This window comes from Plectropomus leopardus, chromosome 2, assembly GCF_026936395.1.
Source record: "Plectropomus leopardus strain MGB_pleo_1.0 chromosome 2, ASM2693639v1, whole genome shotgun sequence".
Taxonomy (NCBI): domain Eukaryota; kingdom Metazoa; phylum Chordata; class Actinopteri; order Perciformes; family Serranidae; genus Plectropomus; species Plectropomus leopardus.
This window is the reverse complement of record NC_142177.1, coordinates 9,638,183-9,909,344: the sequence shown is the minus strand read 5'-3', so window position 1 is coordinate 9,909,344 and position 271,162 is coordinate 9,638,183. Positions and strand designations below refer to the sequence as shown.

Below are 271,162 nucleotides of genomic sequence, written 5' to 3'. Positions count from 1 at the left end.
AGCGATCGTAGGTTCCCTTGCAAAACTTCTGCGTTCCCTTGCAGCCTTTTTTGTTTGCTTCCTTCCACTCCTTCATTTACTTCCACCCAGCTGTTGCCAGGCAACAGTATGGACAGCACTGAGCCCAATGGCTCTCCAGTGAACCTGAGGCACATTAAGTGACTGCATGTTTGGACATTTTAATTCATAAGTAGACCTGGCATGTTTCTTATGTTCCGCCCAATTTAGTTGTTGTTAGTTAGTTGTTTAAGATAATAGTCCCTGTAGTTAGCTTCAGATTTCAGTCATTGCTGATGCCCAAAACACCAAAAAATAGCATGTTGAAAAAATGACCGAAAAGACAAGGCTATAGTATGGCAAAAAATGGCAAAATATGACATGTCCCACAAACAGCTGAAAACACCTCAAAAAGCATAAAATAGCATGCCGAGACACATCATAGCATAGAATCTTTCAAAAACGGCAAGAAACACCATAATAATGCATGTCCAAAAAACTGACTAAAAAGGCAAAAAATGTCTAAATATGACATGTCCCAAAAACAGCTGATAACACCTCAAAGTAGCATACAATGGAATGCCAAGACACGCCATAGCAAAGAATCTCTCAAAGATGGCCCACAACACGCAAATAGAGCATGTTGAAAAAATGTCCGAAAAGGCAGGGCAGGACAAAAAATGGCATAGCCATAACATAAAATGTTGCAAAAATGTCCAAAAACACAATAAAAATGCATATTGAAAAAATGACAAAAAACGCATGGCTATAGTATGGCAAAACTGTCAAAATATGACATGTCCCAAAAACAGTTGCGTACAAATAGCGTACCGAGACACGCCATAGCATGAAAACTTGTAAATATGGCCAAAAACACCATAATATAGCATGTCTAAAAAATCACTGATAGTATGGCAAAAATGTCATAAAAAGGCATGTTCCAAAACCAGTTTAAAACACCTCAAAACAGTGTAAAATGGTATGGTGAGACACGCCATAGCATTAGAACTTGCAAAACTGGCCGAAATCACCATAATACAGCATTTCGAGAAATTGACCAAAAAAGCAAGGCTATAGTATGGCAAATGGCATGTCCAAAAAACAACTGAAAACACTTTCAAACTACATAAAATAGCGAACTGAGACTTGCCATACTATAGCCTTGCTGTTTTGGTGATTTTTTCAACATGCTATATCATGTTGACCAAATCACCAAATCAATCACCAAAACAGCAAGGCTATAGTATGGAAGAAATGTGAAAAAATGACATGTCCCAAAAAACAGCTGAAAACACCTCAAAACAGCACAAAATATCGTGCTGAGACACGCCATAGCATTAACACTTGCAAATATGGCTAAAAACACCATAATATAGCATGTCGAAAAAACTCACCAAAAAAAGCAAGGCAAAAAAAAAAGTATGGCAAAAATGTGAAAAAATGGCATGTCCCAACACCAGCTGAAAACACCTCAAAACAGCATAGAATAGCCTGTTGAGACACGCTATGGCATTGGATTTTGCAAAAACGGCCAAAAACACCATAATATAGGATGTCGAAAAATCACAGAAAAAGCAAGGCTATAGTATGGCAAAAATGTCAAAAAATGGCATGTCCCAAAAACAACTGAAAACAATTTTAAACTACTTAAAATAGCATGCTGAGACACGGCATGGCATGAAAACTTGCAAATATGGCCAAAAACACCTTAATATAGCAAGTCAAAAAAATCACCAAAAAAGCAAGACTATAGTATGGCAAAAATGTGAAAAAATGGCATGTCCCAAAACCATCTGAAAAAGCCTCAAACCAGCATAGAATAACCTTTTGAGACACTCTATAGCATTGGTTGTTGCAAAAACGGCCAAAAACACCTTAATATAGCATGTCGAAAAAATGACCAAATAAGCAAGGCTATAGTATGGCAAAAAATGTCAAAAAATGGCATGTCCCAAAAACAACTGAAAACACTTTTAAACTACTTAAAATAGCATGCTGAGACACGGCATGGGATTAAAACGTGCAAATATGGCCAAAAACACCTTAATATAGCAAGTCAAAAAAATCACCAAAAAAGCAAGGCTATAGTATGGCAAAAATGTGAAAAAAGGACATGTCCCAAAAACAGCTGAAAACACCTCAAAACAGTGTAAAATGGTATGCTGAGACATGTCGTAGCATTAGAACTTGCAAAAACGGCCCAAAACACCTTAATATAGCATGTCGAAAAAATGACCAAAAAAGCAAGGCTATAGTATGGCAAAAATGTCAAAAAATGGCATGTCCAAAAACCATCTGAAAACATGTCAAAACAGCATAAAATAGCGTACTAAGACATGCCATAGCATGAAAACTTGCAAATATGGCCCAAAACACCATAATATAGGATGTCTAAAAATCACAGAAAAAGCAAGGCTATAGTATGGCAAAAATGTCAAAAAATGGCATGTCCCAAAAACAACTGAAAACAACTCAAAACAGCATAAAATAGCGTACTGAGACACGTCATGGCATGAAAACTTGCAAATATTGCCAAAACACCATAACATAGCATGTCGAAAAAATCACCAAAAAAGCAAGGCTATAGTATGGCAAAAATGAGAAAAAAATGGCATGTCCCAAAAACAGCTGAAAAAGCCTTAAACCAGCATAGAATAGCCTGTTGAGACACGCTATAGCATTGGATGTTGCAAAAACAACCAAAAAAAACATAATATAGCATGTCGAAAAAATCACCAAAAAAGCAAGGCTATAGTATGGTAAAAATGTGAAAAAATGGCATGTCCCAAAAACAGCTGAAAACACCTCAAAACAGCATAAAATAGCGTACTGAGACATGCCATAGTATGAAAACTTGCAAAAAAGGCCCAAAACACCATAATATAGGATATCGAAAAATCACCGAAAAAGCAAGGCTATAGTGTGGAAAAATTGTAAAAAAAATGGCATGTCCCAAAAACAGCTGAGAACATGTTCAAACTACATAAAATAGCGTGCTGAGACACGGCATGGCATTAAAACTTGCAAAAACGGCCATAAACACAATAATATAGCATGTCGAAAAAATGACCAAAAAAGCAAGGCTATAGTATGGCAAAAATGTCAAAAAATGACATGTCCCAAAAATAGCTGAAAACAACTCAAAACAGCATAAAATAGCGTACTGAGACACGTCATAGCATTAAAACTTGCAAATATGGCCAAAAACACAATAATATAGCATGTCGAAAAAATCACCAAAAAAGCAAGGCTATAGTAATGCAAAAATGTCAAAAAATGGCATATCCCAAAAACAGCTGAAAGCATGTTCAAACTACATAAAATAGCGTGCTGAGACACGGCATGGCATTAAAACTTGCAAAAAAGGCCAAAAACACCATAATATAGCATGTCGAAAAAATCACCAAAAAAGCAAGGCTATAGTATGGTAAAAATGTGAAAAAATGGCATGTCCCAAAAACAGCTGAAAACACCTCAAAACAGCATAAAATAGCGTACTGAGACACGTCATAGCATTAAAACTTGCAAAAACGGCCAAAAACACCATGATATCGCATGTCCAAAAAATGACCAAAAAAGCAAGGCTATTGTATGGCAAAAATGTCAAAAAATGGCATGTCCCAAAAACAGCTGAAAACACCTCAAAACAGCATAAAATAGCGTACTGAGACACGTCATAGCATTAAAACTTGCAAAAAAGGCCCAAAACACCTTAATATAGCATGTCGAAAAAATGACCAAAAAAGCAAGGCTATAGTATGGCAAAAATGTCAAAAAATGGCATGTCCAAAAAAAGCTGAAAACTCCTCAAAACAGCATAAAATAGCGTACTGAGACACGCCATAGCATTAAAACTTGCAAAAACAGCCAAAAACACCATGATATCGCATGTCCAAAAAATGACCAAAAAAGCAAGGCAAATGGCAAAAATGTAAAAAAATGGCATGTCCCAAAAATAGCTGAAAACATGTCAAAACAGCATAAAATAGCGTTTGCCATACTATAGCCTTGCTTTTTTGGTCATTTTAAACTACTTAAAATAGCGTGCTGGGACACGGCATGGCATTAAAACTTGCAAAAACGGCAAAAAACACCATGACCGTACTGAGACATGCCATAGCATTAAAACTTGCAAATATGGCCCAAAACACAATAATATAGGATGTCGAAAAAATCACCAAAAAAGCAAGGCTATAGTATGGCAAAAATGTCAAAAAATGGCATGTCCCAAAAACAGCTGAAAACATGTTCAAACTACATAAAATAGCGTGCTGAGACACGGCATGGCATTAAAACTTGCAAAAACGGCCCAAAACACCTTAATATAGCATGTCGAAAAAATGACCAAAAAAGCAAGGCTATAGTATGGCAAAAATGTAAAAAAATGGCATGTCCCAAAAATAGCTGAAAACAACTCAAAACAGCATAAAATAGCGTACTGAGACACGTCATAGCATTAAAACTTGCAAATATGGCCAAAAATACAATAATATAGCATGTCGAAAAAATCACCAAAAAAGCAAGGCTATAGTATGGCAAAAATGTCAAAAAATGGCATGTCCCAAAAACAGCTGAAAACATGTTCAAACTACATAAAATAGCGTGCTGAGACACGGCATGGCATTAAAACTTGCAAAAACGGCCCAAAACACCTTAATATAGCATGTCGAAAAAATGACCAAAAAAGCAAGGCTATAGTATGGCAAAAATGTAAAAAAATGGCATGTCCCAAAAATAGCTGAAAACTCCTCAAAACAGCATGAAATAGCGTGCTGAGACACGCCATAACATTAAAACTTGCAAAAACGGCCAAAAACACCATGATATAGCATGTCGAAAAAATCACCACAAAAGCAAGGCTATAGTATGGCAAAATGTCAAAAATGGCATGTCCCAAAAACAGCTGAAAACATGTTCAAACTACATAAAATAGCGTGCTGAGACACGGCATGGCATTAAAACTTGCAAAAAGCATTAAAACACCTTAATATAGCATGTCGAAAAAATGACCAAAAAAGCAAGGCTATAGTATGGCAAAAATGTAAAAAAATGGCATGTCCCAAAAATAGCTGAAAACAACTCAAAACAGCATAAAATAGTGTACTGAGACACGTCATAGCATTAAAACTTGCAAAAACGGCCAAAAACACCATGATATCGCATGTCAAAAAAATCACCAAAAAAGCAAGGCTATAGTATGGCAAAAATGAGAAAAAATGGCATGTCCCAAAAACAGCTTAAAAAGCCTTAAACCAGCATAGAATAGCCTGTTGAGACACGCTATAGCATTGGTTGTTGCAAAAACGGCCCAAAACACCTTAATACAGCATGTCGACAAAATGACCAAAAAAGCAAGGCTATAGTAAGGCAAAAATGTAAAAAAAATGGCATGTCCCAAAAACAGCTGAAAACAACTCAAAACAGCATAAAATAGCGGACTGAGACACGTCATAGCATTAAAACTTGCAAATATGGCCAAAAACACAATAATATAGCATGTCGAAAAAATCACCAAAAAAGCAAGGCTATAGTATGGCAAAAATGTAAAAAAATGGCATGTCCCAAAAATAGCTGAAAACAACTCAAAACAGCATAAAATAGCGTACTGAGACATGTCATAGCATTAAAACTTGCAAATATGGCCAAAAACACAATAATATAGCATGTCGAAAAAATCACCAAAAAAGCAAGGCTATAGTATGGCAAAAATGTCAAAAAATGGCATGTCCCAAAAACAGCTTAAAAAGCCTTAAACCAGCATAGAATAGCCTGTTGAGACACGCTATAGCATTGGTTGTTGCAAAAACGGCCCAAAACACCTTAATATAGCATGTCGAAAAAATGACCAAAAAAGCAAGGCTATAGTATGGCAAAAATGTAAAAAAAATGGCATGTCCCAAAGATAGGTGAAAACATGTTCAAACTACATGAAATAGCGTGCTGAGACACGGCATGGCATTAAAACTTGCAAAAAAGGCCAAAAACACCATAATATAGCATGTCAAAAAATGACCAAAAAAGCAAGGCTATAGTATGGCAAAAATGTCAAAAAATGGCATGTCCAAAAAAAGCTGAAAACTCCTCAAAAGAGCATAAAATAGCGTACTGAGACACGCCATAGCATTAAAACTTGCAAAAACGGCAAAAAATACCATGATATAGCATGTCAAAAAAATCACCAAAAAAGCAAGGCTATAGTATGGCAAAAATGTCAAAAAATGGCATGTCCCAAAAACAGCTGAAAAAGCCTTAAACCAGCATAGAATAGCCTGTTGAGACACGCTATAGCATTGGTTGTTGCAAAAACGGCCCAAAACACCTTAATACAGCATGTCGACAAAATGACCAAAAAAGCAAGGCTATAGTATGGCAAAAATGTAAAAAAATGGCATGTCCCAAAAATAGCTGAAAACAACTCAAAACAGCATAAAATAGCGTACTGAGACACGTCATAGCATTAAAACTTGCAAATATGGCCAAAAATACAATAATATAGCATGTCGAAAAAATCACCAAAAAAGCAAGGCTATAGTATGGCAAAAATGTAAAAAAAATGGCAGGTCCCAAAGATAGGTGAAAACATGTTCAAACTACATGAAATAGCGTGCTGAGACACGGCATGGCATTAAAACTTGCAAAAAGGCCAAAAACACCATAATATAGCATGTCAAAAATCACCAAAAAGCAAGGCTATAGTATGGTAAAATGTGAAAAATGGCATTTCCCAAAAATAGCTGAAAAAACGTCAAAACAGCATAAAATAGCGTACTGAGACATGCCATAGCATGAAAACTTGCAAAAAAGGCCAAAAACACCATGATATAGCATGTCGAAAAAAATCACCAAAAAAGCAAGGCTATAGTAAGGCAAAAATGTGAAAAAATGGCATGTCCCAAAAACAGCTGAAAAAGCCTTAAACCAGCATAGAATAGCCTGTTGAGACACGCTATAGCATTGGTTGTTGCAAAAACGGCCCAAAACACCTTAATACAGCATGTCGACAAAATGACCAAAAAAGCAAGGCTATAGTATGGCAAAAATGTAAAAAAATGGCATGTCCCAAAAATAGCTGAAAACAACTCAAAACAGCATAAAATAGCGTACTGAGACACGTCATAGCATTAAAACTTGCAAATATGGCCAAAAATACAATAATATAGCATGTCGAAAAAATCACCAAAAAAGCAAGGCTATAGTATGGCAAAAATGTAAAAAAATGGCATGTCCCAAAAATAGCTGAAAACAACTCAAAACAGCATAAAATAGCATGCTGAGACACGTCATAGCATTAAAACTTGCAAATATGGCCAAAAATACAATAATATAGCATGTCGAAAAAATCACCAAAAAGCAAGGCTATAGTATGGCAAAAATGTAAAAAAATTGCATGTCCCAAAAACAGCTGAAAACATGTTCAAACTACATAAAATAGCGTGCTGAGACACGGCATGGCATTAAAACTTGCAAAAAAGGCCAAAAACACCATAATATAGGATGTCGAAAAATGACTGAAAAAGCAAGGCTATAGTATGGCAAAAATGTAAAAAAAAATGGCATGTCCCAAAAATAGCTGAAAACAACTCAAAACAGCATAAAATAGCGTACTGAGACACGTCATAGCATTAAAACTTGCAAATATGGCCAAAAATACAATAATATAGCATGTCGAAAAAATCACCAAAAAAGCAAGGCTATAGTATGGCAAAAATGTAAAAAAATGGCATGTCCCAAAAACAGCTGAAAACATGTTCAAACTACATAAAATAGCGTGCTGAGACACGGCATAGCATTAAAACTTGCAAAAACGGCCAAAAACACCATGATATAGCATGTCGAAAAAATCACCAAAAAAGCAAGGCTATAGTATGGCAAAAATGTCAAAAAATGGCATGTCCAAAAACAGCTGAAAACACGTCAAAACAGCAAAAAATAGCATGCTGAGACATGGCATAGCATTAAAACTTGCAAATATGGCCAAAAACACAATTATATAGCATGTCGAAAAAATCACCAAAAAAGCAAGGCTATAGTATGGCAAAAATGTCAAAAAATGGCAGGTCCCAAAGATAGGTGAAAACATGTTCAAACTACATGAAATAGCATGCTGAGACACGGCATAGCATTAAAACTTGCAAAAAAGGCCAAAAACACCATAATATAGCATGTCGAAAAAATCACCAAAAAAGCAAGGCTATAGTATGGTAAAAATGTGAAAAAATGGCATTTCCCAAAAATAGCTGAAAACAACTCAAAACAGCATAAAATAGTGTACTGAGACACGTCATAGCATTAAAACTTGCAAAAACGGCCAAAAACACCATGATATCGCATGTCAAAAAAATCACCAAAAAAGCAAGGCTATAGTATGGCAAAAATGAGAAAAAATGGCATGTCCCAAAAACAGCTTAAAAAGCCTTAAACCAGCATAGAATAGCCTGTTGAGACACGCTATAGCATTGGTTGTTGCAAAAACGGCCCAAAACACCTTAATATAGCATGTCGAAAAAATGACCAAAAAAGCAAGGCTATAGTATGGCAAAAATGTAAAAAAATGGCATGTCCCAAAAATAGCTGAAAACAACTCAAAACAGCATAAAATAGCGTACTGAGACACGTCATAGCATTAAAACTTGCAAATATGGCCAAAAATACAATAATATAGCATGTCGAAAAAATCACCAAAAAAGCAAGGCTATAGTATGGCAAAAATGTAAAAATGGCAGGGCTCAAAGATAGGTGAAAACATGTTCAAACTACATGAAATAGCGTGCTGAGACACGGCATGGCATTAAAACTTGCAAAAAAGGCCAAAAACACCATAATATAGCATGTCGAAAAAATCACCAAAAAAGCAAGGCTATAGTATGGTAAAAATGTGAAAAAATGGCATTTCCCAAAAATAGCTGAAAACAACTCAAAACAGCATAAAATGGCGTACTGAGACACGTCATAGCATTAAAACTTGCAAAAACGGCCAAAAACACCATGATATCGCATGTCAAAAAAATCACCAAAAAAGCAAGGCTATAGTATGGCAAAAATGAGAAAAAATGGCATGTCCCAAAAACAGCTTAAAAAGCCTTAAACCAGCATAGAATAGCCTGTTGAGACACGCTATAGCATTGGTTGTTGCAAAAACGGCCCAAAACACCTTAATACAGCATGTCGACAAAATGACCAAAAAAGCAAGGCTATAGTATGGCAAAAATGTAAAAAAATGGCATGTCCCAAAAATAGCTGAAAACAACTCAAAACAGCATAAAATAGCGTACTGAGACACGTCATAGCATTAAAACTTGCAAATATGGCCAAAAATACAATAATATAGCATGTCGAAAAAATCACCAAAAAGCAAGGCTATAGTATGGCAAAAATGTAAAAAAATGGCATGTCCCAAAAATAGCTGAAAACAACTCAAAACAGCATAAAATAGCGTACTGAGACACGTCATAGCATTAAAACTTGCAAATATGGCCAAAAACACAATAATATAGCATGTCGAAAAAATCACCAAAAAAGCAAGGCTATAGTATGGCAAAAATGTCAAAAAATGGCATGTCCCAAAAACAGCTGAAAACATGTTCAAACTACATAAAATAGCGTGCTGAGACACGGCATGGCATTAAAACTTGCAAAAACGGCCCAAAACACCTTAATATAGCATGTCGAAAAAATGACCAAAAAAGCAAGGCTATAGTATGTCAAAAATGTGAAAAAATTGCATTTCCCAAAAAAAGCTGAAAACAACTCAAAACAGCATAAAATAGCATGCTGAGACACGTCATAGCATTAAAACTTGCAAATATGGCCAAAAACACAATAATATAGCATGTTGAAAAAATCACCAAAAAAGCAATGCTATAGTATGGCAAAAATGTCAAAAAATGGCATGTCCCAAAAACAGCTGAAAACATGTTCAAACTACATAAAATAGCGTGCTGAGACATGGCATGGCATTAAAACTTGCAAAAACGGCCAAAAACACCATGATATCGCATGTCGAAAAAATCACCAAAAAACCAAGGCTATAGTATGGCAAAAATGTAAAAAAAATGGCATGTCCAAAAACCAGCTGAAAACACCTCAAAACAGCATAAAATAGCGTACTGAGACACGTCATAGCATTAAAACTTGCAAATATGGCCAAAAACACAATTATATAGCATGTCGAAAAAATCACCAAAAAAGCAAGGCTATAGTATGGCAAAAATGTCAAAAAATGGCAGGTCCCAAAGATAGGTGAAAACATGTTCAAACTACATGAAATAGCGTGCTGAGACACGGCATGGCATTAAAACTTGCAAAAAAGGCCAAAAACACCATAATATAGCATGTCGAAAAAATCACCAAAACAGCAAGGCTATAGTATGGCAAAAATGTAAAAAAATGGCATTTCCCAAAAACAGCTGAAAACAACTCAAAACAGCATGAAATAGTGTACTGAGACATGCCATAGCATTAAAACTTGCAAAACGGCCAAAAACACCATGATATAGGATGTCAAAAAATCACCAAAAAGCAAGGCTATAGTATGGCAAAAATGAGAAAAATGGCATGTCCCAAAAACAGCTGAAAAGCCTTAAACCAGCATAGAATAGCCTGTTGAGACACGCTATAGCATTGGTTGTTGCAAAAAGCATTAAAACACCTTAATATAGCATGTCGAAAAATGACCAAAAAAGCAAGGCTATAGTATGGCAAAAATGTAAAAATGGCATGTCCCAAAAATAGCTGAAAACAACTCAAAACAGCATAAAATAGCATGCTGAGACACGTCATAGCATTAAAACTTGCAAATATGGCCAAAAATACAATAATATAGCATGTCGAAAAAATCACCAAAAAAGCAAGGCTATAGTATGGCAAAAATGTAAAAAAATGGCAGGTCTCAAAGATAGGTGAAAACATGTTCAAACTACATGAAATAGCGTGCTGAGACACGGCATGGCATTAAAACTTGCAAAAAAGGCCAAAAACACCATAATATAGCCTGTCGAAAAAATGACCAAAAAAGCAAGGCTATAGTATGTCAAAAATGTGAAAAAATTGCATTTCCCAAAAACAGCTGAAAACAACTCAAAACAGCATAAAATAGCATGCTGAGACACGCCATAGCATTAAAACTTGCAAAAACGGCAAAAATACCATGATATAGCATGTCAAAAAAATCACCAAAAAAGCAAGGCTATAGTATGGCAAAAATGAGAAAAAATGGCATGTCCCAAAAACAGCTTAAAAAGCCTTAAACCAGCATAGAATAGCCTGTTGAGACACGCTATAGCATTGGTTGTTGCAAAAACGGCCCAAAACACCTTAATACAGCATGTCGACAAAATGACCAAAAAAGCAAGGCTATAGTATGGCAAAAATGTAAAAAAATGGCATGTCCCAAAAATAGCTGAAAACAACTCAAAACAGCATAAAATAGCGTACTGAGACACGTCATAGCATTAAAACTTGCAAATATGGCCAAAAATACAATAATATAGCATGTCGAAAAAATCACCAAAAAAGCAAGGCTATAGTATGGCAAAAATGTCACAAAATGGCATGTCCCAAAAATAGCTGAAAACAACTCAAAACAGCATAAAATAGCGTACTGAGACACGTCATAGCATTAAAACTTGCAAATATGGCCAAAAACACAATAATATAGCATGTTGAAAAAATGACCAAAAAAGCAAGGCTATAGTATGGCAAAAATGTAAAAAAATGACATGTCCCAAAAACAGCTGAAAACATGTTCAAACTACATGAAATAGATTGCTAAGACATGGCATGGCATTAAAACTTGCAAAAACGGCCCAAAACACCTTAATATAGCATGTCGAAAAAATGACCAAAAAAGCAAGGCTATAGTATGGCAAAAATGTCAAAAAATGGCATGTCCCAAAAACAACTGAAAACAATTTTAAACTACTTAAAATAGCATGCTGAGACACGGCATGGCATGAAAACTTGCAAATATGGCCAAAACACCATAATATAGCATGTCGAAAAAATCACCAAAAAGGCAAGGCTATAGTATGGCAAAAATGAGAAAAAATGGCATGTCCCAAAAACAGCTGAAAAAGCCTTAAACCAGCATAGAATAGCCTGTTGAGACAAGCTATAGCATTGGTTGTTGCAAAAACGGCCCAAAACACCTTAATATAGCCTGTCGAAAAAATCACCAAAAAAGCAAGGCTATAGTATGGCAAAAATGTCAAAAAATGGCATGTCCAAAAACCAGCTGAAAACACCTCAAAACAGCATAAAATAGCATGCTGAGACACCCCATAGCATTAAAACTTGCAAAAATGGCAAAAAACACAATTATATAGCATGTCGAAAAAATCACCAAAAAAGCAAGGCTATAGTATGGCAAAAATGTCAAAAAATGGCATGTCCAAAAACCAGCTGAAAACACCTCAAAACAGCATAAAATAGCGTACTGAGACACGTCATAGCATTAAAACTTGCAAATATGGCCAAAAACACAATTATATAGCATGTCGAAAAAATCACCAAAAAAGCAAGGCTATAGTGTGGCAAAAATGTCAAAAAAATGGCATGTCCAAAAACCAGCTGAAAACATGTCAAAACAGCATAAAATAGCGTACTAAGACATGCCATAGCATGAAAACTTGCAAATATGGCCCAAAACACCTTAATATAGCCTGTCGAAAAATCACAGAAAAAGCAAGGCTATAGTATGGCAAAAATGTCAAAAAATGGCATGTCCCAAAAACAACTGAAAACAATTTTAAACTACTTAAAATAGCATGCTGAGACACGGCATGGCATGAAAACTTGCAAATATGGCCAAAAACACAATTATATAGCATGTCGAAAAAATCACCAAAAAAGCAAGGCTATAGTATGGCAAAAATGTCAAAAAATGGCAGGTCCCAAAGATAGGTGAAAACGTGTTTAAACTACATGAAATAGCGTGCTGAGACACGGCATGGCATTAAAACTTGCAAAAAAGGCCAAAAACACCATAATATAGCATGTCGAAAAAATGACCAAAAAAGCAAGGCTATAGTATGGCAAAAATGTAAAAAAATGGCATGTCCCAAAAATAGCTGAAAACAACTCAAAACAGCATAAAATAGCGTACTGAGACACGTCATAGCATTAAAACTTGCAAATATGGCCAAAAATACAATAATATAGCATGTCGAAAAAATCACCAAAAAAGCAAGGCTATAGTATGGCAAAAATGTCAAAAAATGGCATGTCCCAAAAACAGCTGAAAACATGTTCAAACTACATAAAATAGCGTGCTGAGACACGGCATAGCATTAAAACTTGCAAAAACGGCCAAAAACACCATGATATCGCATGTCGAAAAAATCACCAAAAAAGCAAGGCTATAGTATGGCAAAAATGTCACAAAATGGCATGTCCCAAAAATAGCTGAAAACAACTCAAAACAGCATAAAATAGCGTACTGAGACATGCCATAGCATTAAAACTTGCAAATATGGCCCAAAACACCTTAATATAGCCTGTCGAAAAAATCACCAAAAAAGCAAGGCCATAGTATCGCAAAAATGTAAAAAAAAATGGCATGTCCCAAAAATAGCTGAAAACACTTTTAAACTACTTAAAATAGCATGCCGAGAAATGGCATGGCATTAAAACTTGCAAAAAAGGCCAAAAACACCATAATATAGCATGTCGAAAAAATGACCAAAAAAGCAAGGCTATAGTATGGCAAAAATGTAAAAAAAGGACATGTCCCAAAAACAGCTGAAAACAACTCAAAACAGCATAAAATAGCGTACTGAGACACGTCATAGCATTAAAACTTGCAAATATGGCCAAAAACACAATTATATAGCATGTCGAAAAAATCACCAAAAAAGCAAGGCTATAGTATGGCAAAAATGTGTAAAAATGGCATGTCCCAAAAACAGCTGAAAACAACTCAAAACAGCATAAAATAGCGTACTGAGACATGTCATAGCGTTAAAACTTGCAAATATGGCCAAAAACACAATAATATAGCATGTTGAAAAAATCACCAAAAAAGCAAGGCTATAGTGTGGCAAAAATGTCAAAAAAAATGGCATGTCCAAAAACCAGCTGAAAACATGTCAAAACAGCATAAAATAGCGTACTAAGACATGCCATAGCATGAAAACTTGCAAATATGGCCCAAAACACCATAATATAGGATGTCTAAAAATCACAGAAAAAGCAAGGCTATAGTATGGCAAAAATGTCAAAAAATGGCATGTCCCAAAAACAACTGAAAACAATTTTAAACTACTTAAAATAGCATGCTGAGACACGGCATGGCATGAAAACTTGCAAATATGGCCAAAACACCATAATATAGCATGTCGAAAAAATCACCAAAAAGGCAAGGCTATAGTATGGCAAAAATGAGAAAAAATGGCATGTCCCAAAAACAGCTGAAAAAGCCTTAAACCAGCATAGAATAGCCTGTTGAGACAAGCTATAGCATTGGTTGTTGCAAAAACGGCCCAAAACACCTTAATATAGCCTGTCGAAAAAATGACCAAAAAAGCAAGGCTATAGTATGGCAAAAATGTAAAAAAAATGGCATCTCCCGAAAACAGCTGAAAACATGTTCAAACTACATAAAATAGCGTACTGAGACACGGCATGGCATTAAAACTTGCAAAAAAGGCAGAAAACACCATGATATAGCATGTCGAAAAAATCACCAAAAAAGCAAGGCTATAGTATGGCAAAAATGTCAAAAAATGGCATGTCCAAAAACCAGCTGAAAACACCTCAAAACAGCATAAAATAGCGTACTGAGACACGTCATAGCATTAAAACTTGCAAATATGGCCAAAAACACAATTATATAGCATGTCGAAAAAATCACCAAAAAAGCAAGGCTATAGTATGGCAAAAATGTCAAAAAATGGCAGGTCCCAAAGATAGGTGAAAACATGTTCAAACTACATGAAATAGCGTGCTGAGACACGGCATGGCATTAAAACTTGCAAAAAAGGCCAAAAACACCATAATATAGCATGTCGAAAAAATCACCAAAAAAGCAAGGCTATAGTATGGTAAAAATGTGAAAAAATGGCATTTCCCAAAAATAGCTGAAAACAACTCAAAACAGCATAAAATAGTGTACTGAGACACGTCATAGCATTAAAACTTGCAAAAACGGCCAAAAACACCATGATATCGCATGTCAAAAAAATCACCAAAAAAGCAAGGCTATAGTATGGCAAAAATGAGAAAAAATGGCATGTCCCAAAAACAGCTTAAAAAGCCTTAAACCAGCATAGAATAGCCTGTTGAGACACGCTATAGCATTGGTTGTTGCAAAAACGGCCCAAAACACCTTAATACAGCATGTCGACAAAATGACCAAAAAAGCAAGGCTATAGTATGGCAAAAATGTAAAAAAATGGCATGTCCCAAAAATAGCTGAAAACAACTCAAAACAGCATAAAATAGCGTACTGAGACACGTCATAGCATTAAAACTTGCAAATATGGCCAAAAACACAATAATATAGCATGTCGAAAAAATCACCAAAAAAGCAAGGCTATAGTATGGCAAAAATGTAAAAAAATGGCATGTCCCAAAAATAGCTGAAAACAACTCAAAACAGCATAAAATAGCGTACTGAGACACGTCATAGCATTAAAACTTGCAAATATGGCCAAAAACACAATAATATAGCATGTCGAAAAAATCAACAAAAAAGCAAGGCTATAGTATGGCAAAATGTCAAAAATGGCATGTCCCAAAAACAGCTGAAAACATGTTCAAACTACATAAAATAGCGTGCTGAGACACGGCATGGCATTAAAACTTGCAAAAACGGCCCAAAACACCTTAATATAGCATGTCGAAAAAATGACCAAAAAAGCAAGGCTATAGTATGGCAAAAATGTCACAAAATGGCATGTCCCAAAAATAGCTGAAAACAACTCAAAACTACATAAAATAGCGTGCTGAGACACGGCATAGCATTAAAACTTGCAAATATGGCCAAAAACACAATAATATAGCATGTCGAAAAAATCACCAAAAAAGCAAGGCTATAGTATGGCAAAAATGTCAAAAAATGGCATGTCCCAAAAACAGCTGAAAACATGTTCAAACTACATAAAATAGCATGCCGAGAAATGGCATGGCATTAAAACTTGCAAAAAAGGCCAAAAACACAATAATATAGTATGTCGAAAAAATGACCAAAAAAGCAAGGCTATAGTATGGCAAAAATGTCAAAAAATGGCATGTCCCAAAAATAGCTGAAAACAACTCAAAACAGCATAAAATAGCGGACTGAGACACGTCATAGCATTAAAACTTGCAAATATGGCCAAAAACACAATAATATAGGATGTCAAAAAACTCACCAAAAAAGCAAGGCTATAGTATGGCAAAAATGTCAAAAAATGGCATGTCCCAAAAACAGCTGAAAACATGTTCAAACTACATAAAATAGCGTGCTGAGACACGGCATGGCATTAAAACTTGCAAAAACGGCCCAAAACACCTTAATATAGCATGTCGAAAAAATGACCAAAAAAGCAAGGCTATAGTATGGCAAAAATGTCACAAAATGGCATGTCCCAAAAATAGCTGAAAACAACTCAAAACTACATAAAATAGCGTGCTGAGACACGGCATAGCATTAAAACTTGCAAATATGGCCCAAAACACCTTAATATAGCCTGTCGAAAAAATCACCAAAAAAGCAAGGCCATAGTATCGCAAAAATGTAAAAAAAAATGGCATGTCCCAAAAATAGCTGAAAACATGTTCAAACTACATAAAATAGCGTGCTGAGACATGGCATGGCATTAAAACTTGCAAAAAAGGCCAAAAACACAATAATATAGCATGTCGAAAAAATGACCAAAAAAGCAAGGCTATAGTATGGCAAAAATGTAAAAAAAGGTCATGTCCCAAAAACAGCTGAAAACAACTCAAAACAGCATAAAATAGCGTACTGAGACACGTCATAGCATTAAAACTTGCAAATATGGCCAAAAACACAATAATATAGCATGTCGAAAAAATCACCAAAAAAGCAAGGCTATAGTATGGCAAAAATGTCAAAAAATGGCATGTCCCAAAAACAGCTGAAAACATGTTCAAACTACATAAAATAGCGTGCTGAGACACGGCATGGCATTAAAACTTGCAAAAACGGCCCAAAACACCTTAATATAGCATGTCGAAAAAATGACCAAAAAAGCAAGGCTATAGTATGGCAAAAATGTAAAAAAATGGCATGTCCCAAAAATAGCTGAAAACAACTCAAAACAGCATAAAATAGCGATGCTGAGACACGCTATAGCATTAAAACTTGCAAATATGGCCAAAAACACAATAATATAGCATGTCAAAAATCACCAAAAAAGAAAGGCTATAGTATGGAAAAAATGTAAAAAAATGACATGTCCCAAAAACAGCTGAAAACATGTTCAAACTACATGAAATAGATTGCTAAGACATGGCATGGCATTAAAACTTGCAAAAACGGCCAAAAACACCATGATATCGCATGTCGAAAAAATCACCAAAAAACCAAGGCTATAGTATGGCAAAAATGTCACAAAATGGCATGTCCCAAAAATAGCTGAAAACAACTCAAAACAGCATAAAATAGCGTACTGAGACATGCCATAGCATTAAAACTTGCAAATACGGCCAAAAACACAATAATATAGCATGTCGAAAAAATCACCAAAAAAGCAAGGCTATAGTATGGCAAAAATGTCAAAAAATGGCATGTCCCAAAAATAGCTGAAAACATGTTCAAACTACATAAAATAGCGTGCTGAGACATGGCATGGCATTAAAACTTGCAAAAAAGGCCAAAAACACAATAATATAGCATGTCTAAAAATCACCAAAAAAGCAAGGCTATAGTATGGCAAAAATGTTAAAATTTGACATGTTCCAAAAACAGCTGAAAATTCTTCAAAACAGCATAAAATACCGTGCTGAGACACGTCATAGCATTAAAACGTGCAAAAATGGTCAAAAACACCATCAATGTACATGTCGGAAAAAATTACAAAAAAAGCAAGGTTATAGTATGGCAAAAATGTGTAAAATGGCATGTCCCAAAACAGCTGAAAACAACTCAAAACAGCATAAAATAGCGTGTTGAGACACGTCATAGCATTAAAACTTGCAAATATGGCCAAAAACACAATAATATAGCATGTCAAAAAAATCACCAAAAAAGCAAGGCTATAGTATGGCAAAAATGTCAAAAAATGGCATGTCCAAAAACAGCTGAAAACACGTCAAAACAGCATAAAATAGCGTACTGAGACATGCCATAGCATGAAAACTTGCAAATATATTTAAAACACAATAATATAGCATGTCGAAAACATCACAGAAAAAGCAAGGCTATAGTATGGCAAAAATGTCAAAAAATGGCATGTCCCAAAAATAGCTGAAAACACTTTTAAACTACTTAAAATAGCATGCCGAGAAATGGCATGGCATTAAAACTTGCAAATAAGGCCAAAAACACAATAATATAGTATGTCGAAAAAATGACCAAAAAAGCAAGGCTATAGTATGGCAAAAATGTGAAAAAATGGCATGTCCCAAAACCAGCTGAAAAAGCCTTAAACCAGCATAGAATAGCCTGTTGAGACATGCTATAGCATTGGTTGTTGCAAAAACGGCCCAAAACACCTTAATATAGCCTGTCGAAAAAATGACCAAAAAAGCAAGGCTATAGTATGGCAAAAATGTCAAAAAATGGCATGTCCAAAAAAAGCTGAAAACTCCTCAAAAGAGCATAAAATAGCATGCGGAGACATGCCATAGCATGAAAACTTGCAAAAACGGCCAAAAACACCATGATATCGCATGTCGAAAAAATCACCAAAAAACCAAGGCTATAGTATGGCAAAAATGTAAAAAAAATGGCATGTCCAAAAACCAGCTGAAAACACTTTTTAAACAGCATAAAATAGCGTGCTGAGACATGCCATAGCATTAAAACTTGCAAATATGGCCCAAAACACAATAATATAGCATGTCTAAAAATCACAAAAAAGCAAGGCTATAGTATGGCAAAATGTCAAAAAATGGCATATCCCAAAAATAGCTGAAAACAACTCAAAACAGCATAAAATAGCGTGCTGAGACACGTCATAGCATTAAAACTTGCAAATATGGCCAAAAACACAATAATATAGGATGTCAAAAAACTCACCAAAAAAGCAAGGCTATAGTATGGCAAAAATGTAAAAAAAAATGGCATGTCCCAAAAATAGGTGAAAACATGTTCAAATTACATAAAATAGCGTGCTGAGACACGGCATGGCATTAAAACTTGCAAATATGGCCAAAAACACAATAATATAGCTTGTCCAAAAAATCACCAAAAAAGCAAGGCTATAGTATGGCAAAAATGTCAAAAAATGGCATGTCCCAAAAATAGCTGAAAACATGTTCAAACCAGCATAGAATAGCGTTTTGAGACACGGCATAGCATTAAAACTTGCAAAAAGGCCAAAACACCATAATATAGCATGTTGAAAAATCACCAAAAAAGCAAGGCTATAGTATGGCAAAAATGTAAAAAAATGGCATGTCCCAAAAATAGCTGAAAACAACTCAAAACAGCATAAAATAGTGTACTGAGACACGTCATAGCATTAAAACTTGCAAATATATTTAAAACACAATAATATAGGATGTCCAAAAAATCACCAAAAAAGCAAGGCTATAGTATGGCAAAAATGTCAAAAATGGCATGTCCCAAAACCAGCTGAAAACATGTTCAAACCAGCATAGAATAGCCTTTTGAGACACGCTATAGCATTGGTTGTTGCAAAAATGGCCAAAAACACCTTAATATAGCATGTCGAAAAAATGACCAAATAAGCAAGGCTATAGTATGGCAAAAAATGTCAAAAAATGGCATGTCCCAAAACCAGCTGAAAACAACTCAAAACAGCATAAAATATCGTGCTGAGACACGCCATAGCATTAAAACTTGCAAATATGGCTAAAAACACCATAATATAGCATGTCGAAAAAAACTCACCAAAAAAAGCAAGGCTATAGTATGGCAAAAATGTGAAAAAATGTCATGTCCCAAAACCATCTGAAAACACTTTTAAACTACTTAAAATAGCATGGTGAGACACGGCATGGCATTAAAACTTGCAAATATGGCCCAAAACACCATAATATAGCATGTCGAAAAAATCACCAAAACAGCAAGGCTATAGTATGGCAAAAATGTAAAAAAAATGGCATGTCCCAAAAACAGCTTAAAAAGCCTTAAACCAGCATAGAATAGCCTGTTGAGACATGGCTATAGCATTGCTTGTTGCAAAACGGCCAAAACACCTTAATATAGCATGTCGAAAAAATGACCAAAAAAGCAAGGCTATAGTATGGCAAAAATGTAAAAAAATGGCATGTCCCAAAAACTGCTGAACACAACTCAAAACAGCATAAAATAGCGTACTGAGACACGGCATAGCATTAAAACTAGCAAAAATGGCCAAAAACACAATAATATAGCATGTCGAAAAAATCACCAAAAAGCAAGGCTATAGTATGGCAAAAATGTCAAAAAATGGCATGTCCCAAAAACAGCTGAAAACATGTTCAAACTACATAAAATAGCGTGCTGAGACACGGCATGGCATTAAAACTTGCAAAAAAGGCCAAAAACACCATAATATAGCATGTCGAAAAAATCACCAAAAAAGCAAGGCTATAGTATGGCAAAAATGTGGAAAAAATGGCATGTCCCAAAAACAGCTGAAAACAACTCAAAACAGCATAAAATAGCGTACTGAGACACGGCATAGCATTAAAACTAGCAAAAATGGGCAAAAACACAATGATATAGCATGTCGAAAAAATCACCAAAAAAGCAAGGCTATAGTATGGCAAAAATGTCAAAAAATGGCATGTCCCTAAACCAGCTGAAAAACCCTTAAGCCAGCATAGAATAGCCTGTTGAGACACGCTATAGCATTGGTTTTTGTAAAAACCGCCCAAAACACCTTAATATAGCATGTGGAAAAAATCACCAAAAAAGCAAGGCTATAATATGGCAAAAATGTGAAAAAATGGCATGTCCCAAAAAAAGCTGAAAACAACTCAAAACAGCATAAAATAGCATGCTGAGACACGTCATAGCATTAAAACTTGCAAAAATGGTCAAAAACACCATGATATCGCATGTTGAAAAAATGACCAAAAAAGCAAGGCTATAGTATGGCAAAAATGTCAAAAAATGGCATGTCCCAAAACCAGCTGAAAAAGCCTTAAACCAGCATAGAATAGCCTTTTGAGACACGCTATAGCATTGGTTGTTGCAAAAAAGGCCAAAAACACCTTAATATAGCATGTTGAAAAAATGACCAAAAAAGCAAGGCTATAGTATGGCAAAAATGTCAAAAAATAGCATGTCCCAAAAACAGCTGAAAACATGTTCAAACTACATAAAATAGCGTGCTGAGACACGGCATGGCATTAAAACTTGCAAATATGGCCAAAAACACCATAATATAGCATGTCGAAAAAATCACCAAAAAAGCAAGGCTATAGTATGTCAAAAATGTGGAAAAAATGGCATGTCCCAAAAACAGCTGAAAACAACTCAAAACAGCATAAAATAGGGTATTGAGACCCGGCATAGCATTAAAACTAGCAAAAATGGCCAAAACACAATAATATAGTATGTCGAAAAATCACCAAAAAGCAAGGCTATAGTATGGCAAAATGTCAAAAAATGGCATGTCCCTAAACCAGCTGAAAACCCTTAAGCCAGCATAGAATAGCCTGTTGAGACACGCTATAGCATTGGTTTTTGTAAAAACCGCCCAAAACACCTTAATATAGCATGTTGAAAAAATCACCAAAAAAGCAAGGCTATAGTATGGCAAAAATGTGAAAAAAAATGGCATATCCCAAAAAAAGCTGAAAACAACTCAAAACAACATAAAATAGCATGCTGAGACACGTCATAGCATTAAAACTTGCAAATATGGTCAAAAACACCATGATATCGCATGTCGAAAAAATGACCAAAAAAGCAAGGCTATAGTATGGCAAAAATGTCAAAAAATAGCATGCCCCAAAAATAGCTGAAAACAACTCAAAACAGCATAAAATAGCGTATTGAGACACGTCATAGCATTAAAACTTGCAAAAAAGGCCAAAAACACAATAATATAGCATGTCGAAAAAATCACCAAAAAAGCAAGGCTATAGTATGGCCAAAATGTCAAAAAATGGCATATCCCAAAAATAGCTGAAAACAACTCAAAACAGCATAAAATAGCGTACTGAGACACGGCATAGCATTAAAACTAGCAAAATGGCCAAAAACACAATAATATAGCATGTTGAAAAATCACCAAAAAAGCAAGGCTATAGTATGGCAAAATGTCAAAAAATGGCATGTCCCAAAAATAACTGAAAACACTTTTAAACTACTTAAAATAGCATGCTGAGACACGGCATGGCATTAAAACTTGCAAATATGGCCAAAAACACCATAATATAGCATGTCGAAAAAATCACCAAAACAGCAAGGCTATAGTATGGCAAAAATGTGAAAAAATGGTATGTCACAAAAACAGCTTAAAAAGTCTTAAACCAGCATAGAATAGACTGTTGAGACACGCTATAGCATTGGTTGTTGCAAAAACGGCCCAAAACACCTTAATATAGCATGTCAAAAAAATGACAAAAAAAGCAAGGCTATAGTATGGCAAAAATGTGAAAAAATGGCATTTCCCAAAAACAGCTGAAAACAACTCAAAACAGCATGAAATAGCATGCGGAGACACGTCATAGCATTAAAACTTGCAAATATGGCCAAAAACACAATAATATAGCATGTCGAAAAAATCACCAAAAAAGCAAGGCTATAGTTTGGCAAAAATGTCAAAAAATGGCATGTCCCAAAAATAGTTGAAAACACTTTTAAACTACATAAAATAGCGTACTGAGACACGGCATAGCATTAAAACTAGCAAAAATGGCCAAAAACACAATAATATAGCATGTCGAAAAAATGACCAAAAAAGCAAGGCTATAGTATGGCAAAAATGTCAAAAAATGGCATATCCCAAAAATAGCTGAAAACAACTCAAAACAGCATAAAATAGCATGCTGAGAAACGGCATGGCATTAAAACTTGCAAATATGGCCCAAAACACAATAATATAGGATGTCCAAAAAAATCACCAAAAAAGCAAGGCTATAGTATGGCAAAAATGTGAAAAAATGGCATTTCCCAAAAACAGCTGAAAACAACTCAAAACAGCATGAAATAGCATGCGGAGACACGTCATAGCATTAAAACTTGCAAATATGGCCAAAAACACAATAATATAGCATGTCGAAAAAATCACCAAAAAAGCAAGGCTATAGTTTGGCAAAAATGTCAAAAAATGGCATGTCCCAAAAATAGTTGAAAACACTTTTAAACTACATAAAATAGCGTACTGAGACACGGCATAGCATTAAAACTAGCAAAAATGGCCAAAAACACAATAATATAGCATGTCGAAAAAATGACCAAAAAAGCAAGGCTATAGTATGGCAAAAATGTCAAAAAATGGCATATCCCAAAAATAGCTGAAAACAACTCAAAACAGCATAAAATAGCATGCTGAGAAACGGCATGGCATTAAAACTTGCAAATATGGCCCAAAACACAATAATATAGGATGTCCAAAAAAATAACCAAAAAGCAAGGCTATAGTATGGCAAAAATGTCAAAAAATGGCATATCCCAAAAATAGCTGAAAACAACTCAAAACAGCATAAAATAGCATGCTGAGAAACGGCATGGCATTAAAACTTGCAAATATGGCCCAAAACACAATAATATAGGATGTCGAAAAAATCACCAAAAAAGCAAGGCTATATTATGGCAAAAATGTCAAAAAATGGCATGTCCCAAAACCAGCTGAAAAAGCCTTAAACCAGCATAGAATAGCCTTTTGAGACACGCTATAGCATTGGTTGTTGCAAAAAAGGCCAAAAACACCTTAATATAGCATGTTGAAAAAATGACCAAAAAAGCAAGGCTATAGTATGGCAAAAATGTAAAAAAAATGGCATGTCCCAAAATTAGCTGAAAACAACTCAAAACAGCATAAAATAGTGTACCGAGACACATCATAGCATTAAAACTTGCAAATATGGCCCAAAACACAATAATATAGGATGTCCAAAAAAATCACCAAAAAAGCAAGGCTATAGTATGGCAAAAATGTGAAAAAATGGCATGTCCCAAAACCAGCTGAAAAAGCCTTAAACCAGCATAGAATAGCCTGTTGAGACACGCTATAGCATTGGTTGTTGCAAAAACGGCCCAAAACACCTTAATATAGCCTGTCGAAAAAATGACCAAAAAAGCAAGGCTATAGTGTGGCAAAATGTCAAAAATGGCATGTCCCAAAACCAGCTGAAAACAACTCAAAACAGCATAAAATAGCGTACTGAGACACGTCATAGCATTAAAACTTGCAAATATGGCCCAAAACACCATAATATAGCATGTCGAAAAATCACCGAAAAAGCAAGGCTATAGTATGGCAAAAATGTGAAAAAATGGCATGTCCCAAAAACAACTGAAAACACTTTTAAACTACTTAAAATAGCATGGTGAGACACGGCATGGCATTAAAACTTGCAAATATGGCCCAAAACACCATAATATAGCATGTCGAAAAAATCACCAAAACAGCAAGGCTATAGTATGGCAAAAATGTAAAAAAAATGGCATGTCCCAAAAACAGCTTAAAAAGCCTTAAACCAGCATAGAATAGCCTGTTGAGACACGCTATAGCATTGCTTGTTGCAAAAACGGCCCAAAACACCTTAATATAGCATGTCGAAAAAATGACCAAAAAAGCAAGGCTATAGTATGGCAAAAATGTAAAAAAATGGCATGTCCCAAAAACTGCTGAACACAACTCAAAACAGCATAAAATAGCGTACTGAGACACGGCATAGCATTAAAACTAGCAAAAATGGCCAAAACACAATAATATAGCATGTCGAAAAAAGCACCATAAAGCAAGGCTATAGTATGGCAAAAATGTCAAAAAATGGCATGTCCCAAAAACAGCTGAAAACATGTTCAAACTACATAAAATAGCGTGCTGAGACACGGCATGGCATTAAAACTTGCAAAAAAGGCCAAAAACACCATAATATAGCATGTCGAAAAAATCACCAAAAAAGCAAGGCTATAGTATGGCAAAAATGTGGAAAAAATGGCATGTCCCAAAAACAGCTGAAAACAACTCAAAACAGCATAAAATAGCGTACTGAGACACGGCATAGCATTAAAACTAGCAAAAATGGGCAAAAACACAATGATATAGCATGTCGAAAAAATCACCAAAAAAGCAAGGCTATAGTATGGCAAAAATGTCAAAAAATGGCATGTCCCTAAACCAGCTGAAAAACCCTTAAGCCAGCATAGAATAGCCTGTTGAGACACGCTATAGCATTGGTTTTTGTAAAAACCGCCCAAAACACCTTAATATAGCATGTTGAAAAAATCACCAAAAAAGCAAGGCTATAATATGGCAAAAATGTGAAAAAATGGCATGTCCCAAAAAAAGCTGAAAACAACTCAAAACAGCATAAAATAGCATGCTGAGACACGTCATAGCATTAAAACTTGCAAATATGGTCAAAAACACCATGATATCGCATGTTGAAAAAATGACCAAAAAAGCAAGGCTATAGTATGGCAAAAATGTAAAAAATGGCATGTCCCAAAACCAGCTGAAAAAGCCTTAAACCAGCATAGAATAGCCTGTTGAGACACGCTATAGCATTGGTTGTTGCAAAAAAGGCCAAAAACACCTTAATATAGCATGTTGAAAAAATGACCAAAAAAGCAAGGCTATAGTATGGCAAAAATGTCAAAAAATAGCATGTCCCAAAAACAGCTGAAAACATGTTCAAACTACATAAAATAGCGTGCTGAGACACGGCATGGCATTAAAACTTGCAAAAAAGGCCAAAAACACCATAATATAGCATGTCGAAAAAAATCACCAAAAAAGCAAGGCTATAGTATGTCAAAAATGTGGAAAAAATGGCATGTCCCAAAAACAGCTGAAAACAACTCAAAACAGCATAAAATAGGGTATTGAGACCCGGCATAGCATTAAAACTAGCAAAAATGGCCAAAAACACAATAATATAGTATGTCGAAAAAATCACCAAAAAAGCAAGGCTATAGTATGGCAAAAATGTCAAAAAATGGCATGTCCCTAAACCAGCTGAAAAACCCTTAAACCAGCATAGAATAGCCTGTTGAGACACGCTATAGCATTGGTTTTTGTAAAAACCGCCCAAAACACCTTAATATAGCATGTTGAAAAAATCACCAAAAAAGCAAGGCTATAGTATGGCAAAAATGTGAAAAAATGGCATATCCCAAAAAAAGCTGAAAACAACTCAAAACAACATAAAATAGCATGCTGAGACACGTCATAGCATTAAAACTTGCAAATATGGTCAAAAACACCATGATATCGCATGTCGAAAAAATGACCAAAAAAGCAAGGCTATAGTATGGCAAAATGTCAAAAAATAGCATGCCCCAAAAATAGCTGAAAACAACTCAAAACAGCATAAAATAGCGTATTGAGACACGTCATAGCATTAAAACTTGCAAAAAAGGCCAAAAACACAATAATATAGCATGTCGAAAAAATCACCAAAAAAGCAAGGCTATAGTATGGCCAAAATGTCAAAAAATGGCATATCCCAAAAATAGCTGAAAACAACTCAAAACAGCATAAAATAGCGTACTGAGACACGGCATAGCATTAAAACTAGCAAAAATGGCCAAAAACACAATAATATAGCATGTTGAAAAAATCACCAAAAAAGCAAGGCTATAGTATGGCAAAAATGTCAAAAAATGGCATGTCCCAAAAACAACTGAAAACACTTTTAAACTACTTAAAATAGCATGCTGAGACACGGCATGGCATTAAAACTTGCAAATATGGCCAAAAACACCATAATATAGCATGTCGAAAAAATCACCAAAACAGCAAGGCTATAGTATGGCAAAAATGTGAAAAAATGGTATGTCACAAAAACAGCTTAAAAAGTCTTAAACCAGCATAGAATAGACTGTTGAGACACGCTATAGCATTGGTTGTTGCAAAACATTAAAACACCTTAATATAGCATGTCAAAAAATGACAAAAAAGCAAGGCTATAGTATGGCAAAATGTGAAAAATGGCATTTCCCAAAACAGCTGAAAACAACTCAAAACAGCATGAAATAGCATGCGGAGACACGCCATAGCATTAAAACTTGCAAATATGGCCAAAAACACAATAATATAGCATGTCGAAAAAATCACCAAAAAAGCAAGGCTATAGTTTGGCAAAAATGTCAAAAAATGGCATGTCCCAAAAATAGTTGAAAACACTTTTAAACTACATAAAATAGCGTACTGAGACACGGCATAGCATTAAAACTAGCAAAAATGGCCAAAAACACAATAATATAGCATGTCGAAAAAATGACCAAAAAAGCAAGGCTATAGTATGGCAAAAATGTCAAAAAATGGCATATCCCAAAAATAGCTGAAAACAACTCAAAACAGCATAAAATAGCATGCTGAGAAACGGCATGGCATTAAAACTTGCAAATATGGCCCAAAACACAATAATATAGGATGTCCAAAAAAATCACCAAAAAAGCAAGGCTATAGTATGGCAAAAATGTGAAAAAATGGCATTTCCCAAAAACAGCTGAAAACAACTCAAAACAGCATGAAATAGCATGCGGAGACACGTCATAGCATTAAAACTTGCAAAAATGGCCAAAAACACCATGATATCGCATGTCGAAAAAATGACCAAAAAAGCAAAGCTATAGTTTGGCAAAAATGTCAAAAAATGGCATGTCCCAAAAATAGTTGAAAACACTTTTAAACTACATAAAATAGCGTACTGAGACACGGCATAGCATTAAAACTAGCAAAAATGGCCAAAAACACAATAATATAGCATGTCGAAAAAATGACCAAAAAAGCAAGGCTATAGTATGGCAAAAATGTCAAAAAATGGCATATCCCAAAAATAGCTGAAAACAACTCAAAACAGCATAAAATAGCATGCTGAGAAACGGCATGGCATTAAAACTTGCAAATATGGCCCAAAACACAATAATATAGGATGTCCAAAAAAATCACCAAAAAAGCAAGGCTATAGTATGGCAAAAATGTCAAAAAATGGCATATCCCAAAAATAGCTGAAAACAACTCAAAACAGCATAAAATAGCATGCTGAGAAACGGCATGGCATTAAAACTTGCAAATATGGCCCAAAACACAATAATATAGGATGTCGAAAAAATCACCAAAAAAGCAAGGCTATATTATGGCAAAAATGTCAAAAAATGGCATGTCCCAAAACCAGCTGAAAAAGCCTTAAACCAGCATAGAATAGCCTTTTGAGACACGCTATAGCATTGGTTGTTGCAAAAACGGCCCAAAACACCTTAATATAGCATGTTGAAAAAATGACCAAAAAAGCAAGGCTATAGTATGGCAAAAATGTAAAAAAAATGGCATGTCCCAAAATTAGCTGAAAACAACTCAAAACAGCATAAAATAGTGTACCGAGACACATCATAGCATTAAAACTTGCAAATATGGCCCAAAACACAATAATATAGGATGTCCAAAAAAATCACCAAAAAAGCAAGGCTATAGTATGGCAAAAATGTGAAAAAATGGCATGTCCCAAAACCAGCTGAAAAAGCCTTAAACCAGCATAGAATAGCCTGTTGAGACACGCTATAGCATTGGTTGTTGCAAAAACAGCCCAAAACACCTTAATATAGCATGTCGAAAAAATGACCAAAAAAGCAAGGCTATAGTGTGGCAAAAATGTCAAAAAATGGCATGTCCCAAAACCAGCTGAAAACAACTCAAAACAGCATAAAATAGCGTACTGAGACACGTCATAGCATTAAAACTTGCAAATATGGCCCAAAACACCATAATATAGCATGTCGAAAAATCACCGAAAAAGCAAGGCTATAGTATGGCAAAAATGTGAAAAAATGGCATGTCCCAAAAACAACTGAAAACACTTTTAAACTACATAAAATAGCATGGTGAGACACGGCATGGCATTAAAACTTGCAAATATGGCCCAAAACACCATAATATAGCATGTCGAAAAAATCACCAAAACAGCAAGGCTATAGTATGGCAAAAATGTAAAAAAAATGGCATGTCCCAAAAACAGCTTAAAAAGCCTTAAACCAGCATAGAATAGCCTGTTGAGACACGCTATAGCATTGCTTGTTGCAAAAAGCATTAAAACACCTTAATATAGCATGTCGAAAAAATGACCAAAAAAGCAAGGCTATAGTATGGCAAAAATGTAAAAAAATGGCATGTCCCAAAAACTGCTGAACACAACTCAAAACAGCATAAAATAGCGTACTGAGACACGGCATAGCATTAAAACTAGCAAAAATGGCCAAAAACACAATAATATAGCATGTCGAAAAAATCACCAAAAAAGCAAGGCTATAGTATGGCAAAAATGTCAAAAAATGGCATGTCCCAAAAACAGCTGAAAACATGTTCAAACTACATAAAATAGCGTGCTGAGACACGGCATGGCATTAAAACTTGCAAAAAAGGCCAAAAACACCATAATATAGCATGTCGAAAAAATCACCAAAAAAGCAAGGCTATAGTATGGCAAAAATGTGGAAAAAATGGCATGTCCCAAAAACAGCTGAAAACACGTCAAAACAGCATAAAATAGCGTACTGAGACATGCCATAGCATGAAAACTTGCAAAAACGGCCAAAAACACCATGATATAGCATGTCGAAAAAATCACCAAAAAAGCAAGGCTATAGTATGGCAAAAATGTAAAAAAAATGGCATGTCCCAAAAACAGCTGAAAAACCCTTAAGCCAGCATAGAATAGCCTGTTGAGACACGCTATAGCATTGGTTTTTGTAAAAACCGCCCAAAACACCTTAATATAGCATGTTGAAAAAATCACCAAAAAAGCAAGGCTATAATATGGCAAAAATGTGAAAAAATGGCATGTCCCAAAAAAAGCTGAAAACAACTCAAAACAGCATAAAATAGCATGCTGAGACACGTCATAGCATTAAAACTTGCAAATATGGTCAAAAACACCATGATATCGCATGTTGAAAAAATGACCAAAAAAGCAAGGCTATAGTATGGCAAAAATGTAAAAAATGGCATGTCCCAAAACCAGCTGAAAAAGCCTTAAACCAGCATAGAATAGCCTTTTGAGACACGCTATAGCATTGGTTGTTGCAAAAAAGGCCAAAAACACCTTAATATAGCATGTTGAAAAAATGACCAAAAAAGCAAGGCTATAGTATGGCAAAAATGTAAAAAAATGGCATGTCCCAAAATTAGCTGAAAACAACTCAAAACAGCATAAAATAGTGTACCGAGACACGTCATAGCATTAAAACTTGCAAATATGGCCCAAAACACAATAATATAGGATGTCCAAAAAAATCACCAAAAAAGCAAGGCTATAGTATGGCAAAAATGTGAAAAAATGGCATGTCCCAAAACCATCTGAAAAAGCCTTAAACCAGCATAGAATAGCCTTTTGAGACACGCTATAGCATTGGTTGTTGCAAAAAAGGCCAAAAACACCATAATATAGGATGTCGAAAAATCACCGAAAAAGCAAGGCTATAGTATGGCAAAAATGTGAAAAAATGGCATGTCCCAAAAACAACTGAAAACACTTTTAAACTACTTAAAATAGCATGGTGAGACACGGCATGGCATTAAAACTTGCAAATATGGCCAAAAACACCATAATATAGCATGTCGAAAAAATCACCAAAACAGCAAGGCTATAGTATGGCAAAAATGTAAAAAAATGGCATGTCCCAAAAACAGCTTAAAAAGCCTTAAACCAGCATAGAATAGCCTGTTGAGACACGCTATAGCATTGGTTGTTGTAAAAACCGCCCAAAACACCTTAATATAGCATGTTGAAAAAATCACCAAAAAAGCAAGGCTATAGCATGGCAAAAATGTGAAAAAATGGCATATCCCAAAAAAAGCTGAAAGCAACTCAAAACAGCATAAAATAGCATGCTGAGACACGTCATAGCATTAAAACTTGCAAATATGGTCAAAAACACCATGATATCGCATGTTGAAAAAATGACCAAAAAAGCAAGGCTATAGTATGGCAAAAATGTCAAAAAATAGCATGTCCCAAAAACAGCTGAAAACATGTTCAAACTACATAAAATAGCGTGCTGAGACACGGCATGGCATTAAAACTTGCAAAAAAGGCCAAAAACACCATAATATAGCATGTCGAAAAAAATCACCAAAAAAGCAAGGCTATAGTATGGCAAAAATGTGGAAAAAATGGCATGTCCCAAAAACAGCTGAAAACAACTCAAAACAGCATAAAATAGGGTATTGAGACCCGGCATAGCATTAAAACTAGCAAAAATGGCCAAAAACACAATAATATAGTATGTCGAAAAAATCACCAAAAAAGCAAGGCTATAGTATGGCAAAAATGTCAAAAAATGGCATGTCCCTAAACCAGCTGAAAAACCCTTAAACCAGCATAGAATAGCCTGTTGAGACACGCTATAGCATTGGTTTTTGTAAAAACCGCCCAAAACACCTTAATATAGCATGTTGAAAAAATCACCAAAAAAGCAAGGCTATAGTATGGCAAAAATGTGAAAAAAAATGGCATATCCCAAAAAAAGCTGAAAACAACTCAAAACAACATAAAATAGCATGCTGAGACACGTCATAGCATTAAAACTTGCAAATATGGTCAAAAACACCATGATATCGCATGTCGAAAAAATGACCAAAAAAGCAAGGCTATAGTATGGCAAAAATGTCAAAAAATAGCATGCCCCAAAAATAGCTGAAAACAACTCAAAACAGCATAAAATAGCGTACTGAGACACGTCATAGCATTAAAACTTGCAAAAAAGGCCAAAAACACAATAATATAGCATGTCGAAAAAATCACCAAAAAAGCAAGGCTATAGTATGGCCAAAATGTCAAAAAATGGCATATCCCAAAAATAGCTGAAAACAACTCAAAACAGCATAAAATAGCATGCTGAGAAATGGCATGGCATTAAAACTTGCAAATATGGCCCAAAACACAATAATATAGGATGTCCAAAAAAATCACCAAAAAAGCAAGGCTATAGTATGGCAAAAATGTAAAAAATGGCATGTCCCAAAACCAGCTGAAAAAGCCTTAAACCAGCATAGAATAGCCTTTTGAGACACGCTATAGCATTGGCTTTTGCAAAAACGGCCCAAAACACCTTAATATAGGATGTCGAAAAAATCACCAAAAAAGAAAGGCTAAAAATGTAAAAAAAAAATGGCATGTCCCAAAAATAGCTGAAAACACTTTTAAACTACTTGAAATAGCATGTTGAGACACGGCATGGCATTAAAACTTGCAAAAAAGGCCAAAAACACCATAATATAGCATGTTGAAAAAATCACCAAAAAAGCAAGGTTATAGTATGGCAAAAATGTCAAAAAATGGCATTTCCCAAAAACAGCTGAAAACATGTTCAAACTACATAAAATAGCGTGCTGAGACACAGCATGGCATTAAAACTTGCAAAAACGGCCCAAAACACCATAATATAGCATGTCGAAAAAATGACCAAAAAAGCAAGGCTATAGTATGGCAAAAATGTAAAAAAATGGCATGTCCCAAAAATAGCTGAAAAAGCCTTAAACCAGCAAAGAATAGCCTGTTGAGACATGCTATAGCATTGGTTGTTGCAAAAACGGCCCAAAACACCATCATATAGCATGTCGAAAAAATGACCAAAAAAGCAAGGCTATAGTATGGCAAAAATGTAAAAAAAATGGCATGTCCCAAAAAAAGCTTAAAAAGCCTTAAACCAGCATAGAATAGCCTGTTAAGACACACTATAGCATTGGTTGTTGCAAATATGGCCCAAAACACCTTAACATAGCATGTCGAAAAAATGACCAAAAAAGCAAGGCTATAGCATGGCAAATATGTAAAAAAATGGCATGTCCCAAAAACAGCTGAAAAGGCCTTAAACCAGCATAGAATAGCCTGTTGAGACACGCTATAGCATTGGTTGTTGCAAAAACGGCCCAAAACACCTTAATATAGCCTGTCGAAAAAATGACCAAAAAAGCAAGGCTATAGTATGGCAAAAATGTCAAAAAATGGCATGTCCCAAAAATAGCTGAAAACAACTCAAAACAGCATAAAATAGCGTACTGAGACACGTCATAGCATGAAAACTTGCAAATATGGCCAAAAATACAATAATATAGCATGTCGAAAAAATCACCAAAAAAGCAAGGCTATAGTATGGCAAAAATGTAAAAAAATGGCATGTCCCAGAACAGCTGAAAACATGTTCAAACTACATAAAATAGCGTGCTGAGACACTGCATGGCATTAAAACTTGCAAAAAGGCCAAAAACACCATAATATAGCATTTCGAAAAATCACCGAAAAAGCAAGGCTATAGCATGGCAACAATGTCAAAAATGGCATGTCCCAAAAACAACTGAAAACACTTTTAAACTACTTAAAATAGCATGCTGAGACACGGGATGGCATGAAACCTTGCAAATATGGCCAAAAACACCATAATATAGCATGTCGAAAAAATCACCAAAACAGCAAGGCTATAGTATGGCAAAAATGAGAAAAAATGGCATGTCCCAAAAACCAGCTGAAAACACTTTTAAACTACTTAAAATAGCATGCTGAGACACGGCATGGCATTAAAACTTGCAAAAAAGGCCAAAAACACCATAATATAGCATGTCGAAAAAATCACCAAAAAAGCAAGGCTTTAGTATGGCAAAAATGAGAAAAAATGGCATGTCCCAAAAACAGCTTAAAAAGCCTTAAACCAGCATAGAATAGCCTGTTAAGACACGTTATAGCATTGGTTGTTGCAAATACGGCCCAAAACACCTTAACATAGCATGTCGAAAAAATGACCAAAAAAGCAAGGCTATAGTATGGCAAAAATGTCAAAAAATGGCATGTCCAAAAACCAGCTGAAAACACCTCAAAACAGCATAAAATAGCGTACTGAGACATGCCATAGCATTAAAACTTGCAAATATGGCCCAAAACACAATAATATAGGATGTCCAAAAAAATCACCAAAAAAGCAAGGCTATAGTATGGCAAAAATGTAAAAAATGGCATGTCCCAAAACCAGCTGAAAAAGCCTTAAACCAGCATAGAATAGCCTTTTGAGACACGGCATGGCATTAAAACTTGCAAAAAAGGCCAAAAACACCATAATATAGCATGTCAAAAAAATCACCAAAAAAGCAAGGCTATAGTATGGCAAAAATGTGAAAAAATGGCATTTCCCAAAAACCGCTGAAAACAACTCAAAACAGCATGAAATAGCATGCTGAGACATGTCATAGCATGAAAACTTGCAAATATGGCCAAAAACACCATAATATAGGATGTCGAAAAATCACCGAAAAAGCAAGGCTATAGTATGGCAAAAATGTAGAAAAAATGGCATTTCCCAAAAACAGCTGAAAACATGTTCAAACTACATAAAATAGCGTGCTGAGACATGGCATGGCATTAAAACTAGCAAAAAAGGCCCAAAACACCATGATATAGCATGTCGAAAAAATCACCAAAAAAGCAAGGTTATAGTGTGGCAAAAATGTAAAAAAAATGGCATGTCCAAAAACCAGCTGTAAACACGTCGAAACAGCATAAAATAGCGTACTAAGACATGCCATAGCATTAAAACCTGCAAATATGGCCCAAAACACAATAATATAGGATGTCCAAAAAAATCACCAAAAAAGCAAGGCTATAGTATGGCAAAAATGTAAAAAAATGAAAACATGTTCAAACTACATAAAATAGCGTGCTGGGACACGGCATGGCATTAAAACTTGCAAATATGGCCAAAAACACAATAATATAGCATGTCGAAAAAATCACCAAAAAAGCAAGGCTATAGTATGGCAAAAATGTCAAAAAATGGCATGTCCCTAAACCAGCTGAAAAAGCCTTAAACCAGCATAGAATAGCCTGTTGAGACACGCTATAGCATTGGTTTTTGTAAAAAACGCCCAAAACACCTTAATATAGCATGTCGAAAAAATGACCAAAAAAGCAAGGCTATAGTATGGCAAAAATGTCAAAAAATGGCATGTCCCAAAAATAGCTGAAAACACTTTTAAACTACTTAAAATAGCATGCCGAGAAATGGCATGGCATTAAAACTTGCAAAAAAGGCCAAAAACACCATAATATAGCATGTTGTAAAAATCACCAAAAAAGCAAGGTTATAGTATGGCAAAAATGTAAAAAAATGGCATATCCCAAAAAAAGCTGAAAACACCTCAAAACAGCATAAAATATCATACCGAGACACGCCACAGAATTAAAACTTATAAATATGACCATAAACACTATAATATACCATGACAAGAAAATGACAAAAAGCAAGGCTATAGTATGGCAAAAATGTCAAAAAATGACATGTCCCAAAAACAGCTGAAAACACTTTTAAACTACTTAAAATAGCATGCTGAGACACGGCATGGCATTAAAACTTGCAAAAAAGGCCAAAAACACCATAATATAGCATGTTGTAAAAATCACCAAAAAAGCAAGGTTATAGTATGGCAAAAATGTGAAAAAATGGCATATCCCAAAAAAAGCTGAAAACACCTCAAAACAGCATAAAATATCATACCGAGACACGCCACAGAATTAAAACTTATAAATATGACCATAAACACTATAATATACCATGACAAGAAAATGACAAAAAGCAAGGCTATAGTATGGCAAAAATGTCAAAAAATGACATGTCCCAAAAACAGCTGAAAACACGTTCAAACTACATAAAAGAGCGTGCTGAGACACGCCACAGCATTAAAACTTGTTAATATATAGCCGAAAACACCATCATCTAGCATGTTGAAAAAATGACCAGAAAAGCAAGGCTATAGTATGGCAAACATGTCAAAATTTGACATCTAGTCAAAACAGCTGAAAACACCTCAAAACAGTATAAAATAGCGTACTGAGACACACCATAGCATTAAAACTTGCAAATATGGCCAAAATCACCATAATATAGCATGTCGAAAAAATTACTAAAAAAAGCAAGGCAAAAATGTGAAAAAATAACATGTCTCAGCTGAAAACACCTCAAAACAGCATAGAATAGCCTTTTGAGAAACGCAGTCGCATTGGATGTTGCAAAAACAGCAAAAAACACCTTATTGTAGCATGTAGAAAAATTGACCAAAAAAAAACAAGGCTATAGTATGGCAAAAATGGCAAAATTTGATATGTCCAAAAAACAACTAAAAGCAATTTTAAACTACATAAAATAGCATGCTTTGACATGCCATAGTTTTAAAACATGCAAATAAGGCCAAAAACACCATAATATAGAATGCTGACAAAAGCAAGGTAAAAAACGTAAAAAAAAAAAGTATGGCAAAAATGTCATCAAATGAGATGAGATGTTTGAGCTGAAAACATCTCAAAACAACATAAAATTGAGTGTTCAGGCACACCATAGCATTGGATGTCTCAAAAACAGTAAAAAACACCTTAATATAGCATGTGACAAAAACTGAACTTGGAGATGAACCCAAATGCACGACACAAGAGACCAAAGTAACAAACAAAGGATTTATTAAGGAAAAAGGCAACACTCTCGCAGGGGGAAAGCAAAAAAGTAAAAATCACTCAAACAAGGCAGCAAAAACTGACAACACAAAAAGCATTCAATCGAGGCAAAACCACTAGAAAAGAAAACAAAGATCTGACAAAGTGACAAACAAAATACTTGATCTGAATATGGAGCAGGAGTGAGCAAAAATCAAAACGTGACTAGACAAGATATTAAGAGCTTGGAAATGGTGCTGGTTCTCTTACTCAACGGACATGACAAACTGGCACAGGGCAAAGGGAGACGCTGACTATATATACACAAGATAAGGGGGAGACAATCAGGGACAGGGCCAACAATCACACTGGTGGGAAAACACATAGTAGGTCACCTGAAATGAGAGGAGAATTAGAATATCAAAATAAAACAGGAAATCACGAGACAACATAAACACAAGACAAAAAGCAAATCAACATAATTTCCTAGACATGACAGCATGTCAAAGAAATGACCAAAAAGCAAGGCTATAGTATAGCAAAAATGTCAAAATATGACATGTCCCAAAAACAGCTGAAAACACTTCAAGACAGCGTAAAATAGTGTGCCAAGACACACCATAGCATTGAATGTTGCAAAAACGGCCAAAAACATCATAATTATGCATGTTGAAAAAATGAAAAAACAGGCAAGACTATACTATGACAAAAATGTCAAAATATGACATGTCCCAAAAACATCTGAAAACACCTCAAAACAGCAAAAAACAGCGTGCCAAGATAAGCCATAGCATAAAATGTTGCAAAAATGGCCAAAAACACCATAAAATAGAATGTCCAAAAAACGACCGAGAATGCCATACTTTAGTATGGCCAAAAATGTCCAAATATGACATGTCCAAAAAACAGCTGAAAACCACAAAATTTACCATGCTGAGACATGGCATAGCATAGGATGTTGCAAAAACAACCAAAAACACCATAAAATAGCACTTCAACAAAATGACCGAAATTGCCATATGTATGGTGTAAAATGTTAAAATATGACATGTCCAAAAAACAGCTGCAAACACCTCAGCACCTTTGTGGTTTTCAGCTGTTTTTGGGACATGTCATTTTTTGCCATTTTTTGCCATGCTATAGGCTTGTCATTTCCACATGCATCATTATGGTGTCCCTACACAATTTGTTTTCAACATGCTACACTACGACGTGTCTCAACAAACCATAATATGCGGTTTTCATTCATTTTTTCCAACATGTCAAAATTTTAGATTTTTTCGAGATACTATATACTATATTGCTTTCTGCCATTTTATCAGCATGCTATATTATTACATTTTTGGCCTTTTTTTTAACATGGTATACTATGAAGTCTCTGTGTACTGATGGTATTTCGTCGTTTCTGGTTTTGCTTTCTTTGTCACTGCATTGCTGCTATGCTTCAACCATGACTCCATTGTTTGTGTCTTTGACGGTGGCAAGTGATTGATTGACAGGTGATGGCATTTGGCAGGTCACGTCAAACGATCCTGGTTTGGGGAGAGTCAGGGCTTTTTCTTACATTTTTTAAAAATTAATATTGAGTATAAAATTCAGTTTATGAACTTACATTTATATTTTTACTGAACTTTTTATAATATATATAATTATTTTTTAGGAGTTATGCATGCGTGCTATTTTTTAAAATACATTTTTTTTTTAAAATTTCATGTACCCCCTGGAGTACCCCCAGGGGTACACGTACCCCCATTTGAGAAACAGTGGTATAGTATGTTGTTTAAAATTTGAACAAAGTATCATAGTATAGTTAGTTGTTCATGAAATGACATAGATGTCTTCGTATAGTATGTTGTTCAAAATTTGACCAAAATGTAATAGCATAGTATGTTGTTCAAAATTTGACCAAAATGTAATAGTATAGTATGTTGTTCAAAATTTGACCAAAATGTCATAGTATATTAAGTTGTTCAAAAAATGACCAACATGTCATAGTATAGTATGTCTTTCAAAATTTGACAAAAGTGTCATAGTATAATATGATGGTCAGAATTTGACCAAAACATCTTAGTATAGCATGTTGTTCAAAAGTTGACCAAATTGTCGTATTATACTTTGACGTTCAAAATTTGACCAAACTGTCACAGTATAATATCGTCAAATTTTGACCAAAATGCCATAGATTAGTGTGTTGTTCAAATACCCTTAAAAAAAGGCATACTATAGTATATTGTTTAAAATATCATTAAAAAAAACTCATACTATAGAATGTCTTCTAAAATACTGTCAAATAGCCATACAACAGTATGTCGTCCAAAATAGCAAAGAAAAATACTATGGTATGTTGTCAAAAATAGTTTTAAAAAGTCATACCATGTTATGTCAACCAAAAAAGAATAAGAAATAAGTGTATAGTATGGCGTACAATATAGCATTAAAATGTCATAGCATAGTATGTAGTCCAAAATAGCATAAAAGGTTATGCTGCAGTTTGTTCTCCAAAACATTATTAAAATGTCATACTATAAAATAGCATAAAAACACACTTAAGTATGTTGCCCAAAATAGCACAAAATAGTCATACAATTGTATGTCATCCAAAATAGCATAAATATGTCCTACTATCATATGTAGTCCAAAATAGCATAAAAAAGCCATAGTATAATATGGTGTCATAAAAATGTCATAGTATGTCACCCGACAAGCATAAAAAGTCATAGTATAGTTTGTCATCAAAAATAGCATACAAAATTCATACCATAGTATAACATCCAAAATAGCATTCAAAATGATACTTGAGTATGTCGTCCAAAATAGCACCAAAAAGACATATTAGGCCTATAGAATAAAAATGTGTCTAATTCTGCAAACTAGAAGCGCGCTGACCGCCAGCCACTGTTGGCCTATGCAATGCACTGACTATACATTAGTATCTCATAGAGCCCCGCTTCAAAAATCCACAAATATCATTTTAATGCTATACCCAAATCTTGCTGCCATCCTCTTTTTACTTTTGTGGTTGTGTGCTGCTTTTGTTACCATGGATACTTGTTCAAAATTTAAATTTCCAAAAATACTTGGCATAAAAGTTATACCCCGGCGCAACACATACAAGCCTTAAGTCTAACTGGTGCACCAGTCATAACTTTAAATTGGTTGTAACGCTTATCACCGGACTTTAAAGCAAGGCATACGTCCAGTTGGTGTACTTAACTGACTACTATCGAAAATATTTGTAAAATCTTCTCCCCCATCATGTGCTCCACTCTGAGCTTCACTTTGCTAGCAGCCGTGGAGCAGTAGCAAAATGTCAACGTAGGAAACAAAAAAACCAAGACAAATAAAGAACAACGTAAATATGAGTTGTCGTGTTGTCTTTATTACCCTAAGGAAAACCTGGCTTTTGTGGATCGGAGATTATTTAAAATATGACCATTTACAGTTATGTGTCCTTCCACTAAGCCAATATGCCCCCCCCCCCAGTAAATAGTCCTTTAATGTTTCTTTTTTGTTGGAGTACATCACAAACAAACTGTTCAAAATAACATCTAAAATAATGTACGGAAAACAAACTGCTGTAGGTTTTTTTTTCATGTGCTGATAAAACTGAAAAATATTGTGACGAGTCCATGTGGGCTGATTTAACCATTTATTAGGGGACCAGTAAATTGGATTGTGTGTACTGTAGACATCAAAATCAGTTTATCTATGCTAATGTCATGCTTACACTGTTTTAAGTTGGGTAATTTTACCAATCAACAAAATATTGAGGAAATCCTTCATCAAAAAAGTTACACTTATTAGATAAGGATTATACATGTTACTAAACCATAAACCCTAAAGATGTATTTTACCAGCAAACCTCAAAGCAATGTTTACTTAAAATGCGAGAAGCAGTACACAATACAACAGAATGCGCACTCCAGTGTTGTTTAACATAATCATCGTAATTTTTTTGTGTGAAAATAACTTTCCTCAGCCCCTTTAAATCAAAGTCTTCACTCTATGCCTTTAGCCTTCAGCTCCTCCTTGACTCTGCTCAAGTAGCTGGGGTCAGGATACCCAAAACTGTGGAAACAGCAGGTACAAGGGTTGACATATTGTAGACTTGGCATTTAAAAAACAAAGAATATATCTTTTTAGGAGACAATTCACTACAGTACCTCTCTGGGCCTCCTGACATGCTGGTCTTGTGGTGAATGTCATTCCAGGTCACCTGGTTGTCCTTGCCCGTTGTTCTGGATGTCCCAACAGTGAAAATAAGTTTCTGATTAAATGCTTTCTTCAACAGATGCAGCACTTCTTGGCCCTCTTTGTTGTCTGGCAGATATGCTGTTCTGTTAATACCATGATAGAACTGTCCAGGATTTGGATGCTTTTCCTGCAAAACAAGAGTGAAACATGATAACCAACTCAGACATTAACTTACAAGATACAAAATTGACTCAATACCTCCAAATATTTAAGTGAAGGCTTTTACCGTCTGAAGTCCACCTGGAATGTCGTATGTGATGGTTATACTGCCACAGTGTGGGAATCCAGGGAGAGACCAGAAATTTGTGCACGACTTCATTGTACCATCTGGCTGGTTTCCCTCCATCATACCGAAAACTTCTCTGCAAACAGGACAGGTAGGTCCCATGCTTTCCATTGAATGTGCCAGGCATTCTCCACAAAACTCATGTTTACACTTCAACTTTTTCTTATTCTTAAATTTATCCATGCATATAGGACAGTTTTCATCTTTATCATCTCCTGCTGCTGCCCCCTCCTCTATAGCTGCATCAGTCTTGTCTCCTGATTGTCCATTCAACACAGGTCCGCCGGAGGCTCCCTCAGACGTCAAGTTACTGAACCCAGCAGCACCTAGTTGTCGGGTGAAACTATAGGGTGATGTTACAATCTTCTGGTACAGATGGAGAAGAGATCTGACAGCGTGGCTCTCCATTGACGCATTTCCTCCAGATCTTTTGTGGTAAGCTTTGACTTCCACTTTGCCTTGACTGCTGTCTGATACTTTCAAGTCCACGCCAAACTTAGTTTTGATCTTAGTGATTTGCTCATCATAGGAAGAAGTCATCAGCTTCCAGTAGCTCTCTTCTATGGGGAGTCCAGCACTGACGAGAGGGTCTTTGATGCTCATGCCGATATTCATTGAAGTATCTTCGGACGCCAATGTAGACTCGTCCATGGAGGTGCTGTGAAGTGTTGCATTTAAGGACTTTCTGAGGACATCTTGACTTTGTCTCGGCCCACATACGGTAATTTCTTCAGAGGACAGAGTAAGCAAAAACTTGTTCTCCTTCTGCTTGGCAAATTTTAGAACGTCTTTCCACTCATCTTGATCCACGTGCTGAAGAGGAATAGTTGAGCCATCTGAATCACCTAAGCACTTCTGGACAAGGTTTGTAAAATCAGAGAGAGCTTCTTGTGGGCTGCCATCTCCCCGGGCTGCTTGAAATTTCACATTTACATCTGCTGTGATTGTAACTCCCCTCTCTTTTGCTATACGTTTAACTTCCTCCTTGAAGATGTGGTTCACATACCAGAAATGGCCCACTGAGACAGTACATGTCTCCTCTCCCTCTGAAGAAGCTGCACCGCTCTGCTCCTCCAGTTGCATTTGATCCTGAAATAACAGTTAATGAATTTATTAAAAAGCTTTTTTTTCAATGTAATTTATTTCTACTGATTTACTACACAGGACATACATCTTTTGGCTCTGGCACAGATGAAGGAGGGGGTTTTATTGAAGCAGACGTTTGTGTCGTAAGCTCTGGCGGTGTCAAACTAACAGACTTTATTGAAAATGTTTTTCCATCTTTCGTGGACAGCTGTTGTCCACTCAGTTTCTGAAGCTCACTCTGGGCTAAAAAAGGAGGCAAACACAAAATCAATACACCTCCAAAAGCAATAAAAAACACTGCTTTCAAGTCAAAATAAAATGTTGCCAATACATATGAGATTAAATTGTACCTAAAAAATTTATACTATACCTGAAGCAGGATTAAGACTGATCTGAGCAGTCCCATCTTCTAAAACTTTGAAAACTTTGCAGTCCCCTTCAAATGTGTCGTTGGTGTTGGCCCAGGTCTGCAGAGCTTTCTCCAGTTCTACTTTAAATTTTGGTGGTTGAACATCCTCTGACCACATGACTGAGAGAGTGACTTCAATTTCATCTTTGTTCTGTGATAAAGTCATCAGAGCCAGAAAACAAGGTCACGTTATTAGTAAGCAAGAAAACACAAACATAACTTTATCTAGAGTATTTTAATTGTAAACCTAGTAAACAGAAAGTGAATGACACTACTGACACAGTTTTAAAAAATACTTTTCTGTCATCCCCAGTTTTTTTTCCCTGTTTATTATATGCAGTTTTACTGTGAAGTTAGCTCCTTGTAATTTGGCTTTGCATGTTCTGCGGGCTATATAGCACTAAAGGTCACAGACTGTAAATGATAATGAAGATATGACTGGCATGATATCAGATTTTCACTTCAGGATAATCCTGGCCAAAAAGGTTCATGATAACAATATTATTGCAATATCTACAGAAAATTTGCATGTACAAAAAACAGCAACTTTAGTTTTGTTCATTGTCTATTTTGTCTATTTTTGGCCAATTTGTTACGCTCAAATTATGAGTATAAACTTCCTTTCAATTAACTAGTGCCTAGATCCCCTTACTCCGAGGCGTGACAGGCATAACATGTAACACAACAGTGTCATCCTCTAGTGAGACCTAAAACATACCCCTCGGCAATGCTTTACAAACAATAACAAAGACACAACATGTCAACAACAATCATTTACTGGCTCTGTCATGTGGTGGCTGATCTCATCCTCTCCTTGGAGGGTAAGGAGCTCCTGAATCTCCCTGTTTTCCCAATTAGTGGAAATTTATGGCTGCTGTTCTTCCACTTTGAGTTAGCTTCCAACTGCTCTGCTGGCTGCTTTTTAAATCTCCCACAGCTGGTTGCAAGCACAACACGTTGTCAAAACATCACACCTTTCCTGCCCATGGCCCATTCCTGCCAGCTGTCCTGTCCTGTTTCAGCACTGTTACTACCTCCCGTGGCGGCTTAAATGTAAGACTACTCTGTCCCTCAGTTCCATGATTCCTGTATGCCAGGCGGCATCACTGCGTGATAGTCCCACTTTGAACAGGCAGTGTCAAAGGGGATTTTGAGCCAAGTGGGAACTGGCAGGTAGAGCCATTATATTCAGTGGACCACATACTGTGGAAGCAAGCAACAACAACTTTTTTGGCATATGCACCAGGCGAGCAGCTCCACAGGAATGAATGGGCAGTATCTTAGCATCTGGTCTCTAGGTATTATGAAAATCTATGGTATGCACAAGGCAAGCAACACCACGGAAATAAATAAGCACATCTTAGCGTCTAATTTCTAGATAATATTCTCTGTTTTCTCTGATTGTACACCAATTTCAGAAGTATTTTTGTCTGTTTGCTGCATAGAAAGACTTTTTTTAAAATTAAAAGACAGTTGATTATTCACACAATATTGTCATGTGTGTATTATTAACTTGATATCAGTATATTTTAATTTTTACATATCATCAATACACCAGTAAAGTTATCTAACAGTACAGTTAATTATTAATGGAGGTAACGAGTTTTTAAACAATCTAATATTGTTTTAATTACATTACAGTATTATATAATGTTGATAATGTAGTTGCTATGCAATATGATGATAAAGCAGAATATGACTTCAGTGAACAGCCTCCATACAACAGAGCAACAGGCTGTGATGAGACTAGAAAAGTCATGGCAACTTCCAAACTTTCACTTTCACATGCACTTCACAAAAAAACATACAGGCCTGCTCAAACTCGACCTGGATTTTATGCATCAGTTTTTAAACTTAAAAAGAAATGCTCATGTCTAGAAAATGATAAAGAAATCAGTGCTTTTGTTTCCATACTCCATTTTTTATGGAGCCAGATCAGGCTCAGAAGTATTGATCGTTTACCAAAAGTAGTGTAAGTGAAAAAATAAAAAGTGAAGTGGAAAAATAAGATTTGAACCTGTAAAAAAAAAAAAATGGTACCTGAAAGTCTTGAATTTCGAAATTGAACTTTGAAAAATCCCAGAATGCATGAAAAAAATCTGTTCAAACGTAACTTTGATAATGTTTGTAATACTTTTGAATAAATTACTTTTTTTTATTTTTCACTTCAATGTATATTTTGATCTTGGAGTACTTTTTTTTTCAATTGAATTTTATTTATTTATTTCAGATTCAGATCTTATTTTTACGGATTCAAATCGGGTTTTTTTCGGTTTCAGATTATTATTTTTCAGATTCAGATCTTTTTTTTACGGATTCAACCTGAAAAGTTTCAGGTTCACTTTTGGCCCTGTTTTTCCGTGGGGGCGGGCCTCGACTGAGAGGGGCGTGGTCTGCCATGAGTGACAGGCCTCCCCATCCGTGACATCATCACCCTGCGTTCAGGAAGTTGCATAGCCACATGGCTTAGCCTACAATGGCAGAAGCTCCAGACGTTCAGGTAATAATAATAATAATAATAAGTATACTCTGGGACAGATATACGTAGCTCTAGTCTGGACTAGAGCTTGGACAAATATTGTTATATGCATTGTATTCATGCATGTAGACCTATATATTATTATTATTTTTATCTAATAAGACTCTTGAGCATTATTGTCGTTTTTGGCTATCTCTTGGCACCAGTGTTTTTGTCAATACATGTTTTAATTTTATGTGGATATTCTTAGTTTACAAAAAACTTATGTCTTGCTGCAAACATGGCTATGTTTGCCCACTAGATACTGTTAATGTTAAAATGCATGCTGTTTGTTTGAAAAATGTACAGTATGTGAAATGTAAAATATTGTAAAGCCAGTACAATAATGTGAAATTATGTTTGATATTTCTAGGTGCAACTGAAAAGAGACTTTCTTGAGAGGCTCCACTATAAAGTTTCACTATAAAGTTTTTGGCTATGCAACTTCCTGAACGCAGGGTGATGGCGTAATTTATTCAAAAGTATTACAAACATTATCAAAGTTATGTTTGAACAGATTTTTTTTTCATGCATTCTGGGATTTTTCAAAGTTCAATTTCGAAATTCAAGACTTTCAGGTACCATTTTTTTTATTTTTTTTTACAGGTTCAAATCTTATTTTTCCACTTCACTTTTTATTTTTTCACTTACACTACTTTTGGTAAACGATCAATACTTCTGAGCCTGATCTGGCTCCATAATTTTTAAAATAAAAAAAAGAACTGTAATTGCACCACACTGGATCAATGGATAGTTATTATTCAACACTTAAACACGCGCACGCGTGCTCACACAAATACCTACCTCAGAAGAATTCTTCACAGACGTTGGAGGCTGCTGGAAATGATTGCCATCAGACCACTACAGGATATTTGAATAAAAACAAAATGCAAAAATTAATACTGTGAAACAAAAACAATTTCAATCCTAAGTCTGTAAATATTCACAAATAATATAAATTGCCACAACTCCTTTAACAGCTTTAGTGTACAGACTGGACTAATACTTACGTCCATTGCCTCCTCTGTGTCATTTGCTGACATTTTGGCAGACTTCTTCCTGTAAGACACAGCAAATATAATGTGACGACAGCAGTGTTTGTTGTAGCTGCCAGCTCTAGAAAACCAACAACAGTTTGGTATATTTATAAGAAGCTGTCAAATGTCGACATAATGTTTAGAAGTGACACTTATCGTTAGACTACACTTTCGGTTTCAACCAAAACGCTATGACAACTTTTATATTCGGCGAATTTGCCTCCCGTGTTTCTTTATTACTACGTTTTTAACACAGCGTTATATCACAAACTTTACTCTACTTTCTGAACGTACAGCGAGTAAAATGTGAATTGACGACACGTATCTCTTACCTTCACTTGGCTCGACACTGTTTGCTGCGTCTTCCTGATAAATGAAAGTGAAAGGTGTCCGCGAGACACGTGACGTCACAATAAAGGACCACACCGTTAAAATGCAGCTGCGGACTTTTCACGTTTAATAACAGTAGGCAGTACTGTGTTTATGTGATTAACACCACTAATAAATATATATTAACTCAGGTATTGTAGTTGAGTAAAATTTGGAGGCACTAGGGGAGACCGGGATTGGCTGACACACAGCTATATTCTGGCCCTCACAGAAACAAAACAAATGTAACAGAAGTGTTTGCTTTCTTGAACTGCAATCATCAGCTTTGTTAAACTTCTGAAAAACATGTATTTTTTGACTGAGGGTGACATATTAGTTTCAGCAATAGAAGTATGAATTTGTTATGTGGACTAAATGTGTAAGGAAAATGGTGGAGATACTGGAAAATTGTAACTTCAATAGACATTTTGATATGTGATTTCAAAGTCTGTTATGAGTGATGTTAGCTGGCTTACATAATTTCTTCACAAAGTTGGGTAAAATGTTAGTAGGGTTGGTTGGCACGTGTAAAAATCAATTGTAAAATTAAGAATTGTAACTATAATTATATTTTTGAGATATTAAACCATTTTTAAAAAAGAATAGTTATATTGTCATATTGTTAATTTTGCATTATTATTTTGAATAATAAATGGCAAAAGTAATTAAAACAGAAAGTGAAAAACAACACAGAGTGAAAAGAGTTCCGACTACTCTACTACTTAGATATTGTACTTCTTTTTTGCTCCACTAGAGCTTAATTTCATATAAAGATTATTAATAAACAACAACAAATAAGTACTAATTTATTTTTTTTGATGAACCTACCAATGTTACACATGTTACACATTATTATGTATGGGGGATTCTGCATCACAAGTTTTACTTTTGCTTTGGGTACTGTAAGTTAATTTTGCTATTAATACTTATATAATTCTTCTCTCTTCATTTTAAATGCAAGACTTACATTTGTTGCAGAATTGTTCTTTGCTGTGGTATCAGTACTATAACTAAAATGTGTATGTGTGTTGACATTTTTCTCCTACATTTCAGGTTTCTCCGTATCATTTACAATTTTTATATTCGGTTATCAGTGACAAGATCTTTTCAGTTACAGTGTATCTGTTGAATATTAAAGTCATCCACTCATGACATTAAAATAATGGTGAAAATAATAATAAAAATTCAAGGCAAGAAAATATTTAAAAAAATATACACAGTAGAACCTGAAATACAATGTATAATATAATGATAAATAAAACTGTTAACGTCAACCACTCCCAAAAAATGGTTCTAAAAATAAAAAATTGAGCTGTGCAAAATCTGTTTATTTTTGTTATACCATCTTTCAACAAAGAGCTTGGGTCTGATCGGTAATCTTTGCAAATATACACAAAATCAAACATATTATGACCTAATTGTGATGCAAGTGTGAACAAATATGTCTTGTAGAAAACAAAATCTTATAAAAATCATTTTCAAAAGAAAAAAACAAACAAAAACATGGCAAGGTGCTGTAAAATATAACTTCAATTTTAGTCTGTCATAAAACAGACTCAAAATACTGAAACGGCATTAGAAATCATGGGTAATACTTAAAAAAAAACTATAGTCTGAAAATGTAACTGCACTTTTAACATGATAACTACATGTTTAAAACATTCTTGCAGCAAAAAAAGACAAACATAACACAATATCACTTTATTCTTTCTGAACCTGTTCATCCTCCTCTTACTCCACTCCATCTTAAAACTCTTCATATAGTAAAGTTCCTTCAGTCTATACCAACTTTCACTTCATCCTTTACTCAGCTACTTCGGCCTACTTATCTTTGGTGAGACTATTGATGTATGTGAATATATAGTGCAGCACATTTCTATACTACACGTTAATACACAGAGCTGGGCGGGTGCAAGAAAGGCTGCCATGGTGGTACTGTATGCAGAGGTGGGAAGGAAAAGGCATCAGTGTGAGCTGCAGCAGTGGCACAATGGCAAGTTAAGTGGTGACATCATCATCACTGTTCTACGACATCAGCGACTATTCAGCTTCGTCTTTCAGGGAGAACCTGAAATAAATAAAGGGAGGAAAATTCAATCAAAGCTGACAGTGTGAAATCATCAGCAAATGATAGATTAAGGGTGATCATTAAACCATGAAAAATGAAAAAATAGTTGCATAGTAAAGTGATACTCCACAGAAACTTCACTTCATCAAACTACTCCTGTAGGATAACTTCTCTACTGTCCATACACCTGGAGGCAGTGTACTTACTTTGGTGAAACAATATTAAAACTGAGCAAGGATGAATACTAAACATGTTTTTTTCATCATGAAAATATCATCACTCCGTTCTCTGTCATCTAAACTTCTTGTAGCCAACTTTTAAGTCACTTTGAAAAACTTAAATTCAGTCTGGGGAAAAGTTTCATCCACTCTGCTCACCATTCTGTGACACCGGACATCAGGTCAACCTGGGCCAACTCGATCTGCACCTAAGAACAGGAATGGTATATTGCAATATGCATAAGCTGTACATGTATCTTGTGCATAAGTAATACTTCTGCCTGTATTCAGTGCTCTTCAAAAGAGAGAGAATTTGAAAACTAGGGACACACTTCAAAACAGTTAAAAATTACACGTATTGATTTAACCACATTATCTTAAAGGGATAATTCAGATTCTTTGAAGTGGGGTTGTAATAGCTACTTATCCATGGTCAGTGTATTACATACAGCAGATGTCGGTGCTCCCCCTGTTTGGAGAAACTGCTGGAGTGCAGAAACAGAAACTAAGCAATATCCTGTGAAGGATAAGTCTCACCCGAGAAAGTCTATGACAGTTTAAGTGTGCGCTATATTTAAATTATTTTCACCATATGCCACCCTGTTGCTCAAGTGGTAGGGGATGCGGGTTTGATTCCAGCCTGCTGCCCTTTGCTGCATATCATCCTCTCTCTCCCCACTTTCATGCTAAAATATGTTCTGCCAAATAATGGTAAACCCCCCCAAAAAAACAAACATATATTCACCACTATCTTTCCATCCCACAGCCTATTCCACCTGAGAAACAACATCTCTGCTCTCTTCAAGGTCACCAGACTCCACTGACAAAAACTGTCATTTTGGCTCACTGAACAAGGCATAATTTCACCCATGGAAAATTGCTGTCTGAAGGAAAAATAAAGCAGTGAAAATAAACCCAAAACAGCATACACTTAAAGCGATATTTATTGTTTTAGGTGTGACTTCCTATAGGTGGCTTACGTGTGTTTCACTGCTATCCCCCAACCACAGCAGTACGTTTCTAAGCTTCTGTGTCAGTGCTCTTGCTTGCTTCCCCAAACTTGATCACCATCCACTGTAGGTAATACACTGACTTTGGATAAGTACCTTATGCAACCTCACTTTGACATATCCAAACTATCCCTTTAATGTGTTGTGGAGCAGTCTCACGTGGCATGTTTAGGATACCCCAACTGTCGCTTTTTGCCTCTAGCTGCTGCGTGTGTGAAAAGATGTGAGTTGTGGGTGGAGGTCTCAGACTGACCTGTCCGATGACATCGCGGCTCCTGAACGAGGCCGAGTTATTCTTCACTGAAACACTGAGGCGCCTGAATCTTGTTTCGTCCACAGAAAGGTCATACTCAAACCTTCAAGAATTCAACAAAGATTAAATGTGAACACTAACAAATACCCTGAGAGGTTTAAAAAACACTGCACAGGAATACAAAGACAATTAGTAAATTACCTCTCATTATATTCTGGGTTAAGGTCTCTTTTCTTCACTGCTGTCTTCCTCTTGGTGGCTTTGCTTTTGTCTGGCAGCAGCATGAGGGAGACGTAGCTGTCTGCACCGTCCTTACCCTGAGACAAGAGACCTCTGTGCACAGAACATAAAAGCATATCTTAAATAACTGCACGTTGAAGTATTAAAATATTAAAAAATCCCAGTATATTAGAAAAGCATAATGGCTCCTTGTACATTAAAGTGCATTATCATCTCTTTGTTAAATTGTATGTTATTTCTTTATTTTTAAACCAGACCCTTTGTCAATTTTAGTAAAAGCAAACCTTATTTTACAATTTCAGAGTAAGAGACTTTGGTTTGGGTTTTTTTCTTCTTGCTAGATCACCATCAGCAGTAGGAAAATCTCTTTCAGTAGAACATATAGATATGTCTAACTGTACTGTAAGTATCCAGTTCCTGAAAATGACACTTTAAAAAAAATCTATAATGTACAGAGTGCCCCAGGAATGTTTTTTGGTAAGGTCTGTGGTTAACAAAATACACCAGTAAATACCCCACTTGCAACCTTTAAAGCTTTTATGTATCTTAAAAAAGGCAGTTGCTAACAAATGGCTAAACGAGACTTCAGAGCGTCGTCACACTGAACCACGCCACACACAGGTTTACAGCCTTGCATGTGGTGAGAGGACGTGACTGTAGGATAGTGTGTTTTAGCCTTGCGATAGATTTTACTTCTGGTGATTGCAGTTAGGCTTCAAAAATCCAGAAAGTGAACCAGGGTAACATAAGCTTCCGTGGCCTACAGAAAAATATCATGTCATCCCTGTGGCACTCTATATATCATAACAAATTAAATGCTGCTGTGGTGTGATTAGCGTCTCAAAACTAAAGCTGATGTTAAAGTTGTGCCAAAAAAATACCTGAGAAACAAACCATCAGTAAAGAATAAATTAAGAAAAAACAAAAAAACCAAACAAAAAACTATAAGCCTCCCCTTAAACCCAACCACACATAACTATTATACCAAAAGAACGTTATTGGCGAGAACACAATCTCACCTGCAGGCGTGGACGATGACGATGAGCTGTCGCTCCTGTGAGGAATAGGAGAGAGACAACTTCACCTGCCCATTTCCAGATCCAGAAGCAGAACAGGGCAGAGTACCTGCATCAATCATATCCACCATTTTGGATTCCAGAATCTGTTGAAAACAAATGCAGAACAGGTACAACCAGTGTCATTATTGATTATAATTTTTATAAAGTTCACACCATGTGTGTGGGCCGATGTGTCAGTCACCTTGAGTTCAGCCCTCAGCAGGATCTGACTCTCAGGTGTAGCTCCATCTAGATGGAACCACTGGTCCAGGACTAGCTGTGGCTCTGCAAGCAGCTCCTTCACAGGAACCACCAGAGAGCCCATTGGCTGGTCCCAACCACTGGACAACTGCAATGCAAGAGAGAGTGAGAGAGAAGAGTGAAAAAATCCCTCCGACAGTGCTGCCGTTATATGCCGAGATAGTATAAATATTAGCGGATGTCTTGCCTTTATTACGAGCATCTGATGTTTAGGGTCATGGACCAGGAAGTAGAAAGACTCTTTCCACTCAGGAGTGGTGCTGCGGTCACACAGCTTAAGAGAAGTGATGCAAAGACATGATGAAGTTATTAAACCAATACTTAATCTATCAGACTGATGACTGAGAACCGTGCAATAAATGTCTCACTTTGGTTTTGTAGGTTGTTTCACCCAGAACAAGCTCAGCTCCTGCTTTGGGTTCCTTTCCACTTTTCTTCAACTATCAAAGAAGAGAGAGGCAGCCAACTTTTATTACAACAAGAAATCATTTTGTTATGACTCCACAGTATGTAACTATACTGCAGGTGTCTTACAGGTAATGAATGCGCTCTCTCCACATGGACAAAGAGCAGAGCAGCAGAGGGGACAGCCTTGTTGTGGTGTGTCTGGAGAGACTGAAGCTGCAGCACCTGCAATGTGAAGCACAATCAGTTAGAGCTGATGGTTTTCTTGTGAATTATGTGCCCTGCGTGTTGGAATGTGACTACACAGCATTATGTGGGAGACTTATGGGCACGTTGATAGTGCGCATTTACAGAATGTTTGAATAAACACAGAGAGGATAAATCTAACAGGTAATGCAGTTGTAAACAAGGACCGACCTGGTCAAGTCTGACTGAATGTGACACTGTAGGAACCCACTCCAGTATCAAGTGGACCCGCCCGGACTTCACATCATTCAGAGTGTACCACTGCAACAGAGACAGTGTCAGTTAAAGAAGCAGGGCAACACCCTTAAAATGAGGAAATAGCACAGAACAGAGTTGAGAAGTCACATGGCAGGACTCCAGATCATGAATTAATGACTAACCTGATCTGTGTACTGGGATCTGATGACCTCATTTAGCCTAATGCTGAATCTGTGAATGTGAAGACAGGCAAATGTTTAACAACAAGATGTTCTCATCACAGAAAAAAAGACTTCCTGTGTTGTCATTCTGGGGTATATTAATGCTACTTAAAGCTATTTGGCATTAATTTAGCAACAAACAAATATTTGCAATGTAAAGATACAGTGGAGTAATGGTGCCCTGAGCTGAAAATGGAGTCCCTCTGTGTGTGTTGTAATTTGAGCTTCTCCATTTGTTGTTATGGTAAACAGTCCAGCAGAGTGCAGGTTAGCGCATGTGAGTCTCTGTGTGTGTAGCCCAGTTGCTAGCTAATTGCTGACACTCTGCATTGCTCTCATGCGGTTAACACTGTTAGCTGCCATTGCTAGCACTGTTTGTGGAGAGCACCGTTAGCTGCTTGCTGCCAATTTAGTCACCTCCATGTTGAGAACCGTGTGCAGACAACCTGAAACAGACTCTGAATCGTGGATGTGCTTTGAATATTATTCACAGCTACATTTATGAAAAAAGCATAAACACATTTAATTAATGCAGATCATTTACAGGTATTTATAAATAGTACTTGAGTAAATATTTAATAAATCCAGCCAAAGAAATAAGGAAAGATTTGGAGAGATGGTCACTTACTAGTTTGGATTTTAGCTCAAGGATAGAGATAATTAAGATAAATATTTTACCAAGGCTGTTGTATTTGTTTCAGTCGCTTCCAGTGATGATCCCACAAAAACAATTTATAGAATGGGATAAGTGGATATCAAGGTTTATATGGGGAGGAAAGAAACCCAGGATTAGATACAAAACTCTGCAGCTCCCTAAAGATAAAGGAGGTCTGGCTTTACCAAGCCTTAAAGAATACTTTTACGCTGCACAGATCAGACCTTTAATATACTGGTGCAAGGACGGGTATAATGCAAGATGGAAAAATTTAGAAGTAGGGATAAAGGACATAGAAGTACGAAATTTAATAACACATAAAGGATTATTGGGCAAATTAAGTAATCATTTAGATCTAATAACTAAAACTACAATTGGAATATGGAACACAGTGGTTGAAAGATATAAGCTGGAAAAGGAGACGAAGATTTTGAGTTGGTTTGCAGATGATTCAAGGTTTATACCCGGTATTCATGATAAAGGGTTTAAGCAATGGAGGAATAAAGGCATCACGGCAATATATATAATGACTGAACGGGGCAAGTTGCAGAGTTTTGAAAGATTAAAGGAAAAATTTGGATTAGATGAACACGAGCGATTTCGATATTTACAAATAAGGGATTATTATGAAAAGGAGATAAAAACAGATACAACAAATGAAGTTATTGAGGTTTTTCAGAAAGCCTATGAGGGCAAAAAATGCAGAGTGATTTCAGCTCTATACAAAGGTTTGATGACATGTAGAAAGGTTTCCTCTTTGTATATCAAAGAAAAATGGGAAAAAGAGTTGAAGGAACAAATAACTGAAGAAGAATGGTTTGCTATTTGTAAAACGCAGTGCACGGCCACCAGCTCCAAGATCTGGAGAGAGTTCAACTGGAAAAATATGACTAGATTTTTTATTACTCCAAAAATTAGGAAGGAATTGTTATCTAACCAGCAGCCATGTTGGAGAGCATGTGGACACATGGATGTAGGTCACACACATATATTTTGGTCTTGCCAAAAGATAAAAGGATATTGGGAAATAATATGGCGAGGCCTTAAAAAAATAATTGGGTATGAGATACCCAAATCATGTAAGATATTTTATCTAGGAAATTTGACACAGGATATAATACAAAAAGAGGACGAGTATCTACTTAAAATATTGTTATCGGCAAGCAAAAAGGCAATTACAAGACTGTGGTATAAAGTGGACCCACCGACCGAGGAGCAGTGGCTGTGCATTGTGGAGGAGTTATTTGTTATGGAAAAACTGACACATAAACTGAGATTGCAGGAGACGCAATTCAATGAAAAATGGGAAAAATGGACTGAATACAGAAGCCAGGAAGAGGACACCACCATTACCACTGGACAATAAGGACTTTGAGAAAACTATAAATGACTAATGAACTATTCAGGATACACCTTCTAACTGTAATTGTTCAAAGAAAATGTTAATAAAAAATAAGTTATAAAAAAAAAATAAATCCAGCCAAATCAAATATTCCGTTAATGTTGTTTGGCAGCTGTGGGACACCACTGTGAATGGGATTATTTTTGAACATATTTTCAAACTTATATAAATACATTCTTTTTAAAAGTTACATGTCCATTTGTTTTAATTGGCCTGTGTAAATGACCACCACTCAATTTCAAATATTGTACTAAAGTCAAACCTCTGCAAAAGTAATAAACATGCATAAACATGTATTTATTTGCCACAGGTGTGTCCCTGTCAAAACTCTCACCATGGCAGATCAGTGTACTGGATATTCTACACTTTTTATCTTGAGGACCAATATAAGTGACTGATGAACCACTCACCTGCCAAGGAAGTCGTCAGAGTCTAAATCCTTATCAAATGCTTCAAACTTGATCTCCTGGACGCTGTGTCTGCTCAAAACCAGCTGTTCAAAAAAAAAAACCAAAACAAAAAAAAGCATTTGTACAAAATACTTTTCATGCGGTGAAATGTTGACAATGAAAAGACTTAAACACACAATACTTCATACCTCATACATTTCGTTCCACGTTGGGTTCAGATTCTCTTTGATGACATGACTCTTGAACGTAACTCCCCCTATGTTGATCTTGACATACGGGTCGCTCTTACCCTTCACCATGCCTCCCATCAGGTTATCTTTGGCAACCAGATTCTGAGCCTCCAGCAGGTGAATCCTCAGCAGCCCCTGCAGGATGAAGACTGTCAATGTTACAAAATATACAGTATGTAGCTTGGCAATGTAGAACAACTAAATCACTAATCACTAAGCCCTAAAATTATAACATACTCAAATTTTGATATTTATTAGGTAGAACTATACTCTTTTTTTTCTTCCTATTTTCATCATTCACTATGTTTCTGGATCATTTTCCACCGTGTTTGTAATTTCTTTCCAAAAACAAAAGGACTACAATTCCATTTACATATATAATCTTAAGGAAATGACATACCTCACCCTACTTTACTCGAAGTACTCCTACTTTCCTAATTTTTCCACCATGTTTTTTTTTTTTTTAGGATTATTTTTTGATTTTTTTTTTTGGCTTTTATTCCCTTTAATCGATAAGACAGTGTGAGCGTGAAAGGGGTAGAGAGAGAGGAGAAGACATGCAGCAAAGGGCTCAAACCCGTGGCCGCTGCGGCGAGGACACAGCCTCTACACATGGGGCGCCACTCTACCCACTGATCCACCAGGCGCCCCCTTTTCCACCATGTTATAGACCCATAGGAACCAGTCGACCCATAAGGATTATTGTCTGAGTGCCTGAGATTGACCAGTATGTTTCACCAAAAGTTAAAAATGTCTTATGATGCAAAAAATATGAAAAATCCATTTTCCTTTTTTTCCCAGAAGATACAAGGCTGTGTAACAGAAATGACCCAAAGACCAACCCAAAACATTAAGCTTTGTGCCATTCACAACAGCTGATATGTTTTTCTTGTGTCATAATTTCAGAATTATCTCTGAATATGAAACTAAACCTTTGTTTCTTAATATGGATCAATATGAATATGAATACTAAAACCTGACATTTTACTGCCTTTAGGAGCACGTTATACCATTGTAGTTGGTCAAAGTGAACATTTATAAGATAAGGGATACCTTTCCAAGTTGTCTAATCTAAATTTAATTTATAAGGACTTGCTTTTTTATTAATAAACCTCCCTCACATGAGACTTTTGCATATTGTATAAGAAATTCAATGGTTGATGCGTTGTATTTTGAGCCTCCTGTCTACAAATTCCTCTTTTTTGATTGTAGCTGGCATGAAACGGGTACCTATGCAGAAGTTCAGTAACAAACACCAGATCCACTAACTCAGCAGAGGAAGCTGAAACCTCTCCAACAGAACACAATGAGATATTTAAAGGCAAGAGGAAGTGGCACGTTCACAGTGTTTGGAAAAAGACTGGGGTTATTCAGAGAAAAAAACCACATGATGATGCTGAGACCAGGCAGCATCAGTTCACCAAACTATTCACCATCTGATGACTGAGGACAGAGTGAATGAGTAGCATGATGTTTTTGTCACAGTGATCATCAGTCACGGATTTGATGGAACTGTGGTCTGCACAGTCTTGGATATTATGGTAAACTATCTTTCTTGATTGATGAAAAAATGTTCACTTTGGCAGAGGATAAAAGGGGCCTTCACCTTCCCTAAACCGGTAATGGAGGTGTTTTCTTATTATTTCAAATAATACAGATGCACAAAAAATTAAAAAGGGACAATAACGACAGTCGGTGGGCACTTATTATTCAACTTTCACTCCATAATCAAGGCATTAACCAAACCCACCTCTTCACCAAAGTCCTGGCTGGGGGTGGTGTGTGGTGGAAGAACTTCAGCTTCGGGGGTCTCTGTGACCTCTGCCGGCCCCTGGGTGTCAGCTGGAAGACCACTCACTGTGGCATGAGCAAGGTTGCCTAAACCCGTACTACACACACACACAGTGATGAAATTTAAACATGTCCTTGTTAGGTTTCTTAGTATATTTATGGATCGTTTAAGCACAAATGAAGGGAAAAAAGAAATATGTCTTTATTTACTGTAGTGTAGAGCTCACCCTGCTGTTTGCGATGGTTCAAAGTCTCCTTTAACTGCTGTGTCTGACTGTGTGGGCTGTTCTTCTTCATCTGTTGGCTCTTCCACCAGCTGAACAAAATCACATGAAGGTTATGACTTTAGAAAGAAAAGGTTAAACTGAATTGAAATAGATTATAATGTGCTATGACTCACTGCAGCAGCAGGGAATGTATCAGCAGCAGTGTGAATGGCAGCTGGTTCAGCAGGAGTAGAATCTTCTGTGGAGGCTGCAGCATCTGCTGCTTCAGAGTGTTTAAACTGGCTGGATACTGCAACCGATCTGAAATCACACACGGTTGTCACATAACACCACAGCCACACTGCTGACTGGAACTAACAATGGAGAGCAATAGCTTTTTTTTTTAGCTTCACTTGGCTACAAATGAACTTTCAAAATAGGCTTGGGCAGTATATTACGGTATACCAGGGTATTTGGAAATCCCGAAAGTATGTTTTTCAATATGGTCATAAATACAGGTGCTTCTCTTTCTATCAAACTAACTGTATGTAGTGCACAGCATGCACCACCAGAGCTCAGTCTCTGGTCTCCACTGGTGGAACAGGCAACTGAGCTGAAAGACACCACGACACCTAGTGGTGTAGGGATAAGTTACAGGACTGTAAACAGTAGGCAACCAGCAATGGCAGAGAGCGACCATGGGGAATAAAGTAACTTTTTTTTACATCTTACTTTGTGAATTTAAGATTTATTTCAACCAAACTGGAGAAGTTGATTATTGGAACAGTGGAGTTGTTAACTAGATACCTAGCAAGAGTCACTAAGATGGTTTGAGTAAGTTTTATTTTGTTTCTGTCAGGCTTGAATGAAGTGAGTTTTATGATGAGTTAATGGGGCAATTAAGCCTCCACAGTCTTCTGCGACAGACAGAAAGTTGAATTCAAAAGGTGTACAGTTGTATGTTTCTCTTTAATAAGGCAAAAAGGTGTGAGAATATTACCTTTCTCAACATTTTGTAGGTTTCCATTGTTCCATTTAGATTCCATTTATTTGTCTACAATTTCAGGGCGGTATGGAATAGTACATACTGGCCAAGCCTTATTCAAAACAATTTTTTTTAGAGAATATTTGCCTGTATATCTCACTGACAGGCATTACACTTTGTTATTTAATGTTTATCAGAACTTGTTTACATTTAAGATGTGTATTGATTGCTTTCTTTTCTACATATTTAAATGACACCAAGTGAAGTTGTTTTGTTGGTTTCTGTACAAGACCAAGGTACAGTCAGCCAAGTTCTGTATTATCAAATCAGACACACAACACTCACTCATCTTCTATCATCTCTGGGCGTTTTTTGTCCTCAGTGACTGCTTTAAATTCCCGTTCAGTGGAAATGGCCGTCTCTTCTTTCTTCGAGCCAATCACAGAAGCCTGTGGAGCTTCAGTCATCCTTGAGTTCAGGACCTGTCAAATAAATGTTCCAGTTGACTTTTCTGTATATCAGTGACAATGGTAATAATCCCCCAAGTATGTGTATATTCTCTTACCTTGAGTTCAGCCCTCAGCAGGATCTCACTTTCAGGTAAGGCTCCATCCAGAGGCATCCACTGATCCAGGACCAGCTGCGGTTCAGAAAGCAGCTCCCTCACAGGGATGACAAGAGATCCCATTGGCTGGTCCCATGCGCTTGACAGCTACAGTGACAAGGACACATTTATAATGACGGTCAGAGGTGGAGGTGTACTGACAGTGGCAGCAGGCTTCAGATACTGCAGTACATACTCACCTTCATTATGAGCATCTCTTCACTGGGGTCGCGAACCAGGAAGTAGAACGACTCCCCCCACTGAGGCGACCTGGAGCGATCACATACCTTTAGACAGAAAGAGATGAGGGGTGTTTATGGCCGTTAGCTGTAATTAAGTTGTTAAGTTGTTTTTTCTTTGATAAAGTTCCAATTGGCATTTCTGTCAAACATTGTGCCTTACAACCAGTGGGGGTCGCCAAAGATTTAAATTTTCAAATTCTAAACATGTAAGCTCTTGGTCATTTATCACATAATATTTTTGAACTATCTGCCAACACACTGGTTGTGGTTTGGGGAATTTGTGATGGAAATCTCATCATGAAATGTTATGGACTAAATGATTAACTGATTCATCAAAAAATGGCATATTAAACAATATGATATGACAGAAATATTCATGAGTTGCAGTCTATGCTGGTATAGATTAAGTGTGTGTGTTTGTTTAACAATGTTATCATTAGTCTCATACCTTGGTTTTGTAGGTTGTGTTACCAAAAACAAGCTCGGCTCCAGCTTTCGGCTCCTTTCCACTTTTCTTAAACTGAACACAGAAAGACACAACACAACACGATGTGAGCAGCTTGTATTCACTCTCTGTAATTAAGGCCACAATAGGCTGAGATCCAACATCACTTTCCATTTAAAAATAAAAACATTCCCGAATCGTTGCGTCATAAAATTCGACAATAGTAATTGCGGCTCAGCACACAGCAACTCTCTCTCAAAGTCTTCATTTATTTTAATCCAGTGTTACTTACAGAGCTCTACTTCATGCCAATAGAAAATCTGTTTATCATCACGAGCTTCCCAAACTGCTGTCTATCTATAACTCAGAGGCAGCTCGCTTATTATAGTGTTTTTCAGTTTAACCAAATTATAAGGCACTCACAGGCAATGAGTGTGCTCTGTCCACATAAACAAAGAGCAGGGCTGTGGAGGGAATGGCCTTGTTCTGGTACGACTGAAGGGACTGCATCTGCATCACCTGCAGCAGAGAATCAAATAAAAAATACATCACAGTGACTCAGCACTGTTGTGCACGGTGGACTGCGCAGGGGCTCATATTTGGAATATAACAGACGTGGGAAGAACATGCAACGCAAATAACAGATTATAATAATATGAATATATAAGACAGGAAACATAAACAAATAATAAAAGCAAATTGCACTAACTTGGTCCAAGGTGTCATTATGGGAAACTGCTGGTACCCACTCCAGTATCAAGCGAACACGTCCAGACTTGACATCATTTAGAGTGTGCCACTGAAATAGATACATCCATTAACTAATGTAAGCCTGTGATAATTAGAACGCAGCAATAACTAAGATACACTAAGTTATGCAATACTAACCTGGTCTGTGTACTGGGAACTGATGATGTCTGCCACACTGATTTTGAATCTGTTCACAGTGAAAAAGGTTTTGCATAACTTCAAAAATAGCATAAGTTAAATGCATGATCTGTGAGAGTGAAGCCTGAGGTTTGATATTGCCAATACTTCTACACAGGATTTCCCCAGAAAACAATGTGCTGACACACAAAGATGTAATCCTTCTCAATCATTACTTATGGCCCACTAGAAGTGTGTATTGTATTGCTGTATGTTGCTTACATTTATATTTACATCTTGTTACTTATTATGTGAATAATGTCTTCATGTATAATGAATTATAAAGTGGATTATTGCTATGTTTGGACAATATTTGTTTAATACAATGCGGCATTGTAGCACACTTCAAGAAACAGGCATGTTGGTGGGTTTTGTCTTGTTCTAGCAGAGGGTGTGGTTTGTAGGGACGTGCCATTTAGGCTTCATACAGGATGTGGTTGCAGCTCTACATGTCTACCTCAAGGAGAAGAGGTGGATAAAGAGCAGTGCAGTGTTGGACTGTTGGACTGACAGGTAAGGTAGCTTGGTTAGTTTGCTTAAATAGCTTGCTTTTGCATTAAAACAAATGTAATGTTCATGCAGTAGTAGCTTTCATTTTTGATTAATTGATAGTTATGTTTGTTTGTTATTTTTACAAACTAACCCACAATTCCTGCTTAGTCTGACTTTAAAACTACATTGTTTAATTAAGTTGTATTTTGTATTTTTAATGCTGAAAAGGTTTGTTTTCCACAAGTAATGTAAGAAAACAGGAGGAAGAAAATACAATGAATTGAGAAACAAAAAATGCTGATTTTTCCAAAAACCAAACCATACAGATATTCACCTATAATTTCCCTTAATGATGAAATACCTCTAAACATTTTGACCAACTGAATACCATGCTGAAACAATAAAACCTCCTGGTTATAGTCAGAAAATTAGAACCCCTCACCCGACTCCCACCATAAGCCCTTACCTGCCCAGGAAGTCATCTTTGTCCATGTCTTTGTCAAACAGTTCTACCTGCACTTCCTGTCCTGACTGAGGCCTCAAGACCACCTGAGAGAGCACACAGCAGTTACATCAGTAAATTATTACAAATGAGGCAGTTAACATGAAGTATTATCATCGTCATTTTCATTTTAAATAATGCTGAGAACAAATCAGACTGTACAGTCCTTCATACACACCTCATACATCTCATTCCAGACTGGGTTGAGATTCTCCTTGATGACATTACTTTTGAATGCAAACTCTCCGATGTTGATCTTGGCATAAGGGTCACTCTTGCCCTTTACCATACCGCCCATCATGTTGTCTTTGGCAACCAGACTCTGAGCCTCCATCAGGATGATTCTCAGCAGCCCCTACAGGAAATGATCACTTCATTTTACACTGATAGTTTTTTTAATCATTGTAATTTTGCCATGCCCTGTTGCATGTATCCTGGAGATTTTGTGATGATACCTCGCTGGCAAAGCTGTTGTCCGGAGAAGTATGAGGAGGTTGAGTTATGACGGGCATTGGTGATTCTTCCACCTTCTCTTCAGTCACATCAGGTGCCATTTCCTGAACGTCAGCATCTTCATGTGAGGTCACTGAGGAGGCGATAGTCTCCACTGGGGGAGCATCCACTGAACTTGACCTAAAAACACAAAGAGTGGTAATTGAGAAAACACGAAGAGGCAAAAGGACAAATGGAAAGAAAAGCCAGACTTTTTGAATTAACCATCTTACCTGAGTACTGTGTCTGCCTCCTGTTTCTGCTGAGCAGGGGAAGGGTCTGACACTGAAGTGAGCTTAGCCTTATCAGTGGCACCCGGACATTTGGTGGGAATCAGCATCTGTCGATATTACAATTTAACATTGTTAGCAAGCTTTGTAACAGCCCTGCTTTTAAATACACTAGTATTAATATTAGCAGAATTGCAAAGTTTAAAAACTTTCTCAAAAGCGTCATGAAAAATGAAATACAAAACAGAGAAACCAAGACATACAGACAAGAAAGAGCCATTACACAAAGTGAACAGAACAAAAGAAAAAGATCAAGACTCAGTTAACACAGTTAAGACACAGAGAGCAATATATACAGACAGGAAAGAAACAGAAAAAACAGCACATGAGGGAAAAAAGAAAGACATAAGAACCCTTGGAGGACATACACTGAATATTTGGAATAAGACAAATAAAGAGCAATAGACTGAGACTTCTCTAACCTTGAGTTCAGCCCTCAGAAGAACCTGGCTTTCAGGTGAGGCTCCATCCAGATTGAACCACTGATCCAGGACCAGCTCTGGCTCGGAGAGCAGCTCTCTGATAGGAACCACCAAGGAACCCATGGGCAAGGTCCAGGTGTGGGAGAGCTGGAGAAACACAACACAGGGTGTTAGCAAATGTAGTATTTATATATCATTAGTTAGTATTTATATCTTAAAAAATCACACAATTTACAACTGACCCTTTTTTCAGTTCTACTTTAATCATACCCTGAAGCAAGTGTACCTTAACAACAAGAATGTCTTCTCTGGGGTCTTGAATCGGGAAGCAGAATGCGTCATTCCATTGGGGTGATGTTGTACGATCACACACCTTCAGAGATGCAAGAGTCACTCATTGTTACTCAAATGTCACGCTTGCAGTATTACAATCAGTGCTAGCTAAAGCAACTTAAACATAAGTAAAAGAGAAGTTCAATTCTAAACTGAATGAAGTTTGAAGTCTTACTGTAGTTTTGCGTGACATATCTCCAAGTTTGACCTCTGCTCCCACTTTTGGCTCCTTTCCACTCTTCTTAACCTGTAGAGAGAAAAACAGGCAATAACAATCAAAGCATATGTTTTACAAACATTAGCTGTTTATCCTGGCATCATCCTTAACATCAATAATAAAAGACTCACTGGTAAGCCATCTGCTTGCTCGATAAAGACAAACAGGAGGCCTGCTGAGGGAACCGCCTTGTTTTGGTAGGACTGCCTGGAATAAAACTGAAGAACCTGAAAACACAAGAAAGAACCAGTGAGCACAGATCGATCAGGCTCCCGAGTAACTAATTCAGTATTTATTGGGAAATACCCACTTGGTCCAATCTGTCTGACTCTGAGGACGTTGGGACCCATTCCAGTACCAGGTGAACTCGACCTGACTTCACATCACTGAGAGTGTACCACTGAGAGAAGAGTTGGAATCATTATAACACAGGAATTGTGCTAAAATGCTACAAATGTATTCAGAGACATATGTGTCTTTTCAAAGTGCACCAGAAATTAGAGTGTCCATGTGAGTAAGACAGGCTTTCATGTTAACTCATTTTAACCACACTCTTTAACATGCAGCAGTGTGTTTGGCGAGGGATATCCCACCTGATCAGTGTACTGTGAATCGATGATGTCCTTCAGACTGATCTTCAGCCTGTATGTCAGGATATGTGACATTAGAACGTATCTTTATATCCTTTCACTTTATTTCATAACTGAATTATTTATCGCATTCATACCTGCCCATGAAATCATCCTTCATGTCCATGTCTTTATCAAACACCTCCACATACAGGTCCTGGCCAGGCAGCTGGGTAAGGATCACCTGAGGGGAGAACAATGACACAAATTTTAAAGGTTTCTTTTAAACCAATTAAACAGAAGTTATTTATAAACATGCAAACTTCAACCACTTATTTGTATTTCAGAACGATCATTATTATGCTTAATGTAAACTGTGTTTTTGGTGTTATTTACCTCATACATCTCATTCCAAGTGGGGTTAAGGTTAGTCTTGATAACCTGACTCGTAAATGTTTCACCCCCAATGTTGATCTTGACATAGGGGTCGCTCTTGCCTTTTACCATGCCCCCCATCATGTTATCTTTCGGGACAAGGTTCTGCCCTGCCATTAGGTGAATTCGAAGCAGTCCCTGAAGAAAAAAAAAACCCACAAACACACACACACACACACACATACACACACACACACACACACACACACACACACACACACACACACACATTAGAATATGTGTGTATTTTCAACTAATATGTGCCTATCACACATGATAGCATGTGCAATTTAAGAAAACACAGTCCCAGTCAAAAGCCTTTTTTCACTGTCCTCCATTACCTCTGTGGCAAAGCTAGGATGAGGGGCCGTCTGCTGGGGTAGATGTTTGGACAGTCCAGCCTCCAGATTAGATGACACATCAGATGGAATGCGTTCCTCATCTAACCACAAGCACTATGTTATAAGAGAAAAGAGAAGAGACAGAAAGAGGCTAAATAAAATGTGACTAACACCCCAGAATCTCTGGTCAGATGCATAAAACTGTGCAAACTAAAACAATGTAAGCAAAAATTAGAAACTCATGTTTTTCATCAGATTCACAAAGCCACACGTACAAATGGTACTGTTTTAGAAATCTCAATGATTGTGTAACTAGATACATATGCATGAGCCCTTATACATTTGGCATAGAAGACTTGCAGTTTCACAGATAGCGTTGCATCGTGAGGGTTTTCCAACAATGTAAGAACAGCTGTCACACAGCTGTTATTTGTGGTGCCTGAACTGCTAATTCATCAAGTCATGCAAACCCCCATTACCCTGATTATTATTATTAACCATAAGTGGGGGACGATGTCTCAAATGCAAATAAAGAGAATGATGAAAACCATCACTCAGTAATTAAGTCTATGAGTGCACCTTTGATTAACATTTAACAGAACGCTATGTAGCCTGCAAAAACAATAACGTAATCATCGAAATTGGCAAACAACCTAAAAACAATGTCACCCATGTATCAATTTGTATTTAATCTCCTCCTTATCATATCACCTGAAGCTATCTCTACTAAAACTGTGCTTACACCTGGTCTGCAGTATGTCTGGGAAAAGGCATAAACGTGATTTTTGGTAATTTGGATCATTTATACACCTGGCCCTTCATCTCATTTTATCTCAGCTGAGACATAATTTCACACAGACTGAGAAAAGTTTGATGAAAATCTAATTTTTGCTTCTCTTATTAATAACCTCCTACATTGTGCTTGTTTTTTTTTTTGGGGTAGTTACTGGTCATTAATTGGTCTAATGCAATGCAGAGTTAGTGAATGGGTCTTGTGGCCATTTACCCTGAGAACTGCGTTGATATAAATGCGACTTGCAGATCCAGAGTGTTCAAGCTGGAACCACTGGTCCAGAGAGAGGTTAGAGTTGGACAGCAGACGGGACAAAGGGACGGTCAGGCTGCCCAACGTCTGCACACGGTCAGCGTCCTTCACCTGGTTTATTTCACATGAATAAAGGCCAAAATAAATCCACATCAGTGTACCAAAAACAAAGATCAGTGTAGAGTGTCTGATCGCATGAGCTGTTACCTGAATGTCTATGTCCTGCTTGCGGGGATCCTGGATGAAGAAGGTAAAGGCTTCCTCCCACTCTGGATTAACGGTTGTGTAACAAGTCTAAAGGGAAGAATATATAGTGTGCATCTGAAATAGAGATAAATAACACAGTCTACAGTATTATAATGAGCTTTCCCAGTAGATATACCTTGCTCTCTCTGGTGATGTCCTGCACAGACAACTGCACCATGGGATTTGGTTCTTTATTTCCCTTCTTCATCTAAAAGATACACACACAAACATGAATACACAGTACGGCATGTGAACATTGACATTCTGTTCCCGAGAGCAGAGCAATAAATAGACTTTATCAAGCACCCTGACTACACGTGGTTGATGTGAATAATAGTGTGTATAGGGTTACCATAGTAACAGCACAAATGACTAACAGGAAGCACCACATCGCGTGGCATAATCAGGAAGTATAAATCTGCATTGAAAGAAACCACAAAGACTGAGCCTATATCCAACACTTCTGTCACTGCTGTTCCCTTTTGTGTATGTTCCGACAACAGAAATTGGCATAGCAGGATATGTGTGTATTACGGCTTCGGATAAAGTTAGCCACAGTCATCCACATTGCAATGGAGGGCACAGGGTTAAAGGCCAAGGCAACAGCTTTGTGGAATGTCGAGACAGGTGGCAGCTGCAGCTCTGCCCCAGTTTAACCACACGCACAGGAAGCAGCTCTGAGCTAAGCACGAATGTGGGCAGAGAGGGTAGATATAATTGACTCACAGGAAGTGCCTCCGCCTTGTCCAGATACACAACCAAGATGGCTGATGAAGGTGGATCGGCATTCTTACTGGTGACGCTTTCATTCCTCTTTAGGATCTAGGGGAGGATAGCAGACAATTTTGTTTTTATTGTAAAGGTCACACACAAAAATTCAGTATAGTCAAGAATTACTAAAAGGAGCTGTATACAACACACAGAGCATTAACACAGCAGAAAACACCTATTTGCTATGTAAAGATATAATGGTTTAATAGTCGTCTTCTCTGTTTGTTATTGTTGCAGATGGTTGAGCCTATTGGCATGTTGGTGCATACAGTATAAGCGCAGTGAGAGCAGTGTATCCCACAGAATTAGAGAGTATACAGTATGTGGCTGTAGATGATGACAGGGGGTGGAGAACGATGACAGCAAACTTCTCTTTTTTTGTTTTTCATATGTGTGTCTGTCCTTTTGTATCATTCTGAGTCCCTTCTCTAAATTTGGCAGTGTGTGACTCGGGGAGTGGATAGAGCTAATCAGATCACATCGATGGATGATCGATGGAGGAGCAGCTGCTGTGAGTGACTGCACATTTTTAAACCTAGCAGAATAAACAGTTTTGCGCCTGGTGTGGTGCTGCTCCGTCTGTGCCCAGAGTCCGCTCTGCGCTCTGAGAGTGTCTTGCAACGAATAACCTAAAAGTATATATATCTACAGTATATAAATCCTGGAATCCTTTGACGAGTAATAGCCGCTACTCTGCAATGCGCTGATATGGCAGGTACCACTGACAACAGAATGACTATTTGCAGAAGCATAACACCCACCCTCTGGCTCCCCCAGGTTAATACTCTTGGCTCTGTCAGCATTGTTGCTATTGTTATCATGTTGTTACTAACGTTAGCTGCTAGCCACCAACTGCCAGCTCAGCCACCTCCATGTTGAGAGCCATGTGCAGACAACCCCTGAATCATAGATTAAATCTGAATATCGTATTGAGCTCTTTTAAAAGTAATGCATCAGTGGAAAAGAGTGACTCAAACCTGCTCTAGTCGATCGGTGCTGGGCAACAAGGCCAACCATTCCAGTCTGAAATGAATCCGTCCTGATGGAGTTTCTTTCAAAGTGAACCACTGGGAAAAAAGTCACAGGCATACATTTATGATAAGATAATCCTGTATTAGTCCCACAACAGGGAAATTTGCACTGGATGGCCATTTACCATTTTAAGATTAAAAATTGTTTTTACAAACTGTGACCGAGAAGATAACTTTTTACTTACATTATCGACAACAATGGATTTTTTCACAATGCCCAAGTCCAATTTGGTCCTATGGGGAGGAGGAGTTTAAAACAGAATTCAATAAATTGACATGCATTGCTTAAAATAAAAGGATCACAGAAAAGAAATGCTTAACAGCATAAATATATGCTACAAAAAAGGTTGTGTACTTTTTCCAACTGGCCATGAAAGTTGACAGATGAAAGGTGACAATGCGAGATTCAATGTTGGCACACAAGAGACATGAATATGCATATGTACCTGCCCAGGAAATCATCCTGGTCTGGGTCTTTGTCATATACCTCCACCTCCAACTCCTGACCAGGCACTTCATGGACTATAACCTGATGCACCAGACACACACAAGGACATGAAGACCGACAGACGGATTCTTATGGAAACTGGCTGCGGCCTCATGAGACCATGAATGAAAATGAACATTTCCAGCGCTGTAACAGTCTAATCCCTGTGAAATGATATATGATTGAGTCTTCCAACACCTGTGAAATGATGACATAAATACCAAGCTCTCTGTTCATCATACCTCGTAAATCTCTTCCCACTTGGGAGAGTCTGTGTTGTCAAAGTGTTTGGAGGTGAAGGTCTGAGGGCCGACCCTCAATATGGCGTAGGGATCAGACAAGCCGGCCATAACCCCTTTCACGTAGTTGTCCTTGGCTGCTAGATTCTGTGCCTCCAGTAGGTGGATGCGCACCACACCCTAAGAAGGAAAAAGGGGGACGGAGATGTAATAAACTGGTGTTGACTGAGATGTGAAATGATATAAAAGTCTCCCTCCATCTGTAGGTGCGTGTTCAGGCTTTACCCTGGGCAAAGGAGAGCGAAGTTGGGCCACATGTAGGCCTGGAACCAGGGGGACAACCAGGCGGTTGGGCAGCACCAAGAAAGAGGCAATGGCATCCATGATCATGCTGTCAGACATGACACTGAGACACAGAAGCAGCATTTTAAATTGGACGTTTCTCCCTTTAGTGTTCCCAAGTGGTATTATTGTCGCAAAGACAACTCGATCACTTTTCACTTTAAATAGAGCTTAGCAACAGCTAACAACCAAGGCCAAACTGCATTTTCTTTCAGTAGTTACTTTGGTTGTTTCACTGTCCGCCACTTCCATGGCAGAGGATGGTAACTGTAGTAACCACACTGATGTCAGAATACAGACCCCTCAGTTTGGTAAATTTTCATTGTTGGACATATATTTGTCTACTCAAATGTCAGTATGTGTTTGCAGTATCTAGATGTACATTTTTTTTTCCAATATGATGGTCAATTTGAGAATTTGTCAGCACTCAGGTAAGTCATTCAAAAATCTACAGGGAAATCTAGTCGTGACGGCAGCTGTGCCAACAGTATAAGGAGCAAAACTAAGTATCTTCTTGAATCAACAGCTTTGTTTGAAGTTACAATTAGGCGGGAGGTCTCCTGTAGTTTAATCTTTTTAGGTTTTACTAGCTTATCCAACAAGTGAGGAGATGACCAAATGCAAGCTGACAAGAACATGCATCATCAGGCACACAACACTCTGTGTGACGCAGCACATAAGTTCCACTTTTTTCCACTTTAATGGAAATTTACTGCTGTTTTCCCTTTATCATTATTGTCACTATAAATAAAACCTACTCATTAATAAAGTATTCTGGGGTTGTGTTTATTCCAAGGCTGTGGCTATTATTAGTGTGCACACCAAAGAAAGGTTATCTCAGCATGACTCACTTGAGTCCAGGGATGTCCAACAAATTAGTCAGTCCAGTCCAATTGATGTCTAGTTTCTGGGAAAGAGATAAGAAAAAGGAATGTGCTGTAAGCAGCATGTCAATCAGGATCGATGCAAAGTCAATAGAAAAGCACAGGAGACTCTGCTGAGATACATGATATTCACAGGATTGGGGGCTGAGGGGCAACAAGAAAAGGACAAACAGAGGTGAATGCAAATAAATAAATAAATAAATACACATACAGGCCGCTGGATGAAAAACATGGTGACCGCACCCACGATGGGCACGTCTCCAATCAGAGGCTCCAGAATCACTCGCATCATCCCATGAAGCTAAGGACAGAGAAGCAGAAAGGCTGTCTGTGCTGTGTGTGTTCAGAATGACTGACAGTCTGTTTATTTTAGCTTTTTAAGCTTAATTAAGTCGGTTTAAGCTGTGTCATTAATACAAAGATGTTGCCTGTCTAAAGGGGTTTAGAAAGGCAACATCTTTGAATTAATGACATGTCAGTCTATAATTCAGTCAAATAATACTTGCAAAGACGACACACCTGTATTCCTTTGACTCCAGCCTTGCAGAAGTATCTCTTCACCTCAACATTGATCTCTACATTGCCAACATAGCTGAGAACAAGAGAACAAAAATGCGGTCAGCAATAATGGCCTTTACAAGCTGCAATAGAGAGATGATAGAAACCCCTTTCACACTGCAGTAATAACTCGCCATTTTGCTGGTCTGTATATAAGGTATGATCACAGAATGAGGGGACAGAGTTGTCTCGCCTTTAAGCCGCCACGGGAGGTAGTAACAGCGTTGAAATGGTGTCTGTATTAACAGGACAGCCAGGAGGGCAGGACCATGAGCAGGACGGGTGTGACGTTGTGAAGTGTTATGAGTGCGACCTATCGCAGGAGATTTAACAAATTGGCTTGATTTCTCTCAAAACATGGTAAGAAAGTGATGAGCAACAAAAGAAGAATTGACCCAAAATTTAGCAAGAAATCAGTAAAAAAAGTACAAGAAAATTACCTGAAAATTAGCTGACAAGAAAAACAAGAAAAAGAAAGTTAAAAAAAAGAAAAAGGAAATGATCTAGAAAAAGTGCTTCAAAAATATACCAATTCTGTTATATAATTTTAAATATGTAATTATGATAATTACAAATATAGATTTTTCCTAGTTTTTTCTGTTTTTCCAGATATTTTACTCTAGCTTTTTAATCTTCTTAAATGTACTAATCTCTTGCAAATTAAGGAATATGTCTTCCCAAGTTGCTTATTGCTGTTTTTTCCCCATGTTTTTAAAAGAAACTGCACCAATTTGCTAGCAGTTCAAAGGTTCAAATACTTGTGAAAGGTGTTCAAAAGCAGCACAAAAAGATGACGTCGCTCCAGGTGTCAGAGGATTAAACAGCAGCTAATAGCAGTCAGTGGCTGTCTCAAAGAGGAAGAATATCGGCCGTAAATGTCCAGAAATTGAGGAAACAATTATATTAGGGAGCTCCTTCGAGCAGAGGACGAGCTGAGCTGCCACATAACAGAGAAGGTAAAGGATTGTTATTGCCATGTTATGCCATTATTATTGTTTAGAAAGTGCTGTCTATGTGCATGTTATGTGTCACAAAAGGGGCAGATGCGTTTGTATTAAACGTCACGCCTCTTTTGCTTCAATGATTTAAAATCACACACTGGAGAGGAATGATGCCACCATTATTTGATTCTATGTAAAAAATGCAAAACAGGCACAAAAGGCAATTTTAGTAGCACCCCTACAGCATGTTCTCTGTGTAAAAAGGCCCAATGACACTTAAAAGAGGATTGGATAAACATTTACCTAATATACAGATCTAGCAGGACTTGTCCTTTGTCGTTCTCGGTGTGTGCTTTGATCCCTACGACCTTCATGGCCTGCAGCAAACAGAAAGCTTATTTGTTAGCACAAAATAAACACCATGCATCATTTGTGTAAACCTCTGATTAGAATTGAGCCATCAATGGCATCACCTTGTCTCCCATGTCCACTTTTGAGAAGCTGAGGGTCTGTAGGTGGGTGCTTGAGGCTCGGATTGATGGTGCGATGGTTTCCACCAGCAGCTTCTCGAGGTACTGGCCGACAAAGGGCCACACCTGCTGCAGCACCTACACAAGCCAATAATGACATGGTTATAAGCTGCTCATATTAGCAAGACACATTCCATAATATACAATGTGCATCCCTGCAAACTAAGAGTATGTCTATAAGTAAATGCTGTCATTTTGGCCACATGGTAACAAAACCATCTGCCACATGCCTTGGCTTCTATAAGCAAAGAATGACAAAGACAGCTGTAGCCAGTTGAGTCTCCACAGCTGTTAGTCGTCTACTTTCGGTCCTTACATAAACCACAATGAATCCTGTGTTCTTTATGTGCTCGCTTTTTACGCAAAGTTAACGTTGCTGCATTAACATGTTAAGTCTTTAGAGCTTCAGGGAAAAAACAAAAGCTGAGTTACTGCTTGTTTGCTTGCTTGTGTAACTGTAAAAAAAAAAAAAAACAGAGTTGGTTTCAGTGTGGCATAAGTGAAGAGTGAGTCATCAGACGCCTGCTCTTTTGAAGGATGCAGCCCGAGCAGCAGGGGAATCTGCTGACCTCCCCTCCAGTAGTCAGTCTCAAATCTCTTCTTTGTCTGGCACTGTGACGCTTGGAACTCGTGCTCCTGTTAGCATGATACTTTTAATACTGTATGTCTGCATTGGTGTCTCTTGTTTCTCTGGGCTAGGAAAGCAAAGGGGGTGGAGTGAGGGGGGAACAATGGCTGCAGTTTTATTTAGTTTGGGGGACTGGGCAGCTCCTCCCCCTTCTTGTGAGCCAGTCTGTAATGAAATGGAAATGTTGAGTGGGTTGCCTGGCTCTGGGCCTGCTCTCTGCAGTACAGACAGAATGGCTACACTAATGGGGGTGTGGCTTTTTCTGGAAGCAACAGCAGCAGTGCTACCATTTATCAGCTAGCAGCAGCCATTTACCTAGCTTACGCTACAAAGTGTCAGTCAACACAACAGCTGAACAGATGGATGTGTGTTTGCTGTGAGCTTAATAAAGGAGGAAAACACTGGCGTCTTTGTGCAAAAACAGTAAAAGATGAAGTGAAACAGGAAACCACTGCTGTTTTACCTTATTTAGCCACTCAACCTTCTCAACATCTGGGAAGTTGACCTAAAGGAAAGAAAACAATTCCTTAAATTATGCAAAGGGTCTGATAAACACACAACAGGAAGGGGAAATGATTCAACCACAGCTGAGGCAGGTCTGGAAATGTCATCAATAACACTGTCGATATCTTCCCAATGATTTTTGCATCAGACTGTTCAAATATTTCCAAAAGAAGAAGAGTTAAGAAGGTATGTGCAGCAACTGTCAAAGATATTTTTTTATCAATACAGCTAGTTATTGTCTGCTTTATCTTTCACTGTGACAATCCATGTACAGTATAAGTGCTTGAAACGTCTCCTCTAGATATCAATCAACTCTTAAAGAAAATCCTGACATTGTCATTTGATATGCACACTGGAGAGCAATGTGGAGATGCCCCTTTAATGAGGGGTATGCGTGCTGCCTGGTTATGCAAGCGATCACAGAAATGAAATCCCTCAATGAAACAAGTATCCACAGGAACCTCACTTGGGTGTGGCTACATGTGCTGACTCAAAACAGGCCCATGTGGGTTTCAGCATTTCCATTTTTGGTACATATGTTCATCTGGTGTATAAATCACAAATCAAGACTATTGGAGATACTTCCTGTACATTTTTTAGCCCCTTTAGTTAAAATTGCACAAAGGATTACAGGGTTTAAGCATTGTTGTAGTTATTGCAATGCGTTGCCACACAGTGCGATCAAACAAGTTTAGTCTGGAAACACACACACATGGCAAATTTGGCAACTGTCTTAGCTGTAATAATGGAGGAATGAAAGTACTGCATATGGCCTAGAGGGACTTCTGAACACCTGGCTGCATTTAGGAACTATATTTCATCAACAACATTAGCAAATGCAGTTTAAAAAAAAAGAAAAAAAGACAAAAATACCTTGAGAGCAATCTCAAGTGTAAGAAGGCTAATCTATGGATTTTTACTAATTTTTTTTAGACTGGAGTTACCCAATAACAGCTAAAATAAATTGTCTAAAAACTATGATTAGGGTGGTTAGGGACTGCCCTTTATGACAAATGCTGTAATTTTGAATTTTTAAAAAAGAAAACATGACTTTCAAACTCACTTTAAGTTGAATGTCCCCCTCCTAAGCCAATCAAAAAACATCATCAGTGCTTTGGAAAAACGTGTAAGGAGCCTTACCCGTTTTGCACCACCTCCTTCCCTCTCATAAATAACGAACAGTCCCTTACTGTACCCTGTAAGTCGCTGTCGTGATATTATGATATTGCGGTCCACTGCTGCATCTTGCCTTGCTATAGCTAACGTGGGGTTACATAAGGTCGACGAGGATTCAGGAAGGACAAAATAGAGCTAGAGCATGGTGTCTTTAGATGACATCAGACACATGTTAACAGTTATCCTCACTTCTTACCCACGCGGGGAGGTCTTTCTTGATTTTGGACACTTTCATGGATGTGTACTCCTGCTCGTTGTCGAGCAGCTGTATGGCTGACTTCAGCCGAGCCTCCTTGGCTTCTCGGGCATGTTTCCATCCCGTGTAGACCATCATCCCGAACACCAACAGGCTGGTGCTGACTCGGTAATATCCGGCCAGGTAGACAGGCAGCAGGGCGCCCAGACATTTCCCAAACGTCCAGAGCACCGCGACGGCACTTATCCCTTTGGGTTTGGGAGCTTCAGTCTCGGTCTCCACGGTGCTCAGTGATTTGTTCTCGGTGTCGCCTGAGCTCACGCACTCGGCGCCCTTGGCTTCACTCGGCTCCGTTTTGTCGTTTTGCATGGTGGTACCTTCTTAAAAACAGTCACTCATATGTTAGCTTTAGATAAAAATATTCAGTTTAAAAGTGCTCACAGCGACTTAAAGGTTAAGTTACTTTAACGTTTCATTTCTTTCATCAGCTAGCTTTCGTTTAAACAAACGTACCACAGCACGGACCCCCGCTAGTTCACTGTCCCTCCGTGTCGCATTTTTAATTTGTTCAAAACCTAAGTGTTATCGCTGAATTGGAGCAGTTTTGCGGAGTAGGTACGGGTCCAGAAGAAGTGGCTCAGAGCAAGTACAGCCCCTCTCCCTGTCCCGTTATCCGGATGAAAACACGCCCACTGTCTTAAGCGACAAAAAAAAACGCACTCTTGACTCTTTAGCTGCTGCGGCAAGACAAGTCAATTACCGTAATTACTGCAGCATTACGGTATCAAAAACCGCGATTTTCTATGGAATAAATTAAAGTAACTTTCGCTGTCTATTAAAGGATAACCGTCTGACGCAGCATGTAAAAACTGTCTATATTTACAATGCATATAGTCAAAGCTTCCTGTCATATTATTGTCCCACCAGCTCCTCTAGTCAATTCTTTCTGCTTTTCCAGTTTATTTTAAAACAGCAGACGGTGCATTCTCCCCAATCCCCTATATCCGGTATTACCACACAGGCCCAGGCCATGAATCCCACAGCACACCAACAACATTCCACTTGTTTGAAGAACCACACGGATACGAGGCTGCTGAAGAAGCACAGGGTTATTATATTCAGGTTTACACAAAGTGACTCCACCCAAACAACCCAAGCAATAGGATGTAAACATGAGCTGTTGCTACAAGAAGGTCTTATATCTTACCTGTGTGAATTCATCATATAAAAGTAAGGAGAAGACAGCAGCTGTAAACAAAATGACCAATAAAACAAGATTCATTATTGAGTGGCTGTTATTGTTTTTTTTTTATGTGCAAAGTACCAAAGTTCATTTACACCAGAACAATCCACAAAAATATAAACACAAACTGCTTCCAAAGTCTTCATGTCCGCCACAAGGACGGCATCGCAGTGTAGCAGAGATGTTTCAAACCATAGATGACATCATATTTTTTCAGTTTGCTGCCATTTTTGGTGCCTGTGTTTGAACAGATACCTTTGGTACATAAACTGTTCACAGGTCAGTCAGTCTGTAGGAAAAAAATGTCTGTAATGTTGCCACAGCACACAGAAGGAGGGATCCTGCCCTCTGGTGGATAAGTGTCTACACCTCATTGTGAGTTTGTGCCTGTTTGTCGTTATTATTATTATCAGGGTTCAGGCCCCGAAAGACAGAAACCTATTGAGTTTTTAGGAGTTATTATCATCATTATTATTACTACTATCAAAACTGCTATGAGTTTAACGGAGACAGAAATGTGAAACTTGTCCCAGTAACTGAAAGTGATGTGTAAATGCTTCCTTAGAAATATGACACAAATCACACGATGGCTTTGTAATTAACCCCCCAAAATGCAATTTTCAAGCTGCAACACCATAAGTCCGGTTGACTTCAAATTTGACACATATATCCAGCTCAACTGAGTGCCGCACGAATGATGTTTTTTTTGTAGACGAACACCTCACCCTGGTTCCCTCATCAAAAAACCAATAGGATTTTTCCACTGGGTTTTGGTTTATTGTGGAAAATAAGTTCTGTGGCAAACAAACATTTATGACACTTAAAATGTTTTGTTTATCAACATAATCTTCACTAATAATCACTACCTTTCGAACTTTAACATTCGGCTATAAAAGAACTTCACCACAGTTGCATGCCTGTAAAGCCGTGTTCAGCATGATGATGTTCTGTAGTCTCATTTAGCTACTTGTTAGCAACCGCCTTTTTGAAGACACATCAAAGCATCAAGTTTCCCTTGGTGGGGTTTTTACTGACGTATTTATGTTGTAGATCAAAATGTAAAAGTCTCTTAAGCTTGTGTTAGACCACTCATCTTATTTTAGGCATCTAACCAAAAAGCCATTAAAATAACCCTTAGACTGTGAGACGAAGGACCTGGCAGAGCAGAAATGCTAACTCATTTCCTGGTTTTGGGACTCTATCTTGCAGCACTCCATGTGCTCCACAGAAAAGCCTCTTGGACCACAAAAGGTGGCCATAATAGATTTTTTGCCAATACGCATAGTGTGGATATCACTAACATGAAAAGACTTTTCTCAGTTTTGACTCTCTAAACACAAAATTGGCTACAGAGCTTGTGGGACTGAGATACACATACCTACTATAAATGAGCAAGACCAGTTAAAATACATAGCTGCCATAAATCAAAAAACAAGTGGGGCTTAAGCATAAATTGGCCATAAATCATTAACAATTTGTCCAATAATCACAAGTCTTGGTCGACCTCTCCCATAAGGGACGCCACAAATACCACAATAACCTCAATAAAAGGTGGACAGAATTTCATCAAATTTGGTTCACATGCTCTGGAAGCAAGTTTTAGTCAAGATATAAAGCACCATAATAATTGGTGCGAGTGGATATGGCCTAGTCGGCATTATTTGCTATACTGAATTAGATGTGCTACTGTTTCCAATTAAATTTGATCCCTATTAGGCTGACGGTGGCACTGTGATAGACACAACCAAAAAAGTGGAAACTTTATCTAATGCCACGAGGCTTATTGACTTGAAATCTGAAACAAACCCAAAATCATTGCCACCGTAAAAGATTCTTTGCTTATTTGTATGATGTGGAAAATGAATATGAATAGACTTTTTGGGGGAATTTGACTCTTTTACGCCCAAAATTGATGTACAGCTATGCAGGATTGAGATGCACAATCCCTCTATAAATAAACAAGATCGTTCAAAAAACATGGCCGCCATAAATTAAAGTCTTTGCAAAGGGCGGTGCTTAGAAGGAAACTGGTCATGACTCAAGTTATGTTTGAGCAATCCTTATTAATCTCATTGGACACATCCAGTATGAACATTTGAATGTATAGACCAAATGACAGGACTTCGAGCGTGCTGTTACTGAAATGCTGCATACATCGTTATGGTGGAACAAGTCTGTGGTCTCACTTATTTAGAAAGAAATAAACTAGCTGAAGTGACTTTGCACAGCCTCGTGAAGCTTGAAACCTTGTCTTGTCAGCTGGCGGCTTTAATTTGGGGGCTTCCTTCTGTTGGGTTTGCCTGCGTGCAGCTGTATTTGTTGTCACAAGTCTGTCATCAGTTCAGTCTCATACACATAAAAGATCTTTGTTAAAAGTCAGAGTAAAGGATGCTACAGTCTGACTTTTGGGGACTGGAGTCCTGCACTTGAGCAGTTAGTGAGGCAGAGTGGTGATCCTCATGCTCTGACTCGCAATGGGGTACGACACCATTGGGGTGGTGGCGTGACTCATGGTGATGCCAGGCAGAGGCTGCGTCATGGACACTGCCACTGGTGCCACGGATACAGCCACCGGTGCCATAGAAACCGGTGGTGCCATCCCTTGGGCAATGGTCTGTGCAAGGGCAGCTGAGAGGGGGGTAATCTCAGGGTTGAGGTGGGGGGGAGGGGCCGTGGGTGGGGCAGCATTAGTCGGGGGCGCTGCAGGGGCGCCTGTTGGAGCTACCAGGTCTTGCTGTGTGACAGGCCGAGGCTGCAGCCCTGCGCTGCTCAGGGTGGTGTGAGTCTGGGCAATGCTGTGATTGTAGGAACTTACTGCACCCACAGGGGGCACCAGAGTCTGCTCAGTGGAGGACAGTGCAGGAGTGGAAGACAGCGTCATCACCTTGGCCTGACTGCGGAACTGGGCGTTCTGCTCCAGAAGAACCTCATTGGTGGCAATGAGATTTGAAACCTGAGAAAACACATGAGATGTGAATTACAGAGGACTGGGCTCAATAAAAGGTCCAATGCCATAAACAAGGTTCTGCCACACACTAGAGCTACTTCAAGTTACAAATAAAATAAGTCTATTGACAGCCATCATTTCTTAATATTAAGTGTGTCCATTAACTATTGTAAACACAGCTTTTGCAGCTGTTGATTCCATAAGTTTGTGCAGAATGATTGAGCATAAAGTCTTCAAAGACTGCGTTAAAGCTACAATTTATAACTTTATGGCAATATTTTTTTTCCTATTATATTTGCTGCAAAGGCAGTCTCAGCCCATCAGCGATCGTAGGATAACAACAAAGCCTTTTGGGGCGAGGGCCAGTATTACAGGCTGATCTGGTGTCGCAACTGTATATCTGGGCCAAGCCTTCCTCTGCAGTGCGCCTGTCATCTTGACTAATCTCTATAAATAGATAGTTGCATATGAATCTAAATAAATGTTTAAAAAGATAATATGAAGTCAGACAATAGCTGATGGGTTCTGAGATTGCATTTTGGCAAATGCATTCTGCATCTCCACACACTCTACCTACAAGCCATTCAAACATGATTGGTCAGTACTACTCGGGCACAAATGAAGACAAAAACACTTCTGACATCAAAATCTGGTTCTGTTGCTAACACATTCTGGATACGCAGATATCTGATTACAGAGATCATTAGCCAGTTCATTCCAGCATGAATCTCTCTTGTTGCCATGTCTAATCATAAACTCTCCAGCTACTCCTTCAAAGCTACAGTTGGTAGCTGTAATGATAATAATTTATGCCATATTTGCTAAAACTGTTATTATGTCCACAAATTACAGCATAAGACAGATAGTTACTCCTCCTCATGGTGCTTCTTGTGGCATTTGCTACAATCTACCACAGCTGACAGCCAGAGTCACTAATGCGTCTGTCAATCATGTCAATCACGGTTTGTCAGTTGCAGTCAAACTAAGCAACTGTGATCAAACATTTTCAGAAATATATTTGAGTGTACTGTTAAGCTGTAAAATGGGAATGTTTGCTCCAGCTGGTGGGTGGTACTTGGTTTTTAGCTAGACTGTTTTCAACATAGTGGCTGGGTCACAAACTGTCTCATTTAACAGCTAAACAGTACACTAAGACATGTTTCTGTAAAAAAAATTCAGGCCAAAAATAGACAATGCAATGACAGAATCTTGATTCATATTTGATCAGGGCTGCCTAGTTTGACAGTGCAGTGATTGACATGATTGAGGGCTGTGTTAAGAGACTCCTCGGCTCTGATTGGTTGTTTTCAATGATGTGTGGTGGATTCTTGCAAATGCCATTGGGAGACATTGGAATGTGATTTTTTCCCCCACAGATTATCTGTTTTATGTCTTTTTGTGTGGACAGTTTCCACAAATATGACAAAAGGTTATTTTTATAAAAGTTATAAACTACAACTTTAAACAACTTCAAAGCCAGTGATTGTGCCATATTAAACTTTCACATGTTTTTATGGAAGAAACTGCTTAGACGCTGCTCCCCTCCCATTAAAAGTCTGTAATACAAAAGTCAACCGAAAAGGTAGCCCTGCAACCAAAGTTCAAAACACAGGTCGAGAAGCTGCTGTCACGCCTGCTGCTGGGACCTAATAGCTGTCATCCACTAAAATCAACATTCCCAAGTTTTCTAATGCAGTTAAAGATTGGTTTGTATTTGTAAAGTTCATAACCATAGCAGCAGAGAGACAAATTCCCAATTAGGTGACAAACTAATACTTATTTCTCATCTTCTCTTCTATACATGAGTTTAGTTCAAATGTTTGATGTGCTGGTTTTCAGATGCTGATCTAACTTCAGATAAGAAGTCTTGTGTTGGATGACAATGATTCACTGTTCAGCCCTCAAAGAAACATGATTTGGTAGTGAGATATAATAAAATTAAAGTAACACTATGTAATATAATATAGTATTTTCACATGAAACTATCATATAAAAGGCTCATATTAATTCATTCAGTGTGCAAAGTCTACAAAGCAAGCAACATTTGACAATACAATGCAATCTGATACAACAGCCTACTATGCAGTCTACCTCTGATGAGCTTGTAAAACATAATTATCTGTTAAGACTCTCACTATGTTATCATATTGTATTGCACTGCATTATAGTGTCAAAGGTGGCTGATGTTTGGCACACCATTCTATCTGGTGTTAGATGTTAAAGAAATACTTTAACCCTATTTGACCATTTGTATATCAATGACTCACCCTGTGGTACATCAAAACACCCATTTACAAACTTTCACATAACTCATGTAGAATAATCAAAGCTTCATTTATCCAGTTACACGGTGGGTACTTCCCAAACAGGGAGCCCTCTCTGACAGAAAACTGAACTTCATGTGAAACTTGACAAAAAACTCCACTAACAAACAAAGACATTTTACCTCACTGAACATGAGCTATAACATTTTATCATAGACTTATTCAGTTAGTTAGTTTGTCTTGTTGTGTAACTTTTAGGTTTTAAAGGGTTAGTTTGGATTCATCAAGGTCACACCATAACATAAACAAACTAACTGATCAAAGCAGTGGCAGAGTAGCAGCTCCCGTGTTCAGTGAGGTAAAATTATTGTTTTTGTCAATGAATCAGGCCTTAAAGAGAGCAGAGATATGTTTCACTTCTAGTTTAGATTCCTGTTTGGGAAGCACTGAGCGTACGGCTGCATAAATGAGACTTGGATTACACTGCATGAGTTGTGTGAGAGTATGTCAACAGATATTTCAAAATAGTTTTGCTGTTGTAAAACAGACTCCAATGACTTTAATTCATCAAGAGTTTTCTCAGTTTTTGGATTCTTTGTTTACTATGGAGACATAAGAAAAACAGAGTTCTCTTCTTCGTAAATTCAATATAAAACAGGCTGAACAGTTGATATACAAAAGGTTAATGGAGGTGTGAATAATCCCTTTAAGAAAACCCAAATCATATTGTTTAACAGATCCAAACATGTGTTTAGATTTGACTGAAACACTGCTATTCATGTGGGAAATGTCTACTAGTATTGTTAAATTTCACACAAGAGTTTCTCAGAGGTCTAAAAATTCTAATTTAATTTCTACTTTTTAAAAAATATATTATTGAAATTTCATCATCATCATCATCTCTTATTCTAACCTGCTTCTTCAACTCTTCCACTCTCTTCCTCAGCAGGGAGTTCTCTTCCTCCAGGAACCTGTACTCCAGAGGACGTGGTGGCAAGGTGGCTTGAACTCCCAGCTCATAGTGTGCACCTCCACTCGCATCTGCCAGCCGCAGCCCCTCCAACCGCCGCCTCTTCAGCTGTAGAGCAGTGTGGTCCATAGAGGCCTCCAGGGAGCTTGCATCAAATAGTCCACTTTCCAGCAGAGGGTCATACACTGAGCATGAGCTCCTGTCATAACGCCGTTGCCCTGTGGAACTTATGGACAGACAAGTGCTCATCCCACCTCCACCTACCCCGCCAACTCCTGGGATACCAGGATCTCTGCAGCCACCCAAGCTGGGGCAACCCATCCCCATCATATTACTTCCACCCCCACCTCCCACAAGTCCTTGCATTCCCCCACAGGTACCTCCTCCCCCAACACCTATCCCTCCACCAGAATTCACCATTCCACTGGCACCTGACCCTATAACACCACCCACTCCGCCTCTGGCTGGCTCATATTCATAGTCTTTTTTGACATGGCGAAATTTACATTTATTGCCCCTCTGGCACTCTCCCTTCAGGAAGTCTCTGCAGATGGGTACTTCCCCACGGCTATGGGGGAGATCCATGGGGGACAGGCCCAGCCGAGCCGCAACTTTCCCTCTTAGTCTGAGGGGAAGCTCTCCTGTTTTCTTATAATAGTCCTCATCCTCTTTAGATCCATGGACAAAGCGGCAGTTGGAGCGCATGCACTCTTTGTTCTGGTGGTCATGACAGAAGATAAATTCATTCTTCTGCACTCCCAAGTCCGGCACCTCATTAAAGTCTGGGTGTCTAAAGCGGCACCGCTTTCCTCTCTTGCAGACATTCCTTATGAAGTCCCTGCAGACACCATCCAACGCCAGTCCTGCACCTTGCCCAGCACCATTCCCACAACTGTTGCCATTTCCGAGTGCCGCTCCTCCACCCATGCTCCCAGAGCCAGAGACGTTGCCTCCAAGACTTCCTCCTGAGCCCCCTCTGCCCTCTGCCGAGCCCCCCACCAAACCAGACCCAGGTCCTCCGTCCTCACCCAGACTAACTCCAGTCCCACCGCCACCTGACAGGTAGGAGCTGTCCCGGTCAGGCATGGCGCTTGGCCCAGCTCAAGGAGAAAACAGCACTCATGTGTGTGAGGGGGCGGACGTGACCTGCCAAACATTCACATACACAGGTAAAGAAGGCATGAATAGCTTTTTCCTGGGAGTACTGCAATTTCCTATGCAAAGATCTGTAAGACAAAAACATAGACCCAAATTGAAACATTATCTTTAGAAATACAGGAGACTATGGCTATGATAGATCCCGGAAGGGAATGTATGAGTTTAACTGGATATGGCAAGGTTGAAAATATTAGCACGTGACAAAAGGTAAATAGTAAGTAGCACTGCTATTATTTTTGTCACTGGGTGATGAGCGGCAGCCACTGCTTTGGTGAAATAACGACAACTTCACACCATGCGAATCTGAACACACGCGGTAGCTGTCGGTTATAAGAGCAAATGTCTAGCTAACAGGCTAATGCTAATGTTGTCTTACCAAATAGAAACTAGAAGTAGGATTCAGAGAATAGCCGAGGGACTCCCACGAAGAAACGCCCAGTTCTGATTGATTGATCTGAATTGTATGCAGCTAACTATATCTGCAAACAATACTAACCCGACTTGTGTTATTTTTGGATATTCTTCGAGGCCCCGGTGCTGTTTACCACATTTCGTGCTGCATCTTTCACCACCAACGAAGAAGCCAATTCTCTTCCTCTGCGTTTTATGTTGTTCGGTGTGTTTTTCTGCTCTCTCGTGGCGATAACACCGAATTGCACTGAAGGACGTTTTTTGTGTGTGTTTCTTTTCTTTCTTTTTTCTAAACCTGGAATTAAGTAAAACTCGGTTTAAATATTTTATAACACGCAGAGGTACTCTTATCGATAAACGACGGTGAGTTAGCGATACAGCCGCGGAGGGGTTAAATTTAATTTGACACACATTTTTATTCAACCCTTTGAAACCTGAGCAAGTTGGCTTGATTTCTTTAGAGCAAAACATGGAAAGAAGGCAATGAGTAATTTAACAAGAAACAGACCAAAATTTCGCAAGAAATTCGTAAAAAAAAAAAAAAAGTTGCAAGAAAATTACCACGGGAAAAAAAGAAGTAAAAATAAAATTTAAAAAAAAACAAGACAATTGCCCGATTGCAATAAAAAAAAAAAAAATATATATATATATATATATATATATATATATATATATATATATATAGGCTATATTAGAAATAAGAAATAATATAAAATATATATGTATATATATATTTTTTCTTCAACATAATGTTAAACATATACATATAACTAAAATGATTATGCATATAGTTTCCTGGACGTTTTTTAAAATAGTTTTTTGATAATCACCCCCCCCCCCAAAAAAAAAAAAAAAAAATTTTTATCATTTTCAGGTGATTTTCTACGCCAGCTTTTACTATTTATTTTTATTTCATTTTATTTTCAGTTTTCAGACTTTTTTTTTTTTTTTCCTAGCTGTTTCCCATGTCCCATGTTTTCAAAAGAAAAATAGATTCTCAGTTTCCAAAGGTTTAGATGCTGATGAAAGGCGTCCGAGCGCACCACAACAAAACTGTTATTGATCCAGGCTCTAAAGGGTTAAAATAGGCGTAACATATTCAGTCTGAAAGCTGCCATCTGGTTAAGTAAACGATCTTATGTGTCTTACTGGTTTGACAGAGTAGCACACAGCTGACTGCTGACGTGTAGACCTGATAGCGTTATACGACGTTACATATGAAGATGAGCTGTCAAACCGCGCGGTAACTGTACTTCCAGATAACGTCTTTGTGCAACAGTTGAGTTTTAGTTCCTCATCTGACCCCAGCCGCCTCAGCATGGCAGTGCAAGGTGTTTTCCACTGGATGCAGGTCTGCGTGGTCCTGCTGCTCTGCTTATCTGACGCCATGCCCGCTGCATCAGCGTCCAGCAGAAGTTACTATGATACCCTCAATGTTGAGCCAACAGCAACTGACAGCCAGATAAAGAAGGCTTTCCGCAAACTGGCCGTGAAATACCACCCAGATAAGAACAAGTGCGCCGATGCAGAGAGGACTTTCAGAGAGATTGCTGAAGGTAAAACACCTCTGCAACACACTGACCTACTTATAATGATGTATTCTGTATTGTTTAGGTAAGGGAAATTAGTTATATTACTTTAAAAACGAATTACTTATTTATTCTCTAGACGTCATAAATAGTGGGCTTTTTAAAAAGGTAGATACAGCAAATACTGATGCAGTCTAAAACAACAGCCCTGCAGTAAAACCAACTTTCACAAGACTGTAAGTTCACTTTTTGTCGCTGTGGATCTGTATTATGCATTATACGGACAGGGGTTTCTCATATTTTGTCTGCCCCTTTTGCAAGGCTGTAGCAATAGAATCAACAATGGGGGGCCTCAACTGACAAACTCTTGGACAAAACTTAAAAACTTTTCAATGGCTTTTCATGATAAAATATACATTTCAGAAAAGCATGAGCCTCAGTGTGTCTGCAGGCCTACTTTTCTACACACATACTCACACACACACACACACACACACACACACACACACCACCACCACCACCCCCCCATACACATATAAACATAAGCAAAGGCAGTGGAGGGTCAGCCCCCCCCCTTGCCCCCCATTTGAACCGTCACTGTATATAATAAATTTGCACCCAGGACTAGTTTCATTGCTGTGCCTCAACCAAAGTTAATATGTCTGTTTCCTCCTCCCCTAGCCTACACGGTGCTCTCCAACAAGGAGAAGAGGAGGCTGTATGACAGTGAGGGCCACGAGGCTTTCCTAAACAATGAAGAGTCTGTTGACCATGAGGATGAAGATGAGACAAGCTTCTCCTTCAGTTTTCAAGACCTCTTCCATGACTTTGACGATAGTCCCTTTATGGAGGATCATTATTTCAGCTGGAGCTTTCATCAGGACGAAGAGGATGGTCCAAATGAACATTACAGTTTTGAAGCGCCTGGCTTCAGCTTTTATTACGGGGATGAGGATGAAAATGAAGAAGACCTATTCTACTAAATACTCAGTTTGTTTGTCCTGCGTCCTGTATGACTTTTTAAATTTATTGTATATGTTGATAATAAAGTCTCCATATTGAATTGGTATCTCAGTATCTGTGTCTTGTTTTCTACATAAGATTCAGCTACATAGACCATAAGGTAGCTGCATGTGTACTGCCTCTTTTATGGGATAACATGTGAGTTCAACGATTGTTTACAGGTTTGTGAGGCTGTAACTTTGACAGCTGGGGGGAACTGATTGGACCGTTAAGCCACTTTTCCTGTGAGGGTGTGTCGAAGCCCCGGAGTTACTGACTAACACACCATTTACTCATCTTTTTTCCTGCGCCAGCACTTTAGATCTGGCACTGTTTTACTCCATTTCTCGCAGGACCAGTGTGCACTTTGACCCAGAGGATATCCTGTGCCTTCTCAGCAGTTGGAGTGCGAGCGCACTAAAGCCAATACGAGACAAAAGATCTTTACAGCTTTATGCACTTTTATCGAGGTAAACAGAGATTTAAGCTTTTGACGTAGCAGATAAAACACTGGAATCATTGACCTGCAAGCTTGACAATGATGGTAAGTATGCATGAAAATCCTCTGTTTATCCAAGAGTGCAGGAGTGTCATGTGACAGTCTTTTACTCCACACAGACAACAGCATACACAGTGTGGGCTAAGTTACGTTTTTATTCCCATTAAATTTAGCTTGATGTGAATTTACTCCCAGCTGCTGGACTAATAAAATTGTTCACCACATTTTTTAAAACAGGAAGAAGTAAAAGAAGGGACGTCTACTCTGAGTGTCCACGGTCATAACATCAAGCTTACAGAGGTGGTGAAAGACGGGGACACACTAACATTCCTAATTGTATCTCAAAAGGTGAAAAATGATTTGTTTTCTTGTTATTTTCTGCAAGCATTGTTTAACGTTAGATCTAGATCAATGCAGAAAAGCACCAGGATAGGTCAGATGATTTGTTTAAATTATGATATTGCAATAACAGACTGCTCGGATGACATGTTGTCTCTCTTGTCTGTGCCAGCTGTCCGGGACAGGGGAGTACCATGTGTACCGGAGCTACAATGATTTTGACTGGCTGCAGCACCACCTGTTTTCTCAGGAGGATGTGCCCGGGATACAGGGAGTCATAGTCAGTATTTTATTTCATCTACACATGATTTTTGACTCATAAACGTATGCACACCAACAACAAGAAGATTAGTAAAATACCAATGCCAAATCAGGGACAAACTAAAATGTTGATTCTGTGGGACCGTTGTAAACTTCCTCTTTGATGTGTGCATGCTGCTTTATGTTATTTTTTTTTCTAACTACCTATTGTAGATTCACCAATGGCTGAATTAGGTGTCTTCAGAATATGAGCTTAGCAGCAGACTATCAATGATAACATGAAATTATAAGCTCTTGTAACACAGTGCTTTCGTAACTGAGACAATCACAAACAAAAATGTTTACTTCATACAATGACTTTATGGGTAGTTTCTGTATTTTTCAACCTGAACCCTTTTTTAAATGACTGTTGGGAACATCAGTTTTTTAAAAAAATGGTCCAGTATTAAACCACAAGGCTGCAGCCTGCAGCTGCAAAACAGGCTGTAATGTTACCATTGGGATCAATTATGCACAGCAATTTACCTTCACTAAAAGGGCTTGTTTTTGCCACTGACAGGCTCAGATTGATATTATAAGACAATGGGAAGGATCCCTACAGAGAAAGGGGCTGTTTCTGGTTAAACAAAAAGATTTTATTTTTTAACAAAAAGATGTCAGTTGGGATCCTTCCCATAATGTTGTCAGAGGATAATTTGAGCCTGGCAGTCACAAAAACAAGCACTATTAGTGAACATAAATTGATGGTGCAAACATTCCCCAAGTAGTGACATTGCAGCTTGTTTTTCCACCCCCAGCTGAAGCCCTGTTGCTCTATAATGGACCAATTTAAAATATTGTTTTTTTCCATTAGTCACAGACACAAAACATGGCATATAGGGTCCAGGTTTAAATATACCAAATTTACCCTTTATCCGCTGCTTAGAAAATGTGCTACCACCAGCTAAGTTATGGGGAGCATTGTTAAATGCTTCCTCTATTCTTTAAATCTTCCTTTCTTTTGCTATCGGAAAGCTGATTGTAGTGTTTGTCCTAGCGCTGCAGAAAGTTAAATAGAAGTTTTTTTTGTTTTTCTTTCAAGAAAATGCAACAGTATCCTGTCAGGAAGTAGTTTTTGTACACCACTTCCCAGTATGACTGTGTGTGTGCCACAGGGTTGTATTTGTCATGTATTTTACAAGCACACGGCAAGCATTATCCGATCTAGAGTTCAATGTGTGCAAACTGTAAATGCAAACATAACTCATTTCAAAAAGTAATAACCTTATTTATGTTCCTTTCCCAAACAAAGTGCCAAATGAAAAAAAGCTGTTGTCATGTGTATCAGTATAAAATTGACAGTTATAAAATAGTACTTTCTGTTTTTCTTCAAGTTTCCACCTCTTCCTGCAAAGGCTCAGGTGAATGCATCTGCCAAAGTTATCAAACAGCTTGGTGAGTACATCTGAGACAAAAATAATTAAATAAAAGTCAGATTTACCAAATATATCCTCTGTTTCGATTTCTGTTCTGAGTGTTGAATGTGACATTAAGTGTAGATTATGATCAAAATGTTTTCCTGCAGGTCTCCTTGCTTTAGGCGAGTGGCTGCCATACTGCAAAGCACTGGAAACCTTCCTCCAGCAGATTGCAACACACAGCATACTCAGCAAAAACAAAGCTGTGGAGATCTTCCTGATAAGCTCAGATGTAAGTGAACAAAAATAAACAGCTAGCTTCTAAGTCCTCTTTTTTAACGCTTAGAATTTTCTGATACAAAAGAGTCCAATGTGGTACTCATGTTGGGAAGAATACTTGACCCTCTAAATAGTCATTTCTATATCAATTTCTCAACCTGTGTTACATTGAATTCATGAGAAAAACAGATTTTCTTGCATGCCTCCATGTTGAACGAAGAATAAAAAATGTAGAAAATACTTGGTTAACTGGCCTGGATTATACTGCACAAGTGAGAGGTTGTAAACACTTTTACATAGTTTTGCTGTTGTTAAATGTGGATCCCTATGACTTAAGTTCATGAAGAATTTCTTCAGTTTTTGGATTCTTTGTTCACTGGGGAGGCATGCGAGGAAAAAAAAAAAATTCTCCAAGACTTCATCATAAGTGATTTACAAATGCTTTCCTTTAAACGGTATTACCCTGAAAAATTTCCAGCTTATTTGTGTCCTTGTGTATAGCCTCCGGGCAGACAGAGAGTAAGGAAGAACATTTTCAACCGGCTGAGTCAGGCTGTGGAGGAGATGAGGAAAGAAGGTCACAAGGTACGCAAGCGGGACTCATATAAACAGAGTTTACAGCCTCTACACCTGTATATGAGGTTTTATTACTGCAACGTTTTTGTCCACAGGATGTGGATGAGTTCTTTCAAACTGAACGTGATCATAACCTTCTTCTAACCAGCTATGCCAAGACTGCAGCAGAGGTGAGCCAGTCACTGTTTGTTTTGGGTGTGTGTGTGTTTTGTCCGACTTTTTTTTCATTGCTCAAACAACCAGACACACAGTAACTGTCCAGTGTGATTTCTTTGGTTTGTCTTGCAGAGATTCCTGGATGTGGTGCAAACTGAGCAAAGTAAGCAAATTACTGTTTTCACAGAGTTTCCTTTTATTTAAAGTTTAGGACACATGAAGTGCTCATGATTTGGTGGAGGGTTTTTTGGCATTTATTATATCTAGCAATATTTTTTCTTATTTTCAGCAATAACAACATTATACGTTACAAAGACAAGATATAATGAAAAGAACTTAACAACAGTGCCCTCCCTCCAAATAAAAACACATGTGCGTGCACACACACACACACACACACACACACACAAATGGTTAGGGGTTTCATAATAAATTGTGGCAAATTTCCTGATGGTTTGTATTAGTATTTCAAATTTTGATCGTCTTTCAAACAGTGTTTTATTATCATGCTTTGAGAACCCATGTTAAATACTGTCTAGCATTAACCAAATTTAGTGAGAGTTAGTCTCCCATCCGCAGGCGCAGCATACTTGTCTTGCTGTTCTCTTGACTACAAAGTTGACATGCAGCAGGCAAACCCAGTGATGATACTGGTTTCAGCATGTGCATCACTACATTCTTTCCAACACAGTGTAACGATACCAAGACAATACTGGTAACTGTGATCACTTTGGTCACTTTAATCCTGATGACAAATTTTCATACCGTTTCATCTCTAGTCACAACCAGCTGTGGTTTGTATGTAATTATTCTGTTATTTTGTTAACAGAGATGAAACTTGTATCCTTTCCATATAACATAAGTGCTCTCCGTTGTATTTGGGATTTATTCATATTCAGATTATACAGTTGAAATCTATAGCACGATATGTAGTGTAATAGTGTTCATCCACATTACAATGAAAATTGTATTTGTTCCAAATCTGATGTGTGTTTTCTATGTTTTATCTGTTTGCAGAAATAGCAGTGGCCTGTGGGCACTTCTCAGCTGCTCTGCATCTCTGCGTGGAACACGGGGAGGACCCTGACAAACAGGCTTTCACTAAGTGAGACAATAATAGCATCGGTCCCAGGCCAATATCACATGTACTCAGAATCAATGCTGAGAACGTTGTGTACAAGTTACAGTAAATTAGCGTGATAAACAAAAAGTAGACATATTAACAGCTTTCTCCCTATAGGGCCTGTGTGAAATTATCAGAAGTATTTGATTCTATGAAGGTAAGGTGTATAAATATAGGAATATATTAACATAGCAATGAACCATTGCTTTACCAAATATGCAAAATAATAATAAACATAATACATTTGTGCATGGGCAGAAAAATATGACAAAAGTTGCTGAGAACGACATGAACACTCTTGGGCTAGGCTTGGACCTGGAGTCACGGTACCAGGAGGCAAAAAAGGTGTGTCTTCTAGTTCTAATCTTGTGTATGCCGTCCCTCCATCTACCTTGATTCATGGCCTTCTATTAATATATGGCATGTCATTGCTGAAACATCTGACTAATATTCCTGTCTTAAACATGATTACTATGTCCGACACAGGAGATGCTCTTCAGGAGAACCTGTAAACTAGTGGAGTTAGAGACTGCCCGAAAGAATGCAGAGAAGGCCAAACCAGTGAAGAAGGCTGCTGTGAGTGTCTGCGCACATGTGACACAAGAACACACTATTGGATCAGATGTACATGGTTTAATTTGACCAGCAGGTGTCAGTAGTGTTTTACTGATATAATTTAGTAGACAACCACAGAGCAGGAAAGCTGATGAGAGGGCGTTAGATTAAAGTATAATCTGTATGAAGTATATAATTACAATGACATGCTCTCCGTATTCATCAGATGGAGGAGGTGAAGAAAGCAACAGAGACGGAGTTTAATCACATTTGTGAAGTGGCTAAACAGGAGGTAAAACATCAAAATCAAAACTGGAAATTTTTACACGGCTTACCCATCTTAAGTGTAATGAGTAACATCCTATTGGTAAACATGATTGTGATGTCTTTCTCCCAGATTGCACAGCTGCAGAGTGTACGTGTGAAGATGTTGCAGCAGGCTCTGGTTCTGTGGTGTGAAAAGCAGCTTGTTACAGCCAAAGAGAGTGCTGACCAGTTCAGCCAGCACCTGCAATCCTTAAGAGGGATGGCCTAGTGACCCCACACTTAATGAAGCATCCTCAGTGTGTCTAAACATAGCATGGGGTAACCCAAACATGTCCTTCACCCTGTTGTGCTGAAGTCTGATTCTTTATTGGATTCAATTACATCCAGTGTAAAAAAAACCAGAAAACAAAAACAAAATATAATGAAAAGAGAAAGGGAATGCCTCCTGATAATCAAACAACATGAATCTCTATAAATCATACACATACTCAATTTCCCCAAGTCTCTCCTCAATCACACTCATACCAATAAACCCCCAGAAGAGATGATGGTTTTCTTTGCAGTGGATTTGTCGCCCTGTGAGGCCATTGTGTGTTCGTGTGTATTTGCTCTGTATTGCACTCATACATTTGTGCTGAGAGTGTATTGTGCTGCTCTCCAGCCGCCACCACATCAGCCGGGTCACACAAAATAAAGTGTGATGAATTGATTCCCAAAGTACCTGCTTGCCTTTGTGTGTGTTTCTTACTCCTGGATCATTAATCAGTTGGTTTGACTGCTCCTGCAAGGACGTGGCAGCAAGGGCACTCTGTGCTGGCTTTTTGTTTGCCTTTCGAAGTTATTCTGGCTTTGTGTGAATAACTGTAATCATCTCTCTTAGAAATCATTGTATTTTCCATGTGATTCTATGAAATCTGTAATGGGATCTGGTGTAAAACTCTGACGCACTTAACAAAAAATTTCTACACATAAGCACAATGTCGTGCCCCCCTTCTCTGTCTCCTGCGGACTGTAGGTTCATATCTCAGCACTGCTGTGCGCTTCATCTCATCTGTTCCGGCCTGTAATCTCTCCGTTGGGTGAATAAGGAGGAGTGGTTCCCATTTGAGAGAATGAGTCAGAGAGAGATAGATGACTGGACTCATAAGATGAGAGGGTGGAGAGGAGGTTTGGCTCGTTTGACAATGAAGGAGTAGATAAAGAGCAATCATGCCATGAAGTGCCCACCCAAACAGAAGGAATTAATGGATAGAATCATTTGGTATAAACCTGGCTCAAACGAAAGGCTGCCTACCCCAGACACTGGATGGCACATGTTGTCCTCCCCTTGGGAGATATATGATCCTGTAACCTGATATCATTTTCATGTCTGTTTTCTCCACTTTCATAACTACTGCTCTTTCTCAGCCTCAGAACTCCACAATGCTCACGAACAACAAATGAATGTATAAATCATTTTATCTATTATTTAAAGGGGGGCTATTATGTTTTTCCTTATTTTCTGTCATATATACAATGTTACAATGTCAGATGTTCATATTTAAATATGGCCAAAGTTTCAAATAATGAGGTAAATGTATGTTAAAGAATTCTGAGTAAAACTTCAGGCATAAGATCATTAGAAATACTCTGTTTCTAATATTTTTATTACTTTGGCTACAAAATGCCTACTGGCATGCCTCTGCATATGATTACATAGGCCCCCCGGGAAGGCTGTTTAGCCATGCAGCAAATTTTTCCCAGTGGCCACTTGCAGTACTACAGCAAAGAAATCACCTGCGGCCCAGAGAGCATTTTCCCCATAGGCCACCATTATTAAAGAGACCTCTGTAAAACTGTTTACAGGACAGCTAAAAATGCAAACAAGCACACACGAAAGTTAGAAAACTTTTTTGGCGTATGTGCCAGGCGAGCAGCTCCATCAGAATGATTGGGCGCCACCTTTGGTGCACTGTCCAGGTATTATTAAAGTCTACACACGTAGCCTTCAATGCCACATGTAGCTACATGCTAATGCTAAAATTAATATTGTTTGCTGATGTTAATTTCAGATCATATTCTCTCTGGAACATGTCTGGTTGTGAAGATTTTGGTTTAACAATTCTTATTAGGGATTTTTCACTCAGAAAATGCCCTTAGGCAAGTACACTGCTACATGTAACTACATGCTAAAAACCAGGAAACATGCAATCTTGGTTACCGATGTTGTTAATTTCTGCCCTGGTGGTGCTGCTGCATTTCTTTGTAATCTTCATGCATCTATATGTGGTTTTGTGTGTCTCTGGGGTATTTTTGTGTCTTTTGCAGTTATTTTGTGCCTCTTTGTTGTTGTTTTGCCCCTGTTATTTTGTGTTTCTTTGCAATTCCTTTGAATCTCTTTGTGGTCTTTTTTATGTCACTTTGTGGTCATTCTGAGTCGCTTCCTGGTTAGTAGAAGCTTATTTGAGTGACATTTTGCAGTTGAAGGCCAGGGGGTCCCCTATTTGGCCCCTATGCCTTCACCTAGTAGGCCAGTTTTATAATCCATCCATGCCTAGAAACTCATTTAAATGTGTGATCAAATAAAAAATGTGCACAAAAAGACAACAGTCCCCAAATAGGCGTGCTAATACTGTTGGCTTGACCTGTTTCAGCACAAAATAAAGCAAAGACAGCTGTTGTGGGAACTTGCTTTGTTTTACTCCCATGAGAAAATACATATTGTACCTCAGCAGCTTGATCTATTTTCACTCTCAGTTGCATCCTGTTTATATCTCTTAATTTATTGCGAAAGCAAATTTTACGTTTATATCCGATCACCTAGTCACTGAAACGCCACTCTAGCTTTTTATACCCTATTTTATGTTGTTGAGGTAGTAACAAAAAGACATTCACTGTCCTTATAGTGCACACATTTATTGATCATTAATCTAGCAACTTCACCATTTGGGTTTGCACTCCATTTTTGTGGTTTATTGGTTTTAATGAGGCACAGTAAAAGTTAAACGTAAGAAGTTTATGGAGCATTTTTATGATTCTGTCTTTCTTCTGCTTTATGTGAATGCTTCTGATCTACCTGAGAAAAACACTCCGTGGATACAAGCCCGTCAGGTGTGTGGGATGATGAACACAATGCATTAGGCTGTACCTACAGTAAGCAACACAAATGGAAATCTCCATGTATTTTTTAACAGCATTCTATATATTGCAACGTTCTTCTCCCCGTTATTATCCGACACCGTGATGCTTCCATCCCGCTGCTTCTAACTGCATTATACCAGATGAATTTCACAACAGGGGAGCCACATGTCTGCTGCTTTCATTTTGGGGCTGCAGGAGCTAACTAGCACACATGGTGAGTGCACACACACACACACACACACACACACACACACACACACACACACACACACACACACACACACACACACACACACACACACATTAATGAGAGCCCTTCTTAGCTGTGCTGGGAGCATGACCCAGATCAAGGACGGAGAGATCATGGCAACGCTCTGTGTCTGTTAGTGAGTGTGTGTGAGTGTGCATCCCATTGAAAACATGCACTTAGAGCTGATTTGCTAAAGTAGCTCATTACTGGTGTAAAGGCAGCACTCAGCACACCACCCTATGGCATGACAGAGATCGGCTTGTCAAGTGTGAAGTGAAGGCAATAGCTTGAATGAATACACAGTGTGACTCAGCCCTCACAACAAAGCTACACTACACTAGTTTGATGAGTAACCACAGTTTGTGACATGTTTAAAAAAATCTGTTGTCAGGCCAAAAATGGCAATCTCTGGGGCTGAAAAATGAAGCTAACATGGAAGTAACAAAAACTGCAGTTTCTTCAATGGCCACTTGAGGCTGGCTCCAAAAACAAGTCAATCCCTATAGACTCCTATGTTAAAATGACCAACTTTACAGCAGAAATTAACACGTTTACATTCCGATACAAAAAAATGGTTTTGGTCTCTGCAGCTAATTTTTACATGCATGACAACTGTACGGGGGGAGAATTTTTATATAACTCGCCTTTTACATTTTATTAAGCCTTAAAGTTATGCATAATTAAAGGAGTAGCCACTTTGAGGGTGAGGCTGTCAGCTCATCATGTTCTCAGCCTCTCAGTTGGATCCACATTTTGCTTCTCTAGGCTTTACTCTCTTGTCCAATACGGTCACCTCTGGCTAAAAAAGAATCAAGATGGCAGCGGCCAAAATGCAGAACTCAAGGTTTCAGAATGGGAATCCATAAACCAGTGGGTGAAATTGCAGTAGCTACGTCCATGATTTTATAGAATTGGTAAGTCCAGAGCTGATTAACAGTCTTTATTCAGTGTTTACAGGAGGTGTTTTTATTGCTTTCTCATTCTTAGGTGTCTTCAGTCATAAATCTGCACTGGGTGATTTATATGTTGCTGCAATAATTTAATGAATGAATCATGGTAACATGTCATAAGAATTGTCATAGGTATGTCTTATGTTGATAAAATCTAAGTACCTTGTTAGAGCAGATAGCTCATCTGCCAGCTCCTGTGTCTTCCTCGTAAGAGGATTGGGGCCAAAAAGAGTGACGCATTTATCATATTCTTAGATTAATGTTGGAATTCTGTCAGACTTATGACTCAGTGCTCAAATTTTTCACATGGTCCTAATCACCTTCCATAAGTTTCTGCAGGAATGATGATTTTGTCATGGGGGAGTTTGGATGGGGACCCAAATGCAGAATAAAAAAGCAAACAAAAATAAAATTGCAAACAAAAAGTGAGCTTTTAATGCTGATTATGATGCCCAAAAGGCAAACAGATTACCAAAATCACAAAGTACACATAAAATACAAAGCAAAAACCAAACTGAAACAAACCAGTATCTCAAGGATAACACAGAGCTAAACATGACTAAAACAGCAGGGAGGATAACCGGGCAGGATCACAAGGTAGAATCACAGACGAACTGATGAAGAACAAAGGGGAACACACAGGTATACACAGGAGGCTAATCAGGAGAACAATACACAGCTGGGGTATGAGAACACAGGTAAGAGGAGGGAAACACCGGGGTTGGCTGAAAATCGAAGCAGTGGCAGGTAACACAAGGGTGGAGCAAACAAGACTTAAACAAAACAGGTGTGCAGGTAAGACTCTAACAAGCAAAGACAAACAAGACTGATAAAAGACAGGTGTGTTAGAGAGCAGGAGGTAAACAGACAAACACAGGGAGGACTAAGGACACAGGAAAACCATGAGGGAAAGTGAGAATTTTTTTTCCATTGGATTTTGGAAAATAAGCTCTGTGGAAAGCAAAGGTTTATGATACTTACATGTTTTGTTCACAAATCTTCACAAATACATGTAATCTTCACAAATGAACACCACTTTCAGGATATTTGAAGCCTAAATGCAATTGCCAGAGGTAAAAAAACAAATGTTAGGCTAAAAACAAAGAACATTACAGTTGCATGACTTAATGTCACCACCAGAATGAGGCTGTGAAGCTGTATTCAGTGTGATGATGTTTGATATTCTCATTTAGCTGCTAGTTAACAACCGCCTTTTTAAAGACATCTAGAAGTTCACAACTGTCATATTTACTAACATATTTCATATCTTAGAACAAAACATGAAAGTTTCTTCTGCTTGTATTAACCACAGACCTTACTTGAAGTATCTAACACAAACTCTATTGTCTTTGACATGAGGGAAGTGCTGAAATGTTAACTCATTTCCTGGTATAAGGACTAATTCCTGGAACACTCTATATTGTGTCTCATACTTCTTTAATTGTATTCTTTTACTTGTACTACAACATCTGGTCACAAAATAAAATAGACTAGATTTGAATTACTGATGAATTGCAGTTAATGCAAATAAATTCAACATACTGATGACAAATGTTTTGATTCACCTAATACAATTAATTTAGGGTGGCTGCAATAAATCAGAAAATTTGTCTTTTCTTTCCCTGGCTGGTTTCACCTTCAGTCGTCCACATTGCTCTTCTCCATCTTCACAGCCATCTTTGATACCTTTGAGATCCTGCGACTCCTGGGAAGCTGCAAGCTTGACTACAGAGTATGAAAGTTTCTCTTTTTTCCAACTTTCTAACTGAAACTTGACATCCCTGCCAATTACAGAGGTCTTGTAAAAAAAAAAAAAAAAGGAGGAACATTTTTTTAAGTATCCACCTGCATGGCGATTCTGTCATAAGGTCCGAGGCTCAGCTCTGCTCTGTCACAAATTAGTGAGCGTGTTGCAGCTTTGCAGCTGAGTCGAGTCAACCCAAGGTTGTCGGCACCTCATTAAATCTAATCACTGCCGTACACAGATTATGACTCATTAAAAGTTTGTAGATGGAGACAGGAGGAGAGGGAGAGAAAGAGACAAATGCCATAATGCAGATGCCCTAACCATCTGTAGTTTATACAGCTTTGTAAGGCGCAGTCCATCCTGAATGTGCAGCACAAGGTGAATGCTACAAAATAGAGCCTCTCAGCCCTAAAATCAACCCTAATGGCAGCACTCCACTGATGATTTGGATGGTGGATACTGTATCAATTTTCTCCCCTTGCAGTGGATTACAGCATTGCAAAGCATTAGACTTGCTAATTTACTCAGTTTCTCTGTTCACCACTGAATGAAGCCATAAATATTAATACTTTCGTACTGGCTGCTTGTCATGCGTCCAAGGGATTGCGAGTGATGGTATGATATTGTTAATTAGGTTTGCAGGAAAAATGTCAGCAGCGAACCCCTGGACAGGCTGACATGATGAGGTGATGACTTCCCTGCCATGCTTAATACACAACAGTGTTCTCAGAATATACCGCAACATGGGAAATACTAACAGGAGATATGCAGCGAGGAGGAAAAACTGTCCATCACCCAATGTCATGTCGTAGTAATTCTTTTTTTTTCTCACATAAAAGGCATTCAATTAAATATTAAAGAAGGAAACACATTATCTAAGAAATGCTGATAATGTTTTGTCACGCAAACGTGCAGCACAGTGAAAACAACAAGTACACAACTCAAGGTACACACTCACCCACACAGCTACAAATGCGCCCATTAGAGTAAAATCAATTATTCATCAATTTTTTCCACAACAGCTTTGACCACGCACCCACACAATCGTGCTCTCTGCTCCAGAGGTCATTTTGTCACATGTCGTCAACATGTGGCCCTTTTTTCAGTCTCCATCGCCAACAGCGTAACCAACAGCACGTTGCATGCTGCATGGGGTGACACGTGGTGACCATTGTAGTAACAGTTGTTTTGCATGACCACTGCAACATGACAGAGGTGGGAGAGTTTGACACATGGTATTTTTCTGTTATCAGTGTTGGAGTCAAGACCACCTGACCTGAGACTAAATTATGAGTGAGATCAGAGAGTATTAAGAGAGTCAAGACCAGACCAGTGCAAGTCCCAAACTGCATGACACACTTTAGATAAAATGTGGGACAAACCACTCACTCCTAAAATTGATTTGACAGGTCCACATTCTCCCCCAAAAAACACCCACAGAAAACAAATTCCTCTTCACCCACTTCTTTTCCTGCCATACTGTACATACAGTTTGTGTGTATGTATAACATTTCTCTGTTACACTTGCCTGAGGAAAATATTGTTTTGAAACACTGCATTAAATGAAAAGACCTGTAGTAAAGTATTCTTTGTCGTAGACCTGAGTCTTTTTGCGTGGATGTGTGCACACTTGGTCCCTCTTATGTGTACCATGAGCAATGTCTGGATAAAATATCAAAAGGTAAAGCTGAGGGGAAATGTATGTGTGGGAATTTCCCTTTGTTTTCTGAGAGCAAACAAATACAAACACTAAGGGGCTGAAATCAACTAACCCATGTTTATTCAAGCCTGTTTTTTTGCAGGGATATCCCGCAGTTGTGGTCTTGCCCTGTCTGGAAATATAATTCTGAATCCTTTTTGTCTGAGACCGAGACGTGAACACAGCATTACGTGGCAACACAGTTGGGTTTAGGCACCAAACTAGTTGGTTAGTTTTAGATGATAGATTGTGTATTTGGTTTAAATAGCTCCACTTTTTACATACGAGACATACGTATTTTCTAACGTGACATGAGTACATTAAGATTGTAAGTACATTAAGTTAAAGCAAGATCTCTATAACTTTTAGTTTCACATGAACACAAACAGCAGTCTCCTGGGTGAAAGTTCAGGCCCTTTCATTAAGAGCATTACTGCTTGGTCAGTGATTTGGGCATCAGACATCAGTGCACAAGGGTACCTTTCGCTCAGGTAGTACACACTGCCAGATGGCGCCAGTTTGACACGCTGCTGGTAATGATGTATTGTAAGGAGCTGGAAGGTCCCTAAAAGGGGAAGGTGGTAGGTGTAGAGGATGAGTCCAGCAAACCCAGGACTTTTACCTGGGAGCCCGTTGTTTATTTCCTGTGTGAATGTTGAGCCAAAGCATGATGTTTTTTACTAAATCGACCACGTGCTTCTGGTGTACAAGGAAATTAATGTAAATATGAGGTGTTTAACCAATGTTGTAAGACCATTTTGAAACCGACTATGTAAAAAGTGGAGATTGTGCATTTCCTATAAAAAATGAGGTGTATTTTGAAAAGACATAATTCATGTAACAGGCATAAATTGACACACCATCCCAGGAGGTCAACACCAGATGCCGGAGGATAACTACCTACCTACACAGTATTTCTCTCTGTTTATACTGCCTATAAGGTTGTAACATTAACCAATGCTCGTTGCATGATGTCGTTGAACCAGGGTATTCATGTGTCCACCATGATGAAGGATTTCAATTGACTTGCATGTAATTTCAAAACATCTCACATATTTCTGTGTGACCAGTTTAAACCGAGATGCGGCCGCTTAAAAATGTGATTAATTCCAATTCCAGCTTAAGACCTTTAAAAAGTGGTCTTGAGACTGATCTAAGGTACTGAAACACTATCTGTCATTGTAGTTAAACTAAAATGCATTTAGTGATGTGAGCAAGAGAGATTTTATCATCTTTTCTTCTCCAGAGAATTCAAGTAAATTCCTTTTTTGTTTAATTTGATGTATTCTTTGTCTTTGATTTAAAAGTTTTCAATGAAAATTGAATGACCACTGGAGAAAATAGTCTTTCTTTTTCATTCCTTTCTCTCTCTCTTATTTTTTTTTTTTTACCCACCAGCTACTTCACTGTACCCCTGGAGCTGCACAGGATTCACAGTTTTGTTCAAGGACACCTCAGCAGGGTGATGCTCGCTGCCAAAGGGGCTACAACCAGGCCCTTCTACACTAGTTAGAGGACAGACTCTCTGCTCACTGCGCCACCTTGATACTCCAAACAAACATGCAAGGGCAAAGCAACCAGATGGAAAGTCATCCCAGGCCCTGCAGCAAACAGAGGTTGAGCATCTGTTGCAGGGATGTATCCAAGCTCACTCCAGAGCTCAAGACAAGTCTCACCTCACCTTTCCTGCTGCTGTTTCCTCTGACTCAGACTTGGCAAAGAGATACAGATGGGATCGCGAATGCCCCCTGGATACTGCTATTAAATTTCACTTTGAGATAATGCACGCTAAAGTCTCATTAAATCCCAGTCAGAGATAATGCATGGTAAACTCCCATTATGGTTTGATTAGAAGGCACGGGCCTGCCGCCGTGCTGATTGTGTTTTTAATCAGATACTTCCTGCTGCAGAGCAAACAAGAGCTAAGAGGAGAGAGAAAAAAAGGAACAAAGCAAAACAAGCTGAGCAAGCAGAAACAATTTCCTTTCTCTCTGAGGACAATAGTGAAATTGTTGTGCATTGTTTTTGGCATAATGATGGTATATGAATGAGTGGATATTAAATGGAATTGTTTTTCAGTGTATTACTATGTGACTGCAGAAATTAATAGTTTGTGAGAACACAAACCAACGACAAACAAAAAGAGTTTAATGTCTGTCCTGTTTAAGTGCTAAAAATGTTACACTCAAAATTGAATGTTTGTATTTTTTAACATTTTTATAAGAGGAACGATTTTTGTTCTCAGGTGCATTCTTGATTAGCAACATCACATTGATCATTTTAATAGCACTGTTTTATATGAAATAATGGCTTACTATGTCCAATAGACTCATAAGTCTGCATTTAGACAACACATGCAAACCATGTAATACAATACCATTCAATACAGTGTTATTACACTGATTATGTGGATGTATTATAGGATGAAGGATGTGTTTTATGACACACACACACACACACATATGTGGCTGGAAGACTGGGGGTACATTAAAGGAGTAGTTTGGGTTTTTTGAAGTGGAGTCGTAGGAGGTAATCATCTATAGTCAGTGAATTACATACAGTAGATGATGGCAGACAGTCCCCCAGTTTTGGGAAGCAGGCAGGAGCACTGACAGGGGAACAAACTAATGTAGTGCCGTGGATGGGGGCTGCAGCAAATTACATTTTAGCCACCCTAAAAATATCAACATCAGTTTAAAAAGTATGCCATATTTAGAATAATTTCACTGCTTTATCTTGCTTTCAGACGGTGCTTTCGAACAGAGAACTTAAGCTGTTGTCTATACTCTCTTCAAAGCCACCAGACTCCACTGACCAAACAGTAATTTTACCTCGCAGAACACAGAACCTGCTGGATTGGTTAGTCTTTGTTCTGTGTGAAGCACCTTGAATTGCCTTGTTGCTGAAACGTGCTATACAAATAAACTTGCCTTGCCTTGCCTTTGTTCTTGTGTGCCTTTGTTGAATCCACACTGACCCTTTAAAACACCAAAGTCATACAATGAACACTAACAATGAACACTAAACGAATGAGGCAGCGGTAGACCAACAGGTCCTATGTTCTGTGAGGTAAAATAACTGATTTTGTTTATGGAATCTGATGGCTCTGAAAAGACAACACATTCTCATCCCAAGTTATCACATTGCCACTTTGCAGTGAACTCCCACATCTACATACTACGTTTTAAGTATCCTTCTGCGTCAACTCTTTACAGGATGCTGCCACTGTGATGTCAATACATGCACATGGTGGGATGACATGGCACATGGTTATGTTTAGACAACATAACACATGCCAACCAACGCTGGGACAACAATGCACATACTGGCACAGATGGTTGGGATTAGAGTAAGGAAGCACACGGTAAGATGCAGAAAAAAAACCTCCATCACATTCAGACAAGAAGCAAAGACTGGACTCCTACATGAAAGTCCAGGGTTTATTGGACTCATCCACTGCCCCTGACACCAAACCTCCTTATATAACATAGTTACTGGCAGCATTTCAACCCAGTGCCATTCTGTGGCATATGATGCACATGCGTCAGGTTCTGTCAGGCCATCCAGCAGCAAATAAAAACAACGCACCTGGTTCTGTCTGGACGCATTCTCAAATGATGCCTTCCAGGGGCGTATCATGCAGATGCGGAGGGTGTCGGGATCATTCGCTGAAAGCACTGTCAAAGCGGTGGTACCATTGGCGTAGCCACGGGTGTGCCAGGGTGTGCCAGTGCCACCCACAGAGCCAGCTGGCACACCCAAAAAACTGAATGCATTTTATTTTATATATATATAGCTTTTCCTAACATGTTTGACTCACCAGTCGATCAATTTGTAAAAATTGCCACCAGGCGATGCGTTGCGACACCTGCACTGGGCATGTTAACTCGATCAGTCAATAAAAAATTGTAATCAGGCGAAGCGGGTTGTGACACCTGCATCTGGCAACCAACCTAATGACCTGACTGTGACCCCCCGCCCAGCGAGCACTGCAGGAGCGATAAAAGTGTTAGTAGCTAGAGTGCTGCTAGCAATGAAACAGAGTTCATTGATAAATTATTTAAAAAAACCAAGACTTGACCTCCAGGAGTCAAGTTCTACAACCGAGGAGGATGTTTCCTCTCCATCGACAAGCAGGCCCACGGCAGCGGCTCCTCCGGCTCCGACACAGGCTGCAGCTAACGGCAACTTGGCAGACGTGTCCATGGAAACCACCGATCTCTCCGCGGTGGACGAGCCTCCATGCCGGCCGAAACTTCAAGCTTTCCCCTGCACAGTCAGTGGAAAGAGGAGGAATTTTTGCGCTAAATGGTATGCCCGCTACAGTTGGTTGGAGTACAGCATTAAAATGGATGCGGTTTTTTGCAAGTCTTGTCGCCACTTCAGCACAGATATTAAGGAGGACAGATTCAGAAAAATAGGAATGAAAGACTGGGGACATCTAGGTCAGTTTTGTGTGAAACATGAAAAAAGTAAAGCTCACTCTTCTGCTATGGCCCGGCATAAAGGTTACATAGAGATACAGCGAGCTGGAAACAGTGATATCCTACATCAGGTCACAAAGGATAAAGAAGAGCGTTTAACTGACCTTATTGAAAGAAACTGGGCACACGTAAAAGTTGACATTGATTATTTTGCTGTTTTGTGCAAAACAGGGCATTGCACTGCGTGGTCATAAGGAGGATACAGAAAGCCTGAATAGAGGAAATTTTCTCGAGTTATTCAAATTGATTTGCAATTATGACCCTGACATAAAAAAGCGCTTTGATGAGCTTCCAAACAACGCAAAAATGATGAGCCCTGACATTCAGAATGATATCCTTGAAACTGCAGCATCTCTACTCCTCCGAAAAATTAAAGCGGAGCTGCATGCACAGACAGACACATACTATGCCATTTTAGCTGACGAATATAAGGATCTCTCAAAGAAAGAACTTGTTGCTGTCTGCTTAAGGTATGTGTATAACGGTAACCTGAGAGAGAGAGCCGTCGGATTTGTCGCGACAGATGACATGACATCATCTGGCATCACACAAAAGATTTTGGAAGTACTGAAACCCCTGCAACTGGATCCTGCATTGTGTGTCGGTTTCAGTTTTGACGGAGCAGCAATTATGTCCGATGAGAAAGCTGGGGTGCAGGTGCAGCTCAAAAAAACTTTTCCCCATGCAGTGTATGTACACTACCACTCCCACCGTCTTAATCTGGTGCTTTCAACAGCTTCCAAAGTGTCTCCTACTGTGGCCACATTTTTTGATGTTTTGAATTCACTGCATCATTTCATGATCGGAGCCAACAGACATGCACGATTTCTACAAATCCAAGAAGAACTTCACCCCAACGCACCCCGTCTGGAGCTTGTGCACTCCACGGATATTAGATGGAGTTCAAAATCCAAGTCTGTGAGTCGAGTTTTAACATTGTATGATGTCATATTAGAAGCACTGAGTGAGTTTGCGGAGGGATCAGGTCAGACCAAAATAGATGCAGAGTCTCTCCGGCAACAACTACAGACCAAAAGATTCATTTTTCTTCTTGTTGCTTTTTCTAAACTGTTTGGTGCAAGTGATTTTGTGACAAAAAGCCTACAGTCCCCATCTGTGTCAGTGACTGACTGTATCCACATGATTGAGGGCCTCAAAGAAACTTTCGCTGCTTTCAGGAGTAACTTAGACGGGGAATTTGAGAGAATAATCAGTCTAACTGATGACATCATGAAGAAAAACGATGTACAGAACTGGGATGTAGCAGGCGTACGCAACAGAGAGCTGCCTGCCAAGTTTGCTGACTCGCATGTGGCCTCTACAGTGGGCAGGTCTGCACCCATCAGGAGTGATTCTGATTTGAACTGATCGATGATCAGTTGATCTGATCGAACTGAACAACCGCTTTCAGAATGACTCTTATGGAATAATGAAAGCTTCTGCATCCCTGCTGCCTACATCAGATGTGTTTTGCCAGCTGGACTTATTGCATGCACCGAGCAGGCATTATGGACTTGCTTTGGAGGACTGTGAAGTGAATGTATTTAGGAAACTGATCAAAAGGAAAGTGGACGGGGGACATCAGTTGAGATTGGGCTGGAAAGGAGCAAAATTTAGGACTTCAGTTCTCTGATTGAAAGGAATGTCTGACTGCAAGGTAAATACAGCGTACACTTCAACTGATATTGATTTTTTTAGGTGACTAAAATACATTGGCTGCTGCTGCTGTCCACAACTGTACATTGCTTAGCTTCCGTGGTGGTACTCCCACCTGCTTCTCCAAACTCAGGGCATTTCTACTCTATGTAATGAACAGACTATGGATAGGTACCTCATACAGCCCCCCTTTAAAATATCCAAACTATCCCTTTAAAGACAGTAAGTGTATAGACATACTCTTTTCAGTTTGTTTGTTGCTAGAATTCTCTATATAGTTTTGCCTGCTAATTAAAATAACCAGTGTTTTTCCACACAGATGGTACTGGGCTCTTAAAAGTATCATGGTGAGGACCAGAGAGGAGTCAGCAGCTGTCTCTGTGCTTCCTGCTTGTTCAGATGCTGTGATTTATCATTGCCTCCATCCATATTATTGGAGGACACCCTGCCCAGCAAAGTCAAATCAAGTTTATTTGTATTGTCCAATATCTCTCCCTAATTAGACTTTAAAAGGCACATTAACACTGGCTTCCATAGACAGAGACACAAGGAGAGGCAACTCGAGGAGAAATCTTCCCTCCTCAGATAGCTGGGTGTGCAATAGGAGCGAAAAGAGGGTTAAAGGTACACTTCATCCACAAAGTGATCATTTGTATATTTGTTACTCACCCCATGTTAAGCTGAATTTGTAAAAAAAAAAACGTGTTGTTGTTTTTCTCGCATGCCTCCACTGTGAATGGTAAATCCAGAAACTGAGAAAATTCTTGATGAATTGAAATCAGTGGGGTCCACATTTAGCAATAGCAGAACTGTATTGAAACATTTACAAACTCTCACGCAATTTCTGCTCATAACCCCAGACTTCTTCATCCAGTTATTTGCTTAGTACTTCCCAAACACATGCATTTCAGTAGAACCTTACTATTGCAAAAACTACATATTAGTAGCACACCTGAGGAAGCACATCTGTTGTGCTCCTGCTTTCCACTGAGCAGAGTTCAAATGTTCGCACTTGCCCAGGCGCACTACTCATCCTTGAGTGGAATGTGGAAGTGTTCTTAAATAGTGAGGTTTTAACAAAAAAGCATGTGTTTGGGAACAACAACAAAAAAAGAGGTAAGTCACATTAACATATATCAATACCAGTAAAACAAGTCAGAAACAGTTTTTATGTCATTCGGAGTTCAAAGGAGGCCAGGTAGAGGTAGAGTCATATCGGAAGGTTAGGGGACCCCTGGTCTCTGTGTCCCATCTACTAAACTATAGCTATAAATATTCTCCAAGGCTACACTGATATAGTTACTTGCCTGAGTGGCATTGTAGAGATTGTTTAATCCCATCAATTTTAGAAAGTTATGCACACTTTTAAGACTGTGAGAATATAGAAGTCTTAAGTCTGGATTTGAAAATCACATGGAGGGAAGCTTCCTTGACAGCAGCTGCGACTTTATGCCAAAGAGAGGGGGCGCGGTAGGAGAGGGCTCTGTTTCCTGCAGATTTTTGTTAGTTCTTGTAAACCAAGGGGCCTGTCTGCTGAGGTCTTAAAGCATGAAAAGAGACGTAGGGGTTTATAATGTTTGTTAAGTATGGCAGAGCAAGACTATTTCCTAAGTTAAGAGCAGCATTTTAAAATCAAACCTTGCATGAATAGGAAGATGATACTGGGCAACTAATACTGGAGAAATATGGTCAAATGTGTGAGCCATAAAAGAATGTGCTGTGGTGTTTTGAACAAACTTGACTTTTTTCTTAAAGGTTAGGGTGTATTATGCCAGAGAAAATTACATTACAGCACAGTGTGGAAGTTGGGTGTATTAAAGTCTCAGAGGATAAGCCTGTTCACAGCTCTGTATCCTGTGCTTGTGTCTGGAGAGACTGTGTGGCTTCTCTCACCTGCTGCCTGAGCAGCAATTCTTCTTTCTGTCTCATTCAGCTGAGCTGAGGAGAGACAGAGGGCTTTGTAACTGGACCCGATAAAAAAATAATTTTCTGCTGATTACAGCAGTTACAGCACATCAAGGAGGTGCTGAGACAAAGGAGAGGACACGAAACCTATTGAGTTATCTCTTCAGGTCTATTTTCTGTATAAAAATGTATATTTTTGACCCCTCTTCACAACAAACACACAGTAAAGACACACAGAAGCACAGTTTTCTGTCATATATACAATATTACAGTGATGGATGTTCATTATAAACATGGCCTAGGTTTCAAATAATGAAGTAACTGTGTAAAAGTAATCCATGTGAGCAAAAACCTCAGGCTTCATACTGCTCTGAGTACTCTGTTTCCAACGGTTTTTCTACTTGGCTGAAAGCTGGCATCAGATTGTGGCAGATTTATTCATATGGTGCAATGCCTCAGTACGCAAAGTGTTTACATTACGAAGATTACACTGCTACATAACGCTAACATACATGCTAATGTAAGGGAAACATGAAATCTTTGTTGCCAATGTTGTTAATTTTTCCCTAGTTTTGGATTATATTCCTGCTGGAACATGTCCAGTTGTATTAAACTTTTACTGGTGATTTTTAACAGCAGAAACTGTCAATTATATACAGTCATACCCAGATGCAAGTACACTGTTAGATGTAGCCACACGTTATCACCATGGAAACATGTAATCTTGGTCGCTGGTGTTGTAAATTTCTAACCAATTTCAGATTATATTTCTACTGGAACATGTCTGGTTTTGTTTATATGCTTTTATTTGTGATTTTTAACAGGACAAGTGCCGCTCCATATAGTCACTCTTCGGCTACAAGTACACTGCTAAATTTACCTGCATGCTAATGTCCTGGAAACAAAGTAATCTTGGTGGCTGATGGTGTTCACTTTTGCCTGATTTTGGATTATATTACTTGAAGGAACATGTCTGCTTGTGTTGAGAAGCTTTAGTGGTGATTTTTCATGGCAGAAAGTGCAATGACATTTCGCAGCTGTAAGTACACTGCTGTATTTAGCTACATGCTAATGTCAGGGAAACATAATCTTGGTTGCTGATGTTAATGCTCCCCAATTTCGTATTAAATCAGTGTCCGATTTTGTTTTGAAGCTTTTATATGTGAATTTAAAAAGGAAAAAGCACCACTATTCTCCATTACAGTTAATCCTAGGCTGCAAGTGGACTGTTGAATGCAGCTGCTCTCTAATGTCAGGAAACATGTTATCTTGGTCTTTCCTTGTCTAGGTCTTTCTCCTCGATTTTGGCTTCTATTATCGGATTGAACATGTCCACTTGTGTTTAGAAGCTTTTACTGGTGATTCTTCACGACAGAAAGAGCTGCAACACTGTGTCAAAGTCGTTTCTTGGCTGCAATGATGGTGCAGAGACGACAAGATGCGGAGGACCTGGAAACGCAAACCAGTAAGAGCAGACTGGGCTTTTTCATGGAGGAGGCTTAAAGAGACAGGCGCTAAAACAAAGTATTTCAGACAGAGGGGGAATACAAGTGTTCCACAAAGACAGTATGACGAAAATAATGTTTTTTGACCATTAAAGCATATAAACATGTTCTAGTAGAACAAGTATGAACATGAAAATAAGCACAATAGGTCCTCTTTATATAAAAAAAAAATCTCTCAAAATGTGTCATTAATGGAAACTATTATGGAGAACACTAAGCACAGGGACAGAGGGAACAAAGTCATTAAAAGTGATGAGCGCAATAGTACATTTCTAACAAGCTTTACCAGCAGCGATCCTGGTTTCTCTCCGCCATTACACGTGCGTGTGTGTGTGTGTGTGTGTGTGTGTGTGTTTGTGTGTATGTGTGTGTATAACAGACTGCTTTCTCATGGTGAGAATCGGCCAATTAGAGGCTGATTGGGAGAAAATGAACAGTACAGGTGAAAGAAATGAGGGGAAGTTAGAGGAGAAGTGGTTAGGAGAGGCAAAGGGAGGACAAGAGAAGGATGGAATTTAACTTAAACAAAAGAACAGCAAAGGAGAAACACACCTTTTCTGAAAAGGGGAAATTAATTGGACCGTCTTAAATGAATCCACTTCAGATCTTTCTTTTTATGTGGCTGTGCTGTTATTAATCAAAGTCAGACAGCTGAGCGAATTATTCTCTGGGAGTGATAATGAATGATGAGGCAGCGTGTGTCCAGTCTTGTCTGAATGGGCTTTCTCTCTCTACTGAGATTTACCCTTCCTCTACTCAGAGATTTACAGAGCACTGGGGAATAAAACAACAAAGGGTTCCATATAAGTCGGGAGCCATCATTACTGCAAACACAAGCAAAAGATAAATGATAATAGGTGTTTACTGTGACAAATTACTGCCCAGACATAATGTATTTCAAAAGGTTAGTAACTAACATTTGACATTGTCTGCCCTTTTCTAAAAACAGGTGTTTCAGCAACGTTAGCAGCATGCCTCTTGGGATGTCAGTGTTGGTCTGTCAGACGGTCACCACTTTGATCAGGACTGGAATGTCTCAACAACTATGGATGAATTCCTCTTAAATTTTCCACAAATATTTGTTGTCTCCAGATAATGAATCCAGATGATCTCTGGAGTTTCCATCTGTTGTCACCAGCAGCAATTTTCCCCTATCCATCAAATTATCTCAGCGTATCCTCATAAAACAGTTCGTATGCTATCCTATAAATTAGCACACCATGAATGGCGTTGTGCACATTACATTAACTATTTAACGCAAAGTAAAAAAGGTTGTTAAGTGTAGGTAAGTAAAGTTCAGAAAGTTAGGTTTGGGAAAAAAATATGGTTGGGCATCTGGGGTTATAGGGTTAGCCCTTGAGCCAAGTAAAGTTACCATACTAAGGTTTAGGAGCAAAAACATAGTGACAACGTACCTTAAAATGACTCAAAGTTCACACAAAGTTCACACTGTGCCAAACACAAGTTATCAAGTGAAAGTCACGGGGGAAGTTCCCATGATTGATGATTGATTCCACCACCTCATCCCGCCCCCTTAATAGACCTTAATAGACCTTATTTACCTCAATTGCAGCCTTCCAAAATGCATGGGTGATGCATGGTGGCTCATGATATCATTGTATATGTACGAATTTTGGTTGTAGGAAAATGTATGATCAGCACATGAGAATAGCTTGTTTATGTCAACATTTGCTGGGTGGGATGACAAAAGTTGGTTTGGTTCTCAAACAATGTCTCATAATGATTTTGGTGATTCCTTGACTTTTCATTTAATGTCATAATGACCTTGACATTTTTGGGTTTTAATTAATTGTCTTGACAAGCGTTGGATTGTCATGGCAAGTGGTGGAGACATTCATGTTCCCCTCAGGATGACTGGTATAACTTTGATTTGTCTATTTTTCATCTACTACTGTCATGTGAGCATGTTAGCATGCTGATGTTGTGACTCTGTGACAGCCTCACAGAGCTGCTAACATGACTGCAGACTATACGTATGACATATATGAAAAAAACTCAGATACACAAATTCATGCTTGCACACAGACACACACAGAGAAAGAGAGTCGTGTTTCCATCTCTTCAGAGGACATTACATTGACTTACAATAATTTCCTGGAGACCCTAACCCTAGCCTAAACATAACCTTGCCCTAACCTTCACCCAAGTCCCCACAATGTGACTGTATAAACAGATTTATGTCCCCACAACATCAGTGATACAAAACAAACACACACACACACACATATAAACATGCATATACACATACACAAGTTGTTCCCTTTGCTCCAATTCCCATTCAGGTTTTTTTTTTAGGTTAATCCAATCATTTATCTCTGTTGAAACAAAATCAATAGTAGTAATATAGCAGTAGTAAATATACAAAGAAGCATTGATTGTTTTTGAAACACATTTGACACCTTAAATACAAACAAACAGTATGGAAACTATAGTTTCCTGATGGTAGCTTTTTGTGTAAATTGAGAACACAAACTAGTGCAATTAACTAAAACAAAACAGGGGCAAGTTTACAGCAAACTGCAGACACAAGCTGGCGTGAGTGTCAGTAAGACCACGGCAGTCCTCCACCCCTTCATCTAAAACAATGATCCACAGAAATGCTCACAAAGCTCCCTAATCTGCTCTGTGTAACCAGTGATGAATATGAATGAGTATATGAATATAGATGAGAAAAGAAAAATTAATATTGATGAAGGCAGTTTCTCCTCCCTCTGACTGATGGTGTGCGGGCAACGAGTGGAACCAATCAATCATCATAGAGCAACCACATGATTGGCAGACAGGTCCGCCGCTCTTGTCAGTGAACCACCTCATGGTGTGTGTGTGTGTGTGTGTGTGTGTGTGTGTGTGTTGAGGTGTGTGTGCATATAAATACATGTTTGATGTAAAAGCACAGGGATTTTCTTGTATCAGAGGAGCTGTTGGGGGTCAGCTGACCTTTACTACTCTAAGAATCACTTAGCCACATTTGTAACACTTAACTGCAACCTTGCACTGATTTGTCTGCAGCCTCAGTAATTAATAAGCCCTGGTACTTGTGCTGGTACATTTGAGGCTGGTAAACAAAATGTAATGAATGCATCTAGCCTCACAAACTAATGGCATCACTACAGGATGTTTGTTGGGATGATAAATTACATGCAAAACAAGTGCATGCATTTTCCTTAATGGTTTCATTGTCATTAAACTGATTAAACCAACTCCAGAGTTAATGAGGCAAGCTAGTCGGATGGCAGAGGAATTGATGGAAGTTATGGGGTGAGGTCAAGGGTCAGCATTTCATATTGACCTGCTGATTGAACTGCCCTAAAGCACCATATAAATGACAGTGGGTACCTGACCCTGCTTTGGTCTTTTTCAGTGTTATGCAGCACTCAGTCCCCTCAGTTTTAACGTCCCTTTTGAAATGAAATGCTTCCTACAGGCTGAAGCCTCTCAGTGCTTCATTACAGGCCTAATGCAGCGTCTCCTGTTCCTACAGCTGTGGGATCATTTACCACCTCTTTACCTTGTGCTTTTCCCCATTTACCCCAGGCCTCCCATTCCCAGTAATGAGTCAAGAGGCACCAATGGGTGAGTGGATCACATTGTTCCCTCACCATCTGTGGGATATCAGCTGTGCAGCCCTTGAATCCCTGCAAGAGAGAAGTGAGTCTTAGTCAGAGCTGGTGTGTCTACATGGACACCTACACTTTATTGCTTTACCAAAGAGTCACAGTGAGTTCAAGGGGTCTCCATTAGAGGACTGAAGTACATATTTGCTCTGAGAGGAGGTGGATTTTTACTGAGGCTGACATGGTGCTCCAGGAGGATGTACAATACTCTAGTCAAAAAAATGTTGTGCAACCTTGCAACCCAAAATATTGATTACTAAAGCATTGATACATAGTTTATTATCATTAGATTAATTCATCATTACATATTCAACTACCTGCATCTTTAAAGCTCACTAACACACAATAACACGAAAACTGAAATGAAAAAACAGGTGTGTTTTTATCTAGGAAATCACTGCATCAGTCCAAGAAAATACTCCTGAATATGGCCATGGAAAGAAAAAAAACAAACTCATATTGCCATTTTTACACTGGGGTTGTGTATGGATTAAACTAATCGATATCAAACCCCCAGGAACAGCTTTGGGCTATAAAGCCAGTTTTACACAGTGGCCAAACATGGAATTACAATTACAGTTCCAGGTCCATTAGATAAGGCCCAAAGACTCCCCATGGACTTACATTGTGAAAGACGTGTCTGTAAATCAGTGCATACCTTTGTTTTAAAATCATAACCCAGTTGAAGTGAGTCATTTTGCTACTGGGATACAATCCATTCAATCCAATCATATTTTAAAACTCAGGAAGAAAAAAATCAGTTCAATCATTTTATCCCCATTCAAGTCAAAGAAAGTTAGCTGCACAACCGGTGGAAGTTAGCCATTTGGCTGTACTCATTAAGTAATACTTTAGCGTGCCAAAGATGATGTGTTATTTCATGCTGCAGATTTTTTTTTTTTTGCTTAATGTGCCACTGAGTAACTAAATGGGGCACCCACCTCCAATGCTGTATCTGGATTGGCAATAAGACAAAAGTGGCCCCAAGATCTTCTCATCTAATTCTGGGCAAGAAAACAAAAAGCATATTTCTTCATCTCTTTGACATTCAGAACATTAATATAGCAACAAACAACTGTTTGCTGTGTAAAGATTTACTGGAGTAATGGCGTCCTGAGCAGAGAATAAAGCCACACCCTGTCTGTATGTTTTTCTTATCCAAGCTTCTCTGTTTTTTGTTGTATTGGCTGGTCCAGCTGGGCATTCATGTTTGTGAGTCCCTGTGTGTATTCCACGCTAGCTAATTATCGCCACTCTGTACTGCGCTTGCAGTATATGGCGGTTACAACTGATAATGCAAGCCAACAGTGGTGAAACGATGCCATTGCTGAAGTGTAACGCCCAACCTTAGATTCCTTCCATGTTAACACCTTTAGCTCTGTCCACACTGTTGCCATTGTTAGCACTGTTCACTCCGTTTGCACCATTAGTTGTTTGCTGCTGGCTTAGCCACCTCAATGGTGAGAGCCATATGCATGTAAACGGACGTAAAGTCGTAAAACCCTTTCTTTTTAGAAAGTGGTAATGTTTAAGGTAAATAGTAATATGGGCCACAAGAAAATAGCAGTTTATGATTAGAAGTGGAGTCACGAAATTGTTGGTAAGACTGCACTCTAAAAATCCCCCACTGTAATAAACTCTGTGCTCAGACTATAACAGTAGTGTGTGGTGCAATAGCCTGTGCAAGAGTAAACTACAGTTTATGTAAAGCAGCATCTGAAAACAGCCTGTGGCTAAATGTGCGCATCATGTATCAGCTCAGTGGAAGACATGACAAAAAAAAGAAAATATGTTGTTTTTCTCAATAATAAGGTTTGTGTATTTTTTTTTCTCTGTGATCTGACATGAACATCATATGATACAATACTGTCACTGTCATGTATGTCACTGTTATCAAACTTTCACTTCCCACAACCCCCCTCCGCTGTCACTTCCTGGATCGGCTCTGACAAGGACTGTATTGACAGTGGCAAGAATCCTCGTGACAAGTGTGATGGTGGAAATTGTGACATGTATCTGTGGTGGCAGTGCAGAGGGGTGTGACGGGCTTAGACAGGACTGTCTACAGTGTGTCATGAGATAGTATGTCAGCACTGTGTGTGACATCCCCCCAGGGGCACAGTTTGTGTGAAAGAGACACTAAAACCTCCTATGTCCCTGTTGAAGCCTATCGAGTGTCAGGACAATAGCAGAGAGGGGCTGCAAATTATGAATGAATAGTTAATTAGATCCCATTGTGCACATAATTTGTGGATAATTCCTGGCCACCCAAAATAAAGTGTTACATGATCATCTCTGGGAGGAACATAATCGGCTTATAGGGATGAATCTCCTTTGTACAAACCCTCTCTGAAGGTTTTTAGCCTGCCAGAGGTGGCATCGCTCCGGGGTTGCACATTTTTGTCTCTTTTCTGCTTTACAATACACACTCAGCAAGCAGCAAAATGGCCACAATGAGCTTGAGAAATAGAAGTCTCTATCATGGACAGATATTAACTGGACACTGCAGACAGAGTGGCCTAAATGAGATCATGGACCAAATTTTTTAATTGGTAAATGGGCTCTAAATTCAGACTTGAGCGTATGCTGATAGAGAAGGATAGATATTTTTAAAGCGAGAAACTGCATTCTCAAGCCCTATAAATCAGAGTTTTTCCCCTCTGGCTGCATTGTAGAGCCAATTAGTCAGATGGATGTGCAGTGTTATCTTCACACTGGCTCATCTCCACTACGCAGGCACACAGCTCCTGTAAACTACTGCGGCCGAATAGGCCCAGATAAGATCAGTAATAAAGAACCACCATGCTGATATTTCTGCCATCACAGCAGCTAAAAGAGAAAAAGCAGAGGTTACTGCCGTGTTGTGTCATAAATATACTCTCATCTAATCATATCACTTAGTACCATTCAAAGCTGGAACATTATTAAATGGGCAATAAACTGCGTCTGAAGTGTCTACAGTCTCTGTTGTAAAAATGACATAATTTTAACGTACAACCTCAATATAGTTTAAATAATAAAATATTTCACATTGACAAGTTGTCTTGTCTTGCTTGTTTTAGTCTATTCATCTCATAGACGATCATGTCTTAGAAACCATATCTCAAAGATGTAGTCCGGCGATCAGGTCTTACAAAGCTGTTGGACGTAGCGCAGCAAAAAACTGATTTTAAGTCCCTAACCATGCATGTGTTCAGACAGAGCTTGCAGCAAATTTGAAGGCAGCGCATCTCCATACAAAGTCAATGAACAGGTGTGAGTAACAAGGTGGCGAGTACTATGGGTAAAAGCTGCGCCTGTGTCTACTCAACACAACAAAACCCTATCCATAACAGAATATCTAAGGGGCGAATGTTAACCACAGTGCATAAACCAGGCCCCAAGGAAGTGCGCCAAGCTCTGACGCCAGTTTTCACAGTGGCCAAACAGTGGAATTACAACTTAAGAAAGCATCACATGATGCCTTTGGGTTAAAAAACACCCCTTCCTGTAGTGAAAAAGAAGTCTGCTAATCAGAGGATTCTGCTCTTTATAGCAACACAACCGCTGTGAAATGACTCGTTTTGCTATTGGGATTTTATCCATTCAGGCTGATAACATTTGGAAAGTCTAGAAGAGCCATACAGTTCAACAATTTTATCCTTGGCCACGTTCGCGGAGGGCTAAACGGGAAGTCTCTAATGTGCTTGCAACTCAGTGATGCAGACACAGAGCCAATCGTCATTTCATAAGCAGCAGTGGAAATTTTTGGCTTCATGCGCCACTAAGCAACTTTCATAGGTAAAAAATGGGGTCCTGCCCCCAACGCTGTATCCAGTTGTTTTTACAGGACTACATCTGGGTCATAAACTAATCAGACTTCAAATCTGATGCTAACGCTGTAACCAACATAACATGTGCAAGTAAAACTACATTGCTAAATTCATCCTATCCCAACTGCTAGGCAATGTCAAGCCATATATTGTCCTTTATTTGGTTGTTGAGGTAGTTGTTATGGGGTTTGTTGAACAATATTAGGTGTTGAGACATCAGATGGACAAAGAATTTCATTGGTCAAACATATATATCCGCAGGTGAAAAATCCACTGAAGTGGAGATCCGTCGAAATTTTACCCACAAAATCAGTTTTTAGAAAGTTCTGTGCAGATATGGCTTAGAGTTGAAAATATTTTATCTTGAGCAAAAAGTTCAGAAAGTAGACTACAGGAGTTCAAGCTCAGTTTCTTTGTTGGTGAGCTTTCAGCTAACGTTAGTGCAAACATTAGTCGCACAAACTGCTCAGCAGTCAAATTTACATGATGACTCAAAGCCAATATTGCTTTCTGTCTCAACACACCATGGCACTAAAGCTCCTCCCGCTTTCTTTCTGTTAATTTAATTAATCATTTACCAGATAGACCTGTCAGAGCTCCTCCAGAGCCACAGAAGACATTATACAACTGTGTTTACAGGCAGTGACCCTTTAATGAGGGGGGGGGTCTCTGGGTTACAGACCGAAAATGCCAATGATGTGGAATGAATAAGTAACAGCAGAGTGGCTGCGAGTAAACAGACGCAGTCATTAACACTGGCATCAGGCTGTGCTTCCAAAATGAGAGACAGAAGCCGCATGTATTTCTTATACATTTATGTCAACAGTTGACTGCCTCCACAGCAGGAGCACCGCCACACAATATGTCTGTGTGGGTTGGCTTTGGCTGCACTTGATAGTAGAGCTTGCATAATGTTTTTTTTTTTTTTTTCTGTGTGCTATAGTGCTTAACGATTACAGAACTAAATGTAGTTATTGCTTAGATATTTTTGTGAGATTTCCTTCAATTTTTTCAGACCACCACTTTGAATTTTGATTGAAAAACCTCATTTCTTAAGTGTTGACATGAACAGACCGATTTGATGCAAAATTGTCAGTCTTACATATGCTGTCTGTGAATTTTGTTTCGTGATAAATATGTCTGCTGTGTTAGTCTTGTGTACACTGTGATGTTGGTATCTGTCTATGTTGTGTACATCTACAAAAAGTAATACATCAGAGTTCAATAGGTTGTACATAATCAATGTAATTGGTAAGGCTGTGACCATGCACGAGTACAGGAGGAAGTAGTATAAAGAGCGAGAGTCCATTTATAGATACAGGTGTGGGCAGTGGATGGGTCTTACAAATATGTGACTTTCACCAAAGAGACCGGTGTTTTGGATTATGTGTTACCAAGAAAATGCTGACTTATTTTACAGTATGTCGTCTCGTCACTAGTTTCTTCTCTAACTTACTTAGAGTAAGTAAGCGATATTACAGTACATGACTAAGCCCAACCTTGCCTAAACCTAATTTATGTAACTTTATGTTTAGTAGTAACTTCACGTTATGTAGGTGTTGTGAGGATGCCATTAGTTGGATGCTAATTTGTTAGATATCACATAAACTATTGTATAAGCATTTTAATTAAATAAATAAATCATTGTATATGCTGATGTTTGATTGAGATTACCCACCAGATTACCAAGAGCATCAACCTCAGTCATGTGTTCATTAATATGCCTAAATGCTTGCTGGCTCAATTGATTGATTAATTGATTGATTGATTGATTTGGCCAATAACTGATGCAGACATAGACATATCCACTTTTTTTGCCCACCTAATTTCAGTGATCATCATGTCTCTTCTGTAGTGGAATTAACGTCATATTATGCATACTCTTATCGTGATGGCCCACCAGCAGATGGAGACATGAAATACAGCACTTTTCAGTGTATGTAATATTTATTCATTGCGCAAAAAAAAGTGATGTCAGTTTGTGATGTCGGCAGAAATCAACATATTTAGAGCTTCTGATATTTAATTTTAAAGCCAATATCAGCTGATATTGATGACATGCCGATATTTTCCTGCATCCCCAGTTGAGAAGATATTTACATTTTTTACCAATTTAAATAATCAATATGATATACAAGACCACAAAATGTGTGTGTTTTAATTTCTTTGTTACACAATTTACAAATAGAAATGTCAATGTTAAATCTTGCTTTTTTCAGGTGTAAATCATAGCAATTTTGGGGGTATTTTCGTAACATAGCACAGCGTGTTGTGTCAGTAGGTGTTTCAGATAGCAGTGTCCTAAAGAGTAAAACCACACTGAAATTATCGTTTTCCTAAACAAACAAACGAGGAACCATGTAAACTAAAAGAGACAAAAAGCTGCTGAAGCATTTTCACACCCTACACTGTATTCATCATGCAAGTCATTAATTTACAATTTCTTTGCTTACTCCATTTGACTGATAAGCCCTCTGAATATTCCCAGAGGTTGGGCTAAGGAAAACATCCTGCAGGGGGAGGTTAGAGTTCAGTGCCGTGCTCTTGAACACTGTTGACATGGTGTGACATTATTAGTTAGATTCCCTGAATTTGTCTTTGCACTCCAAACCCGAGCTACCCCTCAATGTAGCCTATAGGACGCTGTGTAGTTGGGACAGATGCTCACTTCTAGAGACGACGCCCCGTCGGAGCATGGGAACTTGTGTGACGGCTCACCGAGCTTGAGCGTACTCTGGTGTTCACACATATCAAATGCCTTCAGTCACCCATGGGACTGTGGGTGGGGGTTGTTGTGCCTGGTGCAATGCTTCTCCCTATACACTCCTTCCATATCTATTGATGTCCTAAAGGGTCCAGGTTAGAGGTCAGCCCTTCAGAGGTGGCAGGGTCAAACTTCCCATCTCATGAATATGGAAGACCGCTGGGCACAGGGGACCATCTGGTCGGCTCTATTGGGAGCTGAACAAATGAGCCTGCTGAGAGGGTGTCGTATTAGTGTAATTACTGTGGATTTCCCAGGCCTAAAAAACAACATCAGAACTCTGAGCTCCCTTTGCAGCCAGCATCTGCGGGTTGACTGAACTGAAACTGAGAAAACAATATCCAAACATACATCATGAAATAGACAGTCAGGGAATTCACTGATAGGTTCTGCACTGTTTGGATTTTGTAAAGGCTTCTGTTTTTAATTGTTTTTCTTGTTGATTTGTTTGTTGGTCTTGGTTTAATGTTGATGATGATTATATTGCTGGGTGCTGAGAAATGTTACAGAGGCCGACAAGGGCAAACTTGCTATAACAGCCCAAAACATTTCTATCGGGAGAAACATGCTTCAGCCTCAGAAGAAATATCAATTCCGAAATAAAAATCCAAACAAATCAATCTCTCCAGGATTTTTCAGGCTGTTTTGGGGAGAGTTGCAGACTGAAATGCCTGATTTTACCATAGCTTTTCTAAAATATTGTGATGTATGTTGAATTGTTTTGGCTATAGTTAGTGAGGTCGTGAAAAATGCAAAAATAGAAGCTGGCTCGGATTCTGACTGAGTGTGTGTGTGTGTGTGTGTGTGTGTGTGTGTTTTGGGGTTGCTGCCTTTTGAAGCAGCACTGAAGCTAAGTAAATCACTATACTGCGGGACGAACATTGTGTGAAAGCCGTCTTTAAAACTGTTTTTAGGACACCTCCAATTGCAAACAAGGTCAATTATGAATTTTAATATTATGAATTTTTAAGCCATGGTGGTGTTCTACTCCTAAAACTTTCCCCCCAAAACACATTTTAAAAATCTGTGACCTCATCACAATGGAAAGTCTCTGAGGCGAGCGGGAATTTGCAGGCAGAGCCAGCAGGAGGAACTGCACATAGTCAGCGTGCCGCATACCGTGGAAGATAGACATTTTTTTTGGTGGCAAGCAGGCAGGTAAGCAACACCATGGGAATGAATAGGTGCCATCTTTGGTCTGCTGTCTAGGTTTTATTTAGGTCTATGGGAAAGAATAGTGGAGTAAAAAGGGGAGCATGTTTCTCCTAAATGAAATGTTTTGGGCTGTTATAGCATTTGCACTTGTGCACAAGAAATGTATTGTCCCAAGGCATTCTGGTTTCTAAGGCACATGTGATCCTAATGCCCCTGGAGTCCAGAGGGAAACTTTGTTGCATGTCACCTCCCATCCTCTGCCCTTGTTTCTTATCGCCTTCCAACTATTACATCAGCTGTCACCTATTAATACAATCTATTTTTAGAGAAATGTTTCATGCTAGTGGCTATTTATAAAACTGAACATAGATAAGACATAACACACAAAGGCACTTAGTATGTGTACTTAAGGTGTGCCTTATCTACGCATACTGTAAGGCAGCAAATTTAACAAGCCTATAAGACAAGGAGTATTTAAAAGTATTGGTTATAGATTATGCTATAGTATATTCAGAGTTTAATGGTGCTCATATAACAAAATGTATATTTTCAAGAAGGCAGGCTGACACTTTTTATGTAAGACGACAGTTTGAGACACAATTTTGATTCAGAGAGAAATGACCTTTCTATGGGCTATGAATGTGTAAGAAATTGAAGCGAGCGTAGTTGTCTGGTGACCTCGATAAGCATCTCATCCTGTTTGTCACACTGTGATGGTGTCTTGTGAGGACTTTCACTGGAGGCGAATGGTGGGTCAACCTCCTGCTGTCATTCTGCTCTCCTTTCTCTCTTTCCATCATTTACACCTCCCAGGAGTGGAAAATCACAGTGCAACTGTGTGTGTCACTGTGTCTGTCTGCGTTTTCTCAAGAGAGTTGAGTGTAGTGAACAATGCTCCTTTTCTTTTGTATTGCTCACAGATACAGGTGACCTGGAGTCAATAGAAGCAGAAGCACCTGCCTGCTGATTTCAAAGGGAGATTGAGAGGGTTTGGATTCCTCTGTCATCTGACAACGCTGTCTGAAAGCTTGTTGATGGAGGAAATACAAACAGCGGTCTGCTAGAGTCAAGGTCACAGCAGAGAAGGTGCAGCTGTCTACCTTCTTTTTTATCTCTTTGTTCTAGACTGAGCGTCCTTGGGATTTGATCTTAGTAAAAATCCAATCCATGTTATCAAAACCATGTCTTAGGTGTGTTGCATTTATGTTACAGAATTTTTTTTTTTTCCGGCCCAGTGAATTGTTTCATGTGTCACTAAAGCACTTTCCTTTCACTTTCATGTCAAAGTCAGAAAAGCTGTTACAGTAATATTGCAGCTGCAGCTAACCATTATGGTTTTTTTTTTGTTTTTTTTTTATCGATTAATCTGCCAATTAATTTCTTGATTAACTGGTTCTTTTGGTTTTTTCAAAATGACTCAGTTTCATAGAGCCCAAGGTGATGTCTTTAAATTGCTTTTTCAAAATCTGCCCAATGGTCACACTTCCCAAAGATCTTTAGTTTATTATTATAGAGGACGGAGAAACCAGCAATTTTATATTTGAGAAGCTGGAACCAGATAATTTTTTGTAATTTTAGCTATAGGCCCGTGGCTCATTATCCACAAATTATGCACAGAAAAAGCAGATATCTTTTTGAGGAACTTTGAATGAGACTTACAGACAGCAGAATGGATATACCTTAATAGTTTAATATAGGTTATTTTGTAATGCCACATGTTTATTGACATAACACTTCATTGCGCACTACACTACAATCCCTTATAGCAGTATTGAAGAAAAACGTCACCAACAAATAATCATTTGCATATCAACTACCCACCCCATGTTATAGTGAATTCGTGAAAAAAAAACTTTGTTTTATTTGCATGCTTCCACAGTGAATGAATAATCCAAAAAACTGAGAAAATTCTCAGATGAACTGTGGTCATAGGGGGCTGTGTTTAACAATGGCAATATCAAAACATCTGTTAACAAACACTCAAATAATGTTTGATAAGGCTTTGTGGTTGTTAAATGTGGCCTCCCTGTTACTCCAATACATCAAGAATTTTCTCCATTTTGCATTGTTCATTCACCAGATTAATGAAAAAACAAACAAACATTTTCTTCACAAATTCACCCAAACTCAGGGTAAGTAATTGTTAAACAAATGATCATTTAGTGGGGGAATCATTCCTTTGAGACCCACAAACATGTAAGAGAACAGAGAAAATAACCTGAAAGACAGTATATAGTACATATTCTTTATATAAAGGTGCATCAGGATGAAAGAGTATATGTTCAGAGGGGGTGAGCCTCGAGCTTGCTTGTCAGGCTGAGTGGCACTAAAGACTCAGAGCATGAATAAATCACCACAGTTTGACCCATTTAAATACCAAATGGAAGCATACTCTCCACTGGGGAACCACAGCCATGCTTGAACACACTGCTTCATTTCCATGATGGCAGCAGGATGCCACTGGTAAACGGTGCGACTGTGGGAGTCGTAGTATTATGCAGCGGCCTTAAAAGTACTTCTGGCATGACTGCATTGCCTTTGGCTCTGGGTCAAATGAACAGAGATGTCCTCCGACTGCAGCCCAAAGTGGGTGATAGCACAGTATTGTAATTATACTGTAACCCTGATGTGAACTCAACATTCCTCAGCTGCAGTGGCTGAAAAAAAATTCTCAGTCATGCCTTTTCTTTTTCATTCAGCTTCTCTACACCCCACAGCATCACCCTCCAGCCTCTGCCTCTAATTGGTCACGGAGTTGCTCAGCAGCAAAGTCATCATAAACCGGCTAGGCTAATAGCAGTCTCTGTTCACTTAACTTTACAGTGCTTAAACGATTCCCTTAATAATGTAAGCTAACTAAAGCACTTTGAATTTGAAGGAAAAAAAAAAATCTTAGTTAAATGTGACGGCAGTTCTCTACACTTCTTCTCCCTCTGGAGAACCCAGATTTTCAAAGTTAACCTTTGGCCCTCATAGGTTTATTCATGCCATGTGACTCCAATCACACCATAGTATAAATCTCTAATGAGATGGCTGTGGTTTGACAGTCATAGCTGTAAAATGTACTTTGACTAAGCTGGTTTCCACCTGCCACCACCACTACCACCGTCTGTGTGACTGTCCCAGAGAGTATGTCATTTCTTGTCTGAGGAGCTGGTTAATATTTAAATTTTGTGTTTGTCTAGATGTGATGAGTGACAAGAACCACAGCACTGGGAGTGAGGGAGATGGGTAATGGGGTAGTGACTGAGCGGACCGATTCCTTTTACTTTACCAGTTCCTCTGAGTTGATGCAGGTAAATGACTTAAACCTTTCGAGTTTTTATACTTTTTCTTTATTTTCCACAAAATTACATGTCACTTTCTCTGCAAAACTCTGTCACAGTACACGCACAGCTAGTGCTACCCCCTACCCCAAAACTTCTCTTCAATGCATTATCAGTCATCATTTATGAGGTTTACATAAATATAGATAAAATGTCCATTTTAGGGCATTTCAATGTCCCACTTGTAGGTAGAAATGTTTTTTTTTTCTACAAAAAGCAATGCATGAAAATTTACACATAACTCACATAATCATGAGCCACTTATTTGTTAATAACACACATATTTAGGTAGGCTGCGATCACATGATCAATGCACCAACAGGAAGAAGGAAGGAAGCGGTCCCCATTAAAAATACATATTTTAAATCTTGTTTGCGTGTGTCCCTTGTTTAAAATTATTCTGTGCCGCCTCTCTATATTCAGACGTTTTTGCCAGTTTGTAAATGCTGGGCAGGTGAGTGTCATCCAAATGTATTCATTTCCGGTTGTTTAGAACATATATTACTCCTACAAAACTACACAAATTTAATCCTAACATTCCTGATGTGTGTACTAAGTGTAACAGAGAAGCAGGTACTTTGTTTCATTGTATGTGGAGCTGTGAGAAACTTCAGATTTTTTGGAAAGAGACTCTTAAGCTAATTTCAAGATTAACAGAATGTGTTATTCCTGTGGATGCCAAATTGTGTATTTTTCGTATTCCTCCTGAACAGTTTCAAGTAAATGGAAGGAAAAGAAAATTGTTAAACTTTTGTCTGTTGCAAGCCAAACGTGTTATTTCTTTACAATGGAAGGACATACATGGACCTACTTCTAATCAATGGATCAAAGAAATGTCCTATAACTTGGCACTGGAAAAACTGACTTATCTGGCTAAAGGAAAGATTGAAGACTTTTACAAGATCTGGACATCCTTTCTGCAATTCATTACGGACCTATCTGTGTAAGAAATTAAGTTGCAACTGTTAGAAGTATGCATATATTGTTGCACTGAGAGTAGGACGCTGTTGGATGGGTGGGGAGGGTAGGGGTGGGGGGTGGGGGCATAGGGATTGTTGTAAGGGTTAAAGTGTTATGTTATAATAACAAAAAACAATGAAAAATGTTTGGGGAAAAAAAAAATGTATTCATTTCCCTTAGCAGCAGTTTGACTTACAGTGTAGATAACTGATCAGTTGATCTGGTCAGAGCTGATCAGATCAATTAATGAGAGGAGAAGCAGAGTGCATAGTGAGTGGATGCAAACTTTTAGACCCAGCACAATGAGTGGTTAAGTTTAATTTTCACTACTCCTGGTGTTGTGCAACACACTGGTGACAAAAGTATGCTTGCCGGTCTGAGAGTGTAGTGCAATAAATAACAGCATGGTATACACTCACACATTTCAATAGCACTAGAAAATATATTTGTGGCAACAGATGTTTTATTTGTGGTGGCCCAACACAAATAAATGAATGTGTTATAAAGAGTTTTTCAGCTGGACCACAGTGCAGAAAGAAACACAGAAACAACAGGTAAGTTGCTACAAGAAGTTATTTATTAAACAAAATAAGAACTGACTTAGAATCTGAGTTTCTGGAGGTGGACAGGGGCTTGGGCTGGGTTCTGGAGAAACGAGAAGTCTGCAGTCTTCAGAGCATGGTTTTTCTGTGTTGCAGGGTTTCCTTTTGAGGTGACGGATTTCCAAGTGAGTAGGGATCGGGCTGAGAGTTCTTCAGGGAAGTGGCTCTGGAGTTTCTGGGGGGTTTTGCAGTGGACAGGAGGAGCTGGACAGAGATAAGGACAAACAGGTAAGGCTGGAGGTGAGTTGGTCACAAGATTCCAGGGATCTGCACACGCAGAATATCGGTTAGAACTAAAACAACACAACAGGAGCATAAGAATTAAAAATTAAGCCTGACAGTGAACCACTGGTGGGTAACGGATGATCTGGAGGAGAGTGGAGGAATGAGCTGCTCCTTTTATCCTGCAGCAGTGTAGCTGGCTTGATTGCATGATCACCAGCAGGTGAGTGATGAACTGCAGGTGTGTGAATAATGCCAAACTTTACAACTCCACTCAGCTCCAGACAAACGACACACACACACACACACACACACACACACACACACACACACACACACACACACACACACACACACACACGAGTGTAAAGGGAAAAAAATGGAAAAAAGACAAGGGGAAAAAACACTGAGCCCTGACAGAATGTGTAGGAAACCTTGGTATATCATCTGTTCTTGTGAAGCTGAGTCATTTTAAGCATGAGGAAACACAGAGCCACCCCAAGCCCACATGAAAGACACTACCAGCAGATGGAGGAATGAAACAGCCTCAGAGGCCTAGCATTCTTATAGTGCACTGAGAACTTGAAACCTGTATTTGCTTTCAGACAATACTGTAAAAGATGTTGTTGGAATGATGTGTAAAACTACTTGAATCGACCATTGCAAAACCGAATGGTAAGAGAGTCTCAAGGTTAGAGAGGTGGAGCCATGTTGTTTGTGTACTCAAATGTACTAATTATTCAAATGTAATGAGGCTTGGAAGAGTTGTAACACTGCTTTGCCATGTCCCTTTGAAGAACAAGTCTTTATTGATTCTACCTAATGAAGTTTTTTTTAAAAATAAAATCCCAAAAGCATTCCAATTACTGCACTGAATCCTGCAGCTGAAATTAGAGCTGATGGAGCTGCTGCAGGGAGGTGCACCTGCAGAGGTGGATCCCTACATCTGTATCAACTCACTGGCTCTACCTAAACACTAAAACTTTCTGCTGAAAGTGATAAGGCATCTTTGTGTATTTAACATACAAAGACTGCAGCTAAGGACAGCATAATATTTGATCTAACAATATATAACTCGTCTCAGGCAACATTTCCGTAATAGAATACTCTCTGTGTGAGAAAGTTTGTCGTTGTGTTGGAGTTGAAAGACTCTTTCAGGTAGATTCTCTTGAGTTTCCCCGTCCTTGACACCCTCCACTCCCACCCACTACCTTCTCTCTATCTCCAGCTTTCTCTCTAGAATCAGTGTGATTTATAAGAGCTAATAGCCGCCCACTCCCTTCACGCTCTTTAACTCTCCGTCTATTGATATTAGCCAGCCAGGAAATGGAGCTAAATTATCCCATTCACCAGGTGACCTTAACAGTCCATAGGATTTACCCTCTATGGGAGACTCTTGTAACATTCACACACACATACACACACATCTTAACCCACTGACAACTGCTTATGCACATAGCAATTTAATTATGCAGACATCATCATAATGTTGCAGGAATAATTCATTACGATACAGCTTTTTTCTTCCTAAACTGTGGCACACTGTAAGTAACCAGCAATGCAAACCAGCACTAAAAGGCTATCAGCGCTCTCAAGATAAGGTGGAAAAAAAGGAAAAAGGCAGACAAAGAAATATTTCATAGAACAGACTAGTAAAGGAGGCCACCCAACCCCCTTCTCGCCCAAATAACACCCTCAGGGAATAGTCCGGTAAACCACTTCATCAGCCCCCAGCACATCAGTCCTGCCATATATGGACAAAAAAGGGTGGGGTAGAAAGGATAGAGCATTCCATCACTCTCCTCACTTTTCCTACTAATGCAAATCCTATTCCCCTCTGGTCCTAATCACTCCGATTTGTTTTTATCCACCTTGCTTCTTCCCAAGTGGGACAACCCAGCCTGTCATTTAACCCCAAATCTTGTGCTCACTGGGCATTTTTTTTCTTTAAGCACTGGCAGGCTGCAGGGATGAAGTGCTTTGGTGTGGTGAGGTTAAAAAAAAAGTGCTGTGTGTGGGTACTGTATCTTTGACAACATCTCATCCTCCTGACAGGAAAAGTGCAGCGCTTCTTCTTTTGAAAATCTGAGATATTTTCAAGTTGAAGCACCCAGAGCAGCAGAACAAAAAGGTGGAGTGTTTTGAACAAGAAAAGGTGCTGGGTGAAGCGCTTTTACACAGACAGCTGCTTCAGCTCCACACGCACTCTGTCTCTATTGAAAATGTCTGAAAAAAAGGCGCTGATGCTCTAAACAGAAACCTAGTGGGCACAAGGCCTAGCATTATCTTCAGGATTATTTCCTCCCCCCATCTCAGCTGCCCATACACACACACATACACACACATTGGAAGCAGCAGTGCCACTATCTCTGCCACCAGCATCAGTGAAAAGACACATTCTGACTCCAAGTCTCAGACAGAGCATGTAGCTAACAAAGAGCAGTTGTCTTTGTTCAGCTGGCGCAGGAGAGGGAGGGGTGAACAAGGAGGGATGAGGATGGAGGATGGGGAGAGATGCCGACTTCCCTCTTTTCTGTTTGAGCACAGAAAACAGCAGACAAGCAAAATCGCCCCCCACTAATCATACACATACACACTTGTACCTGCTCAGACCCAGAGTCCTGAGCTGCATGGTGTTAAACACTACTACACCTGCTCAGTTGGGTCCAATGTCAATGAAATTTAATAGAGTAAATGAACCTATTTAGCTCAGTTGTAATGCAGTATGCATATTTTTACATTTAAGCATGCAGTGTATCTCTGCTCTGAAAGAATGTGTTAAGCTTAACCTCTTACAATGCTGGCAAATTTTAAGCAACACATTACATTTTATCAATATTGAAAGTGTTACACATAATTAACGACATAAAGGCTTTGAGTGACAAACTGTCTGCAAGGTGTCACCTCAGTTAATTCAAGTCACCCAACAACCCTCGCTCCTCCCCAGCTCCACTCTCTTGTCCAAATTTGGTCAACTCAGACCACTGGTTCCAAAAATCCAAGATGGCAATGGTCATGGTCAAATTGTCAAACTTGAGCTACTGAATGGGAGTCCACATACCAATGTTATGTCACAATGGCTACATCCATAATTTTACAGTAGTATACAGTATACAGTATACAGTCTGTGGTTTTGACCAAAGAAGTGGACCAACTGAAATTTCAGATATTATGACATATTCAGTTGCCCAGCAGGAATTACAGGGACAGTAATCTGGTAGGACCTACAGAAAACTCCAAAAAGGAAAGTAAACTTATTTCATTATTAACTCCGAACCTTTCTGTCTCTCCCTGCTTTGCTCTCTGGAGACGCAACACAGCCTGTACGGTTCCATGATCTTAACATACTGTGATAATTATTTAATGATGAGACACAGATGATGAAGGCATCTTTAACTCTGTGCTGTCTCACTTTGCAATGGATTTCATGGAGAATAATTTAATTAATTCAAGAGGGTTTTAACTTGATGGTATCTGTCTCTCATGTCTGCTGTGTCTGAAATGTGTAAAAATGCACAAATTACTCAACAAATCAAAGCAGTGTTCTCCTCCTCTGCAAAATATTACTGATGTAAAAGCTGCTGATGCCACATGTCAATTAAATATTAATAGTCTGGGTGTTTTTCATTGGGATGAACTGAAAGACATAAAAAATAAACTTTTCTGGTTAATGTTCTTGTTTGTCTGAGTGGGAGCATATGAAGGACAGATAAACAAAATGTATTAACATGAGGCTACTATTGAACTATTCCATTCTTTCACTGAGCTGCGCACCCAAGAACAATTAGCCAACCCTTATTAATTTATTTTTGCATAAAGCAAATGAGTACAAACACCTACCTCTAACAAACACACATGCTTCCAAAAATTATTTTATTTTTCGACTGGGCCAAAACAAATCAAGCAAGGCTTGTGTTTGACAAACCCAAATGAAAGTCAATCCCCAAGAGCCACTGCTAAATTGCTTTGCTCGGGAGCAATTATAAAGGGATCTGTTGATTTTGTTGTTAAGTGGCTCTGATTGGTTGCGGAGTGGCAGCCTCTAATGTGGACACTAATGCAAAGTGACATGTGTAACAGGAGTCAGGACCTCATCACCTCTGTGGCTATTAAGACCAATTCAGAGGAGGCATTTCACACTCAAGCTCACCTTGAGGCCTTGTTGGAAACAAGTGGGTGTAAACAGTCACTGTCAGTGGAATAGCACTTCCCTACAGCTCTATATTGACACAGCTAACACATACTATGGTGAAAAAAACTTTGCACACTATTCTAGAGGTCTCATCAATCAAAATTCATGGTTAAAGAAATCCATTCTCTGTAAAAGTAGCTGAAACTGGCCCATTGTTGACAAAGTCAACACTGTTTGAATAAACTTGATATAACCTAGTCTGAGAGTAAACCTATGTCTATTTAATTAGATATATCCTAAGATACATCTCTTATTTTGTTAGAGAGATTTATAAGAAAATACTCAAAGGTTCTGTATATGACATTTAGAGCATTAATATAGCAGCAAACAACTTTTGCTATGCAAAGATTTCATAGAATATATGACATCCTGAGTGGAGTCACGCTACGTGTTGTGAGCTTCTCTGTTTTTTGTTCCGGCTGCGCATGCATATTAGTGCATATGAGTACATATGAGTCCCAGGCCTCCAACAAACAGCACTGGGCTTTGATGTCACTTCTACATAGTAGCCAAACATGGAATTACTTTCCATTATATGATGCCATGGGGCCAAAAAAAGATTATCACAACTCCCACGAAATTACTTGTTTTACTATCAGAATTTGATTAATTTGGACTGATAAATTCTGAAAGTATTAAAGTGTAGAGGAGCCCATTCACTTTAGCGGAGGGTAAAAGCAGGAGTTAGCTGCTTGGCTGGTGGAAGTGCAGACATCATAACTCTCTGATGTGCATGCTCTATGTGTACTTTCATACCGCATAGTGCTTTTTAGAGTGTGTTAATGAATTATCTTTAGAGGTGCTGGTATGTAAATTTTGTTCCCTTAGAGCTGGGCTAGCTGTTTTCCCCTATTTCCAGCCTTTGTGCTAAGCAAGGCTAACAGTCTCCTGGCTCTGGCTTCATAGTTAGCATTCAGACATGAGAGAGATATCAATCGTCTCAAATCCCAGCAAGAAAGCCAATAAGTGTGTTTGCCAAAATTTCTACTCTTTTCCAGGCTAGGTGAAAGCTTCATGCAAAACATTATAGGCTAAGTACCACCCATACACTCTGCAATCCAATATACCAGCCCTGCAATAAATTCAACCACAGTGAGGCTCATAATGTTCAATTTGTGTTGAGCCTGGGAGGTGCTGATTCAACTCAGAGGGGATTTTCTGAGGCTATACTTTGTGCTATTGTTGTGTTTGGCTGCACTATATTGTAAGGTGTTGTTGTTTCTGTGTCCACCCCCAAGCAGACACCTTATTTGTTTCAGCTATCATCCTGCAGCTGAAGGAGCGGAGACACAGACAGACAGAGATTTGGACCATGACAAACATGGTATTAGGTTAGAAAAAGGGAAATTGAAAGAAAATTGGAATTGTCACTTTTCTCTTGAGAGTGACAGTGTTTGTTATGTACATGTAAATGCAAGCATGTGTGTGTGTGTCATCTGCAGTTTGGCAGCAGTGTTTGTTATTCTGGCAGAAGGTAGCAATGGTACCAAAAAATGATGTGATAGTGACACTGCCACAACAAGGTAGCAAATGTGTTAAATGTTCGGAGGCAAGCATCTGCTCTAGTTACAGCTGAAGACAGCATCAAGCTGTTTGCATTAGTGCCAATTAAGATCAGATTTAATTTAATCACAAAAATCTAATTATTCAAAAGTACAGCACTTATCTCTTGCTCTGATAGAAATGATTTAATGCATTCTAAATAAACTGTGGGTGACCTCTGAGAGGCATTAGTTCACTTGTAGCAAAGTCATGTCACTGTTTGTGTGTTTTCCTACATATTATTTTATTTCGACATTCATCTCATCACTACTCAGCACTTAACATTTAATATTCTACCCATCTATGACCAAAAATAAGCACTGATGGGAAAACGGACACCTTGTCTTCTCCTCAGCAGAGTGTAATGCGGCAAAATGATGAGAAGACTTTGCGAAAGGTAAAGCGGGGGGCATACGTTTCTGTGTGACTGGTTTTCCCAGATGGCCATGTGGAGGGAGCTGTGTGATCAGAGATCTAATAAACCGGTGGATATGCTGCATCGCCTTTCCTGGGAGGGAGTTGTTGCCATAGCAACCACACCACAAGCACTGCAGGTTAATGGTGGGAAATTATGATTTGCCGGTTGCAACTAACACACAGGGTGACTGCTGAATCAACTTTGAGCTCTCTATGGCGACACAACGATACGAGCGGCTCCCACAGTGCAGTTTCTGGATATTAAAAAAAGGTCTTTGAACAAGTTCCAGTTGGCCCCCAGCAAAAATGAATTAAATTTCACTAATGTATTTGTAATTCAAAAGGCTTTACTTTGTCACACACATACAGTCTGTACTAAATCCTGGATCTGAAAGTAGTAAAACATTTAGAAGCATTTTTCAGCTCCAGGTCAATCAGCCAAAACCAGTCTTCTGTAACAGATTTAATCTTATTAGTCGTCTGAAGGCTGACCACAACTTTATAACTGTGTTTACTGTGTTAGGAAAAATGCTTCAGACCACAGTGTGTAGAAGGTTACAACAACATGTTGAAGTTAAATACTATAGCCATCATAGCATGAATTGATTACAAATTGACCCTACTAGAAAAAGGTCCATGGCTGTGCACTACAGAACATGTAGTGCATTTAAAGGAGCACTTCATCCCCAAAGTCATCATTTGTAAATCAATTACAAATGGCCTTATGACTTGTTACAATAAATAGTAACACTTTACAATAAGGTACACAAAAAATGAGTAGTTACTGAGGAACTAATGAACGAATGAGGAACTAATCATTAGTTAATGGTCAGTTTTTGAGTAACTCCAAATCAAATCTCATACAATAATTAATCATTAGTTAATAATTTGTGAACTGATAACACCAGAGGGAACTGATGAGGAACGGATGAGAAACTAACTATTAGTTAATGGTCAGTTCTTTGGTAACTCCTAAAATTAGTTGATCAGTAAAATGAGTGATGGAACAAATGAGGAACAACCTAATAACCAGTCAATCTTATTGACCAGATGTAATCACAGTGAAATGTAATCCTGCCAGCTCCTGCCTATTGCGCAACAAAGAAGCCCAATAACTAACACTAACAAAATTATGAACAAATTAACTACAATATATGCATGGTTGGAGGGGGCAGTGACCCCTCAGCACCAGCCCCGTGCACGGAGCAGCATGGCAGAGAAAGGCATTTGGAATCCCAAAAAGATCCAGATCCACAGCCAGAGTTTACTCCTTCTATGTCCACGTCAGCATTTCCCCAGATGCAGAGATGGTCTTGTCCATTCATGTGGTCTGGATCAAAGATGGTGCTCATCCTCTTTACCTAGCTGTTTGCACTGATGTTAAAGTTTGAAAAACTTCAAACGTTGCACAAAAAACTAAAAACTAAAAACCCAAACTACAGAATAACTAACAACACATAACAACTCAATCATAACTACTTGAACATTTTCCTTTTGCTCTATGTCTAGGTGGTTACTGAGTACTGAATGAATACTGAATCATTACTCAATTATTACTTGACCATTAGTTACCCTTTTTGCGTTCCCTAAAATAAAGTGTAGTGTCATAATGAGTAGTTAATGAATACTGAATCATTACTCAATTATTATTTGACCATTACTTACCCATTTTGCGTCCCCTAAAGTAAAGTATAGCATACTGAGTAGTTCATGAGTAATGATTCATTACTTAACTATTACCTTCGTTATGCTTTTTGTCAGTCTTACAAGGGGCTACACCCTTATTCACTGGAAAATATTATCCTTCTGCCTTAACACATGGTAGTTCCTTCTAGTCATTACAATGTCAACATAAATTTCAACAATAAATACATAAGGTTATGGACTAGGCACACAAGAGAGATTCTGTTCAGATTCAGAGCCCAGTCATTCAAAAATAAATCAAAAAACAAAACAAAAATATAGGGCTTTCAGTTCAGTGTGTGTCCAGAGTTCAATGACTTCACCTCTCTTAAAGCTAAGTTCCTTCAAATTTCTGGTCATTCGGTTTATCCAAAGTTCAGTTCATCCTACAACCCACTGTGGAAGGAGGTGACTCCAGGTGTCATGGGTATCATCATCATCATCCCTGAGGTCTATCAAAAAGCACCTTTACCTATGAAGAGGTCAAGAGGAATTTATTAATTTACATTTTAGTTCTGCTGTGCAACATTCTCAAAAAAAATATTGTACTGATCTAATCTGAAATGGCAAGCTTATCTAATTTCCCCAAGATCTCAACCAATTAACTGCCTGTCTGTTGTACTTGGCAGGATTTATTGAAGAAAAGGTAAAACTGAAATAAACACAAATAGTAACACATAGCACAAAATGACAGTAAATTTCTTTATTTCTTAAATAAAACATACTTACTGGCAATACCACAAAAAGCGAGCAGACGAAAGGATGATTGAGGATCGCAAACCTCATCTGCTCTCACCAACAAACAAAATGGCTACCCTTGCTTTATATAGGAAGTTATCACCTGACTGGAAGCTATCAAAATAAAAGCCCAAAATTTAAAATAAATCTCTTTGCACATCTTACATATGTTACTCGTTTATTAAATCTGTTATATCACAAATATCACAATCATGTTCAAATCAAAGACACCAATAAGTTGTTATTCCCATAAAAAAGTATTAAATTGAAATACATACAGGAACAGTTAGTTCCTCATTTATTCCTCATCAGTACCCTTAGTCATTATCAATTAATAAATTATCTAATGATTAGTTACTGTATGGTATTTGATTGGGAGTTACTCAAGATCTGACCAATAACTAATGGTTACCCAATAAATGTGTTTTTAAATTTTCGCATGCCTCCATGATGAACAAATGGAGAAAATTCTTGATGCATTGAAGTCATAGGGGTCCACGTTTCAAAACAGCAAAACTGGGCCTATAGTAAAACATCAGTTTACACAATTAATGTAGCATAATCAAAAAAATCAAAATCCTATTTTTCCAGTCAAATACTACCCAAACATAAACCATTTGTCTTTAAAGGTGAAACTTATCCATGCACTCTTCAAAGCCAGACTCCATTGATAAAAACAGTAATTTTACCTCACTGAACTCAGGAGCTGGTCTACTGGTCTATTTTGGTGAATACAAACTAACTCCTTAAAACACCAAAATGACACAATAACACACACTAACTAACTGATCAAAGCAGAAAAAGACCAGGAGCTCCAGTGTTCAACAAGGTTTAACCACTGTTTTTGTTGATGGAGTCTGGCTTTGCTTCTGTTGGTTCCCTAACAGAAAACGCTGTCTGTTTGGGAAGAACTGAGCATACAGCTGGATAAATGAGACTCGAATAATATTGCACAAGTTGTGTGAGAGTTTGTAAACAGATGTTTTGATATAGTTTTACAAAGATTTCTCCACAAATTCAACATAACACAAGGTAGGTAATTGATATACAAATGATAATTTGGGAATGAAGCATTCCTTTAATGCTAAATAAGAAATAAAATGAATCAGTTACTGTTGTCTATCCATTAGTCAAAGATGAATGAGGTTAAATATCCCATATTTTATGACTGCCCAAAATATTTTCAGTTTTGCTGAACCTTTTAATGTTTGGCTTTGGGTATGCAGAAGTAACTTTCGTGTTAAATGCATAAATCTGTATGTCCTCATTTCATCATTAAGAAGTCTACCTGTTCAAACTTCAAACATAGTTTATTAATGTCTGTCCATCTAGCTATAAAGCACTGGAGGACTTTTTACGGAGATATCAGAGATGATGAAGACGAACCAGCTCAGGCCGTCTAAATAGAAAAGAAAAAGAACGCTGAAATGACAAAAATAGTTTTGATCTTTAGTTAGAAATGTAAATTTCTGCTCAGTTTCAATAGAAACAGCCCAAATCTGCGCGTGCCATCTGCCTGGTGCACTTTGTTGTCTCAACATGAAGATGATCACATCTTGTCTCTGAAGCTACAGTATGGATGAAGAACCTGTCAGGCCGCTCCCAAAGCAGCAGCTCAAACAGCAAGTGATGAAACGTTGTCATTTTCACTGCTCCCCTTAGAGAGGAGGAGGAGGAAGAATCCAAACAAGTGACAGGTCTGAGAGAAAAGACTTATCTCTTTCTTAACATAGCTGTGCAAGTGTGTGTGTGTGTGTATGTGAGAGAGAGAGAGACAGAGAGAGCAAGAGAGAATTTACAAAGCATTTTTTTGAGGAGTAGCGGGTGGGTTGTGGGTTTTTTTTACATTTACAAAAGTGCACCCCCATTATCCAATTATTTACTTATTGTCATTAATAATATTATTATCATTATCATCATTATTATTATTATTATTATTATTATTATTATTATATATTTTATTCTATTTTATTTAATTTTTTACATAAAATCATACAAAAAAAGATGTGCAAATTACAAGAGAGAGAGAGCAAGAGAGAGAGGGGGAAAGAATCATAGGATCCACTTTAAAGTCCATTTCATTTCATAATTATTATGAATTATTAAGTAGCAACTCATTAAATTTATATCTGGTACCCAAAAGTCTTTTGATGTCCACCTCTCAAACAAGCTTTCAAGTCTTCTTTCCTCACTGCTGATGGATGAACTTGAGTTGTGTTGACCTGAAGAGTGACGACAGAAACCCATTTTAAAGAGGTCAAGCACAGCAACATGCAAACAATGAGCTGAGTGATGGTGCCATCAGTTCCTCCAGCGCTTCCACCATAAAAAAAATCGCACTTCGCCTCTGGCGGCCGGTAGGGTGGGACTTTTTGTTTCCATGGTTTGTGATGACAGAACAGATGGTGAGGTTGCTTGTGTGTTTGGGCACCACTGTGGGTGTCAGACGCGTTTCAGTCCAGCTGACCTGCACCAGGCAGCTGCTGCTCGTCACTGGAAGCTGTGCGCTGCAGCGTTTCCACTTCTGAACTACCAGCACCGCGTCTCCAGCGCTGGAGATCAGACAAGCAAAGGGGTGTGTGTGTGTTTTTCTACTGACAAGATTTGTTCTCGTTAATAAGGCTGGTTGTTTCTGTCCTAAAACATAATCTGCAAAAACCTCCCCGTGCATCATTCCGGAGCTGCGGATACTGCATGGGTCAGATACAGTAGCCTGCAGCAGTCTGAACGGAGGATACGGCGCTTCAGAGGTGAGAGCGATGTGTTTATTTAATGCATGTGCTGAAATTGGGGTATATTTGTCTGAAAAAAATGTTGTTGTTTTTTATCTCAAATGATTATCTTTATTCCCTGCTCGGGTGCACATTTCTGGAGTGTCTGGAGTGCTGAACTCGTAAAGATGAAGTCATCATTTTTAGGTTTTAAGAAACGCACAGACCAACAAAGATGAAATGAAACAATAACGCGTTCTCTCTTCGTGGCGTGGGTCCTCATACAGCGCCTAAAGCAAAGAGAAAAGGTATTTATAGCTTCAGCAGACAAAAATGTAATTTAGACAGAAGATAGATCCTAAAAGTTGTGCATATTTATTAATGTTTTCTCAGCATTGTTGTGCAATATGTGCATTTTATCAAGAAAGTGCATTATAGCAGTGTTTGATTTGCAAGGACACTGTGCTCTGCAATCTATATACCACATATGTTTACTATGAACCTTTCTCAAGTCTAGATGGAATATAAATATGAACTGATCAGAGATCAGAGAAAGGGAAACAGAAAAAATCAGTGCACTGCAACCCTGTGTTAAGTTGCAATATATGCTCTGCTTATACTTTAGTAAAAAAAAAGCAGAGTATTCATGTGAATTGAGTTTTCAGAGGGCTAATGATTAATTAAAGCTGGAGTCTTGTTGGCAGTAGTGACATTTCTCTGTGCTGTGACACCGGGTTCAACTAACAGTGTAGTGTAACATTTACACAAACTGCAGCATCACTCGCCGGTGCAGAGAGCTGCTGAAACAGCTGAGTAGCAGCAATGGGCTCATGTGCTCCAGCAAACCTATTTGCATGCCCAAGAGGCAGGGAATTGGCAGATGTCTGAGATGAAGACACAGTAGAGAAAGAAAGGCAATCCAGTGTTTCTACTCACAAGTTAAAAAGAGCAGGGGGAGTCTGTATTGTTGGGGTCACCTTTGTCAAGTGGACTGTTGTTTCAGCTGCTGCATTACAATGGCACCTGTTACTGAGATCACAAAAAACTCACTTATATCAGCACACTTTAAGTTTGGTTAGGACAGGAGGGACATTATGCACTGCATGATTTTGCACACTTGTTTTCTATCAACACAACTTAAGCAGTTTACCTTGTCTTTGGAGTGAAAGTAGACAATTGATCAAAATGTCACCCAATGAGCCAATGAGATGGGAGTTTAGGGGGCACCTTCCCCCAGTCTTCACAATGCACAGTGACGTATCTCCTCAGCTGGTAATGCAGAGTGTGAGAACCTGCCAAAACAAAGACACGTCCAAGTCGTGTGTCTGTGTGTGTTTGGGTAGGAGCCATTGTGAGTCACAGGGTCTGACTCTGCAGCATGTGTTGGTGCTGGGGTTTCCCACAGCGGTGGAGACGAGGGTGCGACAGCTTGACCTTCTGCCTTTGTGAGCGTGATCTGAAGGGGAACATGGAAACAAGATGGGCCATTGTAATGTTTAGTCAAGATGTTGAGTTGGCTGTTTTGTCATCCTTTGTTTTTAACAGTGGTAAACAGAAAACAAGCTTTCATTCTTCATAACAAGGTACTTGCTGAAGATACTTGCTCAGAACCCAGTTATATTCCAAAAACACAAAATAGCATCACAACTGTGGATTTTTACCAAAAATGCACTCATAAATCATTCACTTTTTAATTTTTTTTCTGTCGTTTTTTGTTTCCATTCCAAATCTTCATATATACAGTACATTTCATATATACCGTATTCTTTTTTGTTTTTGTTATAATGACTCAAAATATCCCTAAATTTCTGAGGTATCTCCACAAAACTGGTTATTAAAAATATGCCGCAATGAATACTCTGTTAACGTACTCAATAGGATTCATATCAGAACAGTATTTCCCCTATTCATTTAAAATCCTGAGTAAAAGTTATAAATATTTTGTATAATTTTTTGACCTGTATCAATAATATAACATTTTATGTTTACTTTAAAAACTGTTTTAACACAAATTTATCAACTGATTTAGAAACTGAAACGTTACTTGCGCTTTAACCTGGCCTCATGGTCAGCTTGCTTGTTTTGTTATAAATGTGAGCGTGGCCCTACTGCAGTCCACTTTAGATGATGTGGAACACTGTCATTTGTTCACAAACATCCCATTAAATAAGTGTTTATTTATGTGGAGTCAGATGACAGTCATCATAGATTTAGACGTCCTAGAGAAGTTATGTTCATTGGAATGGATCTGAACGGATCAGTTTAAAAGTGAGAGTTGATCAAAAACCTGGCAAAAACAGTTTAAAACATTAAAGCCCAATTATGAAAATCAATTTTAAAAGCCTTATTGAAGGTATGCAGAATTTCCTAAAAACAAACAAACAAACAAACAAAAACGGTGTATACAGTCATTAAGGTTATCCTTCTAAATCATTTCATTTCATTTTTGTTTTATTTTATGTAAAAAAGATATGGAAAAGGTGTGGAGGTACATACAATAAATCTGAACACACCTGAAATCAAGCAGTGATAAGAGAAGAATATAGTCTGTATAAAAAGGCAGCCACAAAAACTGCAATCACATGACAAAAAACTGAAAAATATAACAAAGAAACACCAAGTCGACAAAGCTGGAGATAGTTTTGACTCTCACTGGTGATGGCGATACTGTTTACAAACAGCAGCCGACAGTTTCTGCCCAGTGTACCTTTAATGACACAATCTTTTCGCTTTAGAGGCCAATTTGAACTGCGCAAGTTAATCATCCCTGACCTCTGCGTTGTTTCAAACAGGGTTTCCCCTGAGATGAGAGACTTTTGCCCCGTCAGTGAGATTGATCGATGCTCCAATGACAACAAATTGGCTTTTCGCCGACATTGCAACTGTAAGGATAGATGAAGTGGAGGGGGAGGATGAGGGCATAAAGAGACAAGAGGGGGAAAAAATTGAGAGCCTGAGAAGAAAAATTGTGTCAAGATCCATCTCAGTTCCACAGGGAAATAAAGCTACCATATGGATTTGCGGTAAACAGAAATACAGAGACGATTTACTATGCTGGGAGTTTTAAACCTTAATGCGGTCTGAGGAAACGTAGTAAAGTCATGCAGCAGGATTCCCTTTAAGTCCATACATGGTCTTTGCTCCAGCACTGTTGCATTTTCAGCTCAGCAGTTTCCTCTCGTGGCCTTCCATCTTCTCCCTCTTTACTTTCTCTCGTCTCCCTGACTGAGTGGACATGCATCCTTCTCCTCCTCGGCTCTACACCTCTGCCATCAGCAGCTGCACCAAAGCCCTGTGTGATGTGAAGTGAGACGCTTGCATACTAATGGAGCAGGAACAGGATGACTCTCAGGCAGGCCAGCGCAGTGAGGACATGGAGAAAACATCAGGCAGCAGCGTCTCAGCACCATATGATGGCTCTGAGTTCAGACTGATTGTGTAGAAAAACTGTCAGCTTTAGAGTAGAAATCTGAAGATATACTATTACAGTGGTGTGTGCTGATTTGGGGAAAGAGCCACTTGAGCATATGTGGTTACTGTTGTTTTATGATGTTGCAGTCACCTTCTTGCACCAGCAGCAGCTCTCATTTGCATGTGCTATAATCGCATGGCACTAATAGCCATCTTCTCATGTCTTCTCATTTGGTTATGAAACAGACATGCCGGTGGCATAGCCGTTGCTATGGTGATGGCATGTCTGTGAGCCTGTTGTGCGGCTGCTGATTCAGAAACACTGCTTACATTTTGCACCCAGTGAAAAGGGCCTCAGAGATAGAAAGAGTAAAAGCATAGCCTTCTATGAAAAATGATGCAGTGTGCTATCAAGTGAGGTCCCCTCTGGCTGCACCAGTGGCACACGCTGAAGTCTAGTATTAGCAGCATGCGAATTCTCAAAAGGTGTCAAATAAAGTCAGATGAAATGTATTCAAACCAACTGCAGAGACATAATTTTAACAAGTCCTTCAAAATTAGTCTTTTTGAACTTCTTGTGCTGAAAACAGTGCGTGCCGCCTGCACACAAACGCCTACATTTCACTGATCAAAAATGAAACGCTCTCCGCATCTGACTGCCGGTCTGTGTGTCTTTCTCTGATCATCTCTGTTGCTCCCTGTGTTGTCGGGAGATCCTGTCCCATAAATGAATTTGCGAGACTTTAGCATGAAGCAGACAAAGCTCATTATGTCCCACAATTACATCTTGCTGTCTTGTTTTGAACCTCAGGGCCAGTGATGCTTTCAAGGTTTACGGGAACCCAGTGGAAATATCAGCTTTTGTATGTAGGTGTGTGTTTGTAAATGAGTGTTTGTGTTTTAAATGTGCTATGTGTGCTTAGATTAAAACCTCATAAGGATCGGGTGAGTAAAGAGAGTAAATCCCTCCTACTGGAGGCTTCAATTCAGACAGTCAGCTTGATAATGCCAAACTGTTAAGAGATGTTTCTGCCTCCTTCCAGTGGTCTGTGTATGCATGCATGTCACAGCCTATGAGTCAAAGAGTGGGGAAACAGAATGTGGATTTTGAAGCAATGTGCAGTAAAGACACATATGCATGCATACATTTTAAATCACAGTGTCTTTACTCTCTGTCACCTCAGCCAAGAGATTAGCAATAGATTTTCAGGATACACAGGTGTTGGCACACGACTGGTCCAGGCCTGCTGTGGCCATGAAAGAATTAATCTCAGGCGATCTAATCTCTGCCGCATCCCAGAGAACAAGAGTTCACAAAGGTGTTGTCCCACCAAAGTGATTCTGTGGCAGCAGGACGATATAACAGACCTCACTCCTGTGGGACTTCAGCTCTCCTCGGACAAGCTTTGAGACCTGATCAAAACTGGGACTTTAGAGGCAAATAAATCTCACTATGTCTCCTCATAACTCATGTCCTTTCCGTCCTAAAGGTGTTTTCAGATTCTTTTTTGTGTGTATGTGTTTTATTTGATTTTACAAAAATAGACAGATGACAATTCATCATACAATTATGCCCACTTTCCTCTACCCACTCAAACCTATCCTCCACAACCACCCACTACCCCATGGTGCATGTAATTAAAGAAAATATAAAATAAAAACAAATAAAAAATAAATAGAAATTTAACATTCATGTATAAGAAACAAAATAATCACATTAAAGTTTTCAGATTCTATCAACTAGTGTTGTCACATAACCGGAATTTCTATTTTCAAAACCATAACTGATATTTGATACTCCTATATACATATACTCCAATACAAAGGAAAAAATTTAAATGATTTTTTAAATTAAAAGATGGCATCTTAAGATTATATATATATGTATGTATATATATATATATATATATATATATATATATATATATATATATATATATATATATTTATATATATATATATATAAAGCATCTACAACCTTTCTTGGTTAGCAGCAGAAAACAGCATGACTGCAGTTAACACTGACAACAACAGAGAGAGAGTGCAGCTGGTTCCAGTGTATCCATACTGCAGAAAATGAGCACTGGAACTGTTTTAAGTATTCAGAATCGATATGTACTAATAAAACTGTATTTTAACTCTAGTATTAACCATCAGTAATGATAACACACACATCTTTGTTTTCTGACTTTTAGATGGATGCTATTAGTCTGTGCTAATATATAAAATTATCTGTTTCCCACTCTTTGTCCTGTGGCTTAGTAAATGTGACTAGGAAGGAGTCCTAACAAGACATTTCGTTAAAACAATTTCAGTTTATTGAACTAAGACACACAAAAATGAACAACCAAACCAAAAAGTAATAGTGCAAGGTGGATATGTGCTGGAGGAAGAGAGAAAAAGAGTCCTGGGAAGCTTTTATAGTGGGGATGTCCTAGGTGAGTGTAATCAAGCTAATGACCCTCCCATGTCAGCAAGCTGACTGATGAGACTGGCCATGTCAGCCTCTGAGACAGTAGGAGGGCTGTAACGGTCCTTATAATGATATTCTACTGCCCAAACACACACACACACACACACACACACACATTACCAAAATGCATTTATAGTATATTTAAATACCTGCTACCAGTATTGGTTTTAAAGTTACATTGGTTAAACCCCTAAAAAATCAACTCTGTTCATCAGTTACAAAGTTCAACTCATGCCTTAAATGGCTGAGATGTAACTGTATACCTTTGGTTAATCTGGCATGTGGATCTGTGAGTATCCAAATGAGCCACACCCCCCAGCTGCTGCTTCCCTGCAGGTCGAGAGTACCTACTCATCAAATATATAAACCTCTGCTTGTAAACAGTGATAGATAACATTAGCCTTCAACTTAACTACAGCTAATATTGTGCTGGTAATTTTAGATAAATTGGAGTGAAAGTGAAACTTAACTTACAAAACACCAACATGTAATGTCACAAGCCAACTCAGTGAATGTGACCAGGAGGGAGTCCACACAAGTGGTATAATAAAAAACAAATATAATTTATTGAACTAAGACATACAAAAATGAACAAACTGAACCAAACAAACCAAAACCAACAATGCAGGGTGGATGTACTTCATATTGGAGGAAGGGAGAGAGAAGGCAACACCTGGGCCAGCTGAGCCCAATCAAGCTAATGACCCTCCCATGTCAGCAAGCTGCCTGATGAGACTGGCCATGTCAGCACTGAGACAGTGCGAGGGGCGTAACAGTTAGCTACACCTCCTTTTCCTCTGATACCCCTCATTTTGCCATTGTAATATTAAAAAGCCCAACCCCCAAAAAAGCTAATGGGACTGGTTCCTGAAGTTTGTTATGAAACAAACTTAGGGAGTCTGTCATTGGTACACTGCAGTGACGGGGGAAATGCCCATCCATTACTGCTTATTTTGCTCATGATATGTCATGCAGCACATAAAAAAACACTATGTGGACATGTCAACAAGGTTAAAACATGATTTTCATTGCAGGGGGTGTGGATGTCATAAAACTTAAAGAAAAACTTACACTCAAACACAATAGTGAACTCTGAGCACTTCAGTGGAGCTGCTCTGCAGCTGAGAGGAGGGATGTGTGGGTGCACTGGGTAGTTTGTAAATATAAATTTGTGTACTGCAGTGATTATGAAGACGGCCATGAGTGAAAAAGAGCATATGTGCTCAGCAGAGCTTCCTCAGGTCAATGAGGTCAACACGCACACACAGTGAAAGATAGGTGGGGACGGATGCAGACCCCCATAGTGCTGCCAGTCTGCCAGAAACCTGGTGCCAGGTGTCTGAGTTTTATGGTCTCAGCATGAAAGCAGCGATTACTCCGCCTGTCTCCTCCGATTTAATACTCGAGCAGTGCAACACATGGAGGAGGAGAGAGGACAGACAATGTATCACCAAGTGAATCTTTATAATGCGAGGCACAGTATATCGACATTTGAATGGATTATTTTAGAAACTGAATGATTGAAGGCAGGAGGAGGTGCAGCAGTTACGATCTATGAATAGAGCTAAGAGAAGGTGCCGTCCCCTGCTGCCGCACTTCAGTCACACTAAGGGAATCAGATCAATTCGAGTGTGACCGGGTCATTGCAGAGGGACCAGCCACCTGATACCAGGCACCAAATGAAAAGAGAAAGAACTGTGGATGAGCTGTGATGCTTAAACTTTCTGCTGCGTATTTGTTGTATTCGAGAAAAGCTGATTTACTGTGCAGTGCCACTTCTCTGACATGTTTACATTTCTAGAAACAATGATGTTGTTTTCCTGCATAGCATAGTGTTCCATTTTGTATTTGCTGAGCTCCTTTTATACTATTGTGCATGCAAATGTGGAGAGAAAACTGCGAGGAATTGTCAACACATTCCAGGGCACGAACAGACTGCACATAAAAGGAGAGGCAAAACAATCTGTATCTGTTTTATGTTAATATTGGAGGAACTTGTCAGTTTTGATGTGAAACAAAATATACCCAACGATCTCCCCTGCCCCCACCCCCACACACACACACACACACACACACACACACACACACACACACACACACACACACACACACACACACACACACACACACACACACACACACACACACAGAATGCTCAACCTCAGTTTATTTATGAGGATAAATGTGAATTTCTATGAGTGTGAGTCATACTGGAAACTGACACTGTGTTGTTTAGTGAGTGCAGCCAAGTCTTTCTTTCTTTTATTTCTTTCTTTCTTGCAAATGTCAACTATTATAGAAGCTGATTATTCCTTTTGGTTGTTTATTCTAATAATTGCCACTTTTGACAGCTGGCTCATCACACACAGTCACTCGCTCACACACACTCACAAACATAGTGTGCCTGCACACACAGGATTGTTTAGTCATTATTTTTTCAGAATAATTAAAGGAACACTGGTGATCTTTAAAAGATCAGTGTTTTTCTGACACTATCATGGCAGAGGGTCTGCAAACTATGGTGGCCAAAGCAAAACCCTTTTCTTTTCTAGAGCCAGAGTTTGGTGTGTCCGTTCTGGGCTTCATGGTGGTGCAACATGGTGATCTCCACAGAAGAGGACCAACTCCTTATCTAGATATATATTATTCTAAGGTTCAGACAACACAGCAATTTTTATTTTCAAGCGATTGTACACTAAAGAAAAAAAAATTATTATATCATGTTAATTTTCTGCCAAAATATCCCCCTTAATCCTGCACACTGAATTTTTAAAACACAATCCAAGTGATCACATGAGTTTAATAATACATTTTTGGATTGTTCAAAGACTGTTGACTGATTCGTCATCCCCATTGCTCATGATATCATATCACACTTGTGAAAAGTGAGTCTGTACCTATCATCCCTACAGAGGATTCTGGGACATGGTGTCATGAAATCGACAAATGCAAGCAAAAGCGTAAAAATATTACAATTCCTTCGGGGGCTCAGCCTGTCAGTCCCCTCCAGTCTCGCTCTGCTTGTCTTGCTTTGACCGAGCTTGGACAAGTATGGAGTGCATACAGCACAGCTGCAGCTCTGGCTCTTGGAATGTTTTCACTAAATTCACTTCACATGTGTATGATTGCTTCCCATGGGCCTGTATCATAAGTAGTGAGTGATTAACAGTGAAGAGCACACATACACTCCCTGTTTATTAAGCCTGTTGTGTAATGGGCTCACAGCCAGAGCTGCCGGCTGTGCCCACCCCACACACTCGTTCAAGAGGATCACTGATACCAAGCTGGTATGCAGATAATCTACCAAGCACAGAGAGCAAAACATGTTGGTAATCTCTAAGGAGACAGATACACAACACAACAGGGAAGCAGAGCTAATATCAACCTTATCATCTTAGATACAGATAAATACAGTGCAGAAATCTGCTTCACTCTATCCACTAGCTCATGTATATTTTAAGGTGAAATTACATTTTAGTAAAAGACAAATTATAGATGTGGTGTGTAAAGGCTTAAGATTCCGTTACTGTGGCTATCTTTTACTATTTTTATTTGTGGAAACAATAGCTGTAATATTCATGCAGAAAGAAGTTTAAAGGGACAGTTCACCAAATCAAAAATACATATTTTCCTCTTACCTGTAGTGCTATTTATCAATCTAGATTGTTTTGGTGTGAGTTTCTGACTGACAGCTGCAGAGATGTCTGCCTCCTCTCCAATGTAAAGGAACTAGATGGCACTTGGCTTGTTTTGCTCAAATCCCCAAAAAATACATTTGGAAAACTCAGCAGCAATGACTCTTTCCAGAAAACATGATCCAGTTACTCAAGATAATCCACAGACTTTGCTGTGAGCCGTCTCATGTAGGAACTATTTCCTGTCTACCAAACTACACCTCTCAACTGAATGACAGTGCAGAGGGCATCTACTCATGGACGAGAGGCTCATGCTCGTGTCAATGCGACATGTAAACATTAATGGCGTCCTCCTTTGCTGAGCTGTAACATTCAGCTCAGTGGTGCTAGGTGTGCTAGCAGTAGATGCACAATTCCTTCTGCTTCATGATATGGTTGGCAGGTGTAGTTCAGTAGAGAGAAAACCGTTCCTGCATGAAACTGCTCACAGCAAGGTCTGTGGATTATCTGGAGTGTCATTTAGGTCCATTACACTTGAGAGAAAGCAGATGGTCAATACCTCCAACACTTGACAACTCAAACAGCAAGACAGGAAAGAGAAAAAAATATGTATTTTTGATTTGAACTTTCCCTTTAAACATTTTCTTGGCATGCACAGTCTTAATCAATTTTATGTCAAGTTCCAGAAGTAACTCTTTTTTCAACTGATTCTTATTTCCAAACTGTTTCTGGCTGCGTAGGAGCTCATTAAAAGGCAGGGAATGAATGTCTACACGATAGAAGGGCAACAAGACAAATTTGACAGATTCATTCTGCCCTGTTAGACACGTCAACTTAGTCCCCTAAATATCTGTGAGGTGGCACTGTGGAAAACTGCCACTTGCCTCATTTTTAACCCTCTACAAGGAAACCAAATATGTCTCTCTTACTTCCTTACTTTCTCTTACTTCACACTCTCATGTTATCTATTTACCAGTTTTACTACCTTTTTGCAAACAGATAATCAAAAATGTTGTATATCTATGATGTAGGTTTTAACATTTGACCTTTCTGTCTTCTTTTAGGCTCAAAGCTCAAGGGGAGGAAGTGAAAACAGACCAAACAATCAAAAGAGGTCAAGTTTGGACTACATGATCTTTTGACTTATCTTCTGTAAATAACTTTCTCCTGGATTAGAAATCACCACTTTGGAAAGTGCCTCCAGCATCCAGCCAACAGTAAAGAAGACTAATGCTCATGAACCTTCCCTCCAAGCCTTTCTCCAGAACACTGCCTCACCTCTAAGCTTTGTGTGAGCAGAGAGAGCCGACAACATGGCGCTCAGCATCCAGCCATGGCCTCCTTTACTCTGGCTGTGCTTGGGATTGCTTCTTTCCTTTCTGTCTCCCACAGATGGCAAAGAATGTCCACATTTGTGTGTATGCGACATCCGTCCTTGGTTCACCCCCCAGTCAACCTACAAGGAGGCAACAACGGTGGACTGCAATGACTTGAGGCTCACACACATCCCTACCAACTTGTCTACCGATACTCAGGTGTTGCTGCTCCAAAGTAATGCCATTTCCCACACTAGTGGAGAGCTGGAGGCGCTGTTCAATTTGACAGAGTTGGATCTATCCCAGAACAACTTCAGCACAGTGGAAGCTGTGGGCCTCACAAGCATGAACCACCTGACCACCCTGCACCTAGAGGAGAACCAGATCAGCCAGCTGCCAGACCACTGCCTGGGAAACCTCTCCAACCTCCAGGAGCTCTACATCAACCACAACCAGATAAGCTCTATTTCCCCTCGAGCATTCGCAGGCTTGCACAGCCTGCTTCGCCTTCATCTTAACTCCAATAAGCTCCATGTCATAGACAGCCGCTGGTTTGAAGAAACACCTAACCTTGAGATCCTCATGATTGGGGAGAACCCAGTTATTGGCCTCCTAGACATGAACTTCAAGCCTCTAGGAAGCCTGAGGAGTCTGGTCCTGGCTGGAATGGACCTTACTGATGTTCCAGCGAATGCTTTTGTAGGTTTGGATGCCCTGGAAAGCATTTCTTTCTATGACAACAAACTGGTGAGAATCCCTCAATTGGCCCTTCAGAAAGTTCCCAATCTGAAGTTCTTGGATTTGAACAAAAATCCAGTTCACAAGATCCAGGAAGGAGATTTCAGGAACATGTTACGTCTCAAGGAGCTGGGTATCAACAACATGATGGAGTTAGTGTCAGTTGACCGCTATGCTCTAGACAACCTGCCAGAACTGACAAAGCTGGAGGCCACCAACAACCCTAAGCTGTCTTACGTGCATAGGTTGGCCTTTAGGGACATGCCCTCTTTGGAAAGCCTGATGCTCAACAATAATGCCCTCACTGCCCTTTACCAGCACACCGTGGAGGGGTTGCCTAATCTGCGGGAGATCAGTCTGCATAGCAACCCATTGCGTTGTGACTGCGTCATTCAGTGGATGAGTTCCAACAAGACCACAGTGCGCTTCATGGAGCCCTTAGCGATGATCTGCAACTCCCCACCAGACCTCAGAGGGCAGCGGGTTCGAGAGCTAAGGTTGCTGGAGGCTCCGGAGCAATGCCTGCCCCTCATATCCCACAACACCTTCCCCGGTCACTTGAACCTAGAGCTGGGTATGAGCATCAGTCTTGACTGCAGAGCCATGGCCGAGCCAGAGCCTGAGATCTACTGGGTGACTCCTCTTGGGAACAAAATCACAACAGACACTGTGTCTGAGCGATACCACTTGAACAATGAGGGGACCCTGCGGCTTTCTCATGTTCAGGTGGAAGATTCTGGCCATTACACATGCGTGGCCCAGAACACAGAAGGAGCTGACACAAGGGTTGCCAGCATCCGTGTGAATGGCACCCTGCTTGAAAGTGCCCAGGTGATGAAAATCTATGTCAAGCAGACCGAATCGCACTCCATCTTGGTCTCCTGGAAAGTCAATTCTAATGTCATGTCCTCCAACCTGAAGTGGGCCTCAGCCACCATGAAGATTGACAACCCACACATCACATATACCGCTCGTGTCCCTGTGGACGTTCATGAGTACAACCTCACACACCTTCAACCTGCCACTGAGTATGAGGTATGCCTCACCGTCTCTAACGTCCACCTGCAGACTCACAAGTCCTGCGTTAATGTGACAACACGTAGCGCTACCTTCGCCCTGGACCTGTCAGACCAGCACCCTAGTGCGGCTGTGCTGGCTGTCATGGCGACCATGCTGGCCTTCCTCAGTCTGGCCACTGTGGGCATCTACATTGCCCGCAGGTGGAAGAGGAAAAACTACCACCACTCTCTGAAGAAGTACATGCTGAAGACTTCCTCAATCCCCCTGAACGAGCTTTACCCTCCGCTCATCAATCTGTGGGAGGCAGAGGGTGAGAAGGACAAGGACGGCAGCGCAGAGGGAAAACCCTCTCCTGTTGACACCACACGTAGTTATTACATGTGGTGAGGATTGAGAAGGGAGGCCTGGCTGCCTCTCCAGCAGCACAAAAAGACACACTTTTGCCATTTTGGTGCAAAAGCCGAATAAAGTTGCAAATGTTTTTTTGTATTCTCAGCTTTGCTATTAAGAGGCAGAGTGATCAAGGACAGGATTTTTATTAGTATAGCGTATCGCCTTTGTTTGATTCTTTCTATCTTTTAATTATTTTGGACTCTCAAAGATGGCAGCTGTATTTAGCCTCCAGGTTGTCTTTGTTGCTATGCTCTTGTTTCTGTGGTGCATTTTTGACTCACTTTCTTTTTGGTTAATAATACAGCAGCAGGGGCCGATGGTCTTCTTGCAGCAGTAGTAGAAATCAGTGTTTCTTTCTCTGTTTTGTAAAACAGGTAATCTGTTGTGCACTGATAATGATAGATAATGGAGTTTGTATGAACTTCAGTTATAAGCTGACAGCAGGGTTTAGACTTGTTAAACTGTCTACTGAATGTTAGCAATTGTGCAGTAATGTTGTATCAACTATACCTTTGAACTTTATGATTTAAATTGCAAGAGAATAGGTTTTGTTTTAGTTTGCTGATAAATGTGATGTTAAAGCTAGAAATACAAATGTTTAAACATTTTTGAGTCTTTTTACTAAGGTGCACTAGAAACTTTGACCCTTCCCCTGTTTATTCACTTATTTTGCTAGCCTTTTTTCTTTGCTAATTGCTTATTAGTTTATAATTTTCACATGCAGTCTGTATGCTTAAGAAGTTACAATAAATACTTTTTGGTTCTTTTGCAAACATTTGGTCTTTTTTTCCTTGTTCCTTTTCAAGTTTTGCATTTATTTTATCCTTTCAGTTCAGACAGGCTCTCTCGCTCCCCGGTGATATATGAATCTTAATCGCATGTCTTAGAAGAACTTAAGCCCATCTCGGTCCAAAACTGTCTGAATCAGCTTTACACCGTCACAGTGCTCACTGCCCTGAACCATCCTCATAGACAGAGCTTATACTGTGTCAGCTTAACTTCTCAATATGGATAAGAAAGAAACAAGTAGTGTACGTACACTCTAAAGACAGATAGACAGACAGAAAGATAGTTCTATATTTTGTAGCTTGTGCTGCCCTCTTGTGGATGCTACACTACAACTACCATATTTAACCTGCTTTATGTGATTGTCACAGAGTTCAATAATGACAACACAGAGAGTCACAACAAAGTGGCACCTTGAGGTTTAGCATCCATTAACTAAACCTTCAGTCTCCCATACATAGTGCCACATTTTAGCCACATTCAGACAAAAAAGTGCTTCACTTGAGTAGTTTTTTTAATATAGCTTATTAAATCCAGTGCTTTTCTGGCATACTGTCTAGCCCTGTGGGATATAGCGCTAGGCAATATGTCAATATCAATATTGTGATATGAGACTAGGTATGTCTAATGTTGGATATTGTATCATACGTGTTGTCTTCTACTGCTTCTAAAGGCTGCATTACAGTAAAGTTATGTAATTTTCTGAACTTACCAGACTGTTTTAGCTGTTCTTTTATTAGCTTTTACCCACTTAGACATTATGTCCGCATTACTTATTATTTTTGTGTGAATATTTTGTGAATAGCACCAATATTTAACCCTTCAGTATCATCACAACAATGACATGAAGTTACTGGGTCAAAGTTATTGTGATATCAGATTCTCTCTGCATCCCACAGCCCTAACGCAATGTAAAACAAAAAAATCTTTAAAGAAAAAATATATATAATTAGAAAAATTAACTTCCTATGAGAAAACACACAAAGGGAACCACAAAAGGGGCTGTTTATCAGTCTTTGCCAAAATTACATTACAGTACTTTCAGTTTTACATCAACTGTATAAATTACATGGACTTTTAGTCCGTAGCTCAGCTAGCCTTTTTGCTGATATTGAGAACCTTTAAAATTGCTTTCAAAGATTTTTTTTGACATTTACAGTACTACAAAGATCTTTATCACTGAAAAGTTCTCTGACCCAAGCAAAAACAAAAATGTGGGTTTTCCAGTGCTCTCTGCACCTGTGTTCAAAGGCATAAAGAGAACAGAGACGTAGGAACAACTGCCTTTTCTATTCATTTCTTGCGTAAAAAGTTTTAGTAAAAATATAAAGTGATATGAAATGATATATATATTAAGACATTCTCAACTCCATGTCAGTGCGATGGCACATTAGAAAACCTATTAAAGTCCTGGTTTAACACTTGAGTTAAGAGAACAGCTGGACTAAAGGACCCTGTGTTTAAAACAAGCATCACCGTTGCTCCTGGGAGACACAGCGGAAACCAAGATTAGAGGCTGCACTGTCCGGAGTGTTCTGGCTGCGAGCCGCACAGCGGTATCTGTAACAGTAAGACTGGAGGAGGGGGGAAGGAGGGAGAGACATGTACTGTCAATGAATTTATTTTATAACCAATGGAAACTGCTTTAGTACAGTATATGTAATAAAATGCAAACCATGAAGACAATCACACAGTTTAGCCACAACTTAATTTCCGATTTCTTGTTTACTGAGCCTGTTTTTGCACATTCATTACGCATGTCTGACTGTTGTCCTCTACTCCCTTACATGGTTAATTCATATGAAACAAACCAGACCGCTATGCTCAGGACTTATTTTGCAAGCAATTAGTCCCATTCCCATGACAACCCATGCTGGTGGTAAGCAAACTGGAATGGTCACTGGTTGTGGGCGGCTCAAGTGGCCTTGCAGAAAAAGTAAATGTGCCATATGCGTTGGTATAAGTTCTCTTGTACTCTCCATTTCACACTTTTGAAGTTCTTTTAAAAATAATCTAGAACAAACAGGGCGGCTGAACAAGTGGCGAGGCGACTGTGCATGCATTAGTACAGAAACTGCTTTGGTTTCACATAACAGGAAGAAAAGAAAGCTGTGTTCTCTCTTTGTAATCACACAGGTTGAGTTAAATACAGAGCTCACATTCTTCCTTTGGTAATGCTGATGTAAGAACAGTTGTTGCCTGTATTCAATACATACAACAGAACTATTTTGCATTTACTGATTCACGGACATCACAAAAGAACTCACTGCCAATAAAATCGAACCTCCCAGTGAGTAATTTTAACAGTTCATATGTGAAAGTCTGACTTTAATTTCATGTTCAATAATCAAGAACTTGATGGGTTTTTTAAAAAAATAAATAAAACTATACAGCATAATGAGCATAAAAGTCTTACCTTATGGCACATGTATGACCCTCCCTTCTTCACCTTGTCTGTCCCTGATGGAGGTCCCATCTGAAAGAGAGAGAAACAGTTATATATTAGAGCAAAACCATCAACCTAGAAGACTCAGAAAGCTTAGAGGTGATGTGTTCTCACTGGGTTGTGCTGCTGGTCTGTGGTGTGATGCACAGTCCACCAGTCGGAAGTCCATTCCCAAGCATTCCCCACCATGTCATACAAACCAAAACCATTGGCAGGAAAGGACATCACCTGCAGGGCACGGGGAGAAAAATGCCACATTAAGATTTTTATTACAAACACTTTCTTCTGAAAGCTTACACAAACTGACCTAAAAATACACATTATTTAATGTTCAATCTCGATTTACAATTTACAATCAGGTTTCCACAAGGTATGATAAAAGGTGTGATTTTGGAGATTTTTTAAGAAAACTTGCCTTTAAAACTCACTTGTGCATTTTGGGGTTCTAAGAGTATTTTAAATAAATACAAAACACAACCATTTAAAACTGGGTGGTTCTCCCTTGAGCCAAATCAAAAAAACATAACTCCCTATCAGGTGCTTAAAAAATGTATTTTAAGTGCCATTTTGCCATTCGCCCATTTTGCATCACCTCCTCCCCTCTACTAAATAACCATCAGTCCCTTATTATTATCATCAGAGAGGAATAAACATCTCTGTATTTCCAGCAAGTGGGACCAGGAAGATGAACTTTCTGTCAGCAGCAAATACCTTTTTTTTATTCATATACTTCATTGTAGGAGTGTTTGAGTCAATATAAATGTACATATGCTGATATATGATGTTCTTCATAATTATAGTATTCCTATGATGTTTATATATTTTACATAGAGCCAAAAAAACAATTTCAGAAAATAAAAATGACCAAAATAAGAAAATGATAATGAAGAAAAAAATGATGATGGTGCACAACCATACACACATATACATATGTGTGTATGTATATCTGCACATAGTTGCATACATACATATAGATAGCTACACACACACATAAAAGGAAGAAAAAAAAGTCTATTCCCTGCAAAACAAATTGCGTTCATTCATGAGTGACATCTCTAAATCAGAGCTTTAAAAGCCCCCCCGTAGAGAAAGAGATTAAATTAATATTATCGAATATTTATTCATCTAATCTCTCAGCTCCATCGCTTTTCATTTCCTGTAGATTCTGTAAACATTGGCTCAGTTATCAACCTGTTTTAGCTCATGAGCGCAGTCCCCCTCCTTTCTCTATCACCCCAAATTTGATGCGTCTTTAACACATCCATAACTGCAGCATTTCTCCATCATCTGTCTTACCGGTGAAGTTTTGATGTATCCATCCTCTGCAGAGTTATGGTTGGGGAAATTCCCCTGCCATATGTTGGCATAGTGTTGCCCTTTTGGGTTCAACTTGTTTCCCCAGGGGTAGAGTCTACACACAGGGGCAGAATGTCAGGAAATTGACATGGGACCTAGTTTATGAAGACCACAGCACATGCAAAAGCACATTGGCGTATTTTATAGTCACATAATGAGCAAATATCATACCTGTCTTTAAGGCCACCTCTGCAGGCATACTCCCATTCTGCCTCTGTGGGAAGTCTCCTGTTGGCCCAGGAGCAGTAGGCGACTGCATCTGCCCAGGACACATGTAGGACAGGATGGTCCAGCCTTGAAACAAAAAAATGTAAAATTTGCTTTTGCCAAAAGTAAAATAAAAGAAATAAGATACAGGTGAGAATTTGCTTTTCAAGTGTGTTTTTAAGGAATACTTCACCCACAAATTGACCATTTGTTTGTCAATTACTCACTCAAGGTTAGGTCTACTTCATGAAAAAAACACTGTTTTTCTCACATGCCTCCAAGATGAATGAAGAGTCAAAAAAATACAAAAAATAATGGATGAATTTAAGTTATAGGAGCTCACGTTTAACAACAGCAAAACTATATCAAAACATCTGTTTACAAACTCTCACACAACTTGTGCAGTATTAATCCAGGTGTCATTTATCAAGTCTAATGCTCAGTATTTCCCAAACAAAAGATCCTTTCCAATGACGAATTGAACCACAAGTGAAACTTATCTATGCTCTCTTCAAAGCCAGACTCAATCGACAAAAAAAAAGTTATTTTACCTCACTGAACATGGGAGCTGCTGGTCTACTGCTCAGTTAGTTTGTTTGTATTATTGTGTGAATTTGGTGTTTTAAAGAGTCAGCTCGGAATTCACTCAAATCACAATAACACAACAAACTACTGAAAAAGGCAGTAGCAGCCCAACAGCTCCTGTATTCGGTGAGGTAAAACTACTGTTTTTGTCCATAAGAGTGTGACTTTGAGGAGAGCATAGAAAAGTTTCACTTTTCAATCAGTTCCATGTCAGAAAGGGCAGGTGCTGAACATACGACTGGATAAATGAGACGTAGATTATACTGCATGAGTTGTGTGATAGTTTGTAAATGGATGTTTTGATATTTGCTTTGATTTTGCTGTTGTTAAACATGGACCCCTATGAGTACAATTCATCAAGGATTTTCTCAGTGTTTGAGGTCTTCGCTCACCATGGAGACATGCAAGAAAAACACAGTCTTCTACAGAATTCAGCGTAACATGGGGTGAGTAACTGATATTCAAATGGTCATTTGGGGGGGTGAAGTATTCCTTTAAAACACTGCTTCCATGTCCATATGCACACTGAGATGGCTTTTGGTTGTTTTAATTGTTCCTACTCTCTATACTGGCAATTAAAATATTCCTTCTTACTGCAACTCCAATGTAAGTAAACAGCTACAGTCCTTGGACTGTGGAAATGTGCATTTTGAAATTCTGATAAAGTGAACATGAGGCTACAGCAGTCTGAATTTTAATCCAAACTTACGTCTTTTTCGCAACAAATTCCCAGTGTTTCCCACACAAAGGGTATTGCACAAAAATAGACTTGTTTTGTCTCATTCAGTGCTGAAGCCTCGTACTTGCTGAATATCAGAGCAAGGACTGCAGATTTTCTCCTCCATCACTTACACTAGAATCACATCCATGGCCAGTATGGAGAGGAAGAACAGTAACAGTGACCAAAAGTAGTAGTTTCAATGTACATATGGATGTGCCAGTATTCTTTTAAGACAGGACACATATCAACATTCTCTTCATTAATAAAAACAAATGGTTAAAATGGATATTTGGAAGTTTCCTATGTATGTAAAGTGTTTGCCTGCCTGTCTGTGATGTTGGAGTCTGGACCCTCAGGGTGCCTCCAGTTGGCCCCTTTGACTGGAAGCCACCAGGGGGCAGCAGCCACCTAATAACACAGTAGTGGGTACAGTGGTTACTGTCTAATGTTGTTCCGCTTTAGCCCGTTGAAACCTGGTCAAATAGACTTATTTTCTTTGGAAAACATGGGGGAAAGGCAATGAGCAACTCATGAAGAAATGTCCCAAAAGGAAAGGTAAAAAACAAAACAAACAAAAAACAAGGAAATGACATGAAAAAAGTGCCCCCAAAAATTATAATAATTTTCTAAAATAATTTTAAATATTTAATTATGATAACTATAAACATACTTGACATTTCTTGCCAAATTGCTCATTGCATTTTTCCCCACGATGTTTTCAAAAGAAATCAAGCCAAGCAGCTCAGGGTTCAAAGGTTTAAATACTTGTGAGAGACATCTGAACGCAGTACAAGAAAAGTGATGTCTATCCCGGTTTTAGAGGGTTAATACTCGTCATTCCATTTTCTCTCTCACATAAACACTTCAGGCTTCATCCAGAATTGTTTTTTGCCTGCAAGACTGCAATGGTACTAACAGTTTCCTGCGTTGCTGCACTAATGGGTACACAGCATCTTCTCAGCCACATGATCAGGCTGCACATGACAGCTGAGACGAAGCAGTAAATTTGGCTTTCGTCTGTGGGAAGCCTGCTGTGCTCAGGCCTCTTATAACCAATCTGTGAACATTCTTGAGACTCTTAAATAACAGTAGTACATGTAGTTCATGTCCATCTAAAGCCAAAAATATTCGTGAATCCAGGCTGGTGGGTTTTCCAAATAAAGGCTCAGTGCACATACAGTGTGTTACAGAGGATGATCAAATACATCATAATAATCTCACATGGACAAAATGACAGACGCTCGAGATGGAGAGTTTTACATGTTCTTTTACATGTACAAACACACAAACATCCTCTTGCTTCTGGATATTGCTTACTGCTCTAGATTCATTTTTTAGTTGCATTATAGAGTTATAAAACTGTTACTTTGGGAATAATTACTTACCACATATGACCATAGTAAAAAAACCTGAGAGGCAAACATTTACAGTTGTCAATAAATTAAAGTGGGTGTTATTTATAGTCATTTCGGTAGATAGGTAGCTGTACTTTTGATGTGGGAGCAACTCTACAAGCGGGAAATAGAAACTCTGTCCAACTTAAAAAACAAAGCATGTAACTTCTCCCCCTGGCCCCAAGTTGCTCCAAATTTCCAGAGCAACCACAAAGCCCATCTGTGAGTGATTTCATGGTTGTGTATGTATTTGTGCATGTCCTGAGGAAGAAAAGGATGAAGGTGTACACATCTAATGTTTTTCTACAGGGCTACAAAAAGCTAAGACCACCGATCATAGCGCTTACGATGCTTTGTACTCATGAAGCGTAGGAAGAAAAAGTGAACTGTACAGGTAACACAGCTGTTGAATATCACACTTACTGCTTGGGTGATTTGGTTTTTCACACTTTCGCTCAAAATCCCCTCGAACACAAAAGAGTCTCCAAATTTCTCTGCCTAAAAGTAAGAGGATAAAAAAACATAATGAGCATAGGGGGATGCCTGTCAGCCATTAAAATCAGGGTTACCACACATTTTCATGGAAAAAAATTTAAAATTTTCTATTACTTTTGAAGGACCCATATTGCATTTTTTTCTTTCCCCACTTGCCCAACATTGTTCAATCATATCAAATCCCCTTTCAAACATAATTTCACTGAGCTGGCATCCATCAAGCCTGAGATTGAACACAAGGAGAAAATTTTGAAATATCCATGATGGTAAAGAAAACTCATTTCAAAGTTTCAGGATTTTTTCCAAAACCTTGAATGATTTTTTACTTATTCAATGACTTTTCACGGCCTGGAAAATGGGAACATGACAATCCATGACTTTTCCATGTTCTCCTGTAAAATAACCACTGCAACATATTTGCTGTCATACTGATTGCTTAGATAGATACCTCAGTAATGTATCCTGTGGCGTTGACGAAGCTCTGAAACTGTTTGTTCGAGACTTCCTGGATGTCCATGTAGAAGGAGTCGACATGCACCCGCCTCTGAGGGTCCTCACCATCTGCGGGGATGGCTGGGTTGTCTGTTCCCATCAGGAACTCTCCTCCAGAAATCAGCACCATCTGTATGTTAGAGGAAAGTTACAGAATTAAAATGATTAAGAGTCTTTAACCCTTTGAAACTTGAGCGAATTGGCTTGATTTAATAAAAAACAACAAAAAAAAACAACAACATAGAAGTAAGGCGATGAGCAGATTAGAAATATATAAATATATATATATATATATATATATATATTTGTTTTTTCTGTGTGTGTGTGTGTGTGTGTGTAGAACAAATATATTTTCTTTCTCAGTAACATAAATTTAATGTAAATATTTTTCTGGAAAATTTGTCCCTAGTTTTTTTTTAAATAATATTTTATCATATATATATATATATACATATGATGGATGTGGGAGAAATTGGACCTTCAACACATTTGAAATGAAATATAAGGAAATGTGTTAAACAACAAAAAACACATTATAAGATTGACAGTTGGCTATTAACATATTGGTGCTGTATAAATGCAGTGTTAATGTAGCTTTTTAGCTCACTGCTTCCTTTTCCTTCTCATTTGTCCCACATAGCAGCACCAGATGTCGCCTACATTAAATTAACTGTGTACTGTGCTGGCCCTGTGTCGTCTCATATCGTTTGCAGAACACGGTGAAGTTCCATATCTTGAACTGACGCTGAGGCAGTCAGACTGCTTTCTTGGGATTGGCAAACCCTGACTATGACCTTAACTGCCTCTGATCAAAGCCAAAAATAACAGTCTAATTGGTGGAGCTTGCTGAGGGACACACTGGAGCCTATAAGCACATTGTCTTTTCCTCAGAGCCAGCTGAGTGTAATCTATAAATAACAGTGTTATTAGTCTACTAATTTCAACTACAGAACGTGCAGTCTCTCTCTCTCTCTGAAACAACAGCGGCTTAAAACAACTTCTTGAGAGCAACTTGCAGGAGGTGTTGGCTGGTTGGACCATTAAAGGGCAATTTCTATATTTTTCAAGGTGGACCCTATTTTCCCATGTTTCTGTGTCTAAGTGACTAATGAGAACAAGGATATCTGAAGTGATCCAGGGTTGAGCAAGAGCGCTGCAGCTCGCAACCACTCTGACTTCTTAGTTTTATATGGACCAAAATTACAGGTGTGAGACCTCCCCCGGAATGTAGAGCGGACCATCAGCCAACCATCAGTCTGACAAAAAGAGCTCGTCTCGGTCCAGATAAAACTGAATGATGGTTCCGTTTGTTTGTGGTTAAATAAGTTTTTTGAGTGTTTTGGACTTTTAGACCAACATTTGGATGAGAGGCTTGAGCTGAAGTGGGTCTGACTGATAGCTGAGGACACTATGGACACACAGCCTGTCACTCACCCTTGAATACATATAGCTTTGGGCCTTAATAAAATGTAAACAGGTGAGTTATAAAAAATTTTTACCCCCAGACCAGTACGTTTTTTTTTCTTTCTTTTTTTCTTTAACAAATTTTATTCAACAAATCACATCAGTAAGGTGCAACATAATATTATAATATATAATATTGTTTTATTTCCAGTGCGGTTTTTTAATGAATGCTTAAATTAGCTGTAGGGACCAAAACTGATTTTAATTGAGGTTTGAAATAATAGGCTATTGACTAACATTTCGGGATTCCCTGGCTCTTCAGTAAGTAAAGTAGGGACCTTTGTGTCATGTCTTTTCCAATGTCAACTGTGCATCAGAGTCAAAAAAAGGACAGCAACGTCTTATTACCTGACTCTGAATTTTCTTCTCATCCTCCTGAGCCACTGACGGCCTCTCATTGGCGTCTCTTGAGTATTTGTCCTCTGGCTCGGCATAGGCTGTCCTGTCTTCCACAGCAGCGGCTCTCTTCAGGTTCTCACAGCCGCAGCCGGCTGCTTCCTGCAGGGCGGCGGGTTCCGACTGAGCCCCGCATGATCCCTGAATGCACAACACTTTGTTCACACAAGCTACGATGAAAAACAAAGCAAAACAGCGTACCATTCTTGCAGGATCTCAAGAGCTGCTCATGTTGTTGATACCCTCACTTCCGCAAAGTCACGTGGTCAGTCAGCTGTCTGCAGCGTAAGAAAATGTAACTCTTTCGTGCCTGAATGGATGTTTGATGTTTATTTCTTTTTAAAAATATATTATTAAATTGAAAATTATGACGAGTGCTTGCAAATATAGCAGAATCGACTTGTTTTAGTGTAAATATAATAACTCAATTAAAGTACAAATTAAATAAATGTTCAAACAAAATCATAAATGTGATGATTTTTGACAGTTTATATCAGCTAGGGGACTTTTTCGGAACCATCGAAATCAGTGTTAACTCAGATTGGATTCCCCTGGTGGCGGGATGGGACCACATGGACATCATTTCCCAGATATCAACACTACGGCCGCTTGAGGAGAAGAAGAAGTGGCAGTGAGCCAGGCAGCTGAGCCCAGCCAGTGTGCTGCCTGCTTCAGTGAACACAGCCCCGGAGCACAGACACACAGGCGCGGAAAGGTGATAGAGCTGTCACAAAAAACGCTGGATTATTACAGTCGCTGACGGCTGGATCACCCCCTCGGCCCGGTGGTGGTGAAGAGGAGAGCCACAGTCATGTTGTCCTAGCCGGTCCAGAGAGAGCGTTTACCACGACCGAGGTAAAGTTGAGCGCACAACTTGTGCAGTTTACCATCTTTCCTATCTCTAACTCCTCTCAGCGGAGGGAGAAAAGATTTAGTTCTCGCTCCTTAAATGGTTAACAAAATGATCCCAGCTCATGACCAGCGCTTGTGATGTCCTCCAGTCAAAAACAACCACGGAGTCCGATAAAAATCTACTGTGAAACAGTGTGATTGCGGATGCCGGATCAAGTTTGTGTTTTATTGGTGGGATAAAAAGGCCTGTGGGGAAGATGCGCGCTTCTGCCGTGTAATAGCTGACCATTTTATGATTTGTGTCACTATTTGAGGCTTGCAACGCACGGCTGTCAGCCAAAGCTGTCGCTATGAGTTTATATTTTCTGATTTATCGAGCTCGGTGAGAGGCAGTGCTTCATAAACAGGCAGATAACATGAGTGTAGTGGACCTGCGCTGCTCACATATCAGCTTCAGCAGCGACGACCTGTTGCAGGTGCAGAAACCTTTCTGGTCGCTGCAGCTCCTAATCATTAACTGTGCAGACATACAGTATAAGCCACAGCACAAACACACAACAGTAGACTAACGGCAGAGAATTTCCCTGCAGCTTGTATGCAAATCTTAGCAGCCAGACAGAGTTGCATCAGTGTAGTCTCGACCTCTCATAGAGGGAACCCTTTCTTTTTAAAAATCTGCACTGCCAGCTAACAGGTATCTCTACAACTACATGAATCCGTGTGTCGATATAGAGTGTAACAAGATGATATTTGCAAATGCAATCTGAAAAACACAACGTGCATGCTCAGTAATTATGGGAATCCACCATTGGTGTTACATAGTAGAGGCTGAATAATATGTCATTATCACAAACATTACAGATATTATCGGGACAGAGCAAGAATGTGGCTGTACCATACTGTCACGACCATAGATTGTATATAAAGAAAAATATGTAGTAATAATACTGATAATATTAATAAATATATAAATAATAAAGTAACAATAATTAACTAACCAACTATCATATCATATCATATCATATAAATAAATAATAGTCTTGGGGGAGAATTCAATATATTGCGCTATGTATTGCAATACTGTAGGCAAGGTAATACATTGTTTTTTTTCCCTTCTAAATTTAATTGTAGGAAAACTGTAATATTATGAAGCAGTGGTTGTCATCCAAAGGTGTGGAGAACCCCTGCGGTCTCTGCGGGACTTACAGATAAATGATGAGTACTTTCACTATTTAAAGGCCATGGCACACCAAGCCCACAGAGCCTATGTTGGGCTGACAGCGCGCGACCGCGGCCGCGGCCCTGGTCGCCGCAGTGTGTCGAATCGGCACCATTGGCCCTCGTCTGCTTTACTTTAGCCGATCCAGCATGTCGAATCTGCGGCCGCGACCGTCGAGCCCATTTATGAAACGCCAATTGGCCGTTCAGCTCAGCGCGCGAGAAGACAAACGGAAGTGAAACATGTAAACCAACAGCTACAGTCAAGAGGGAGGGAGGTCAGAACAAATTTGTTACTTGAGGTAACATTGTTTTTCCTCTGTCGCTGAGCTCTTTACTTAAATGTTTACAGGTGGTTTGTGTTGTTGTCCACTTGCGCACAGTAAATATGCTTTGTTGTAATGTTATGTATGTGCTAACTGGCTAATTAGCCTCATGGTGGTCTTCCGTTTTCCCTTTTAAATGATGAATACGGATGACCGCCCCTTGCTGGTATGGAGAAATATTTCGTTTCATGCAGGCGCGGAAGGTATCTGCTCATTGGCCCTCTGTTAGGTGTGTTTATGTGCAACATTTTGGAAGAGAGGAGCTCAGGCGACACAGCAGGGGGCTTTCATCACTGCTAGTTTTTTGTTGTCAGTTTCATGTGTCTTACAGGTCTAGTGTTTAAGATGAAGTAGCATCTAGCAGTGAGGCTACAGATTGCAACCACCTTGAACTTCTCCCTTCTGCCAAGTGTGTAGGAGAACTATGGTGGCTAACATGAAAAGACGAGAATACATATGTCCCATCTAGAGTCAGTGTTTGATTTGTCCCTTCTGGCCTACTGTAGAAAAAGCATGGTGGACTCCATGAGAGAGGACCCACTCCACATGTAGATATAAACAGCTCATTCTAAGGTGATGAAAAACCAATAACGGTTCTTTTTAGGTGATTACACATTTATGAAAACAAAGTTATGAACATCACATATAATTTCTGCCAATATAGTCCCCTTAATCCCACACACTAGTCATTTAATTCACTATAAAAGGAAGCACAGTTTGAGTAAGAGCCATAAGGGTTTCACTTCCTCCACAGTTATCTCCACAACTGTAGTTGACAACTACAGAATTCTGGTACCAATCATATCTGATAACCAAAATCTTATCAAACAGGGGTCTCTGGCCAAATATGTATGAATTTATGGATCCTTGACAAGAAAAAGGTGAAGGACCACTGGTATAAAGAACACACCACTGAATGCATAAAAGTTAATTTTATGCAGTCAGAAGATTGAGAACCGCATTTGCATATGACACAGTCCTTGTAACATCATGGCATTACTTTTTGTGTAATCTTAGCTAAATAGTTCATATTTGACTATATTAATTAAAAAGTTCTTTCAGACTTATTGGTAAAAATACTTAGGAAATATAAATATTAAACATTTAAAAATCAATATGTTTTAGAATTTTGATATCAAAAAACATAATATCACGGTACTCAAGTTTATTGACTCAAGTGTATTTTCTCACACCTTGCCTTTTTAGACTTTTGTGATAATAGTGTGTCTGATATTGGGAGTATTTTACTAATTTTTCTCCTTTCCTCTTCTGTAGGTGTTCCCTGTGTGTGTCCAACATGTCGGACAAGATGTCCAGCTTCCTACACATTGGGGACATCTGCTCCCTGTATGCAGAGGGATCCACCAATGGTTTCATCAGCACCCTGGGGTATGTCCATTTCATTGGCCCATCATTATGTGTGTGGGCCTGCTTCACACTTTTCTCTGTTCTGCTGCAAGCTGAAAAGTATTTGGAAGGAAGGCAGTCACACTAGCAGTGGCGACTGTTGACCATTTTTTGGAAAGTTTGATTCAGTGAGAACCAAATTTTGGTGCCATCAGAAAGAGCATCTCCACTGGATTCTGTGTATGTGTGTGTGCCTGAATGTTTGTTTGCTGATGTCACAGGCATCCTATGTAGTTAAGGAGAGATAAATGGATGTAAGTTTGCAGTTTATCACATAGGGGACAGCTGAAAAAACAGTGGGAGGCCTTTGAAGTAATGCCTTTGCCATGGCGGACCCCGTCACAGATAGTGCTGGGAGAAAAGGAAATACAGGAGTGATAAATGCACAGTTAATGATAAAGTGTGCTTGTTTTGAGAAGGTGGCAGGAGTGGGTGTGGAGGGCAGAGTTGGAGGGAGAAAAATAATGCTGAGGTGAAGCAATGTGGTGTTTTTGTGCATTAGTTCCACCTCATTTAAACACAATAACATCTATTCTGATAAGCCAGAGGTGTATTATGTACTCTATCTGTGGTGGTTAAAGAATGGCCTAGAGCATCAGTTTAGTCTTAAAGGAATACTTCACCAACAAAATGATCATGTTTTTATTAGTCACTCACCCTGTGTTATGTTAAATTTGTGAAGAAAACTGTTTTTGTAAAATGCCTCCATTGTGAATGAAGAATCCAAAAACAAGGGAAAATTCTTGATGAGTTTAAGTAAGAAGGAGTCGAATTTAAAAACAGCAAAACAATATCAAAAAGTCTGTTTACAAACTCTCACACAACTTCTGCAGTAAAATTCAAGTCTCATTTATCCAGTCATATGGTCAGCACTTCCAAAACATATGCATTTTCACCAAAACCTTACTATTTAAAGCACTTCCACATAGGTCTAGCACACCTGGGCAAGCATGTGCAATTCAGCTCTTCTCATGCATTGCATTTAGTATTCGACTCCATTTCATTGAGCTCAATTGCTCAAGTGTGCTACTCATCTGTGCTTGTGACCATTTATGCGGGATTGTCATTAATATTTTATCGCAAAATGCATTGGAAATGTTTAGAAAGTAGTGAGCATACAACTGGATGAATGAGATGATGTTGATTTTTGAGTAGTTTTGCTGTTGTTAAACATGGACTCCAATGACTTCAAATCAGCAAGAATTTCCTTCATTTATGGATTCTTCATTCATAGTGGAGATGTGCGAAAAAAACATAGCTTTTCTCACAAATTCAGCGTAACACAGGATAACTAACTGATATACAAAACTGAAGTACTGTGGGTGAAGACATTACTGATACACTAATGAAGCACAATTATTGCATTTACCCTTTCCTCCTCTGTTCTGACTGTAAACAGGGCAAGAAGAGAAAGCTTGGAGTAATGTTTTGCTGTTAGAAACTACTAATTATTGTGTCTGACACCTGTGATGCTATCAGGGCTATCAGCACAGTGTCCACTACCTCCTCCTGCTCATGAAAAATGGAATGACTTACAGCAAAGACTGAGTCACTATAGAGACGTTATGGCCTTTCTCGAGTTCTTGCACTTCCTACGTACACACGCAGACCAAGAACTCTCTCTCTCTCTCTCTCTCTCACACACACACACACACACACACACACACACACACACACACACACACACACACACACACACACACACACACACACACACACATATACAAGTGCACAAAAGTGTCATGACAGATTTGGCCAGGAGCCATCCTCTCCACGCACAACCACCAACTCAGCAGCATTCTCCAGATCATCTGCCCTTAGAGGAAGAAAATGTATTGAGAAGAGAGAAAGCTCTTTGAGTATTACAACTTCTCCAGCTGAGCAGCAGTCCCAGCTCCTGTTTTGTAACTGGAGATCAGAGTCTGTGAGCAAATTAAAGGTTAAATATGTTAAAAATGCTGCTTTGGACAGTCGGACTTCATCAGGATCTGCACAGTTTGATCAGGGGTTTAACTATAAAACTAGTGTTAATTACTAACTGGATTTGCAAGTTGTCTGCATCATCACTCACTCACTGCATGATTTCCTTTTAACACTCGGATATTTTCTCACTTTATAATCTAAATCCGCAGCCTTATTCCTTGAGGTGTACAGACTGGAGCCGTAGACTGGTCTGTTTAGACAACTGTAGACATTCCCCGGGAAAAGGCCTGAAATGGATGTGGGATTTGGCCCGTGTCCAGACAACTGTTATTCTGAGCCAGTCAAAGTTAAATTTGTCACTAGAAATTCCAGCCTGCTCACAGGTCATCTAATTCAGAATGATTTTCATCATTGTGTACAGGAGGGGCAAAGTAAATACTCTACAGCCGTGTGAGAACTCTTACTGAAAATAGGGAACACAGGTAGAATTTTGTACATACAGAAGTTTTTGCTGTGATACTGTGTTTTGGCCACTAACACACTCCTAAACCAGTTTACACAGATACTCACAAGGATTATAGAGATAAAGCATCTTACAGTAGCTCCGATACCAGAGTAAAATAACAATACATTTTCACAAGTTTTAATCAGTGATGCGTAATTATAGGGCTGATTGTCAAAACTTTTAATTATTTAAGTCATTTACCCAGAAAAAGTTGCCACTTCCAGTTTTTCAGATGTTGAAATCACCACTTCCTTAATTGATCTGTTTGTTTGTTTGAAATTGTTGTAAATTGAATCACATTTGTGTATAGAGATTTTTGATGGGCATTCTCAATAATTTTGAAATTTACTGTACTACATTGCATTATTAATCCAAAAATAATTCAGAGATGAGTAATACAGTGCTACAGTAACAATTGCTTCTTGTTAAAATATTCAGTACTGCTGATTACATACTTAACTCATCATTTTGTGTATAAAATAGTTGAAAAAAATTGCCCACCACATTTTTCCAGAGTCTGAGTTGACACATTTAAGTTTAAGTTTACTATCACTGATAACCAAGGACGCTACAGAATATTAACATTTGAGATGCTGGAACCAACTAATGTTTGGCACTTCTGCTTAAGGGTATGACTCATCAAGAGATTAGTAAATTAAAATATTATTTAAATATCCATATGTTGCAGTCAGCATTCTTATTATTTGTTGTTTGTTGATTTATTGTTTCCGCTCAAGAGCAAATAACAAAAACATTATAACTTACAGCCCTACGTCATGATGAAAACCAGCTATTAACTTTTTCTTGGCTGCTTGTCATTGTTTGCCTGGCAAGAGGCCGCTAGCACTTTTTGAAAGTTTGGGATGGTTTTATGCTCTGAAGGAAATGGTGACACAAAGGTGCCACGGGCATTTCACAATAATGGCATGTTTTAAAGATGATGATATGTGTCAATGTTTTTACTTCGCATCGATGATGTTGAATCGGAGGTCATTTAATAAATATATCGATATAGACCGACGAATTCTACACCCGTTGTCTTCAGTGACAATGTAAACGCAATTTACTTAAATTACTTGTACTTAAATATTCAGATTTTGCAAAAAAATATATATATTTGCTGATGTCACAAAGCCTGTCACAAATAATTTTGATTTGATTACATTCAGCAGTCTGTGATTGATATGAGACGATACTACTTTATATCCTCATTTGAAGCTACTGTTTGAGTGTTTAGAAAAGAGGTATGCTTGGACAGAAATGTGCCATGGGAATTTCAAAAATAAAGGGGCATCATGAATATGACAAAATGTACTGATGTTTTCACTTTACAATGATGATATTGGAAGGCTGATCATTGAATCAATATATAAATCCAGATCAATGTATTGTCACACCGCTAGTCATCAGAAACAGTATATACATAATATACTTAAAACTACTTATACGTAAATATTTGCAGTATGTTAAACAAAATACACAAGCATCTGAAACACAGATTGATATCAGTGATTAAAGATTTTGTTATGTGTCTTTATCCACAGTTTGGTGGATGACCGCTGCGTCGTCCAGCCTGATGCGGGGGACCTCAACAACCCTCCAAAGAAGTTCAGAGGTAAGAGACGCAGAAAGTGGACTCCCCTCGTCCTCCTGCGGGCTGACATCATCACACTCAGCGCTGTTTGTTTACACTGTGGCCTCTGAGAGAGAGGCACTGCTGAATGTGTTATGCTGTGTTTCTTTGGTGACAGCCACAATATCTCTGCCCCCCTGGACTTCAAACAGGCTGCCTTTGACTATGTTAATGGCGTTTGTGCGTGTTGCGTGTGCACACTCATACACCCATGCGTGTGTAGAGCTGTGCGCGCTGGCTCCCACACCGTGCCTGTGGAGGTAGAGGCAGATGGAGAGAATCAACTCTGATGTTGATTTGTTGGAAAACAACACACACGAAAAGCTGCTTTTCAAACAAAAGCCTTGAGATGCCTCTTTAGGGTGAACGCGCTATTATTAGCTCCCATACAGGAAGTGGACCTCATGACCCTCGGTTCTCAGGCTGGAGGTTTGTGTCTCTGGGGAGAGGCCTGGCCCGACATTAGACAGAGAGTACGAGTGTATTACAGTCTTGTGTCGTTTTTTTTTTTTTTTTACTGGTCACTGCTGAATAATTTTGGTGGGTGAATTATGTTTGATAGATTAACCCCACCATAGACCAATTTTGTCTTTTTTTTGGGGGGGGGGTTTCTAGTGAAAACAGCAGCCCAGCAGTATATGCTACATAGAACCCGAAGATTATTTGGGGATGCAGCTCCACACTTTTTTACTTGTCACAAATCTGTGAAAAACATTTTGTTTTGGTAATTCAAATTTTGAAAGTTTAGAGTGTATAAGGGCTTACAACATTATGATGGAAGCTTATGATGGCCATTCCCATGCTCAGTTTTGTCCCATTGCAGCAAATTTTGGGTTGATATCAAATTTGTTACACAGATTTGGTACTACATTCAAGCATTTCTAACACTTGAGAATGGATGAATGAATGGGCCACATTAAGACACCAATACTTTGAGGAATACCACAGAAAAATCCAGGTTGGGATTTTGTCTCAAAAACTTTTGACTTTTGGATATTTCTGTAAGAATTGGATTATTCAGTGAGTGGATGGCGATTACTTCTGTTCTTGAAACTGCTGTGAAACCCACTTATCGTCAGTATATCTCTAAAGCCATACGTTTTCAGAATTCTTGAGGTCTCTCTGTAAAGTGTCATGGCGCTGTCATTACCCTAGAGGTTGCAAGGTCATTTCCTAGTGTGAGATCAAGTTTAAAAAGATGGTCTCACTACAGTGGAAAACTGCTGATGGACTATGTCCAAGTATGCAGGAATATTCAGACACAACATTTTTAAATAAGGTGAAAATAACTTGTTTTTTGCCAAAAACTGCACGGGATTAGCGAAAAAGGTGCTGTTATTAAAGACGAGACTTAGAACCCATTTTCATTCAAGGAGTTCAAGGGGCCCTTTCATAAATGGCCTTGCAATCTTATTTCCCTTGACAAAAGTTAGCCTAAATTTGGAGCATTATTTAGCGCCTTTCCCAACGAGCTAGCATGACATGATTGCTGTTTGTTGGAACCAGTGGATTCCTTAGGTTGTCTAATTTTATATTATACCACTAACTTGCGTTAATTTGAAAAAATGAGTGCGCCACAGCCTGTTAAAGTCATTGGAAATCGCCAGGAGTCCCACAGGTCTCTCAGGGTTAAGAAAACTAAATGCGAAAAATCATGTTTTGTGGCTCCATCATATCCTTTGGCCTTTGTGATGTCAGACAACTTGACTTTAGAGTGTAGTATCAGTTTGAGTTGTTGGATAGTGTGCATTCCACAAACACATGCTCACTCTTTTCACTTAGGACCCTATCTGTTGTCTCCAGAGTATAAAGAAGATTGCTCCGTATTTAGAGAGTAGAAAGCTTTGATCTGAGCTGTGCCCACACAGCTCGGCTCTTCAGTGGCTCTCTGGTGTTCCAGGACAGGTTATCACCCCCGAGAGGCAATCACTGTCAACACGATAAACACAGGCTGCAGACTGATACCTCCACCTCCTGCAGCAACATGAAGGATGAGACTTGCTTGCTCTCTGTTTTGGTGTGTGTTTCAACATTTGTCTTGTTTATTCCATAGACCTGGACCAGTGGTGGAAGAAGTATTCAGATCCTTTACTTAATTAAAAGTACTAATATCAGACTGTGAAAATTCTCTGTTACAAGTGAAAGACCTGCATTGAAAAATTAAAAAGTAAAAAGTATTAAAGTAAAAGTATCAAATGCAGAAAAAAATCAAAAAGAATATTTTAAAAAATAAACAAATGAAGGAATTATTTAAAAATTAAAATAAATAACATTCCAAAACTAAAAATTATATATGAAAAATATTTAAGAAAATGTAAAATTATTTTTAAATGTTTATCAAAATAGTTGGCAAGTAATTTTCCGTCAATCGACTAATCGAGTAATCAACTTATCATTGCAGATGTGCTTGTATAAACTATAATTTATTTTGTAACAAAACATAACTTTAATTTAATTAACTATTATTAATTTTTTTTATGCAAAAATCTTAATTTGTAAAGTAACTAAAGCTTTCAGACAATGGAAGTGAAGTAAAAAGCACAATATTTCCCTCTGAAATGTAGCGGAGTAAAAGCACCTACCTCAAATTTTTACTTATGTACAGCACTCGAGTAAATGTACTTAGTTACATTCCACCACTCACCTGGTCAGAGATGTGGCCAAAACATGCCAGCAGTGTCTATACTTGTCTAACATCTGTAGATTTCTGACCCAATCATGATCACCAGTCAACCAAGCATAAGCTTTTCACTTTGGTTCGTTGTGCAGTTAGTCTGTCTGTCTCTACTGTAACAGGCTTTAAACCACAAGATGCAGATTTACTCAGGAGTAACAGTCATTCAGCTGGACTTGGACACACGCTAACTATATGGGACCAGACAGAGTTTAAATCATACACCATCCAGACTGTTTGCAGATTTAATTCTAATCTTTTGCATGGTTATTTTAGGCACCAAACGTGATTGTAGTGAGGGAGCTGCCCATTGGCTCACTTACACAGAAAGGCTTTCACTAATCACTTCTCATTTAATCCTTCATCCTCCCACACTGTTTTCCCTCCACTCAATTAAAAAACTCATCACAAGGTGCAGAGTGCACTCAGAGGAAAAGTCTTGCTCTCAATCTGACCCACTGCAAGACACTAAATCTCCTCTGCCAAATTTGAAATGATTAAGAAATGATTGCAGGGCATTGTAGATACATGGTTGAAGTTTTGACCCGTTGTTTCTTTTATCCATTAAAAAAACAAAACAAAAACATTTTATTTAAAAGGTGCCTTTCGAAACGTCCAAGGTCACCTTACAGGAGGAAACAGCAGGAAAATTTAAAAAAAAAAGAGTGACAGGAGGATCACCCAAGCTGCGATAAAGCAATATGCAATTTAAAAAGTGTGTGCCAGGGGCATAAAGTTTGTGTGAGGGGGGCTTGCTTTGCAGTATTTTTTAAGTCAGCTACACATCTGTGAAGTTTCTTGACTGCATCTTGCCCAGTTTCAATGCCATTGCGATGACAAAAATCTGCTCACAGACAGACAGAACTTAACACCTTGTGCTCAAAACCACCTTTGTGTAGTTCCTGCTACAGGAGGTGTTCAGGACAACATTTTACCATGATGACTGACACACACACACACACACACACACACACACACACACACACACACACAGAATCACAAGGTAAAAACAATACCAGCCGTTGGAGCTGGTAATGAGCTGTGCGTTCAAGAGATATTTTTGTACTTGTATACGGTTTGTGTCTGTACAACACGGTGGTAGCTCCTTCACAATGTCAGCTGGTCTTGACCAGAAGAGACCCTCATGTCTCTGTGAGAGGCCTCTGGATGTCACTAGAAGGCAGTAATAGATAATGATGGTAATAATAGGATCATGGACAACTACAAGAGGTTACAGTGTTACAGATAGTGAAATGTTTGAAGGCAGTAACCCGTTCTTTTCCACATCCGTTTTATTCACTCACCATGGGCAGTACAACTAAACATTTTAAAATTGTATTATAATGTCTGTGGCTCTGAATGAACTTTATCATGTTTGACAAAATAACCCCAGAGCATATCATTAGTTTTATCTTATCCTGAACTTGGAGACTACAAAAAGCCTGCAAGACATGAAAAAATGCGTCATTGCTGTCGATTGACGCTCACCAAAAGGGTTAGTGCGCCGTACCAGACATCAGAATGTAATCTTATAGTCGTCACAAAAATTAATAACTAATTCAGATTATAAATCAGTGAAATGTTTGAAAATCCAATACGGATGAAGTTGTGTTGAACTGAGTAGTTTGCTAATCATTTTTCAGATATTTACATACAAAATGCTTCATACACATACACAAAAGCACAGTCAGGGCTGCAGATAGTTAAGTCTGGATATAGCATCTTAGTTTTTTTGTGATTGGAGTTTAACCTTGCAAGTGGTTTACAAATAAAATGCTGTGCTTTGAGAACTTCATTTATGTGACTTTTGAGGAAGTATTTGCCTTCCTGAATTGAACTTGCCAGGCACAACCCTTGAGAAGTGTGAAACCAAACAGAAAACAGGTTTTTCCGTGTTTAAACATCCACAAACACAGTCTTGCTAAGTGTGCTTACATATCTGTGTTTTTTTTTCTCCTCCGAACTTATTTTGTTACTTCTAATTTAAGTCCTCTGGGTATCCGCTGGCAGAGCAAACACTCCTCTGTTCCTCCTTGTTCGGGAGGCTCCTCAGCTGTTTGAGAGGGACACAGTTGTGTAGAGATAATCCTCCTTAGTGGACGCTATAAGGACACAAGGCCAGAATAGCCATGTCCACATGCGGGGCCTTATACTGTCATTGCTGAGGTATGCGTAACATTTCCTCCAAATGTAAACACAAGCACCTCGCCACACAATCACACTCTCACTCATGTAGTGTGTATGCATACGCTGAGACACCAGAAGCCTTTGCTTTGTATCTCACCCGAGCAGTATTTGAAATGCCATCACACACACACACCTACACAATCTGAGATAGTGCATTGAGTGCAGAGTTCAGCAGAGTCCACTGAACAGCAGTCAGCACATCTACACAGAGAAACCACTTTGTATGAATTGTTTAAAATAATCCTCTTCTGGATTATTTGTGGTTTACATGTCGACACTCAGTTGTTTGAATGTCAGACAAATTTGAAGTTGCTATGGTGGCAGTGCTTTTTGTTGTGTGTTGAAGTAGCAGTGTATATTGAATGCTGCATTGTTCAAATGTCAGCCGCTTTTAATTTTCCTTAACTGAATCATCAATCACCATCTCATGCTTCTGTTTGTAGCTTGTCACATATTGATTGAAAAAACTGCCCAAGGGGTGTATTGCTGTTCAGTTCTTAAAGGGAAAGTTCACCACAAAATCCAAAATACATATTTTCCCTATGAACCTGTATTGCTAATTACTGGTCTAGATTGTTTTGGTGTCAGTTGCAGAGTGTTGGAGATATCGGCCATAGAGATGTCTGCCCTCTCTCCAGTGTAATGGAACTAGACAGCACTCAGCTTGTGTTTTTCAAAGAGCCACAAAATACTTTTGAAAAACTCAGCAGCAATGTCTCTTTCCAGAATTCCTGACCCGGTTACTCAAGATAATCCACAGACCTCGTTGTGAGCAGTTTCATGCAAGAACTATTTTCTGTCTGCTGAACTACACCCACCATCCATATTACCTCGCAGAAGGAAATGTGAATCTACTTATCGACGAGAGGCTCATGCTTGTGACCTTGCAAAATGTAAACAATAATATCATTCTTCTCTCCTGAATTGTAACATTAGCTAGCTCAGTGTTGCTAGATGAGCTAGCAGTTGATGCATGCTTCCTTCTGCACGGTGATTCAATTGGCAGGTGTAGTTTGGTAGGAAGAAAATAGATCCAACTAAAAATGGGTTTCATCTGCTTGTATACACAATCCTAAGGCCCCCACCCAGTTTGTACTTACTGGTATGCGGGTTTGCTGATTAACGAAGTGCTACCTATTTTAGCACATAAATTAGCCAATAAGTTTTAAAGTTGTTGCTGGGGTTTTTTTCACTGCTGTATAAAAATCACAGGTTCTAGCAGATGGGTTGAAAGGTGACAAAACAAACATCTCGAGTAAGTTATCAATAACCTGCAGAAACATTTCATGCAATAGTCCACCTTCCCCCCAACAATGTCATTTTCCAAGTTTCACTGTGGATCAATACCATAGACCTCACCTAACCCTAGTTCTGACATGAAACTGCTCACAGCAAGGTTTGTGGATTGTTTTAAGTAACCAGTTCATGACTTCTGGAAAGAGACGTTGTTATATGTTTTTTTTTTCTTTTTGGTTGCTTTGAGCATCACAAACTGAGTGCAACTTAATTGCATTATATTGGAGAGAAGACAGACCTCTCTCTAGCCAATATCTCCCAGCACTTTTTTGTTTTTTTTTGCAACTCACACCAAAACAATCTAGATTGATACATGTCAATACAGGGAAATTCTTTTGATTTTTTTGGACAATTGTTGCTTTATGTCTATATATTTTTATGCAGCCTAGTAACGTGTATAATGCTGCTTATTGGCTGATTTTGCTAATCTTTTGGGGGCAAAAACTGAGGCATATCCAAAACCATTGGGGAAAACGGAAAAAGAGGTTGATAAGGGTTCAGATATCTGAAACATAACACAAGAGGAGGGCATGAAGGCATCGCCTGCATATACAGAATGAGATTTTTCTGCTTGTTTCTTGTTATCCTGACATTTTTACATCGCTAAATCAGTAGCATGTGAGGGCCATTATAGTGAATAGCATTTGCTTTGTTCTGGCTTTACATGTCTTCAGTTCTTGTGATGTTTGTTTTTCTTATCTCATATCATATCTCCTTTCCTTTTGCACGTACACAGAAACATTAAAACCTCATAAACTCCATAAAACTTTGGAGCCTTAACTCCTTGTGAGAGACACACTGCAGACTAGTTGGGTGGTTCGTTTGAGATAAACACCAGGAAGTCTTCTGTCTTTGTTCCCTTCCTCTCCTAATAACCACATGTATTGCTTTCCTGTCCATGGAGAGAGGAGGTCTTGCAGGAAATGGGGAAGCTGTTTTCGGTAGTCCCATTTATTGTCTTAGATGCACTACAAGTGATTAGTTGCTTCCTCTATAATTTCTCCAACAGGATAAGAGCCTTGGAGTGTACAGTGGTTTATACAAGCCAGATAATTGAGGATATTGAAGATTTAACTCAGAATAGAAGTATTATGCAGTGTGTTTCTCTAGGTCCCTGACTAGACTGATGTTGTCTCATTACTGCAGTAGAGTGGCTCGGATGTGATGACTTCTTTTTGTGGACATGTCAGGGTTTGTTCTCTTACATGATGTGTTTTATCCGCTTTGATGAAAATGTAGATGCGAAGATGATGATCAATAATCAATTTCAGGGTCTTAACGTGTTCTGCACCTGAAATCATGAGCTGTAAATTGTAAGCCATTGTGAATTTAGCATATCTGTGTTGTTACACAGTATTGCTGTCTGAGAGCTGTTTTGTGTTGTCTAGGGATGGGGATCGAAATAGTTTTTGACAAGAAACTTGTCCTATCATGAGCTGTAATATAATACCTAATTAAAACTACTGATGCCAAGATTTTTCAAGTAAATATTTTAAATTAAATACAGAAATTTATTTCCTAATCACTAAAAACATGACTAAAAGCAACAGTAGACATTAACCAACGCTTGAGTATGAAAATGAAATAATTCCAGTTCTGTTAAAAACATGTTGTCGCCTTATCTTTCCACCAAATAATAGAACAGTATTGATAGTGGTATCGATAAAGACTGGATCGTTAAAGGGTCTCGATAATGGTATCAGTATCACTAAAAATGAACAAACCCCATCCCTATGTGTTGTTGCTCTTCTTGCAGTGTTGGATCATTGTGGCAGTTTTGTACTCAGAAGGGAATCATCTCTGTTGACTTGACATCCTCTCCTCTAGTTTATCTGGTTGCCACGGCTACAAGCATCTTCCTCTTGATCCCCTTAAGTCTGGTGAAGTTTGCGAGCGACTGCAGGATTTTTTATTAGCTTACTGTTGAACTGTGCACATCTGAAGAGCTGGTGTTAGTGATCTCTGAGTCATTTGCAGCCCTTGTGCAAGACCACTCAAAGCAGGATTGCATAATAGTACAGATCTACTAGCACATCTCAAGACAATGTCTAAAACTGATTTAAAGTTCCATCCAGACACGTTAAGGCATATGAACACCTTGCTTATAATATTATTAATGTCTTATGTTTTTTCACTAAAAGTTAAATGAATAATTGCCTACTTCAATATCCCTGAATCTCAATCTACCTCTGTCTTACTCTTACTCTTACTGAATCATTTTAAAAGTTTAACTACTGGACACAAGATATCTCCCACTTCACTGAAACGTCATACAGAGTGTAAGTGCACTGACAGCTTCCACAAGTCACCACGTCATACTAGTGCGAGTCATGTTTTGGACCACAGTTGGCTTTTAAAACTATCTGTGATGTAACAAAATCATGATTGTATTTATGCCTTAAACTCACTTTTAAGGTGAGCACAGAAAAACTTTCCATCTTCTGTAGACATATTTGAAAATCACCTTTTTAGCATTAAACCTTGCAGGTTGCACCTTGGAGGTAAATATTATTACATTTGAGTTGCAATGTAATAAATGCTATTTATAACAAATATTTTGTTATTTAAAGGTCTCTTCTCTACAGCGTTGTATTAAAGCCACTGTTGGGGGAAAAGCAGACTTGTTGAGGGGTTAATATTACAAAAAAACTCTTAATTTTCAAGATTTACATTGTCAATTTATGAGAAAAAAATTAGACATATTCTGAGAAAAGTAGAAAATTTACAAGGAAAAGAAAATATTTTTCCCCCTTTTTTGTCAAGACACCACATCACTTTGCAAGGTTGGATCAACCTCATTACACCTCAGGTGCCACCAGTAAACAAAGAATCCCAAACAATAAATGGCCGTTGTTTGAGCATCTTCTTAAGGTCCAAAAATGGATCCAAAACAAAAGTTGTCCAGACAACTGGCACATCACCTGGCAATCAGCTGGATGTCCTTCATGGATCTATTCAGCTATTCTGCTAAAGTTTATGTATACAGTGTTCATTTGGTAGCTGTGTACATCCGAAAAATGGAAAATAATAAGTCAGCTATGTCTAAAAATAGATAAGCTACATTGATTCACATGGGACATAAACCTCGGTGTCCTGGTTGAAAGTCCTACGTGTGACCACTGACTGTATAAATAATGGACGTAGCTACTGTGACGTCACACACTGGTTTCACAGACGGCTGCTTTCAAGCCTCAAGTTTGGCATTTCAGCCGTTGCCATCTTGGTTAATGCCCGTAATTATTCATACTTTGAGTCATAAGAAAATGTAAACGAGTAAGTTACATAAAAATTCACCCCCTCGTATAGATGTCATTAATGTTGGAATTAACTATAGAGACCAAAACCGTTTTGGTACCAGGCTGTTCAGACCAGTTTGTCACATTAAAAGGTAGACAGTCGTAGAAAAAAAGAAACTGTTACTTTTTGATGTTGCTCAGTATGATTTTCACACTTGCCATGCATGTAATCAGCGCTGAGCTTGTTCTCTGTTAATGTTTGAAGACGGTGCCAGAATTTAACACCATCTTCCACGGTTTGGAGTCAGCTGTTCTGTACTCAGCAGTGTGTGAGAGAGGAAGCATTGTTTTTCAGAGTTTGTGTAAGAAGGGTAATTATTATTGACACATGATATCTTTTTAACATCCAACATTATGCTATCATTATGAAACTCTTTTCTGTAACTCTGCACTCATATATTCTGCATGCTGACCACTAATGGATCAAAGTCCTGTTAAGTCTTTCAAGCATAACGTTGACTATATACAGGCCTATAGCACAGGGTCTTGAAACTTGACATGGACCACAGAAAAGCTGCTCTGGCTCAAGACTTAAAAGTCCAAAGTTTAAAAACAAAATCATGAGAAAACATAAAACGTGCCTCTGTAAGCACACACTAACAGGGTGTGTTACCTTCAAAACTGCCTTCCAGCACCTGGAAAGCACAAGATCTGCCTGGCAGTTAATCTGTTTTTTCTTATGCATTTTATTTCTTAGCATTTTTATATTTGCAACTACAGCACAGCAATTTTTTGTAGCGTCATGCCACCGGCTTGCGTTAAAAATGACATCTGACCTGCTCCTGTGTCACTCGTAGTGTGAACTCACTACCCATAAAGCAACTCGTTAATCATGACATCATCAGGATTTTTTTTTCTTAGACTTTTAATAGCTCCCTCTAGAGCCACATAACACATGTGCAACAGTTTTTACAGTCTTTGTAAAATCGGTGAAATGCCTTTTTATGTTTAGGCCTATCCAATGAAAGGACTTGGTCTAAGCTTTGTAAGAAATAACACAAGTTTAAATAAAAGTCTTCAAATGCAGTATAATTTTTTAAAGTTCAGAGGCCTGAAAGAATTTCAGTTGGCTTTTGATTTGCTTAAAATGCTTGTGACTTCCCTCAAGGCCTTAAGATTTGATTTGGCTTTACCCCAAAAACATACTTGCCACACAGGTTATGTTTATAGTTTTCATCATGCGTTCCTCAGCATTAGATGATGTGAGGTTAGCATTAAGTGCACACAGGACAGCTAGTAACAAAGAAAGCTTTGTTTATGTACTGAAATAGATATTTGATTGCTAAATAAAGCAGTGTTTATGAGACGGGGTGCCGAAAAAGATTGTTTCAAGTTGGGGGAATGTAAATGAATCATTTGAGTTTTCTGCTCTGTGGACTATAGTCCCGTCACTCCTCCTGCACACTGACCCCAGGAGGAATTCTCAACTCTGATTTCATAATTACTGAACTGACATGTTTTCTCTCAGATGAAGGGGATCAAAGGCAAACCTTCAGTGCGGCCAGATAATCTTTCACACTCATGTTGCAGCTGTGATTGTGTGTTTAGAGCATGATAAAGAGGCTGCGTCAGATGATAGGGAAGCTCACTTGACAGACAGGAGCTTCCAGTGTGTGTTCATTTTTTGATTTGGCTTTTACACGTGCTAATTTGGTGAGAATTTACACGAGTTTCATCGGCTTGTGCCGACATCTGTGGGATGCAGATTAACACCCATTTATTCTGCAAAATAGGTCCACTTCTGCTCTCCCTCACCCTCTCTCTGTTTCACATTCTTTCACTCTCTTCCTGTCTTCCTCATTTCTCTTTCACTTCCTTTTCCGTGTTGTTCTAACCGCATTTTAGCTCAAACTAAAGGAAACCATATCTGATAAGGAGGTTGAAAGGAGGATGAGAGGAAGATTTACAAGATAGAGACCAGTCACCGGGAGGGAGGGAGGGAGTGAGTGGTGTGTGAAATGGTTAGAGAAATTCAGAGAAGAGAAAGAGGAATGACAGAATATTGAGGGGGGAAGACAGGGAGTCCCCACCCTCTTCTCTCTCCCTTTCGTCGTTCCACTCCCCTTCTCTTGGCTGGCCTTATTTGGTCATGTTACTGTGGCCATAGCAGGAGGAGAAGGAGAGAGAGAATGGGGGAAGGATGGACAGATTGTTCTTTTTCTCCTCTTTTCACTATCTCAGAATAGAGAGCTTTCGTCTGATGGGAGGTGAAATCAGACAAAAGCCAGGACTCGGAGTTAAGGAGTGGCTGATTGGATAGAGGTTTAACTCTGCAGGGAGTTGGTAAACTAAGACGGTGTAAAAAGTCTGTGTTCTTCACTTGCTGTCGTTGTGCAGCTTGACACAGAAGAGGAACTCTTCTGAGATGGAACAGAAAAGGAACTCTGTTATGCTATAACTGTGTCCACATGCAAATTGCTGTTTTCCCTGCTGGCTAGTTTCTACAGTATCTATGAAAATGAGCAGTACAATCAGACTCGTGCTGCTGACGACAGTATCGTCTCAGGGTTGCTGTGGTTACGAACTTTGACTGACCACGACTTAATGCTTTGTCACACATACACACACACACACACACACACACACACACACACACACACACACACACTCACACTCACACTCACACTCACACTCACACTCACACATACAGGGGTTATTGTGTGCAGTCACTTACCCTAGTCTAACCACAGGATGTAACCACATATTACAATACTTGTGCATCATGCACACACGCTTTTCTGTCTCTCATTACTCCTCTCTGAAGCAGACAAAGCCCTTTGATCTCCCTTTAGCAGAACAGTCAATGTGTTTAAAATGCAAGCGTACAATCACGCATGGACGTGACCACATTGAGGGATGTGTGTTTTGTTTATATTATTTTGTTATTAGGTCTTTGAATGCATCATTTGTCATGTCATAGAGAGGGGTCATTTACGAAGTTTCTCTCATCTATATTTCCCTTTTTGTTGTAAATATTCTGTTTATGGAACATCGTGTATCGTTTTGTTTTTGCAACTAAGCTGCTGCTGTGACCCGTCTCCCACACTGCAACACTGACATTTGATTACCAGGCTTCATTCAGAGCACATCAACATATTTTGTTTACTCTTCTTTTATGCTGTAAACATTGCTGTTAGCCTCCTTTTTTCCCATGGTGATTATCAAAGACTTTGATAATCACCACACTGTGAAATGCACAGAAACTATCTGGCAGTAATGAGTTAGTTAGTTGCTGTAGTACATTCCACAGTATGCTTACTGGAAATTTAATCACAGTACCTATAGAATGCTGTAGTTGTTGTTACAGTAATAATCACAGTACAGTAATTGTTTTACTGCAGTAATCACAGCACTGTACAGTTATTACTGTAATAATCACAGTACTGTAATTATTTAACTGTAATGATTACAGTACTGCATTGTTATTACAATAAACTGTCAGAGTACAGTAATTGTTTTACCTCAATAATCACAGTACACTGATTGTTTTTACTGTAATAATGACAGTATTGTTATTGTTATTACAGAGGTAATCACAATATTGCTGTATTTTTATCATGATAAATATTGAACAATGAAAAGGAATTACGGCATCAATTTAATACTCTTAATTAATCACTAAAATTAAATAATTACATGCTGTAAAATGAAGTCACTGGTTTGTCACTATTTGTTCATCACTAATCATTTATTTGATCATTCTATTGAACTTTAAACATTTAAAATTTGAAATACACATTATGATTTTAATTTTCATTTTACTCTTTACTATTTTTCACTATCTGCATTTATGCACCACTTCCCGTGAATATCTGTCCATTTCCCTCCAACTTCTTTTTCTCTATGTGCTGATCCCCATCTCCACAAATGCATCTTTTTCCCTGTATTTTATTTCTGTCTCTCTATGCAGACTGTCTGTTCAGACTGTGTCCCATGAATCGCTACTCGGCCCAGAAGCAATTCTGGAAAGCGGCGAAGCCTGGAGGGAACACGGACACAGTGCTACTCAACAAGCTCCATGTAAGTGAAGTGACAACATGTTGGCCTTCCTGCAGTCACTACACACCAGTACACCACACATAGACCTGTCCTCGGGGCTCACGGGATGAAGAGACGGGGACAGATATGCAGCAGAGTGACTTTTTCAGAACCTTATTTTTATTGTCAAGTTTAGATGGAGGATTGGTCTAAACTGAATGCAAAGCTGCACAGTTAGTGTATAGAAATGTTCACCCAGCTCTACTGTTTACAATTCCATCTCAGCAAATACACATAATTACTTTGAAACCTACCCTTAAAGTCCTTTTATAGACATTTCTGAAGCCTTTCACTCCTACTGTCCTACCTTTCTGCCCTCTGTGCTCTCCTTTCTCTCTTTCTGCTGAGGCACAATACCATTTAAAGCAATCTGCTATCTGACCACACAGTCATAAAATGGAAGATTGCAATCTCTCCTGCGTTTCCATGGAGATGTGAGCCAGAGTTTTCGGTTAAAGCCCCTCTGTCGAGGCGTGAATTTTTGGCTGAGAAGTTTGTTACTATTGTGCTTTGTTTTAAAGCTAACCAAGCAGATTACTTCTCACCACATTACTGTGTATTACTGGTATCAGTGAGCAATTGGCGGTGAGTTGGTGGGAGATTTACTGTCTGAATGTTTGACATCTTTTTTTAAAAAAAAATTCATTCTTGCCTTCCAGCATGCGGCTGACTTGGAGAAAAAGCAAAATGACTCTGAAAACAAAAAGCTTCTTGGAACAGTGATTCAGTACGGGAATGTCATTCAGGTTTGTTCTTCTGAAATACTTGCTTTTGAGCATGATACCATTAACCCTTCAATAAAAAAACATCAGTTGCATGTTCTAGTTGTTGTGAATTTTGGCATAGGCTCAATAAAAATAAAAGAGGTTAAAACCCTCTGCAGTCCTAGTCAAACACAAATTAAAATTATACAAATATTGCATCCTGAACAGAGAGTGCTAGAAGCAGGCTAGTACATGAATTAAATACACATGCATTATAATATAAGCCACAAAATATCTACACATGGGAAAAGACATTCACAGTTCGGTCAGTAAAAATATGAGTTTTTCTTAGCATACTATTACCAATGCTTACTTCTTACTTAATTTGTTTGCCTTATCTTACACTTTATCTAGGGATATGCGATATTGGATGTCTTTGCCAATATCCAATATGCTGATATGTACTGTAATAACTCATTCATAGTGGAATTAACATGACATTATTCAAACCGTGCTCTTATTGTGATGGTCCACCAGCAGTTGGAGACATAAAATACAGTGCTTTTCAGTGTGTGTAATTGTCATTCATTGTGCAAAATAAGAAAAATATTACAATTTAGGGTTAGTGTTTTGTACATGTTCACTTTGTCAATTAAAAAAAAAGTCAGTAATTGTAATTTTGGCAGAAATCAGCATGTTGGCCGATTCTGATATCTCACTCAAAGCCAGTACTGGCCGATGTGCCCATATTATTGTGCTCCCCTAACTATCTTGTATCTGTGCTCAGCTCCTCCACCTGAAGAGCAACAAATACCTGACAGTGAACAAGCGTCTGCCCGCGCTGTTAGAGAAGAACGCCATGAGGGTGATGTTGGACACTGCTGGAAATGAGGGCTCCTGGTTCTACATCCAGCCATTTTACAAACTGCGCTCCATCGGGGACAGTGTGAGTCATCACATGGACACGTCTGTGGGAGTGGTGCATTGTGGGAGCACCATGCTCTGTGTCAATCAACGTTGGGCAAAGCAAAGGACTGAGTCATGCAATCATTCTTTTTTGAATATGACATGGAAAGAGGGCAAAAAACAACAACAAAAAACAACAAGAAGTGACCCAGATTCAATTCCAATTTGAAAGACATAAGTAAACAAAGACAAGGAAATTAACTGTAAATCACCCCCCCCCAAAAAAAACAACAAAAACAATCTAACACAAACTGAATAAAACTGCTTGAAAATATGATTCTGTAAATTAATTTGAAATATATAATTATGCTATTTATAGATATCTAGTTCTCTTGCCAAGTTGCTTATCCCCCTTTTTCGCATGTTTTTAAAAGAAAAACAAACAACAATTTAAAAGACTTAAATACTTGTGAAAGGCATCTGAATGTAGGACAAAAAGTGATGTTGATCAAGTTTTCAAAGGATCAAAATATACAGTAGCAGTATGAGACTCATCTGTCTTTAAAATTGAGTTGCTCGTTTGCATATTCCAGCAATAAAAAAAGTACAATAAGGTTAAAGGCTGCAGAATTAAAGTCAAGGGAACAACACTTCCTTCCCTAAGACTCAGTGTTTGGAATCCCTCTGATCACATCTATCTGCATATGGATTTATGCCAGCACCCAACTGGTGTTAACCTGATCACAAAGCTCTTGTTGGCACTGGCTCGTCTTCCCTTCAGCAGGAAGTAGTGGGCTGGTGCCCAAGGACAAAATGAACCGCGTCAGAGACCGGGCTTCTCCGCTAAGCTGCTCTCAAATTAGGTATGGCACAAAGCCTAAGCAGCAGGCCTTGGACAAAAACAAAGATTGGAATCATTCCATACCTACTGAGAATAGACAGAAGACAGTGACATGCAAATAGATACTGATACTCTGTGAAGTGTAAGAGACTCAGGGGTGAGTGCATCACTGTAGTTGAGTTGCATTGTGCTCAGCCAAATCCAGCAAAACTAAATTCATGGCCTCAAACAATAGAGAGAATTTTGGACTTGGAAAAATTTACCTTTAAAATCAGAGATCACATAAAAAATGGAATAAGATTTACCAAAAAGATAGACTCTGTAAAAAAAAAAAAAACAACATATGATCTAAATCCCAAAATTTGCAAATAAGAGGTACTCCCCCCCCATCTCCATCCCAATCCCCCCTGTCCCCTGTCCTACCCTACCCCACAGCCTGAGGCATTATGTTTTCGGGTTGCCTGTCTATCCATCACTTCATCCCATTCTTGTGAACGCAATATCTTAATAATGCCATGAAAGAACTTTTTAAGATTTTGTCCACTTGGACTGAACAGGGAATTTATTAGATTTGGTGATCAAAGGTCAAAAGTCATTGTGACTTGGCGGCCATCTCATCATCCCAATATCTCAAGAAGGCCTTGAGTGAACTTCTTCAAATTTGGCACAACCATCCAGTTAGACTCAGCAATGAACTGATTAAAATTTGGTGGTCAAAAGTCAAGTTCAAGCTGACCGTGTCTATCTCATTCTCCAAATGGGGTATCTCTGAATGAACAACTTGAGGGAAATTCTTCAAATTTGGCACAAACAGCCACTTAGGCTCAAAGATGAACTGATTAAAATTTGGAAATCCAAAGTCACCTTGACCTTGTGTCTGTCATGATCTTGCAAACACAATATCTCAAGAAGGCCTTGAGGGAATTTCTTTACATTTGACACAAACCACTTGGACTTAATGGTCAACTGATTAGAATGTGGGGGTCAAAGGTCAAGGTCAGTGTGACCTCACGAACTATGATTTTGGCTGTAACTCAAGAATTTATATGCTAATAAGGAACAATTTTACACAAGTGTCTCATAAAATCAAATGATGAAGTGATTACCATTTATATTCAAAGGGTCAAACTTCAGATCTGCAACGATCTGCAAAAACACTTTTCTGGCCATTACTCAACGCCATATCTCAGGAACAGAAAGGGAGACATTTGGTCAGACAGTGAATTGGTGACACCAATCTTGGGTGCACTCATTCAGTCCAGGCTGTTTTTATTTTCTGTGCTGCTATGTTGACAATGTGTGTGAAGAGTCGATGTTTTAGTGTACCTTTTTTGCCGCATCATCCATATTTGAAGCATTGTCAACTGTCATGGCTACATATGAGTCTGGACAGACATGGATTTGAACTGTAACTACAACTTGACTTGTTTGTGCCATAAAACTGTGAGGCAGAATTCTATTTTTTTTTGTTTTTTGTTAGATTGAGTTTTATGTCACTTTTTTGGTTGTTATTTATCAGTTTAATTTGTGTAAAAAGTATAAAATGTACAATTTACTCTGATGTCAACAGTAGTTAAGAAGACAATTCAGTAAAGTATTAAAAAAAAAAAAGAATTGCACTGTACTCAGGGTTGACGCAGAGTACATATTGCTAAATACATTGGGTCATTTTAAATAAAACCTTCTATGATTTTACGTAAAACTTAAAAAAAGGAAACATAAATTATATTGTCCAAGACCTTGTAATTTGTGGAGCCCAATGACTTTAGTGTGTGCATTATAGCACTGTGTATTCACTGTGTGTATATCAGACATCATGGTCTTTATATCTTTCCACTTCCTAATATAACTCAGTGCTCACTCTACTTATGCTAGGATTACAGCATATAACCTTTGTTCATCTGTTTTTCACATTATCATATTGTTCTGTGTCTGTTTTGATTGCAGGTGGTGATTGGGGACAAAGTGGTGCTTAACCCAGTGAATGCTGGTCAGCCCCTGCACGCCAGCACACACCAGCTCGTGGATAATCCAGGATGCAATGAGGTTTGGCCGAGCCGCCCCGGCTCATCGTCACTCCTCTGATGTTTCTGTGGGAGTGTTGGAATCTAATTATAGCTTTTTCCTCATAACCGCTGCTTGGTTATTAGCTGACTGATGTGAAACACTGCAGCATTGTTTTCTTGAGCTATAGTTAACTCTGACTTTGGAAGATCATCCTCTATCACACTCAACTGCTTCTACAGAAACACAGAGACAGTGTGGTCTGTTTTTGGGCAACACAAATCATTGCTGTTTATGATAACTCTTAACAAAGGAAGTTACATATTTTTTGATACTGGACTTGAAACTTATTTTTCTCTACAAGTATGCGCAACAGACAAACTTATTAAACTTTCTGCTGCCTTGGCTTCGGCACATATAAACAGGAAGTGGACTTAATGTTGAAAATAAAGCTATTTATTCTATTTATTTAGACAACAAACCCTAACTTTAAAGAGGTAATTCACTACAAAATCAGAAATACATACTTTTTCTCTTAACTTCAGTGCTATTTAAAGATATATTTTTGGGGCTTATTCAATGCCTTTATTTGATAGGACAGATATAGCGTGAAAGGGGGAGAGAGAGAAGGGATGACATGCAGCAAAGGGACAAAGCCGGACTCAAACCTGCAGCCACTGTGGCGAGGACACAGCCTCTGTACATGGGGTGCCTGCTCTACCAACTGAGCCACCGGGTGCCCCAACTTTAGTGCTATTTATATACCTAGATTATTATTTTGATGTGAGTTGCAGAGTTTTAGAGATATCGGCCGTAGAGATGTCCTCTTTCTCTCCAATATAGTGGAACTAGATTTAGATCTAGATCTCGTGGAGAGAAAGCAGACATGTCTATGGTCGATATCTCCGACACTCTGCAACTCACACAAAAATACACAATAATCTGCATATAAAAACAGCACTACAAGTAAGAGGAAAAATATGTACTTTTTGATTTTGGTGGAGAACTTTCCCTTTAAAAAAGCAAAGTCATCCATAAATTTGCTTTCCACTAAACTCTTCCTTGAACAAAGGCAGTGCTGCCACAGTGCTTCAAGTTTGCAGGGCTGTTGCCATGATATTATACCTAAAGTCACGCTGAACGTTTTGTTTGTTTTACAGGTGAACTCGGTCAACTGTAACACCAGCTGGAAGATTGTGTTGTTTATGAAATGGAGCGACAATCAGGAGATCATCCTAAAAGGGGTTCGTCTAACAGTTGCTGATTATTTTCTTTTTGATAGAAGACACATATATATCTTATACAAAATATAGATAAATGCAAATACAATAAATATATAGTCAAGCAAGACAATAAGCAAAACAAGAGGGAATATCATACTTGCAGCAGTCTACAAGTTTCTTCCAAATATGTATACAAGTCACTGACATTCTCTGGTTTTCTTACACGTGGTGTTGTATAATGTCTCTCATCAGAGCTGAGTGGGCTGGTGGCTTTGTTTGTTTTCACTTCACTGTTATCAGTGTACAGTTTGTGCTTACAGATGATTGATTTTGTTGCATTGGTTATTCAACAGCTCTACATTAAGGTCTTTAACACCAAAAAATATCCACAACTACAGTATTTCTTGCCAAATGGCCTCTTCAAATATGTGACAAATGTTTGAATGTATGGAATAAATTCTGGGGCACCTCTGGAATATATGAAGTAGTGAAACTGTTGCCAGTCCACATTAAGCAAGGTCCACAAAGAGATCAAGATTCAGATCAAGAGAAGAGATTTTGTGGAATTTAAAACGCGCTATGTGCACGCAACAGTAGATATGTTTTTTTTTTATACTTTGATTTGGTTTAAAGAATAAGCAGAATATTTTTGACAGTAACTAATGTTCTCCTCTCTCCAGGGTGACGTGGTACGGTTGTTTCACGCAGAGCAGGAGAAGTTCCTCACCTGTGATGATCACAGAAAAAAACAATATGTGTTTCTCCGCACTACTGGGCGGCAGTCAGCTACCTCGGCAACCAGCAGCAAAGCCCTGTGGGAGATAGAGGTAAGGAAGAATATTTTTACAGGTGCTGATAGTTGTATGTGCTGTACTGTGTAATGTTAAACTGTAGTATCACAGTTCTCTGTGTGCCGGCAGTAAATGTACTAAATAAGTCTTCTTCAGTTTTATAGGAAAACCATAATCATGGTTCCTATATTATACTTAACAGCATTATATCCAGCATTATATCTGATAGTTGAGTCCACAGCACCAGGTAAATAAACTGTATGCACTGGTGTCAGATGTGACTGCTGTGTGCTCTGGTATCAGGTGGTGCAGCATGATCCATGTCGAGGGGGGGCAGGCTACTGGAACAGCCTTTTCAGGTTCAAACACCTTGCCACTGGACACTACCTGGCTGCAGAGGTCAGTGCACCACAGACACAAGGCAACTAAACACTGACAAAATTAAACACTATTGACATATTTTTATTAAACTTTAGGCATTACTGTTGCGTTTGTTTTTTAAGAGATTTATATTACTCAAAAAACTGTCCCGTAAAGCTACAGAGATAAGCTGTAAGACTAGGAAAACACTTAATTGAAGTGAAATTTAAGCTACATTGATATTAGAGAAAACAATATTGTGGTGAACCACTTTTGTGTTTTTGCAGGTGAATCCAGAGTATGAAGAGGAGTGTCTGGAGTCCCGCTCCTCAGTAAGTGAGCCACGTTTAAAAGATTTGTTTGTAGTGGATAACACACTTTAATCTGCAGGATTATGTAAATACTACTGTTCAAATTTTTGTGAAACTTAATGAAATATGGAATAGGCCTTGGCAGGATAAATGCCATTCATCTTAAAATCCAGTAGATGGTAGTAAAGTTCAATAGTGACCAAATATAGCCAGTTATGGAAAAACAATGTCTCTGTCCATATCACAATCCACAATCACAGGTACAAGTCACCCTCTGTGGTATCATACACATGTAGCTGCTCCAAATTCATACAGAGAGCAGATGTTACGGAGCACTCAGGGACAGTGGCTTCAGTTGTTCTCAAGTTAAGGTGTGACTACGGAAACTTAAATACACACACATCATCCATCTAATTATGCTATTACTTGCTTCCAAATGTGAATTGTCTGCAATAAACTCCACCAGAGAGTTTAAGGGAAAATTTCATGAAAACAATTGACTGTGCAGTTTGTGTTTGTGGACATCAACCAAAATAATGTAATAATTTTGGAAATATATTCAGTTAGTGATTGTACTCGTGGATTTGCAAATAATAAAACAATGGATTATTTCTGAAAGTCTGTACCTTGCCCTTCTAGTTTAAGTATATTCATTATTAACTTTGCCAAGGAGGTTAATGATTACTCAATTTAATCTGTTGATGTAAAACTATAAAGCAAGAAAATACTTAGTTTTAATTGGCGGGCAGTTGTCTGTTAAAATATGTAGTAAACTACAGGTAACCATAGTAACAATATGTGTGCTTTACACTATGGGTGCTTTTCATTATACTTACTTGTCTCCTCTAGCCTTTATGTGTCATGCTAGTTGATAAAAAACTTATGTGTAGTATACACCAGCGTTTCATCGCTCTGAACTCCTCTAGAAGCCTCCTCTTTCCTCATTCCTTGTCTCCTTGAGGTATATTTAAGGGATTGCAAAGGGAGTACAAATGTGCAAATGTACATGGTATGATAATTGTCAACTTTTATATCACGGTATACCTTAAAATAAGTATATTGCTGCAACCGTAGAGGACTGGAGGACTTATGTTAGCATACTGAAAAGCACCCTGTGTTTCCAGTTTAGTAACTGGTAAATCTCACCTAACTATGACTTAAACAGTCCGCAAACAAACTTAGAAAAAAACGGGGGCACCCTTTTTTTTTTTTGCTTTTTGCTGAGGATAATAAATAAATCACTTTTCCTGTGCTGCATTCACATACCTTTTGCAGGTATTTAAACCTTTGAAATCTAAGCAAATTGGTTGGATTTCACATGGTTAAAAAGGCAATGAAGAACTTGGCAAGAAATTAGTAGTTTTAGAATTTATTTATTTATTTTTTTGAACTGGGGAAATTTTTCTGGAAAATAAATTTCAAATGATCAAAGTTAAGTATTTAAAATTATTTTACGCAATATTTTTCTTGTGTATTTTCCCTTTTTTGGTTTGTTTGTTTTTTAACTTTCCCATTTTTTTTTACATGATTATTTTCTGTAATTGTTGTTTCCTCATTTTCAGGTAATTTTGTCATTTAGTTTTTCCGTACTCATTGCCTTCCTTCCTGTGTATTTGAAAGAAGTCAAGCCAATTCACCCAGGTTTCAAAGGGTTATTAGCTCCAGCAGTAGATAGCTGAATGCATTTTTGCAGCATGAGATGGTGTTGCATCTCAGTCACCAGCAGATGGCAGCCTTTCCCTGTGAATGCATCGTCCTGTGTTGGCTCTTCAGTTCTTTGCCACAGCTCACTGAAATGTTACTGTCAACATGAGGCTGTTAAGCATCTGCTGATCAGGCAGCGAGAAATGAACCAGCTCATAGTCGCTCTGCAGATAATAGACTCACTTCTACAAGAGAAAAACTCTTTTTACACCAATACCCAGAAGAGCTGAAGTGTGCCAGACATCCTGGGCAACAGAAAATAGGCCCATGTTATCGTAATGACTATTTTCATTACAATTGAAAAAAAAACAGGACTCAACTAAGCCAAGATATTTACTGGCGCCCAGCCAGTATCTCTGGTTAATTTGATGAAGGCTTTAGGCATATGTCTTTTCTGGTGACAAATTATTGGCTTGTTGAACTAACACTGTGACATTTTTCTGGGAAACTTCAATACAAAAGAATAATAATAGTTGAGCTCTTTTGACGAAAAGGGGTCTGAACAGTCATTGCATTTCTTTTTCCTAGAAATCTTTCCAAAGTAATATTTTACTCTTGTCACTTTTATCGATCTTGACACAAACGTGGCAGATAATTTCAGTAGCTAAAAATTATAATCCAAGTGGTGACTTTTTTGTAGTGCTGGACAGTTCTAATCATACTCTGTTTTGACTTTTCCCCTCCAGCTGGACTCGGAGCAGGAAGCCTTACGGGCCCGTTTGAGAAACATCCAGGACAAAGTCATGTACACCCTTGTGTCTGTCCCTGACGGAAATGACATCTCTTCCATATTCGAGCTCGACCCGACCACGTTGAGAGGCGGAGACTCGCTGGTACCCAGGTAGGAGGCCAGTGACGTCAGAGCAGGGACATGTTTCCGACCTGCTCAGACCTGTGTTACAGAGAAGAGCGTGGTCCATTGCCTGCTGTGTCACTCTTTCCACTGAAACACAAACAAGTCGGGGACTTCCACTGTATATAAAGTCATCGTAATATGTTATCAGAACGATAAATCATGGAAAGTGTGTGTGTTAAATGTTAGATAACTTGCTGATGACTTGCTGTTACTCACAACACACAGTATCACGCAGGTCTTCCAGGCAGAGCTCTTCTTCGTGGCTGTCGCACTAATAAGGATATTCACGCTGACAAATTGCATCAAACAGATTTCTGACATTATCCTTCTTTGTGTGTGAGCAGATGTGCTTATGCTTGTTGTGGCGATGATTTGCTTTTTTGGCAGTGGTGACAAATTTTGTATGACAATGTGTGTGTTTGACTCACATTATTTTACTGGTTTAACTGAATTTCACGAGAATAACTGGAGAAAGAGGAAGCTGTTGTAACACACATGGGTGTGATGTTTTCTTGAGAACATGTAGGTAATTCTGTAGTTTTATCTTAAAGTTGCTGTGCTTCTTGTGTATCTGAAAACGAGATCGTGAGATGATAGCTCAGTCTGCTGAGCATGTGTGAGAATATTTGAAAATTGACTGTCTAGTACATTATTTTTGTATAAAAACTCTTCAGTGCCATGTGACAGTTAAGATTTTGTGATCTCATCATTATCACTGCAAATTACTGGACACAAGTACTGTACATCATGCCTGACTGTGAATGTTGTGTTTGTGATATAGTTACCTTATAAGGAGAGCAAATCACTAAATCAAATTAAAACTTAAATTAAAGCCATTGAGATTATCCTCTAAGGATGAAGCACAACCAAGCACTAATGCTGGATAGCACATGAACCTAAGCTCCACATACACACTCACCGATGGACTGACCTATCAATCTAGCTCTGCTATTTCTCCAGTAATTAACTCGTACTATACAGTGGTCCCCCCAGAAGATTGTCATAGGGGTGGCCAGATGGGATCACTGGAAAATTTTGGGGTGGCACAAATGGAAGTAAATCTGTTCCATCTGTTTTTGAGTCATTGAATTTCCAGCACTGAAAATGTATGCATTGAAATTATATATCTGATTTTTTTCCTCTGAATTCAGTTCTTCAGATTTTCGGTAACTCAATTTCACCTTTATTTTTCATTGCTCACAAATTCAGAATCAAAAAATTCACATCTTAAAAAATTCAACTAATATATTTTCAAGTTGCTCAAATTAGATAGGCCAAATTCACATGCCAAAATATGAGATATGAACTTCAGAGTGAACATCTGGGAACCCAAGGATGAACGATTCTAGATCGAGTCAAACCAACATCCAGCCAATCAAGTTACGCTCCATGTGGCATGTGAATTTAGCCTATTGAATGTGAGCAACTTGAATATATATTATTTGAATTTTTTAGGACGTGAATCTTGATGGAACAGATTTATGTACTTCCATAGGCACACCAACACCAAAAGTCATAACTAAATTTCAGGAATTTGATTATGCTGTTGTATATAGGCTTGTTGAAAAATGTGTTAATATGAGCGTGAAGAATCACATACCGATAGACTTTGGTTAGTTATTTTACAGTTATTATTACTAATTATCTGATGTGCAGAAACTAATACTGGTACAGTTAACATTTTGAGTTCCACATTGGTCCTACTTTAATGTTTAATGTATCTACTGTATACATATTAGTCAATGCTATGATCTACAAATAGGCTTGTGGTTCTTTTTCAATAATGAACAAAACAAATATACAGCTTTAATTTGAAGGAGTACATTGACATTAGGGAACAAAACATTTACTGGGAGCAAGACTATTCAAGTTTAAAACACCACACAGAGATTTTCTTGATCGTGGGCCAGGGATGTATCAGGGTGGCTGTGCCTTTATTCTTAACAATCAGAAATGAGAAGTTGATGAGCCTAATAAGAGCAAGAGCCAGAAGCATTTTCACAATATTCGTCGTTCCTATCTTGCAACATGGATATGACAGTGCAGACAGTGGTGCATGCAGTGTTCAGGGTTCAATTAGAGGGCAGCCATTAGAGCACCCTATCATGTTTTCTTCCATATTCGAGCACCCACTTTATTATTTTTTTAATTATCATAGAAGCATCCAAGAGGGCACTTTTGAAATTTTTTTTTTCTCTTTTGCATATGGTGCCCCGGGGCCTTAGCAATAATTTGCATATTTGATTCTGTAATGTCCATGGATTTACACGTTTCAGGATGCCTAACAACACCGTCTGTGTTCTAGTATCTAATATTTGTTCTCCATGTACAATATGCAATCATTAATCAAACGTATTGATATGTGTTTTCAGGAACTCATATGTACGCCTCAGGCACCTGTGCACAAACACATGGGTTCACAGCACCAACCAACCAATCGACAAGGAGGAAGAAAAGCCTGTCATGCTGCGCGTGAGTGACCATTAATTTGCACTAATACATAACAGCAACCATATCTGTGGTAAATTGTTGGCATGACAGACTGTACATGATGCTGGGTTTATGAGATTATATGAGTCACAAAGAGGGTCACTAATAAAAAGAATCTAAACCAACTGTTCTCTGCTCAAATCCTTCTGTGTAACCGCCTCCTTCCCTGCTGTGAAGTTATGGAAGTGTTTTGGAATAAACACTATTGCCCTGTACACACATTTGTTTTTTGATTGCAGTTTTCATTATGTGTTTTTGGAGGAGGAATTGAAACAAGCGGGTCCAGAGACCAATTCTAAATACTCAAAAATACCTCGTATTGCTCTGTTAAATAACAGCTGTGCATCTCTTTTCTGATTCAAGATCGGCACCTCAGCACTGAAAGAGGACAAAGAGGCTTTTGCCATTGTGCCTGTCTCCCCGGCTGAAGTGAGAGACCTTGACTTTGCCAACGATGCCAGTAAAGTGTTGGCCTCTATTGCTGGAAAGCTGGAAAAAGGAACCATCACACAAAATGAGAGGAGGTATGAAATGAACAGCAGTGCCAGACTGGGGAGTTCTACCCAATCCAAGCCAATCCATATTCATTTATAAAGCACATGGAAAAACAACAACAGTTGCAAAGCAAAAACTATAAAAAATAACACAAGAAAACAGACAATAGAAAAATAAAATAGAATAAAAAAAATAGATAATAATAATAATAATAAGAAAAATAATCTATCTTCTACCATAATTTCTTAAGATGGACCCTAAGTCATATATATAAGCAGATAAGTGGAAAAGCGAATTGGTGCCCAAGAAAAGAAGCCTGAAGAGGAAGAGGTGCTGAGGAGGATGCAGAGTCTCTAAGTCTGACAGATATATGTAAACTAAAAAGCAACAGAATGGCAGAATCCACAGAGACAGTAGCTAATGAAGATCATTGAAAACTTTTTTTTTTAGTTGGTTGTCACTTGCTCTTTCTGGAGTTTCTACCATTGTTTCCCTGTTAAAGGGTTTTTTTAGGGGAAGTTTCACCTTATTCGCTGTGAAGGACAGAGGGATGTGGTATGTTGTAAAGGCCTCTTAGGCAAATTGTTATTGGTGATATTGGACTGTTTAAATAAAATTTGCTTGACTTATTGAATTTTCTGTTTGTACGATCAGAGCGGTAACCAAGCTTCTGGAGGATCTGGTGTTCTTTGTGGTGGATATTCCAAACAACGGACAGGACGTTCTTGAGATAATGGTCAACAAACCCAACAGGGAGCGACAGAAACTTATGAGAGAACAGAATATTCTCAAACAGGTGATGCAGCAAATGTAACATTTTGAACACATTCTTCAGATTTTCCATTAAATGTGTTTGAACCTCCCTGAACTCCCTCCAACATTTTGTTACTCTCTTTATCATAATTCAAAGTGGCACGGTTGCCAGGCCTGCTGTCTGTGTCAGTGTGCTCTTTTGGCTTTAACCTCAGTGTGATCAGAACTGTCACAACCTTATCTCCGTGTTCAGATCTTCAAGCTGCTGCAGGCTCCGTTCACAGACAGCGGGGACGGTCCCATGCTGAGACTGGAAGAGCTGGCCGACCAGCGTCATGCCCCCTTCAGACACATCTGCCGCCTGTGTTACCGGGTTTTGCGTCACTCTCAGCAGGACTACCGCAAGAACCAGGTACACTTTAACCGGGCTTGAAGTCTGCTTTACAAGCACCAACACTGTATGACTATATCTATGTACTGGAGTTTGTGTAAAGGTGGATTCCAAATTCCCTTAATTAAGTCTAATAGTTAATGAAAGAGGCCTTTGCTCTGATATACTGATGTTTAACCTAATGTCCTGTGCATTTTGCAAGGCTCACCAACAGAGCCCCTTTATCAAATTGTCTGCTAATACGAATACACAGAGCCACACAGAGAAACATCCCATAATAAAAGCCCGCCAATTTGAAATACAACATTCCCATTTTCTGAGAAAAAAATCGATTTCTCTTAAACACATTACAGTGTAATTTTTAGATGGGTCATTTAATTAGGTGGATTATGGGGGCAATCTGGTTCTTGTGAACATGCTCTGTTTCTCTGCACACAGATGACTAGGGCCAAAGTGGCCTCAGTCAATATCCGTAATGGATACAGACATAACAAGGTTATGTCTTATAGTCCGCCTGGAGAATGTAAAGAGATCAAGACAAAAAAGCTAGGTAAATAATGACATTTGTCACAGTGAGTCTGTGCCGTCTTGTTTTGGCTTGTGCATGCTCAGATTGTTTTTCTGTTTGTCTGTCCTGTAGGAGTATATCGCCAAGCAGTTCCGCTTCATGCAGAAACAGATCGGCTACGACGTCCTGGCAGAGGACACGATCACAGCTCTGCTCCACAACAACCGCAAGCTGCTGGAGAAACATATCACTGCTGCAGAGATCGACACATTTGTTAGTCTGGTCCGCAAGAACCGTGAGCCAAGGTTTGTGTGTGCGTCTGTGGGTAATTACACCATCAACATGGTGATCTCGATAAAAAGGCATATTAAGGATAAAATATTTTGCAGGACAATGTGTTAATAGATATTGTTTATATCTCAATTATAATCTGCATACCCTGATCATACAGTATCCTTTTTACCTGTATGCACACAATAGGTTCACTTAAAGGAAATATCCAACCCCGAAATGACCATTTGCATATCAATTGCTGCCCCTGTATTTCGCTGAACTCCTGAAGAAAAGTTTGTTTTTCTTATATGCCTCCACAGTGAACTATGAATAAAAAAACTAAGAAATTCTTCATGAATTGGAGAAAAGGGGTCCATGTTCAACAACAGGAAAACTATATTGAAACATTGTTTACAAACTCACGCAACTCGTGCTATTTAATCCATTTATCCAGTCGTATGCTTACAACTTTCCAAACAGGCAGCCCTCTTCAACTAGAAACCAAACAGAAGCTGAAACTTACCTACGCTCTCTTTAAAGCCAGACTTTGCTGACCATGGGAGTTGCTGGTCTACTGCTTCCTGTTGGAGCAGTAGACCAGTTGGTAGTTTGTTTGAGTTTGGTGAATCTGAACTAACCTCATAGTCACATAATAACCCAAACTAACTGATCAAGGCAGCATTAGACCAGCAGTTCTCACATTAAGCAAGGTAAAACTACTCTTTTTGTTAATGGAGTGTGGCTTTGAAGAGAGCATTGAAAGTTTCACTTTCCGTTAGGATTCCCATCAGGAACGGCTGTTTGTTTTGGATTTACTGAGCATACTACTAGAAAAATAAGACTTGCATTATACTGCATGAGCAGTGTAAGAGTTTGTAAATGTATGTTTTTGATATAGTTTTGTTGTTAAATGTGGACCCCTATGACTTCTATTTATTAGGAGTTTTTTTTTTTTTTTTAAATTCTTCGTTCAATGAAGGCAAGCCAAAAAAACCCTCAAAGTTTTCAAACATAACACGGTGTGAATATTTGATCTACAAATGATCTTTTGAAGTGGGAAATATTTCTTGAAACCACATAAGCAGTGTTCATAAAACAGTTTAAACTACCACAGCCAGCCACTAAAAAGTAAGGACATTCGATTTAAAAAACAACAATAAAATGTGCACTTAAATGTCACTTAAATTTTGTTGAAATATCCCTTTACTCTTGCTGGATCAGTATGGTGAACTACTTTAAGTGATCAAATTAAAGTGTGTCATTCACTCTGTAACAGTGTTATGCTTTTACATATCTCTGGTGCTTAAGTTGATCTTGAGCCTCGAGTTTTTTAAGCATTGTGAATGATTGATTGAATTTTGCATATTTTGTGTGTGTGTGTGTGTGTGTGTGTGTGTGTGTGTGTGTGTGTGTGTGTGTGTGTGTGTGTGTGTGTGTGTGTATCCAGGTTTTTGGACTACCTGTCAGACTTGTGTGTGTCAATGAATAAGTCCATCCCTGTGACACAAGAGCTCATCTGTAACGCAGTGCTGGATCCAGCTAACGCAGACATCCTCATAGAAACTAAGTGAGTCATCTCCCGCTCTGCCTCCTCCTATTTCTGTCTCTTCCTCTTCTATAATGCCAATGTGCAACAGTGGGAAGTAATAATAAGGTGATAGGTCTCACAGGTGTGTTTACATGGCTTTTCCCATTTATAGCCTCTGATGGTGTCAGTAATGACATTGACAATCATTGTTTTCTAAGTTTAATTCTTTTGTTGAAATTTGTCACAAATGCATACTCATTTCCATTTTTTTTTTTACCAAAACTAAACATAACCCTCCCCACTCCTGCAGACTCGTGCTGTCAAGATTTGAGATTGAGGGAGCGCCGCTTGGGGAGAACTCTGTAGAGTCAGAGGAGGATGAGGAGGAAGTGTGGTTGTTCTGGAAAGACAGTAATAAAGAAATCCGCAGTAAAAGCATCAGGGAGCTGGCCCAGGATGCCAAGGAGGGCCAGAAGGAGGACCAGGAGGTGATCAGTTATTACAGGTAGTTACTGTGATTTATTTAACGTGTGGTTTTCTGAGATGAAGGAGATAATACTCGTTGACTCGATAATGCTAGTTATGTATATACAAACAGGGTCACCTGTAAAGCTAAAACAAACAAAACAACAAAAGTGTTTGCTGTTTTAAATGTGAGTCTGTCTGTGTGTATTCACTGCTGCAGGTACCAGCTGAACCTGTTTGCCAGGATGTGTTTGGACCGCCAGTACCTGGCAATCAACAAGATCTCTGGCCAGCTGGACGTGGACCTGATCTTGCGATGCATGTCAGATGAAGACTTGCCCTACGATCTGCGAGCTTCCTTCTGCCGAATGATGCTGCACATGCATGTGGATCGTGATCCACAGGAACAGGTCACGCCTGTCAAATATGCTCGACTGTGGTCTGAGATCCCCTCAGAGATTGCTATTGATGAGTGAGTAAAAGGACAAATTCAATGGATTTACCATGGATTTTTTTGTATGTTTTACAATCATTTGTGTTTTTCGTTCTCTTATTGTAGTTATGACAATGATGGAACATCTAAGGATGAAATCAAGGAGCGATTCTCTCAGACTATGGAGTTTGTTGAGAACTACCTGAGAGACGTGGTGTGTCAGAGCTTCCCTTTTGCAGATAAAGAGAAGAACAAGCTCACGTTTGAGGTCAGTCTGCCACATTCTTGATATCTAATCATGTCAAAGTAGTCCAATTTTGATGGCAAATCCTGCAAAGCTACTGTCTCTTCCTTGTTTAGGTGGTGAATCTGGCCAGAAACCTGATTTATTTTGGCTTCTACAACTTCAGTGACCTGCTGAGACTAACCAAGATCCTGCTGGCTATTCTAGACTGTGTCCATGTGAGCACAGTTTTCCCTTTCAACAAGATGGACAAAGACGAAGAAAGTAAAGGTATGAACTCCATGGCTGGTCAATGGTGGAATAAATATCTCACGGATGTGAAGTCGATGTCTGTATTTGTGCATGTGTGTGCTTGTGTCCAGGCAGCAATGTGATGAGGTCCATTCATGGAGTAGGAGAGCTGATGTCCCAAGTGGTACTGAGAGGAGGGGGCTTCCTCCCCACAACTTCAAACACCAGCTCCAGTGGAGAAACAGTCAAGACCCAGACTGAACCGGAGAAACAGGACATACTGGTCATGGACACCAAGCTCAAGATCATTGAGATCCTGCAGGTGAAGAACATGTAATATTACACCTAAATGCATGTCACATATACAACACAGTACATACAGTACCGTAGACTGAATAAACTTAATGGACGTAGCCACCATGACAGTTTTGTAGACCCATAATTTTGCATTTTGACCGTCACCATCTTGGACTTTTGGAGCTAAAGGTTACCATTTGGACAAGTGAGTGGACCTGACTCTAATGCTAACATTTACATGTTGGCTCCATTTGCACTGAGAAGTCGGATTTCCAACTTGGAAAGTTGGAGGAACCCCACCAACCTCGACCTCAAAATCCAGTAAAGCTACTCCGAGCTTTAACTGTAGTTAATGCTTTAGTAATATAATGTTTATGGGTGCTTCTACCTTATTTTTGTCTCAGTAAAACAGTTGTTTACATCTAGCTCCTGAAATATTGGATAATGTGTTATTATCAACTAGTTTTGCTAACTATGGCTAACTGGGCATGAAATTCTTAGTTTTGACTTTTCGACTTGTACCTTATCAACTTGGGTGTGATGTCATTCCTAGCTCTGCCCTCCGACTTCCAAGATAAATGGAATGCATCATCAGTCTATGGTTGTCTATGATAATACCAATGCAAATTTACGTCAACAAACAAACTGAAAACCATCACAACAAATGTGCTTCCTGCAAAAATGGGTATCCGACAAGTTGTAGGGCATTTAGTACAACCAAACACTAAACAAGACATTTTTAGATGACTAAAGAAATACAATTAACCTTGTGAACTAAAAAACACATGGAAATGGCACCAGTTATGGTTATATCCCATAAATCTGGGGTTACGCCATGGTTACCTTACTTAACCAACGTTGTTGCTTGGTAGCAACTTTTCAGTTGATGGCACCCACCTGTCACTCAGAACAGCCATGCCCTTAATTATAAATAACTTGGAGCCTTAAAAAATGTAAATGGGTAAGTTGTATAAAATTCACCCCCCTGTACACCCCTGTACAGTTGTCATGAACTTTGAAATTAGCTTAGACCAAAACCATTTTTTGTACCAGGCTGTAAGCATGTTTATATCTGCTGTAAAGTTGGGCATTTTAACATGGGGGTCTATGGGATTGACAAGCTTTTAGAGTAGGCCTCAAGTGGCCATTAGAGGAACTGCAGTTTTTGGCACTTCTGTGTTGGCTTAATTATTCAGTCCTGCAGGTTGTTGCTTGTGCACACACATATGGTGCGTGCTCAGACTCAGTCCCTGCATCCTCTAAAATATTCACATAAAACTTGATTTCTTGCCCTGTAGTTCATCTTGAATGTCCGCCTGGACTACAGGATCTCCTGTCTGCTGTCTATATTCAAGAGGGAGTTTGATGAGAGTAACTCCCAGAGTGAATTATCTGTAGCTGGAGCTGTGGAAGGGCCGAACAACATGCCAGGTCAGGGTAACGTTCATGACTGCACTTTATACAAATGTTGGGCCGATGAAAAAGTCTTTGTTGCTTACAAATGTATTTTTTTTTTATTTCAGGGGCTTTGGATTTTGAGCACATAGAAGAGCAGGCAGAGGGTATATTTGGTGGAAGGTAATTCCATTTCAATAGAGGAAGAGTCAGAAAATACAAGAACAGGATGTTTTCATTTGAGTGTGTGTTCTGTGTGTGTGTGTGTGTAGTGAAGAGAACACCCCACTGGACCTGGATGATCATGGTGGCCGCACCTTCTTGAGGGTCCTTCTCCACTTAACCATGCATGACTATCCTCCTCTGGTGTCCAGAGCCCTCCACCTGCTCTTTAGACATTTCAGCCAGAGGCAGGAGGTCTTGCAGGCTTTTAAGCAGGTAAACAACTTAAGCATAGAAAATCATACCATTTTAACTGAAATGTGTTTTGCATTTGATTTATGTAATTGTTTGAAACATGCATGCATACAAAACTTAAATGCATTTACAGTAACATTTCAATCATCTTGTATTATATTGTGTGTTCACAGGTCCAGCTGCTAGTCACCAGCCAAGATGTGGAAAATTACAAGCAAATAAAGTCAGATCTGGACCAGCTGCGCTCTATTGTAGAGAAGTCTGAGCTCTGGGTGTACAAAAGGCAGGGGCCAGACGAGGGCATGGATGCAGGAGAGGGGCTCTCTGTTGAGTCAGAGCATAAAAAGGTGCTGAGTGTTGTACATCAAACAATCACACACAAACGCTGGAAAGCCAGTCGCCACTAAGTCTCTTTGCAAGAGTTTCTCTGATGTATTGTCTCTGGTGTACCATGTAGGGTGATTCAGGGGGTGCAGATAAACCAAAGAAGGCAGAAAGCACCAGCAGCTACAACTACAGGGTGGTAAAGGAGGTAACTCTCACTTCTTATTATGTTTAACCCTTAGGGCCTATTTTGTTTTATGTGCTTGTCATTCTTCTTTTTTTGATAATTGTGGTTGTGTTCACGCATGTGGCATAAATCTTGGCAAGATTGTGTATTTTTGTCTTATCTTGGAATTTCCAGGTAGTAAGTCTAAACTACACTGTAAACAGCATTGTTACATTCATACTGTTAAGTGTAAAAAATGTGCCATTGAAACCAACCCATTCAAACTGCAAATTTGGATCCCACAGCCATCAAAGCATAAAAACATACATTATATTATTTCTGTGTCATTCTTCCTTTTTTCTTTTTTCCACCTGATGATGTAATTTTTACCGTATTTGGCATATGGAAAAAATACATGGTTTTTCCACTAGGTGCTCTGTCTCAATCAATGTTTCTGCTAATAATTGACATATCCCACGGTGTGGTAATAAAAAAAATCTACTTAACTTAGATCATATTGAAAATAATTCATTTTTTGCGGGGTAATTTCATTTAAAAACATTGTGGCATAGTGACAACAACCTGACATTTAAAGGGTTACAATTCAGAAAATTAATTATAACTTAACAAAAGTAGAAAAAAATCTTAATGCATAATATTTTTAAAACTTGATTTTGAAAGGGGCATTTTGTGTTCAGAATGATACAAGTACGTGTAATATTAAAGAGGGCCCTAAACGTTAACAAGCTTTTTTGTAAATGTTGCATAGCCTCAGAGACATTATCTCAGTTTTTCCACATACCTTTCCCCCTTGCATTTTTTTTCTTTCTTTGTCAGATCCTGCTGCGTCTCAGCAAGCTGTGTGTTCAAGAAGGTCTGTCAGGTAGGAAGAGTAAGAAACAGCAGCAGAGGTTGCTGAGGAACATGGGGGCTCATGCTGTCGTCCTCGAGCTCCTGCAGATCCCCTATGAGAAGGTAGCAATCAATCGTTTTGAGTGCTCAATGGCATGCTTTTTGGTCTTGTGTAAAAGTGGTTAAACAGCTATTTTCCTCTTTAGGGAGAAGATTTGCGTATGCAGGATATCATGAAGTTAGCCCACCAGTTTCTACAGAATTTCTGTGCAGGAAACCAGCAGAACCAAGCCTTGCTGCACAAGCATATCAATCTGTTCCTTAACCCAGGGGTAAGCATCCTACCAGATGAAGCACCACTCGATACCCACAGTGTGTAACTGTTTAAACATCTCCTTTTTTTTTTCTTTTGTTCAGATCTTAGAAGCCATCACCATGCAGCACATCTTCATGAACAACTTCCAGCTGTGCAGTGAAATCAATGAACGTGTGGTTCAGCACTTTGTCCACTGCATCGAGACACATGGCCGCAACGTCCAGTACCTCAAGTTTCTTCAGACTATTGTCAAAGCAGAGAATAAATTCATCAAAAAGTGTCAGGATATCGTCATGGCAGAGGTCATGCGTGGTTAACACCTTTGTTTAAAATGTGTGAACTACAGTTTTATTATGTCCTCACACTGTATATTTGATTCTTCCTACAGCTGGTGAATGCCGGTGAAGATGTTCTGGTCTTCTATAATGACCGCGCTTCCTTCCAGACACTCGTCCAGATGATGCGCTCAGAGCGAGACCGCATGGATGAGAACAGTCCTCTGATGTACCACATACACTTGGTGGAGCTCTTGGCTGTCTGCACTGAGGGCAAGAATGTTTACACAGAGATCAAGTGCAATTCTCTGTTACCGCTGGATGACATTGTGCGGGTGGTGACTCATGAGGACTGCATCCCAGAGGTGAGAGGAGCCTCAGACTGAGCCATGCTGGGATTTCAGTGTGATTACACTGTAAGCCAGATATGGAGCAAACTCACAAAGCACCAATACAGAGGCTTACAAAACAGTTCTCAGTGCATCTCAATTTCAGGTTTCACATTCTATAAGCAATGGAAAAATGTTTTCAGCAATATTGTTTCTTTAAGAAGTTTTGTGCATCAGTGTTGGATTGTGTGATGATCTACAATTTAACTTTTAACTTCTCCTAATCTTTCAGGTGAAAATTGCCTATATCAATTTCTTGAATCACTGCTATGTGGACACTGAGGTGGAAATGAAGGAGATCTACACCTCGAACCACATGTGGAAACTCTTTGAGAACTTCCTGGTTGACATTTGCAGAGTAAGGAACATGCTATCTGCATCTTTTTTACCTCACCTACTGAACGAGGTTTGTCAAAATAAAAGCAATTTTGTTATGATTTGATGCTTACAGGTGTGCAACAACACAAGCGATCGTAAACACGCAGACACCATAATGGAGCGCTATGTGACGGAGACGGTCATGAGCATCGTGACGACTTTCTTCAGCTCGCCTTTCTCTGACCAGAGCACCAGCCTGCAGGTACCCCCAACTGTCATATCAAACACTATGCAAGAAAAAGCAGTCAAGTTTAAAGGTATAATAATGTGACATTTCTGCATTAAAATGGCTAAAAGGGACTATACCTATGTCATATATTTTGTTGAGTTGTGCTCTTATATCGTCCCAAATGTTTCCGACAATGTGCAAACCCAGAAAAGTCTCTTTTGATTCAAGGTAACAATGCGTTTCATTTGGTTGCTTGTCAGTGACTTCATATCGTCTGCATCCTCTCTAGTTGCTCTAACTTCCAGGGAAACACGATAAACATCAGATTATATGACTTCATTATGTTCTATTATTTATGAAAGTAGGTGTGATCAACAGCAGCTGTGTCACACATGCAGAGTAATGTAAACCTGCTGCTGTGAACTTTCCTCATAGACTTATCTTGATCTCTGACTCATACAGTATGCCTGAAATGTTCTGTGCACTCACATGTTTAAAGGTCATCTTTCTTAAAATATACTTTTAAAGAATCACAGCCCTGATATGAAGCTGTATATAATCTGAGATGTGACTTTAATCCCTATATATAAATAGCTGCTTACCTCCTGCTTATTAATGTACACTATGCATCATGCTTTAGGTGGCCATCAGAAGATATGTAAGTACAGACAGAATATAAATTAGGTTCCCTCAGTTTTAACCAAGTAGCATGACCCTCCCCTCCAAAGAAATCCCTTGTTCAAAAGCCAGACTCTAAGATTAAAACCAAACCATCCACTGCAGTCATTTTCATATTAAAGGATGGCTTTTCTCTTTTTTCCCCTGGATCTTTTTTCCCATGTTTTTTTTTCGAAGTGACTAATGGGGACAAAAATTGATCTTGTATTGAGAGAGACACCTGCAGCTGGCAGCCATGAAATAGGCTGCAGTCTAACAATTTGGGGCAATATGCTTTTTATATCCACTTAAAGTGCTTGTTTTTGCCACTGACAGACTCAGATTATTTGATTGTGATTTGACACTGATTGTGCCACCAGATTCCATTCAAATTCATTTTTTGATTGGTAAAACACACTTTTTTCACTTGCAAAAGCGGTCTTTTTGTTTTGTCTTTCCAATATTCCAACAATCCCCAACTCTGGTTTGGTCACAATAAACACTTCATTCACCAAGTTAGATGTGAACATATGCTGGGTCTATACACAATTACAGTAAGTTATTGTTCATTTGAATGAGATCTGCTGACATTGTCAGTGGCAATTTCAGGGCTGTTTCTAATTAACCAAAAAGATCTTATAAAAATGTTTATCTCTGTAGAGATCCCTCTATAAGACACTAAGACCCTCAGACACTAAAAATAAAAATCGGAGGCTGTCAGTGTAAAAAAAAAAAAAAAGCAGTTAGTGTACAAAAAAAATTCTGCTGCATAATTGGTTGAGTTGTAACTCTGCAGTCTGTTTCGTGGCTGCCAGTTGCAGAGCTCTTGCTCAATAGTGGCCCAATTTTAAAAAAATCTTGTTTCCATTAGTCACTTAGACACACAAAATGGTCAAGGTTGAAAAATATCAAAGTTACCCTTTAAGTGCTTCCCAAAGTCGTCAAATTAGTGCTTCCTTGGAGTTTCTCAGAACTAGTTTTCCTTCTGATTAACAACAATACAAGTGGTAAAGGAGACTGAATGTTCCCCTTCTCTTCCATTCATTTGTGTTAATCAGAGTAATGTTAGTCATGGTCCGGTAGAGCTAATGGAACATTACAAAGTTAAGACCAGTTAATCATGACTGTGGCTGTTGGCATCCTGTTGAGCTGATTAATCTCTTCCTTTGTAGACCCATGGAAAGTTACCCCTTTTCTAATATAAACCACCTGTCATAGATTTATAGAATAAGTATTTTATTATATATATTTATATATATATTTAGGGGTGTAACAATACATCGATCTGCATCAATATATCGATTAAATGAGCAACGATCACGTAACATCGATGCAAAGTGTAAACATCGATCCATATCATCCTCTTTCAGGCGTGCCCTTATTTTAAAAGTCTGTGTCACCTTCACACAGCATCCGGCAGATGAGGGCGAGGAACCGAGAGAAAGATAATGAGGATAACGCTTTTTACTCAGGAATAAATCATCAGTGTAGAAATGTTTTGTTTTCGGAGGAACTGCAGGTTAACAGATAGCACACGTCATATGTAAACAAGAGCCATAGTGAAGAAACGCAACGTACCTGCCGGGCCACGTCACTGACTAATTGCTAACGTTAGGTTAGCTGCTCTGTTTCAGCAATGTTGACTGAAAAAAACGTGCACGTGAGACTGAAAGTCATCCGTGCTGTTCTGTTGAGAGGTGCAGGGACTTAAACCAGCGGTGAGTAAGACAAAGCTTAAAAATTGTAAACTGGTTAGGTTATAAGTAGAGGAAAAGTCCTCTATCCGCTAAACTAAATTCTGCTATGTTAAATGCCATAGGCTTATGCTAATAACTTTAGCATGTTGTATATGTGGAGAAATGTGACCTACAAAAGACAGTTGTTTTGTCTATGATCCTTGACAGTTATTATTCAGTTTTATACATTAGTGAAAAGATAATGTTGTAAATCCACGAAATTTTAGCAAAAATTATTATGGTTTGAATTAAAATGAAAACATTTTTTTCAGAAAGCATTTTCAAGCAGAATTAACTAGTTTTAATCATTTCCTATTATGTATATGATGTTTTTATCTTTTCTGGCCAAAAGCAAAGAAAGGGGTGGTAGCTTCTCCTGTGACCGGCTGTGTTAAATGAGCATATAATATTGGCCCATATCGATCGCAGGCACCTAATTCGAATCAAATCGAAATCGTACCGTGGTACACTTTGTAATATCGGCAAATATAGCATCGCTGTCCGAAAAATCAATATAATTGTATTGTGATAAAACCAGTGATTTACACCCCTAATAAATATATAAATCTGTGTCTGTGTGTGTGTGTGTGTGTGTGTGTGTGTATGTATATTTTAAACTTATTCATTTATTTTCAGTGCTTTAGATCACATTTTACGAATTCAAGCTTTGCATTACAGTGCACCTTACATATCTCCAGGAATGACAGCAGCTGTCTCTGAAATGTATAATATTGTATTTTGAAGTGTATTTATGATGCATCTTGAATATTTTCCTTGCATATTTTGTGTCTTCACTGCTTGTATCCTCTGCTGCAGGCCTCTCTGTTGGGGAAAATATTTCAGGTATTTGTGCAATTCAGTGGGGAAAACACAGAGTGGGGTAATGGGTGTAATAGGAAATTATTTACATTTTTATTTAAGTATGTGTGAATATTGTGAGAGGGGACTAAGTAAGACTGGGCTAGGTTTTGCCAAATGTCTACTCTGGGATTATTAGGTGTCCTTTAAAAGTAACAAACCACCGCTGTTGGCATGCTGTTCTGACTACAGGTGCTGTCACACCAGCTAAGCTAAATCACTGTGGAGAGGTGTGTGCATGTGCGAATGTGTGCATGCATGTGTGCGTGTGTGATATTAAAAGGTAAAGGCAATGGTCCAGACTATTTGTGCTGTGCTGTTGATGACAGATGGGTATCTTTTATGTTTTCAAGGGACATTTTTCTTTCTTTCTAGACGAGATCAGTCAGTCTGGTTAAATCAATATAATAATCTTCAGCTCCTCTGCTTTTTTTCTTGCACCTTCTTCTCAGACCAGGCAGCCAGTCTTCGTGCAGCTGTTGCAGGCAGTATTCAGGGTCTACCATTGTACCTGGTTGATCCCAATCCAGAAGGGATGCGTTGAAAACTGTATCAAAGTGCTCTCTGATGTCGGTAAGATCAAGATCCACACATCAATACCATATCTTAATCACTACATCTTATAATGCCTGGCCACATCCTCCAAACTAATGGAAGGCAGCATTTCACCTTCAAGCCAACTAAAATACTCTTGTAGCTTTTTGAAAGGAAGCATTCTTACACCAAAGGTGTATGGTTTGTTCCAGTATTGGGGGGTACACATATGAAACGGGTGGTTTGGGGGTTCTCCATTTAAAAAAATTGTGTCAAACACTTAAATTCCTTAAAGCCGGGACCTTTCTATGCACTAATTTGTGGCTTTTCTGCATCAATTTATGGTGTTAATGCCTTAAATTTTGTCAAAGTAAAAGTCCTCTGCTACTTTCATGTTTTTATTGTGCAGCAAATGTAAATGTTCTTGCTTAATTGCCTTGTTAACTCGTAAAGCACGTCATTGAAACATAACATAAACAAAGCAAAAGTCTCAAAATCACCAACTCTCAAAAAAAACCAACAAAAAACCACTTAATTCAGAGAGTTCCAAGCAGCAGTTCTCATATTTTTGGAGGCAGACCAAAATAATAGCTGGCTGTATCTTACACATTGCACCTTAAACAGTTGTGTGTATTTTATGTCAGACTTCTTCATTGCATTTACTGTTAATGAGAGAGTTTTGAGCAGAAGTTTGTAAAGCTTACTTATCCTCACATACTGCTTGTGTGCATCTCTGTCTGTTCCCTCCAGCTAAAGGCAGAGCCATAGCCATTCCTGTGGACCTGGACAACCAGGTGAACAACCTGTTTGTGAAATCCAACAACATTGTCCAAAAGACAGCCATGAGCTGGAGACTTTCTGCTCGCAACGCTGCCCGTAGAGACTCTATGGTGACAGCTTCAAGGGACTACAGGAACATCATCGAGAGGCTTCAGGTAAGGCATTGGAGAGCATTTTCTGCTTGCTCGTGTGGACTAAATTGTTCAGGCAGTAAGGATGTTTCCTTGTCTTGACTGCAGGACATAGTGTCAGCTCTTGAGGACCGTCTGCGGCCATTGGTCCAGGCTGAGTTGTCAGTTCTGGTGGATGTGCTGCATCGGCCTGAGCTGCTCTTCCCCGAAAACACAGACTCGCGCAAGAAGTGTGAAAGTGGGGGTTTTATATGCAAGTAAGCACTGGAAATTTCTTCCTCAGCTAAATATTATTGGCCATATGTGTAAGCTCATTCATTGCAGATGAGACTTATTAACTAATCTTATTAACTAATGTGCAGGCTGATTAAACACACCAAACAGCTGCTGGAGGAGAACGAGGAGAGACTGTGCATCAAAGTTCTGCAGACCCTGCGAGAGATGATGACAAAAGACCGTGGTTATGGAGAGAAGGTAGGAGAAGCTGCAGAGCTCAGAAATGGTGGGGTGATGTACTCCATGAGCACAGTATAACTGTGCACACACTGTATACTGTACTGTGTATAATGGATAAATACTGCCGTATTTGTATTTTAATGCTGGTGCATATATAGGATTTCTATTCAGGGATATTAACTTTGCAGGGACTACAAATAAAAGAAACCATACGATCATAGATTGATCTGTGAAGTCTTCACACAGAAACAGCAATATGAGATACATTCTTTATGCCATTAAATTGTGTAGCCATGTAGGTGTAATTGTATATAATTTTACAGCATCACTGCATCACACAGTAGGGCCCCATCCCATTTCTTATTTTCTTCTTATTATTATAAGGGATAGAAGGTGAAATCTTCCCCTATGAAATGGGACAACTGTTCAAGACCCCACCACTGGCAGTGTTCTTTATGCTAACCTTAGCAACCAGTGGTCCTACACTGTGAGTCTGCACTGATATTAGAGGAGCAGCAACTTCACTGCTGGACTTCAGTTGAATTTCAGGTGTCATATACCATCCAAGGTGTGGAATGCAATATGGAAATATGACAAAATGTGGTACTGTCATACACAAATCAGCAATAACACTGAAACTTTATCCAGATAACTACTTAGCTACAGAAACATTAGAGCGCAAATTTACACTACTTTTTTTGTTATGCTTGTTAAAAAGAAAAGGACCATAATACACTGAAACTACATTAAACAAAAAAAAATACAATGATTATCATAATTCTTAAATAATTTAGAAAATACATTTGTGGGTTTCCTTTCGTTGCATGTGCAGCCAACCTGCCGATAATATCTCCTAACACTCGGTTTGAAGTGTGCCTCTTTAAAACAAGAACAGGGATCTGCATATGCATTTATCACAGAGCCTTTAACATCCAACAACACAACACTATTTTTTGTGTGATCTGAGCAAAGGAATTAACATTTTCTTACATCGGTCAAAAAACTTAAATAAAAGTTCTGCAGGACTCTTAGTGTAAACATGAAAGAATATAAATACAACCACTGGCTATTACAACAAATTACAAACGATTAAAAATCAATACAGCGTTCTTGTTAATCAATATCATAATGAAAACATAATATCCTGATATTCAGGTTTATTAATATTTTCTTACACCCCTTTCACACACACACACTTTTGAAACACTATCTGCCAAGTGTACTCTTTATTTTGAAGGAAATTGGCTTGTCCCTCCTGCCACAGTCACCTCTGCACACAGACTGGTCACATTCTCAGAAGTGCTTTGAGCTGCACTCACCACTGTATGACACTGCACTAATTCTGCTCACCGCGGCTAATGTCCATTCATGAATGCATTTTCCTCTGAGCCGCTGAAGTTGATAATTATACCCACAGTCTTAACTAATTTACATGTCATGCTGTATCAATGACCTCTGCTTTAGCATCCTCCCTTCTGTGTTGTTTTCTAATCCCTTAAACCCTCTGTTCTCTTTCAGCTCAGGGCCTTTGATGATGAGATGGATATGCCTAAGGTTGTCTCTCTTTTTCTTCTACTCGTGCCCTTATTTCCCTGCGCTGCTGTCTGTTGTTGCCTGTAACTGTCCTGCAGTAGCTGCTGTGGCTGTGTGTCGAGGGTAGCTGAGGCTCTAGGCACAGCTGGTAATAAGTAGAGGTAGGCTGATTTCTCACATAAAACAGTGAACTGAAAACAGTGAGGAAGAGTCGGAGAGAGACAGTGAGAGATAGAGAGATGAGGTTGCTGACTGTGTTGCTCAACAGAGTTGTGTTATTCCAAGTTTGAAGGTGAGTCACTTGTTGGCTGGGCGAAGTGCCAGAGCTGCATCTACGTGGCCTACTTTCTGCCAATGTAAGCACCATATCAAGTTAAAGTCATTTTGGGACATATTTACTGTATATTTTAACACTGATTCCAGTTTAAAACTGATCCAACATTTTATTTTACACTTAAAAGATAATATAGATAAACTTTAATAGTCTCACACAGGGGAAATTCAGACACAGCTTAAAAGTCAAACGCAAAGTAAAAAGTAATTGAGTGATTGATAAAATTGACCCCCCCCCCCCAAAAAAAAAACAAGCCTAAAAGTAAATGAAGGACAACTAAAGCTATGCAAAGAAGAGAAGTGTTTAAATGAAAATTAAAAAATAAACAAGATTAAAAAAAAGCTAAAGTAAAATACACAAAAGCCTATGCAAAGGGGAGAAGTGATAAAGAGATAAATACAAATGAAACAAGATGTTAAAAAAATTAAACAAGATGTTAAAAAAAACTAGACAAATAAATCTAAAGAAAAGCAAAACTAGAGCTTTTATTATAATAAAAGCTACATAAATGAAAAAGGACTGAAAAATAAAAAGAGGAGTGAAAAATAAAAAAAAAAAGAAGACAAGAATAAAATTAGATTAAAGCTTCCTTTCACTTCTACAAATTATACATTCAGCAGGAAAGCAGAAAACAAATGTAAAAAATTAAGCATATATAAAGGCAAGAATAAAGAAAAAAGACATGATAACTTGACAAAAATGAACAAAAAAGAGTAAGCTCTCAATAACATATAGAATGGCATCACTTAATTTGGGACATAAGGTAAAATAGGGCAAATAAGGTTTTACATCTTGGGCTTTTTAAATATGAGCAGTCAGTCAACATGAAAAGAATAGGAAAAACATGGCAGAAAACAATCTTTTTTAATAAATAATAAACATGAATACATTAATGATTAATTAATGAATGATTTAATGAATAAATGGAATTACCCATGTAAAAGCAAACAAACTTGATTGTCCCATGTTACCCGAACACACCATTAGAGTGAGGTATGGGTTCTTGATGTGTTTGAAGTTTATTAATTATTTTACTTAGCATTGTGTTTTCTTTATTAAAATATGGCAGAGAACCATAACAAGCTCTTGAAGTGACATCCAAGTATTCAGAGTTTTAGGTCGTTTTCTTGGCAGTCTACCAAAAAGTGGACCACATTACCTGACTTCACCCCAGGTGGGACATTCCATAAATGTCCCCAATATTTAATGAAAAACTGGCCATGACTGGTTTTATAGTAATGTCATGAAAGTCTTATCGCTTCCTTCCCTCTTCTTTTCATGAAGGTGTTGTATCGTCTCTGTCAATGATCAACTTTCTAAAGGGAGTTTCCCCTGCAACTCCTTTAGGTGCCAACAGGGGTCACTGTGACTGTGCATGTGTATGTGTGTATATTAATGAATGTAAGGGGCTGTGGCAGTCATTGAGGCTGTGTCCTAGTTTCCCTTGCCTGAGAGCTGCACGATTCCTGGGCCCCTGCCAACTCTAGGCCGAGGTTACATAAGAACCAAGCTTTTTTTTTTTTCCTGGAACTCAGCCTCTTTGCTGATGTGTGACCTTCAACAGTAATTGCCAATAAAAGTGTGGAGGAGCTGTTTACCCACACTGCCAGTGTGTGTGTGTGTGTTTGTATGTGTGTGTGTGTGTGCGTGCGTGCGTGCATCTGTGTGTATCTGTGTGTATAAATGCAAGTTGCAATCATGGGGGGAAGAGTGTGAGAGAGGGAGATGATCCCAAACCACACCTGTTTAATGCTGTATCTCTGTCTGTCTGCACATGAAAAGCGGGTCTGATGTAAGAGTGGCATTTGTCGCCACATGTGTCAGTCTTCATGTCTCTCTTCTCTTTTTTACACTTTTGGCCCCCACCAAATCATTGTGGCATAATTCTTCACCAGCTACTCCAAACTCACACCCTTTCTCGCATGGATGCAAACACACGCCTACGCTGTGTAAACTTAATGGTTGTGAGTGTTTGTGTAGGTGTGATATGAAAGTGCGTAGTTGGCTCTTGTCACCCTTTGAGTAAAGCAGAGTATGATTGAAGAGGAACAGGGTGAATGTGAGTGCTTGTTTAACAGGAAGTGTGTCTGTAGATATATATATATAGGTCACATGAAGTAGGTTTATATAGTAATATTCTGCATGAAAAGTTTATATCATGGCTTTTTTTTAAAAATAGAGATAACATGAGCTGCATTTTTGACCTCCGCAATGTGCACATACCACACTGTTGCTAAATGTCAGGGAGGTGATTGTCGGCTAAATTTGTTGCTCTTTGGCTGTCAGTTATGTAAGAGGAGTTCATGATACACACTGTTGGGCTTTTACTCTCCCCTCTTCACCTGGCCTCATGTGTGTGTGGTCTAGTCGAAGCCGTTATGCAAGCCCCTCCATGTTAAAAGTAAGTCGTGTTTCATCCCTTTCACCTCCCTGCCCCGTCCCTTGGCGAGCTTGTCAGCGGATGGATTTGGAAGTTAATGTTCTCTTCGAGTTTTAAATTTTAAGACGGCATCTGGCTGGCTTTTTTTTATCCTTTCACTCAACATTCTCACAGCAGTGGTGCTTTGCCCACTCAGGTCAAGGCAGAAATTCATTTTGCAGCGCTCGTATAGATCTAGGTCAGTTGAAAATGACAGAGCACGGTCTTTTTTAATTTTCTGTCTGCGCATAACAAGCAGCCGAGTGGTAAACCCCAGCGTTCATATCATCCACCGCTGGTTCAAACATGACTCAGTCTGAGCCTGCAAAGACACAAAGATGTGTTTATTTACGCACTTTTTGAAAAAACACCGAAACATAAAGTAGAATGTACTCTCTGTACATGTGTGTGTGTGTGGTTGCACATATTGGGCTGAAAGGTGTGAGACTGATCAGGGGTTTGCCCCGGGGAGTTTCCAGTTTTGTGGAATGCACTGTAGTCAGGGCGGATGTGGCAGCTATGAGGGGTTACCCTGTGGTGTCTTTGGTCAGACTGGGGACGATTAGCTTCACTGATCTACTCTGATCAGCATGTTGCTTTGTGGTTTGACGTGGTGGCAGTGAGGCCATGTCTACAGACTTATGGAGGACGCTGCTCCTCCTGTGTGTGTGTGTGTGTGTGTGTGTGTGTGTGTGTCTGTGTGTCTGTGTGTCTGTGTGTGTATGTATGTCTGTATGTCTGCCTCCCTGACCTGTGGTTGAACTCTGACCCACTGTGCTGTCTTCAGGCAAGATTAAATCAGTTGTTGTGCTTGTAAAAAGTGACTTTAGAGTCTTGAGACAGAATAATCCAAGTCATATGTCTCAAGTCAAGACTACAAAATAAGTACAAAGCAGAGTAGTCATAAGCTTTGAGATTTGCTCCTCAACAAATGTGCTAAAAGTATAAGGCAGATACGAAAGGCTGAGTTATAGTTATAAGCATAAATAATAATAAAAAGATGATGTGTGGAGTCAGAAGGCCAGTTGCGGCCAAAAACAATTGAAGGTCAGTATAACTGTCTGTAAAAGGCTGTGGCATGCTTATTTTTTAAGATACAAACTGAACAACGTAAATAGAGGTGTCCAGACCTTTTTTAATTGGGGCCACATTAGATAATGTGAAAAAAACCTTGGAGGCCACCTGCTTCTGGCATCAAATGGGTTATAAAAAATCCCATATAAATGGGACAAATGCAACTGTTTTATCATTCAGTGAAAAAGTATTCAACTTTCCATCGCGGGCCATCACTGTCTACTGTACGCCTCTTTACTATGGCCATGTCTGCTAACTAACAGGAAATGTTTGCTGTAAGGTAACTATTCTGTTTGCTTGTTTACCATTTGTTTCTGAAAACACATAAATTCTGCCCGCAAAGTTCATACAAGATGTATTTCTACAAACTGTATGCCAGTCCTGCCACAAGGGTTGGACAATATGGCTTTAAAATAATATCAAGATATTTTTAGACTAGACTATATGTCTTGATATTTTGAAAGCTTTTCAAAACTTCTGTAAACTACTAAAATGCAAAATTACTACATGAGCTACAGTTGCCAATAAAGTAGGTACTGCCTTAAAATAAAGTTACATAAATTCCTGTTATAATAAAGTTAAAGAAAATACTGTTATAATGTTAAATTATATGCATCGAGTATATTCATATTTTCACCCACCCCTAGTTCTGTGCCTGACTTTTCATACCCAAACCACGTCCAAAAGGCAGAAGGAGCCGCTGATTTGGGTACAAGCTCCTCCTCAGTTTGAGCAGCCCGGTTTGTGTCAGTGTCTTGTGCTGAATCCCTTTGTTCAGTATCGCTTTTCAGCTCCTCCATGTTTGTTTTTTTTTTTTGTGCCATGCATTGTGCCCCCTTGGCCACGTGGACGGAGGCAAAGGGTTATCAGATGACGTGAACAGAATAAACAATATAGTATAATATAAAACTATAGACATTTTTTGTCATCAGAGAATATATTTCAACATATTGCTCAACCCTACTGTCATCTCCACAGTTGTTGACTGTGAAGTGACGCGGTAGCTGAACAAAGCTCTGTTTAACTTTGTCTCCAAGGTCTCGCCTGAGCTCATTTTCATCAGCTCTTTGAAAGTTTGTACAGCTCTCTCGGCCAGGCCGTTGGATGAGGGGTGGTACTGCGCTGATGAAACGTGTGATTCCATTACGTGTCATAAACTCTTTGGTTTGTTCACTCACACAATACTGGGCATTGTCAGACACAATCTGGGATACCATGTGTACTGAAGTTGTTTCTCAGACAGTTTACTGTTGTTGCTGATGCAGCTGAGGTGACTGGGTACACATCTAGGTACTTTAAGTGTGCATCAACAATCACTAAGAACATTTTTTCCCATGAAAGGACCTGCGTAATCCATGTGAAGTCTCCTCCACGGCTTCTCCGGCCACTCCCAAGGGTCGAGTGGTGCACAGGCAGGTGCCTTTCTGTGTTCTAGGCTTATTTTGCATGATTTTACCTTGTTTTCAATGTCACAGTCCATTTGAGGCCACAACATGTAACCTCTTGCCAGGCCTTTCATGCGGCTCATTCCTCGGTGTGACTGATGCAATTGTTCCATCATAGGAGCTCGTCTCCATTCAGGTATCACAATGCGGGCTCCCCACAGAACACATCCAGCCTGTACACTCAGCTCAGTTTGTCTCTGTTTATAATGCATAAAGTCTCTGTCCAGGTTATTTGGCCAGCCTCTCAGGATATACTCACGTACCCTTGAGAGAATGGGGTCTTTAATTGTCCGTTTCTGAAGTTGGTCTGGTGTCATTAATGGACTCTGTTCCTGGTTCAACATTAACACCATTTCCTCTGATGATATCTCTGGAAGTGGGAGCCGGCTGAGATCATCAGCGTTACCATTATCTGTAACTGCTCTGTACATGATAACATACTCATACGCTCTTAACAGCACAGCCCATCTTATTATTCTCTGTGAGGCCATCTATGGCACAGCTTTCATCTCATGGAATTAACTTATCAGTGGTTTGCGATCTGTACAAATCACAAACTTTCTTCTATACAGATACTTGTGAAAATACTGTACTCCAAAAATAACAGCTAGTCCTTCTTAATCAAGCTGGGAATAGTTCTTTTCTACAGCTGAAAGTGTTCTTGATGCAAACCCTATGTTTCTCCTCTCCATCTGCCATACGGTGAGCTAGCACTGCCCCAACGCCATATAGAGATGCATCACAGGACAGTATCAGTTCTTTGTTTTTGTCATCATGCACTAACACACTGCTGGATTGCAACAGCTCTTTTGACTGTTTGAAAGCCTTTTCTTGCTCTGGCCCCCAAAACCACAGTTCATTCTTCCTCAGTAGTTTGTGCAGAGGTGCCAGTAATGTTAACAGGTTGGGCAGGAACTTATTGTAGAAGTTCAAAAGTCCCAACTAAGCTTTAAGCTCTGTCACTGAGGTGGGTGTTGGCACATCCTTCTCTGCTTTCACCTTTGCTGGCAATGGATGCAAACCTGTTTTGTCCACTTGATGTCCTACAAATGTCACTTCCTTTTCCATGAACTGGCAGTTGCTCCTTTTCAAACGTAGTCCTGATTTCTCCAGTTGCTGCAGTGCTTGATCCAGTGTATGGAGGTGATCTCTGTCTTCCTTTCCTGTTAGACTGATGTCATAGAGGTATACTGCCACATTTTCGATTCCCTGCAGTACACCTTCCATTGTACGCTGAAAGATGGCTGGGCTGGAACTCACAACAAAAGGTAGCCTTGTATACGTGAAAAGTCCCATGTGTATTCACTGTGACATACTTTCTTGATTCTGTATCCAGCACTATCTTTTGGTAAGTGTGGCTCATGCCTAATCTGTGTACTTCTCTCCCCCATTTAAACAGGCTATCATGTTCTACATTCTGGGGATGGGATACTGTTCAATGGGTGACACTTGTTTACTGTTAGCTTGTAGTCCCCACAAATCCAGAGTCTGGTTTGAGTACTGGTACAATGGGTGCTGCCCATTGTGAGAACTTCACTGGTTCTATGATTTTCTCTTCTAAAAGCCTCTCTAACTCCTGCTCTACTTCTTTCTTCATAGCAAAAGGAACTGATCTCAGCTTGTAGAAGCAGGGTGTGGCATTACTAGCTACAGTACATGTATTTTTGCTTACCTTGTTCATGGATTCCGCCTCTCGGCTGCATTTACCATGCTCTTTCATGCCATGCAAATCCACCATGTCTCTATTTGCCGCTTCCAGCTTGTGGAAACTTAAGTGCTTTTTCCGTCTCTGACAGCAGGCTCTGCTGTATCCTGTCGTCATTAATGGCACAAACCAGGTGGTCTCTCAACATCATTGTTAATGAATCACCAAAATTACAGTCCTGCGCCAGCTTTCTCAGCTTAGCCACATAGTCACCAACACTTTCATCAGGCCTTTTCAACAGTCGCACCAGTTCATTGTATGAACGATCTCCTGGCTTAGCTGGGCTGAGTAGATTCCTCATCAGTGCGTGGGTAGGGGCACCGATACTCATTTCTTTTCTTCATCCTCGATGCCGTTTGCATCGAAAAAATGGTGCAGAATCTTACAGTATTCTTCCCACGATTGTGACTTGCTATAAAAAGGAGCCACCAAGCCCACCGTAACAGACGTTGTTGTCATTGTCAGACAGCTGCACGTTGTACTCACTCATTGTTAGCAACGGGCTAGCTTCACTTGCTAATCCAGAACGGCAGTCGTCATCTTGCAGTCTGCTTTTATACTGCTTTTATCCAGTCGGCTTTTATCCTCGTCTCCATATGTGATATCATCAGATATCAATAAACAGATGCAAACTTAATCTCAGTGTAACTGGCTTTTAATGCACAACTCTGCCCGTTCACAACATGGTGGCTTCCAGCCTTCTCCTGCCAAGCCTCACTGCACTCTGGGTAATCCCTGTATGCGCAATACACTGGTGCCCTTTGAACTTCAATAGCACTGAACAGTCACTTCATAACAGAGCTCTTAAAAGAAATGTTTCCTGAAGGATTGTGTTGTTGTTCACTGTTGCACTGTAAACATGCTTTGTTCTTTCAATACTGGGTTGTGTTGTTAATGTGCTAACTGGCTAACTAGCGTCATGGCCATCTTTCAGTTTCCTGTTTTGAAGGACTATTACAGACGAACGCTGTCTGCTGGTATTGAGGGGTATTTCCTCTCACGCAGTCGCAGAATGTGTTCATTGGCCATCGGTTTGGTGTGTTCATGTGCAACTTTTTAGCCATGACATGGTGACAGCGATGCAGCAGGGGCCTTTCATCGCTGCTAGTTCTCTTATGTCGGTTTGGTGTGTCTATGCCTTAACATGTTTTTACAGAAACCACATTAAAACAGGACTATTGTAGAACTCAAAATGTTAACTGTACTTGTATTAGTCTGTGCACATCAGATAGTTACTAACATTAATCTGTATAGTATATCTGTATGTGATTCCTTAACTCTCATACAGACAAAGTTTTTCCCCAGCCTGTACTTCTACAGCATAAGCGAATGCCTGAAATTCAGTTATGGTTTTGGGTGGATTTTTAGTGGCCCCATCTGGCACCTGTTTGAAAAATTTCTGGGGGCACCGTTGTTATGATGAACTTCAAGATGAAACGGCACTTTGAAAGTGTCTAGCTTCAATATTGTGACCGAGTGAAACAGCATAGGCAGTCAGGATATAACTTGTATCATAACAAACATGGAGAGGCCTCAACATTGTAGACAGATGGGATAGTACTATCTTGTGCTCCATGTAACATTAGTTGTTGACACACTCTACTGTAAAATGCTTTGTGCATAATCTGGAGCTGTTACAGACACCACTTTTCGTAAATAAATTCTAGTGAGTTGGCCCACAAACATAGTTTTATAAGGAATCAAAGACCCATCAATGTAGCAGTTGCTAGCTAACTGATGAATCTTAGCCAGGCCCCTTGGAAAGCCACTTAGCTTTTACTTTCAGTGGCCACTCGTGGTATTACAGCAAAAAAATCTCTTTTGGCCCAAAAAGCATTTTACCCATAGATTACCACTGTAAAAGACAAATTGGTGTCTGTTGACAGGGGACCTCAAACTGCAAGCAAGGTCAATTCATTATTTTTATTTCTATAATTAATGTTTGATTCATGGAGGCCTTAAATTAGCTGACTTAGCTGAGCAGGTACTTGTGCATGGGGCCAGTGGGAGAATCATTGCTGTACATACTCAGTGGACTGCATACCACCAAGAAGCTAAAACATTTTTTGGCATATGCACTATGCGAGCAGTTCCACTGGACTTAATAGGCGCCATCATTGGGTCCAGTAGTAATATAAATCTATGATCTTAGCTCTGTATGGCTGAAAGTTGCATCTTAATTGATAGGTGGATGTCATGATATTATTGTTTGGTATACATAAGCGCATGTCATATTGTGTTTTATAGAAGAAAAACATGGATGGATTTTGATAGTAAAATATCAAGAAATCAGTCATTTTTTGGCATATGTTGTAAAAAAAAGGTTAACAATATAACCGGAGATGTGATCTAAAATACGTAACAAGCCCCAATCCACCTAGTTCAAGTTGAAAATAGTGTTAGGAGTTGACAGTTCTGCCTGTTATCAGGCAACAACTTTAATAGTGTAGCTTTTAAAGAATATGTGCTCAAATGTCATCATTTGAGTTAGTGTATTCACAGCGTTTATGCGAGTGTATTCTGTGTTTTCCCGTCCTTCTTTCACACTGTGTCTGTCACTTTCACAGTCTCACTCTGTCTCTACACTTTTGCACACCCACCCACTCATCACCAAACAAACGCTCTCGCTCTGAAAACACTGGCCACGTATATCCAAATTTATGATTTAAATGTTTCAGATAAACGGAAGGATTAAGTGTTCCTCATGGGTTAAGACACTTCTCATAATTCTTAAACTGAAAAAGGATTTAAAGGACCATTAAAGGAGTATCTAAAACAATGGCATTGTCACTAAAGTGGAAACTGTCTTGTTGTCATTAAGTCATTTGGTTTTTAAAGGACAGTTCCAATTTTAAGTTTGACAACCATTAAGATCGCATGGTGAAGATGTTCTGTGTTGGGCATGGGGCTGTGTGGATGCTGTTGTTTTTAAGCAGGGGATTTTTCAAGGGTTTTTTTTTTTGTCAGGGCAGTTACACAATATATTTTTTGATCCATGGTTAGCCCTGCTACATAAGCAAGGTCCCGAGTGTACTGCAGCTTGTACAGTTCTGTGTAAGGAACTTTTATGTAGCATTGGCATCTAGTAGTAGAAGTTTCTTTGTTTTTGTTCAAGGAGAAGTTAAAGGTACATAATTACATAATTTCCCTCTTACCTATAATGCTGTTTTTCAATCTAGAGTGTTTTGGTGTGAGTTGTAGAGTGTTGGAGATATCGGCTGTAGAGACGTCTGCCTTCTCTTCAATATAATTGAACTAGATAACGCTCGGCTTTTGGTACTCACAGCATCAAAAATATATATATTTAAAAAACTCAACAGCTATGTTTCTTTCCAGAAATCTTGACGTGGTTAATCAAGATAATCCACAGACATTGTTGTAAGCAGTTTCATGTAGGAACTATTTTCTTCCTACTGAACCACACCCACAAACTCTGTCACCGCACAGAAGGAAGTGTGCATCTACTGTTAGCTCACCTAGAAGCACTGAACTAGTTAACATTCCAGTTTAGCTGACGAAGAATGAAAATAGTTCCCACATAAAAATGCTCACAATAAGCTCATAAACAAACTCACACCAAAAGAATTTAAATTAACAAATAACACCAATGGCAAGACGAAAATATTTTTTTTGATTTTTAAGGTGAACTGTCCCTTTAAAAAGTTAGGTTAAGTGAAAAGGCTACGTTTTTGTGAAGTTTATCAAAAGACCTCAATTGTATGACTTGTATGAGTGTGACTGTATACACGCCTGCGAAAAGTACACACAAAAGTCATAACATTATACAGATAAACCCTGGTTATATACCATATTTGGTGCATACTGAAGCAACAGTACATACCAGAGGTAAACACACCCTAAGTATGGATACATACTGTACTGTACATCATGCCCGCCTTGACCCTGACTGACAGAGAGGGAGCAGTTCAACTGGCAAAGTTTATTATTTCTGGTGTGTTTGTTATTTTCTCTCTCGCCCTCTCTGTCTTTCACTCGCTCTGTGTCTTGCCCTCTGTGTTTTTGGTGACAGATGGCCACTGTAAGCAGCTCTGTGTCACTGGTTTAGTGGCCTGGTTTCTTTTTGGACTGATTATGTAAGTCTAACCCCATCGCCCCTCGCCAATCCTCTCCCCTCGCCTGCCCCTCCTAGTGTGTCTTTTTACATAACAATTTATGTGGAGCATTGCCTTTTACCAGTTTCCTTTTCCCCTTGGTGAATACTGTACATGGAGACTGTGGAATTTGAAACTGCAGAGTGGTGTCTAACCTGAGTTCCCATTGTTGGTGTGAACCATTAAGGAAATTGGAAAATGGACATGGGAAAGTAACACATCTCTGTGTTCTACGTGTGATTGTTGTTTGTTACTTCTGGCTCAGAACATGGCTCAAACTCGGGACCTTTAACCTGGTGTTTACTCACTCTTGACTATTCCAGTATGATTTCAGTTATTTGCTCTGTTTTCCCAAGATATGAAAAGAATAGTTTGGCATTTTGGGAAATTATTACCTTTGTTGACTTGCTGCGGTCTTATCATCACCATAACTATTAGAGACTCCAGTCAAGTGTCTGCGCCTGGCCATGAAATACCCATTTTACATTTCAGTTTTTGTAATTATTGAACAAACAAGAGATGACATGTCAATTGAGAAGCTTTTTTCACCTTTTGGTTAGAGCCAGGATAGCTGTTTACCACCCATTTATAGTCTTTTTGCTTGGTAAGACTAAACAGCTGGTACTTCTGCTTGAGCTTCATACTGTATTTACCAGACATGAGAGTGGTATTGACCTTAGATGGGAAGAGAAGAAAAGAAAAAACCTTTCCTTTAATGGCATTGATAATCAACACTGTACACATCACGTATCTCAGCTCTCTAAACCCTCCACAGCCATAATGCTTCCCTGGTTTCTAACAGAGCACTCAATGCATGGCACGTCACAGCAAGCACACCTTTGCATGGCCACTTGAAACACTTGAACAGATACACAATGTGGTTATTAATCTGATCTTGTGTCATTCTCTGCATGAATACTAACCCTGTGTTTGTATCTGTCTGACCACTGTGCTCACACTCCTCACTGAACAGCAGCTGGATCAGAACCAGCCTGAGAAGCTGCTGGAGGACCAAAAGAGGGTATGTATGCACAGCATGGCAGCTCAACCCAACACCTCAACACTTCAGAGATTCAGAGTGAGATATCAAGTTTTAGATATGCAGCAACTGTACAGCTTCAATGCAAAATGACCATTTTCCTGCTTTTTGTGTTTCTAATCACTCCCCTTCATTGCTTTAAGTAACACCAGCTGACTAATGCTTGACTGAAGGAAGAACAAGAAAAAAAAATAACCACCATATCTCCCTCTGCCTCCTTTCTTAATTTATGTTTATGGCAATGCAGAGACCTTGCAGAGCCTCAGGTGTTCCCATTAAAGAGTCGAGCTCTACTATTGATATTTCAGAGGAACAATATCGATTGGAGTTCATCAATATATAATTATCATCACAGAGAGAAGAACATTATTTAGCAAGCAGGTGTTCAACGGCTGCTCGGCTGTTGATAAAATGTTCCCAACAAGCAGTCCTCATTATATTACCATAGCCCTGCATCTGTTTCAGGTGGATAGTAATTTTACCATAACTAAAATGGTATATATATATATATATATATATTTTTTATTTTTTTGTTTGTTTGTTTGTTTGTTTGTTTGTTTGTTTGTTTGTTTGTTTGTTTGTTTTGGGGTTTTTTTTTTGAGCATCAACAGCATTAAATAGAGGGGCACCTGGTGGATAGAGTGAGGGCCCCATGTACGGAGGCTGTGTCCTCGCAGCAGTGGCCACGGATTCGATTCCAGCCTCGGCCCTTTGCTGCATGTCATCCCCTCTTTCTCTACCCCTGTCACGCTTAACCTGTCCTATGGAATAAAGGCATAAAAAGCCCCAAAAAATCTTAAAAAACAAAACACTATAAAGTATATATATATATATATATATATATATATATATATATATATATATATATATATATATATATATATATAAACTAAAAGGCAGAAGCACAATGCTCACTTTTCTTTGAAGGATGAAGTGGTCTCATCAGTAGTTGGTCCATGCTTATTTTTTTCGTTAAAAACAAACATCTGTAGCAATAGCTCAACAGCTCTACTCTACTACTACTCTTTACTTCTGTTTTTCATTGTGCAATGCTCTCCATTGATGATGCATCCTTTATAACAATGTTTTTGCTCAAAACTGGCAGAAACACAGGCTTTATTCAATAGATAGCATCAAGTCCAAGAGTCCTGGTTGTAACTGCTTCAAGAGCCAGAGCTTATTTAGTGAAAAGGGATAATAATAATAATAATAATAATAATAATAATAATCATAATCATAATAATAATAATCATAATCATAATCATAATCATAATCATAATCATAATCATAATTTAAAATAATCATAATACCATAAAATGAGACTGAATATGATAGCTTGAAAAAAATATCCAACAGAATTTGAAAGTGAAAATTGTGTCTATATACTGAATGAGAGAACGTAAATTTTCCAGCTTTATGTTGTACAGAATAACATCCTGATCCAACAATGATAAATTGAAGACCATAGCATGGAGTCACTCATACCAAAGCTCTTTGTTAGGTAAGATACTAAAAATGTTAGCAAAGTAGGTTTTGGATTTGTCACTATATTGTCAACTTTTTGTAATGTGCCAAATATGTTGTACCAAATGTTTGTCAGATTTGGGCATGTTCAAAACATATGTACTCATTTGCAGGTGACTGACCATATCTGTTCCAGGCATCACTAACTTAAGAGTTTTTAGGCAATCTGTGGTTAGTATAATGAATTCTGTGTAAAATTTAATTGAACCAGAAGAATTTAGAACTGGGTCCATGATGATGCTCCATTAGTCATCACCTAAAACTTACTCATCACCTTTCTCAACAAGTTACAACATGATTGAAAGTCATTTTACTGGTTAAACAGTGTCAGTAAGTGATGCAGGCCATGTTTGTGCCAATGACGTTCAGACGGGACACAATAAGGACTTGGCTCATTACTCAAGACCTCAGAAAAAGGGCAGTATTCTCCAATGAGACCATGGAATCATCCTCTGAATATGACTGATCATACAGTCAACTAACCTCCTGCCAATAAAAGATGAGAATAGTGTTCTTCACACCTCCTCCTACATAAACTAATCTTGACCTCCAAAGCATAACTATGGCAGCGGAGCTTACATAACGCCGCTGTCGTCGTCTATCATGGACCACCCACAGCTGACAATGATTTGCACATATTCACACACGCAAAACTCTTTCATTTCCTTCACTTTATCCCATGGGAGGTCTGTCAGGTAGCTATGGGCTGCGGTTGCCATAACGACGACAAAGTCGTGCTGCTGACTGCTCAACGGTGGATGAGTCACAGAGTGGGAGGGCTGGCCCCAGGTCTGTCAAAGTGAAAACAAGGACCTCACATTGTCACCACAGGGTCACTGCTGCTGCTGATAAACCTAGAACAGTGTTGGGAGTGTGGGAGGTCAATGAAATAAACTTAAGGTTATGTCTGCAAGTTTTTATTGTATAGGAATATATGAATTTGAAATTAAACATTGGTACAATGTTCCTCAATAATTATGGATTACAGAGCATGGTTGTAATCATGTTCTGATGTCAGTGTTTTGATGTCTTTATAAGCATCTTAAGCCATATATCATTGATGATGCATGCTTCCCCTGTTATACAACATCTCTCCCTGTTGCTGACATCACATCATTAAATCCTTCCCTTTCTTTCCCTCTCATAGGGCGAGGCACTGAGACAGATTCTGGTGAACCGTTACTATGGCAACTTTTACCGAAGTGGTGGGCGGAGGGACAGCCTGACGTCATTTAGCAATGGCCCCCTCAGTCCAGTAGGACCCGGCAAAAACCAGTCAGGTGGGACAGTTGTTGCTCCTTTTCCACACCAAACACAGAAGTTGGTTGTGAATTCAGTTTAATTCAGTTCACTTCAGTTCAATGCAGTTCAATTAAGCAGGCTGTATTGGCATGACATCTGACATGCGTTGCCAAAGCATAGTTATAATTAAAGACAGTGAATAAGTGTGTATATATATATATATATATATATGTATATATATATATATATATATATATATATATATATATATATATATATATATATATATATATATATATATATATATATATATGTATATATATATACAAACACACACATATATGTATGTATATACAAACATCTCACGTGTCATATATGTGTGTGTGTATATATATATATATACACACAAACACACACACACACACACACATATGTATGTATTTACAAACATCTCAGGTGTCGTGTGTGTGTGTATATATATGTGTGTGTATATATGTATGTATATATATATGTGTGTGTGTGTATATGTATATATGTGTGTGTGTGTGTGTGTGTGTGTGTGTGTGTGTGTGTGTATACAAACATCTTACACGTCTCTGTTTACCTATATAGATATCAGCTGCTGCTGTATAAGTAATATACATTTGTTCAGGGTCAATAAAAAGACAATTAACAATATATTAATACAAAATCATAGGTATAAAAAAGTAAACACATTAAGTTGGTTTAGGGTCAATGAAGAGACAACAAACAGCAATAATTTAATACAAAAATATTACTTGTTTACAGCAGGACGTGAAGTTTAGTAAGCACTCATGTCTAATTTAGCTGATGTTTCTTAGAAGCCTCTGCCAAAGAGAAGCATGACTTTGCCTTCAGCAATAAGTAGAATACTATCATGGGGCCAAAGTCTAGATAAGCCTCTTCCTTTTAGTTAGCCAAAATGTTTTCCGCCCCTGAAGTCATAGTAAAGCAAGGTTCTCTCAATAATGTTATATAAGTGTGGGGCTCTATCTGTCTGGCCCTGAGTCAGTTATCAGCTCCACAGTTGTGCTGTGAGCTGCCCTTTGAGCACGCACAGCACAACACTCTTATCACCACATGATAACGTGGTCTTTGTGTTACTATATCTGCAGTCAAAATACTGAAGCAACGCATCTCTGTGCGGTGTTTTGTGCCTCTTATTTGAGTTATTGGCTCTGATATGTAACCCCTATGATATAACATTTTATCTGCACAGAGATTTTGGAGGACATATTGGTGCCAGTAGTATGAGCTGTCAGGTTTTTCATATAAACTCAGCACTCCCTTCTTGACCTAGTGACCTGAACGTCTTGTTGTACGCTTTGGCAGGAAAGGCAGTATTTTCACATTTATTTTATCATTGAAGTAAGAATATTCGTATTATACAGTTGCGATGCATAAGCCAGACATTACTGTTGTATTTTTAACTGAACTTGAAGACACAGATGAAAAAAAAAACAAAAAAACACCCAGGCTCCTGGTTCACCATCTCTCCCATGTGCACCAAGATGTTGGCAAACTTCCAGACTACAGGAAGTATAACCCTCCCCTATGTGCTCCACTTTTCGCTGTTGCTAGGTGACTGGCTGCTACTTCCCGTGAAAACAGCCTTTGCACCTGTTGCAGAAACAAGAGCCAGGCAGAGAATTCCATATGTACCCTGAAGCTGAGGCCTCAGGGGGGGAAATATGCAGGCAAAGTCATGTACAGTGAATTACACAACTGTACAGTTACACTGGGTAGTACAGGGTTTGTATCACAGCAGGTAGAAATCTCAGTGGTGGCCTGTTTAAGTCAATCATTTAGACTTTGTTTGTGCCAAATAATCTGTCCATTATGTTAACCTAGATCAGTAAATGTTTTGCCCTTTTTATCAGAAGAATCAGATCTTTTTCCTAATTTTGGATTTCTATGCACAGTATTGTGTCAAATGTCAATATCAAGCTACAATTTAAAAAAATTGACTTAAAACCTAAAATATATAAGTTGAAGATTTTTTTGTTTACAGAGTTATATTGTTATTATTAGATGTGTAGACTCAGGAGTCACAATTTATGACGATGATGACTTTAGACTCGGCTTGAACACCAGTAACCTGCAATTTCACTTGACCTTTTTGACTTGAAAATACTTGATACCTTCCCCCAAGAACAAAGGGGGGAAGGTTTAATGTGCAGTTCAAAAATTACAGAATAAGACGCAACAACTTCCAACAGACTTGTTTTGAACAATAAATAAAAATGTAAAAGCATTCATTATTTTTGTAAATTTAATATATTCTTATTCTGTTGGTAAAATAGCATTACATTTGATGAAGAGTGCATTATGACTCGTGTACGACTTGAAACTCACAGTTTAAGACCTGGGATTCTGGACTTGCCTGTCTTGAGACTTACTTGACTCTTGATAAACAATGACTTGGTCCTGCCTATTGTTATTTTTCATAAAATGACCAAAAAACACTCTATTGCAGGCTATAATGAGGAAACAATTATGAAATATGTAGATGATTCCAATATTTATCAGACTTATGCATTTACTGATATTGCAAAGTAATATCATACCAATATCTTAAAGTAAGACCAAAATGTTTTTTGTGTCTTCATTGTACCGTTGTGTTGGTAACTCATTAACCCTTTGAAACCTGGGTCGTCATCACTTCCCTTATGCTAAAATTTAAACATTTGAACTCTGAGCAAATAGCTTTCTTTTGAAAATATGGAAAGAAAAGGCAATGAGCAGTTTGGGGAAAAAAAAGTTCCACAAATTGCAGGAAGTTCTTAGATTTGAACAATTATTTTTTAAAAGCTAGGGGAAAATGTCCAAAAACCATAATTACATATTCAAAATGATTTTACAAAATTATTATTAATTAAGCACTTTTTCAGATCAGTTACTTGTTTGTTTGTTGTTGCTGTTGTTTTTACTTTTTTTCTTCTTCTGTTTTTTTCTGTCCCCCCCAATTTTCAGGTAAATTTCTTGTACTTTTTCCTTCTTTTTTTTCTTTTTTCAAATTTTTGGGTAATTATTTGTTGAGTTTCTCATTGCCTTTTCCCCATGTTTTTGAAAGAAATCAAGCTAATTTGCTCTGGTTTCAAAGGGTAAAACACCCTGCGTCTCACTCGGGATTGTCATGTTAGTTTTAGTATTTTTTTTATGAAATATCTAAAAATTGCTGAATTTGTAATCATAATTTTATCTCCTGTTTAATTGCAAGGAGTTTTGCTTCTATATTTTATTGAATTAAATTTAATATATAATCTGAATGGCCATTTGAAGGTATTTACCTCATAAATCATATACCTGATACATCTGATTCTGATCTGGCCTGTCATGCTGTCTCCGTCTCGCAGCTTTAGGGGGTCCTGGGGGCCTGAGTCGCGGGGAAATGAGCCTGGCGGAGGTTCAGTGTCACTTGGACAAAGAGGGAGCCTCTGACCTGGTCATCGACCTCATCATGAACACCACCAGTGACCGAGTCTTCCAAGAAAGCATACTCCTGGCTATTGCGTTGCTGGAAGGTGGAAACACTACCATCCAGGTCAGTTAATCCCCAAATGTGGGAAATGAATGGACGTCATGTGTCAACAGTTCAACTGCGACAACTGATTATTTTAGTAAAATAATACAAATGACACACTTACCTATTAGCCTACTCTTGCTGTAACTGATCTGCGGTGTTTTAAGTTCATGGTCTGTTATCGATGGAAAGGCTCAGTTTATCCAGCAGTGCATCTGGAGATGATCAGCAATTTGGTTGGTGAAAAAGAACACAATGTGCCAGGGATGGTCTTCATTACAAGAGGATCTACAGTATGTGGGTCAGTGTGTCACTATAACTGCACATATACTGTGCATTACCAATGCGACTCTCCTCCCCCATCATATCTAACACTGTATCATTTGGCTCAGAGGCCCGGCCAGCTGCTAATCATGCCAGTCCGTCAGCTTGAAGTTATTATAAAATATTAATTCCTTCACTTTGGGTTGTCTCGTGTGTGCATTTGGTGCTATGAATGAATTGTCTTATCCTTTTTGTTTTAACCTGAGCCACTCCTCTATTTCTATCTGGCTTTTTCATGTCTGTCAGTCCATTGCTGTGTCCGTCGATCTCCCCAGCTTTCCGTCTGTCTGTCCGCCTCTGTGTTGTTGTGTAAGCACGGGGCTTGCATAATCAGATTAGAGCGAGGAAGCCACTGTGGCGGAGATAATGCTTCGGCTTCCCACGGCTGCCGCAGAGCTGCATCACGTGATCCGTCTGCGTTACATAAGGCCTGTGTGAATGAACAATGAGGAATGTCTCAGCCTTCAAAACATTCCAGCCTCTCTCCCGCTCCTCTCGCGCCTCCCTCGCCAGCCCAAACTGGGTCATGCTGGGCCTCCGGAACTGGGGCAGTGGGGAGAGAGGGAGGAGGGATGGGGGGGAACACAGAGGGGATTGAACCCTCAAGTTCTCAAGTTTGTTCTGAGAAGGGAGGTTTCTTTTCGGAGAATACTCTGTATGCAGTGCTAGAAATATACCACGTTGGTACAAATATTTGCGTTCTTTGAGTTCCTGGATAATTTCCTAAAAACTGTGAACAGTTTGATTGTAAGTTTTTGTTGAAAAACGGACAACTTGAAGTTCGAATTCATATATCAAGCAAATTTTTTCTGAGAACTTGAAGTGTCACTATGAGAGAAAATTTTGCTCTCTTCAAGAAAGCACTCCAAGGATGAGAGCAGTTGGCTTTTGTCAGTGTCTTCATCTGACATGCCGAGCTGAGCACCTGTTGAGTCTTGGATATCTTGCGCTCATGTAACGTAGTTAACTATTTACTCATGACCTACATAGCGCACTGAAATAAACCACGCAGATTGCACGCCAGTAACTTGTTTACGCACACACATGCTCTCTTTCTGCTGTCAAGCAAAGCTAATGCATAGATGTCCTTGGAGGTCTTGGAGATTTTACAGTACATGCATTTTAGTGCTCTCTAGACTTGTTGGCTCCTCTTTTACGTCTGTCACATGCCTGCTCTTCTGTGAAAGCTAGGAGAGAGTGCAAACAGCTGTAAACTGTGTTGTGACATGGCGACTTGTGACATTTCGCTCCTCAGCCATCTGGCGTGTCACCGCATAGCAGACTGTTCTGTTTCCCTCCAAAAGTCTTGCAATCGCAGGTGCAGTTTAACCGATATTGCAAAGGCGATGTACGAGACAAATGTAGAAGACAAAGTCAATTTCAGGTGGAAAAATAGCAAGAGTGGTGGCTGGTTTAAGGAAAGAAGGAACTCAGAGAAGAGTGGAGCTGGTTTGCATGCGGTGCTGCCTGACATGAGGGAGGGTGAGAGGGAAAGGGAGCGTGAGTATAAATAGCTGTTACATAACATCCCTTTGTTGATGCCAAGTGGCGGAACGGAAGGAGAGAAGGGAAAGCGCTATGACCTTGTTTTTCAGTGTTGTCCGCCCCCACCTCGCCCCGCTCCTCTCCGTCTCATTCCACTAAGGGTTTGTCTCCATGGATACAGACAGGCACTGTGTTTACCCAACACTACAGGGGGGCCCTGAGATGCTTTTTCTCTCTCCTCCTCCTCTGTTACTATCACTCCATTCTCTCCTTGACCACCATGTGTCGTTACTTCATCCATCACGTCATCCCTCCATCAGGCCACTCTGGTCCCCGCTTTTCTAGTGATATCAAAACACAGATGGCATCTTGATACAGCCGCACAGATTTTGTCAGCGGGTGTGTAAAGGGACCAGCATCAAAACACTACAGAAGCAGCAGTGTGGTTAGGACATGAAAGTTTAGGGTTTTTTTTCAGATTCGTTGTAACCTCACACACGATTCTAAAGAAACCATAAAATGAAAGTGTGATGCAGTTGTTTTTTTTAATCACTGTGGTGTTCCAGCTTTATGTACGAGGCTTTGTCTTTGTTTCAGTGACTCAATCAATCCACTAAATGCAGCTCAGTTCTTAGAAACAGGTTTAAAAAAATATCTGTCTGCTGCTACAGGTGAAGACTTTCACCGCCAGACACACAGTAATAAATAACTCTTACATGACTGATACATTCACCCCGCAGCCGCCATTAATCACCCAAACTCATCTCTGCTGCAGAGAAATATATTTCATATATCAGCTAACCCTGATCCATAAGATGAAACACCCCTGTCGTGCACCATAAGCCCGACTGCACTCTGAGACTTTCTCTAACCTGGGATATCCCAGTGCTGAGGCGACATTAATAAAATGCTAGGCGGTGGAAAATGAACGTGATTACATAAGAGTGAAGTTGCTGAGTTTTTAGGGAAGAATACAGTGATTCCGCATGTCTGATATGTGGGTGTGTCCGCTTAAAAATTGGCATGTGCCTGTGTCGGAGACAGCTGACCTACTTTTGCGTGTAAAAGTCAGTGGGCGTAATAGCGTATGTGCTCTCCAGCTTGTGTGTACTGTACAAATGTGTGTCTGTGCGTGTTATGTAAAGGTAAGGGGGGGTGCGCGCTCCTCTCTCTCTCTCTCTCTCTCTCTCTCTCTCTCTCTCTCTCTCTCTCTCTCTCTCTCTCTCTCTGTTTGACCTGGTTCAATAAATGTGTGTTAACCTGCTGGGCCTCCTACCTCACCCTCTCCTCCTGCCTGGTGGAGGACACTGTTATGTAAGCAGAGACAGACAGGCAGGAATGACCATCACTCTCCCCCCACCTCCCTCCTCAGGCGTGCTGTGAGTTGTGAGCTGTGAGTGGGTTGCCAGCAGTGCAGCTAATCCTCCACTCTGTGCTCTCCACTCTGTCATCAAGTTGTTTATTACGTGATGGCCTTGGTCGACAGCTCCCCCTCCCACCCTGCTATCTCCCCGTTGCTGAATGTTGGCAGAATGTGTACGTGCAGGAGGGCTGCTGCTCAGTGGTGGAGGGCTGGGGTGGGGCACAATAAGGCTCTGGAATCTGCTTCAGGGCACAAGCACACAGTTATGTCATTGTTCCTTTGGAAGAAAACTGGGCTGCAAAGCTGATCTGTAAATAAGCTGCACACACTTGTGTTTGGCAACGTAATTGGCTTGTTTTCAATTTTGAATGAAACGATTTAGCGGTGTGTTTAACATTAAATACCTATAACCCTGTTAATACAACAAACACCCTCACAGCGTCCTTGAAGTGGGAGCAACAACGCTTGTTTTTTCTTTTTTCCTCATGACTATCATTTATTTGTTTCCTCCAGTAGCCCAGTTTTACATCTAACCTGGAAAGACAGATGGTTATGTAACAACTTTGAGAGCTGCCCTACATACTCTCTGTTACTCCCTCATTCCCTCTTTGGTGTCTGTCTTTTGCCTCAAGCTCTTTTTCTTCTCCCGCTCCCCACCGTCTCCATTTCTCTATCTGTGTAAGTAGGCCAGGCTTCTCCCTCTCGTGTCAGTTTTCACCCCGTTAGTGCGGTGAGGCCACTTGTGTCGGTCGCAGCCTTTCCATAGGCTGCAGCAGATAACAGCCCTTACATAATCAAAACAACAGCCCTGTGGGTTGGGACACGGTGTATGCATTGTGCCTGCAGGCTCGAAAGTGTTCCAATTTTGCATGACCCCATTCCACAGCAATAACTGCAGCATTTAAACCCTCCCACCTCGCACTGAATCCTGATTTGCTTTGCTGTAGTTATATAATGTTTTGTGAAGGTCCAGTCCAGACCATTTTACTCATGCTAAGCAATGAAAAAAGTACAGAGTATGTGTGCAAAGACAAGACAAAGAATTTTAAATAAAACCAGATTTTCAAGTTCGTGTTTCCTGTTCCAACATCACGTTTTGACCTTAGTTCACTTCACTCTAAATCAGTTACATAAGACAAACTTGGAAGGGAAAGTAAAGTTAACTATGTACTGGTAATTCATATCAGGGCTGAAACTAATGACTTTTCATTACTGATAAATCAGTTTTTGCTTATTGTGTCTTTAAAATGTCTGAAAATAGTGAAAAATGTCTCAGATTGCCCAGAAATTTCATGGTTACATCTTAAAATGACTTTTTATGCCTCCACACCAGGATGTTATGTTTTTGAGTTTTGCATCCTTAGGTCCCATTCACGTTAACGCGATATCTCAAGAACGCCTTAAAGAAATTTCTTCAAATGTGGCACAAACGTCCACTTGGACTAATTAGATGATGGTGGTCAAAGGTCAAGGTCACTGTGACCACCTTCTTGTAAATGCAATATCTCAAGAACACCTTGAGGGAACTTTTTCCAATTTGGCACAAACGTTCACTTGGACTCAGCAGTGAACAGACAAGATTTTCATAGTCATAGGTCAAGGGAAAATTCAAATATACATCCATTTTATTTTTGTGAACGCAGCACCTCACAAGCACATTGATTAAATTTCTTTAAAGTCTACAAAAGATGTTGTTAGCCATAACACAAGGATTAATAAAATATTCTGACATTTCACACAAATGTTTAAAAGGACATAATGAGGAGGTAATGACATTATATATTTAAAAAGGTCAAAGATCAACATCACTGTGACATCAAAATGTTATGCAAAAACATTTTCTTGGTCATCATTCATCATCATATCACAGGAACAGAAGGGGCGATATTTGGTCAGATGCTGAATTGTTGACTCTAATCTTGAATGTCCGCCTTGAAACTCTGCTGGTTGTAGAGATCGTCTGTGATGCCACATTGAAAATGCATGTGTATCGTCTGTGTTTTCACAGACGTGGATGTAAACTGTAAGTTCGACGTAACTAGTGCACAGCGATGTAATTCTAATTTTTGAGAAACTAACAGGCTGAAACCCAAATATATGAGATTCTGAAATGGTATAAAATAAAAAAAAAGCAGCAAATATTATCATTTGAGAAGCTGAAACTAGAGGAACTCTGTTTTGAGGGGTTTTTTTGCTTGGAAAATTATTGACATTAAACATTAAATGGATTATCAAAATTCTGTTTAGCAGATAATGAGAACCATAATGTTTTTCTTTTCGTTTTTGTCCTATGTGTTCAGCGTTCGTTCTTTTGCCGTCTGACAGAGGACAAGAAGTCAGAAAAGTTCTTCCGTGTCTTCTATGACCGTATGAAAGTGGCCCAGCTGGAGATCAAAGCCACAGTGACAGTAAATACCAGTGACCTGGGAAACAGGAAGAGAGATGATGACAGTCAGGACAAAGATGTCCCTGTCCGTAAAAAAGGTCAGAGGTCACACACTATGATCTGAAGCATGAATTTATGTCAGGTTGTTAGCAAAAGATGCCAAAACAGGCTACAAATTGTAGATCATTAAAATTTGTTTGCAAATCCAGAGTAGAAAGGGGATTCATGCGGTTTTCAACTGCATCATTTGTCCCTTCTTATTTGTTTCTGTGTTTAGCCAGAGACTCAGCGGTGGTCATGACAGAGGATGTGAGGGAGCAGCTACTAGAGGCCTCTACTGCCACCAAGAAGGCCTTTAACTCTTACCGGCGTGAAGCAGACCCCGAGGACCACTTCAACTCAGCTGACGGCCAGTCCAGCTCCGGGGACAAGAACCAGGACGAGGGAGAAATGAGTTTTGTAATCATCATCATGCAGCCCATCCTTCGCTTTCTTCAGCTGCTTTGTGAGAATCACAACCGTGACCTACAGGTGGGACAGTTTCTACAGACTCAGTACCTTCTTAGGCCAGAGATATAAAACTCATTTGAATTCATGGGCTACCTACAGCCCAATTTGATCTAATTTTGACCCAACCAGTAAAATCATTGCATTATAACCTATCAATAAAAATGCCTTCAATTTTTCCCTTTCTTTTGGTGTAAAGAAGTACAAGTGGCCTACATTCTGAAAATGTTAACAATTAATGAATAATCTATTCACAATGATGAGCAGCCCAAGATATTGTAGGAAAAGTAAGTGAGTTTTCAACAATATGTCTCAGTTTTTTAGCATGCATGTCTTTACAAACTCACCCTCTGAGTGTGGCTTTGATGCTGATGCTCTGTCGTTACCAATAAGGTAGCTAGCTTTTACAGCTTTTTGGCTGATCTGTCGGCTGCAACTCAAAACAGACTGCTGTTCCCTCAAACCTGCCAACAATTCATTTTTCTTCTCTATTCTCAGTTGTCCATGCAAGTTCTTGTATTTTTTGCCATGTTGAGTCTGATACTGGCTGCGAATATTATATTCCTTGAACACTGAAAGCTGCTGTGAACGCACCAACCATAATGGCTTCCCATTTACCTCTGTGAATACTAGGAACAGGTCCATTTGGACAAATAGGAATAGCACAGCAGTGCATTTTATTGAACATTTGGAATTAATGACTACTATGCAGTTTTCAAGTTATCCAGTGGGTTGGATTGGACCCTTTTAGGGGCCTGTTCTGGCCAATGGGCCTATGTTTGACAACCTTGCTTTAAAACATGGTTGTGACATTTTAGCCTTATATGCTTTTTCCACTTTGCAGGTTTTATCTCTATGATAGTTAAGCAAATTGACTTGATTTCTTTCACACACATGGGAAGAGTGTGGCAACTTAACAAGAAATGACCCAAAAAATAGCAAGAGATTTGTAAATAGTTACAAGAAAATTCCCTTAATTCCCTATAATTAAGAGAATTCTAAATACAGTTTTCCATACAGTTTTTTCCATGTTTGATAATATTTTATAATCCCATCAGCTATTTTTCATATCATTTTCTTGTCGCCTTTTATTGATTTTTTAATAGTTTATCTGACATTTCTTGCCCTTACTGTTTTTTTCATGTGTTTTTGAAAGAAACCAATTTTGTCAAGTTTCAGAGGTTTAAATGCTAATAAACAGCACTGCATGCAGACAGGAAAACTGATGCCAATCCAGGTGTTACGGGGTTAAACAGCTTTGTTACCAGTGCTGAATCCCTGAATCATTATTGCCATTTGTTTGAGGGTCAGGCCTGACCTCTTCTGTAGCACATCCTTATTTAAAGACATATGAAAGGGAAATTTTTAACTTGATTTTTTGCGTTTGTGTGTTCACTGAACTTCCTCTCTCTGAACTGTAATGCCTCTCTCTTTCACTGAGCTGAGAAAGGGCAGCTTTCAGTTACTTTCAGTTAATTAACCTGCTGTGAATTCCAAGAAGGCAGCTGGAGAAATTTTATTAGGTTCAGAGCATTATTCAAACCTAAGAGTGATGCCTGCAGATGTCTTATAGTATTTGGTAATTAAAATAATTGTGCTATTTGCCTCATGCCATTTCTTAAAATATCATTTCCCGTTGTAAAACAAAGTACAGATTCAGCTGGTTGTTGTTTCCTGGTTCAAATCGTATTTGCAAAGTTAATTTAACGGCTGTAGAAAAAAATCCTGTCAATTACTTCCATTCAGGATTAGCTTTCTCTGAAAGCAACACTTTACCTAAAATAAATATAATTAATTAACTGCTCACTCTTGTGTAACTGGAATCTATCCTTTAGTTTATATGAAAACTTACAGTAAGCTCTGACTGATAAAGGAGTCAGTTGTTAATGGTCGAATTTTAATTTGTAGCAAAGCCTTTAAAGTTTCTTTTCTGTGTTTGGTTTTGATTAGTTTGTTATTGGTTTGTAAACAGTTCAGTCCATTCAGACTGCAACTTTTATCTCCACAGAACTTCCTTCGCTGTCAAAACAACAAGAACAACTACAACCTGGTGTGTGAGACTCTGCAGTTCTTGGACTGTATCTGCGGCAGCACCACAGGGGGTCTCGGTCTGCTGGGACTCTACATCAATGAGAAGAATGTCGCTCTTATCAACCAAACCCTGGAGAGTCTCACAGAGTACTGCCAAGGCCCCTGCCACGAAAACCAGGTATGTAAAGAAACTACTCTGGAGTGGAGGTCAAGGCACTAAAAGTCTTTTTCCATAAATGTTTTTTTTTGTTTTTTTCTTCCAGAATTGCATCGCCACACATGAGTCCAATGGAATTGATATCATAATCGCTTTGATCCTTAATGACATCAACCCACTTGGGAAAAAACGGATGGACCTGGTGCTGGAGCTCAAGGTGAGTTGCTTTGGTTGGTGTAAGTGAAGTGGAGGAGGGCTCTTTGTTTGAAATGGTGGAATGGGTTAACCCTGTGTTGGGGTCATGGGCCAAGAATGAGTGTGCTTCTTGTGTGTTTCCTTTCACAGCAGGATGGAATATTAATAAACAACTTCAAGCATAAGAGAATTCGTTCATCCATCTGAGCTGAGCTAGCTTTCTGTGCTTTTCGGCCAAGACAAATAACTGCAGAGTGCATTTTCCTAAATCAGCAGGGTTTCTGTCTGTTTTCCTTGGATTTAGAAACTGACAGAGCTGAAGTTCTTATCTCAGAGCTCTCCTAAACCCTTCTCTCTTTCCTCAGAACAATGCATCCAAGCTGCTGCTCGCCATCATGGAGAGCCGTCACGACAGTGAGAATGCAGAGAGGATCCTCTACAACATGAGGCCCAAAGAGCTGGTGAGGACATGTCTTTGAGCATCTCAGCTGCTTTTTGCATCTCAAATACAACAGCTACTGAGCTTTTCTGCCTTGGCTGTTCAGTATCACACACTAGATTTGTTCTGGAAATGCCTCCAATACTGCCTAAAATGCTGGATTGGGTATCGGTGAGTATGAAAGTCTGCACCAATCCAATACCACAACATTTATTTAAATAAACTTTTACCACCTCCAAGGGTACACTATTTACTATTTTTGGAATATCTCTTTATCTCTGCAGTCTAGAAACAAATGCTGTGTTCACACTACTAGTGAATCAACGACAGGCTGTAAGTAATTTTCAGTGTATGAACCTACAAAGTAACGCCCAATTCTTGTCGCTGTGGACAGACGTGACACACTTCTCAACTTTTTTCAGGATTCCAATGACGGGATGAAGCGTCAACTTATCATACGTTTGCAATTTGCAGACACACAGAAGCCCATGACGACGTAGGCTATCAACGAGTGTTTGAGCAACACTTACACAGAAACTTGGTGATAATGTAGCTGGGCATGCTGTTGCTTTGTCAGTCATAGTGCGAACACAGCATTCCTTTAAATGGCCCCTGATTCATACCAGTTGTTGCTTTTCAACAGGGGATCAATCCCTTTCAGAAGCGAGACTTTATCGAACTTTGTACTGGCTAATTTACAAATTCAGGTTTTAGAATCAGTACAACACAAAATGACACTGGAATAGCTTTATCACGAAGCAATAATCTTGCATCTTATCATGTAAAAGTGTAAAGTTTTGGATGTGTGTTTGTGTGTCCAGGTGGAGGTGATAAAGAAGGCGTATCTACAGGGAGAGGTGGAGTTTGAGGACACAAAGGAGGAGGAAGATAACGGGGAAGAGGAGGAGCATGATGCCGCTTCACCACGAAATGTCGGACACAACATCTACATTTTAGCTCATCAGGTTTGTTGTTAATCTCTGAATCCCACATTGACAGTTTAACAAAATAAAAATATAATCTAACACTATCCATGTGGGTTTTTTTCTCTTCCTCCTTTCTTGACTGTTTCCCTCGAACAGTTGGCGCGTCATAATAAGGAGCTGTGCAATATGTTAAAGCCAGGAGGGGCCAATGGAGAGGGGGATGAGGCCTTGGAGTTCTACGCCAAACACACAGCTCAGATAGAGGTCATAGCACACAACTCATATTAACTAGTTGAATTCCTCTGTAGTAGAATTTCACAAAAACAGTTGCCAAGAAAACCCAGTTTTTATCGTATGTTTCTTTGCAAATCTACAACAGTGTGGAAGTACAGAGGCAAAGGTGACTGTGTGTCTCTGTTCAGATTGTTCGCCAGGACCGCACCATGGAGGAGATAGTGTTCCCCGTGCCCAACATCTGTGAGTTCCTAACCACCGAGTCAAAGCTGCGAGTCTACTACACCACAGAGAGAGACGAGCAGGGCAGCAAGATCAACGACTTCTTCTTGCGAGCAGAGGACCTGTTCAACGAGATGAACTGGCAGAAGAAACTCAGAGGTGAGGGGGTCAAGAAGTCGCATGTGTAGCGCTTGAAGTGGTCAAATACAAATTATGAATATCCACTGTATGCCGGTTATGTGTGAGATGATACAGGATCACACATACATGATTATTCACTTGAGTTTCAGCATTTGACTGCATAAACTCTTCTGTAAGTAATTGGAGCACAACGTTCAAGAGATGCAGTAACACTCTGATGCTGGGATACACGACTAAATCAACTATGCTCATTATTAATCAGTTTTAATAACACATTAATCAATAGTGACGGGGTACCGATTACCAGACTCACCCCAGTATGACATCTTCAAATTGATCGGACAATCGGAATAAAAGTGAAAGGGAAATTGCCTCTTTATTTTAACAATAATGATAATTATTTCAATTATATAGCATCTTTAAAAACAGAGTTTACAAAGTGCTTTGACAACCAAGGCAAAGCAAGAAGGGCTTCTTGAAAAGGCAACATAACTATAATAGCCAAACATTAATTCCCAACTGCGGCCAGACAAAGTAGAATTAAACAAGAGAGAAAAAATTACAAAACAAACATAACAATAACTACCCATACCAGTAAGAGTAAATACAGTTCAAAGAATATAATCAGTAAACACTTAAATTATAGTACTAATAACAGAATGAAACATGATCAAGACAAAATAAAAGAATAAGTTAAAATAGACAGATTAAAATAGATCAAACTGCCTGACAAAACTGAACCCAAAGATAGTGAAATTTAATAGCTTGTCAAACTAAATATTAAAAAAAACTGTCAAAAAACCTCAAATCCTCAAATTTGAAAAGGTGGAATCAAATGCATTTTGTCTTGATAAATTATTCAAGCAATGGGTCAATTATCAAAACTGTTGTTGATCCATTTTCTGTTATTTCAACACTGCACGTAGTACTTCAGACAAGAGATTCCACTGATAATTATCTTAATGGGAAACTACAAAAGGAGATGACAGGGGTGGTGGGAGAAGTGTGTTCACACAGCTGGTGCAGCCGCAACAGCATTATGATTCAGAGAGCTTGTTTGGTTATCATGGCCACTTTATTGTCTTCATAAATGTCAGTTCAATTTAAGAGTCATCTGATGCTTTTCAGATGATAGTGTGCACAACTTTACAACATATTTTTTTCTGCCAGAAATAAACTTGGTTCCTGATTAAAGTGGAAACCAACAACTTTTCAACTTTTTCCCCCTGAAGTTTCCAAGTGATATTCTTGGTGCTGCTGTCGCAAAGACATCAGGAACACTTTCAGTTTTCCTCAGAGCCTAGCAACTACCAACTGGGTAGAGGTTCCAAAGTTATTTCGGTTCTTCCACCATCTGACATTTCCGCTAACTGCAAAGAATTTCATTGGTACATTTGGTAACTGGTAATAGATACTGATAGCTTATGGTGAAAACCATAGACCATAAGAAAAATAATGGACGTATCCCCTGTGAAGTCACTCATTGGTTTGTGGACTTTTGAATCCTGAGTTTGGCATTTTAGCTGTCGCCATCTTGGATTTATGGAAATAGAAATCCAGCAAGAGGGTGGAGCTGTCGAGGAGCAAGGCGTGGATCCGACTCATGTGGTAACAGTATGTCTCTTTAAGTGGCAACGTCCTTAATTATGCGTAACTTTTAGTCTTAATAAAATGTAAACAGTAAAGTTGTATAAAAAAATCACCCCCTGTGCAGTTGTCATGAACTGGAAAATATGCTATATAGACTAAATTTATTTGTACCAGGGTGTAATTATGTTACATGCTGTAAAGTTAAGCATTTTAAAATTGGTTTCTTTGGGGAATGACTAGCTACTGGAGCCAGTCTCAAGTGGCTATTCAAGGAACTGCGTTGTTTGGTGCTTCTGCATTAGCTTCATTTTCAGCCTGACAGGCTACCACTTGTTGGAAACTTTTTAGCTTTCTCCCCCTAGCGTTTCCAGGTGTTATTATTGTCGGCACCAACTGGACTGCAACTACCAGCAGCACAGGACACAGCATTTTGTTTTCCACAGTTACTACAGTGCGCTTTTCTCTTATATGTGGTTGACACACGTCCCTTGTGCCGTTAATGGAGCCTTTAGTTAACTTGAAGATTGTGCCCACTGGAAGACAACATTGCATAGCAAAAGCAACATGTAGGGAACCAATCTAAAAGGTGGTGGTTTCATTATATTCTGTAGCCATTACATAGTGCAGTCAGTTTTTACTTTATAATAAAAAATTTAAGCAAAAAAACTTTTTCTTTTTCTATCTTAGATGGCAATGAATATTACCATTATAGTAGCAAGATGGTGGCTCAATGATTTGCTCTCCGTCGCCCCCATTTCTGAATTTGTCAGCCAGCTGGGTTTGGGTTTGTACGTTCTGCATTTTTTTTTTCCCATATACAAAAAAACATGCAGGTTAGGTGAATAGGAAACTCCAGATAAACTGTAAGCATGAATGCAATTTTGGGACCATGTGTCCCAGTAACGAACTGGTGCCATAACCAGGGTGTTTCCCAGCCTTTTGCTCAGTGCTGGGATAGACCTCAATCCCTGCGAGCCTGAACAGGATTCAAGTGGGTATGGAAAATAGATGGAAGCATCCCCAACCCCACAGCAGGGCTAACAATGTCCTCCTGTGTGTGCTCGTGTTTTGTGTGTGCATGTTTCCACTGTCTAAAAGCAGACAGGGGCTTTCCACATTCTTTGAGCCGTGAAGCATTTGTACAGTAACCTTATGAATCACAACTGAGAGCACGCTTGCTCACACACACAAACATACACACACAGAGAGACCCGCACCCACACTCAGTCACATTTCTAATCCACGTACAAGACAGCATACCCACACAAAGCCATATTTTGTCTCTCACTCAGAAGAGGGGATAGACAGAGAAAAGTCCCTGCATCTGTTTCTCTTTTCCACGAACCAGAGGACAGAAAATAATCTATTAAAAGTCAGGTTATGTGTCAAAGGTCAAAGTGGTATGTTTAAGTTTTGTGGCGAGGGAGAATCAAGCCAGTTATACTCAATAATTCTCACCAGCTTTCATTTGCAAATTCACCCCACAGTTTTTTCACACATTGGTTATATGGTAGTTGATCTAGTGAAACGATTACTCATTTAAAGTCATTAACCAAAAAGTTATAGTTTAAGACATTTTTTTTCCATCATTAGTTCTCAAAAGTCCCGACTATTGGTCCCAGCTTCTTAAATGTAGGCAAATGATTTGCTGCTTGTGTTTTATGTCCTTTTAATTGAATATGTTTAGCTTTTGGCATGTTGTTCAGTAAAACAACCAATCTGATGACCTTGACCTTTTGGAATTTACAAACAATTTTCACAAATTTTGTTTCATTTTATAGACCAAAATCTACCTCAATCATACTGTATGTAAGCTCAGCTAATTTCAAAAAGTTTCATAATCATATGATTAGAAAATTTAAAAAAAAAAAATTCATATATTGTGGCAGCTGAAAACATGATGCAATTTAGAGTGCATGCGAAGTAGCTAGAAAGTGAGCAGAGAACTCAAAACAGTTAGCTAAAAGTAATGTGTAAATGCTTAAAAAGTGGCTAAAAATAATGAATATACATTTCAAATAGTTAACTCACAGTTGTGGATGAATTACTAAAAGTACTAATTAAAATAGTATGCACTTGAAATAGTTATCTAAAAGTAGTAGCCAAACAAGCTAACTGAAATAGCTAAACATTTAGCTTCTGCCACTAGTAGCAAAAATGCAAACTTGACCAAGCTAACCTAAACATTTATAGTGTAACCAAAGAAAAGAAATATGGTGAATAGTGTTGAATGATATCCAGTTAATGATACATTTAAGTGAAAACATATGGAACTTGATGTGGTGTGTTGATTAAGGGACACTTGAGTTGATTTGATAGGGGTGCAGATTTATGTCCCTAAGAAATGGTTGGGAACCACTGTGATATGTGATTAAATTCAGAAGAAATGTCTAATGTGTCATTGTCTCCTCCTCAGCCCAACCAGTGCTGTACTGGTGCTCCAGGAACATGTCGGTGTGGAGTAACGTCTCCTTCAACCTCGCCGTGCTCATGAACCTGCTGGTCTGCTTCTTCTACCCCCTAGAGGGGGTTCATGCAGGTCAGTCACATATGAGAAGACACCTGAGTGTGAGAACAGGCTTTTTAAAACCTAGCCTTGCCCGCCCCTTATATCCTGGTACTAATATTACTGTAAGGTCTGGCTTTGTGTTGGCTCAATAATTTTGAATGTGTGGAGTGGATATCAGCTCAGTCCTGGTTCTCATTCATGCATGTAAGCAAGTTTCTCTCTTTGTAGTGAATTCTTTCATGCATGTCAGTGTTGTTTTGATGCAGCATCTAAGAGCAATATCTGGATGCTTTGCACTGTTCTTGTATTCAGACATCTTTTGAAACCAGGGTCAAGCAGAGGTTATGCACACAATGATGCAGAACAGGAAGAACAAGGGCTCGCTGTCATGCTCTTATGCTGCAAACAGCCTATTATATTTCGCAATCCACTGGGACATGCCATACTAAAAAGATAGAGAATAGAATAGAAAGAGGGGGTCTCCTATGATTACCACTTTTACATGCACAAAATATTCTGTTTTTTGCCCTATTGTCTGATAAAGACAATAGTCCTATTAAGCCGTTGACGTGGCTAATAAAAATGATTATTCCACTAAAATCCTCATTTATAGAATAGAATAGGTCTTTATTGTCATTGTAACATGTAACATGTACAACGAAATTACATGCAGATGTGGATACTTGCCCTCTAACATGCCCGTGAACGCCAATCATCACGTCGAAATATGGGAGAGTGGAACAGCTGGAGCCAATGCCATTTTGCTTCTTTGCATTAAAATTCAATTTTTTTCACAGTTTTCCACTAGTGACATACTTGTTGGATTGTAAATACACAGTCAGCCTTTTTTTATTCAAAACCCCAATTAAGACACATATTCTGCATGCGTCATATACATGTCTAAACAATGTTCCTAAAACCGGATTAATACCAACATATCCCACATGGCTTAATCAGAAAATGCTTCTTTCGGAAAAAGGCCTAATCTCGAAAATCCAAACTGAATATGCAGTTTATATGACCCGTACAAAATTCCCAATATTGTCATTCAAATAATAATGGAATATTATGAGGAGTTATATTGAATCTGTAGCACTAATTTCTACAGACAGCAATAAATCCTCAATACAAGATACATAGAAAGAAGTCAAAAAGAAAACATGTTACCCATTTTAGCTTGTACCCAGTCCTATATTTTGGGTTATATTTTTAACCGTTTGTCTTAAATTTACAACACACTATGATATAAGTTACTATCTGGAAAGAGCATGTCACATGGTGCCGCCACCCACAGAGCTAGACTTTGAAAAGATGACGCTCAGTCCTCCTCCCGGGCCTCAGCTGTGACCCACTGATCTCCTTTTACCACAAGACTGCTGACTTCTGATCACCTGCCCAGGATTAGGAGCAGGACCTCAGAAGCCCTATACCTTTGTTAAAGACACACACACATGTGCACACACACAGAGGGAGAGGAACTAGCCTCAAAGCCTGAACTCATATTTGACTTTCAGTACTATGGAGACCACAGTAAACACAGCAGCGCCCTGTGTCATTTGATGTCCCATAAACAAGGCTTACATTGGCTCAGGTGGGACAAAATACACAAACACCACATAACAGGTGATCAGAAAAAAAAAAGGCATACATCATGTTTTATGCTTCAAGGCAAACTGTTCAGCTACCAAAACATCCTCTATGGTGTTTGTTTGTTCTGTCAGTGGGTTCAGTTTAATATCCGAATCTCTTCCATGCTACATGGATTTATATCAAATACGGGTTCTTACGGTCTTGAAATTTCTGGAAAAGTTATGCAGTTCTAAAAACTACTTTCTAGGTTTGGAAATGGATTGAAATTAATAGAATGTTTTGGACATTTTTGAACAAACATTGTTTTAGCATTTGTTTCAAATATGATCATACATGTCTTCCATTACACTAAATACTTTCTAGTATTTCTAGGTGCTGCAGGTGGCAGTTAAAATGTCTCTACTATCATGCGATGCACGTAGATCAGACCAGCATCGTTGCCAAGGCCGTCCACTCTTTGGGAAAGACTGACAGGACATGACAGTGATCAACCTTAATTTATTAAGCTTATTGAGCAGAAGCTCTGGCTAATGCAAGGTCACAAAATAATTACTAGAAATGTCTATCAAACAAAAGTATGTTTTTACAAGTGATTGCATAGAAACTCGTCAAATTTAGTATCCAAGCACACTTTAAATTGCATTGACATCAACAGAATCTTTGGCTTTTTATCCCAAAGGGGCGTGGCTTAACATTTTGCCAGTTACCCGTATTTGCCTGTCTGGTCTATTGGCATCTGCAACTAGTTAGCGGCGGGAATGTCAAACAAGTGATCACTATATGGGCCTACCTATTTTACACTGTTTAAATAAAGCCATGGAAATTTGTTGAATATAATGGAAAAGTTACGAAAGTATGGAAAAGTAAAAATCTGTTGGGAAATTTGTAAGTGTGTATTGTGGTGAAAAGTGTGCACATTTTAATAACCATTTCTATTTAAAAACATTTAAAGATTACCAAAGCACACAAGAATAAGAATGCAAATCAAAGATGATCAAATAATACTGTTTCAACAACCAACGTCTCTGTGCAAAATCGTAATAAGTCCTCTACATTTCAAAATGCACCCATAAACAAGTTGACACATTTTTTATATCTTGTCAGATTACCTGGCTGAATGGTGAATTGTGATAGTTAATGAAAATGCAGCATTTTATTAATTTTGTCAGAATAGCAAAAAAAAAAGTATAGATTGCTAACTGAGTGGTACAATTAACACAAAATACAACAGTTCAGAATTCATCTAGACATAGTTTTAAATTTATAGGAAAAAAACCAAAAAGTCAATTTTGTCTGTGATTATGGAAAAAAACTAAGTGGACGACATGAGTCAGGTCTGACTGTATTCCTCCTCTACTCCTTTCTGTGTGCAAGACATCATCACGTGAGATTCCAGCATACCTTTGGCCTGCTTTAACAGGCACTTTTATGGCTTCGGGCCCCTGCCTCCCTCCCTTGCACGCACGCACACACACACACACACACATGCTATGCTTGCTCTCCTCCCTCCTTTGCTTGGAGCTTTAGAATGAGGGTTATAAGAGCAAGAGATCTAGGTCAGTGTGTTCTGCCTGCATGCATGACTGACTGCCTTTTGACAAATAGCTTTGGTTAGCACCACACTTAACACACGCTCACAGGCTACATGTTTGCAGCCTTCCTCAACATTTTACAGATGTTTGCGCACAATCATCCGCCTGCACGTTAAACCGAAGTGCAAGGCGGCTGTAGTTTGTGACTGCACGTAAGTGCCCCTGTTTCAGTCTGCCACATCACTGGAGCTGTGTGTTGCTCCCCGCTCGTCTCCTCATGAATCTTTCAGCTGAGGTATTTTTAGAGTTGGCTGTTATGTAAGTGGCACCTGTCATGTGATCTCCACAGGGATTGGGAGGGAGGGAGAGAAATCTAGAGGAAGGGAAGGAGGGAAAGAGGCAGAGATAGGCAAGGTAGGAGGAGAGGGAGTATGGAAGGAAAGGATCTGCAGTGCTCCCCTTCTGCTTTTTCCTCATCTGCTTCAACTACCAAATTTTTTTAATCTTTGCAATTCTGCCCCATTTTAATGTTCTCTCGATCTTTATCTACTTTTTTTTTTTTTACATCAGCACAAACTATTTACCTTTTCTGTGTTCTCTGAGGTCAGTCTGTGACCCATGCTCATAGAGTGCATATAAACACACACACTTGCACATGTTAGCCCTGTGTTCTAAGAAAGGCAGATCAGTAACAGAGGCAGCAGGTTGGGTGTGGCCTTGTTTTTCGGCTTGTCAAACCTGGCCGAGGGTTTTAGCATGAGTGACACGTTGCCGCATGAAACTCCTCACTAGGACACTAATCCTGGATTTATCCTGGATCAAAGGAAGCATCAGGTAGGCTCTCGCCAAAGCCTACAGCACACACACACATGCACAAAAAGTATGTCATATACTTTTGGGTGTTATGTAACTGGCTCTCTTTGAGTTCAAAGTCTCACTAATGAAGGCCTAAGGCCTGACTGAGAGGCATAACTCAGTAGAAGCCTGTTAAAAATCTGTTGATCCGGACAAGTCCTCGTTTAAGATGCAAACTACGCCGTCATCCTGCAACGCAGCACATTATATTACATAAGTTCAAAATGTAAGAGTTGCCAAATACAATTTTAGCAAATGTCCTCCATAGCTTGCATGTGTATTTATAAGAACATTAATCATCTGCAGGTATGCTGGATCCCCACCTGTCTGCGTTGCTGTGGATGGGAGTTTTGGCAACACTGGTCATCGTTATCATCATGCCCCAACCGCTGGGCATCCGTGCTCTCGTCATCATCACTATACTTCGTCTGATCTTTTCCGTTGGCCTGGAGCCCACCCTCTTTCTACTGGGTGCTTTCAATGTGAGTAGCCATGCCTCAAACTGTCTGTGCACCCAAATTACCAGTGGTGATATCCAGTCATCCAGTTAGTTTTGCCAGGCTTTTGAGATATCTGTCTAAACTGATAAAAACAAATTCCGCACACTAAGATCTAGTCAGTGTTACACTTCATTCTGAGCTTTTGGTCTATCAAACCCTCATCAGAACATGCATGAATCAACAATGGACAGGTAGGTAAAAAATCCCAACCCCATTCTAATCATTGGCAGTATGCAAACCACCTGTGCACGACTCTCCAGAGGTGGGGCGTCCAATGGCTCAATAGATAGAGCAGGCGCCCCAAGTACAAAGGCAGTGTCCTTTCCGCAGTTGCCACGGGTTCGCTTACAGCTCACAGCATTTTGCAGCATGTCATCCTCTCTCTCTCCCCTTTTCACTCTATCACTCTGTCCTGTCTAATAAAGGCAAAAATGCCACAAAAATAATAATAATGAAAAAAAATCTCTCCAGAGGCTTCAACTCTTGGGAATTACAATTTAACTGAATGAATACTGAATGGAGTACTATGTGGCATACAAATGGAAACCATACTTGTTACAAAACCTAAAAAAATCAGGAAGCACATTGTAATACTACCATAAAATTTCATCAAATAGTAAGTGGGCCAGACTGAGACATCAATAATCACAAATTTCAATGTGTAGAAAACCTTTAAATTTTTGTTGCAAACCAAAATACATTGAAAGGAAACAATTTTATGGAGCTTAAACAATTAGGTGGATAATGATTAAATCATTCTGAAGAAAATAAATCAGCAATCATTTTGATAATCAACTGATCATTTCAGTAATTTTTCAAGCAAAAATTCCAAACATCCCTTGATTGCTGCTTCTCAGATGTGAGGAATTTGTCCTTTTCTATTTTTTTTTAGATCATTTCCAACAAATTGTTGGTGCAAGAGACTTGAGGAAACACCTTGGGCACTGAGAAATTGTGATTGGCTTTTTGACATTTCATGGACTCACCAATTAATAGAGAAATTTGACAGATTTATTTACAGTCGTAACAGTTTTACTTTGCACTTTGCAAGTGTTTTTCCAAAAACAATGTTTCTGGATACTCCAAATTTTTATTGGAAGTGTTTGCTACAAAGGAGCTAGTCCCTATGAAAACTGATCTTCATTTTACCTGTATTGTATTGGGTTAGAGGCAAAATTCTGGAAAAATGTATTTGCACAGCAAAGGGCAAATAAAAGCATTTTGTTTATTATGGGTGAACTGACCCTTTAAACATTTCTTGTCTCTTGTGATTTTGAAAGAGTGTGTTTGTGTGGTTTGTCAGTAATTTTCTCCAGAGAAAGCTAAAAACACACCATTTCTGTTGTCCCATTCACACGCACCGCTGTGTGTACTTTCATGTACTAAGAAACCTCCACCGCACTGGTTCCAGTTCTTCTTTCAGCTCTCACACTCATGCCCACTTGGCAAGCCGGTGCCCAGTCTGCCTGTGGTGTCACTCCCTGGCCCTACAGTTCTCCTTGGCAGCGCCTGGCTGTGTTATGGGGTGTGAAGTGCGTCACTGCACCCTCGAGAGTGTGGCACCACCCCTACACCCGCTAGAGATTTTCTAGATGTGCTCTTAAACACAAACACACAAAATAAAGTCTCTCTCACACTTTTATCATTACTCCCCTTAATCTCTGTTTACATGAACACGAGAAATGAAGTGCTTTGACTATAACTTCTGTTCCTTGAAGGAGAGAAAAAAGGTACAACACACATGTTAGACAATATTAGGGCCCCCGTAACCCAACTGAAGACACCTCTCTAGGTCAAAGCAAGAAGGAGTGTTGTCATGTATGAAAAAAAAGTCATATAATATAATGAATAATGCATCGTAACCCAACAGTGTTGCTGTGGAAACATTGTGCACATTCTCTGGTCTCCCCTCAGTGGCTCAATTTTGACCAGTGTCAGCACAGCCGGTGGTGCTAAGAGTTAACAGTGCTAAAATGGTTTTGCATCTCAAATTTAAACCATTTACTCACTGGGGCGACCTGGAGGGAGACCAGAGGGTGGGCGCAATGACTCTACAGCAATGCATTTTGCCATCAGGACAGCATTACTGGTGGTAATTGCTGAATGATCTTTGTCACTAGCTTGCTAAGCTCCCACCTAACCCAGGTGGTGCGCAGTTAAGAGTGGCAAAGGACCCAGTGGAGACCAGAAGTTGGGTGTTGGACATGTTAAGGTGGCTGACTGGCTGTCTGAAAGCAAAATCAAATAAAGGGCAAGACATTTAAAACACAAAACATATAATGTCACTAGGTCATCTGCCTCTAAACGTGTAAATAGACATGTCTTCAGGAGGTCACGTGGGGTGTGATATCCCATGCCATGTGTTGTACTGAGTGAACCAACTGAAAGGGAACCGGGTTACTGAGAGAAATCAGGTTAATGCAGGAAATCAGAGAACACGTCACCATGGACTGCAATAACCTGGTTATTCTAAAATCTAGTTTACATGCAGGTGGTCTGTAGTCATATGTCACGCTCACTTTGTTTTTTTACATTTTGTTTTCACATTGTGTTTTCTTTGCAGATGTGAGAATTTTTCAAATAACCCCTAATTGTGTCACTTTCATTCTAAGTCAGACTTTAGATTTAATTATTTAAAAGATGTACTTCTGATGAACTTCCTTTTGTCCCTCCCCACTGCTGTGACAGTAATACTTTGGCTGTCCCAAGTTCTTATTATGCATATGCTCTCTTGTAAAAAAAAAAACAACAAAAGAACATCATAAACTTGATGAAGCGTACACGTGACCAAGGCGTCAGGTTTCCCCAGCATGTATCTACAGAATCCATGTTAACCGAGTTTCTGTTAATCCCTTTCCCTCGTATCTTGTTCACGTTACAGTTTAAGAAATCAAGTTACTGCGGAAAGCCATCAGTAACCAGGTTACATATGCACGTGTAAACACACTCAACATGTCCTCATTTATCTTAAGAAGCCACACGCACCATGTGGCAGCATTTGCTGTCTGCCCTACAGCCCTCAGCCAAGGCCTTGTTGATTTTTTTAGTATTGAAATGATTAGTTATCCTTTACTTTAATTATTAAAGAGAGTTTGACTTTATCTTCCAGGTGTGCAATAAAATCATCTTCCTAATAAGTTTCGTGGGGAACCGAGGAACCTTCACCTGGGGCTACAAAGCCATGGTGATGGACTTTGAGTTCCTCTACCACCTCATGTACCTCATCATCTGCTCTCTGGGGGTGTTTGTCCACGTCTTTTTCTACAGTCTGCTGGTGAGAGAAACACACAGACCCTATGAACACACACACACATTGACGGGTAGATTCTTGATTGTCCTTGTTGCCACGTCTGTATGTATGCTTGCAAACACACATACACAAACCTGCTCAGAGGGGGTGAAGAGCAGCATGTTTTGAGTAAAACCACGTGTAAAATATTACTTCTCTCTCCGAATGTAGCCTTAGCTTTCCATCATGGTGCAATCAAGGACATACCCAATTGCATGCCAGAAATTGCCTTATTTGGTGCTGAAATGGTGTTTCTGTTGTTGTTGTTTTTTTTGTTGTTGGGGGTGTTGAGTGCTGTGTGCCGATGCCTCGGGGCTACTTTATAACATGTCAGACTGAATATCCCAGTATTTTGAGATGTTTTCCATTTATGCTGGCCCAAACAGCTCCTCTGCAGATGCAGCAACATATTTCCATATTTCTTGAGTAATAAGATTCTGAAAACTTATGTAATTCATGTCAGACAGAGAAAACATTCAGCACAAATGAAAAAAAGCCTCATGATGCAAACCAACTCACCTCTTAGTTTCTACACACTTTTGCATTCTTGTGCAACCATGTATTTACCTTGCAACATTTACTGGTAACACCGTATGTAGAGCATAGCAGTATGTAACCAACATTAATGCATCACGTTTACAATTTCTGCCTTCTGAGGGGCATTATGCCACTTTACAATCAATCAGTTATCACCTTATGTTTCCTAAAATGTCCTTTGGTTTTGTAGCTGTTTGACCTGGTGTACAGAGAAGAGACTTTGCTGAATGTAATAAAGAGTGTGACTCGCAACGGACGCTCCATCGTGCTCACTGCTGTCCTGGCGCTCATCTTGGTCTACCTGTTCTCCATTGTTGGCTACATTTTCTTTAAAGACGACTTCATCCTTGAGGTGGATCGGATTCCAAACACCACTCTGAGTGAGGACAGACTCCTGTCATTTATCCTTTTTTTTAACAACGTTTTCATTTGATAGGATAAGAACATGTTTACATTGTCCCTTCCTACTTTCTAGAAAATGGAGCCAGTCTGGCCAGTGAGTTTCTGTCTGCCGGAATCTGTCAGGGAGGGATTGATGAGAACTGCACCACAGAGGCCCCACAGGAAGGTAATGTACACTGCCACATTTGGTTTTAAATGAGTTTAGCTGGAGAATTGTGTCTTTAGCTAAATATTTTAATCATTAAAACAATCAGCCTATTGTCTGTACAGAAGACATCTGTTGCATGTCTGTGCATCTTTGGAAAGGGATCCTTCCACAGCACTTCCTGAGGTTTCTTCCACTTTTTTCCCCATTAAAGGTGTTTTGACGGAGCGTTTCTTATTCAAATTAAGGGTTAAAAGGAGTAGGATTGGTACCATTCACATATGAATTGATAGGGGTACCTGGAATTTGGCACTGATACCCACCATTGCCTTTGAAGCATTTTAACTTTCCTGGAAACAGGACTTTATTTGATTAGCTGGTGTTTGCAAAACTCCAGCTATGTATTGCACAGATTGCCTCTCATTTGAGAGCAAAGCGGATCAAACGGGACTGTTTTTCAGAGGAAAATCAAGTTGTTATTTGATAACTGCTGATAAACAGAAGAACCTATTTAGGGGCAAGTAAAAATTGTCTTCAGGCAAGGAAGTTTTAATCCACTCACCCACCTGGACAAGTGAAAATAAACAATAATGTTGAACCCTGGTAAATAACAAAAAGTGTATAAAAGTTATCAATCTAGTTAACTATTTACCTAAATGTCAATGAAATTCTCATTGCCTCACTTAAAATCTTGTTTTTCCTTGAAGGGTTCAACTTCTTTTGGCAGTAGCTGCTACTAACATTAGCTGCGGCTGTTGTGGGAGACTTTTGCTTTCAGGCTATCAAACACTTTTCAGCTTTTAGCTATATATATTTTTTTTGACCAAGGCAATTCTCAGGTCTTGCCCTGGCTGGCTTTGCATTTTGCGTCATAAATATTGTAGCAAGCGTTGTCTGCGTTGAGTTTTGAAAAGTGCTACCACACTTGCAACTGCTTTCAGATCGCCATTACCCTGGAGATCAAACAAGCTACAGGGGTGACATGGTCTCACTCTCTGTATTTCTCCCTACACTCTAAGTTACTCTCTTAACCCTGTGACAAAATTTGACATCAGTTGATTTATGTTGAATCAGTACTCTGTAGTACCAACATAATTTGGTTGGTTCTCAACTCACTGAAGATGGAGGCTGACGTGTGCTGTGTAGAATGTAGAGCCCATTGAGGCATATTTGTGATTTGTGATATTGGGCTAAAAATGAATTGACCTAACTTAACTTAACTTAATAGTATTTAAATCAATGTAATGTCTCCTTGTGTGGATTTCTTGTCATGATTTAAAGAGTGGTAACAATAAGCTCTGTTTATAATGTGGTTAATTTTATTTAGTTCAGCACAGTTATAGAAGCCTGGGGTCAAAGTTCCTGGACTAGCCACCATACTTTTTTTAAAAAATGGAAGAAAACACAAATAACAACCTAGCAAGAGGTACATGTAGGAAAGATTTATGGAAATGAAAATGCACAGCCTACTTGAGTTACTAGGAAATCATCCTTTTCAGTTCATAACAAGTAACAGGAAAATTGTGGGATGTTTTTGCACTACTTTGTTTTCTGCAGCTTCGCACTAACTCACACTTTAATTCATGTGTCTCCCCCAGCTGTCACAAAACTGCCTTTTGACCAATTTACATGTGACTTCAACAGCCCTCATGTGACATTAGTTAATTCAGTTAAAACAGAACAATGTCAGTTTCATCCCCCCAGCCATTAGCCCAGGCAAAAAAAAAACTATTTGATGGTAGTCATTTGGCCAGTAATAAACACAGTAAGCAAATAGGATCATAATATGTTCTGTACTCTCCAACATTTAAATAGGTCAGAGGTTGCTCTACAGTGACACAAAGACAGTATCACATTTATTAAAATCTCTCAGAAATGTTGATCTTTGTTTTCGGCTCAGAACAAGTTCAACCACAGCGGCGGTCACATTCCATCTAAACAAAAACACTTTTGCTTTGACTAACTGCTGTCACACTGTCAACTGAAATATGAAAAAAAAAAGTATCAAAAGATCCTGTAACTAAGCTAATGATATTTAAATTTATAAATAAATAAATAAATAAAGACATTTATATTTCTAATTTGGAGAAAATATTTTAAAATGAGCTAAAACTCTATTTTGATTAGTTGCTATCATTGGTCATTTATGTAAATAATGTAAATGAACATCATAAGCACAATAGAATGGCATCAAATACCCCAAAATACTCAGTGCCTCATCAGTATGGCTTTAGATCAATATTTTTGTGAAACATAAAATCTAATTACACTGTTGTCATGCATTAAATCATCATAATATCATAAGAAAAGTAACATTAGTGTTAATATTACTACTTATAATAATAACCAAAGCTGTTTTTGACACCACATCATAGTTACTATTTTAATAGTTACTATGAGCCACCGTTCAAGTACTAAAAAGTATAGGTCCTGGTGGTCCTCATTACTCAGTTATAAAGCATTTAAGTGTGATTGATGTTCCCTGGGGCTGCAGTGCAGTTTATAATGGTCTGAAAACAAATACACACCTGCTTAGGATAAATAAACTGCCCTTTTTACAGCCTCTTAAATGTTTAGATTACAGATTTCCCTTCTGCTTCCTCAGATATTGGGAATGACAGTGAAGAGGACAGCGACATGGAGCGGACATGTGACTCTTTACTGATGTGTATCGTCACGGTGCTGAGTCATGGCTTAAGGAGTGGAGGGGGTGTAGGGGATGTTCTCCGCAAGCCTTCCAAAGAGGTACATGCAACTCTGATTAGACTCCTGACAATACTGTTTGTGTGTGTGTGTGTGTGTGTGTGTGTGTGTGTGTGTGTGTGTGTGTGTGTGTGTGTTTGCTGAGACAGTGTGGAAGCACCCGCAGCTGCAGCATGGGTCATGTGAGCTGGCTCCAAGCCCACTGCGCTGAGTTTGTTTTTTTTAAAAGCAATGGAGGTTTCACAATATTTCCTTCCAGCTGCACTGCCTCCGCCTTGTATGAGAATTTAACTTCAAAATAGATTTCCACCGAATTCAGGCTCAACCGCTAATGATGTCAAAAGAGGATGTGAATATGTGCCTCACGTATTCACAACGCAGTCCAACTCGAGCCAGAAAGTCTCTGCTGGCTGCTGAGCTAAATTGCTGCAGTAAAATAGCAGTCAGTCATATGATAATATGAGTGGCAGAGTGCACCAGTACATTGTTGCCTCAAAACAAGCTTTTCCTAAATATTTACGAGTGTATGACTGCATTTGCAGCCATTAATCTAAAGGTGTGATATGTAATGCTTGGCCACATGCTCTTAAGAGAGGGGCAGCTCAGCGGTCTACTACTGGGTCTGTGCAATCTAAATTTACAGTCATCAGTTATTTAAAAAAGGCAGCTACCAATTAACAGCAGGGCAAGAACACAGTCAATTCAACCATCTGCTGACTCTGAGAGCCGGTGAAAATATCACTTCTGTCTTATAATCTTAACATGTGGCTATAGTTTATGTTATAGCTTCAGCTCAGTTTTAGAAAAACCACAGTGGCAACAAAGAGCCACATCAAAACCATACATCTATATGTTGATGGCATTTAGAATGTTTTTTAGTACAGTTTGTGTTATCATTAGTTGCACTAAAAATATGCTTCGCTAAATAGCAAATGATCTTACTTACAAGTGTAAAAGAAACTTTATGAGTTCAGCATCAGACCTCATTTCTTTACTGCCAAAGAATTGTCTCTAGCGTTGGAAAGCCACAGCGCTGTTTCTCTTGTTTTGCTTCTTTTTAGTGTATATCATTTCTTTCTTTGCAGATCAACATTGCATTTATTTTGGCATTCACCAGGGGCTGTAGCTCTACGTCATGTTGGACTGGATGCTACTATTGCCTCTCAAGCTACAAGTTGTATGACAAGATAGGGCGAGTGGGGCTAGCTGGTTAGCATGCTATTTAATATTTGCTAAAACTGATGCAGTCCTTCAAATGGAAGACATGAGCATGTGGTTATGACATGGGAAGCAATTTACTAAATATGGTCGGCTTTCAAGTGGTTAAGTCGTTACAGCGCTGCTGCTGGACAACAGCAACATGGACGCTACTGCTGGCGCCTCAAAGCCACTGAAGCTAACAATTTAACAAGCTAAGGAGCAGGTAACGTAATGCAGGAAATGTAAAGGAAAAGTAACAGGATAACGCTAAGGTTTTTCAGATCATCAACATTTTCCTCAAACATATTATGTATTACATTTAAAATTCTAACAAAAGTTCTGTACTGCTAAAGGTAAATATACTATCTCACCATCTACTGAAAAATTAACTTCCATTTCCTCCACCATTTGTGAAAATGTTAGCAAACATGTTGCAACTCGTGACTTGAAGCTTTCAGAAAATATCCACTTACGAGGTCAAGAGGGGATTGTTCATATGGACTCTTCTTGTGAACATGACGCCATTTAAAGGCTGCAACAGTATAAACACATATTTGACATAAAGCGGAAACTGTTACTCCCTCACATTCTGACGATAATTATTTCATTATTTGAATGTTTCAAACAAAAGTTTGACCATATCTTACATATTGTACCTTGAAAGATGATTAACTAATAATGGAAAATTAAATGGCCAATGTACCTACAGCATAGTATGTCAGCAGTTAAGTCCTTTGTAGCTCTATTAGCTAATGATGTCAAACATTTCTCATTGTAGGACCTTTTTAAAGTGTGTCTTACCTAGACAGACACAGGCTGCATCAGGTTTACCGGCTTTCCGTCGTCTCTGTTACTGTAGCATCTGGCAGGTTACACCTGTGGTCTTGTGTTTCCATTAACATCCATGATGAGGAAGGTTAACCACGTTTAAACTCACAACATCATCCCTATCATGTGTTTATGTAAAGAGCTGCACTTTGGATCAAATGGGATAGTCTCTCTATATTGGTTACATTACAACCTCTTGGTAAAATTACTAATATTGTTTTCTGGTCATTACCTCTAAACAGTGCCTGTACAGAAGTCCCTGTTGTTAACCTTTGGATTTAACCTGTTTCCTGTTACTTTCCCAGGAGCCATTGTTTGCAGCCAGGGTGATTTACGACCTGCTGTTCTTCTTCATGGTCATCATCATTGTCCTTAATCTCATCTTTGGTGTCATCATCGACACATTTGCTGACCTGAGGAGTGAAAAACAGAAGAAAGAAGAAGTCCTAAAGACTACCTGCTTCATCTGCGGTGAGACTGCTCGGACTTATCTGTTAATACGTAGATCAGTCCAAGCCCCACTAATTTCTTGTTTCCATTGTTACATGGTGACTGGTGCTTGAACTATTAGTTGTTTAATCAATTAGTCAATCAGAAGTACTATTACCACATTTGTTATAAATTGTTAATAGTTTCAAGGATATAAAAATGGGAAACATAGCTTCCAACCATAAACTGTATAAATATAATGGGCATAGCCACTCTGACATCACAAGGCCCTCAGGAAGTGCCCTGGTCTTTGAAGCCAATTTTTGTAGTAGCCAAACAATGGAAATACAGCTTAAAGGTTTGTCACATGATGCTACTGGGCCCAAAAAGACTTCCCATAGACTTTTGAGACTGTGAAAGTGACATCTGTAATCAGCTGATATGCGAAATGACTCATATCACTATCAGGATTTGATCCATTCATCCTGGTAAAATCTCGAAAGTCTAGAAGAGCCACACTATCATCATTTTATCCCCATTTTATTTTAGCGGAATGCTAAACTGAATGCTAGCCGCTCAGCCAAACAATGAATAGGACCCCGCTTCAAACACTGTATCCAGTTCTCTTTATTCTTTATACATCCATAGACATCCGTCATTGGTGTGATGTCTCACATTTTGAGTCGAGTTTGACATTTTGGCCGTCACCAACAGTTGTCATGAAAATTATGGAAATTAGCTCTAGAGATCAAAGTAATTCTTGGGAGCAGGCTATAAACATTTTAATTTTTTTGCTGTAAAGTTGGATATTTTACGATGGGTCTATAGAGACAGAGCACATTTAAGGCCCACTCCCACTTGGGGAGAAAACAATCCCTCACTCTCTATTGACTGTGTATTGCATAAAGGTGCCTCCTTGACATTTACTTTCGCTAACAAACAACAGAAAAATCACTAAAAGCTGCTGTGTCATAGTACTGTGTAGTGTGTCATGTACTACCAACAATGTAAAGAACCAAGAAATAAGTTTGTATAAGCTGTCAAACCAAAACCGGAACTTTTAGGAGGACAAAAGTCAATACAGAAGTATGGGATCAGCAGAGAGAATATGGGGGCAAACTGTGGGATCCTGACACCTTGTGTACCATGAGCAGCAAGTATTTTGCTGATTTGATCAGACAAACTGTAGAGGCTGAAGCGAACTATTACTTTTGTAATGTAAATTTTCAGCCCCAAAGGTCACTGCTTGGTTCTAATTCAATTTTTTCAATTGTTATTTAGACAAAATAAACAATTGGAAGACACTTTTGGCTAGTAAAAAGCGCTGAATATTCTCTTTTTTTCTGATACCAGATAGGCTAAGTTATTTGAAAATCAATCAATACTAACTACCTCCTGCCACGAAGGTTATGCTTTTGGTTCAGTTTATTTGTCAGTGGGATTACGAAAAAACCTACTGGAACAATTTTCATGAAACTTGGTGCAAGAAGGGAGTAGCATGGCCAGAGGAAAAATTCATTAAATTTTGGAGCAGATCTGAATCAGGGGGTGTATAGACAGATTATTTCTCGGTTTTGTTAATATTGTAAGATAAATTATTTGGCCTTGGCGGAGGTCTGTGCTCTCTGACTACCCCTCTAGTTAATAACCAAAATATTTAATTGCATCCTTAAAGTTGTCTACATTGCATGTTACGTCAGACATACTGGTTATGTGTCACATCTAGTTTTTGTCTTTCGTGGCACAGCTCTCTCATGCATTCAGCAGCTTGTGCTAGAATATCCTCCTAATGATATTGACATCGGAATCAAACCTCTACCTTTCAAGTGCCAGGATTACTTCTGTAATCATTAAAGCACCCTGCCAGCCTGGTAGGTGCCGTGCTCAATTGTTGGAAGGGCCCTGTGTTTCAAAGCCTGTGCGTCATTAGTGCTCTTCCACAATCCAGCTTGTGTCACTCAGTTAATTCCCAAATTCCCCTCTCAGTGCGTTTGATTTCTTGGTGGTTTCTCTGGTTTCAGTTAAGTACGTCTGTTAAGGTGCATGTAGTTTGTTGCAGTCCCCCCCCCTTCCCTTTTTGACTTAGCTGTCGTTCCAAAGAAGGCTGAGTCATGAGAGCTTCCTGCCACTGCTCTGCTCGCCTCCATAATTCATGTCTGTCTCACACACGCACACACTTTTTCTCCCACTCACTTGCACACACTCACAAACTTAATTTTCACACCATATGTTTTGTGCGACTTCACTGACTACCCTCTGCGTAGCCTCATCTGCATTTCCTTATATGCACAGTACATGTGAGAGTGCCTAAAAAAAAGTACTTGCTGCTGACTGTGTGTGCAACTATACAGCGCATGTATGTGTGAGCCCAGCGGAACATGCTGTATGTGAGCATGTGTGCGTATGTTGGGTCAGGCAGTCGGGACAATAGGTAAGCATATGGAACGAGAACGGTATTATGTCACACAGCCAGCCATCAGCTCTGACTCACTCATGTTAAAGAAGGCCAGGCCACAGGGGGAGCTGCCGTCTCTATGGTTTCCAGGGGAGGCACAAGGGAACAGGAGATGCAGAGATTAGGAGCTGACCTCCACCGGCTTAAGTGGCTCTCCATCCTCCAGCTCGGTGTTATAAGCAATCGATCGTTTTCTCAATCTTGCGTTAGTTTTTAGGTCTTTGGGTCTGTAGCCTATGATTGATTCACATCATGTACTTCCTGTGCAGGTTTGATTGTTATCTGTAGCTAAAATCATCTCTGAACAAGGAATCTCAACCTCCCAACCTCAGTCTCCATCTTGTGTAGAGGAAAGACAAAAAGGAGCTTTACCTTAAAGGCCCTTTCCAGAATACTGTCTGGATTTTGATCCATTGTGTCATTACTAGGGCTGTCAAACAAAGTTTCAAAATAATTTTTGAATTGCAATTAATCACTCAATTTCACTCTTTAATTACGATGAACCAGATTTTTTTAACCGTATGTTTACAATCCTATTATTTAGCGTATTTTAAAAACATGTTTGAAGTCCAGATTAACATGGTAAAGCAGGCAGCAGCTGTATGCTCAGCTTGTAGGTGGTAACAATTTAAAGACTGTTTGGGGACCCCAATATGCAGAAATATTCTGATAAAATAGGCAAAATAAGCCATTTACTACATTCAAAAACTGCATGGTTTTTGCCCAAAACTGCACAGGACTAGCATAATGTGGGCTTGTCCGTAAAGAGGAGACTTGTGGGTACCCACAGAACTCGTTTTCATTCAGATGTCTTGAGGTCACCCATTGGTTTGGTAAGTCCAGTTTTGAGGCCTTTAGTTTGGCATTTGGACTCTTGTTTTTGGAGATTGAAGTTAATATATTTGGGCAAGAGTGTGGAGCTGTGGAGGAACAAAGGGTGGATCTGACTCATTGAGTGCAGTTACATGTACATGAATTACCTGTTTATGAGGCATATCGGGCATATCCTGGTTTTAATCCTATTTTGGTATAGTGTATACATGAGCACAAAAAAATTGGCTTATACTGGGTTGACTTATGTAAAAATCAATCCGTGCACAGTTGTCATTATCATCATCAAACCGTTTTTTATTCAGGGAAAAATGACTGAGCATTAAACTCTATTACAGCAATGCTGTTATGCACATCCAGTGTGCTAGAAAGATATATGATACTCGATAGCAATTGCAAAAACACCATAAAGTCCAAGAAAAAAAAAATAGCAGAAATGTCTGTCAAGAATTGTAAATACAGATAAAAACGGTAAAAACACAAAAAAGTTAAATGACAAACAAATCTGCTCTTAGTGAAGGGTGCATGACACCAACAACAACAGTGAAAAATAGCCAATAAACTATAAACAATGAAAATTGACCTGGCTGCGTTAACCAGTCATGCATGTTGATATTAGTTAAAGAGACCAAGGCAGTTTTTGCACCAGGCTGTGAACATGTTTAGCTCTGCTGCAATGTTGGGCATTTTAACACGAGGGTCTATGAGGATTGACTCACTTCTGGAGTCAGCCTCAAGTGGCCATTTGAAGAACTGCAGTTTTTGGCACTGACATGTTGGCTTAATTTTTCAGCCTCAGAGGTTGCTGCTTGGAGTCCTTTTGAATTTAGTCTGTTTTACAGGACTAGACTGTCCCTAATAATATTGCACTATTCTCTTCACTTATGTTTTTTTTTACATAATTGCATTTTTGTGTGCCACTTTAAAGATGTTATGCAAAATCTCCTCTTTAGTTTCTGAACAATAGCAGACAGGCATCTATTTAGCATGTCAAATCCATTTAACAAAATCCCCAAATCAAATAACTGTGCAATTCACTGCCAAAGAAATTATGTGTTGTTTCATTTCTTTCAAGGACACTAGCTCCCCTCATCTGACAGCCTGTCATGGTTGATGCTTAATTTTCCGCAGCTTAAACTGTAATTTAGTGTGAATCAACCCTGCTTTATAGTTGTAATACCTCTGTATTGTGCTATTTGTTACCAATACTGTCTCGTCTCCTTGTCTGTTTTCTAACTGCATTTTGTTGCCTTGTTTTTTAATGTTGTTGCTTTAAAAAAAAAACACCTTTTTGGTTTTTTTGCATTAGTTTTTATGCCTGCACACCAGTGACAACTGTTGCTGGCGGCATTATGCTTTTACGTTGTTCATCTGTCCTTCTTTCCCATTCTTTTGAGTGCGACATCTCAGGAACGCCTATAGGGATTTTCTTCAAATTTGGCACGAACATCCAACAAGAGATGATGAACAGATTAGCCTTTGGTGGTCAAAGGCCACTGTAACCTCACATCACATTTTTTTCTTGCCGTAACTCAAGAATTCATATGCGAACTAAGATAAAAAATGTCCTACAAATGACATGATGACATTTCATATCCAAAAGGTCAAAGGTCAACTTCTCAATGCGAAAACTATTTTCTGGCCATTCCTTGACACCATAACTCAGGAACAGAAAATCAGACATTTTGGTCAGATACTAATCTCGGTTGTTCATCTTGAAACTATGTTGATTGTATCGATCTTCTGTTTTGCCGGGAGAAGATGTGTGTGAGCTATCCACGTTTTAGAATCTGTAACTTCCCTGTAAAAACATCCATATTTGAAGCATTGTCTACTGTCATGACTACAACTTTATGTTCTATCACAAACCGCTTTATTGGCCCAGCATGTCAATCTGACTTCTAACATTTCATTAATTATTTTAAAGTCTATCACTGAATACAGTGCTGTGCAAAGGCTACCATAGATTTGTTGTTTTAGCAAAGTTGTAACGGGGATATGTATTCTTTTTTCTTTTTTTTCTTTACTAATGTACAGAGAATCCAGAGAACATGTACAATGCATTAAAAAAATGCCAAAGGAGTCATAACAAAATGGCTTCTTCAGACTGAAGCCAGTATTTAGTGTGAAACATGAAAATGTACAACTTGACAAAAGGTAGCTATCAATATTGACCTTTGGACTTTTCCTGAATGTAACCTGGTGTAAATACATCAGAAGATTAGTACTGTAAATCTCATATTGTCTGCCCAAGAGAGTTCAAGACATGCTAAGTGAAAAGGGAGATCACACTAAGTACTTCAGCCTGTTGAAGTTGTTTTATTCTGAAATATTTGCTCTACTGATACTGTATACATATTTCCTGTATGTTCTGTAGTTTAGTAAAGAGACTACTGAGAAATAAGTATGTATGATCATTATAACCCTGCTAAAGTTATAAAGTTTAAGGAGCCTAAGGCTATTGCACAGTACTGTATATCATATGAGTCAGGGCAGACGTGGATGTGAACTGCAACGTTCTTGGAAAGCTGTAATCTAGTTTGAGCGAGAGAATCTACTTTTTTCTGTCTGGGATGGGTTAGTTTGTTGTGATCTTTTGTATGTGTAAACTTCCTGAATCCATACTTACTATTTTCTTGTCACACTTCCACTTTTTTCATTCATTTATTCCTTCAAACTGACAAGTTTGCTTCCTCAATGTCAGTACAAAACAGAAACTGGTCATATAGAAGTTGGCTTCTGTTTTTTTTTTTCTTAAACATGCTGTAACTTTGTACCATATATAACGTGTTACTGCTTCTTCTACAGGCCTGGAGCGGGACAAGTTTGACAACAAGACAGTGACTTTTGAGGAGCACATCAAAGAGGAGCACAACATGTGGCACTACCTGTTCTTCATTGTGCTGGTAAAAGTTAAAGATTCCACCGAATACACAGGCCCCGAGAGCTACGTGGCTGAGATGATCATGGTAAATAAAAAACATAGACACACCCTGAAAACACACATCAATTTTCACAGTGCAGGCTTGCTTTTTTATGTGTGTGTGTGTGCGTGTGTGTGTGTAAATGCATTATATTCAGTATTAGACCGCGCTATCTTCTTGGACTACATTATTTCCAGCAATCCTGAGTGACAGAGCAGTGAAATGGGCGTCTACTTTTGTGTCACGTTTTTGGTACAGTGCCTATGATTGAGTAGACTTGTAAACATGCACAGGCTTGTCTCACACACCTTAGTACAGTAATATGTTCTTCTTTTCTAATCTCAACTGACAGACATGTTGGTCATGCACATTTAATGACACAAACAGACTAGTGCAGACAAACAGGAAGTCTACAGGATGGTACATGAGTCGCGGTCAAACCCTAACACTGATCAAAGCCTGATAAGGAATCACTGGTCAGTGTACTGGGATTTTCCATTGTAGCAGTCTGAGGTCATTTACTCCCCATTGTTACTCCTGTGGCAATAACACCATTCAAGCACGTTCCTTCATAAACACAATGTGGAGCAGTGGCATTTAGAGTTCACATTTAAGCACTTGATTGCCAAACAGTTGCGCCTTCCTGTTAAAATTACCAATACTTTATTTTTTACATAACTGATATGCTCGGTTAACCACAGGAGCACAACCTGGACTGGTTCCCACGGATGCGCGCCATGTCACTGGTGAGCAGCGATGCGGAGGGCGAGCAAAATGAAATCAGGAACCTGCAGGAGAAGCTGGAGTCGACCATGAGGCTGGTTGCCAACCTGTCTGGGCAGCTGACTGAGCTCAAGGAGCAGGTATGTCATGTGACAGTAAATCACACACTCCCTCGCTTCGCAGTCACCCATGATTTGTTTCTTTTACCTCCATCTGAACCAGATAGCTTTTCAGAGAATGTCCTTTAATGTTGAGCCATTGGGAAGTTATTGACAGCCTGCGCTGTAATTACTCAACATGTTTTAAAGGAAATACATGGAAAGAATTATTGTTTGTTGCTTGTAGTTGCACCATCGCCATAATTGAAGTGGTGACTATCCAAGCTAATACCTACATTAGTTAACAATCAGTTTTTGCTGTTCTTTTAAGTTAAAAATGAACGGAACTTTATAACATTATAGTTCAAATCCAACAGTTATATTGATTATTTATTATTATTTAGGAACCATAGACTGTAGCAGATTACATAAAAACTATCCAAAAGTGAAGCCAAAACATCTCAGTCCATGTTAGCAGACTGGACATGGCCCAAGCTAAAAATTCAAAGTACACCCCAAATAAATTTTCCCAAAGGTGGTTTCTGTCATTTCAAGTAGTGCTGATGTTTGTTCAATGCTTGTTGGTTTTAATTATTTATTTGATGCTATAAAAGAGGGTGTAACATCATGAGTGACAGCTGTGCGTGCCAGTTGATTTGCTCACAATCAGTTGCACTGCTCACGATTGGGATGGATGGGTGTGTGGGCGTGAACTCAATGTAGCGGATCCACTTCCTGATAGGTACTGCACAGACTCTTACCATAAATGACATCACCAGCGCAAGATGGCAGCGGCAGTATCCAGTATATTGCGGAGTCATTTTTTTGTAGGTTTAGTTTTGTGTATTTCTGCAAACCACAAATATGTTACATTTGCATGTTCCATGTGTATCACATCACTGTTTTTATAGTACATAAGCTGACTTTATCATCTGGAGGTTGAGGAGATGGTGGATGGCGTGTCACCTAGACAAGATGACAACCAAGCTGCAGACCACTGTTTGAGACCAACAAATGACAAAACTGGTTGTGATTTAGCAAGTCTTTGTTATGCTTCCAGCTGATTTTTGGGCACCAAACGTGGGTTATTTGTAGCGAATTGTTGCTGTGTTTCCACCAAGGTCAGGTCCGCAAAAAGCAGTTGTTTTTTAGAGAAACGTTGTTGCATTTCCTGCTGGGATTGTGCTGTGAAATATGGTTGTACTTTACAGAGACATGGCTTTTTTCCAGCAGGGATTGTGCCCCCAAACCCAGGTATTTATTTATTTTTTTAATATTATTTTTGGGCCTGATGCCTATATTTGATAAGAGAACTTTGGAGTGAAAGAGATTGAAAAAGCGGATGACGTGCAGCAAAGGAGCCTGAACCTACGGCCGCTGCGACAAGAACAATGCCTTTTTGTATTGGCCACCCACTCTACCAGGTGAGCTATAGGTGCCCCGCAAAACTGGATATTTAAAGCCAGAACAGTATCTTTTTCTAACTATAGCCACACTGTTGTTTTTTGTGCAAAAAACCTAACCACAGCATTGTTGAAAAACAATGTTGTAAATGTACCCACTACACAATAACTTACATACATATCTGCGGTTTGCAGAAACATATAATGCCATCATTTTCTGGCAATCAGCTTGGATAGCGGTAGTGTCGAAGTTTCTATACAGTCACTACAGTTAGATGAGATGATTGATACCGCTCTCGTGCATGTGCAGTGACTGCCAGCAGCTGTTAGATTAGCTCAGCACAATGAGTGGAAAGAGGGAAAAACAGCTAGCCTGGCTCTGTCCCAAAAGCAACAAAGCATACCTACCAGCACCTCTTAAGCTCTCTTATTAAGCCCACAATTTGTCTTTTTTGCACTTCAGTTTTTGTGTATGTTAAATCCTGCATGGTTTTCAGTCATGTTTGCTAGCTCGCAGTCGTCTATAAAGGCTTTTTGTGTCCTTTTGCAGATGACAGAGCAGAGGAAGCAGAAGCAACGAATCGGTCTTCTTGGTCATCCCCCTCACATGAACATCAACCCCCAGCAGCCTGCCTGAGGGCCAACGTGGCCAGTTTCACTGGTGCCTGAGCAACTCCTGTGCGCCACATGTTGACAGGAGAATGCCGAATCATGTCTGTCTCTGGTATGTATTTAGGTCGATGTCTGACTGTACACTTCACCAGAAACTCCTACAATAAGTGTTTCGACATCATTTGCTCCTAAGTGTGAAGTGAGAGTTATCTGAGTATGTTACTCGCAGTCTGTAGTGTGGATGTGTCTGTGTGGGTGGACTGTGCACCAAGTGCCTCGGGTCCTGAGAAGCAGTCCTGTGGGTTTAGGAGATGAAAACACTGACTTTAGCTTTACTACCCCAAATGCCTTCTGCATTGTGACAGAATGCCAAAGTTCAGCCATTGTTCCTAAAGGGGGTGTTTCTCTCAAGTGGCCTTTTTTTGAGGTTTTAATCCTCAGCGTTGCACCAGCGAACTCAGGTCACACGTGGATTTGAAGGTTTGTATGAAGTATATAACATTATTTAAAATATCTGTCTGACAGCAATAGAAATACTTAATGATATGCAATGTCTAAATAACTATGTTTGGGAACTGGTGGTTTTATATTTGATACATGGAGACTAACACCTGTAAACATTTCTGAAGAGGTCACCATACTTTTACAAAGTTTCTTAATGCTGTTATAACACCTAAACAGTGCCCCCTCCCCCATTTATATAACTTTCACATCATTTTGCAATCTTAAATGAAGGTTTTAGGACTCTGAGTAAAAAAAAAGGCTTTGGGGGGGGGCATTGAAACTTGTTAAAAGAAATAGTATTGACCTGATTGACCTGTAATACCTTTTTTATAGCTATTATTTTGAATAATGGACCATATGAACCTACCAGGGAGAAGGAGCAAATCATGTGACAGCTTCCCTCTGAAGCTGGTTCCATGTTGTGCTTAATAGTAGTAGTTATATGGAGTCACATTGTTAGCATACTTTAGAACTAAACTGATAGGATTCTTCTTTCTCTGCACTGAATTATGTAATCTTCCTTTCATTCATTTAAAGCACTGATATTTTCTGTAGCACACAAATGATTGTTACGTCACTTTGAAAAAAGACCCACTTGAGAATGATTGTTTGAGTGTTTGAGCGTATGCGAGGGAGGATAAAAAAAGACCTAATAGATGTTATTTGGAGTGCTGCTTGACCAAACTGAACTTTTATACTAATGGATGGTTTGTGTCTGAATTGTACATTCCATTCTTGGAGTCTATTTAAATAAACAAGCGTGTAAAATAATCTGTTGAGTGCATCGGTATGGAAGTGGAGGCAAAGGCCAAAACACATGCGAGACTAAAGATAATGAGGATGTCGCCATTATTATCTGCTTATTGGCTGACAGTTTGAGTAGTGTCATTGTTGCAGTCAGATGAATGAAGAGCCTCACAGAGAAGTGAATTTGGGAATTGCCAGCAGAAGAATTCTGAAATCTAATCTGTGGCCCTTTTTAAATGAGGAAGTGTACTTATCTTATAACCATGTTTCATGTGGAAATATGTTAGCATGATGAGTACACACTGAATGTAGTATTTTTTTTTTTTTTTTTTTCCATAAATGTTTTATTATGTTTTTTTTCAAAGTGAAACAATTTTCAATTATACTCGTAATTACAAAGTAGTTCAGTATCACATGTTTTATACAAATATATAAAACAAATATAGAAAAAAAAAAAAAAAAAAAAAAACAATAACAGAAATAAAATAACCTTAAAATAAAACATAAAACAAAATAAAACAGGGCCTTTCACAAACATTACTTTCTTTGAGTTTAGGAGGTAATCATCACTAGATACAGTGCATGGCTGCAAGGATTCAAAATTGGTCAGGTCATCAGAAACATCCAAACTTAATAAAGTCAATAAAGGGCCTCCAAATCTTTTCAAATACATGTTGTTTTGATTTATGAATATAATGCTATTCTTTCCAAAGGTAGGCTAGTTAACATCTGTTTTAACCATTGGGAAGTGCCAGGTCCATTCATATTTTTCCAATTTAAAGCAATACATCTTTTTGCTATCAATGAGCTGAAATCAATAAAGGTACTTTCTGCTTTACTAAAGTTATGTTTATCCGGATATATAGCCATTATAAATAATTTGGAATCCAGCGTGATCTGTTTTAAAATTATCTTTTCAATTACGTTTTTCACTTCTATCCAAAACGTTTTTATTTGGCCACATTCCCACATGCCGTGTATTAACGTACCTTTTAAGCCACATTTTATACATATATCTGGTATGTTCCTATTGTACTTATTTAATTTCACAGGTGTTGTATATATACATTAGCCATTTGAATTGTAATATCCTTGCTTAATTATTAATTGACATTGTATGGACTTTACTGCATGCCCTTTCCCAATCCTGTTCATTGATATTGGCAGATAGGTCTTCGCTCCAAGAAATTAACTTTTGTCGAATTTTCTGATGTATTACATAACAACAAATTGTAAAAGTCTGAAATAATACCTTCCTTAAAGCATTCTTTATAAAACAATTTTTCCAGTTGTGTATGAGGAACCTTATTAAGACCACCTTGATTGGTATTGACAAAACTTCTTAACTGTAAATATTTGAAGTAGTGTTTTCTGTCCAAATTAAACCTCGATTGTAGTTCCCAAAGGACATAAAAACATCTGACTGTGGAGGGTAAAGGTTACAAATCGTTTTCAGTCCCCTTGATGCCCATATTTTAAATGTTACATCTGCCCTCCCAGGTATAAATGACTGATTACCTCCCAAACTGGGCTAAACTGTGACATAAAGTTTGTCTCATTCAGGTATTTTCTGACAACATTCCAGATTTTTACCATGTGTTTCAGAATCGGATTTCTGATCTGTTTAAGCATTTTTTGCTGTTGTCAGAATATAGAAATGATGGAGGAGGTAATTTTAAATTATGTGACTCCATCTCTACCCAGTGTGGATTAACTTTTCTGAAAAATAGAATGTCAGAGAGCGGTTGTGCAGCCCAGTAATACCACATAAAAAATTGGGGCATTTTAACCCCTCGATCAAATGGCAAATAGAGGAGGGAGAGACGGAGTTTTGGTTTACCATTGTTCCAAATAAAACTGGTTACAACATGTTTTATCCATTTAAAGAAATCAGAAGGAGGAGGTAAAGTAATATTCTGGAATAGATACAACAACTTTGGTAGTATGGTCATTTTGAGAACATTAACTCTTCCCATCACCGATATAGGCAACTTCATCCACCTGTCAACTGAATTATTAATTTCCTCTTTATTTTTTTCATAATTAATTTTAACAGTCTGCTCTATATCTGGCACTATCTGTATCCCTAAATATTCAAATTGTTCTGTTATTTTAAAATTAAATGTGTTATTTGTGGAGCAGGATTTGCTCGCTCTGTTGTATTTAACAGTAAAATGGAGGATTTAGTATGGTTCACTTTATAGCTCCTAGATAATTCCAAACAACTGAATTACTTCCAACACTGCCGGGATTGAAGAGCTGAGCCTGACAAAACAAGATCACATCATCAGCAAACAAAGAAATCTTATGTTCGGTGGGGCCTATAGTAATTCCACAAATCTGAGAGTGTGTACTAATAGCCAACGAAATGGCTCAACTGCTAAAGAAAAGAGCAGGGAGAGAGAGGGCATCCCTGTCGACAACCCTCTTGATTTCTATTGGCTTGGAAAAATTTTGTTTGTTAAAATTTCTGCCTGTAGGCTTACTATAAAGTATCTTAACCCATTTTATGAAATTGTTTCCCATTCCAAATTTCTCTAGAACCTTAAAAAGATAGGGCCATTCAACCCCATCAAGGCCTTTTCAGCATCTAGTGACAGGAGAGCCGATCTTTTTCCTCTTTTATAATAAAGGATATTTACTAATTCGCCTTACATTATGGAACCCTTGTCTCCCACTCTACAAAGCCATTCTGATCTTTATTTATTATGTCAGGAAGTATTTTTTGAACTGCCTTTGCTAATAATTTACAAACAATTTTAAGGTCAGAGTTGAGAAGACTGATAGGTCTCATATTCTCGCACTTGTTAGCAGGTTTACCCGGTTTTGGAAGGAGAATAATTAATGCTTGATTTAAAGTATCAGGAGTGCATCCTTTCAAATGTTTCTTTAAACATGTCTAGAAGTGGTATTAATAATTTATCCTTAAATTTTTTGTAAATATCTGCAGGAATACCGCCTGGTCCTGCTTGTTTACCTGATTTCATTCCATCAATGGCTTGTGCTATTTCCTCTTTACTTATTTCTAAGTCTAAGTTTGTTTTGGCATCGCTCTGAAATGACTGGGATATTTAACCTGTTTAACGCAACATTAATGTCCTGTAAGCTACAGTTTTTTTGGCTTCATATAATTTCTGATAGTAATCCCTAAAGGCATCATTGATATCTTTTGATTTACTATTGTTTGGCCTTTGTCAACAATTGACGTTATTGATATTTTGGTTTCCAACTGTTTAATTTGCCACGCCAATAGTTTTCCTGCTCTGTCCCCTTGTTCATAAAACGCTTGTTTCAGCCTTCTAAAAGACTGGATGCTGCTTTGAAACTTGATTGCTTCTCATATTCCGCCTTAAAAGCAATAATTCCTTTTTTCGGGTTTCAGGATCACTTTTTTCAAAGACTTCTTTGGGTATATTTTATTTTGTTTTCCAAGTGTAGTTTATCCTGCTTTTGCTTTTTTAGATTTATAACCTATATAACTAATAATGTGCCTCTAAGAAATGCTTTAAAGGTATCCCACTTTGTACATGCTGCTGATGTTTGGTTAGTATTTATTTGAAAAACTCATCTATTTGCTTCCCTATATAATT

The 271,162-nt window shown here is 38.9% G+C and overlaps 8 protein-coding genes and 1 long non-coding RNA gene across 19 annotated transcripts; 5 read left to right on the top strand and 4 right to left on the bottom strand.

Moving 5' to 3' along the window:
• Window positions 1-40,341: 40,341 nt before the first annotated feature.
• On the bottom strand, window positions 40,342-46,732 carry LOC121953021 (uncharacterized). Its single transcript, XM_042499940.2, has 8 exons — window positions 46,628-46,732; window positions 46,269-46,317; window positions 46,063-46,119; window positions 42,702-42,891; window positions 42,417-42,574; window positions 41,186-42,334; window positions 40,869-41,086; window positions 40,342-40,773 (listed from the first exon to the last, which is right to left on the bottom strand). The coding sequence occupies exons 2-8, from the start codon at window positions 46,299-46,301 to the stop codon at window positions 40,704-40,706; spliced, it is 1,875 nt and encodes a 624-aa protein (XP_042355874.2). The 5' UTR covers window positions 46,302-46,317; window positions 46,628-46,732; the 3' UTR covers window positions 40,342-40,703.
• A 1,239-nt stretch (window positions 46,733-47,971) lies between these two features.
• esyt1b (extended synaptotagmin-like protein 1b) lies at window positions 47,972-75,145 on the bottom strand. The gene is made up of 52 exons (XM_042499926.2): window positions 74,411-75,145; window positions 72,998-73,039; window positions 71,850-71,984; window positions 71,680-71,753; window positions 70,397-70,469; window positions 70,089-70,178; window positions 69,845-69,900; window positions 68,937-69,057; window positions 68,655-68,831; window positions 68,372-68,454; window positions 68,111-68,159; window positions 67,872-67,961; window positions 66,850-66,945; window positions 66,260-66,331; window positions 66,085-66,171; window positions 65,839-65,988; window positions 64,833-64,946; window positions 64,453-64,629; window positions 64,215-64,300; window positions 64,081-64,129; window positions 63,798-63,887; window positions 63,619-63,714; window positions 63,446-63,517; window positions 63,224-63,310; window positions 62,938-63,084; window positions 62,459-62,565; window positions 62,189-62,366; window positions 61,912-62,088; window positions 61,698-61,780; window positions 60,701-60,749; window positions 60,522-60,611; window positions 60,236-60,331; window positions 59,816-59,887; window positions 59,326-59,412; window positions 59,087-59,233; window positions 58,867-59,003; window positions 57,731-57,857; window positions 57,558-57,646; window positions 57,290-57,428; window positions 55,498-55,674; window positions 55,310-55,392; window positions 52,804-52,852; window positions 52,595-52,684; window positions 52,307-52,402; window positions 52,141-52,212; window positions 51,960-52,046; window positions 51,714-51,860; window positions 51,473-51,615; window positions 50,415-50,546; window positions 50,214-50,316; window positions 49,110-49,159; window positions 47,972-48,732 (listed from the first exon to the last, which is right to left on the bottom strand). Exons 1-52 carry the CDS (start codon window positions 74,777-74,779, stop codon window positions 48,705-48,707), a joined length of 5,517 nt encoding a protein of 1,838 aa, XP_042355860.2. The 5' UTR covers window positions 74,780-75,145; the 3' UTR covers window positions 47,972-48,704.
• A 542-nt stretch (window positions 75,146-75,687) lies between these two features.
• Window positions 75,688-83,624, bottom strand: zc3h10 (zinc finger CCCH-type containing 10). Of its 4 annotated transcripts, none has more exons than XM_088084288.1 (3): window positions 83,489-83,624; window positions 81,778-82,980; window positions 75,688-78,606 (listed from the first exon to the last, which is right to left on the bottom strand). In XM_088084288.1, exons 2-3 carry the CDS (start codon window positions 82,918-82,920, stop codon window positions 78,088-78,090), a joined length of 1,662 nt encoding a protein of 553 aa, XP_087940414.1. In that variant the 5' UTR covers window positions 82,921-82,980; window positions 83,489-83,624; the 3' UTR covers window positions 75,688-78,087. The 4 variants fall into 4 exon arrangements, with proteins under 4 accessions (XP_087940414.1, XP_087940408.1, XP_042355886.2 ...); XM_088084282.1 differs by having other exon boundaries at window positions 81,778-83,060; window positions 83,369-83,612; XM_042499952.2 differs by having other exon boundaries at window positions 83,369-83,611.
• Window positions 83,625-84,444: 820 nt separating this feature from the next.
• LOC121948527 (dnaJ homolog subfamily B member 9-like) lies at window positions 84,445-86,001 on the top strand. Its single transcript, XM_088071684.1, has 2 exons — window positions 84,445-84,959; window positions 85,614-86,001. Exons 1-2 carry the CDS (start codon window positions 84,722-84,724, stop codon window positions 85,913-85,915), a joined length of 540 nt encoding a protein of 179 aa, XP_087927810.1. The 5' UTR covers window positions 84,445-84,721; the 3' UTR covers window positions 85,916-86,001.
• A 221-nt stretch (window positions 86,002-86,222) lies between these two features.
• On the top strand, window positions 86,223-92,106 carry LOC121951571 (sorting nexin-6). The gene is made up of 14 exons (XM_042497955.2): window positions 86,223-86,478; window positions 86,671-86,781; window positions 86,945-87,052; window positions 88,407-88,467; window positions 88,598-88,722; window positions 89,211-89,294; window positions 89,381-89,455; window positions 89,574-89,604; window positions 90,459-90,546; window positions 90,682-90,721; window positions 90,823-90,909; window positions 91,051-91,140; window positions 91,346-91,411; window positions 91,517-92,106. Exons 1-14 carry the CDS (start codon window positions 86,473-86,475, stop codon window positions 91,652-91,654), a joined length of 1,110 nt encoding a protein of 369 aa, XP_042353889.1. The 5' UTR covers window positions 86,223-86,472; the 3' UTR covers window positions 91,655-92,106.
• Window positions 92,107-96,452: 4,346 nt separating this feature from the next.
• On the top strand, window positions 96,453-101,905 carry LOC148190148 (uncharacterized). Its single transcript, XR_015775300.1, has 3 exons — window positions 96,453-96,501; window positions 97,380-97,438; window positions 100,551-101,905. It is a non-coding gene; the product is annotated as an uncharacterized LOC148190148 (long non-coding RNA).
• A 34,071-nt stretch (window positions 101,906-135,976) lies between these two features.
• On the top strand, window positions 135,977-150,896 carry LOC121950596 (leucine-rich repeat neuronal protein 1-like). Its single transcript, XM_042496644.2, has 2 exons — window positions 135,977-136,500; window positions 147,045-150,896. The coding sequence occupies exon 2, from the start codon at window positions 147,294-147,296 to the stop codon at window positions 149,439-149,441; it is 2,148 nt and encodes a 715-aa protein (XP_042352578.2). The 5' UTR covers window positions 135,977-136,500; window positions 147,045-147,293; the 3' UTR covers window positions 149,442-150,896.
• A 324-nt stretch (window positions 150,897-151,220) lies between these two features.
• On the bottom strand, window positions 151,221-160,075 carry sumf1 (sulfatase modifying factor 1). Its single transcript, XM_042497830.2, has 9 exons — window positions 159,742-160,075; window positions 157,886-158,059; window positions 157,366-157,440; window positions 155,874-155,956; window positions 154,207-154,329; window positions 153,976-154,090; window positions 152,794-152,907; window positions 152,650-152,709; window positions 151,221-151,807 (listed from the first exon to the last, which is right to left on the bottom strand). Exons 1-9 carry the CDS (start codon window positions 159,991-159,993, stop codon window positions 151,706-151,708), a joined length of 1,098 nt encoding a protein of 365 aa, XP_042353764.1. The 5' UTR covers window positions 159,994-160,075; the 3' UTR covers window positions 151,221-151,705.
• Window positions 160,076-160,405: 330 nt separating this feature from the next.
• On the top strand, window positions 160,406-267,596 carry LOC121952968 (inositol 1,4,5-trisphosphate-gated calcium channel ITPR1). 8 transcript variants are annotated; one of them, XM_088084243.1, is made up of 62 exons: window positions 160,406-160,644; window positions 163,461-163,574; window positions 167,565-167,635; window positions 181,017-181,126; window positions 181,804-181,890; window positions 182,636-182,794; window positions 185,543-185,641; window positions 186,760-186,843; window positions 187,503-187,649; window positions 187,917-188,012; window positions 188,261-188,305; window positions 190,675-190,829; window positions 193,217-193,316; window positions 193,698-193,858; window positions 194,484-194,625; window positions 194,836-194,994; window positions 195,614-195,786; window positions 197,202-197,321; window positions 197,593-197,787; window positions 197,968-198,219; window positions 198,307-198,448; window positions 198,541-198,694; window positions 198,787-198,977; window positions 200,251-200,383; window positions 200,476-200,530; window positions 200,620-200,785; window positions 200,938-201,111; window positions 201,222-201,296; window positions 202,092-202,229; window positions 202,313-202,438; window positions 202,524-202,724; window positions 202,811-203,062; window positions 203,319-203,444; window positions 203,538-203,666; window positions 204,274-204,291; window positions 206,843-206,869; window positions 207,337-207,457; window positions 208,169-208,353; window positions 208,438-208,586; window positions 208,692-208,803; window positions 210,304-210,339; window positions 222,384-222,428; window positions 225,118-225,250; window positions 228,590-228,777; window positions 234,229-234,412; window positions 234,592-234,845; window positions 236,830-237,030; window positions 237,116-237,226; window positions 237,570-237,665; window positions 238,465-238,608; window positions 238,726-238,833; window positions 238,992-239,184; window positions 243,173-243,295; window positions 247,549-247,724; window positions 250,852-251,016; window positions 251,759-251,948; window positions 252,044-252,136; window positions 254,721-254,860; window positions 257,152-257,317; window positions 263,370-263,530; window positions 264,187-264,348; window positions 266,260-267,596. In XM_088084243.1, exons 2-62 carry the CDS (start codon window positions 163,483-163,485, stop codon window positions 266,344-266,346), a joined length of 8,277 nt encoding a protein of 2,758 aa, XP_087940369.1. In that variant the 5' UTR covers window positions 160,406-160,644; window positions 163,461-163,482; the 3' UTR covers window positions 266,347-267,596. The 8 variants fall into 8 exon arrangements, with proteins under 8 accessions (XP_087940369.1, XP_087940364.1, XP_042355795.1 ...); XM_088084238.1 differs by having other exon boundaries at window positions 222,381-222,428; XM_042499861.2 differs by lacking the exon at window positions 204,274-204,291 and having other exon boundaries at window positions 222,381-222,428.
• Window positions 267,597-271,162: the final 3,566 nt, after the last annotated feature.

Bases quoted from the DNA above. Each gene is read 5' to 3' on its own strand.
- LOC121953021 (XM_042499940.2), bottom strand. From the start codon at position 46,301: ATGTCAGCAAATGACACAGAGGAGGCAATGGAC. The intron at 42,335-42,416 runs GTATGTCCTGTG...CTGTTATTTCAG, and splicing joins CTGTGCCAGAGCCAAAAGAT to GATCAAATGCAACTGGAGGA. The intron at 40,774-40,868 runs GTACTGTAGTGA...CTGTTTCCACAG, and splicing joins ATGTCAGGAGGCCCAGAGAG to TTTTGGGTATCCTGACCCCA.
- esyt1b (XM_042499926.2), bottom strand. From the start codon at position 74,779: ATGCAAAACGACAAAACGGAGCCGAGTGAAGCCAAGGGCGCCGAGTGC. The intron at 69,058-69,844 runs GTGAGTCATGCT...TCTGTGTCTCAG, and splicing joins TTGGACATCCCTGGACTCAA to TGTCATGTCTGACAGCATGA. The intron at 63,888-64,080 runs GTGGGATATCCC...CTCTTCTCTCAG, and splicing joins ATTCACAGTACACTGATCAG to TGGTACACTCTCAGTGATGT.
- zc3h10 (XM_088084288.1), bottom strand. From the start codon at position 82,920: ATGCCTGACCGGGACAGCTCCTACCTGTCAGGTGGCGGTGGGACTGGA. The intron at 78,607-81,777 runs GTTAGAATAAGA...GTGTTTTCTCAG, and splicing joins TGGAAGAGTTGAAGAAGCAG to GTTTCAAATCTCATTGCCAC.
- LOC121948527 (XM_088071684.1), top strand. From the start codon at position 84,722: ATGGCAGTGCAAGGTGTTTTCCACTGGATGCAGGTCTGCGTGGTCCTG. The intron at 84,960-85,613 runs GTAAAACACCTC...CTCCTCCCCTAG, and splicing joins TTTCAGAGAGATTGCTGAAG to CCTACACGGTGCTCTCCAAC.
- LOC121951571 (XM_042497955.2), top strand. The intron at 88,468-88,597 runs GTGAGTACATCT...GTTTTCCTGCAG, and splicing joins CAAAGTTATCAAACAGCTTG to GTCTCCTTGCTTTAGGCGAG. The intron at 88,723-89,210 runs GTAAGTGAACAA...CCTTGTGTATAG, and splicing joins TCTTCCTGATAAGCTCAGAT to CCTCCGGGCAGACAGAGAGT.
- LOC121950596 (XM_042496644.2), top strand. From the start codon at position 147,294: ATGGCGCTCAGCATCCAGCCATGGCCTCCTTTACTCTGGCTGTGCTTG.
- sumf1 (XM_042497830.2), bottom strand. From the start codon at position 159,993: ATGGTACGCTGTTTTGCTTTGTTTTTCATCGTAGCTTGTGTGAACAAA. The intron at 155,957-157,365 runs GTAAGTGTGATA...CTGTGTTATTAG, and splicing joins AAAACCAAATCACCCAAGCA to GTGGCTGCTGCCCCCTGGTG. The intron at 151,808-152,649 runs GTAAGACTTTTA...CCCCTCCTCCAG, and splicing joins GGTCATACATGTGCCATAAG to TCTTACTGTTACAGATACCG.
- LOC121952968 (XM_088084238.1), top strand. From the start codon at position 163,483: ATGTCGGACAAGATGTCCAGCTTCCTACACATTGGGGACATCTGCTCC. The intron at 252,137-254,720 runs GTAATGTACACT...CTGCTTCCTCAG, and splicing joins CACAGAGGCCCCACAGGAAG to ATATTGGGAATGACAGTGAA. The intron at 254,861-257,151 runs GTACATGCAACT...TTACTTTCCCAG, and splicing joins TCCGCAAGCCTTCCAAAGAG to GAGCCATTGTTTGCAGCCAG.